This window comes from Marmota flaviventris, chromosome Y (assembly GCF_047511675.1).
Source record: "Marmota flaviventris isolate mMarFla1 chromosome Y, mMarFla1.hap1, whole genome shotgun sequence".
NCBI lineage: Eukaryota > Metazoa > Chordata > Mammalia > Rodentia > Sciuridae > Marmota > Marmota flaviventris.
Genome location: NC_092519.1, coordinates 13,906,359 through 14,149,414, shown reverse-complemented (window position 1 = coordinate 14,149,414; position 243,056 = coordinate 13,906,359). Strand labels below are relative to the sequence as shown.

Sequence of the window (243,056 nt, the reverse complement as noted above, 5' to 3'; positions counted from 1 at the left end):
TCGAGAAGCACTCTCTACTTCTCTGTCCTGACCACGGCTGAGCTCATTCTTTCCAGTGTCCCTGTTTTTCTGAAGTCAAGAGGTCTGTCAGCCATGCAACAGGACAACTGCGTGCAACCACAAGGTTTTGTGGATGAGATGAGTTTTATTTTAAATAGTCATCTCTGGGTAGGCGCCCTGGTGCACGCCCGCAGTCCTGCGGCTCAGGAGGCCGAGGCAGGAGGATTGCAAGTTGGAGACCAGCCTCAGCAATTTAGCAAGATCGTAAGCAACTCAGTGAGACCCTGTCTCAAAATAAAATACAAAAAAAGGACTGAGGATGTGGCTCAGTGGTAAAGTCCCTCTGGGTTCAATCCTCAGTACCAAAAAAAAAAAAAAAAGTTATTTTTGGAAACGTGACCTATTCTCATTATTATCTCCAAAGTACACTAACGTGTTCTTCCTCTCCCCTGTCTCCCCACTGCCCAGGGGCATTTTAAGAACTGAACATGACATGTGTCTCATCTTATTCAATGGTTGTGAAAAAAAGAAAAGAAAAGCACTTTATAAATAGAGACAGGTGCAGCTAGGAGCACAGGCTGAGTGCAGGTTGTGGTGAGAAGCTGGGCTTCCTGTCGCCTGGGCGCCTGGGTAGCCCTGAGCTTGTGGGGTCCATGTGCACAGGACATGTACATCTGATCTTATCAAATGGCTGTTGACGTCCTCGGAAGAGCAACAACATCTAAGTGGCTTTCTGACAAAGGCCTTGGAGAAGAACAGAGCGTTCCGCTCCCAGGTAAGTTTCCCCAGTGCCTCTTGAAGGATTCTCTTTGTCAGCGTGGTGTCGAGCTGACTGTGTGGGAGATGATTTGGGGGCAGGAACTATTTATAAAGTCATTTTTTCTCCTTCTCTCCTTCTCTCCGAGAGTTACATAGGAGCTGCAGAGTGCAAACAAAGGGGAGAGAGCCCTAACTCCTTATCACGAAATTGGGAAAGGCAGGAGGAGAATGGCCTTTGGAGACTTATCATCCCCTGTGTCTCTATAGGTAACAGCCAGGTGTTATTTAGGGGGGAAAACCCTGGAGCTCTTGCCTGTCTTGTGCGCTTTGAGTAAACACAGAGCAGTTTTTGGTTTTTCTGGTTTTAGGTTTGTTTCATGGTGAGAGACGGGTCCTGGAGTTTTTAAGAGGCAACGCCCACAACACGGTAGGTGTTGCCTATCATGGGTTTTGGAATCAGAAGAGCCATATTTGTGTCCCTAAACAGATCCATACCCTATTCCTTGAAGCCTCTAAAGATGTCACTTCTTTTACTTCCCATGGTAAAAGGGACTTTGCAGATGTAGCTAAAAGGAAGAAGTTGGCAACAAATGATCCTGCATTATACAATATATTGGTGAGTTTTCATGACTATAATGCTATTCCTGAGGCAGACTAGTTTATCAAGAAAGAAGGGTTATATAGCTCCTAGTTCTGCAGGCTGGGAGTCCAAACAGCATATCTCTGTTGGTTCCCTTTGGCAGTGTCAGATCATGGTGGGAGTGTATTTGTGTGTGTGTGTGTGTGTGTGTCTCCTTGGGCTGATATCAGGAGGAGCACATTCCTGGGTAGATGTGCAGGCTCGAGGACAAGGACCTCCTGAGTGCAGAAGACACTGGGCGCAGCTCCAGCGGTCAGGCAGAGGGACGGTGAAGCCAAACCTCCTTCATCTCAGTTCTGTCCAGTTGCTCAACGGGTTGATGGATTTCACAGGATTTATGCGTCCATCAGTTCAAACGCTGACCTCTTCTGGAAACAGCCCTGTGGACTGTTCTGTCCCATATCTGGGCAACCCATGGCCCAAACGTGTTACTCATAAAATGATCTATCGTATCCAGAGAGACCCCGTGGGACTTCTGACCGTCACCCCTGTGAGATGACAAGCTGCTGCTGTTACAGCCACTGAGTGTGGAATTGTTGCAGCCACAGTAGGAGGACTGTGGCCACTTACCTCCGAGAGTCCCTGCCTTCCTGGGCCTTACTCAGCTTCTCCTGCTGTTCGGATCCTACATCCCCCCGCTCCTTTGAACAATGAACATGAACTTGATGATTTCTCTTCAAGCACTTGATACGTCACTAAGACACTCAGTGAGGGTGTTCTGAAATGTTCCGAAAATCAGAGACACCTTGTCAGATGGGAAACGGGCGCGGTTCCCTCCGATCCTGCGCTCTCCCCAGTGCCTCAGTCACTCCTGTCCACTTTCTTAGGAGGAAGTTAACAAGTTACAGGAGGGTTATTAAATCATTTAGTCTCTCCTAGAACAAGGATCAGCACCCTTTTCCTTCCTTCCTTCCTTCCTTCCTTCCTTCCATCCTTGGTACTGGGGGAAACCCAGGGCTTCAGGCAAGCTGGGCTGATCTGCACCCTAGTTCTTTTTATATTCTTTTGAGGCAGGGTCTATCTAAGTTGCCTGGTCTGGCCTCACACTTGAGATGCTCCTGCCTCAGCCTCCCGAGCAGCTGGGATTACAGGCACGAGCCAATGTGCTCAGCAGCAAACTTTTTCTATATCAGGCCAGAAAGTAAGTATTTACTTGTGCCATGGTATCCATGGGGCATTGCTTCCAGGAGATCTGGGTCAATGTTTGCTGACTCCTAAAACAAAAGCTCCCTAAGGGCAGGTAATCATGGACTCAAAGGTAGTGAATTACATTACCTTTTAAAACGATTTTGGACTTTGCTTTGGTGTTTCCGTTTGCACCTGAGGACCTATTTGGACTATCTGTTCTTCCTTTGGAGTGGTAAAACAGGTACATCACAGGATGCATGGGTGAAAGATTCTTTCTCTTTTTAAAAATTGTGACATGCAACTGACGTCTAGTTGGTAAAATAGAAAAGAAAAAGGGTAAGCACTGAGGTTGTAATTTAATACAGAGGCAAGTAGATACCCGAAGTTTAGGGTCAATCCTTGGAAGGGCTTTCTGAACAGGATAGTCACAGAAGCAAATATTGGCCTAAGGGTCAGAAGTCTTTCAAAATCAGACGAGCATGGAAGAATTAGACATTAAGTTCAACAAAAATGGGCTGGGGATGTGGCTCAAGCGGTAGCGCGCTCGCCTGGCACGGGTGCGGCCCGGGTTCGATCCTCAGCACCACATACAAACAAAGATGTTGTGTCCACCGAGAACTAAAAAGTAAATAAATATTAAAAAATTATCTCTCTATCTTTAAAAAAAAAAAAAGTTCAACAAAAATAGGCATGATGGTACATTCTAAAGAAATAACCTTAGAGGCTAAGGCAGGAGGATTGCAAGTTTGAGGCCAGCTTCAACAACATAGTGAGGCCCTAAGCAACTTAGTGAGACCCTTTCTCAAAATAAAAATTAAAGGTCTGGGGATGTGACTCAGTGGTTAAGTGCCCCTGGATTCAATTCCCAGTTTAAAAAAAAAAAAAAAAAAGCTCATGAGACATTTAGTACCTCTTTCTTTTGAAAAAAAAATTCACATACTACATTTTAAAAACTTTTTTTTTTTTTTAAATTTGAGACAGGATCTGGCTATATCACTCAAGCTTGACTCTATTCCTGGGCTTAAGCAAACTTCCCGTCTCAGCCTCTTAAGTAGCTGGACTATAGGTGTTCGCCACTGTACCTAGTATTTTAAGAACAGTTTTAGATTTGCAGAGAAACTGAGAATACAGTGTTCTGATATTATCCCACCTTCAGCTTCTGGTATTATTCACATTAAGTTAGGGTGGGACTTTTTTTTTTTTTACAATTACTGAACAAGAATTGATAAATTCTTATTAACTGCAGTCCATAGTGTATTTTAGGGTTTAGTCTTTGTGTTGTACAGTCTATGGGGTTTTAAAGTTTATTCTTCTCTGCCCTCCAGATGGGGGTCTTAATATTTTGCCCACGTGGGCCTTGAACTTGTTGGGCTGGAATGATTCTCTGATTTCAGCCTCCTGAGTACTTGGACTGCAGGTGCGTGCCATATCACCTGGCAATTCTTTGAGTTTTAACAAATATGCAGTGACATGTATCTACCATTAAAATATCATATGAAATAAGCAAATTGTCCTAAAACCCTCTGTGCTCGCCCTAGTCATCCCCCTGGTCCCCAAACACCTGGCTGCCATTCATCTTCTCATTGTTTCAGTAGTTTTTGCCTTTTTTGGGGGGGGGTACCAGGGATTGAACTCGGGGGGCACTTAATCACTCAGCCACATTCTCAGCCCTTTTTTATATTTTATTTAGAGACCGGGTCTCACTAAGTTGCTGAGGCTGGCTTTGAATTTCCGATCCTCCCACCTCAGCCTCCTGAGCTGCTGGGATTACAGGTGTGTGCCACCACGGCCACCAGCCACTAGTTTTTGATTTTACAGTACTGATGATGGAACTCAGAGCCTCACACAGGCCAGGCAAGCTCTCTACCACCGAGCTGCAGTCCCAGCCTTGTTTGTAGAGTTTTATTGCCTTGGAGAATGTCATGCCCTGTGTTTGGGATCATATTGCAGGAGACTCTCTCCTTTCACTTAGCAATACACAGCTGAGGTACCTCCATGGCTTTTCATGGCTTAATAATGTTTTTTTTTGTTTTGTTTTTGTTTTAATTACAGAATACTATTCCATTGTACAGAAGAGCCACAAGTTTCTTTTTCTGCTCACTTCCTAAAGGGCATCTGACTTGTGTTTAGTTTTTGATAACCATGTATAAAGCTGTTATAAATATTCCTGTGCAAGTTTTGGGTGGATGTGTATTTACCTTAGTTGGATAAATAGTAAGGAACCTGATTGTATGGCAAGACTGTTTAACTTTGCCAGAAACTGCCAAACTGCCTTCTGAAGTAACTGTACAATTTTGCATTTCCATTAGCAATGATACAACTTCTTATTTTTCTGTTCACTGTCTGCTTTTGGAATTGTTAGGTTTTGTATTTTAGCCAAATGTGTGTGTGTGTGTGTATGTGTGCGTGTGTGTGTGTGTGTGTGTGTGTGAGAGAGAGAGAGAGAGAGAGAGAGAGAGAGAGAGAGAGATCTGGTTATTTTATCATTTCCCTAATGATACATGGTGCTCAGCATCTTTGCCATATCTCTTCAGTGTGATAGCCCCAACTTTAGCACATTAATTGGGTGATTTTCTTACTGTGGAAAAGAGTTCTTTGCATATTTTGAACACAACTCTTTGTCAGAGATGGATTTTGCAAATATTTTCTCCCAGTTGATGTTTTTTCATTCTCTTAATACCTTTTGCAGACTTTCAAAGTTTTAATGGGATCCAACTTATTTTTTAATTATTTTCCTTCATGGATCAAGCTTTTGGTGTTGTTATCTAGAGATTCATTGTGAATCTGAGATCATCTAGATTTTTCTATGTTGTCTTCTGGGAGATTTACACCTTTGCCTTCTACATTAGGTCTACAGTCGATTTTGAGTTGATTTTTATGAAATTATGTGGTCTGTGTCTAGATTCCCTCTCTCCCTCCCTGCTTCCTTTCTAGTTCTTTCGTTTTTATATGGATGTTCAGTTGTTCCAGCATCATTTGTTAAAAAGGTCAAGTGGCCTTTGATCCTTTGTCAAAGAAATAAGCATATGTTTATTGTGGGTTCTCACTGCCTTGTAATTAAATTTTTTGGGTTCTGTTTGGGATGGGGTGGGGGAATGTTCGTGGCACTTCTTGCAAGCAAATCTTGTATTCTGCCTTCCTCCAAGGATAGCAACTGTAAATAAAGTTCAGAAAACACACACACACACACACACACACACAGGTGGGCATATGTGGAAATCCTTGCTTCTCACTTCTCCACAAGTGCACCCTGCTCCTTCCCAATCTACTTCATTTCCTTGCTTTTCCCCACCTTATGCACGCACACTTGAAGACATCACTCAAATTAAATGGTCTAACTGACCATCCATTTAGCGCTTCAGAAAGAAAAATTTTGGTGATTTTGTGATGAACGTAAGGGGTTCTCTTTTCCTTTTTTTAGGACTTACAAAGTCCCTCGAGGGTGCTATGAGTCTTTGATAAAAGCCTTTGACTTTTTAAAATTTATTTTCCGGTGCCAAGGCTCGAACCCAGAGCCTTGGACATACTAGGTAAATGCTCCAGGGCCGCACGACACCGCCACCCCGCCCTTGTCTTTTAACATCCAATAACCTTTGGGTTTATTGTATATTACCAAACAGGCAAGATGGATTCTGAACTGTCTCTCGCTGTGAGTTACAAAAGACTGAATGCAAGACCTGGTCACACTCGGCCCTGGTTGGAGGGTGAGGATTTCCACCACCTTCCCAAACTTTAAATGATTGGCATCTGCCAAGTCACAGAAACACACAAAGAGGCTCTTTAACCGGAGTTTGGCTCGGCTTTTCTAAGCAGGGCTGGGAGGCTGGGAGTGGTTTGGTGGTGCGCGGCTACTCAGGAGTGTGCGGTAACCGAGGGCCGAGTCCCCGTAAAGCCGAGAGCTGTAATGATGTCAACTTGTTATTTACTTTCCAAATCTGAATGACTGAGCAAGGCGAAAGGAGAATCAATCAGCCACAATGTGACCCTACAGGCGGAAAAAACGCAGCGCTCCCACCAGCAGGCGGTGGGGGGAAGGGAAGCACGTGTAACCGGGACAGGGTTGCATCATGAGCTCGCTCGGGTTTGTCTATTGCACCCTTCGTTTTTCGATTGCATGTCATACCTCAGCCTCAGTCTGCACAAGCCCAGGGAGCCCGGGAGCAACGAAGGGCAGGCTCCAGGGAAGGCCCCACCAAGTCCTTTTGGGGGGGTCTTCAATGGCAACTGATACATAATAAGACACAATCTATTCTGCTGATTCACAATTATGGAGACTGTGTAAGTGTGTATTTTTTATTGATGTGCTCTAATAATAGTGTAGCAACAGTCGTTTTACATCATTGACGCTTTACAGCAGTATTTTGCAGGGTGATTTTTTAGGTCCGCCTTTTTGATGGAGGACCGGCCCCTTAAAAACTCATCTCGGGTCCCCCCCTCCCCCAACAACCAGAACAACAAATGGTCTAGTGTTCAAGGAAGGAGCAAGTGAGGTTATAGCATAAATTGCTGAGTGTACTGGGCTCTTAACACGAAGCTCATTATATACCAAAGGGAGGGGCAAACTTACTTAAAAAATATTCAAAGAGGCAGACACCAAAGGTGCTGGGGAGGGGGAGCGGATATTTGTTTTAATTGAATTAAGGCCGGGAGTGGTGGGGAGTCGGCCCCAACGTGGAGAGGAGGAAGGAGCGCTGGGAGTCTGGCGCACCAGGGCTGGGCCATATAAGCCTTGCAACACGAAACACTTTGCAAATGCCCGAGGTCTGAGGCCTGGAGGTGGGGGCATGGGCGTGGAGATCCCAGGGCTCGGGTACCCCCAATCACCCCTTCCTGGCACGCTTCCACCTTAGCTTCTGGCACCCACCCGGGTTGTCTTGAGACTTCCCTCACGTATTTCTGGCTTTTCTCCCAGGGAGGTATTTTGCAGAGGTCCCGGCTCCTTCTGAGTCCCCAATTTTGGGCGTCGGGGGTAAACCATTTCGAGACAGACGGACCCTCAGGCAGGTTGCAGGGGGTTCTGTTGGGGCAGCTGGGCGGCTTCTTTTGGAGGTGGGGGAGGGTAACACTAGCGTGGCCCAGGTCCCCGTCCCCCAAACTGGGAACCGTGGGGGTGGCCCCGGTGCCCAGCCTCTTAATACAGTAGTAGAAAGGCTCGGTTCGCACTGGGTGGGGTCTAGGCCCAGGTTCCCCCCAGTCCTGCTGTCCTCCCCACGGGTGAGGGACAGGGCTCAGAGCAAGAAGAGAGAGGCCTGGGTTTTCCCCACCCTAGGCGTGGGGTGGTAAGGCTTGGGGTGAGAAACTGTGTCGGGGTGCAGGTCCCCCCCACCCCATCGAGCGATAAGGTGGGGGCGCAGATCCTCTTGGGGAGTCGTGGGGGGAGGGGCAGGCCTGGAGTCCCCACCGCCCGTGGGGGAGGGGCTGCTGGTTTGGGACTCGTCCCCCCCCCCCCAGGGTGCAGGGGAGGGGCCGCCTGGGACGCGGGTTCCCCTCCCCCTCCGGTGGGGGAGGGAAAGGGCTGGGGGTGCGCCCCCCCAGGCCCTGGGGTAGGGTCGAGCGGAGGCGACCCGCGGCATTCCTCCCGGCCCGGGTCGGCGCGCTCGCGGCCGCTCCCCCCGGAGGTCACTGCCCGTGCCGGTCCCTCCCGCCGTCCCGCCCTCTGCCGCCGCCGCCGCCGCCGCTCCCGCCCCAGCCCCCCCCACTCTCCGCGCTCGGGAGCGAGGAGCCGCCAGCGCCCCCGCCCCGCCGCCGCCGCCGCAGCGCCCTCCGGCCGCCATTCGGCACCGAAACTTTCCAGCGCCCGCGCCCTCTCGGGGACTCGGCGGCGGCGGGCGGGGGCGGCCCGGGGGCGGCGCTCGGCTGCTCCGGGGCGCCGGGCCCTGGTCGGCCGCGGCACGGCCCGGGCTCGGCGACGGCCGGCCGAGGGAGGAACAGCGCGGCCCGGCGCGGCCACAAGTTGCGCTGCGGGCGGCGAGGTGAGTGCGCGGGGCCGGCGGCCGGCGCGGTCCGGGGCGGGGGCGCAAACTTCTCGGGCCGAGGGGCGCGGCGATCGCCCCGCCGGGGGCTTGGGCCCGCCGCCAGGGCGCCCGCACCCTCCCCCCCGCGCCCGGGGCTCCCGGGGGGCAGGTCCCCGAGTGTGCCCGGGCCCGGGGTGGGGGCGCGGTGCGCTCCCCGGAGGCTGAACAATACCCCGGTGTGGCCGACCCCGGAGTGCGGGCGCGTGGGGCGCGGGCGGAGGCTGGGGGTGCGCCTTTGTTTTGGGAGGGGGAGGTGGCCAGCAAGTTTGGGAAAGCGCAGGATTTCTGCCCCGTTGCCCCTTTGTCTTTGGCTCCTGGGCAACGGCGGGGCAGCCCGGTGCCGCCGGGGGCCGGGGTCCGGGGCGGGATTCCCCGTGGGGGAGGGGATCCCCATTCATCCCGGGGCGCTGCCGGCCCTCCCGGAACCGGGTGGAAGCGCGGCGGCGCGCAGAGGAGTGAGTGGCGGGCGAGGCGGCCCGGGCCCCGCGTCTGCTCAGTTTTGGAGGCGCAGGAACTGTCAAGGAAGTCGGGGGCCCCCTCCCCGCCCCCACTCCAGGTCCCAGCGCGGGGACCCGATGGGCGGCGATCTGGGTGGAAGGGAGCGTCCTTGGACCGGAGAGGGTCTGCCTCCCGAGCGCGGCCTGGGAAGGGTGTAGACCTGTTGCTCCCGGGCTGGGGGAGCGGGTGGTGCCCTCTCGTCGGCAGCCCTTCCCTGCTTCCCAGGGGCACCTTCCTTAGGCAGGTGCGGGAGCTCGGAGTGTGGGTGGGGGTGCACCTTAGAAGGTTGGTGATAACCGCCTTATCACAACTTTGGGTCGCCCGAGGCCCGCCTGCGATGGGATAGGGCCTGGATAGGGCCTGGATTTCACGTGCGTTGCTAGTGCGCGGTCAGGCTGGGGGTGGGGGTGCCCGGCTCGCTCTTTGCAAGGCCTGGCGTTCTCCAAGCCAACTGCATTGGAAATTCCACAAAGTTAAGGTCCGGCGTGTTTCTTTTTGAGTTGGTGGTGTCGTGGAGCAAACCTAGAACGCCCCCCCCCCCCCATGCATGTGCAAGTGTTCTGCTTTGCCTTGTCGTGTGGCTTGACACGACTTCTGCATGTTTTCCTCTCTTGACACGCCGCCCCAGTGAGTCCCTGGTTTATGCTGGAAGTGAAGGGGGCGGGACTCTAGGAGGGGAGGGGGAGGAGGGGAGCGCCCTGTAAGGTCCCTGGCTCCGGTGGCTTGGGGGTAGGAAATGGCTCTTAGAAAAAGGTTACAACTCATTCTTAGAAAAGACACAATTTAAAAAAAAAAAAAAGAAGAAGAAGAAGAAGAAAAAAAGGAGACTGTTTAGTATGGAACTATTAAGACGTTTGTATGACGCTTTTATTTTAAAGGGTGTTCTTGTCTCAGGTGCTGCATATTTTGGGGGGAAGCCACCCAGTCGGGTGATTAATTAAAAAATAAAACTTGAAGTTTATCAGGTACTTGAGCTACATATTCAAATGGCTCCTAAAGGCGACTCCGGCCTTTCTTTAGTCAAGCACACACCTGTGGGACCCAAATGGGGAATTTGGGGTGTAGTGAGGTCATTCTCCCCACCCCACCGTGCTTGATGGGCTCAGAGGAGATCAGTTTGCCAGTACTGTTTGGAAAAGACCAAGTAATCACTTTGTTGTGTGTGCACTCAGAGGTGAAAGTTTCAAAATCTGGAGGTTTTCTTTTTATCAATTGTATCAATATCACTGATTGTACTCTAGGTCATCTTAGTAAGAACGTAACTTTCTCTTTTTATGTTGATGGACAGGTATTCATTCAAAAGTGTATTGACTAGCTGCTGGGGGGATACCAAGGCATGGCAAAGCTGCCATTTGGGTCACTGGGAATGGGAGTGGGTGTGTGCTACCAGCATCCTCAGGTGCTGGCTCTGACTGTTCTTTTATTGAGGGTTCCATGAGTTCCATCCTTTGCTTTTCATGCATGGATCCCCAATCCTCCCAGACCCTCACACTACTACTAGAAGTGTTGTAATGGACTGAATCTGGATACCACGTGGAGGTGTGGGGCACCGGGGTGTACTGAGTCCTACTTTATCTAGCACAGCCTCAGTGTTTGAAGTCTGTGTGATGGCATCATGAGTCTGCCTTCCTGGGTGGTTAGGAAAGTTTCTACCAGCCCTGTGGCCAACAGAATGCTGAATAGAAGCCTGAGTTTGTCCTCATCCTGACTGGTGATGTCAGCATGTGGATTATTTCCACTTGGCCTGAACTCTTGACAGGGCCCACCATGCTGATGGGTTGTTTGACCTTGAACTTCTGCAACTTTCCTGGGAATCATTTTCTAAGTGTAAAAATGAACAGGATTACTACTAGCAGAGTGGTCCTCTCTGGGTAATGCAAGGGCCCAAAGAGAATGCTTGTGTTAAGTTTTTGAAAGTATAAAGCCTCTTGCAAATTTTAATTGTTCTTGCACAGATAGAACAATTGTCCTTATATAACTCCACTGTCCTGAACTGAGGATTTTGCAGGCACTTGGCTCTCTATGGATAGCAATTATTGTTTCCATTCTGCAGCTGAGGACACTAACCCTTATAGCCATTAAATGACATGCTCACTCATAGTGGAGGGGGAGGGAAGATTGGGTGGTTCCCCTAGCCCAACTCTGAAACTTGGTATTACTTTGCCTTCCTGTCTAGTGTGGATTTCCATAATGGGAGGCAAAAATCTATAAATTACACACGTGTGAGAATCTATACTGACTGTGGGTAGAAATCTGTGTATACACTCTGACGGTGATTACTTTCTTCTGTAGCCATGCCATTGGATATGATAGTCACTAAGCCAGACATTTCTGTTTAGACTTAAATTCACTAAAAATCAGTCCTATCATTTGCACTAAGTGGATTTCATGTACTCAATGATGTGTGGAAAGTGGCCACTGTATTCAGTAGTGGAAAAGTTTTGAAGCAGGTACTGCTCTGTAGTTAATGAAGTGAGTGAAGGTTAAGGAAAGAAAGGAGGTGGGTGTACTTCTTGGGTGGAGGGGAGAGGCATTCAAGTTTAAATAAACTCTGATTAAAAAAAAAAAAAGAGGACATGTCTTAACCTGAAATTAATAGTGTTAGTTTTAGATTGGGGTGCACAGGGCCAGCTTCCAGTCAGAAAACGAGAAACATGAAACCCCTAGTGAGTGTTTAACTTTGGGCAAGGCAGGGGGTTCCCTGTGTGAGAAGTGGTCCCGCCGTCCCCACACGGCCCACCTGAGTGGACTGCAATGAACACACCACATGGTATAATTGGAAGGCTCTTGATCCAGCTGCAGTCAGTGAGGGTCCTGTGCTGAATTGTATGTGACATTTTCAAGTTCTCTCTGGCTCTGGGTACCTGGGGCTCCTATAAGTACCCAGATGAAGGAGGGCTGGAGGGAGCCCAGATTAAGGTTGAATCTCTTGAGGTTGACATCTTCCCTATTAAAAGGCTAATGAAAAGGAATCCTTCCAAAAGTGAGTGTTGCAAGAGTCAAAATTATTTAAAATATAATGAAACAAACAAACAGAAAACTCGAACATTGCTGTTAGCTGTTTTCCTGGGTGCTGGGCCCTCACATCAGTGTTGTTTTGTCGCTCATTTGATGGTTTTTTGGTGGTGTTCTGTGCATTTTTATAGCTCTGGATTAGAAATTTGTGAAGGAGATGGAGGAAGAAACCTAACTTGGTGTCTATCAAAGATGTCCTCTCTGAGTACTGCCCTGTCCCCTTTCTGCTGTGCCTTTGCTTTTTGTGGGGACTCTGGTGTCAGGACTTAGAAACCTGGATGCCCATGGCTTACTTCTGGGGGATGTAACAGGGTCCCTCTGGAGGGAGGCCAGGCTCAGAAGAGCCACCTGCAGGGGAACCCCAGTGCCCCAGTTCAGGTCCCTTTCCATTACCTGTTGGGTAGCAGAGCAGCCCACCAAACCCTAGGGCTGCCCCTTGTCTATTTCCCATCGGGTCAGGATCCCGCAGTAGGCTCTGACTGTGACATTGTCGTGAGGGAGGCAAGACCAACTTACTTTGGTTTCCCGACATTTCCCTCCATTAAGGAGAAAAAAAAGTGTAGTACGCTACATGCAATAAATTGTTAATCTTTCACCAGCAATTATGTTTAAAAAATAGTTCCAATCAGGAAGCCCGACTCGAGTCATTCTGTAAACACATTTTTTTTAAACACTGGAAAGATAAACTTTTTTTTTTTCCATAACTATTTTTAGCATGAAGGAAATAACTGGCCTCTTCAGCCGGAGACTGGAGGCAAAGTTTCCCCTCCGCCCTCCCCTCCTTCACCCCTTCCCTCCTTCCCGCCCTTCACTGCCCGGCCTTGCCCAGATGGACCCATCTGGCCAGATCAGCACAAGTGAGAACCAGAATAAAAGCTGGATGTGGGAAGGGACTGGAAAAAGTTGACGTGTGTCCAAAGGTCAGCGAGAGCCTGTGTCTGAGAACAGGAGTTGACAGTCTCAGGGGACAAGGTAGCCGTGAAGGAGTCCATAGCCAGGCTGCTGCTGGGCCAGCAAGCCTCCTGCATGGCCCTTCTGTCCGTTGTCAGTGCTTTCAGATATTCATGGGGCTTCCCAGCCTGCTGGAAGTGAATTGGAAACCATTAAGAAACAGAATTGGGCCGGGCACAATGACACACAACTGTCATCCCAGCAGCCTGGGAGGCTGAGGCAGGAGGATGATGAGTTGGAGGCCAGCCTCAGCAATATCCAGGACTAAGCAACTCCGTGAGACCCTGTCTCTAAATAAAATACAAACTGGGGCTGGGGATGGGGCGCAGTGGTCAAGTACCCTGAGTTCAATCTCTGGCACCCATTACGAACAAAATAACAACGACAACAGAATTGGACCGAATTTAAAATTAAAAATGGAAGAGTTTTTTTTTTTTTTTTTTTAAATCCAAGGTAGTTGGGTGCCATTTCCTTTGCTTTCTTAAGTTTGTTCCTGGCCATTGAGAATGGAGAGATCAAGATGTGGGGTATGACGTGTGTTCAGGGGGGAAAAAAAAGGGAAAAATCTTAAAAATGAACGTGGAGAATGTTGATATGGTATCTTCAACATCGAGGGCTGGGATTTGTGCTCAGTTGGGGCCATTGTGCCCCCCGCCGAGGGCACAGCTCTGCCAGTATGTGGAGACATTATGTGTTGTCACGGTGGGCAAGGCGTTCCTGGAGTTCAGTGGATGCCGGGACCCGTGAACTATGGTTTGGAAACCACCCAAGTGTGTCCCACAGAGTTTCATGGACTGGCAACTTGGTCCCTGGTGAGGTGGTGTTGAGAAGTGGCACCTTTAACAGGTGGGACCTAGTGCCACGTGATTAGGTCAGAGGGCATCGCCTTTGGAAGGCATTCATGCTGGTCCGTCTGGTACAGTGAGTGAGAGCAAGCTCTTCTGAAAGAGCAAGCCTGGCCCTGACTCTCTCCGACTTCCTGTCTGGCCGTGGACTCTCTTCCTCCTGGACACCTTCCCATCCTGCCGCCCTAGTCCATTGTCATGTTGTGATGTAGCCACGAGGCCCTCACCACAGCCAAGCAGAGGGCTGGCAGCCTGACCTGGGACTTGCGGAACTGTGAGCTAAGTAAATCTTTATAAAGTACCCAGCTTTAGGTATTATTTGTTATAGCAACAGAAAAACGGGCTAACTACAGTGGGGAGCACAGGACAGCCCCCATCACAGGATGATTCAGCCTTCAATGTTAATGGTACCAAGAAGTGGTGACCTTGAGTTATATAATCAACGGTACAGATCTGTTTTGGTCAAGGTTCTGTGGGGGAGGAGGATGCCAAAAGGAGAAATATATATATCAAGTTGTGTAGTTCTCAAGGTATACAAGTATTGGGGGCGGGTAGCGTATTAGGAAACAAGTCCCAGTAGGTGCTGATACAATCAGTTTCAGGTGCTCACAGGAGTAAGGAAGGGGAAGAGGTTGGAGATGAGCTTTGAAGAATGATTGATTAGAAATAAAGTCGCTAGGTGTAGGGGGAAGGGGCTGCTGGTCTCTTCAGCTCTGTCTGGACACAAGTACAGTAAAGCCCCAAGTTCAAGTGCACGGTGGCCAGCGTCTTCCTTTTGGTTTGACTGACGTCATCTTAGATTGACTAGGTCTGCTTGTGACTTTTGGGGTTGATGCAGACCCACTCTGCACTCAGTGAAATGAGGGTCACCTTGGAATCTCACCCGGCACAGGGTGACTGAGAAACGTCAGAGGGTGCAGGTCAGCAGCAGTTGTCTGAAGTTTTCGCTGCTTGCTGGACTCGGGGTTGCTGCTTCTGCCCGCGTCTTTGCGACAGTTGGTGGGGTGGTTGAGGGAGCAGGTGTTTTGGACAGCTGGGAGTGGATCTGGGTTTTATAAATGTGCATAGGGAAGGGGTGTCCAGAGTGGGGTTCAGCTGTGGGCTCCAGTCATCCTGAGCCAGCCCCCAACTCCTAGTGAGCCCCAAACCCAGCCTAATCAAGGGATTTTGCCCTTCTGCTGGATGGGTGATCAGTGTCACGAGGGAACGTGCTTTGCAGTCAGATGTAGTTACTGAGAGCACCTGGGGGCAAATTGGTGAACTCCTCCAGCATTAGTTTTCTTAGGGGGAGAAAGGGAGGCAGAGGGAGGGAGAAATTCACTCAGGGTTCTTGTGTTAAAGGAGATGGAATTATTGGATAACGCTTGGAGTTCAAAATACTTCTATTTCCCTGTATTTCCAAATTCAGGAACGGGATCTGAGTTTTATCTTCATTGGTAATGATGGTCTCTAGCAATTCCATTTATTTATTTATGGTTTTTTTTTTTGGGGGGGGTGCTCCCCAGTACCAAAAAATTGATACTGATTGAAGCCAGGGGTGCTTAACCATTGAGCTACATTTGCTAAGTTGTTGAAGCTGGCTTTGAACTCGGGATCCTCGTGCGTCAGCCTCAGCCTCCTGGGCTGCTGGAATTACAGGTGTAGGTCACTGTGCCTGTTGGCTGCTTTATCATTTCCCTCCCCCCGGCTTAAGTTCCAGGGCTAGTCATATATTTAGAAGTATATTTAAACATACATGTAGGATCCCACCTGTGTAATCACAGTCTATGTGAATAGCTTTGGTAATTGCTGTGTGGTGAAATCGACAGCTTTCCTTGGGGGCTTATGATTTTTATGAGTGTTAGCCTAGGCAAGGTTTTGAGGACTGCCACCGCCATGGGGATAGAGAAAATCCCAGCACCCCAAAGACAGCATCCCTTCTTCCGCAGTCACCCCTTCTGCAGAACACCTGCACTTTTATGAAGTGCCCCGTGGGGAATCCCCCACTCTTCCAGCAGTTTCCGTGACCCTCCTGTTGACGACATGCAAACTTTCTGCTTTAGCATTCTGTGGCCAAAGTACTTTCCCTGGAAAGGCAGCCCTGGGTGTGCTCCAAAGCAAGGTTGCGGACAGCTGGTTGCTGCTTGCTGTGTTCGAGAAACCAGAGCGAAACAGCTGCAGGCGTTTAGCTGGGGGTTTGATGAAGATCCCCTCTTTTGCTGGGCTTTATTCTTGCCTCCAGGTTGATGGACTTGGGACTTCTTTGTACCTACTGCCAAAAACTGTTACTCAGGCCTTCAGGGACTGTTCATATATACAAGGTATCAGAAGGTCAAAGTCGTCGCTTTTGCTTTGAAAATAGGATGCACGGTCACTGAAGAGCCCTTGAAGTTTTCCCCATAGGTTAATCCTGTGAAGATAAACCAGACCAAAGATACCGAGTTGTTCATTTGTCAGAGAAATAAAATGGATCCTTGTGTTTGGTGCTAGTTGTGAACCTCCTTTTGGTGTACTCCAATGCAAGGTTGAGGACAGCTGGCTGCCGCTTGCTGTGTTTGAAAAACCTTAATCTCGGGTTTTGTTTTTTTACTGGGGATTGAACTCAGGTGCACTCACCACTGAGCCCCAGCCCCAGCCCCATTTTGTGTTTTACTTAGAGACACAGTCTCACTGAGTTGCTTAGCACCTCACCATTGCTGAGGCTGGCTTTGGACTCTCTCGATCCTCCTGCCTCAGCCTGGCGGGAGCCACCTTGGATCTTGTGAGAAGATGGCATATTTTCTGGAAAAATCCTTGTCCTGACAGTTTGGAAACTGAAGTCTCGCCTTGGTGTCCTGCCTGGTTGTATGAAGTCACGTAATCTGGGCGTGTCTTCCCGAGTAGAGGCGAGAGGTTGGGCGAGCTCTTCTCAGGTGTGGTGATTTTGCCAGGGTTGATGGGCACTACTTAAATGTTAGGTGCGCCGTTTTTTAAAAAAAAAAGATTATGGCCCAGGATGATTGTTATGGTTTGCATGTGAAGTGTTCCCCCAAAGCTCACTTGTAGTGGAAGGTTCAGAGGAGAAATGATTGGAGAGCCTTAACCTAATCAGTGAATTAATCACCTGATAGAGATTAACTGAGTAACTGGAGGCAGGTGGGGTGTTGCTGGAGGCGGTGGGCATTGGGGGCGTGGCTTTGGGGTATATATTTGTGTCTGGCAAGTAGCCTTTCTGTCTGCTTCTGATCGGCCTGTGAGCTGCTCTCCTGCACCGCTGTGATGTCCTGCCTCACCTTGAGCCCGAGGAAGGGAGCCTGCTGTCTATGGGCTGAGACCTCTGAAACTGTGAGCTCCCACGTAAACTTTTTCTCTTCTCCAGTTGTTCTGCTGGGGTGGTCTTTTAGTCACAGCAGTGAAGAAGCTGACTAAAACAATGAAATGTTGAGATGGACAGTTATTTACATTCTGTGCTTAGATGATCTTTCCCCCCATGCTTAAAAGAAGCACTACTTTGGTAAACACTGGTAAGTTATTTATTTTGGTTTTAAGAAAAAAGAAGGTTTAGACTCTCTGGGCTCTAGGACGTTTCTGAGTAATTCTCGAGAGTATTGGAGTGTCTCTGGTCTCCGAGAGGCTGTACAATAAGCGCAGACGATGCTCGGGGCAAAATTCACGGTGTTGATTCTTGACCAGGGTGCCTGCCTATTTTTCCAATCGTGGATGTAGCTGCAATGCTTAGAAGCGAACAGGAACGTTCCCTTGCTTCCCTGGAGCTGGGAACCTGCCGCATGACCCCGGATAGCTGGCACTGACCGCTTCCCTCTCCGGTACCCTCGCCACCAGCTTCTGGCAGGGGGACAGAAGCAGGGAGGAGGGAGACCCTCACCAGCCAAATTGCTTTCCCAGCTCTCCGGGAGGTTGAAAACTTGTTCCAGGTGTGTTGAGAAATGGATTGCTAACGTCCCCCTCATAGGAGGGGGAACAGAAGGGCCCTGGTCCCCTTTCAAACAACCCGTCTCTGTACTGCTGAGGATCAGCTCGTGGTCTCGGGCTTCAGCATCTGCAGGTGTGGGGCACGCTTTAATTGTGCAAGCACTTCTATTTTGACTTCTTGGTGGAAGTTTAGACCAACAAAAGCTTACTGTATGAGGTGCCGTCTTCTTTCCTTAATAACAAATACTTTAATGCAGTGAGACCATATGAAATCCCTCTAAGAACTGGAGGGAACCAGGCACACCTGCCCGCGGCTTCCGTTTCCAGTGCCTTGTGGGTGATTCTGGGTCCAGACTGGTCCTCTGGGTGCCTTTTGTGAAGTGTGCCATCTTGATGTCCGTTTGAAGATGGGAAGTGAAGTGGAGTAGACGTATGTCACCAAAGCCATGTGATGTGGAAATCTATACTGCCACTCTGCACACAGAATTCCTGGGATCTATAAAGATCCAGGTGGTGTTGTAGGTACAGATTGTACTTCTGAAAACCAACAAGGGAAGGAGGGAATTCATGGTCCCACCATTTGTTTGTGGGGGATGGATTAAACTTGGGTCTTTGCCATAAATTCTTTCTCCCAGAATTTTATCAGACTTATTTACTTATTTGGTGGTGCTGGGAATTGAACCCTGGGCCTCAAGCATGCTAGGTAAGCCCTCTATTGCTGAACCACAACACCCCCCTCCCCTCTTATCAGGCATTTTAATACCAGGCAGTTTTAATGCCAATTCCATGTTGGTAAAAACTCAAGAACCCCAAGTTATAAACTTATTTTTCAGTACTAACGATTGAAATCGGGGGTGCTCTACCACTGAGCTACATCCCCAGACCTTTCTTTTTTTAAAAAATTTGAGACAGGGTTTCCATAAATTGTGGAGGCTGACCTTTGACTTGGATCCTTTTCACCCAAGTAGCTGGGACTACAGCTGGCTTTAATTCATAATTTGACTATGAAAAAACTACCACCTTAGGTTTTGTTTCTGAGATATTACTGCTGATTCCATGCCAATTTTTAACCGTAACCCATGATCTGTATTCTAATAGGTCAAAAACCAGCCAGACGCACACCTGTGATCCCAGAAGCTTGGGAGGTTGAGGCAGGAGGATCATGAGTTCAAAGCCAGCCTCAGCAATGGTGAGGACCTAAGCAACTCAGTGAGACCTTGTCTCTAAATAAAATTCAAAATAGGCCTGGGGATGGGGCGCAGTTATCAAGTGCCCCCGAGTTCAGTCCCTGGTACCAAAGAAACAAAACAAACACAAAAACAAAAAAACTAGCCAGAAGCAGTGACCTTGGAGGTGGACCCAGCCCTGCAGTTGGTGAAAATAAGAGCCAGTAACTGCTTACACTCTGCTCACAAGAGAAATGACTGTCCACCAGATGAGGACCAGGGGAGAAGCCCCTGGAAGTCTGTCTCCCCCTACATGTTGGGAACTCTGAACTCTGGTGTTTCCTTTAAAACAGTAGTCCTCATATTTGGGGAAGGGGGAGGGGATAGAAATGACTCATTGCAGGTTTTAGTCTTCAAAGCCGCTCAGAGTTTCAAGTTCTCGGGCAGGTGCCCAGCAAGAATGTACTGGAATGCAGGAAGAAACCGTGAAAAGGTTCATTTAAAAATAGTCTAATGCTTATAATGCTTATATCTACTGAATTTAGTCTGGGAAAAATGCACTAACAGTCGTATGGAGCTCATAAATCATGGGGGGGGGGGGCACGGGAGCTGGTACTTGAACTGGTACAGGTGTGTGCTCTGAAATCATGTTTAGGGTCCCGGAAGCTGGGAATATGGGACAAAGCCAAAATTTCTGTGCAGGGACGCACAGGCTGTGTCTCTCCAAGTACCAAGGTCATTGTGTGTGTGTGTGTGTTGCACACAGGCCAAGTGACTTTGCAGTCTCCCCATTTAAGGTTTAGATAGTGGTCTGGAGGAGTAAAGTAGGGATTTTCCTTAGGGAAGAGAACATTCAATGACGGGGTGTACCCTGCACATTTTAGATGAGTGGGTTTTGCTTTGTTTTTATTTATTTTTTTTAAAATTTATTTTTTTTAATTGGTGGTTCAAAACATTATAAAGCTGAAAAAATATTTGAGAAGCCGATGACCGTATCTGGTTGCAGGTGCCCGAGGAAACCTTGCAAGAGTGTGGAGCTTTTGAACCCTTTCTGATTCTGTAGTGTCTTCATTGTGTTTATAAATCAGCTGCTTTTATGGACAGATGCCTCCGGGGCTCTAGAGAGTTGGGCATTGTGTGGAAGAAGTGGTTCAAACTTCAAAAGGAAACGGGACGAGGCAGTGCCAGAATTGGGTGCGGATGACAGTGCTTGGGTGCCCCAAGTCTGGCTGTTGGTTTGATGTTTTTGTCCCCGACGCGCTGCGTTTTATCCATCATGATTGCTATTAAAGTTATTTTTGCATTTGTCACATTAGAGTCTCATTTAAATGGTAAAGCTCATTTTAATTGATGCTGCATCACGGGTGTTAGTGAATGCATATCAAGATTAAATTCCAAAGTGGGACCCCACTGTGGAGGTGAGGGGTGGACCTGCTGGCCAGACCCCTTTGCTGAGAAGGGCTGCAGGTTCAGTTTTCATGAAACCCTTGACTGTCCACCTCAAGTTGCTCTGGGATTTCCAGGCCTGCTTTCTTGTTTATTTAACTGGAAGGGATTGCTGAATTAGCTCTGGTATGTGTGTGTGCTGGCTGGTGTAGTTTTGGCTGTGTGTCTCTCTCCCCTCTGCAGATACCGAATTCCCAGTGTAACTTTGTATATAAAAGGATGCCGGGGAGTCCACAGGGAAGGGGAGTCCACGGGGAAGAGTGTCTGCAGGCTTCCACGTACTGAGGGGACTCCTCAGCCAGACGTCATGAAGGCACCTCGGCGTCTGCGCAGGCATTCATTTTTCCTTTGGTTATTTATCTCTACTTAAGGAAGCCTTGCTTTTCTTTGTAGTAATGTTCAGAAGGCACCCACTGCAAGGAGAGAGGAGAAAAAGGAAGTAGGTTTTTTTTTTTTTAAACAACCTGGATCTGTGCCCTGTCCCAGCTCTCCAGAGATCCTTTAAGCTCCTCTAATAGTTAAAACCAAGTGTAAGGCAGGTGCAGAGAGTATTCAGCAATAAGCTGCATGTGCCCCCCACTGCCCACCCCCTAGAAGAGGAAGGTGTGCCTCCTGCCGATCTTTAGTTCACCTTGCAGGCGGGTGGCTGGACACCTCTGGATCTGGATCCTCTTTTGTCTTTGCTAAGTGTCTTTGCAGGGGTCATTCTGCATCTATTAGCCAGCCAAGCCCCACACGCGCCTCGGAGGCCCACACCTGAACTGATTTTGTTTGAGTGGACGTGGGGTGTGTGTAGGCAGGGCTGGCGTCTCCCTACACTTTCTGCGAGTTGAGGCTGGACAGTGCAGGGCTGGAATGGGGGGAGACCAAGTGGGACAGCCACTGGGACATGAAATCTGAGCACAGCAACCTCGGGGAATATAGATAGAACCCAGTTGGCAGAGAGCGTTCTTGGGGGCCATTCCCATCCTGCACACCCAGCCGGCGGCTAACTCCTCGTTGAGAAGCTGGGGGGTATAAAAATGAGCCGTCTTTGTCTTTCCGTGGAAATAAAAATCAAATCAATTTTAGTTCCAATAATTGTATGTGGAGCTTTATAATTGGAAATCTGAAGCTAGCAAAAATTATATAACCCTAGTTAATTACATTAGTGTACCCAAACTAAATATAGAATGGGATTAGCTCATGGAAACATTTCATTTTTTATCCCACTCAGTGCAGCTCCCAGCCACCCAGGAGTCGGAGAGTTCTTGCTTCTTTCTTTTTGCAGTTGCTGGAGGTGGAACCCTGGGGCCTAACACTTGCTAGCAATTGCCTGACCTGAGCTACACCCTGCTTCCCCCCACCCCCCAGTTAGCTGTCTCCTAGTTGCATTTTGTAATGTTTTGAACATTCTGTACAACTTTCCAAGAAAGTTGGGTGAAATAGGACACCGTTTCATTTTTTACGGATTCGGGTGCAAGTACAAATGGCAGGATAGGTCGTCCTTCCTGAATTTTGGTTTCTTTGCCCTCTTGGAGAGGCAGGGCGAAGGGTCCTGTTGGAAGGCGTGCCTCTGGTTTTTCAGGGTGGCGCTCCCTTTAAGGGAACTTGGGGGCTCTGTTCATGGTTTCTATCTACAAGTAAAGTTCACCGTTCTCCAATTTCCTGTTGTGTTTGCTTTTCCATTCCACCTTCTATATTTGGGCAACACATGTATTTTTCTGGATGGGTTTCTGGTGGCACAGATGTTCATCAGAGTGGAATTTCTGTGTCCACACGGGGGGATGGGGTTGGGCATTTGTTAACAATGGTCTTGTACAGTGGAATTGGATACATTAGAGATTCAGGCTGGGCACTAATTTCCTTTGCAAGCTGTGTATTACTTTGTTTCGTTTGGGTTAGCCATGAATGTTGGCTTTGCCTTCTGGGGGGCAGAATCTCCCTGAATGTTTCATTTGATAGGAGCCGCCTGCCCCCCCCCCCCATTTTTCCTTTTTTTTCTGGGCCTGGGCCTGGAACCCAGGACCTGGAGATGCTAGGCAAGCGCTGTTTCACTGAGTTACACCTGGAACTTTTCTTGAACAGTGTTGAAGTGTAAAGAAGATGCCATCATGTCACCTATCTTAAGTGAATGGTAATACACAGTAAATTTGCCAAGTTGTGGAGACCTCGCCATTACCTAGCTTGAAATCATTTTAATTCCCCAATAAGGTGGTCCTCCATTGCTATCTGTCTCTGCTCCCTGTCCCCTCCTTCAGCCATGGGCAATCGGGGGGCGCTCATCTCTAGATTTCCCTTTTCTGGATATTTTAGAGATCAGTCTCCAGGAAGGAGTATCTGTGTGTGGTGGAGCTTTCTAGATAGTGAGTCTGGATTGACGTATCTCGCCTCCCTCTTTCCACTGCCCAGGAGAGGGCTGGGTAGGGAGGGGGAGCAGAAGGCCAGTGGGGTGGGCTCCCTGCCTCCAGTTCTTCATCTATCTGGAAAGTCAGGATAATAATGCGCTTGTTGCAGGCTCCAAGGTGGAACCACGTGGGAATCACTAGTTCCTCACCTGGCACGGGGAGGGAGGGAGCTCACTGTCCGCTTGGGGGTACATGATGGGGAATGGTGTGTCCCAGCCCCAGGGGGGCAGGTGAGAATTGCTAAGGGGTGGGGCTGGCTTAAGGAGGGTGGGCTGTCCCTGGAGAGCTGAGAACAGCCACAGCAAACACCCCGGCTCATCTTGAAATCCAGGTGCCTCTCGGGGCACTGCATGTGAGGCTGGGAAGGAAGCTGGGGCTTGGCCCAGGATGAGGGTGGCTCACTGGTGCTCAGCGGGAGCACCTTTGTTAGAAGTGAGGACAGGGTATTACTGGAATCCTGTGGGTAGAGGCCAGGAAGGGTATCCTTTAGTGCAGGGTTGGTCCCCTGACACCGACCAACAGTCATCCAGTCCCCAAAGGTCCTAGTGCTAGGGTCAGAAAACCCTGTCTCCGTAGCTTGAAATCTCCAGGTAGTCTCAAGAGAGGCACTTGGTGCCTCTGTAAAGGCTTGTTGAAGTTGAAGGACTTAACTCCCATTGGGCTCACAGAAGGAATAATAGCACTTTCCGTCTTCAGGCATGCCATTTTTCCAAGGCGAGGGATAAACAATACTTTGGAGCTCACTTTTTTCCCTCTTTGGGTACTGGGGATTGAGTACTAGGGGTCACTGGACCCCTGAGCCACATCCCCAGGCCTATTTTGTATTTTACTTAGAGACAGGGTCTCCCTGAGTTGCTTAGGGCCTCACTGTTGCTGAGGCTGGCTTTGATCCTCCTGTCTCAGCCTCTGGAGCTGCTGGGATGACAGACCCTGGCCGGAGCAGTCACTTACCTGGGCTTTGATCTGGTGAGTATCTGTGTCTCGTCCTGGTGGTCGGGTTCCCCGCACTGGCCTCTTCCTCCTCCTCCCTTTGGTCTCTGGGAAAGCTGGCCTCCCCCTGAAAGTGTTTGTCCTTTACTTGGGCCTCCTGGACTCCCTGCCTCAGATCTGCCCTCTGGTCTTTGGTTTCTTTTGCCAGTCCCTATCCTTACTCTTAGTTATTCCCTCAGGGGAATAAAGTAACTATAGGCTAACTTCAAAGAGCCCAAGCCTTTCAGAGTTGATCTCTTCTTCTTCCCCCCCTGGCTGAGAAATCAGGGTACCCAGTCTAGGAGCGCAGCGTGTAGATCATTTCCTAGCCATTTTGCCTGTCCACAATCAAATATGTAGTGTTTTTCACCACATGGAATCACGTTGTGCTTGTTAAGATCCATCTGCTTGCCTTATTTTTGCCTTTATTGAGGCAAAATTGAAATATAGCATAAGTAGGCATAAAGTGCAGTTTAACTCCTCACATATACATAAATACACATGCATGTTTGTGAAACCTGCACCACAATCGGACTCGCAAATATTCCATCGCTTCCTGAAGTTTCCTTGCGCTGCTTTGGACTCCCTCTGCCTCCCTACATCCCTGTCCCCAGGCAGCCAGCCATGGGCTCTGAGTTACTGTGCATTTTCCTGGAATTCTGCTTTTTGTTTTTTGCTTTGTGTTTGGGTTTTGCCTGGCTTTTTTTCCCCTTGGCATAATGATTTTTGGGGCTTCCTGGGTGTTGTATGTCATTAATTCTTACTTCACTGCTGGGCGGGATTCTGTTGTCTGGAGGCAGGGAAATCTGGGTATCCATTCCATAGTTGTTGGACATTTGGGTCTTTCTTTCTTTTTTTTTTTTTTAATGGGTAATGCTGCTGTCCATGTCCACTGGTTCTAACTTCATGTATCCACCATCCAGAGAGCTTGCTGAGGCAGAGGGCTGGGTCCCGTGCCCTGCATCTCTGATTCAGCAAGTGTGGGAGGCTGGGCCCAGGTCTGTGTGCCTGACAGCTCCCGGATGCTGGTGGCAGGGGTGGCCTTGGGGTGGGGTGGGAGGCAGCCTGGTGCCAGGCTCTGTGCTACCTCTGCACGTGCTCCTTGGAACCTGAGGGGGTCAAGGTCCTCCCCTGCCTTTTCTTTCTTGGGCAGGCCAGATCAGGACCCCTGGGTTTCCCCAGGGGACTCCCGAGCTCATCCTTGCACCACCTCCAGGCCCGACTTGCGGCTGACCTCGGCTTGCTCACGTCGGCATCTCTGCTCCGGAGAGCAGGAGATTGGCAGGATGGCAGGCCCTTTCGGGAGCCTCTTCTCCATGGGACGGTGGAATTTAAAACACTCCTTTCATCACTGGCTGATATTCCCACTGCAGCAGTTTCTGCCCCTCCCCCCCTCCCCCACTTCCAGTGCCATTCGTAGAAATCCAATCATGGGATCCATGGACCTTTTTTGAATTTTTCTCTTGTAGTGGTAGATGGATACAGTGCTTTTATTGATCTTTATGGGGTGCTGAGGCTCGAACCGGAGCTTCACACGTGCTGGGCAAGCGCTCTACCGCTGAGCCCCAGCCCAATCCATGGACTTTTATGTCTGGCTTCTTTCACTTAACTTAGCTGCACCCCCAGCTCTTTTTCTTTTCTGAGACAGTCTCCTCAGAGTCGGCTCTCACTGCCCTCTAACTGGCCATCCCCCTGTCTCCGGGGTTGTGGATCACAGGTGTGCACCACCTCACCTGGCCCTGTCATGACTTTTTATCTTTTGCTGTGTACTGTAGTACTTCTTCAGGCTTTATTAATATTTTTAAATGATTGCTCAGTTTAAAATAAAGGAATCTTTTATTTGGTGTGCAAAAACTTGTTTTTTAATAAGAGGTTTCATAAGGAGCTAAAAAAATTTTTTATTTCCTCTCCAAAAGGCCTCTTGCCAATTTATTCTTTTATGCTTGCATTTTCCTAGATTGTAAATACTGTTCTTTTCCCCAAGATTGTAAATTCTTTCTGTTTTTTTTTTTTTTTTTTTTTGGCATTGCTAGGACTTACATATAGAAGTGCTCTATCATTGAGCAACAACCCCAGCCATCTTATTTTTCGTTTTGAAACGGGGTCTCCTTAAGTTGCTGAGTCTGGCCTCACACGTGTGGTCCTCCTGCCTCGGCCTCCCGAGTAGCTGGGATTACAGGCTTTACAATAGAAAATTCTCTATTGGTGATTGCACTTTAAATGTCATTTGTGCCTCTGCCCAGTGGACGCACAATGGTAATTAATTACCAGCCAGTGGCTAATGGTGTCAATGGCAGTGCAGGTTACGCTCTGGTTAGATTTGTCAGGCATGCTTGGACCAACTTTTTATATTCTGCTCTACATGCTCTATCTTGAGAAAGTAATGGTGTGTTTGATGCCTGGTGGGTTATGTGGCCTGCTGCTGCATTCAAGTTGTTTTATTTTGGTGATTGAAAGATTTGAGTATGAAAACATAAATCGGAGGAAAGGGAAGCCCAGGACAATGCAGAGTGGGGAAAATATATGTGTGTGTACACACACACACACACACACACACACACACACAGAGTGCTGGGGGTCTGCCCCAGGGCCTTGTGCATGCTAGGCAAGCTCTCTATCTACCCCCGAGCTCCAGCCCCAGCCCTGCAGTGAGTGGGGTTGCTCTCCTCCCTTGCCCAGCTCGGTTGCACATAGCAAGGAAATACAGCACTCCTTTTAGGAAGGCCGTTGGGGAAACATTTACTGTGGAAGATTCTAGTCACCTCAGTTTGCTATAGTCGAGTCAGCCACGCAAAACCTGGGGGCTACCAGCAGGTAAGAGAATAGCTTGATAATAAAAAACTGAATCTCCTTGGTTTAGTAGCAACTCATTGCAATGCAGTGCAATGTTAATAGTCAGGTAATTGCTTGTAGTGGTAGGGCAAGGCTTCTGTTTTCCCAGGTGGGTGGAGAGACGGTGGTTTGGGAGGTGCAGGGAGATGGCTCTGGCCTTCCCCGGCTCTTCCAAAACCTGTTAACTCGCCTTGTCTTCCTGGTCATTAGGACACCAGGCTGGAGTGTCTGTCAAGCAGATGACCTAGAAATTCACACGTCGTGAAAGGAGATTAAAATAGAAGTATGTGAACTAAATTGGAAGGAGGACTTGGCTTCATTTAAAAAAAAAAAAAAAAAAAAAAGCCAGATTGTGAACAATGAAGCTGTCACTTTTCCAAGGACAGGGCTGGCCATCTCAGATGTCCTGATGATATGGTCATGGTCATCTCCAGATGTGTACGGTGGGGAAGGAAACTTACATGAAAACGAGCCAAGATTGAGCAGTTGGAAAGCAACACAGGTTCTGGAAAAGGAGCACTCTGGGCCAGCGTGACCTTTGTCACTTAACAGGGCCTGGAATGTTCCTTGTGCACAGTGAGCTGGGAGCCACTTGGAAATAAATGGAACTTTTGCCTGCCTGGCTGCATCAAGATGTTTTGATCATTAATTCATGTCACAGGAATAGAAGGTTCATGAGAGAGTGGCGTGCGTGCGCGCATGTGTGTGTGTGTGAGAGAGAGGGATGAAGCCATTTGAAGCTTAGGGAGTGTGTTAAAAGATCCATTTGGGGACAGAAGTGCAGATTGGGGCATTGGGCTGGGTGTCTGCTCTGGGCTGGAAGTAATCACAACAGGTTTGTGGAACTCGGTGTGAATTGAGAGAGATGGACTAGTCTCTAACCTCCGCAGTGCTGTACTCCACTTTCCCAAATGCTTTCTAGAAACTTCTATGCTTGCTGGAGGTTATTTTTCAACCTGTTTTACTCTGGCTCCCCCACCTGCCCCTTCCCGCCTCACACATGCTAGGAAAGAGCTCTACCACTGAGATACCCCCCGAGCCCAAAGTCTGCACATATCCATCGTGTTCCCTACAGAGGGCTGATGATGATCCCAGACAACTCTTTAGCCGCTGGGTTGTACCATATGCAGTTTTTACCACCACGAGTAGCGGTGCTGGGGATTGAACCCAAGCCTTGTGCATGCTGAGCAGTGTCCTCTGCCCCTGAGCTACTCTGTCTAGCCTCTGTGTCTTGAGGAATGAGGAGCTGACATTTTCGAATATGCAGTCTTTAAGTCCCTGGGTTCAATCCCCAGCACCACTAAAAAATTAGAAAGGTAGGTCTGGCTTGAGAATGCTCGTTGGAAATTGGCAGTCTTGCGAATCTATGCAAGTAGGTACTGGTGTCCTGTAAAAGATTCCTTTCCGCTTGGTATTCCCGTTCCTTTGAGAAGCTGGGCTGGAACCATGAATTCTCCCCGCGAGCAGCCATGCTCAGCTCTTTGGTTTGCTGTGAGGATCGCCCACATCACAGGAGGAAGGTCTACCTTGAGTCTTCCTGTTGCTCATTTGCTTTCTTGGAAATGTTTCCACATCTGGTCTCGGGAGTTGTAAGACAGGAAGGAGGCGTTAACAGACGGCGTTTCGTAACCAACGTTTGCTTCTTGCCCTGCGTTCTACATTTTTTTTTTTCCACCCAACTCTTAAAAAGATGGGAGACAAATACCAAAGCCCGTCCTGAGAGAAGCTGAGTCATAGAAATCTGGGGACACCTGGTATGGCAGATGGGCTCCAGAGACATCAGCCACAGAGAGAGAAAGCCGTTCTCTGTCGTGTCCTTGTCTCTGGCTCCAGCTCTTTCCAGCTCTTTCCATTCATGGCTGCCCCTGATGTTCACTCCAGCCACACTCCGCCTGTGTGACGGGGCTATGGGCAGGGAGCAAGGGAGCCAGTCCCTCTGGCCTGTCAGCCATAGCTTAGAAGGTAAGAATGAAAGGGAATAGAATGCAAGGAGGGTAGGGAGAGGTGACTGATGCGGCATGTCTTCCAAGGATGTCTAGAGTATGAGCAGACAGCAGGATGGTTTACAGTCTGCTTCCCGTCACATAGCCGTAGGGCAGTTACATTCTCTGTGTGTGACTTTATAGGAAGCATTACCTGTGGGGGGAACACGGGATTGGGCTCCTTCCATCGTCTGTTTGTCAACCAGTGGGTTCACAGCCTTGCTCTCTGGGCCTGGGTAAGAATGTGTGCCTCTCTTGGTTGGCCAACATGATGGGGATGCACACCCCACACACCTCATCTAGCAAACGGATTTTCTCCAACCTTCTTGTGCTTAGAGTCACTAAGTAGCATTTCCGTGCCAGCTTGGGGCCCATTTTGACCGGCAAAGAAAGGACAAAAACTTAAAACAAAACATGGTCTTCATTGATATAATGAGAGCAACTAAGAACAGAGCAGGGAGGAAGAGCAGGAAGAAAAGATTAACATTAAACAGATAGATGAGGTGGGATGGAAAGGGAGAGAAAAGGGAAATTGCATGGTAATGGAGGGAGACCCTCATTGTTATACAAAATTACATATAAGAGGTTGTGAGGGGAATGGGAAAATAAACAAGGAGAGGTATGAATTACAGTGGATGGGGTAGAGAGAGAAGATGGGAGGGGAGGGAGGGGGGATGGTAGAGGATAGGAAAGGTAGCAGAATACAACAGTTACTAATAGGGCATTATGTAAAAATGTGGATGTGTAACCGATGTGATTCTGCAATCTGTATTTGGGGTAAAATTGGGAGTTCATAACCAACTTGAATCTAATGTATGAAATATGATATGTCAAGAGCTTTATAATTTTTTAACAACCAATAAAAAAAAAATTAAAAAAAAAATAAATATAGCCTTACTCTGCAAATAAACCAACATTCTTACAAGGGTAAAAAAACAAAACAAAAAAAAACAAAACAAAACATGGCAGTGCGTAGTGTGCCCAAAGAATCTCCCTCCCGCCTCCCGTGCTGGGAATCGGACTCAGCGCCTTGTGCCAGGGACACTGGTTTGCAGAGGATGTGTACCTCGTTTTGACCTCTGCTGGGACCACTTGAATTGCATAATGCTTTTGGCTTCTCCGTGAATGTCCTTGAATGAAAGTGCCAGGGATATTGATCTTGGAGCTACAAATAACTTTTAGCAAATTTGCAAATGGGGAATCTGAGTACCGCGCGTGGCACTGTTGTTCACCTACAGGTGGTGCGTTGATCCTGTGTGTAGACACACGTGCACCGTTGTATTTTGAGAGCGCCTGAGAACCTGAAAGAAGTCAAGGTTGAGAGAAGAAGTGTGTCCTTTGTTGTTGTCTATGGAAATCACACATGAAGGTGGAGTTAGGGCTACGGGTGTATTAATGGGGAGATGCTGTGTGAATGATAAAAGCCGGGCAGGATTGGATAGGGTAGGCCCCAAGACCACATAGATGCGTAGATGATAAAGTGCTGGGCAATTGGCCGTGAGCGCTGGGGCAGAAACTGCCCATTAGAGAGAGATGACCTTGGCTGGTGGTTGCCTGGGGAGGCTCAGGAGGAGCCCCGGGGAGTTAGCTTTGCTGGATTTGCAAACCCTTTATTGAAAGGAGAGGGGAGCTTTGTGTTCTTTCCTTTGGATTTCAGCTTTAAATGTTTCACACCTGCAAAAGCCGCTGTTGTGATTGGATCAAAAGTTGGCGTGTCCTGGCCGTGTGGTAGGGCTCCATTAGGGACAGTTTGAAATGAGGATGACGAGCTGCGACTCATGGACTTGTTGAGGGTGGAAAAATGCACTGTCCCTCATCCAAAATAGGACCTGACCCTTGATGGAAGGCAGTCACGGGCGTCGGGTCGTAGGGTGCCCACCCAACCCCAGCGGGAGGGAAGGCGAGCCTAGGTACTTAAACAGCTGGATGAGCTGATGAGGGAGCAGCACCAGTGGTGTGTGCGAGACGATTTTAATCTGCGAGAAGGAACTTTTGCACGACTTCTGCATGGTTTGTACAAGTGCTGAAAACTTAAGTCCTGTGTTTTAAAACCTCGGGATTGCAAAACCGCCGCCTGGAGGCGGGATGACAAACATAGGACTGATCTCTCGCGGGTGGGATTGTTGAAAAGAACGTTTGGTTGAACGCGTGACCCACTTTGCTGTAAAGCAAGCCCCTTCCCAGCGTGGCCCGCATGCCCAGGCCACCTTGAGCGGCTGCACTTCTTGTCCTTGAAAACAGAAGGCCGATGAATGGTGGTGGAGTCCATTTTTAAGAACTGAAAAGCAGCTTCCCTATGCTCATCTAGGGTTCACGTAGGTCAAGTCCAGAAGCAGTGGGTTTATAAAAATAGTGAAACGGAAGGAGCTGCGCTGCAGTGATTTGGGGAGGGCTGAAAGGGTTGGGGCTGTGTCTGAAGGTGGTCTCTGAGGCTGCTCTTGTTCATGCGGAGACCTGCAGAGCCCAGCAGTGAAGGCCATTCAGGTTCCTGTCCCCAGCAGTGCCTGTCTGCTTCCGTTCTTCCTGCCCACTGTCATGGAAGCACTCCATTTTTTTTTTTTTTTTTTTTTTTGGTGCTGGGGACTGAATCCAGGGCTTCATGCATGCCCTGCCACTACTGAACTGCACCCTCGCCCTTCATGTATTATTTAATTTTGGAGTACTAGGGATTGAACTCGGGGTCACTCAACCACTGAGCCACATCCCCAGCCCTATTTTTGTATCTTATGTAGAGTCGGGGTCTCAGAGTTGCTTAGCTCCTTGCTTTTGCTGGGGCTGGCCTCAAACTTGATCCTCCTGCCTCAGCCTCCTGAGCTGTTGGGATTACAGGTGTGCGCCTCTACCTGGCAGATGTATTCTTTTTAATGCTCTCGTGAATGGTTTTATTTCATTTTCTTATTGTTCATTGCTTATACATAAACACAATCCTCCCCACCTTTTAAAATAGACTTACTCTCTGGTTCCGGGGATTGAACCCAGGGCCTTGCACCTGCTGCACAAGCCAGTAGTATGAACAAAAGGTGGAGATTCCCTATATCCCCCCTGCCCCTCAGTATGCACAGCAGCCCCCACCAGAATGGAAGTGTCAGTGAATCTCCATACACTGGCATCATTAAAATCGGGGTTCCCACTTGGTGTCTGTGTTCTTGGGTTTGGACAGTTGAATAATGTGTGCATCATAGTCTTTCTTCTTTAGAAACCCTCTGTGCTCTGCTGTCCTTGAATCTATCCGTCCGTCACCCTTAGAAATCGAATACTCCTTGTTCTACTATTGAAAACCTGGGCATCTGGACAGGTGAAGACACCATCAGAGGTTTCCCAGCTGGTCTCCCCAGGAAGTAAACTGCCCATGGGAAGAAAGAGCCAGGGATGACTCTAAATCCAGGGCTGTTTCTGGGCGTCTGCCCCCTTGCTTTCCTTCTCTCCCTTCTCCTTCCCAGCTGATGGGATTTTTGAAACTTGATTAAATTGCATTTGTTTTTCATCTTTTATTGGAGTGATGGTTTGATTTCTATGACTCAGTCATTTCAGTAATATGTACCCCTGCAGATACTTTCGTAAATGATGGTGAGGGCAAAGCTAGGGCTTCCTGTAAGCTCATCTGTGACTTATCTTTGCAGGAGGAGGAGGAGGAGGAGGAAGTGGGACTGGGGTGACATTTTGAGATGGATGCTGAGTGCGTGCACTGGTGGAGTGGTGCCGATGGAATTCTGGCTGGGAAGAGGACTGTGCCTCACTGCGGGAGGGGAACACGGGAGCGGAAGAGGCATCTCGAGGCCCAGCGTGCTTCAGCACAGCCTGCTCTGCTGTCTCGGGTCCTGGGCTCTCCCATGCTCCAGGGGAAGCTGCTGGGGAGTGGTGGGCAGCAGACCTACCGCCCTGAGCTGAGGCCCTGTGTGGCTGGGCCGGGATGTTTGGTAGATCTGGTGCTGTGATGCATTCTGGATGGAGGATATTTTCAGTTCGGATGGGTTTATTGGGCTGTGACCTTATCCTGAGCTGAAGAGGATCTGGGTAGTTTGGTTCCCGGACGTCTGGGTTGAGTCAGGGGACAGCCACTGAAGCATGGGTCTGAGCAGGAGGAGGGAAGAGGATTGGGAAGGCCTCACCTCTGTGAGTCTGAGGGAGGAAAGGCACTATCAATATTGCCACTGGAAGTCGCAGTGAAGCTAGAAGTTCTTCCTGTGCTGGCCACAAGTCGACCCAAGGCGGTCATGTAGACTCTCGGACGTCTGCATGGTCATCTCGCAACAGTGCTGTGCACGGTCATCTCAAAACGGTGCCATGTCCTTCATTAGTATGTTGAGGAGCCCCCGTCCCCAAAGATCCAGCACCGACTTCCACTCTGTGATGGCGGGTGCATCCTCCTGGTGTCCCACAGTACCGCGGGTGGCTGAGTGGAGACTCTGCAGCGAACTGATCTCGGGGGTGCTGATGGGAAGCTGGGTGCTGTTCTCGGGGCAAGCGCAGTCTGCTGTGGCAGCTCCATGCTGTGTCCAAGTGTCCCCAGGAGACCCTTGGCTGCATCTGGGGACAAGTTGGATTGTCTCCAGGTGAGGGGTACTCCTGGTCATTTTGGGCACAGAAGCCGGAGATGTCATCCCTCAGTGCAAGGATTCCCCCAGTAGCCCAGTGATCAGCCCTGGCTGTCCAAAGTGCCGAGGTTGGCCGGGCACGGTGGCACATGCTTGTAATCTCAGCAGCTCCGGAGGCTGAGGCAGGAGGATCACGAGTTCAAAGCCAGCCTCTTAGACTCACCTAAGCAACTTAGGTGAGTCTCTCTAAATAATAAATACAAAATAGGGCTGGGGATGGGGCTCAGTGGTCGAGGGCCCCCGAGTTCAATCCCTGGTACTCCCCCAAAATAAAAAGCCAAGGTTAAGAAATCCTGTGAGTCCATGAAAACCCCCAGGTGCCCAAGTAGCCTTTGTCCTTTTTACACCGTAGAGAAGTTTAGCTGAATAACTAAGCTTTCTGGGTGATGCTCACAGGCACCCCTATGAAGTAAGGGTTAGGTACACGGACTTTGCAGTCAGACCCGCCTGGGTCTCCCTCTGCTCATCTCCATCCTAATTGAATCTGAGCAATATCTGGACCTCCAGGTCCCACTTCTTCATCTGCACAGCGGGCATTGTGCTCTCTGTCCTTGACGGGCCGTGGGAGTTGAAGGCCGTGAGTGCCTCTGTTCCCATGGCAGCTGGCAGTGAGCCTTGCAAGAGGTGATGTCGTGGGCATGGGTGATAGTCGTCAATCAAGGGGATCCTGTGGGGCAGAGGAGTTGGAGAGTGGCGGGTGCTATCGTGGATGAGTGGCTGTGCACCTGGGCGAGATGGCGGGGTTCTCTGGCAGCCTCGACTGCTCACCTGTGGGCACCCCCGGGCTGCTTGCTCTGCTGTTGCAGGACGGGGAGTGGACGCCCAGGACCATTGTGAGGGGTTCTTCTCTGGATTGCCCCTGGCCTTGGTGGGAAACCTTCTGTGGCAGATTCTGTGTACTGGGGGGGAAAAAGGGAGGAGGGAGCAGGAGGATCACTGGTTCAAAGCCAGCCTCGGCAACAGTGAGGCCCTGACAGGGGAGGGTAGGCCTGAGGATGGATGGTGCCATTTTATTGACACAGAATTGCTTTTACTGCTGTCCCCCCTCCACCCCCACCCAGTTGTGGTGGTGCACATCACCTGGAGTATTGTAGATGCCCCCATAGACTCTCGGGCTGTGTTGATCCTAGTGTCCTCGTGTTTGTGGGGGAGCAGGTAAGAACCTGTTCTTGCCGCGGCCTGTCAGGTTGATTGTTTGGAAGCTGCGTCTTGCAGAGCTGGACACCCTTCTGCGTTGGTGCCAGAGCTGGGAGTGTTACTTTTCCTCGCCCTCTTCGTGGTATAACTTGCATGCCCCGAAACGTTCCTGTGGTGTGTGGGGGAGTGGTTGGAGCTGGGGTTGTCACAGCAGGTGGGTGGAAATCTGCAAGGCTTTAGAAAGTTGAAGCTGGCATCACAGTGGAGGGTGGATTACAGCACAGTCGGCCAACTGTGGCCTGTGGGGACACATCCAAGTGCTGTCTTCGGCCAGTTTTTGCAATGTTTTTTGGGCACACGGCCACACCCATTTATTGATGGATTGTCTGTGGCTGCTGTATTATAATCTTACGTGTCAAACTGGGTGAATCATGGTACCTACGTGGTGTTAAGTATTTTGACTCACAATGAAACCGGTAAACCTTCAGTGAATCCGATGATCCTCTGTTATGTGGGTGGGCCTCAACCTAAGTCCCTGGACGAGAAGGGAATAAACCCAGGAACTTGTTGCTGGTGCCTTCCAGCGAACTAATCTGCAGACCTTCCTTAGATTTCACCTGTGTTACCACTGAGCCGCATCCCAAGACCTTCTTAAATTTTGAGATGTGGGCTCCCTAAGCTGCCCGGGCTGGCCTCAAACCTGTGATCCTCCTGCCTCAGCCTCACAAGTTGCTGGGATGACAGGTGTGCACCACTGCACCTGGCTCTTCACCTGTTCTTCCATGGATTCACTTGTGACTTTTCCTCGAGACCCAGGTGACTACGAGGGCACCTCAGGAAGACAGGAGTTGTTACCTGCACTTGATGCATGGCCACTCGTGCTGTGTGTGGGGCCCACGCTCTGTCTTTGATACAGCAATCAGTTGTAGGCAGACTGATGGCCCGGAAAGAAAGAACAATGACGAAGTAATAAGAGGAACACTCGCAGCCCAGCTTATGGTGACCTGAAATCATTTGCCCTGGATTTGCTTACTTGAATACCTCCCTATGTTGTTTGCAAATGGATGAAGTGTTTTTCCTGCCCCTTGAGTGATAGCCATCCCGTGTTTGGTATTAATTAGCCCCGGTAGACCTCCCTTTGGTGTTGGTTTCTTCTGATCTGCACGTCCCTGTGTGCCCCTGGTCTCTCTGGGAGACTGGAGTGGGAACTCTTCTGGTGACTGCTTCACTCCCACATCACAGGAAGTGTGGCACGATGAGGCTCTTTCACGCCCCTCTTGCCGTGTGGTCACAGTAATGAGATCGGAAATGGTTAATGACCCTGGGGTTTTGTAATTCCCAGTGTGGGGCAGAGGTGGCTGACACGTGTCCATTTCCGTCCTGCAGCCAGATGGTCCAGCGTCCGCCAGCCAGGATTTTGGACCCACGCTGGCTGAAAGTGAGTACAGTTGCTTTTGGAGTGGGGATTGAGAAATGCAGGTGAGAGAAGTACCCTGAGGCCAGCGTGACTTCTAACCAAAGCCAGGGTCACTGACCGGCTTGCGCAAGGCAGACAGGATGAGACTGGGAGAGTGGCCTGTGAGTGCTTTCGCCTGTGAAACATCTGCAGAGGCTCGGGAACCAAGTTCCATAAAGGGTTGGGTCTGTCTGGGATCAGAAAGCAGATGGGGTTGCGTCGTCTGGGGTTGGGGGCAGGGACTGCTGGAAGGACAGGTTTTGGAATGGCTGTGCTGCTGGCAGTTGGTGAGCTCTTCAGAGGCACTGAGACCCTGCGGCCGGAGCTCCAGGTGAGGGAATTGAGTGGCACACAGTGGGGTTTACATCCCACAGTAAACCTGCCTGAAGAGGGGTCGGGCTCCGCGTTTGCCCACCCTCTGGAAACACGTGTGAGAGGCAGAGGCCGCGTGGTGTGACTTCTCTTGTGGAGATGGCAGTTTCAGATGGATGGGTTCCAGGGAGCCGTGTTGCCTGTTATCTCACGTCCGCAGCCGGGAACCGGGCGTCCACAGGAACAGCGAGACCCAGGCTGGTATCGGAGGCAGTGGGGGCAGTGTCTCCTCTCCCTGGTGTCGGACTTCTTCCTTCCCCCAAAGAACACAAGAAACGGAGGCAGCGGACCAAGTGGCCCTCTGAGCATGCTCCAGGATAGAGGCCAGTGTGCACGCACACAGGGAGGGACACGCGCAAAATCGGCCTCAAGGACCAACATGAAGATGGGGATTGACACGTGGGCGGGCAGAGGAACAAGAGCGCGTGTCTGCGCCTCAGCTCCTCTGTCCCCTGATGAGACGGGCTCGGGTGACTTCCTTGCAGGGCGTTTGGGGAGGACGCAGGGGGAATTTCACCGTGCTCGAGGCGCACGTGGGCAGCGAGTCTTGGTTCTCATAGGTACCTCCTGCTTGCACAGCACGGGGGTTTACGCCGCGGGCATGGCTCTCATTCCAGGAAGCGTGGTTTCATGACGTGATAGCACACGTCTGGTCAAAGTGTTGCTTTTTAGGGGCGGGAGGAAAAAAAAAAACTTAGGATGTTCAGGTGGTCCTCGGGTCACTGCAGATACCCGCACTGTTGCACGAGTTGTGTAGAATTGGCCCGGGGGTTTGGAAGTAAGGAGGGAGTTCCCGAGATTGCACGTCAGGTGCCCAGCCTGGCCAGCCAGTCTCCCGAGGGTCGTTAGGGGAACAGCCCCCTGTTGCACGGATCAGGAAGCATCTTTGTCATGCCGTAAGCTGTAAGTGCTGCACGGTCACCGTCACGAGGGAGAGAAGAGGAAGCGTGCTCGGAGGAGCCTCCCCCAGCGTGGATAAGGACAGAGGTAGTTCAGAGGCTCAGGAAAGCCGCAGGAGTGACGGCCCTGGTGGAACCGGTCCCCTTCTAGTCTACCTGCCAGCAGGGGAAACCTGAGTGTCCTGCCCTCCCGGTGACCCTCTCTGCTCCTGGATCCTGCTCCGCCCTCTGCCTCCGTCAGATCTAGACTGTGACTCCTGAAACTGCACTCTGGGGCATGGGGGAGCAGTACAACCGACCCTGGAAGAGGGCAGAGGAAGACGATAATTAGGATTGCCACCAGGACCCTCTCTGGGAGTCCGCTCTCTGCGGGACAATAGTCTAGGAGCGTTTGGGAGCTCCTTTTGAGCTGGCTCGACATCCTCGGCATCACTGGAGAAATGCCTCCCGTTTTGTAAGTGGGGACACTGAAGCCAGGGCAGTGACAGGACCAGCTCCCACACCTCTGAGTGGTGCAGCTGTGGGCTGAGGGGCCACGGGAGGGCCCACGTGATCTCAAAGATCATGAGGTTGAGGTGCTTCTCCAAACTCGAAGGTGGTTATCCCCTGCTCCATGGCAGGTTGGTTCTTAGAATTCCGCAGTAGCCCCAGGCGCCCGAGGGCCAGCAGTGTGAGGGTAAGTGTCCCCAGGGACCCTGGGAAAAAAACATTAGCATCCAATACCAAAGCCATCTTGCTCCAGAGGGGGGGAGACGCATCTTTCAGATAACCAGGTGGCGGCCAAACCACAGCCCTTTCTGCAGCAGGTGAGCTGCAAATGGCTTCGTAGGGTTAAATGATGGAAGAAAGAATACCGGGTGGCAGGTGATAGCCATGTGGAATTCCAAGGCCAGCGTCCACGCAGAGTTTTATTGGAGCGAGCTCTGCCCGTCGCCCACCCATCCTGTGTGGCTGCCGCTTGTTAAAGCGCATCGAGACCCTCGCAGTGGAGTCCTGCTGCCCAGGGAAGCCTGAACCATGTCACCTCTGGTTCCCTGCAGAACAAGCGTGCGGTCATCGAGGGCTTGGCCCACTCTGTGGCGTGAGCAGGAACATCCTCTCGGGCCGTTTCTTCCTGTCCCCACCTTGCCTGCCTGCCATAGCCTGGTACCCTACCACTAGAGTCCTTTATCTGAAGTGAGACTCGTCCCATTGGAGTGTGGAGAGTCCATGAAGCCTCATCCTTGTGCCTCAGGATTGGGTGGGATTGTTGCTGGCTTTGTCAGAGCAAAGCTGGGACCAGAGGACGGCCCCCCGAGGGTTGTGGTATGAAGTGCGGAGTGTCAGCTCCTGTCGTGCAGGCTGGGAGGAGGCTGGACCCTCCAGAGGGTGGCCGCTGTTCATCGGCTGCTTTTCCTGCACCCTCCCCTTGGACGCCCATGGACAGGGCAGTCGTGCCGTGGGCTTTAAAGGGCCTTCTTCGCAGCCTCGCCGGGAACTCGAGCACATTTTCCCGATGCTGCTTCTGGCAGAAGGGTCATTTCTGAGAGCAGACGAGATGATGGCCTTTGTCAGTTTGGAGATGGCTCTGGTGTCAAGGTTCCTCTTGAAGTCACTTTCTGATGGGCATATGGGGAGGAAGAAGTAGGTTGCTTTCTGCTATCTCCTGTTCTTCTTGGCTTCTCGGAGCATCTAGCTGGAGGTAAATGCAGACCTCTTAGGGTGGGGGTGTGGCATGGAACTGGGGTGGGAGAAGGAATAAAAATTAGAAATCAAAAGCAGCAGTGACAGCCCTGGTAACTTTTCATGCTAACCTACTTTAAATGCTCCCAGAACCATTGTTGAGCGAGAAGTCTCCCGATTCTCCTGCCCTACTGGGACAAGAACTAAAAATACCTCTGTGCAGATGGGCACATGGCCGTTGGATCTCCAGGCCGGGAATATCTCTTTGTAGGAGCGGAGTTTGCAGGAACGCGGTGTTCTTAATGAGCGAGCTCTCTGGCCGTGGAAGTGGATGGGTGGGGCTGGGGCTGTAGTCTTCCTTCACCCAAGAACTATGTCCCTGGTTTCCATTACCAACTGCTCCAAGTATTCCTCACCCCACACCCTCCTCCTGTGCAGCCACAAATTGGAGCACATGCGTGGATGACCCCAATCGGACAGCTCACATTTGCACACCAAGGACCCTTGGACTGGATTTAGCGGCTTTTTCTTGAAGGTCCCGGTGTTCGAACTCATAGAACCAGTCTCCACCCCCAGAGGGACTGTGGTCTGACTGGATGGCGCAGTGGCAAAGTTGATCTTGTTCAAGGTGGAGATGTAAGAGGAGCTGGGAGCTCTGGGGTTAGGACTTTGAAATATCTGAGATGACCTGGGACCAGGGGTGAAGGGAGCCCTCCCAGGACAGGGTGTGTTTTTGAAGGTCCTAAAAAGAGCCTGGAGGAATGGATGGGGTAGAGCCCAGCAGGGTCCGCTGCAGCTGTTGGATTTGGAGGGCAGAGGTGTGGATGGTTTTGGAGATGCATCCTGGTTTTTTTTCCAGGTAGGCTGAGGTCTGAGGGTGGTCCCAGGGTACAGCGGATGAACAGGTGGAGTTGGTGGTACACACCCTTCCTGGAGGCTGTGGCCCTGCAGGGAAGGGGACTAGACCCCTGACAGGGAGGAGGGGCTGTTCTCAGAGTGGGGAGTTTCGGGAGATAAGTTAAATGACTGGGATGGGGGTGGTGCCTAGCAGGGGATGCCTCTGCAGAAGGAGGATCTTGCATCTTGCTGGTGTTGCTTAGCAAAGGAGAGGGCGGGTGCTCTCTTTGAGAGAGGAGGAGGCGGGCAGCAAGTAGGATTTTTTTTGCAAAGAAGACAGATGATTGCTTCCTCTAAAGCATTCCACCAGGAGATGACCTCATGTGAAGGTCTTGGTTTTTCTCTAAGGGAGAATGAATGGGGTTCTGCCTCAAAGGGAGCCAGGGAGATGGGTGGGAGCCACTGTCTCTGACTGCCCTGGGGGAGTAGCCCTGATTGACTCTAGATAAGGTCTCTGTGGGGAGCTCCTCTGAACTAGTTTGAACAAGGAGGGGGGAAAGAACAACCCCGGCCAGCCAAAACCTTTAGAGCAGACGCTGGAGTATAAACCAGGGCAGGCTAATGAGGACTGCGCGAGGGATGGGCACATTTAGTGAGGTCCAGTGTGTGTAGGTACAAGGCCCTCGGAATGTGCCTGACACAACTGTTGGTTCTACTGTGGATTTCGGCAGCTGCTGGTGGCCACTGCGGGGTGGGCCCGGGCTAGCCAGGGAGATAGTAGCGGAGCATCCCACAGGGAGAGATGGGGCTTGTTAGGTGGTCAGAGAAGAGTCTGGGTGGCAGCAGGACCTCCCGGGCTGTGGCTCTGGTCAGGATGTCATGGTAGGGGGACCTGCATGCCTGAGAAGAGCTGCGCCCCTTCCCCTGGGCAACATCTGGGTCTCTCCACTGGGACTCTGTCTTCTGTGGGTTCCGGGGTTCTCTCCCAGAACACCAGCTGGTCCCTACACCATGACCATAAATGTAGACCCTGTGTGCCCAAGACTGAACAAATGAGATTTTCTCGCCCCCTCTCCTTACACTGGGGTCCTTACACGCATTCTTGGTTTGCTGTGTTCTGTGCATGATCGTCTTGTAGCAGCATCACAAAGCCTGAGTCGGTGAATCATGTTTGTGTTTTGTGTTTTTGTGTGTGTGGGTTTTTTTTTTTTTTTAAAGTACCAGGAATTGAACTCGGGAGCACTTGACCTCTGAGCCGCATCCCCAGCCCTGTTTTGGATTTTATTTAGAGACAGTTATAAAAAGGGCTGGGGATGGGGCTCAGTGGTCGAGTGCCCCTGAGTTCAATCCCCAGTACCCCCCACAAGACCCCCAAAACCAAAATCTCAGAAGGGTTCAAAGTACGTATAGGAAATAGGAAAAACGGCATGCATGTTTTGAGTAGTCATGGGTTCTTCCCCCGCCCCCTTCTTCTCCTTGTGGTAACAGATACAGTGTCAAATTTACCACCTCGGCTATTTTTAGAGACCTGTTCCTGGTGGTGGTGCCCTCCTGCCGTGGAGCACCAGTCCTCAGCCCTTGGTGAGCAGCTCTTCCTGCTCCCCCTGCCTGGCAGCCCCTTCTGTCTCTGGACTGGCCTGCTGCAGGGATCTTGTCAAGGTGGAGTCGCACGGTAGGATTTATTTTTGTGACTGGCTTATGTCACACAGAGGTCACCCCGTTGTAGCAGGTGTCAGGATTTCTTTTGGAGGCTGAGTCATAGTCGGTGGAATGGACAGACGGCCTCATGTGCATCCCCTCAGATACTGATGGACACTTGGGCTGCCTGCGGCCTTGGGCTCTGGTGAACCGGGCTGCCAAGAGTTTGGGCGCTCGGATACCTCTGCCGGGTCCTGCTTTCAGTTCTCCCTGGTGTGCTTGGGGCCATTTTAAAGAGCAGCACTTTCCACCCCTACTTGAGTGTCAGCAATATTTAACGTGGCTGAAATACCTGGAAAGTGATAGAGGTTGTCTGCGTCGGTATTGTCCAATGTCAAGGGTTTGCAGATTCTGGAGGGTGACTGCCTGCGTTGGCCATAGAGTCCCGTGAAGGGTTAGGGATAAATCAAGCTGCTCCCTGCACCCCTCCACGTTTGATAACCCCGGTAGCTCAGGCACATTCCAGCCAGGAGGGAGGACTGACTTGCCCCGAATGCAGTTGGAGTTCTCTTCCTTCTGCCTTACCTTCATCCCGAGTCCCATAGCTTGTGCAAAGGGCCTGAGGCTCACCTGGAGTGGAAGAGATTCACATGGCTCCTATTTGCATAAATCTGGGCTGTGTTTAGAAGTGAGCTTCTACCTGAGAAATGGGCAGCGGAGGTTCAGATGTGGGGTGTGTGTGTGTGTGTGTGTGTGTGTGTGTGTGTTGAGGTGCTTCATGGAGAATGAGTTGGAGGGATTCAGCAGGGAAATCGGCCATTGGGGCCTAGTGGAATGTTCTAGAGGGAGGGCTAGTTGGACCAGGGGCTGGCTGGGGCTGCAGAGAGCGGCCCGACACTTTATGTGTATACCGAATGTCTGAATTGGGTGCAAGCTCTCATGCAGCTTGTTTCTGGCGTGTCTAGGTGTTGCACAGATCTGGAAAATGGAGAACACCCCTGTCTTGCAGCCTGTTGTGAGCCCCACGCTCCCGGGATGAGACCTTCTTTGGAGGCCTTCCTTGGAGAATCCAGATGGTCCCAGTTGCTTAATAGGGAGATGTATTTGCTGAGATTTACGTGGCAGAGATTTGCTTCTTAAAAAGGAATCATCCAAACGTGAATGGAAGAAAATTCAGTCTCCTGAGTGACGTTTAGCCTTTGGTTCTTTCACTGTTGGGGACAGGGGAGAGCCCTGTTAGGCAGCCACGTCACATTTCTATGGCAGTTAACTCGGGGCACGTGAAACCATACCAGTTGGGCCAGTGCTGAAATTGCTACGTATATCGGGTCTTGGAAATTTTTGAGAACAGTTTTTTCCCCCGAGATGGTCCGTGTTACCTTCCCCGATTCTGTTGCAAGCAGACCTTGCCTAAGAAGGTTGATGTAGTGACGTTTATATTCAGAATATCAGTGTCTTAATTTTGCTCCAGAAATAAGATGGATTTAAATGCCTGAGTGTAGTTGGGTCCCCATGAAACTGTACTTGTGGGTGCCGAAATTTGAACTTCAAGTAATATTCAGGTCTTGTGAAATATTTCTCCTTTGGTCTTTTCTCCCACTAACCTCTTAAAAATGGCTTTTAGTCCCCCCCCACCCCCGCCCCCAGTCCTGGACCGCATAAACTGGGCTGGGGGAGGGGGAGCTGGCTGTGACCAGAGCTATATTTGCTCACCCGTGATCTGTGTCCTGTGTACAACTGTGCATTGTCCAGAGTTGATGTGCATTGTCCAGAGTTGATGTGCGTTGGGCTCACGGTTCTTATTCAAAAGTGCTGAATTTGTTGAAAGGAAACTTTGTGCATCCCTAACCTGAAATCTGGAATACTCTAAAATCTAAAACGTTTTGAGCACTGCCATAATATTAGAAACAGGAAAATTCCACCCCTGACCTCATGCCACAGGTTTCAGTTGAATCCCATGCACCCCAAAGCTAAGCTGCACTTCTATGATCCTAATGACTTGGGAGTCTGAGGCGGGAGGATTGCGCGCTGAGGTCAGCCCGAGCCATTTAGAGACCTGGTCTCCACATAAAATACAGAAGGGCTTGGGGATGCAAGTCAGTGGTAAAGTGGCCCTGGGTTCAAGTCCTGGAGCCACCGGCACCTACAAATACTGTGTAAAATGATCTCCAGGCTGCGGCGTAAGGTGTGTGTGAAACAGAAATCTGAATCGTGTCTGCTCTGACATTTTGGGTAAGGGACCTTAAAGTCCCTCCTGGAGTTGACAGACTGGCGAGGCGGATATTGAAAAGGAAGCAGGACACTCCCTGGGGTCCCCAAAGGGAAGTCATGTTCAACAGGGATCCTGATGGGGCCAGCCGCCCACCTTCATCCTGGAAAGTTTAGAGGAGGCTTATCTTGGCTGGGAGACAGAGGAAGCCGACTCCATTGGGTTGCCCTGAAGCCAGGACTCTCCTGGGGGATGGGCCTGTTCCTTCAGCCATCTGCGTCTACTCAGCCACAGGACTTTGTTTTGGTGAGTGAGAGGGATTATCTGGGGAAAGGGCAGGAGTCCTGGGTATCGCTCAGAGTCCTTTGAGGAAAGTCACTGTTCAGATCTCGCTTCTATTGCTTTAGTTGTTTTTGTTTTGGGGCAGGGGGTACCGGGGATTGAACCTTGGGGGCATTCGACTCGCACCCCCAGCCCTATTTTGTATTTTATTTAAAAATGGTCTCACCGAGTTGCTTAGGTCTCACTAAGTTGATGAGGCTGGCTTTGAACTCGTGATCCTCCTGCCTCGGCCTCCCCAGCTGCTGGGATGACAGGCCTGAGCCACCGTGCCTGGCAATTGCTTTGATTGTAGTGAGACTTTTCCTCTTGAATGATCTGACTCTACTGTCCTCGGGTCAGATCTAGGCACTGAAAAGAAATGTGTGTTTTGCAAAAGTTTCTGGGCAGTTTGGTTTCCTTTTTTTTGTCCAGGGTCAGCATAAATGATAAATGACCAGATGATAAATATTTTGGGTCTTCAGGGCCGTGTGGTCCCTGGATGCCATGTGGTCAAAGCAGCTGCCTTGGGCAGTGTGGAAATGCACGGGTGTGGCTGTGTGCCCGCAAGACTCCAGGGCACCAGGGGCTCCCATCTCGCCGGCTATGCAGCCACTAACTTTTGTCATTCCAAAAGTTTTCTGTTTTGCGAACGGAAGCCCTGAGCCCTTGGATGGTAACTCCCCTTTCCCTCCACCCCAGCCCGGGCAGCCTCTGTCTCTGCACTGACTGCTCCAGGGACCTCACAGAAGTAGAGTCACAGTGTTGTCCTGTGCTGCCTGCCTTATTCCCCTAGCCTGACATCCTCGAGCTTCAGCCGCGTCACGGCCTGGCTCGGAACCCCGGTTCTCTTTAATGAAATCCCACCATGTATGTGGCTAAACCACCAAGGACGTTCTTTGATATACTGAGTCATTTTTGGTTCGCGGTGATTCCCCGGGAATTGTCCTGGCAGAAGAAAGTCTCAGACACGGGCCTAATTTCACTTCCTAGTTGAAGAATCGGGTGTCCTTTGGAGGCCCCGGAACACTTTGGGGGGCAGTGGCATCTTGAATTCGGGGAGGTGTCTCTGGAGTGGAAGTCTGCCATCACATGGAGACGGAGAGTCAGGCATGATGCCCAGGGCTTCTCCTGGGCCACGTGGCCACTCGAGGGACCCTGTGGAGGTCTGTCTGTCTGCAGGTGGAGATGAGGGCGCAGGAGGCTCCCGCTGCAGGAGGCTGGGGAGGGAGACCCGTGGGGTGGAGGACGCAGCTCTGGGCAGGCTGTGAGGAAGTCACGGGGTTAGCTGACCCCAAGGGGCTTTGAGGCTGGCTTGACCTGAGCAAGGCAAGGGGTGTGGCCTTTCAAGCCCCAGCCCCCCTTGACCATTCAAGGGGCCCATGCGTTGACTGACACGGTGCCTGCCACCTGGCGGGGAAGAGACCTAGCGGGGGTCCAAGCTGCAGCATCCCCTGCTCCGCAGGGTGTTGGCTCTTTCTGGGGACACCCACCCAGGAAAATAGTGGAAAGGCTTGCGGATTGCTCATTGATCTGTTTCTCTTGGAAAGCAATTTCAAAATTAGCACGTGACCTGTTCAAGATCAAATCACAGAAGCGCCTGGAGCAAGGTTGTGGTAGCACTCTGTCACCGCTCTGTGTTAGCACGCGAGGAACATCCGTGACCCTCATGTCAGCATTGGGGGTTCTGGGGACACAGCCAGGCCTGTCATCTCCACATCGCCGGTGGCGACTTTGATGCCGTGACTAGTTGCAGGGCAGACCGCATGGCTGCATGGACCGTGAAGTTGAAAACACTCGTGACAAGGACCTTCACAGATAGTTGGCCACCTTGGGTCTGTGTGGTTCCCCTTCAGAAGTCGGAGGCACATCCTGAGAGGGTGACAGCCTCCCCTGGCCCGTGCCTGGTGGTCTGGTTTTGGGTTTGTTGATGGAGGGCCCCTGGCAGGGTGGACCCCGATCCCCTTAGGCGTAGGATGCAGGATGCGGCTGTGCCATCAAAGCCAGGCAGCCTGACTGAGGCTGCGAGGCTCCCAGGGCTGAGCTACCTGGACGGCCTGTTTCCTGTGGGTGGCATTTGGGAAGGAGCCTCAGATGGGACCTTCTAGGACACCTCCATCCTAGGTGCTCTGCAGGATATGGAGGGACGAGGGGCTGTCTAGAGAAGGCAGAGGAGTGACATTCTCAAAAATGAGCACGTGTTTCTGACCCACTGAGCCCCAGCCCTATTCTGTATTCATTTAGAGACAGTCTCACTTGAGATGCTTAGCGACTCGCTTTGGCTGAGGCTGGCTTTGAACTCACGATCTTCCTGTCTCAACCTCCAGAAGTGCTGGGATGACAGGCGTGTGCCACCGCACCCGGCTTCTTTGCTTTTGATACAGTGGAGACCGCTGGGTTTGCTTGACCTTGGTGAGGACTCCAAGTCCTGGAAACTTTTAGTGCAGAGATGTTTTTATTCCCTTCTCTATCGCCGTTTGCCTGCTTCTTGTAAACGGCCAGGAAGAAGAACGTCCTGAAATGTAGCCAGCACTGTTGAAAAGCAATTAAAGCAAATTCGGTCATTAAACTTGAGATTATTGTCTGGGTAAATGAGAGTTTAAAATTCAATTTATCCCAACACTTGCACTTTAATGAACAGGTCGCATCACACATTTTCATGTCCATAAGTGATGGGTAGCTTTAAAGCTAGAGAAAGGTGCTCTTCAAAGAATGTTCTGCGTTGGTCTCAAAACATTTTTTTCCTCAAAAAATATTCACATTTTTCTTTCAAACTAAGGCGAGGGAACCCCATCGGCTTGTCAAGTTTTCAAGGAATTATATTCTTCCATGGCAATTGTTTATTTATCTGGTTAGTTCAACCTGTGCAGTCTTAAAATGGAATAGGATGAAGATGTTCTAGATTCCGTGCCCCGCCCCCCCCACCCAAATGCATGTTCTTTGGAGATGGGGGTCTTACTGTGTTCCTGGGCTTAAGCCATCCTCCTGCCTCAGCCTTCTCAGTAGCTGGGATTGCCTGGCTCTACATGTATTTTTAAGTGGCACAATTTACCTTTTGACCTTAATTCCTACTACTGTCCACCCCATTGCATTTTTTAAATGTATTCAACTAGAAGTAGTCTCCCTCCCTCAACAAATATGAAAACAGTCTTGGGCTCAGTGGTAGAGCTCGTGTTTATCATGTGCAAAGGCCCTGGGTTCAATCCCCAGCACCCCTCCCCCAGGTATTTGGAACAGACAGCATACATAAAGAGAGCACGTTCCCTGTCGGTGCATTTTGGGGATGAGGGATACCCGAGATTGAACTCGGGGGGGGGGGGGGGGCACTCAACTACTGAGCCACATCCCCAGCCCTGTTTTGTATTTTATTTAGAGACAGGGTCTCACCGAGTTGCTTAGGGCCTCGCTTTTGCTGAGGCTGGCTTTGAATTCATGATCCTCCTGTGCTGCTGGTATTACAGGTGTGTAGCACTGCGCCTGACCTGTCAGTGCATTCTATCTGTGCTCTTGGTAAAGCTCTCCCAGGTCGCTAGCAGATACTAAGAGGGACGAGTATCTATGCAGGGGTCACGTTCTGCTGTTAACTTGGGATTGGCTAGCTAGCACTTCACCGTGGGAGCCCCCAGGGTCACCTGCTCTCTATTCTTTATACCTACTGCTCCCCGCCAGCACCTAATCCTGAGTGCCCTGGGCCTGACCACCTCAGGGCCACATCTTCTGTCCAGCAAGCTCCCAGAAGGCTTGAGATTTTTCTGATGCTTAATTCCTACTTATGGGGAATCTGGTTTCATGCCTTTGGGATGCTTCCTGCATCTGAAGTCCCCCCAGTCTGAGGAACTAGGGTGTCCATCAGGTGCTTGCAATGTGCAGGAAACCTTGCTAGGTCGCTGGGGCTTAATCCTATTAGCAGCCCTCATGTTGCATTAGGGCCAAGAAGGGGGGAGGTGGGGGATGTGGAGAGGAGAGGGGCTTCTGAGCTGGAAGTGGAGCACTTTGGTCTCTGCCTTCCCGCACCCCTCAGGTCACCTGCAAGCCTCTGGTGAGGAAGATTGAATGCTTTAAAATCAGGGTGGTTTTTTTGTTTTTTTGTTTTTTTTTTTTTTGGAAAGTTCTGCAAGTAACACTAAAGGCCCAGAAGAAGAGTGTCTGCCCTACTTGGCTGCTGCCTCCCGGAGTCTGCAACACTCTGGCCTCAGTGGGAGTGTGGGAGGGTTCCGGAGGCTGCGTGGAGGCCAGCCATAGCTGGACTGAGGGGGCAGGGCAAGCGCTAGATGGCTGTGTGCACAGGTGGGTGGTGTGGGTAAGGGGGAGGTGCAGTTAGTGGGAGCCTGGGGTGCTTCAGTCCCCAAGGAGGGATCCAGGGCAAGGGGGGGGAGGACTGCAGAGAGCCCCCTTTTACCCATGGATTTTTCAGTCATTTACATTTCCCATTATTTTCTGGGTGCTTTGAACATCCCCCCCCCCCCCCCCCCCCCCAGGGCTGGGGAAGGAGCGCTCTAGGTGGCTTTTAGAAGAACTCATAAGAACATGGAGCCGGGAGAGGGGGAGAGAGGGTGTTTTTTGCCCGACAGGTGGTAATCTCGGTTGGTTGGTGTTACGCCTATAAACTTTCCATTGCTTGCTGGCAGAGCTGTTGTGCTGTCCTTGGGAATCGGATGCCGTAAGCGTCCTCCTTTTTCAGAGGACATCTGGGCCTGTAACATTCCCGGGGGGCCTCCTGAGATACTTGGAGGAGCTCCAAGTTCAGGCTGACCACCTTGGGAAGCCCCAGCAGGTCCTGTTTCAGGAACCCTCTGTGGACATGAGCTTTAGCATTGGAATCTGTGTCCAAACCCCAAATGGGAACCCCTTTCCCGGGAAGCTTGGATTGTATTTGTTCTTACATTTGTTAACTCATTCTTGCTCCATCCTGGAAATCTGAGCCTTAACTGATCTTTTTTTTTTTTCCCCCCCTGTTACTGGGAGGAGAGCAAAATTGTAATTCTGTGACTTGTACATGAAGAATTAAACTGGAAAGGAATTATATACAAATAGTTTTTTTTTTTTTGGTGTTGGACCTCGTGCTACGAAGCTATGAATCCAGCCCCCATTTTTTTTTTAAACTCTGTAAGGGCCGAAGGGTCTGGAACCTCTTTCTGTCTTTTGTATCCAGGAAGCAGAGAAGCATTTTTCTGCGCCTCCTGCACCTCCACTGGAGCCTAGCAGACGGCGTGATGGAGCGTGTATGAGTCTCACCACAGCTGTGATAACAAAGCACCAAAGCTGGGGGGTCTTCAGCAACTGAATTATCATCTCCCAGTCGTGGAGGCTGCAGCTCCGGGGTGGAGGTGTGGGCCCGGGCTTGCAGATGCTGTCTTCTTCCTTCACGGGGTTGTCCCTCTGTTATCTCACTTGCTTACAAGGACCCCAGTCCTGTGGGGTAAGGCCACCTGGGGACCTCATCGCACCTCTGTCACCTCTGAAGACCAATCTGCACACACAATCACCCCCTGAGGTCCTAGGCTTCGGACTTCAGTTTTGTGGGGAGGCAGTTTAATTGGTCACAAAGGAGAGGTCCCAACAGGCGAATCCCCGGAGACAGACTAGATGAGCAGTTGCTGGGACTGGGGATTGTGGACTGACTGCCGAGGGCCCGGGTTTCTTTGGAAAATGTTTTGGAACGAGTGGGCATACAACTCTGAGAATATACCCCCTGCCCCCGCAAAACGCAGAAACCCATCCCTGAAGAGTGGGAAGAGGTGGACTTCCTGGCAGGTTACATAAGGCTGTTACAAACGTCAATGAGTGTCGTAAACCTCAAAGGACGCTGTTCTAAAGAATAACACAGGCACGCGGGAGGGAGCAAGGTCGAAAGTGGGGAGTTGGATATGGAGGATCCTGATGCACTCATCCTAATGCTCCCACTTGGGACAGCCACCACGCCGTGCCACCTTGGTGTAGGGAGGGAGGGAGTGGCTTCCTCTCTAAGGCCACAGTCAGTTCTTGAACATTTCTGCTAGTTCTTAGCTGTGTCCTGATAAGGTTCTGTTCCGCAGGACTGCCGGATCTCCCGCTGGTAGGGAGGTGATTGGAAAACTTCCTCCTTGGGAAGCCGCGGTTTCCGCCTGGGTGACTCCCCCAGCGGGAGGAAGGCCCGCTTCCCTTTGTCGGGTGCTGAGAAAAGACTCCTTCCAAGCGCTTTTTGGCTTCCTTGGGACACTGAGGAGCGGGGTGGTTTGCTGGGCCTGGCAGCTCAGGGACAGGCAGGTGAGGAGGGGCTGCTGGCCGGCCGTAGGGGTGCTGAATGTTCATGTGGCCCTGCTTGGCCATCCGTCCCTCTAGGACTCTCCAGAAAGATGTGGGGGTGACAAATGGGAGATGGCCCTTTTTGTCCCTTTCACCTTGACTACAGTAAGGATTACGAGAATCAGCCTCACGGAAATTCGGCTTGTTTGATGCTCCTGTAATCTGAATTTTTTTATCATGTATTTATCTTAGCCACGTGCACCTGTTACTCGTCCACGTGGTATCATCGTGGAGTCCTGCCTTTCTGTACTTTCCATGGATAGAATAAGATGGCTTCAGAGCCAGATCAAATTCTGTGTGGCTTTACTTGCTGGATTCACTCATTCAGGGCTTTTCTGGACTTTTTGTTGTGAAATGACTAATTCAGGTATGATCCACATACCTGGCATTTATTGATTTTTTTTTTTTAATATCCTAATTCAGTCGTTTTTAATATCCTAATTTGGAGCAGGGGTGCTTAATGTATATAATTCAATTGTTTTTAATATCCCAATTTTGGAGCGGGGGTGCTTGGGAGTGACCCCAGGGCCTCCTGCCTGCTAAGTGCCAGCTCTGCCACTGAGTTTACACCTCTGTCTCCAGCCCGATAATTTTATAAAATGGGCGCACAGGGTTGGGTCTTTTCCTTGTCTTCATTTTCCCTTCAGTAGATACAGCATTGGGGCAGAGGCAGCTGTTTTTAGTGTCTCGTGTATTTTCCTTAACAGCACTTTCTTGGAGCAGTTTTTTGTAAAAATCGGGTTAAAAATCACTGATACACTCTGCCCTCTGCACACGTGTCCAAGTGTCCAGCATGATGAACTGTGTGCATTGTTGTCCAGCAGACTTCTAGAACGTCCTCATCCTGCAGGACTGAAACTGTCCACTGAGCTGCCCTCCCTGTTGCCTCCTCCCCCATCCCTTGGCCACCTTGCTCCTGCTGTCTGCCTCCTGCAAGCAGAGTCTTTTCAAAAGCTGCTTCAGGGTAAAGTGGGCGCCAGGTATTTCCACTGCTCCCTTCTTAAAAGGCCAGACACGTGGGCTTCCATCTTCTCAGTTTGGTCTTTCTGTAAACCCAGGCTTCCAGAAACCATCCCACTTCAATTCTTCGCTTCCTCCAAGGAAAGCTGGAAATCCCTGGTTGCCTTGAAGGAACCTTGAAGGTGGGGGGCGGGTACCCAATGCAAATGGCCGTGTTCTGTGAGCTGTGCATGTGTGAGCCGTGCTGTTTCAGGAGATGGAAAAGAACCTTCCACTCCTCCCTTGGGAAAGGAAGCCATCCTGCACAGATGTAGCTAGCTCTGCTTCCAGAGGGAAGGAAGTGGAGGTGAAGGGGGTGTGTGTAACTGGCATCTTTGCCTGCAGAAATTCTAACTGGAAAGAAGTCTTGATTCCACCTCCTGCTCTAACCCTGCACACCTGATAATTATGGCCTTCTGCGTGAATAAACACACACCCGGGTGTGGGAGACCACACAAACCCACAAAGACGTGATGATCCGCTCTACCCGGGAACTATTTCTGGTTTTGTGAAAACACTCGTGCACTCTTTAATTATGCCCAAGGGACAGACCCTAGCTTTGATTGCTTGTCAGAATTCTTAAAGGCGGGGGGTGTGCTTTGTACTGGACTTGTTTGCATATAAACATCCTGGTGTTTAAAGCTTAGTACCTCTGCTGCCTCTCCTCCTGGATGGCTGTGGAAAGAAGGCAGAGGGAATTTATCTTTTCGTGGAATGTATGGGCTTATCTGGATCCAAGTGCCATAGTACAGGTCATATTTAAGAAATGAACAAGAGTTTTGATGAAGCTTGGTGAAACTAGGGGGTGTGGGGTGGATGAGTTAAGGGCATGTGATGTATTCCCCTGGCCATTTCCTAAGGATTCACTCTTTATAATAGAATGGTTTGAAATTGCTCAGCCCAAACTGACTCTCGCTAGCTTTAGCAGGTGGATCCTCCCAAGATGACATACTTACTGATTTTCTTAATATACTGTGACCTCTTGAAGCCAGTAGCAACAGGTGGTCTTCTATTCTGTGGTAATGCAAGTACAAATCCTTTGTTTTAAGTACCTTAAGAACTACTGTATTTCAGTAATCATTATAGGACTATCACATAAACCAGCAAATTTAAGTGTATTGGAGAATTCTTGTTTGGCCAAGCATGGGAATTGGGCACTTTTATCACGCAATATCGGTGTGAAATGAGTTCTGTGCACAGGTGATAATTGCCAGGGAGCATTCAGCCTCCTTGGCCATAAAATCGAAGCGGAGCTATTTCTAATAAGACTGAGACACAGGAAACCGTTGAAATGGGCTGCCGCAGGCCATCGTCATGCCTGCGTCTAACCCTCACCAGAAAGGGACCAGGCCTGCTGGAGGGAAATGACGGAGGTCAAAGACTGCTAACTGAATTTTCACAAACTGGGATGACGTTTTCCTCTTCTGGATCAAGGCAGAGGCTTTAATTTCTCTTCTGGTGGCAGGACAAGACATGCAGATATAAAGTCTTTTGACCAAAGGGTTCCTCCTATTTTGACTGTTCTTAGAAGGGTTTTGAGGCTCTACGTCACTGATCTTTCTTTTTCAGTCTTGAAGCAGTTACTGAAGGGCAGTCTCTGATCATCGGCAGTCACTGGCAACGTGGTGCCCTTGTTCCGCTGTCCTGAGTGCTTATTTTGAGCAAAGCACAGGGTGGGTGGGGGCGTTCAGGGGATGCTGTGGGGAGGCTAAGGGGTCTTGGTCCTTACCTTCGAGACATCTGCAATCTTAAATAGTCTGCGTGTTAGGGGTGACAGTGCTTTGGTATTCTTGTTTGGGCATATGGGAGAATCGGCTATTACAGGTAGGCTGTTGTTTTTGTTACCTTGTGGCCAAATACGGGTACCATTGAATTTGCCATGTTCACAGTTTCCTCCTCCCTTGCCTGGGGCTTGGTGCATGTTAGGCTTGGCTCCACCACCAAGCCACCCTCTAGTCCCCACCTAACATTTCTAACAGTATTGTTTGGTGTAAAGTACGTTCATAACCCAGTATCCACTGCCACCATCCCTCTCGGCGATCCCTATCGAAGGGCTCCATGAAGCATTAACTCTATGTTCCAGTCCCCAGCCCCTGACCTCTACCATTGTCCTTCCTATCTCTGTGATCTAGACTCTTATGGAGATCTCATCCAAGTGGAATCTGACAGCATTTGTACTGTGTGTTGATAGAGAGCACATTTCGTTCACCTACCCAACTTCCCCCCGGGGACCCAACTTTATGGACACCTCTTGGCTGTCAGGGGCGAATGCTGCTGCCGTGGATGTGGGGGGCCGATCCCTCATGACGAGTGCAAGTTAGTTCACAGAGCCTGTGCAGCTCCGAGTACCAGCCTGCTGAGCTGGTCCATGGCTGCTAGGACGGCAAGCAGTGCTGAGCTCGGTGGGCCGGAGCAGGGGCATGGGTGTGAACCATGGTGGTCTGACAGAGACCTCTCGAGGTAGAGGTGGGCTTCCGAAGGAGGATTTCAGAGGCGAAGGCTTCTGGAGCCAGTTGATCCAAGTAGGGCCTTTTGGAGTGGGTGGACGCTTCTGAGACCAGGATTTTGGCCACTGCGTCCCATGGCGGGTGCGGCCTCTAGCAGTGCGTGAACTCTCACCTCTGCTTAGAGGTTCAGTTAGGAAGTTTTAAATGGCCATTATGGGGCCTGGAAATGAGATTGCATCTGCTTTGGCCCCCCCACCTCCACCCCACCCAGAGGCTCAGGTTTTCCCCTCTCCCACCTTTAACATTTTTTTTTTAGGTGTGGTTGGACACACAATGCCTTTATTATTTTTATGTGGTGCTGAGGATTGAACCCAGGGCCTCGCATGTGCTAGACGAGCGCTCTACCGCTGAGCCATGACCCCAGCCCCCACTTTTTTTTTCCCCCCTTGAATGATTTCAGCCTGGTTTGTTGCTAACTTAAGGAACCACTGGTCACATTTGCCTTGGGTCACTGGCCTGTGCTTACACAGACCCTCCCAGTGCTGACTCTGGATGTCACTTTACCAAAGGTGGACTTGGTTACAGGGACTCCTTTATGCCCCAGTGCTTGTCACATGCCTGTGATGGTCCTTGGATGTCAAGGCTGCCCAACCAGCCGGCCGCCTTCTGCTGAAGGCTGGAGGGAAGGTACTTGAGCTACCTCGTCTCCGGTGGCCTCTTTGCGAGCCGCCTGGCCCCTCTTGTGCTTGCTCCCTGGAAAGCAGTCTCCCGCTTGCTGCTTTCCTTGGAGTGAAGCAGGGAGGGGACAGGAAGCGCCAGCCATCTCAGTTTCCTGGGTGACGTTCTTATTTTTCATTGTTTGCAGGGTGTCACGTGTCCAGAGCCCCAGCATGTCCATCTGACGTGCTCCAGAGGCTGTGTGTCCGGCCTTTGGTGGGTGAAGGCAGCTGGGGAGAGGTGCCGTGACGTGTGGCAAAGGGCATAGCACCTTCTGGGGAGAAGCTGGCCGGCTGCCCCAGCCCTGGGCAGGGGATAAGGAACAGATGGAGGAGTGGTCATCCCCGCCGGCAAAGCTGCCGAGATCATGCTACTCGGCAAAGAGGGCTGAGAAGTGGCAGGTGGAGGTGGAGAGCTAGGGGGACAGATGGGATGACAATTTGGATTTCTGCCTCCTGTGCGAATCTTCTGGTGGCCGAGATGAGGGATGTGGTAGATTATGCACTGGGGTGACAAGGGACATCTGGGTACGTTATCTGCTTGGTTCTGTGTAGAGACTTTCTTGTGACCTTCATGTCAATGTCGTGGTTCCACGAAGGTCATGGGCAGGCCAGGTGTTGCATTGGTCTGGGGGTGACGAGGGTCGGGGTGGATTGCGCCTCCACCTGGAATAGGTGTGGCAGCTGGGCAGGCCTCCCCTCTTTCTGCCTTGGTTTTGGAATCAGAATGGAGTCGACCTTGTCCACTTGGTATAGTTGTTCAGTGGGCTCTTAAGAGATGGCGTAGTTGGAGATCTTGGTGCTCGGCATACTAACTTGGAAAGGTTAGTGTCCGTTATAAGGTTTGGGGTACTCTGTGATGGTCCCTACTCACCTTTTCTCCTCTTGCTAAGTTCTACTTATTTTCTAAAAGTTGGCTCAAATCGCCTTCAGTTGAACAGGGGAAGACCAGATTATTGAATCTTCCCACCCAACTCTCCTGTCCAATCCCAGGAAAGTCATGCCTCATCAATTGCACACTATCCTCGTAGATCATAGGCTGAGGCTTGGAGGCCGAATGACCCAGAGGGCTCAGAAATGTGCCAGGGGACATTTGGCTCTGGAGAGGGCCTTAGAAGACATCCTTAGTGGCAGATGAAGCAGAATATCTAGATGACACCCAGAACGTACACAGAATGACCTGTGTACACAACAGGTGGTACTTAGTTACAGTGTAGGAAGAGTTTGTCACAATAAGGAAGATAGTTTAAGATGAGGTCAGGGGAACTTTCCTCCCCCTCGCTGGAGGTAACAGTAATTAATCTTCAGTACCTCATTCCCATTGGTAACACTTATTGAGCACTTACTGTTTGCCAGCCAGGATTCATGTCCTAAAGGTCTAATATATTGGGTGGGCTACCAAGACAAAGCAGCAGCGGTGGTGTGCAAGTTCACAGAAACTGTATGCTAGCTGCATGGAAGGCGGTGTGTAGGAGCCCAGGTTGTTACAGTCAGAGCCAGACAGGCAGCCTGGGCTTTCCCATGCCTTCGACTGTGTTGGACTTTGCTTTTTGTCCTGGAAAGACCAAGATGGCTGCAGGTGAGCCCAGGAGAAACTATCCTAGAAGGGCCTGCCTCTCACTGGGGCTCCTTGGTTGGAGATGGACTGCCCCTCTCCCCCGTGCTTTCTTTCCTGTTTGTACAGTTGGCCATTTTACAAGGGGAAGTTAAACGGAAAACTTCAGGCTTCTTTGCAGAAGGCTGGAGCAGCAGAGGAAGAGACGCACACCCCAGGCTGTAGTTGATCTTCCCTTCAAATGTGTGCCAATTTGGGGATAGCAAAATGTTTTATGTTCACACTTGACAAAAGGCTTAAGTCTTTTATCACAGACACGTCTAAATTCAGTGGTTTAGTCAGGATATTTTCCCATATTTTTAAATAAGATACTTATGTACTCACTAATGCTTTGGGTGTTCTTTGGAAAACCCTCTGATTTAGCAGGGAATCTTAGTGTGAGTTGTTCCAACATCCTGCATTGTTTATGAATCCCCCTCTTATTGTCTTTTAAAGGGTGTGAAATGCGTTTTCTGTCCATGTAATCAAGTAAGAACGCAGCGTTAATTTCTCTGTTTCTAACTGTCTCGTTTCTAATTGGAAAATTAAAAGCAGAATGTACTTTTTGTCCAAGGCGTGTTACGTAATAAACAACTAAAGGGAGAATTTCGGTCACCAGGGGAAAGGAGGAGTCTGAGAATCAAACACGACAGAAACGTAACCCACCAAAACAAAAGTACAAATGCTGTTTGGAATCTAATTATAATCAACTCTACTAATTCAATACTGCAGAAACAAATGATCACAAAATGTGCTGGCGGGGGGGGGGGGGGTTTGTAATTCGATACATGTTGAGAGGCTTAGGTGGGAAAGTGAGGACCTTGGGCTCCTGCCCGGCGGCAATGGTGCACCCCTGGGGTCCCAGCTACTCGGGAGGCCGAGACAGGAGGATTGCGAGTTTGAGGCCAGCCTGAGTAACTTGGTCTCTATTGATGTTTATTGAAAATCCTGATGTTTAAGTGCATGAACTGGTAGTTTAAGGTCCCCACCAGCCTGGTTTGGTCATTGGTGTTACACTGGTGGTCCCAACTTGTTCCTGGTCACTGTGTGATGTTCATCCTGTTAGATTTTGGGAAATTGCGGTTTTATTTGGTTAAGGATGAAAGTTGGTAGGTCACTTGATCAGAATTCCAAACGAGCATTTTCCTTGGACTGATGTCTGGTGCTCACCATCTCCGCCCGGGTTTCTCTTCCCACCCTTGTGCAGTTGTGTCACCGTATGCTATCTGGCACGTCCCCCTCCTGGCCTGATGTGGGGGTCATTTGTCTTCAAAGTGCTCCTAGACGTCATTTCTGTAGCAGTGCAGCCTCCAAGAGCACGACTGTAGGAGGGGAGACTTGGGACCGTGTAGATACAGCCTACTCACCCAGAAGGAACCTCTTCTGTTGGAGCATGCGACTTGGGGTTGCAGGAGATAGGTTATAACTGATGGCTGTGTCCAGTTTGACTTGTACACTTGCTGTCATCAAGAGCTTGTGGATGCTTTGCTTAGATGCTAGAGGTCTGTACCAGGGTGCATTCTGTCTGTCCTCAGCTCTTGGTAAGGCAGAAAAGGAAAGGGAATCTGTTGGAAGAACTGGGATGCTGTTGGAGATTGCCCTGGGTGGTGGAAACCTGATAAATATTGGCCGGTTGAGGCTTGTGTTAGACTGTGCTGGAATTGTGACGGGGTTTTTCCTTAACAAATAGTTGTTGCTTAGAAGGGCCCTGAGTCTCGAGGATTTCATGAGGGGGAGTCCTTGGAAGCTGCTGCTTACTGACAGTCCCTACTCCAGCATTGGTGGAAGCCCTGATGTTCAGTCCCCGCCACTGCAGAAGGGAAGGAGCCTCCTGGCGGGAGCCACTGTCAGACCAAATGTTTGCAAATGCCTTCCTCCTGCTCTGTGAGCGTCCCTGTCTCGACACCAGCAGGACAGGTGTTATCCCTCTTGGCCAGTGGGTGAGTGCATCTCGGAGTGAGCCTATGGCCTTCCCCAGAGTGGCGAGGGGTGCAGTCAGCAATGACATGAGATGAATCCCAATTGTCTTGAGACTCTGGCTGAACAAGCCAGCTAGTCACCTTCATGGCATCCCTGGGCTTGACTTTGACTCTGGATGTGCACGTGAGTGTCTGTTATGAGAGGAAGGAATGGGACATTGGCTCGCCAGGAGTCGGCCACCAAGACCTTATTTAAGCCCTGTGTGTCCCACTTTCAAGAGTGGTGGGTAACGTCGAACTCAAAAGAGGTGTTTTTCTGTCCTCTTCCTCTTGAGTTTTCTCTTGCTGATTTGCATACTGGGGGGGACATCTGAGCCCATGTGGTTGATTGACAGCAGACCGAGGGAGGGCTGAAGGAAAGCAACCCTTGCCGTGCGGTCTTGCATGCCCCTGGTGTGTGGGTAACCCTCCATGTGTACCTCGCAGGAAGATCAATCGAGCTGATTCAGTTGCTCGCTCATTTGTCATTGAGTTGAACCAGCAGCCAAATGTAGATTGTCCCCACTTGGATCCGGGTTCTAATCTTAGATCATGAGCCGTCTTTGAGGTCGTCTTGGTCTCCTAGGCTCTAGAGAAGTCCTCTAGCTCTTGACCCTGGTGTGCTGATTTTTGCATCCGTCCTGAGGTGGACCACACGTGGATGGCGATTCCTCTTGGGTCGCTCAGGAGTTTCTATTGATCTCTCGATGAAGGCGGGCGGGTCTATGGGATGGCGTCCTCTGGGAAGTCCTGTTGTCCGTGATGAGGGCTGCTCTGTGGAAGGGTGCTTTGAGCTGTGTGAACATCTTGTTCCTCTTTGCATTCCGTGGCTTTGGCATCCGTCAATTATCTTGCCACCTCATGCTGAATCTCGCCACGTCTGCCCGTCCACTGAGGGCTAGTCCAGGGCCGCCATCACGCCTCGGTGGCAGTTGGGGCATTTTAACAGAGACCAGGTGGCCCATGACTCCAGAAGTGCTTAACCAGCCAGCCGACTCCTAAAGCACAAGAGCTTTGGTCACACAGTGATGTTTCTAATTCTTCTACCCATTTTGCATTTATTAGTGGGTAATTTTTAAAAGAACTTGGTTTTCCTTTTTTGGAAAAGCCATTTTTTAAAACAAAATGTTGCAATCTATCACTGTCAAATTTTTTTTGCCGGGGGGGGGGGGGCGGGCAGGGGTGAGGATACTGGGGGGTTGAACCTAGTGGCACTTTACCAATGAGCTATATCCCCAACCCTTTTATTGAATTTTTTTTTTTTTTTTTTAAGACAGGGTCTCACTACATTGCTTAGGGCCTCTGAAAGTTGCTAAGGCTGGCCTCAAACTTGGGATCCTCCTGCTTCAGCCTCCTGAGTAGCTGGGATTACAGGTGTGCACCCCCACGCCTTTTCCTTTACATGAATTCATTGTGTTAAATTTATCCAGCCTTTTCAGGTTGGGTCCTGAATTCTTTCCTCATGTTCGTCCAAGTTCCTTTAAGCATGTGTTTCCTCTCTGGGACAGGAGGACGTTCCAGGTGTCCAGTGTGAATTCCCTGCGCCTCACCTGGGATCCACTCTGTCTGAAGAGCCCCAGAGGGTGATGTTTAGAAGCCAGAAACTGGAATCTGGGTGTGCTCATTGATGTTGAGGTGGCATTGCCTCCAGGATCATGCGGAGGAGAGACCTGGGAGACGGAGTTGTTTAGTGGTGTGACTTCATGTCCAGTAGCTCCAAAGGTCTTCAGGTACCTTCCTCTTTTCCATCCAGCATCTCTTCAGCAGTAGGAACTTCTTGGAGCAACAGTGTAGTGACACATTGTTCTCTCCCATAATACACGCAAAATAACTTGTCTTGGAAATGACTGCATTAGTGAGGGTGTACAGTTGATGTCCAGAGGTACTCGCTTTCGTTTTTATTCTGAGGTCTGTGCTGTCGATCTGATAGACATATAGATCAAATTGTTTTCATACAGGGTTTTAAGATGTACGTGTTTTCTTTCCTGAATTAGGTGCAGTTTGGAGTATATCTAAAAAACAGTTTCTGTAATCCCAAAGTCCCCACACAGTAGTAACAGGTGTCGTGAGGTGGCCTATCTGTCTTTATCCCTCCTACCCCACTTGCATTCATCTCTTCACTTCCTCTTCATTCCTTTTTTGCTTTTCTGTGTTCTTTTTGCATTGTTTAACTGTTTTTTAAAGCTCCCTCAGAGGTCTGTTGGCAATTCTAAACATGTGTACCAGCAAAAAGGTCATCTTACGAAGTAGGCTTTTGTGACTGCCTAAACTACCTGAGAAAAACAACTTGGAGGAGGAAAGATTTACTTGGGCTGATGATTTCAGAGGTTCAGTTCACAGTTGGGTGGCCCCCTAGCTCTAGGGCCAAGGTGAGGCAGAATAACATGGCGGAAGGGTATGAAAAGGGGGGTGTGTGGCAGGCAGGTCACTTGGGAAAAGGGTGCACCCCAGTGACCTGCCTGCTTCCTCCGATTGCCTCCCAATAATCCGTTCACCATCAGTGGATTAATCCATTGATGTCTTCTGGGGGTGGGTCCTCTCGCCTGTGCACCCCCGCACGGGGATCTGCAGTCAGAGCTGCCAGGCCAAACTGGGTCCCCTACCTGCTTTTAGGTGGGCTTCAAGGGAAGAATACTTTTGATACTTTTTAATAATGGGGGAAGACTGTCATGACAGACGAAAATGGTGGGCAATTCAACTTGGAGTGCTTTGAATGCTGTCAGTAGAAATCTGGGGAAGTTCTTCTCTGTCCTCTCTGCACAAGTGTGTTGACCTTGTTCTTGCTGTATGGGATGTTTTTGGTGCCTCCGCTCGACATGCAGTGGGGTCAAGGGATGGGGATCCCACATGGCTTGAACAGTTCACATCTGGACTTGGGAGCGGTTCATTCGCTTTCAGACATGGGGAAAAGGAGCGGTGTTGAGTACCCGTTCCCCTCTGTGCAGGTCCTAAAGGCAGCCTGCAGGACCTCTTCATAATAGTCGCCCTTGAACCAGAGAGGAAGGCCGGAGGTGGTGGGGTGCCAGGGAGGGTGGCCCCAGATCAAAGGGCGTCTGAGACACCAGGGCCACTAGGTGAGGGTATGCTTTGTGCCCACCGGGAACACCCGTTTGATTTCCGAGAGCCCCTGTACTTCTGAACTGAGCCGTTTTCAGAAGTTGCTTTGCGCGTGGCATCCCAGAAATAGCCTCGTGCGATTCTGCAGCCCGGCTCTGAGCCACCATCCAGGTTGGGTGGGGGTTGGGGAGAGTCCACCAAAGGGTGAGAATCCCTCTTGGAGTCGTAGTTAGTAGGATAAAACGAGAGCTTTGATGCGGACCCTGTCTTCAGCAGTCTGTTTGATTCTCTGTCCACAAGCTAAAAGAAAACAATCGGCCATTCAGAAGGAATATTTATGGAACCTACAAAGAATCTCAGCTGTCCAAGGAAAAGACGGGCAGGTCCGTCTCCCTGTTCTCTCCCTGATTGCTGCCTTGGGTTGAAAAGCTAGTGACAGAAAGCGATTTCCACATCGTCTAGACTCTTCAGATCCTCTTGGTAAAAGAGTGAGTTTTCTTTTTGCATGTAAAAAATGACGTCTGCAAATCTCCCTTGGTGTACGGGGTTACATCTTGGTCATTTCAGTACATTGTAGAAACACACAGGTGTGATGGGAGACCGTTGCATTTTTTTGTTTTGTTTTGGGGGTACTGGGGATTTAATTCAGGGACACTCAATCACTGAGCCATGTCCCCAGCCCTACTTTGTATTTAGAGGCGGGGCCTCACTGAGTTGCTTAGGGCCTTGCTTTTGCTGAGGCTGGCTTTGAATTTGCAATCCTCCTGCCCCAGCCTCCCAACCTGTTGGGATTCAGGCGTGTGCCACCATGCCTGGCTAGACTTGCGTTTTTAAGATCTTCCAAGGAAGATACTTAAAAATGGGATTCATCACAATCTGGGGAGGTGGACCATTCCAGTGCCAGGGTGGACATGACTGAAATAAACTGGCCTCGCACTGCTCACTTTCAGCTGCCCCGGGCAGTGGGCAGTGTTTGGAGATACTTCACGTGTCAGAATGCAGGTGATGGCTGTGTCTAGTAGACAAAGGTCCAGGCTGCTGCTGGACACCCTTCAGTGCACAGAACAACCTTTGCCACAAAGGATGACTTGGCCTCGGGTTATGCCTGGCACCAGAAATTCTAGGTCAGAGGATGTCCTGGGGCAAGTGTCAATCAACTCTCCATCGCTTGGACAGAAATACCCGGGATGATCCCCTTGAAGAGAAGAGGTTTATTTGTCCTCTCGGAGGCTTCTGCTGCTGCTTTGGGGCCTCCGGCAAGGCAGGGCCTCGGGGTGGGCACCGAGGCACAGGGAGCTCTCACCTCATGGCATCCTGGAGGCAGGGAGACGAGGGGTCTGGCCCCAACACCACTTCAAGGGCTCGGCCCCCACCCCTGTGACCTAGCTTCCTCCCGCTAGGCCCCGCCTCTCAGCAGTTCCAAGTGCAGCTCCCTGGGAACCAAGCCCTCAGCACACAGGCCTTTGGGGAACATTCCAGGTCCAAACTCTACTAGAGTCTCACCTTATGGAGCTTCATATTTAAAGTAATATGTAGGGCACATGCCCATGTGTACACACGTCAGCATAGACGCCCGTTCTGCACACGTGAGGTAGGCAGTGCATTGGCGCAGGGAACGTTGTTTTGGGGACATTAGTGTCCCCCAAGTGTTTGCAGAGAGGACTTGTCTGCACATTTTGCCTTGGATATGAAGTTTAAGAGAAGGACGGTGAGTTCGTGGTGCGAACTTTCCTAAGCTCCCGAAAGCCCAGAATATAAGGACTGTAGGATTATGGATGTGAGGTACCTAAACTTGAGGAGGTCCTTGTTACAGCCGCCGTAGGAGACTGACACAGTGTGAGCCCAGGCCGGATGTTAATCACCATCAGTGCTGTGGGAGGAGGGGTGCAGCAGCAGGTCAGAGCCTTGGACTTTGCCGGCTGCTTCTCCAGCTTCCTTTCTTGCCACAGGGAATGGCAGCCTCGCTCTGAGATTTATCCCCCTGTGTGGTCATTCTCATGGATCTGATTCCATCCGTGTGTTTAATGCTGCAGGCATAAGCAACCATGTTTGATCACTTTCTGAAGAATAGGCCTACCAAATTCCAAGTTTATTCTATTTTGGACTGAGCCATCATAATCTATTCATAGAAATTAGTTGAAATCAAGGTGTGTGTTTACATGCATCTTTTTAGCAGTGCTGGTCCTGGTGATGTGGACAAAGTGGTACAGCTGGGTAGTTTAAGGTCGTGTGTATACATGTGTATGTATGTTAAATGTTTGACCATTGTTCCTCATGTTTTGTCATGTGTTGACAGAAAATTGAATTTCTTAATCCACTTAAATTGAATTTGAAATGCACTTGGGAAACTGGGTCTTGGGGTATTTAGAATTCTTAGCTGCTTATAAGCAGATATTCTAGTGGTTTCATCTTCGGGATCCTGTTGTGACTCCAATAAAACACATTTTATGCATTTCACTTTTCATCAGCTGAAAACCACGTTAGGTACAAATATGACTTGATTCAACAAAACTTATTGTTGGTGTCATTTGAATTAGAAAGCCATTCTGTGTGGTTCTTACCAACTTAAATTACGCTTTTGTGCTTTTGACAGTAGAGGAAATGCACATATTTAAAAGCCCCTTACATTCTGCAGCGGATGAAGAGCTTTTGCTTTTCGGGAATTTGGAAGTAGTCCCCGGTGCTTTGACTGAACAATAAAACGTGGTCTCTGTTCTGTTGAACATTTGTGCACCTATCATCTCGGCCTCAAAGAGCTCACAACTTTTTTTTTTAAAACAACCTTATTGAGCTCTAATTTACATCTTAGAGTTCTCCTTTTACAGATGCACGGTTCAGTGACTTTTAGTCCATTTATGGACTTGGCTAGGCATTGACATACTGTGATTTTTAGGACATTCTTGTCACCCCAGGGATGGTCCTGCAGGCCCTCCCTCCCCTGGTCTCCTGGCAGCCACTAACTCATTTTGTGTCTCCTGGATCTTGTGTATTTGGAAGATGTCACGTGGGGGCCCCCCGCGATGCGTTTTCTTGTGTCTGGCCCCCTACACTGTGCTTTGAGCATCGGGGTTTGAGGTTAATCCATGTTGGTGGCTCCGCCTCTGCTCAGCTTGGCTGTGCTTGTTGGGCCCTAGTCCCTTGCTGTGAAAGTGGCTCAGCCGCTGCTCAGCCGGTGACCGTGGACTCCTTTCTTGCTATCATGAGGAAAGCTGCGATGGCTTTGCACACTGTCATTTCTCTGGGTGTGTGTTCCTTGGAGTGGAACTGCTGGGTCGGGTGACAGTGTTGTGTGGGAGCTGTTTGAAGGAGGACTCGTCCTGACACCTGTTACTTTTTCTCAGTAGGCCCCCCATGAGCTCACTGAGGGGCCCTCCTCTGTAGTGCTTCCAAAGCCCTGGCCACGAGACTCTTTGATTTTGAAGGTGTAGGCTGGGGTGTGGCTTTAGGAGTGAAGGGGAGGTTTTCAGGTTGGAAGGAGCAAGAGGACCCAGAGTGGACGACCTGATGTGGTGTGTGTGCCACAGGCAACTTGGAGCAAGATTTGAGCCAGCGCTGCTCCCCCTACACTCTCCCTTCCATGTTGAAGGGACTCTGTAGGTGACATTGGCTCACTCCTGCAATCCAGGGTGATTTGTGTTTTCATATCCACTGATTAGCAGCCTGAATTCCACCTGAAACCCGAATTCCCCCTTGTGATGCAACCTAACGTACGGCCTGTCACTGGGGAAGGGCTGTGGCCAACTCAGTGGTGGGAGGGTATGACACTGTTTGCCTTCCACAGATGGCGGCTGGTCCATGTATGATGTGTCATTCCCGGACATGTTACTCACCCTGTCCCCTACTCTCTGGTCATCGGGACCACGTATCCAGGCAGGCCGTGTAGCCTGTGTGGCCTTTCTGGACCAGTGACGGTGGAATCCATCATACATTGGAATGACAACATAGGTTCAGATCTCCGCTGCTGGAAGAGTCACTGGGGTTTGTGGAGATGCAGGAGAAATAATCATGCAGAGGAAAAGTGTCATCTTGCAGAGGCCAAGCAGGGTGTGGCAGTGGTGTGGAGAGATTCAGCGTCAGGCGTGCTGTGGGGTTGCAGTGATGGGACTTGAGATCTGTGCAGGGAACATGGTGGTGTGGCCGGTGGGCAGGAAGAAATGAGTCCAGGAACATCTGAGAATAAAATTAAAGCAGCTGGCAAGTCCAGGGGACCAAGAGAATCCAGGGGAGACCAAGTCTGCTTTGGACATGGTCCCTTGGGTGGTGCCTGGGGATACCCCATTGCCAATGGGGTTGGGAGGCCCACTCCATGGCCCCAGGTCCCTTCCCTATGGTGAGCGTGGCTGCTCCGTCGGCCAGGGATGGAGGGAGGACGGTTCTGGGGCCAGCTGGCCCTTAAAGCAGGAAGGGTGAGGCACAGCGTGGCTCTTATGGACTTGGTTGAGGTTACTGGTTCAGGACTGTGGTACTGGAAGCTTTCTTTGATCCTCATGGTCCCAACCTAGGGCCATCCTCCTGTACTTGGCCGTGTTGGGAACATGGTGGTGGAGAACTCCTGGCTTCTTGATCTAGGACACTACACCGGGCCCTGGCTTCCTAGTTTTACTGCAAGGCAACAACCTAAGGTGGTGGAAATCTTTATCCCCCACATGTGGGCACTTCAACAGAAAGGTGGCGTGATGGACAGTGGTCCCAGGACCATAGGGAGCAGCTAGCGTCCTCTCGAGCAAGGAGACATTCGTGACGACCTTACCAGTGCCTTCGTGCCGCCTCCTCTGGATTGTTCTCTCTAGTTTGATAAAACAGTTTTTCAGTAGAGCTGACTTGTTTGGGGGTCACGAAGGCAAATTCCTATTGGGGTGAGGGGAAGAGGGTTTCCATCTCGGGGCGTCTATTCTCTAAGCCTGTGGAGTGCCAAGTGCCTTATCAGCCAGACTTGCTTGCTGAGATTTCAGACGTCCCCACACATGCTGGCCGACTGCGCTGTACATGCCAGGCTCTTGAGGGACGATAGAGACCAAACAGACCCTTGTCGACTATCAGACACCATCGCTTAGGGGAAAAGAGCGACAGTAACTACGCTCTAAATTTAAATCGGTGGAGTAACTGACTTTGGATTCCTACTTCCAGCATCAAAAGAGAATAAATGTGCATTTTCTAAGCCAAAAAAGAAACGAGTTAATTCAATTGTATCTATAAAGGGGAACCACGGGAAATGTGTGTTCATTGTCTCTTGCTACGTTATGAATGTACCAGCTTAGAAAGCACATGTTTATTATGTTAAGGTGATTTGCTTTTTAGAAGAAAGTAACAAAGAGTTTATTCAAATGATAGAAAGCAGAGTTCCCACAGAGGAGGGGTCCCAAGGAGGGTCACCTCTTGGTGTCTGTCATTCTGTGGTGAGATTAGCCTCTGGTTTCCAAAGTCACTTTTAGAGGTTTGAAAGTAGGAGGTCATGAAGTCCAGTCGCACCAGGGACCCTGGTGTTCACACGCCCCCAGTCCAGTCAAGGTATTGACCACAGGGCCTCCTCACCTCAGGAAGTAGCTTCGGGGTCAGGCACATACTTCAGCCTCCAGTACAGTTACTGGTCGGCTCCGCTTTGAGGTCCTTGGCAGGGATGCAGAAGAAATTTCCACCCTGTGCCGGGGCCCTTCACCCAGTCTAATACATCTGCTGTCATGCCCCCCTGAGAAGTGCCCTAACTGCCATTAGGGAAGAGGGGTGATGGCCCCTCGGGGTGCTTCAGGCTGATGAGGGGCATTGGTTGGGGCAATCAAACTTTCCAGAGAGTCTATCTCATGGGCCCTGTACAGGTCAGGTGGCACTGTCATGGTAGGTTGTATCTCCCTGACCAACTGGAAAATCAATGGACTGTGGGCATCTCACACATCGGGGCAGACCAGAGGTCCATGGTGACAGTTGGTAGGGGGCTGGATGAGGTGTCCAAATGGCAGGGATCATGCTTGCTGTGAAGCAGTACTTCCACAGCTTGAACCTCGAGCTGTGGAGCAACTAGGAACGCATCCTTCCTCCAGGGTGCCATCTTGAATCTGTGTTAAGGCTCCTGTGGGTCAAGAATCCCAACTTGGCTGGGTTCTCCGCTCTGTCATCTCTCACAAGGAGGCTGGGCTGTCATCTGAAGCTCTGCTGAGGGACAGGTGGCCTCCTGTCCCCTTCCGAGGTGGTGAATAGGAAGTAGTTGCTCTTAGGCTACTGGGCTGAGCTCCTCGGTTCTCTGCTGGTCATGGATTGGAGACCATCTCCATTCCAGCATGGAAATTGTTGGCTGGAACGGAGATGGTCTCCAAAATGCGCAAAGCCAAGAAAGCAGTGGAGAGTACGTTTGCTGGCAAAGTACGTGTCACGCCAACTTTGTTGTATTCTGAGAAAAGCAAATCACTAGGTTCAGATCTAAGAGGTGGGGATTAAGAAAGTCACTGGGTTCACACCCAAGGGTGTGAATACCAGGAGGTGTGATCCTTGGGGGCCACTGTACAAATTGGCCCGCTACATCAAGGGGTAGGAGTAGGTAAAAGGAGAGCTGCTGGAGCCTGCAGGGGTTGGGGGGAACCTCTCTGTGGTGGTGGAATTTAAATTCAGACCTGAGGTGTAACCAGGCACTAAAGGGAGAAGTCGGGCAGAGGAAACGGCGGGTGCTGAGACAGGTCAGGTGGGCTCTGGAGTAACTGGAACAGGGTAGAAGCACAATGCCTCTGCTTGTAAGGTTTTACTGAGATACAAATCATAAATAGCTCAGATTCTTTTTTTCCCTGAAATTCTCAACCTGCACTTGTGAGAAAGTAGACCTTTTGTGTCATGAATAGATATGCAAATTATTTAAAAGGCAGCATTGAATTTACTGTTGCTATGTATTTTCTTTTTTTCTTTGAGTACCAGGGATTGAACTCGGGGGCCCCATCCCCAGCCCTATTTTGTATTTTATTTACAGACAGGGTCTCACTGAGTTGCTTAGGACGCCACTGTTGTTGAGGCTGGCTTTGAACTTGAGATCCTCCTGCCTCGGCCTCCCAAGCCGCTGGGGTGACAGACATGCGCCACTGGGCCCAGCTGTGTTCGTATGTGTTCTTGCCATTGGGTATTTTTTTAAACTACATAAAAAAGCTGTACTTACATAGGTGGTCCCTGAAATTTTTTTGACACTTAAGAAATGGTTCCTGCTGTTGGCGGCACTGCTCACGGTAGCAGAGGGGAGGGCGACGGTGAGAGTAGCTGGTAAAGCGTGAGTTAGCCGTGTGCTGGTTCCTAGGCAACTGTTAAAAATAATAGTATAGAGGTGGTGGATTACTGGCACCAAAATGTGTTTACGAGATGCTGCAATGTGCGTCTGCAACCCCAGGAGACCCGCAGCCCAGCTGGGACTCGGAAGTGCTTCTAAAACGCAGTGAACCAGGCTGCTGGGATGGGTGTGTGTGTGTGTGATGGCCATATTGTTTCCACTCATAAATATGATTTTCTTCTCTGTACTTGGCTATCGCACACTTATCCAGCATCCAGGATTATTTAAAGAAGTGTCTCCTTGAAACTTCCTGTGTGTTTATTGAATAGTCTTGTGCACGGTTCTCTTTCTGGTACCCGTGGGAGAAACTTTACCCGTCTCAAAAGCCTCCAAGCTATGTTCTCTATGCTTCTTTATTTTTTAAATGACTTGGAATGAGCATCTCAGTTTGATTTATTTCCCTTTTTTTTTTTGGTACCTGGGATTGAACCTCTGAGCCACATCCCTAGTCCTTCTTATTTTTTGAGACAAGGTCTCCCTAAGTTGCTGGGGCTGGCCTCCAACTTGTGATCCTCTGGCCTCGGCCTCCTGAGCTACAGGCGTGCACCACCATGCCTGGCTCATTTCTTTGAGTGAATGTCGAGGAAACTCCGAATCAGATTAGTGTTTCTCTTCCAGCTGACCTAAAGTTGTATTCCATGGCAAACTTTGGCTAGTACCTTCACGTCTTGGCTGCATCTCGGTTTCCCTACCTTTTCTTCCTGTGTGCCTCAGTTTACCTCATGGATCATTTTTGCTGTTTTAGTTGTGTTCTTGAAAGCAAGCCTAAGTTACCTGTCCCCTCTCCTTTTCTTTCCCTGGGTGGGGAATTGCAAGTGTCTCAACGAGAGAGCAGCAATGGGGGGTCCGTCACAGGTCTCACCGACTTTTGAATTCTGACGTAGTAGCAGCATCTTATTTTATTTATTTTTTTGCAGCATCTTATTTTAATCTAGCCTCTTCCTGTGGAAGTGCCTCAGGACAGAGGGCGTTTCTAAATTTAGTGAGTACCATATCACTGACAGTCACCTGGCAAAGCATTCCAGGTCATTTATGCCCGAAAATGAAAGTTCTTTAAAAATCAGGGTATACAGAGGCCTAGTGATTGACAGAGGTCCGGAATCGCTGAAGTTCACTGGGATTTGAAAACAGTTCGTGGGCGTGCACGTACCTGGGGTAGAGCGGAAGTTCTTCTCTATCAGTCTTGGAGATGTTTCCTCTAGATGCTGCTGAAATCTCAGCCCGATTGTATCAGTGTTGGCTGAGAAGCAGGAAATGCAGGAGTTATTGGAAACAAATGTGAAGGGTTCGTGCAAAAAGTGCAGTTCTTTGTTCCCAGATGTGTGAGCAGGGCAGGTTTGAAATCGTTCCTGCATCTTTTCCTGATGGTTCTTTTAAAATCGTGGCTGACAGTCATGACTTCTGCCGGATGGTTTAGCAGGCCAGGAGGTGTATGTACTCTGTCTCTGTTCCTCCCAATGTCATGCCACATGGGTATCCTTCATCCCATCATATGAGGGAGGGGTCGATGAGGCTCGCACGTGTTCGTCTGGGGTGACATGTCTATTCACCGACAAGACTGTAAGCTATTTCAGTCATGCGTGGAGCTCAGTGCCAAAAGCAGTCAGGTATACTTGTTTCCTGCGTGCCCGGGAAGGACTCCACGTTGTCATGTTCTAGGAAGATGTCCAGGTGAGGAAGGGGCGTCCCTGAAGATGCCTGCTCATGACGCTAAAGGGGATTGCTCTCAACTCTCCTGGCTCCAGATCTGTACTACTCCCAGACAGAACAACAGAAGCTGCACACTTTGCCACCAGAAAAGACAGGCCAGGCTCTCTGAGCCCCCTCACTGATCATGGAGTCTCCAGGGTGCACCGTAACTGTGGGAAGGCTGGCTTGGACTCCAGGCAGGAGTTTGCAGGGAGGGGGAGATGGGCTCTCGAGGTAGATGGTGGTTCACGGCCTTGCGGTCCCCAGGGCTGGACCCATGGGTTCTCAAAGGGTGCTGGGCTCAGGAATGTAAACCTGGCAAAACTCCAGGAGGAGGTCTAGATAGACGCTGGTGTTCAGGAAGCTGGTAGAGATGGGTTACAGGGTTATTCTGGAGCCAGTTTGTGAAAAGCTTGTTGATGGTATAAAACGTGGCCTTGCGTTCATCCCCCTCCTGTGGTGCTCTCAGCTCCATCCACTGCCTACAGTGAAGCATAATACCCAAGGAATTAATGGTAGTCCCCTAATCCGTGGGGCATAAATTTTGCAGCCCCCATTACATGCCTGACACCAAGGATATACTGTGATCATTCACATGAGTGACTAATGTGCCATTAAGTGATAATGGGAGGTATATAGTATGGATATGCGTCACAAATGGATGACTTATGTCCTGCACAGGACAGAGCTAGACAGTGCAAGAATTCATCATGGTACTCAGAAAAGCATGCAACTTAAAACTTAGAAATTCCAGAACTAAACAATTCCTGTTTTCAAATCACAGAAATGGAAACCTTGAAAAGCAAAACTGTGCAAAGCAAAACTTCTGATAAAGGGGAACTGTCATATGTCATTCTTATTGAAGTAGCTGTTGTAGGATGTGTAACAGCACCGTGGTCTTTCCAGTCAATGCCAAGAACACCCCTATCTTTAGTGATAGCAACCTTTGTTTCCACACATTGCCAAATATATCTTGGTAGGGGCAACGTCGCCCCCAGTTGAATTTCTCATCTAAAGCTTGGGAACAGGGCTGACCTTGGGTGTACCCTGGAACGGATTCCCAATGACCCGTTGCTATCATAACAAGCACCCTCCATCTCCCTATTTTTATTTTCCATTTGTGCAAAAGGCATTGAAAGCTATTTCAAAAGGTTTCATTTACACCTTTTGTAAATGACCGATGCATAATTTAGGTTCAACTTGCTTTAGTAAAATCAAAGTCCAGTGCATTTCTAGGAGTGTTGTGTTTTTTGTTTTTTCTTGGAGGTGGTGAGGGGGAGTCCAGAGGAAGGAGACAATTGGGAAAGTGTTCCCACTGGATCAAGTTGTTGGGAGGGGCCGCAGGGGAAGATACTAACACCAGAGCCAGAGAAGTGCCTTGTGCTGAGCAGCAGGAGAAGGAGGTTCCAGTGTGCCATCTTGAACGGGGAGGGGACAGGATGGCCTTCCTGGTCGCCGTTGCTTGCCAAGGGAATTCTCTTGGAGCACTAATTATCTCCACTCTGGTGGGCATAGGAAAATGGTTGTCTGAGGTTAAAGTGAAGCACTGCAGAATTATCCATCCAGCATGCCAGTATGGGCTCTCTGACCTTACCGTGGAGGTTGGAGAAAAGGTGTAGTTTGGGAGTAGAAATACACGTGGGTGCACTTGCCTCAGTACCCAGTTCTTGAGGTAGCTGGTAACGTTGCATTCTTTCTAGTTTTGGTGTCTTAGGTTTCTCAGTATATATGGAAGGGAATGGTTGAATATGGTGATTGACAGAGGGAGATTTCTGAGTGTATTTGCTTTCCAAAAGGGATTTGCTTGCTGCGCTGTTAAATGAAATTGAAGCCGGAACAATTGACCTTTCCAGGTAAAGAGGGAGTTGGGTTGTGTTTTGCAAATGATTGAAACGGAAATATGAACAGCAGGGCCATATGGTGTTCAGAAACTTTTATCATACATTCTGTGTATGATAAACACTGTGCTCGACAATCGCATTTAAAATTGTGCTTCATGCTCATTGCAAAATGTGGAGCCGGTGCTTTGGGACGTGAGGAAGACATGTATTAGAATTCTCTTCCACCTCGTGATGAACTAGTTCATCTCTAAATAAAAAAAAAAACTGATTAGTGTCATGTGTGGCTTATCTTTATAAAGTTTGGCATAATATCAGCGTGGAGAGATTCCAATTACTGTTGACTGACAGTTTACACAATACAAAAGATCATATTATGCTAATACTTTAATGTATCATCTTTAAACCTGATTCTTTTTCTTTGGCTCCAGATTAGTTTCATTCCTCTAAATAAAATTTAATCTGTCACTGTAATTTAAATAAATGCCTAGAAAGAAATATTGTGCCGCTGATAGCTTATTATAATTTCCCGTAGGCTTGTTTGCTGTGTACACGTATCGATTTTGCCACTTTGACAAGCATGATTTGTTACTAAGCCTCATCAGACATAACAGAGGAAATCAAGTTTGTGTGTTTAGCGTCTCTATTTCTCCTCCTTTGAATTGTTTATACTTTTACACTGAACTTGTAAAACCTACAAGTAATAGATTCACATTTTCCAGGAACTGATGGGTATTAAATGACATATCTTGAGAGAAGGGAAAATACCTGTGGAAATGTGTCTTGTTTGTTGACTCAACAGGAACTTCAGGTTCTGATCCTGCTCCATGTTAGTGTTTTTAATAAATGAGTAAGATCCAACTATAAAAAAGTTATTTTTATGTGGTACTAAGGCTTGAACCCAGGGCCTCACGTGTGCTAGGCAAGTGCTCTACCACTGAGCCACAACCCCAGGGAGTATTCAGAACTTTTGTGGTTTTTTTTTTCTGGTGTGTGTGTGTGTGTGTGTGTGTGTGTGTGTGTGTGTGTGTTGGTACTGGGGATTGAACCCAGGGGTGCTGGACCACTGAGCCACATCCCCAGCCCTTTTTATTTATTTTTTATTTTGAGGCAGGGTCTCTCTGAGTTGCTGAGGCTGCCTTTGAACTTGCCAATCTCCTGCCTCAGCCTCCCAATTGCTGAGATTGCAGGCGTGCTCACCTGTGGCTTGGTTTTGTTCTTTTCCATCTAGATCATCAGAGAGCCTGAGCAACAGTTTGGTTTACGTGTTACGTGTATCAAATGAAGAAAAAGATGCATGCTTAGAAAATTCCCTGGTAGGGGCTGGGATTGTGGCTCTGCGGTAGAGCACTTGCCTAGCGTGTGCGAGGCACTGGGTTCGATCCTCAATACCACATAAAAATAACATAAAGGTATTGTGTCCAACTACAACTAATGCCTTTTTAGTTCCTGTATTTCTAAACCAAAACATTTAAGAAGAAATGTGCAATCCTCTGCCTGACCTACAAAGAAGTTGCCAGTGTGTTCCTTGTTCTTTTTCCTTGATCTTTCCTTCGATTAGCATGCGTGTGACTGTTTTGTGAGGCACCCTGATGACTCTCAAAGGAGGCACCCGTGGGATCTCCTTTTCCCTTTTTATACTTGGGGATAATGAACCGCATCTTTACTCACAAAAGGACGTTTCTACTTGAGGAATACCCATTCAGGTTCTTGAGTTTCCTCTGTTGGGAACTAAATCGTGGAACTCCATACTGGAAATACTAAGGGCGGGGGTTTCGAAGTATATTCAACTTTTCCTTCTGAATTTAAGTTGAATGTAGTCATAGAATTGGTGCTTAAAGGCTTTGCTTCCCCTGATTAGTGTTTTTTCCCTTCTTGATAGTCTTTACATTGGTACCATTGCAATAGGGTAGCCACCAGCCACGTGTGACTGTTTCAACTTAGTTAAATTTACATACAATTAAACCGGTGCTCATCACCAGTACTGGCTATGTGACTAGTGTTCAGTAGCTGCATGTGGCTAGTGGAGTCCTCAGTAGACGGGGAACATGGGGCACAATAAGTTTAACTGCACAGAGCAGCTGTGGACAGTCAGACATGAGCCTAATAGGAACTTCAGGGAAGAGCAAAACAAATCCTTAAATTTGAAGGAGAGAAGTTTTCATACCAAGTAACTTGAGCAAAAATGAACCCTGTCAGTTGGGTGTGGTGGTGCACACCTGTAATCCCATTTACCTGGGAGACTGAGGCAGGAGGATTGCAGTCCAGCCTGAGCAATTAAGTAAAGCCCTATCTTGAAATAAAAAAAAATAAATGAAAAGGGCTGCAGCTGTGGGTCAGTGGCAGAGCGCTTGCCTAGCATGTGTGAGGCACTGGGTTTGATTCTCAGCACCACATATGAATAAAGGTCCAGTGACAACTTAAAAAAACTTTTAAAACAAGTTTTAAACTCATCAAAATGTTACATCAAAGCTAAGCATAACATTAAAATAGTAGGGATAAAGGTGGTATTGAAACACTTTTCTAGGATTTTAAAGTTATATATGTGACATCAGATTTTTTAACAGCAAGAGTGGAAGTTAGAAAACAGATGTACTGTAGAATTGTTTGAAAATAATTTGCACCCAGAATTTTGAAGTTTCTCCCCTGCAAATTTATGGAGGATGGACTAAAGATGTTTGTACGCATTCATACGTCAGCCACATTTCACTTAGACATCTCACTTCTAGAAGTGGACAACCTGTCCCACCAAGGTGAGACAGTAACCAAGGAAGGGGACATCGTGGGACTCTGAATGTCCAGATAGACAACAAAGAGGAGGAGTTCTCGAGGCATTGATGGTTTCAGGTTGCAGCAGGCCTAACACTGACTAGCACAGACTGGACCCAAGAAATTGGAAGAGGACGTTCTGGTACGTGTGTTCTGAAGGTGGCAGCACATGGAACTGACAGACGATCTAAATGTTCTTGTTTATAATTTTTTTAAGTTGGAGATGGACACACTGCCTTTATTTTTATGTGGTGCTGAGGATTGAACCCAGTGCCTCAGATGGGCCAGGCAGGTCCTCTACCACTGAGCCACAACCCCAGCGAAATATCTGAGCATTTTAATCGTGTGGAAAATTGAATGGAAAGAATGTTGCAAGATCTTGGAAGAATTTTGTCAAAGGGAACAAAGAAAACAAAAACAAGGGCAACTAGGGACTCCAAGAAAATGCAAAAGTTGAATAAGCAACGAATCTTACCATTATCGAAATAATATGTGCAGAGTGTAGACTTAACAGAAAACAAGTTATAAAAAGTGATGGGGAAAACGTGAAAGGGTAAGCACAGCATTGGTGGTTGGCATTTAAGGAAACAAATCTGCATTTGAAAATCAGAAAGTTGCATTGAAATTTGGTTTAGTGAAGTATTATAAGCAGATGATTTAGAAACATGGAAGTCAATACCAAGGAACACGAACATTAACAAAATAGTTCCAAGGCATGAAAGTGGTTGCTTCTGGAAATGGAATTGTAGATCATTGGTGCAAAAAGCCTCGCAATTTTGAAAAAGGAGTCTTTTGACTCACTTAGCTTTTAGTTTTAAAAACTAAAGATGGGTTACTTTGAAAAGAATAAAAATGGTTAGGGTATCACCCTCTCTAAAAAATTATAGAGTTGAACGTAAAGTGGGAATTCTCAACTGGGGCAGTATTGACAGTTGACTCAATTCTTTGTTAAGGAGACCCACCCTGTGTGTGTGCAAGGGTGTTCGGTAGCATTCCTCTCTAGTCCTGACAGCTAAACAGGTGTGCAGACATTGCCCAGTGCTCCCGGGGGTGGGGGGCAACCTCATGGCTTCTTGAACTACTGATTTAAAAACCTGTTATTGAGGGCTGGGGGTGTGGCTCTAGCGGTAGCGCGCTCGCCTGGCATGCATGCGGGCCCGGGTTCGATCCTCAGCACCACATACAAACAAAGATGTTGTGTCCGCGACAAAGAAATAAATAAATTAAAAAAAAAAAAAAACCTGTTATTGAATAAACCATCTCGATACATTTAAAAAAAACTCTTTTGTTGGTAATACAGGAAGCAGCTGCTTCATTACACAGAACTTGAACCCATAGCAAGAACCCTCTGGCACCCCAGCTGCTCACACCAGCCCATCTTGGCATCTGGCTTCAGGCCCAGTTAGTGCAGGGCTCACCCAAATGAGAAAAGGAATCGGGAGGAAATGGCAGCTTCCCTTTCATGCTTAGTGGCTTCTGAAAACATGTTTCAGATTTTTCACATTGTTTTCGTGTTGGTACAACTTGGATTTCTCTGGAGTTGCAGTGTTAATCATGGTGGCAAGCCTGGTACAACGTTGCGCCCTTGGGGTATATTCCAGCGCTCAGTCGGCTGTGAGACGGGCGCTCGCCCTCCCCGTCTCTGCAGTTCTTCCCCGAGTCCTTAGATAAGTTCTCTGCGAGTGTTTCCCCCTAGAATTGCCAGAGGAAGTCGATAGGAAAATGGTCCCGCAGATTTTTTGATGTGCTGGAAACCTCATAAATATTCTAATGCCCTTATTTCACAGCTGAGGGAACTCGAGTCCGGAGAGTTTCTTATCATTAATCATGAGGAAGATGGGGGTGGGATTCCCCAGCACCACAAAAGGAAGAGGGGTGTCTGCAGCGAGTGCCTTCTTCCCCTTTTTCCTTCTTTCAGAATGCAGAGGGAGGCATGGTCAAGGGTGGTTTCGTGGGCAGTGAAGTGCTCGGGCGAGTGGGCTGTCGGGATTTGCACACAGCATCGTGGGTGCCCACATCCCTGGAGTCGCTCAGAGCAAACACCTGGAGAGCAGGAAGGGCAGTCGGGTGTTTCCATGAGGGGCCCCTGTGCCGCGGTTCCTGATGGCCCAGAGCTGGGAAGATGCCGGAGAAAGTCCTACGGAAAGGGCTCCCCACTGTTTGTCACCAGTCCTCATGCCAAGTTCCTTCTTGGCACAGGACTTGTGCATGGCACCTGCAACCTTGCCCCCTGTTCAAGGGCTCCCTTCTCAGAGGCAAAGTCCCTGTGTTCCTGCTCAGGGTCTGTTCCTTGTCCCAGATTAGTGTTCCTTGCTTCTCATCTGAAATTGCCTTGTGCGTTTGTTCATAGCTAATTGTCCCTGTGCCTTTCTCGCCAAGTTCCGCAGCCTTGCCCTCTGCCCCAGGGCTCAACGTGGAGTTCCTATCGGTGAAAGATTTGACTTGCCTTCTGAAATACCTGTGTGTTCACTTAGCGAGCCTCAGCATCGCAGAGAAGACGGTGACGTTGAGTTGTCGGAGTCGAGTGGGGTTTGGGGTCCTGAAATTCCCTGGCGATGTGCTGAGCATCGTGACGCTTTTTGAGCAGTTTGTGTGAACAGCCTCACAGCATTAAATCCACCAGTGAGGGTGGCCCACCACCTAATGCAGTTATTAATACAGCCTCCTAGTGCCAGAGTACTGCAGTTGGGTCAACTACGTCAGGGTGAACGCGTCCCTAGCCGTTTTATTGCAGCATCACAGAATGCACTTGCACAAACTAAGATGATCACATCATCCCAGGGGATGGAATCTCACGGGACCCCCCCCATCTTATGTGGGGTCTACCCTTGACTGGGGGGACACTGTACGTGCTCACTCGGACGTCTGCTTGGTTAAGGAGCGGGTGAAACTGTCTCAGGATGTGTTTGCTTATGTTTTGAACTTAACTTGGAGTCTTATTCATTAACAGGTAATACAAGATAGAAGAGAGGTCTCGACATAAGCCCTGGAAAGAAGAAAGGATTGGCCTGCATTTACTTCTGAGTAAGTGGAATTGTGAAGGAGATTTTATTATGAAATGAACAACCTGTCAACCTCTCTGTATTTTCTATGCTTAAAGCCACACGGTCATGTTTGTTTTCTTTTATGTGCTGGAAATGGAAATTTGAGATTCTTTGCAATAGGTGATTTTGCTGGGGGAAAAATGTGAAGCTCTCTGTCAGCACTTCAAACTCCTTTTTTTTTTTTCTTCTTGCAGTGCTGGGGATGGAACTCAGGCACACGCCTTACTGCTGGCCTGCACGCATCCCCAGCCCTACTAACTCTATTTAAAACATTTAGCTTCTGGAATTCAGGTTTCCATGAAGTTTAGAAAAGAAAAATGGAGACGGTCATCAAAATGTGTGTGCCTTGGAGTGACGCATAGCTTCTGATCTTTCCCCCCCGTTTACGTGTGAGGTATTTATCTTTGCTCTGGAGTTTGGTTTATATAAACAAATCGAGAAAGTGTTTGGCTTTTATGTGGTGGAAGCTGCTCTGTCTTACGTGACCCTCTCAATGTGTTTGGAAATGACAGGCAGCTGTGACACTGTGTGGACAGGCCAAATTTTTCCATGGAAGCCTTGCTCAGCCCGTCCTGAGCTGGTGTGGACCGGGCGTGGACCCCCAGGAGGCCTGTTCCTTCAGTCTTGGGTGTGCTGGTTTTCAGTGTGGACAGACCCTGACTCCTGTAGAATGAGGCCTTCTGAGCTGTCCTTACCTGCTGTGGGTTCATCATGGGAACCATCGACACCACCTTTTGCAGACACTTCGACAGCCCTTCTGTTGCAGATGACAGTCCTCTGAGCCTGTTACTTCTGTGCTGTTGTGGAGAACATGGGGATGTAAGAGGTGTTTGGTGTTTTTTCAGTAAAACCTCCTGGATTCTTTTAGTGTGGGAGCTGCCATGTTTGGTCTACCTGGGCACACCTAAGGGACACACTGCCCTTGGTTGTCTCTTTGAAAGAGCACCAAAGCTGATCCTCAGAGCCTCCTCTGGTGAAGAGAGAAGAGAAAATCGTGACCAAAATCCACATACCTACAGTCCCCAGCTTGAAGGTGGCAAGGCCTACGACCTTTGGCTTCACGGCTGGACTCCTTCAGGAATGAGCATACCTCCGATGTTGAACTTAGGACTTTTCCCACCCCTCAGCAGGAGCGGTGGGCTGTCCCCAGAGAGCCCTCCATCCCAGGGCCAGCAGCCAGCTGTGCTGCTGAGCTGTGGGGTCTGATAAAGCAGGTGCCCTTGGTGTGTGTCCCACTTAGGGCTGTATGCGGTGTGCCAGGAGGTTCATTGAGGTGCCACCCATCATGAGCACAGGGGGCACTTGCAGAACTCTGTGCTAGACATGGTTCTGTCTTGATAGCAGCTTTATTGAGATGCAATTCACACAGCAGACGATTCACCCCTTTGAATGTTCGGTGCTGTTGGTTTTTTACATACAGTACTGGGACCAGAACCCAGGGTCCTGTGACAGACTGGCCACTGAGCTGCATCCCCAGCCCCTGTTCAGTGTTTTTAGACATTGGGTTCTGCAGCTGTCACCTTCCTCAACTTTGGAGCATTTCACCATTCCCAGAAGAACCTCGTAGCCATTAGCAGTCACTCCCCATTCCCGCCGTGTAGCTGCCACTAATCCGCTTTCTCTCCATGTGCGGTGGCCTCTCCTGGGTACTTTAAATAATGGAAGCCTGTGCCGAGTGGCCTTCTGTGTCTGCTGTCTTCCACTTAGCATGTGGGTGTCGTATGTCAGTACTTTGTCCCTTTGAACAGCCAAACGCTGAGCCGTGATATGCATAGATCACATTTTGTTTACTCATTCATCCATCAGACACTGTTATTTTTAGAGCCTTCTATTATTTCTCCTCTCCGTGGTGCGGGGGATTGAACCTGGCCTTGTGCGTGCTAGGCAAGCCTTCTACCACTGAGCTCCACCTTTTTGGGGGGGATGAGGGGATCCTAGGGATTGAACCCAGTGACGATGAACTATATCCCTAGCCCTTTTTATTTTTTGAGACGGGGCCTTACTAACTTGCTTAGGGCTCGCTAAATTGCTGTGGCTGGCCTTGAACTTGCTATCTTCCTACCTCAGTCTCCCTTACGTTTTACCTTTATTAAATTGCATCTTGAGACTGGGTCTGGCTATGTTGCCCAAGCTGGCCTTGAAGTTGGGGTCCTCTTGCCTCAGCCTGGTGACTAGCTGGGATTGCAGGGGTGAGCCACCCACCTGGCTTGAAGGCTTCTGTTCTGAAACCATGACAGACTCGCAAGTAGCTGCAGAGCACAGAGAGTTCCAGTGTCCTGCTGACTCCCCGCAGTGACTGCGTCTCAACGGAACTGTGCCGAGTTGACCCAAGTAGGAAATGGGCATTGGCAAGGTGCTTTTGGTGTGAATGCATGCCCTGTCTGGTGACGGGAGCTCTGCCTGTGTGGTTGTGTGAAATGTGGTCCCAGGTGCGTGCAGAGTGTTGCTGCTACCATAGGTCAGGGGCAGGATTCGTCCACCTTGGGCTCTGCCTCTCCGTCTCCGTCCTTTCTTCATTTCATGTGTTACCTGAATGGAATCCTGCAGCATGCAGCTTTTGCAGACTGACTGACTGCAGCCTGATGCCCTGGAGATCCATCCCTACTTTTCCTGTCCTTCCAGAGCTCATTCTTCCCTAACGCAGAGTGGGATTCTGGGGTGTGGATGTGCCACAGTCCACTGATCCCTTGGCTTGCTGAAGGGTGTTTCCTGCTCCGGGCTGTTCCAGGTCATCCCTTGGGCCTGCTTTCCCCTTGGATGGAGAGAAAGCAGTCACGTTAAGGAGGCAGCTTAGAGACGCTGCGCCCTGGGACACTAGCAAGCCTTGAGGTCCATGCCATACTGTAGGAGTCAAGCCCAGGGATCTATCGGGTAGCTGTCACTTTCTTTGCTGTGACAGCCAGCTGGCTGCCCTCACCAGGGGCCAGCTGTCCATGCCTGCTGTGTCCAGGAAGTGCCAGCAGAGGACCCAGCGTTTCCATTTGGGGTTTAGCTCCTTGGGAAGCACTGGAAACTTGAGGTCCACATATATCGGCGTCACCAATGCTATAAATGGAGATTGCCGGTGGACTTGGAGTGGACCCTCAGAAACCAGAGCGACTTGGAGCCCAACAGCTGTTGTTTCACATATGCTTAGTTCAGCTGTGCCTTCTGGAACTTCTGGGAAGTTGGCAAAATGTCCGAGTCCCTTCTGTGCAAGGGTGTGGTGGAGCCACACTTCCAAGTGGGTCCAGCCCACTGAAGTGTGGGCGTCCAGTTGGGGTGGGGTGGGTGCGTGCGTGCTCTGTTTCCCCCTCAGCTCTCTTCCCACTCCCTGTTCCCCGTGACCCGCCTGGATGCGATGGGAGGAGCTCACTGGAGTCTCTAAAGAGCCCCAGATCGAAGATGCATTGCTTTGCAGCTGTGTTTGTGTGGCTGTGATAAATACTTGAGAATAACCGGTGGAGATGCAAGATGATTTATCTTGGCTCACCATTTGAAAAGTTTACTCCGTGGTCAGCTGGCTTCATTGCTTTAGACCTGAGGTGAGCAGAACATCATGGCGGAAGGAAGTGACAGAGAAGGCTGCTCGGCTCATGTCAGTGAGTAGGAGGGAGGGACAAGATAGAGTCCCCAAGGGTACATCCCCAGTACCCACTTCTTTTAACTAGGACCCACCTCCTACACTTCCACCATGTCCCAGTGATGTGACGCCATCCAATTATGAATTCCTCAGTGGATTAATCCACTTAGGATCTAAGCACTCCCCAAAGGCTCCAGCTCTAAACGTGGCTGAATTGGGGACCCAGGCTTCCATGCATGAGCCTCTGTGGGACATTCCACATGCAAACTGCAACCCTGTGATTAGTAACAGAAATGGGTGGGCACTTCTCAAACCAGTTCCTTTTTCATAAAATCTAAGAAGGGCACAGATGACCCCTTGTCTTTGCGAGGGGCCTTAACTGTGGAGAAGTGTTTCCCTGGAGCCCCAGAGGCTCCCTCTAAAATGAACTGGAAGTCGTGGAGAGGACAGCAGTCTCTGTGCATGCCCGTAGTCGCCCACCCTGGGCATGGGGGGGATTGCATACCAGATTGGTGAAGGGGTTGCTTAGGAAGTGCAAGGGCCTCTGTGCCTTGTAGGTGGATGGGGGTTGTTGCTGATCCATCTTATGGAAGCCTATAAGGTTTCCCAGGCACCCTCTGGGCCCCAGCTTGTTGATTCAGAGGTGTGAATTTACACGATAAGCCAATGGAACAATGACTGGCCCTTTGTGCTCCCCAGCTGATAAAGTGCTGTTTGACAAAACCCTTCCTTTGTTTTTTCCTCCTCCCAACCTGTGGTTCAGATTGACTTTTCCTTCAAACAACATTAGTCTTCCTGGGTTGCAGGTGGGTTGCCTGACCTGGAGACCCTCGTTCTCCACACAAGCCTCCGCCTCCCTTTCAAACTTGGGAATGCAACGTGTACCCACTTCCCAGTGAACTTCTTCGTGCTTAAATTTGCATCAAACGGACATAAATAATCGTATCTAGTCAGGATGGAATCCTTGAAAAGGACTCGAAGAGATTCTGATTGTAAACTGGCCTTGAAGGGCCCGAAAATGACGGACTCTTCCGTGCCTGACCTTTTCCACTAGTTCTGGCTCTTAGCCCAAATCTAAGAATCTTGTTTTTCTTTGTGTTTCCTTTCATTTTTCTCTCTAAACATGAGCAGTTCCCACTAGCCCTTTTTTGGTAAGGGGGTGTACTGGGAATTGAACCCAGAGGCACTTTACCACAGAGCTACAGCCCCAGCCTTATTTATTTATTTTTTATTTTTATTTTTTAGTTATTTTTCTTAATGTTTTATTTTTTTATGTGATGCTGGGGATTGAACCCAGTGCCTCGCAAATGCTAGGCGAGCACTCTACCATTGTGCCTCAGCCCCATTTATTTTTATTTTTTGAGACGGGGTCTCATGAAGTTGCTTAGGGCTTCACTAAGTTGCTGAGGCTGGCCTTGAACTTTATAATCCTCCTGCCTCCGTCTCCTGAGCTGCTGGGATAACAGGCATAGCTCTCTTTAAGTGCAGGACAGTGGCTCTAAACGGTGGGCAATTTCTTTCCCTTAGGGAATGTCCGGAGACATTTTTGACGTCACAGCTGGGGTGTGACACTGGGGTGTTTGACACTGGCTTGGAGAGGGTGGAGACCAGGGATGCTCTCCAACTTTCTGTACTCACCCGAGAGTCCCCACCGCAGACTTGCCCAGGGCGCAGTGGCATTGAAGTTGGTTGGTGGAGCGAGTAGCATAGGCCAAACGTTGCCTTCTGTCGTCTTGCCTGGTAGTGTAGCAAAGCATCATGGTAAGAAATCGGACAATTTCAGCCCTGCTAAAGGGACTCTTAGGTTCAGTAAAACTGTAAATTTGGAAAATAAGGATATTGTATTAGTCTGCTCAGACTGTGGTAACGAAGTGCCACAGGCAGGGTAGTTTAAACGACAGAAACTTAACCGTTCCAGAAAATTCCATCTTCGGTCAGCCCTTTCTTCCTGGCTGGCTGTGTCCTCCTATGGCCTTGGCTCTGTGCCTGTGTGGGAAGGGGTGGGATGGCGGGGGTGAGGGGAGGATTTATTTGGACCTTTCCCTTTGTGTAAGGCCAACTAGACCTGGCTTTTGTATATCTACATTGTGGGTTTTTTATATATATATATTAAAAAACATGGTGGCTCAGTGGTGAAGCATGCCTGAGTTCAATTCCTGGTACCAAAAAAAGAAAAAATAATAAAAACAAAAAACCTGTCTTTGAAGTTGCATACCCTTCTGTACTAACCTTAGTCACTTCTCTGGTCAATCGGAGATATTTTGAGGGCACTGGCCGCTGCATACCATTGATCTATCCATCCGATTGAACCCAAGGGCGCTTAACCACTTAGTCACATCCCCAGCCCTATTTTATTTAGAGAGGGGTCTGGTCTCCCTGTGTTGCTTATGGCCTTGCTAAGTTGCCGAGGCTGGCTTTGAACTCGTGATCCTCCTGCCTTGGCCTTCCAAGTAGCTGGGATTGCAGGTGTGCACCATTGAGCCTGAGATGTTTTTGTTAATATGATCATATATCAAGACATCAACTTAGTTTAACTCCAGTGTTTATAGTCTGTTAAAAAGAAATAATCTGCATAATTTGATCTTTTCATACTGGGTATTAATTCTGAATGTAATGACTTTGAATAATTATGGAATCCTCCTGATTTCCCACCTTAACACATCCGTATACAGCATTGATTTTTTTTTTTTTTTTTTTTAAATGGGAAATGTGAACACAGTTCTGAGACTCTGAAAGATTGTAGTCTTTATTTGAATCAATATGCAAGGGAAGATTATCTTATGAAACACGCCTCGCATAACAGTCACCTTCTTACCTAGTGTTAAGTGTACAGTTCATTGCTTCGAGCTACACCCCCGACCCCCTGAAACTGTCTGCACTGAACATTAACTGCCTGTTCCTCACTGCCCAAACCCGCCCCCATCTTCCTACCTTCTGTCTCTGTACCTTTGACTACTCTAGGGCGCTCCTAGAATGCAGTCCATTCATGTGCCCTTCTCTGACCAGTTATCTATTTTGCTCAGCACAACGCCTTCAAGGTCTGTCTGTATTGTAGCATTTGATAGGATTTTCTTTTTTGGTACTTGGGGATTAAACTCGGGGGTGCTCCACCACCGAGCCACAACTCTAGCCCCATTTATTTAATTTGAGATGGGGTTTCACTAAGTTGCTGAGGCCGGCCTCCTGCCTCAACCTCCCAATTTGCTGGAGTTACAGGCTGGCACCACTGTATCCGTGGATTTTCATCTTAAGACTAAAAAGTATTTGATTATGTATACTGAGTACATTTTATTCATCTGTTCATCAGTGGGTTCTTAAGTTGTTTACCAAGGATTTAAAAATTTATTTTTAACTGGTAGTGCACATAATTGTTGTTCCTGTGTAAGCTATTTAGGGTGCCATGTAATATTTACAAGTATACAATAATATTTAAATCGGGCTTAGATGTATGTATTTTCTCAAACATCATTTTTTTCATGGTGAAAACTTAAATCCTTCTTCCAGATTTTGGAGATGTGTAGTGTTACTTTTTTGGGGGGAATAGGGATTGAACTCGGGGGCACTCGACCACTGAGTCACATCCCAGTCCTGTTTTGTAGGGTCTCACTGAATTGCTCAGCACCGCACTGTTGCTGAGGCTGTCTTGGAATTCGCAATCCTTCTGCCTCAGCTTCCCCAACTGTATATCTACATTGTGTGTGTGTTGTTTTTTTTTTTTAAACTGCATCCTGGTTACTGCGAGGGCTGTACTACTGTACATTTCCAGCAATGGTGTGCAGAGGTTCCCCGTTCTCCACTCCCTGCAAGCTTGTCACCTTTAATCTTTCTGATAACAGACGTACTCGGGTGAGGTGATATCACTCTGTGGTTTTGATGTGCATTTCCCCTGATGAGCAGATGATATTGAACGTTTTCTCACGGGCTTGTTGGCTGTTTTTACGTCTTCTTTGGAGAAAGTCTGTTTAGATTGACTGCCCATTTTGTTTAGTCGGGTTATTTCAAAGTCGATCCGTGCTGTGACTTACTCTTCAGATGTAGAAAGTGATTCCGGGCGGTGGGTAGTAGGATCATCCAGCCACACGGAAAATTCCAGAGCTTTTCTCTTACACTTTTTCATGTACTTTCTCTGTCATAGAAAGTGCTGTCCTGAGAGAGATCCTAAGTTTCCAAGGAGAAGAACAGTAAAGAAGTAAGTAAAAGCTATAGTGGAAGTACCATATGTGCCAGCCTGCTGTCCACCATGGATCTGGTCCCACCTTTCTCCCTGCCTGAGCTGTTAGCCAGGACCTCTAGAATGAGGACACATGAGAGTCCCTACTCCCACCTGCCCTCCCTCCATTCTGGACTGGACTTTCTTTTTTCCATCCCTTGTAACTTTACTTTCCTGCAAAAGCATAAACTTTCCCTCTGTGTGTATAAACTTTGGAGACACTCTGCAATCAGCCTGATGAAGTTTTATCTTTCTATGAAAGGGTTCTTGATGATTCTGAAATGTGGTGTCTGTCACTTAAACATCGTCTGCAGAAATCACCGCTCTATATTTGGCTCCGACGTGGTTCCCAATGTGTTCTCGCAACACTTGGTGCCAAAGGAGCTGCTGTTTACGGGCCATGGGGATCTTTCAGCTCAGATTGGTTTATAACTTTATTTACAAGGGATAATCAAAATGGATTTCTTTGCTATTTTGGTGCAAAGTAGGACAGCAGAATTAATCTCGGGTCATCTGTTCATTTGTTTGGCAGCTAATACCTGCCTTCTGGGTGCGGGGACTGGATGGATCTTAGGCTAGGGCTGACCCTGCACAGATTGGATTTGGTTCTTGGTTGGGGTTGGAAAACGTGTATGGACCAAGCATGGAGCTGTCTGGGATAATTAAAAGCCAGTTGCAGGAGCTGTATTGTCTATAGCTGCTGGTTACTCGGGTGAGCCCGGAGAGGAAATCTTCGTCTGTGAGGCATTCATTTCGCATCGCTGACTAGCCTTAAGTAGGATTCCCATTTGAATGTATAGTTTCTTTTAAAATTAATAGCATTATGGGCTGCTTTGTTTGAGTTTTCCCCCTTAAAGACTTCCCCCTTAGAGGCTCTGCATCTGACAGGGTTGAAGGGCCAGGTGTTTACTAACCTTTCAGAATTTTTACATCCATTTTAAGGGGTGTGTGTGTGTGTGTGTGTGTGTGTGTGTGTGTGTGTGTTTTCCTTCTCTTTCCCTTTGATGGGACCACATAGGGTTTGGTTTGTAAAAATACTTATTTCTTCCAAGCACCCAATTTGAGCTGCAGGTCACCGGGCCCGGCTCCTGTGCTGGGTGTCTGTTTACACGGAGCGGCTATCTGTCTTTGTCCGTGAATGGAGGCGGAATATTAATCTTGCATGCAGTTCAGCTGAGCAGGGCACAGATGGATTTATAGCTCTGGAAACCTCTCAGGCCTGCAGCTGCGGTGGGCTGTGGCACTGTGAATAACGGGATTCTGGGCCCCGGCTGGCGAGGACTGCCGTGACCTAATTGGCCACACGATCCGTCAGCGTGTCGAGGGTGGATTTCTCGCCCTGCGCTTGCCCTGGTTTGGTTCTGCAGAATCCACCCAGCCTCCCTTGGAGGAAAGGGGGAGCCCTCCTCCCACGTGAGCATCTGAGGAAGGAACCTGTGGGATCGGCGCGGGGTCGTCCGTGTCTCCGATGCTGGCCTTCAAAGCCCGGTGACGGGAGCGAGTTCGCGGTTCTGTTTGGTCTCTGCAGGCTGGGCCTCGTTTTCCTCCAGTCTCCCAATCTGGTGGCAGCCAGGGCCGGGGAGGCCCAGGAAAGAGGGGCATCCACCGTGGCGGGCATCTTGGTAAACTCGGCCTGCAGCTGACCACATGGACACCGTGGGTTCCCGGGGAAGGAACAGGTTGCATGCAGAAGGTGGGGGGGTGTGGTGGGCCATGGGGGGATTTGGGAGATGGCGGTAAACGGATGCACTTGAAGCCCCTAAAGAGAACCGGTCTGGATTTTCTGCCCCGTCGTCTGTCCTGGATGCCCCAGGGGACCACAGAGTCTCCAGCTCATGTGGTTGATTATGTCTCGGACCTTGGCTGGGGGAGATTCGGTGTCAGAAAACAGGTGAGCGTGTGATCCATCAGTACCCACCATGCCCGGAGTTTGCCGGCAGGAAGGAAGCCATGCAGATGTGGCCTTCTGAGCTTCCTGGGAGCCTGGAGGGCACCTGGCACTGTCCCCCACCACCCACTTCTCCTCACCAGGGCGATCTCGTTGAACTGTGTGCCACAGAGCAGCTAGGAGCATTTGCCCTTGGTCCCCAGGGCCATGTGGGGTAGCCATTATAGTCAGAGCATTGTTTAAAAATGGCTTTATTGGATGAAATTCACCTTCCCCAGGTGCACCCACTGAGCCTTGTTTTCCCCCAAAAGCTCACTCAGGTGCCATTCAGGGTTTTGGTATGTTCACAGAGGAGTGCAGCCGTCCCCACCATCTAATTTCAGAACATCTTCAATACCCCAGGAGACGCCATACTGATGGGCAGTCACTCCCCAGGGACTGCCTCTGTGTCCCATCCCCACACAACCACCAATCTCTTTTCTACTGCTAATCAGTTTGCTTACTCTGGACACTTCCTGTCATATTGATAAAACCACACACTTCGTGTTATCTGTGCCGGACCATTTTCAGGATAATGGTGGTAGCACGTGTCAGTACTTGGTTCCTATTCCCAGGTAAATACTGTCCCGTTGTGTGAAGAGACCACGTTTTATCTGATGGAGAGACCTTCATCCATTGATGGATGTTCGGGGTTGTTTCTATCTTGTGGCTGTTGTGAATAATGCCGCTGTGAACATTCAAGTCCCAGGTTGGGTTTGTTTGTGTGAGGCCGTCGATGGCACCCTGTTGCTTGGGCTGGACTCCACCCCGATGCCACCATGACCAGCTGAACATTAGTCTTTCATAACTAGTAACATACTCTTGACCAACTTCCATCACAGAGATACTGGTTGTTCAGAACAGGTTACCTGTGCACTGTTGTAGTTGGGCACAGCAAGGTGAAGTCTAGATTCAAGTCAGACCCAATGAAGTGCTGGTATTATGGTTGAGATATGAGGGGTCCCTCAAAAGCTCATGTGCAAGGCATTGCAAGAAAATTTCAGAGGTGAAATGGTTAGGTTATGAGAGTTGTAACCTAGTTAGTCCACATCAGGGGATTAATGCACTAACTGGGTGCTGACTGTAGGCAGGTGGGGTGTGGCTGAAGGAGGGGGTCCCTGGGCTGTGCCTTTGGGGTTTCTATCCTGTCCCTGGTGAGCAGTGCTCTCTCTGCTCCCTGGTGCCCTGTCCTAAGCTGCTCTCCTCCTCCAGGCCCTGCCGCCATGATGTTCTACCTCACCTCGGGCCAGAGCCAGGGAGTCGGCCCACCATGGACTGAACCTCGGATACCATGAGCCCCAAAGAAACATTGCCTCCTCTAATTGTTCTTGTCAGCTTTTCCCCTGCTGCCACCAAAGGACCTGACTGAAACGGCAGGCTATAAAAATAAGCGCTATAAAAAATAGAGATGAAAGCATACTTTTTTTTTTTTTTAAAAGACAAGGGTCTTGAGATAATGACACTTTTCAACGATCCGGTCTTTTCCCCTTCCACCTTGTCTACCTGTCAACATGACATATTGGAGCTGCTCAGTGTTTAGCAGGTCCTGAGTTGGTTCAGAAGACTCTTTGCTTTTGGAAGGTCATTAGGTGGGTGGGAATGAGGAACTGCATGTGATCATGGCCTGTGTTGTGGAGGAATCGGGCCGTGGCTCATGTCTCCATATTTTGGTTTGGCGCTTTGCGAGTGCAGCCCACCTGGGGACAGGCTTCCGGGTGGACCTGGGGACTCCAGGAGAGCAGCCAGAATGTCATCCACCCCGAGAGTTGGAGTCACATGACGAGATCAAGCAGATTGTTTACATAGGTCCCGCTGCTCTGCTTGGGTGGTTATTTTAGACAGATCTCCGTATTTCCCAGGCTCATACTTTTTCATTAACTACATATAAATTGGGGGCCAATCCCTTTTTCTTTTTGAATTATGGCTCTTTATACACTTGTCCACAACTGAAGTCAATTTGAAGAAAATAGTTCTTTGGAAAACACACGTGCAAACAAAAACCCTGCTCCTTTTCCCTAAGTGATCATGGTGTTGACTTAGATTTGTCCCCAACAGTCTTTTCCTGAGGTCCTAGAGAAGTTTGCAGCCATGGTGGAAGACAGAGAAGCTTCCTGGTGTCACAGTGCCACACCTCCAAGAGCTCCCTGTGAGCCCCGAACTGCTGTGTATCCATGCCATCCATTATAGCAGCTGCAGGGGACTCGGGAGCCTTTGAAATGTGGCTAGTATGACTGAGATGAATTTCAAATTTTAGTTAGCTTACCATGTGGCCCATGGCTGTCCTCGTGGGGGAGAGCTCCACACTGAGCAAGCAAGTACAAGAGCTGTGTTTACCTGGGGCCTTATTTTTGTGGGTGTTGGGGGTGGTATCCAATCCCTTTAGGAGAGTGGTTCTCAGAAGGGGTACATCTTGAATCCCTTTCACGCGCCAGGGAAACTTGAGACGGTGTCTGGAGATGTTTGGGATGGAATGATGGGTGAAGTGTGTATTAGTCAGGCTTCCTTGACTGTGACATAATACCTGAGGTAATGAATTTACTAAGAGGTTGACTTTGGCTCATGTTTTCATTCCATGGCCACTTGGTCCAATCCCATAGGCAGCACCTTATGACAGGGAGCCTGTATCGGAACCAGCTGCCCATCTCATGGTGACTGGGAAGCTGCATGATTAGGAGGGGCCAGGACCCCAATTCTGCTTTAATCACATGCCCCCTGTGATCTAACTTCCTCTTCAGGCCCCACTTCTTCCATCTCCCACTATTGCCACCCTCGGGCCCAAGCCTTTAGCACATGGTCCAGATCCAAACTAGGTAGCACGGTGATCTTGGCCTCTGGTGGGTGGGGCTGGGGATGCTCCTCAGTATCCTCCAGTGCAAACCCCCAATGTCCTGTGGTTAAGGAACTCTGGTTTCTGTTGATAGGACTGGCCAGGTCCTAAGGTATCCTGTGACACGCTGCAGACCCAGTTCTGTCAGGAGCGGGGACCTGTCCATGGGGTCTACACTCCAAACGGGCACTGGGCCTGGTAGTACCAAGGGTGGGCAGGAAGCCAGGCCCCTCCCACCATGTGGCTTCTCGGCTGTGTCATCGTCCTCGCTGTTCACTTGTATTAAGTGTAAGAATAAGATGTTGGTGTTTGGTCGGTGACCCAGCACCCGTCCCTCTTGTTTCTGTTTGATGGATCGATTGCTAACGCGAGCAGCAGAGCACTGTGCCCTGACTCTTGCCTGCAGAGGCTTCTTTCACCAACACGGCTGTGTGCCCAGCTAACAAAGCTCAGCTGGGTACAGGGGAGGCTGAGCATGGCTGTGTCCTTCTCACCTTCCAGTGTGTTTATGCAACACTCCATGCTATTTGGAAAAACCTCTGGAAGTTGGGCGTCTCCTCCAGGTCTGGCAAGACGGAAACAGTGGGATAATGGAGTTCTTCAGAATGCTAACCAGTGACCCCTCTCCCCCTGCCCCACACCCCCACTGCCAAAGTGCTGCCCTCAAGGTGCACAGCGTGGTCTCTGGAAGCCCAACACGCCTCTGAGCAGGCAGAGAGGGCCACAGGGAGAGGCAGAGCCAATGGCACGACCAAAGGAGCGTCTCCCTGTGCCTGAGCTCAGATGGGTTGCCCGTGTCAGGACACGCAGACGCCTCTGGCAGGGAGAACTCCATGCCTGGCAGGATGGCATTGAACGTTCCTCCTTTCTGAGATGCTGCATGTCATCGTCGCATCGATGATCTTAAAGAAGCTGGGGCGGCTGGCCAAACGGGTGATACTGATGATGGCCATCAAAGAAACCCACGGCGCTTCTCATCCGTGGCTGTCAGTGTTACCCAGTTTTGCACGTAACATGAATTGAAGGAGGATCAATGTGTCAGCAAGGGAACAAACAAGACAGTTATTCAAGAGTTAAACTGAAATAATGTGCAAAAATAAGCTCTTTGGCAAACCTGCAGCCCCCAGGGGACTTGGATCTTGTAGAATGTGAAATTCCTTGAAGCACAAACCCCGTGGGCATTAGTATGTTGCTTGGGGTGGCAGGGAATTTTTTTTGCCCCCTTGTGTTTGCAACTGTGAGGATCATGGGGTGCCCTCTGGGAGAGGGGAGGGGTTGGGCGGATCCCTTTCCAGAAGAGAACTGAAATAGCTTGTAACAGAGCCTAGCTCCAGCAGCTTCCTTAGGGAGGTGCAATGACCTGAAACCTGTGACACGTGTCCCCATGGCCCCTGCTGGAGCCGCCTCAGAGGCATCATTTCAAGCCCCAATTTTAAATTTGGTAGGATGGGGGGGCTTCAAGCCACCGACTAGCAGAGCAGAGACGAGGTTTCTGGGATTTCCATTTCTTGTGTTGATGTCTTGCTGATGGAGTTGGAATTTGGAACCACGGTGAGATCCTTTGTGTCCGGATCCCTTCTGTGAGGTGGGGAGGGATCCAAAAGCCTGGCTTTTTTCCTCTTCCAAAATCTGATGGGAGAAATGACCAGGAAGGGAATTCCTCAGATTTAGTTCTCTTTGCAGAGCCCAGGATAACCCTCTGCACTGGGGGATTCCTGGTTCTGCACGTTCTCCCGGGAGCCCCAGCTACCTACTGAGGGGAAATTCTTTGTTCAAGGTGGCGGGTGGCAGCACTCAAGTGTTGAAGGGAAAGAGATGGGTCAAATGTTTTTTTTTTTTTTTTTTTTGGGGGGGGTTCATGCTGATTTACGACTCTGCATGCACTTCGACACGCAGCAAGCAGATCTGGAATAATCTCCAGCCTTCGCGACAGTCTGGGAATGCAGCTGTACACAGTTAACTCAGGGGTGCTTTAAATGGTTTGTGAGCTGTGCTGTGGCAGGCTTTGATGTGTGCTAACCATCCTATCTGTCCGTAAGCCTCTGTTACTATTAGTGTTGGTCGTCGTTGCTGTTGAAAAATCAAAGACTATGAAAAAGCAATGGCAACTTCTGTTGCTGGTTCTAGAAATTGCACACAACTGAACTAAGACTTTGAAGACCCCTTTCACAGGTGGCCCGATGCCATAATTATTCATTTATTTTACCTTCCCCAAAGGCCTTCTGAGTGAGCACGATTAAACTTGCATGCTGCCTATCTATACTCCCCCCCCCCCCGGGGGGGGCTCTGTGGATTATAAGATTTACAGTTGTTGAGTAAAAGTAGAGCCAAATTCACACTTCATCCCAGATGGATAAGAACATAGCAATGTCTGGGCTCACCCAGAAGGAATTCCCAGGACTCTGATTCTTGCAAATTGGGGATTATGCTCCCCAGGGGGAACGAGGCAATGTCTAGAGGTGCATTTTGATGGTCACCCCCGGGGACCGTTTCTGAGGGGAGTCTCTGGGATGCTACAGGACAAGGCCTCACCACATGGTGAGGGACTCCACAGGTCACAAGTGCCTACACAGGTCAGCCTCTGGCTTGCCAGGATCCTGCCCTGGCCTGATGTGCAGCCACTCACGTTCTGAAATCACACTGGAAAAGTGAGGGTCAGGTCAGAGGAAGCCTCTTGCATGTGGGATGAATGATGGGTTCCTGAGAGACCTGCCCAGCTCGGCCCCGCCAAGCGGAAGGATGCTGACTCCAGGATGCCCCCCTTCTTTCTGGTGCTATCTAGGTGACACTGGAGCAGCATGGTCCCCGAGAAGGAATTGTGAAAATCGGGCCCAGACTTTTGCTAAAGAAATGGAACCCAGAGACATCAGTCTTTGCAAGAAGGAGACTGTTTTGCAGAGCAGGGGCAGGGGAGGGCACCCGATCACCGTCCTTGACTAGTCTCGGTGTTGCAGGTTTCCCACGATCAAAGTTAATTGCATTGCTTCAAGGGGGGATATTTTCTGGTTTCTGACATACTCCCCTTGGGTTAATATGGAAATAGTCAAAAAATTCAAAAGTATATAGAATACTTCTGTATATTCCCACATACTCTTCACCCGGATCCTTCAGCCACTATAAAATGTATCAAAATCTTCTATTAATTGCTGTCCTCGTGTGTGTGTGTGTGTGTGTGTGTGAGAGAGAGACTTTATTCTGTTTGAGGAAAAAACAATCTCAAATAGCACTACATTTCACAAACATTTTAGGTAGTATCTCTAATACAGAAGGATTTGGTGGGGGGCCTACTGGTGATTAACCCAGGGCATTTACCCACTTGAGCCACATCCCCAGCCCCCCCCCTTTTTTTTTTTGTATTTAGAGACAGGGTCTCACTGAGTTGCTTAGTGCCTCACAAAGTTGCTGAGGCTGGCTTTGAACTTGTGATCCTTCTGCCTCAGGCTCCCCAGCCACTGGAACTACAGGCTTGCATCATGTAGAAGGATTTTTTAAAAAAAAAAATCTAGTGATTCTATTATCCTGTTTTCTATGATCATGACAAATAGCCACAAACAGGGTGGCTTATAACAGCAGACACTGATGCTCTCAATTCGAGGGGGTCAGCAGGCCTGGGTCCTGGAGGCTCAGGAGGGCCAGTCTCTTCCATGTCTATCTGTGGGCACTCGGGCATCCCTTGGCTTGGGGCTGAATCCCTCCATCTTCCGCCTCTATCTTCACATTCCCCCCCCCTCCACCCCTGCCAGCTCTCCCACCTGTGTCAGGAAGACCCTGCCATTGTGTTAAGGACCCACTGAATCAATAATGTAGAACAGTCTCATTGTCATGTCTCTCTTCCCCCAGGAGGTCCCATTCTGTCTGTTACCACAAGAGGCCTAGTCGCTGCTTCCGGCGATCAATGACTGTGAATCTCATCCTGTTTGTTTCTCTCGGGCTGTGGGAGTGTGTGAGGGAAGGGAAAACAGATTGTTGTCTTTTGGTCATGGGGTTCTCTTAAGATGCTAATGATTTATTGAGAAAGACAGTTTGTGGCATATAAAGAAAAGTGTTATGATAAATATGAAAAAGAATGCAGGTCTATTGGGAATAGCAATGCTTGTGGAAACTCTGATTAAAATGATGCAGGAACCTCACATCTCTTCTTGGGGGCTCTCAATGAAGTGCCTCATGGAACTGGTAAGGATTAAAGAGAACACAGTGTTAACCAGTGTATAAGTGCTAAACATTTGGCATGTGCTGCATTTTGTGTATCTGGAGGTTCAGAGGTGGTCATAAATATCAAACCAACACCAGCAAGGCACATACTGCCGCGGCCTGATTCCTGTAATGTATGTGCTCCTGTTTTAGTTAGCTGTTTCGGTCACTGTGACCAAAACACTGGACAGGAACAACGTAGAGGAGGAAGTTCATTGGGGGCTCACAGTTCTGGAGGTCTCAGTCCGTAGACGTCTTCGGGAAGCAGAGAAGGGGCTGCAGGGCACATGCACCCTTCCTGGGCATGCCCCTAGTGACCTTCTCCAGCCATGCCCACCTGTCTGCAGTCACCACCCAGCGTGTCTATTCAAGCCCGAATGGACAACTTAGGTTATAGCTCTTTTAATCTAATCACTTTCCCTCTGTATTAATATTCCTGAATTGACGGGGGCTACGGGGGGACACCCCATATCCAAACCATAACTTCCCGCCCCCCCGCTGCCAAAACCTCATGTTGATCTCACAGGGCAAAATGCAGTTAGTCCATCTCCGAGAGTCTCATAGTCTTAAGAGTTCAATTGTCCCAAAGTCTTCTGAGACTCGAGGCAAACTCTTGCCTGTGAGCTCTTGTAAAAGTCAAAAGCAAGTGACATACATCCTACGTACCATGACAAAGACTAAACATTTCCATCCCAAACAGGAGGATCAGGGGCATGGAGAGAGAAGGGACAGAGCAGGACTGAAAGCCAGAGGAGCAGACGGATCCCGACTCCTTCTGTAACTCGACGTGCAGCATCTCGGACCCGCGGCCCTGAGATGTGTTCTCCAGAGGGCTTGGGCGGCCCTGCCCGCTTGGCCTTGCCGGCTGCAGTGCCCGCGGGCTCTCCTGGAGCCTGGCTTTCTCTGCAGCCAGCAGCTGCTCTGGGCAGACTGTCCATGTTACTGGCATCGCTTGGTTCCTGAGCTCTTCATTCTGACTTTTGCTTCCCCTTCACACACCACTCTCTCAGGGACAGCTCCCAGGGGCCGTGGCCCTGCTATACTTAGGCTGGCCCCCCAGGCCTTCCTTTAAAATCTTGGTGGAAACCTCCATGACCCTTCACTTGACCATTCTGCGTTTTTTCAGAACCAGACACGGATGCTACCAAGGTCATCTGCTAGCTGGCCCCCTGGAGTCGTGTGCAGCGGCCTCTTCGTGCTCACATGGTCAGCGCTAAGTTGTTTCGGCATGATGAAACAACTTCCTGGGCCCACCTGTGCAAGCCGGGTGCTCCCAAAATGTCAAAGGGATTCCCCCTGCTACATCCTCGAACCTGTAGTGGGTATGATCTTGCAAGTTATTGTGATATTCTCAACCATCCTTCCTATTTTCTATGTGCACAGTACTTAGCATCTCTTTAGGAGACATAATCCCTTCAAGTACAACTTCCTCGTCCCCTGGTTTACACGGACTTTTTTAGAGTTAGAATGCAAGTTTTTAAAAAAATCTTAACTCTGCTTTCTCACCACAGTAAACCTGGCTAATAGCTTCCAGTAATATCCCTGCTACTGACGAAATGCAGAGCTGCCTTGAAATGTCCTCTGCCAGATAATTACTCTATCACCTTTAAATTCAGCCTCAGTGTCTCAGGACATGGGCAAAATGTAGCCAAGTTCTCTGCCAGAATATAACACAGTGGCCTCTAGTCCAGTTCACGATGGAGTCCTCGTCTTCCTTGGACCTTTTGAGCACAGTCTGCTTTCCTGTGGACATTCTGGTCTTCTGAGGTCCCACCACATTCCCTCCTTAATCTCCGCCTACAGCATTCTAAGACTCTTCCTGTTTGCATCTCTACACGTTTCAAAATTTCTCCTGCCAACCAACCACATGCTCATGTTAGTCAGATCAACAGCCCCACTTCTCGGTACCAGTTTCTGTCTTACTTGGCTTTTTCGTTGCTGTGACTAAAACTCCCCACAAGAACAACTTGGAGCAGGAAAGTTTATCTGGAACTCATGATTTCGGTCCATAGATGGCCAACCCCATTGCTCTCAGCCTAAGATGGGGCAGCACATCTTGGCAGAGGGCTCAGCGGAAGAAAGGTTTTTGACTCCTGACAGCCAAGAAGCAGAGAAATAGGAGGGGAAGGGGTCCCAGGGAAGATGCATCCTTGGAAGGCCCGCCCCCGCCCAAGTAACCCACCTCCTTCAGCTAGGCCCCACCTGCCTGCAGTGACCACCCAGTTGATTCATTCAAATCGGGATGGGATGATTGGGTTACAGATCTCGCGCTCCCTCCACCTTTGGGGCTGCTGAGGATTGAACTCGAGGCCTCATGTGTGCTAGGCACTCGTTATCTGATTATCTCTCCTCCAAATATTCCTACGTTACCAGGAGTTTGGGGTGGGGACAGCACACATTCAAACCATAACAGACTGAAAGTGGGCTAAATATGTGAATAGTTTTGGGGAAAGGAGCAAATAGCTCTAAAATAGGTGGAAGGATCCCACTTGTTAGGTTGGAGATGCAGATGAAAAACCGGATAATCACTTCACCTCAAACCATTAAATAGAAGTCAGAAAGCTTGTCTGTCCCTGTGTTGTGTTGGTGCAAAGACACTGCAGGATAGACTGAATACAACTTCTTCATGAGATGCTTGGCCAGCCTGCTCTCCAATATGAGACATTTGTACCCTTTAACCTAGAATTGTTTGTGGAGATATTTTAAATGTGTGCAAAGAAGTCCTCGATAAGAAAAAAATGAATGATTCTATATATGGAAGAAGCACCACATGACATGCGCAATGGATAAAAACAAGATGCCTCATACAGTAGTTCACCATTATCCATGGTTTTGTTTCTGCAGTGTCATACATGGTCAACCACAGTCTGAAAAGACAAAATTGAACAATCCATAAGAATTAAAATGCATGTTCTGAATATTTTGATGAAATCTGTCACCATCTCTTTTCTGAGAGATGTTATCCATTTCTTAACGTGTCCACACTGTATGTGGTACCCTCCTGTTATTTATCATGTCAATTATATGGTATCAAAATGCTTGTGTCAGGTGACCCCTCTTGTAATTTGTAATGGCCCCAGATCTAAGAGTAGTGATGCTGACAAATTGAAAATGCCAAAGAGAAGTGGTGTGTGCGTCTTCGAAGTAAAAGCGTGAAACTTTATTAAATATGTATAGGAAAAAACATACTAAGCATAGAGCTCGGTACTCTGGGGTTTCTTGCTTCCAATTCAAGTCTCATCATGTGCTCCCATAGGAGGATACGTGATCACAAGTTGCATATAAACCAGGAGGAGACATATGGTACAGATTGATGTTGGTAGAGCATGACTGGAAGGAAATCCTAAGATTTGGACCTCCTAGTCCTTTTAGGAGGAGGTTGGTAGTATAGGGGAGACACTTTTCAGTGTATGTTTGCATTTTCCCTCTGACTGTATTAGCTAATTCGTTCTCCTTCTCCCTTCCCTTACTATCTCCTCCTCTCCCACTCTCCCTCTTCTGTGTATGTGTGTAATTAGAGAAATCTCTAAGCTTTCTTGTTTTCCTCTAAATCATGTGATGAAGATGTCTGGCACAGAAGGCAGCAGACTCTCTCTGTAGAAAGCAGAGTCCCTGTAGTGCTTTGGCTTTGCAGACCTTAAGGTCTCTGTCACAGTAGCTGAGCTCTGTGGTTTTAGGGGGAGGGCAGCCATAAACACTAGATAAAAGAATGGCAGGGCTTTGTTCTTTCCAGCTTGATGTGTGCAGGCAACCAGTCTGGGCAGATTCTGCCTCCCGGGCATAATTTGCTCACCCTGGTCTAATGGATCTGATTAGTGTTGTGTCTGAACTCTAAAGGAAAGTGTACACTGTCCGTTGCTCTTTGTATTGCACAGTGGCCTTTTCCCTGTCCTTGTGATTCTCTCCTGATTGCACCACTGCAACTACTACCATTTGCCTCTTAAGTTCTTCCCTGTACGTCTTTTTCTTTCTTCAAATCCTTAGCTTAAAATTTATCCTCGAGAGAGAGGACACCTAATTAGCCCCATCTGCCCAATCAGACTCAATATTTTCTTCTTAATTTTAGAGACACCATTAACAGGGTTATCTGGTACAATTAGGGCCAGGGTGTAGGGTGTGGTAGTTGGGCTCCCAGCCAACCAGACAGTATCTAATGCTTCTGTTCTGGCCCCTTTAGGTGGCTGCGTGCGTCTGTCTCTGTAATGAGGATGAAACCCAGGGGTGCTTTCCCACTGAGCTACATTCCCAGCCCCTTTTATTTTTTGAGCCGGTCTCACCAAGTTGCCCTGCTGGCCTTGAATTTGGCAATCCTCCTGCCTCGGCTTCCCATGGCACTGGGATTACAGGGGTGCACCATTGTGCCTGGCTCTGTGGACTATCATTTTGAAAATATCTCTTCCCACGTGACTGCCTTTGCAATTACAATGCAGTTGAGTGTTCTTAAACAGAGGAAGTTAAACAGCGAGAGAGAGAACCAGGTGGCGGGGGCTGGCAGGTTTGGCCTGGGTGCCGAAGGGGGGAAGCAGGCAGGGTTGACCACCTGCTTGAGAAGCTGCCTGGCAGCTGGGCACTGGGATTTGGAGATGTTCCCTTCCCTTCCAGTCCTCCAGGGATCCGTGAAAAGGGAATGGGGTGAGCACTGTCATTAGGGGGCTCTTGGTTAAATGTGACTGTGTGACTATCATGAAGAGACAGCATTGGTCTTCATTGGTTTTAAGTGGGGGCAGGTGTCTTGTGAATTATAAGCTCAGCTTCACAATGGCTGCCTGTAGGTGTTCCCTTACTTTGGCCATCTCTGCTGCGAACCGGGTACTTCTGCTGTGGAGTCGGTTGGTCCTGCGTCCTGACCCACAGGCGTTACCCGGCGGGAAGTCTGGCAGACATGGAAGAGTGTGCTCTTGGCTCTGGAAGCACAGGGCTGCCCGCAGAACGCTGAGTGGTTAAAAGTGGATTTGCCCTGCGGCGTGATCACTGCAGGCAGTTTTGGAGGGCAGGATGCCAGGGGCCTGGCTGGGCACTTTCTGTCCTTGGAAAGAGCAGGGCAGCTTAGGGGAGCCAGGTGCCCATTCTCAAGGCTCAGCTTTGGTTGGGAGCACCGAGGGAGTTGCCAGCCCAGTGATGACTGTGTGACACTGTGTGACATCCTAGAGTATGGACAGCCCACGGTGAAAGGAGTGAGGTCTTGCCTCGTGAGCAGAGTTGAAGGGTGTGATAAACCTCAGACACCAAGGGAAATCACCTGTGTGTGTTTCAGCCGCTGGATTAAGACCCAATTCACATTCCACACCGTCCATCAAAGCGCACTCCCTGGTGGTGGTGAGTGTGCTCAGAGGCCAGCGTCATACAGGCTCTGCCTCTGTGGCTGCCATGTCACTGGGCCTGCTGTTGGGGTTCCTTCCTGTCCTACCATGTGTCAGACCACACCCCTTTTGATTGCTACGTAGGATTCCACCGTAGGTGTAGACTGTATCTTGTCTATTCTTCGTCCATCCAGAAGGTCATTCAGGTGGTTGCCATCTATATTTTTGGCTAAACAATATTTTAGTGTCATGTTAAGGCAGTGAAAATGCTTGTAGTAAGTTCCATGAGCCACAGAGTATCAGTTTCAGGTGCCATGGGGCTAGTGTTTCTGAGCCGTCCTTTTGCCTCGGGATCCCGTGTTGTCCCATCCATCCCTTGCTCACTGGGGGCCTTTTGCATCCCTTTTGACGTTTTCAAGTGTTACCTGATGGCGTTGTTGCATTTGATGGCTGAGATTGTGGGCATCCTGTGGGTTTTGCCCCCAAGGTGAGTGACATTGGCATGTGTGAAATTTGAACGTGGACGTCTGGATGAGCAGGCCTGCACACTCACACGACTGCATCTGTGCCTGTCGTCAGTGCTGGGACCAGACTTTGTAGCGTGCTTTTCCCAGAAGTGCTATAACAGATTCCCACCAGTCAGGTGCCTTAGAGCACCAGAAAGGTATTCTCTTACAGTTCTGGAGCCCAGAGTTAAGGTGTGGTCAACATTGGCTGCTTGAGAAGGCTCCACCGGAGACCCCTTCCACCTCTTCCAGCTCCCAGTGGCTCTGGGTGTCCCTTAGCTTGTGGCCACATCCCTCTAGCCTCTGCCCGTGTCCTCATGTGGCCTCCTACTTTGTTTGTCTGTGAATCTCTTCCAATAACGAAGCCATCATTGGATCTAGGGTCCACCCTACTAGAGTCTGGCTTCGTTACATCTACAAAGGCCCTGTTGCCAAACGTGGTCGCATTCGTAGGTACCAGGGGTTAAGAGTCGAACATGGGTTTCTGGGGATCACAGTGCCACCCAGTATGGGAGCCGTGATCTTAGGGTCCTGAGCCAGCTGTATCATTAGTCAATAACTTATGGGTGTCCAGAAATATCTCTGCTGCAGCGGGGTTGTTTAATTGCGCAGATGGTTGCTGTTCTCTGAGAAGTGCTATAATCCATCCCCGGGGGTGCGGGTTGCTCGGGGTCCGGGAGCTTGTGAGCGCCGAGATGGGGAATGAACCCCATCTGCCTCTGTTGGAATCCAGAGAGGCTGTCTGTGCTGCGCAGCTGAGGTTCAGGGGAAGTTTATTTGCCTGTGCTTTGGGATCAGCGACTGTAGGCTGGAGCTGTTTCGGTTTCCTTACGTCTGTCCATCTGTTTATTGTTAAAATGCCAGCTATTTGCTTAAATGCACTGTGGCTTTATTAGGGTTTTGCCCCTATTTTTAAGCTTTACGATCCATGCCTTCTTGTTTCTTGTTTGAGTATGCCACCCTAGGCCATCCTTCTCATTTATAGCACCCACTGAGAGCATCCCAGGGGGTGTCCCCTCAGATTGGCCCTGTTTTTCTCCCGGTTGGATACTGATTCTTGGAGATACGGGAACCCGTTGTCTGCTGGTTTGAGGATGTTGTGTGTTCATTAATTCTCGTCATTTTTAATTTTAACAATGCTCATAATAACTCATCAAAAAATTAATGAGCTTTATTATTTTAGAGTCGTTTAGGGTTTATAGGAACCACTTTTTCTTTTTAGTTGTTGCCTGGCAATGAACCTCACCATCAACATATATGTGCAATATCATTTTGAAATAGACGTTCCAAAAGAACTTTTGCTTATAGTCAGGATAAAAGCCCCGCAGAATCCAGTGTTGATTACGAACATCCTTTGCATTCTGGGTGCGTCCCTGCCTGGACCAAGGCTTCTTATTGGAATTAGTTCTTTTGCTAATGAGCTTCCTGGAGGCTTCTCTCACATAAATCCCTTGACAAATTGTAAGTATTGTGTTTGCTCTTATTTAACTTTGCATCCGTGATCGGACGAAGGAGTTGTTTTTTTTCTTAAAGTAGCATTTTAAAAGATTTCTCCTTGGGAAAAGGATAGGAAGAGAGCTCATCGTGGAAATAATCCCCTGTGGCAATATGTTCATGTTTGTATCTGACATTCAGAATGGTTACGTAATATTAGCTTAGGCTCCGCGTATCACCTCCATGATGTGCCTTCATTACAAAAGGGACGGAAGTTGTGACTTAGGGTGAAGAAACCCAGCAGAGCCCACATTGGCCAGGTGGTCAAAGGTCAAATCATGAGAGAGAAGGCTTGTCAACCTCCTGGGGTGGTACTCTGAGAAGGACACTGTGTCTTTTGTGTACTTCTGCTGGATCTAAATTGGTGACGTTTGAAGGTGGTCTGTGATTTACTGAATTGTCCCCATCCCAGTGTGGATTTCTTCATCTTGCTAATTGCTGTGTCTATGGAGAACATTCACCTAAGTGGACTCCAGGTGCCAGTTTGACAGAACTCTGTGCTAATTCTGCAACTTTTTGCAAGCCTTAAAATTATTACAAAACAAATACGAAAGGATTGCTTTGTGTAATTTCTGTGGTTTTGTATGAGCACCTAACTTTTTGGTTGGTTCTTTATTCTTTACAAAGAAAGAGAATGCAGAACATCACTGATGCCAATCTTCAAACTAAACTATTGACTGAGACCTCATTTCACATGAATAAAATATCATGGAGGAAGGACTGGTTTGGCATTTGGATTCAGAACATTTTAAAGGCTTTTAGGAAGTCCATTTTCTTCATCTCCTTAAGAAAGCCTGCGTACAGTTATGCTCATCTATGGGTTCCACATTGTGGAGTCAACCAAATGCAGATCCAAAATATTCAGGGCGGGGGATTGTTTCTGTACTGAACATGTACAGACTTTTTGGGGGGCCATTATCCCCCCGACAATTGCAATGTAACCACTATTTACATAGCATTTACGTTGTATCTTAAGTAACCTCGAGATGATTGAAAGTATATAGGTGGAAGTGTGTAGGTTATATGCAAATTCTAGACAGTTTTAAAAGTTAGCGACTTCTGAGAATCTTTGGAATGTGGTATCCATGGGAGACCTGGAACAGTCTCCTGCAGATACTGAGGGTCAACTGTGTGTTCCAAGTATAACATCTTGTAAGTGTGTTTGAGGAGTAGGGATGTCGTTTCATGGTATAGTGCTATCCTAGTATGCACAAAGTCCTGGATTCGATTCCCGGCACTGCAGTCGGTCAACCAACCAGTAATGTATTGGAGTTTCTTAAGTGTTTCTTATGAGTTGAGCTATTCAAGAGCATTCTGAATTTAATTTTTTAAATCAATGCTGTGCACCATTTCATTTGATATTTAAGACTTCCTCTCAGTCTCACTGGGAGAGGCCCCAATTTCCCTCCCATTATCCAGAACTCTTGAAAAGAACCCATGAGAAGCACAAGTCTGGTTGCCATATCCCACAGGGTGGGGACCTGACACTGCATGGTGCTGTGACTTCCTCAGACACTCGAGGGCTGCCCTCAAATCTGTGTTAGCAGGGGTCTGGGAAAGAAAAGATGGACAGGGTATGGCCAAGCATAAGCCCACTCATGATGACCTGGGACGGATCCAAGAGCCGGGACCAGCTTGAGCAGAAGTTCCAAGTTTTGTTTGAAGGAGCCCAGGGTCTCACGCATGCTAAGCCGGCGCCTCACCACAGAGCTGCACCCCTGCCCCGAGAGCTACGAGTTTTCAGCCTCACCGTTATGCTCGCCTTCCCCTTCCTGTGAGCACGGAGAACTAGGAGAATGCCTGGCCCTTCTGCAGACGCCATGCTGACTTGATTTCATTATTTTCCATCATCAGTTTATAAAGCATAAGGGACACTGGGTTGCACTGTCTGCTGCCAACCTCTTTGCTCACACTGGCCTGTGAATTCCAGGATCTTGCTGTGTTCTTGCTACCTGAAATGTCTCTGTGCATGTAAGGTGGGCTTCTCGCCTACTTGGTTGGATTTGGGGAAAATCTAAGCCTAATGCTTTCAAGGTTTATTCATGTTGTAGATTGCATCCGATTTCCTTCGTGTTTCATTGCTGAATAATATTCCATTGTGTGGTCACACATTCTCTCAGGATGGTGGTACCTGTGTTGCCCAAACTGAGGAAGGGGAGGCCACCATATTCATGGGTCTGTCCATCTTACATGTCACACCATGTGCTTCATGAAGAAGATGTTTTCCTCAGTGAATTTTCTTGGACATTGCTTATCTCCACATCCAGCTTCTGAAGAGATGGGATTTGGAGCTTTGTGCTTTCATGCTGTGCTGATGGAGTTGCTTCCTTCTGGCTAGGTCAGACCAAGTCTGTTCATCTGTTTCCTGTTGCTGTGACAGATTTCTCAGGCTGGGTACTTTATAAAGTAGGGAGGTTATTCTGGAGATCCAGAGCCTGGTGCGAGCATCTGCTCAGCTCTGGTGAGGGCTTATGGTGGAAGGAGCACAGGTAAGAGGAGATCACGTGAGGTGAGATAGGAAGCGAGAGGGATCTAGGGTCCCAGGAAGGGAGTGAGTCCTTGCCACCTTTTGTAACTGGCCCCTAAGCAGGGTTTTTCTGATTCTCTGCTTTCCCATTGAATAATTGCAATGAAGTCAATGCCGATCCTCTTTCCTTGAGTGGAAAAAAAATAAGTGTGTATGTTGTGGGAGGCAGATGGGCATTTTTGTTTTTTTGTTTTGTTTTGTTTTTTTTTTTTTTTTTTTGATTCCTTGCAGGAGGGGAGGTCCTGTAGATACCTCATTGTGCTGTATGAGGTCAGGAGGAATTGGCTCTCATTTTCTACGGTCTCTGTTGTAGAGCACTTGGGCATGTTTCCTTGGAGAATAAATACGAAATAGGATATAGCAAAAAAAGGCTCGACCATGGAGACATGAGGGAATTTTTCATGTCTTGCTGGGGTCTGACTGCCTCCCTACTAACTCTGCACCCCAAGCCGTGCCCTGTGAATTAACTTGCTTGAGATTCCTGAGAAAACACTTCCAACAATTTTTATGTCGGTGCATAATACTGTAATAACTTTCTCAGTTCTGGGTATCTGTATTTTAAAAGGGAAGTCATTGTATGTAGGCACATTTTTGCACAGAGAATGTTTTAGTTCTCAGGAATTGGTGAGAGAATAAACGGGCAGTCATTTCCTAGGGTTGGTAGGCGTAGTGGTTGATCTTGGAGAAATCGCTTTTATGAAAAACTTCCAAATGGACATTGCTTCTTCCATCCCTGGTTTGATGTTGTTGCTTTGTAAGAATATGATTTATAGCAACTTAACCTCTGGCCATCTCTGTTGCTGGCTTCCTTGTCCAGATAAGGTGAGAATCATTTTGTTAAGCAATTTCTCAAAGAATCCACAAGACACAGGTTTTAGCCACTGGGGAGTCTTACCTCATCTTCCGTGAGATAAAAGGTTCTTGGGGGTTAGGGAGAAATTTTAGAATCAGATACAGTTTGGGGAAGATAGGGGGCCCAGAAGTAGAATGGTGGTTTTAAGCAACTTTCATCTCTATTTGTTCCCATTTAGAAAATCTCTCTATTTGGAATCCATAGGTTGTAGTACCTTGAATGGGCTTATTTTATTTTTTTGCCAGGATTGAGTTGGAACCCAGGGTCTTATGCATGCTGAGTTAGCACCCTACCACTGAGCTACACCCCAAGCCCTTGTTTTGTTTTTCTTAAAATTATTAGCATATGCCCAAATCCTTTTTGATTTCTCTCCCCTGCCTCCCTCCTTCCCTCCAAATGAAGCGCCACAATTTACATTTAAACCCTCTGTCAGCAGGGGATGGGTTTCAGGACCCCCTGAAAATGCTTAAGTCCCTTATATAAAATGGCAGAATCTTTTCATACAACTCCAGCAATCCTCCCATACACTTAATCTTCTGACTTATTAGGTGCATTATGTTGCATTACATGTTTGATACATTGTATCAGGTACGATACATTGTGATTATGTTGTAGAAAATGTTAATTCTTTTTTTAACATTTATATTTTTAGTTGTAGTTAGATACAGTACCATCAATTTATTTATATGTGGTGCTGAGGACAGAACCCAGGGCCTCGCACGTCCTAGGTGAGCACATTTACCGCTGAGCCACAACCCCAGCCCAAGAAAAAGTGAATTCTGTATAGATACTTGTTGTATATCATTTAGGGGACAATGTCAAACGTCTGTAGAGATAGTTATTTCCCGGATATTGTTGATCTTAGTGGGTTTCCGTCGCAGCTGGGGAACCCACAGATCAAGAGGAACAACAATAAACAGCTTCATAGCATATCCCTGAAGGTAGTGGATCTTGGGGGTTTTGCCATCTCCCCACTTGATCAGCTACCAATATGAATGCACCAGGGTTTCGAGGTTTCTTCAATGAAGTTACAGTAAAGTCAGATGCCCTAGACTAGTCTCAGGTTTTGACTTGAAGATGTGTATGTGTAAAGGAAACCCGCGAATCCTCCAGTCGCCATCTTTCACCTTTCTTGTCCCTTTTCACCTTGTATTTGCACACTTCTCCTTTCCTTTTAGAGAACTCACGTTCTAGAGCTCCTCTCCAGAGCTGGTGTGGCCCTGCTGCTTGGAGAGATGGGGTGGGGGGCTTCTGATCCTTCTAAAGGGTGTGGGACTGCCCCTGGCGAAGGGTCTCTAGAAGGCTGCATGGTTGACTGTCTTCTGGGACTTTGTAATTCTAAGCCCTGTCCGACAGAGAAAGAAGATACTGTCAAAAATGTGTCTGCATTGCTTGCCCAAGGCCACCTAGAGCTGGTACGTGGGCCAGGGACTCAAACAGGGAATGTTTGCTACGCGGTAATCTGGTTGAATCAGCAGGTCACACGCTGATTGCATTTGGAAATGGATTAGTGGCTACTGCCCTGCTGATAGGAGGATACTAATTATTGTGTGTCTGAAGTATAAATACCTCTTTGCCTAAATATTAACCTTGTTTCAGTCTTTTAACGTAGAGGGTTTATCTACTAAATACTTCTTTCCAGAGGTGAAGAAAAAGAGATCCTCGTCTATGCTTCAATAAATGACCCTCCAAGTAACTAGCGCAGGTTATACATTAAAGCTGGTTTTCTTTTTAAGCAGACCTAGAGAGTTCATCGGCAGCAAAACAGTAAGAGTGCCTGATAGCTGTAGCTGAGATTTTTGGCAACAACATCGTGCATTCCAAATAGGCAGAATAAAATTGACCATCATATTGTGATACATTTAAATGCCACTCACTGTCATTCAGTGAGTGCTGAAATGTCATTCCTGAAGTTTTGAGTGTTTGCTTTTTTTTTTTTTCTTCCTTACTGTCTGTATGAAGGCAGTCTAAAGGCCAGGAGACCTAGAAATCCAATGGATAGTAACTGTAAACGCGAGGATCTGTCCTTGCTCCGACTCGGTGACATTTCCCCATTTACCTGGGTTAACATTATCTGTAATGTGTCTCCAGGTATCCTGTAGTTATGTTTTCTCTCACTTAAGATGAGGTGTGTGTCCAAACCAAGTAGAGGGAGCAGATAGGAATATTCTGTGTGTGCATATAACGCCCAATGTCCTTTACGGGAAAGACCCAGGATGAGCTGGAAGGCTCTGCAGTATCTGGTTATACATAAAGGCACTGGGGCTGCACTGCTTGACGTTGCTTCTCACATAGGCAGAAGGAGAAAGCTGTAGAGGAGACTGATCAGTCAGCAAGACTCGGGGGAAAACAAATTAGAAAAAAGATTTCATATTCAGAAAAAAGATGGCTTTTATTTTTTGGATACCCGGGATTGAACTCGGGGCACTCGAGCACTGAGCCCCATCCCCAGCCCTGTTTTCTATTCATAGACAGAGTCTCACTTGGTGCTTCGCTTTTGCTGAGGCTGCCTTTGAACCTGTGATCCTCCTGCCTCGGCCTCCTGAGTTTCTCCGATTGTAGGTATGAGCCTTTGTGCCGGGCTGATTCAATGCAGTTGTGCCTTTACAATATTTTGAGCTTACGTTGGCCGCCTGAGCCGCTGGGACTTACAAGCGTGTGCTACTGCCCCCAGCTGAGCAGGTGGCTTTTAAAAGATTTGAGGCTTTAAACATATCTACATAAGTTTCAAAGAGGAAGGAGAGACCAGATGTGGAGGAACAATTTGAGCAGTAAGGAGTAAAGTTGGGAAACAGAAGGACCTGCTAGTGCAGAAAGCCCAGAATGTTTTTTTCTGTTTGATTGGTTTATTTTTTGCAGTGATGGGGATGAAACCCAGGGCAGTACCACTGAGCTCCACCCCGGCCGCTCTGCTCTGTTTTTGAACCTGAGGTTAGCGGGGTGCTTCTGTGACTGAAGTTCTTCATGACCCTGTAGAATTGCCTTTCGTTTCCTTTATGAAATTCTGTGAGTGTTTTTCCTCCCAAAGATATTAATTTGGAGCAGCAGTGAGCTTCAGCTTCCTCCGTTTTCCATCCCCCACACACATCCAGCTTCCCACCGGCCAGAATGTACGCTAAATGCCAAGAGTCAGACGCGGGTAGAATGCCTTTTCAGAGAAAGAAATGTGTGAAATGTCCAGAGCGTATGGAAAATGTCTAGATCACGCAGCGCAGCGAAGCCAGAGGGGTCCGTCCGCCTGAAGCTGTAGAGCAGCCCAGCATTGGCGCTCCACTGAAGCGCAAGCCCAAGAAGGGACCCGCGGACAGCCCTTGTCCTTTCAGTCATTTACTGAAGATGCCCCCCCCCCCTTTTAATGCTTTTTTAAAAATGATCTTTATTTGAGGCTGGGGTTGTGGCTCAGCGGTAGAGTGCTCACCTAGCATGTGGGGGGTCCTGGGTTCAATCCTCAGTACCATATAAAATATTAAAAAAATGGGGATTGTGTCCAACTACAACAAAAAATGATCTTTATCCTTTTTAGTTATACATGACAGTAGAGTGTTTTGCCATATTTATACGAACATGGAGTACACCTTAGTCTAACTTTGATTTCGTTCTTGTGGATGTACATGATGTGGGGTTTCACTGGTCATGTATTCGTATATGAGCATAGGAAAGTGTCTGATTCATTCCACTGTCTTTTCCATTCACGTCCCCCCTCCCTTCGCTTCATTCCCCTTTTTCTAATCTGCACGTCTATCCACCTCACCCGACCTGGTGTGTTAGCATCCACATATTATAGAGAACATTTAGCCTTTGCTTTTTGGGATCGGCTTATTTCACTTAGCATGATTGTCTCCAGTTCCATCATTTACCTTCAAATGCCATAATTTCATTCTTTAAGGCTTAGTAATATTCCAATGTGATATATACCATGTTTTCTTTATCCATTCATCTGTTGAAGGGCACCTAGGTTGGTTCCATATCTTACCTGTTGTGAATTGAGCTGCTGTAAACATTGATGTAACTATGTCATTGTAAAGTGCTGATTTTAAGTCCTTTAGGTATAAACTGAGGAGTGGGATAGTGGGTCAAATGGTGGTTCCGTATCCTAGTTTTGCAGAGTGATTGCACCAATTTGCAGTCCCACCAGAATGTATGAGCTTCCCCACATCCTCAGCAACATTTATTGTTGCTTGTATTCTTGATAATTGCCATTCTGAGTAGAGATGGAATCTCAGTATAGTTTTGATTTATATTTCTAAAACTGCTAGAGAGGTTGAACATTTTTACCATATATTTGTTGATTATCTGTATTTCTTATCTGAATAAGCCCAATGTAAGCTCAAAATTTTGTAAAGTCAGAACTGCATTGAATCATCCTGGCACAATGACTCATACCTATAACCCCAGAAACTCAGGAGGCTGAGGCAGGAGGATCATGGGTTGGGTTCAAAGCCAGCCTTAGTAACTTAGCAAGGCCCTAAGCAACTAAGGAGACTCTCTCTGAATAAAATTAAAAAAAGGGCTGGGGATGTGACTTGGGTATTAAGCACCCCTGGCCAAAAAAAAAAAAATTTTCATTGAATCTACTTTAACTTTCCCAAGCATCATAGCTTAGCCGGATGGCTAAGTTTGCTTGGGCTGCTATAACAAAACAAATTGGTAGCTTATAAACCACAGACACTCATTTATGCTTCTGAGGGTTGGAACTCTCCGATCAAGGCACAAACAGGTTCAGCGTCTAGCAAAGACCTGTTTTCTCATAGACGGTGCCTTCTCACTGTGTCCTCAAGGGAGAGAGGACTGAGGGAGCTCTCTGGGAACCCTTTCATAAAGGCACTGATCCCCGTTGTAGGGGCCCCACCTCCCAGGGGTCCAGCCCATAGACCTCATATCCTAATACCATCACCTTAGAAGTTAGGTTTCAACATAGAAATTTGGGAGGGGATGCATGGCATGAACATGATAGCTTGGAAGGGGTACTGCAGGGAATGGTATTTTACCTTTATAACAGAAAAGTGCTCACTCTCGGTCATGTTGCTGAGCCCTTTTGACCCCGGTTGGATCAAAGGAAATATGTGTTGTCAACGAACCTAAAATCAAACCGGGCCAACACCGCCTGCCTGCTGCCGTGTGTCTAGACCTGTGGAAAGCCATGCTGTTTTGTAGGGTGTCATTCTAATAATGTATCTGAGTTCAAGTCACTGAGCCAACGCTGTCAGTCTTTTCTGGAGCAGCAGAGGTACAATGATAAATAAAATGCGTTTTCTTTTTCTTTTTTTTTTAAGTAGCCTGATTGGGTAAGAACCAGCCTGAACACAGACAAGCCCCGGAGCATGAAGGATGCCTAAGGACGGCATCAGCTTTACAGCTTACCCTTTGAGGAGGAGTGAATTTATGCAGAGGAAAAGGCCAAGGGACATCTTGGAACAGGGAAAACAGGCGCGGGCATGCATAGCTGATGACACGTGCTCTGGGGACTGCTAGACGTCTGGTTGAGTGGTTTCAGGTGATAGCTTGGGGTAGCCACGAGGTCCCAGTGAGTCTGGGATGAGCTGATCAGAGCTCACAGCAGAGATGGGGGCGGGGCACCCAGGCCGCTGCCGCTACCACTGTTCTTCAGGAGCTGGTCTCTGTCCTTGTGTGGAACCATCTAGAACAGGTGGGTCATATGAGGAGGGAGTCTCTGGCCACGCCTGGTGTCTCTGACAGTCTTCAGGAAGGGGCGGTGGGAGGGCTGGGTTCTCCTGGTGGAAGCTTGCCCCCTGGGCTTGGATTTTTATTGCAAAGGAATGCTGGGAGGTGTTGAGCTCTGGACATGGTCCCCAAGGGCAGGATGCGCACAGCTGACCTCAGATACTCGTATAACCAGATTCTTCTCCTGGAGATATGCAACGATTTGGGAAAAACACACAATGAACCGTCTAGTTTCTAAAGAGTAAGGAAAAGTTAGACATGTTCTGAATGCATGAGATAAATGTGGATAGTATTCTGTTTTATTACTTACTACAGTACAATATAAACAGATCTATGAAAAGTTAAAGGGCTGGGGTATAGCTCAGTGGCAGAGCTCTTGCCTTGCACGCAAGAAGCCCATGATTCCATCCCCAGCACTTCCAATGGGGGGGGGGGGGAAGCTAAGTTTATCAGAATGTTCCATGGTGTTGTGCACAGTTGAAAGAAATGTAACCAACGTAAAGATGCAGAATTAAACTGCATAAAACGAACTGTTAACACTATACTACTATAATAATTCTGTAGCACTTCCTGTTGCTATTTCTGGGGTCAAGAATTAATATATGGGTCAGTGCCTGCATTGTTCCAGGCTCGTCGTCCATGGTCCCGAGAAATGTGACTTGGGACTGACTTGTGGGCCCCCTTTCCCTGTAGCATGTTCTTGGCTCTCTGCCATCCCCTCACCACTCGGGAGGATGAGCCCCAGCAGCAGGCCATCCCAGTGAGCAAGACCCTTGGAACTGTAGCCCAGGCTGTCTCTGTGTGTGTGTTGGGTAGAACAGATTCTCTGGGAGGTCCTGGGCATCCTTACCACCTGAGTGACTTGGTTTCCCTTCTTTTCCTTTCATGCACATGCTGTCTTATTGATTGACATGGCAGTGACATGCAGTGATGTCCAGCTGTACGTGGTTCTCAAGTGCAGGGCTGGGGACAGTGGCTCAGTCTTACTGCTAAAGCTCAAGGTTTCTGAGAGTCTGGCTCAGAAAGCCTTGTCATGGAGGTTATGAGTTAGCATGTGTGAAGCGAAATTGATGATTGTGTTTGCTGGATGCAGGGCTCCCATGCCTTGGGAGACTTTGAAGTTGAAAAATGTGTGTGTGTGTGCGTGCGCGCTTGCATAGTATGGGGTGGAGCTGTCTTAAGATTCTTCTCCATCTTCTAACCATGTACAAACTCACTGAATTTCAGTTCTTATGAGAGATGTGCTTAGTAAAATTTCCTCTGCTGCAGTGATATTTAATAAATCCACTTAACAGGGAGGAAAGACTTCTTTGGTTCATGGTCCACATTTGCTGGGCCCTATTGCTTTGGGCCTGTGGTGCAGCAGAGCTCCTCACCTTTGTAGCCTCAGGGAAGCTGAGGGAAGGACCTGGGTCCCAGTATCCCCCCCAGGCCACACCCCCCACTGACCTCACTTCTTTCCACTGGCTCCGCCTCTTAAAGGTCCCACCACCCCCCAGTAGCACCACAGTCTGTTGCCAAGCCTTGTAACACATGGCCTTTAGGAGACATTTAAAATTCAGACCATAACATATGTTATTTAATAAATGATGATGGGATGGCTTTTCTCCCTTTTGGAAATGTCAGGAATGTTTTAATGATTCTTAGTACCTTATATTTTCTAATAGTTGGTCCTGTTTGACTTAGACATGAAGCTGTAGAATCCAAGCTCAGGACTCAGTTGTTGACTGAAATGTTTCTCAATCCACATGGAGCTGACGTTCTTGAGCCAGTTGAGAATGAGAAGCCCCAGGGTTTGAACAGTCCACTGGAGAAGTCCGCGAGTAGAGGGAATGTTGGTTGGCTTTTCTGGCCTCATGAGAGGTGGGCATCGAGGCAGGTGGATTTGAGGTCCTTCCTGCCCCCCTATGAGGGAAGTCATTTCAGATTCATCGTTATTACTATGAATTTGCAGTGCTAGGGAAGGAACCCGGGCCCTTGCGTATGTTAGGCAAGTGCTCTGCCACTAAGCCACACCTGCAGCCCCTCGGAATTGTTAAGGAAAGAGTCAAGAAGGCTGATTGCTGGGGATGAAGGAGCTCATCCTAGTGATAGTGGTTTGGTGTGATGGTCCCTGGGGCCAAGCAAAAACCATAGTGTTTGAGTCTCGTATTGATCTGAAATCCATTCACCACCTGTTTTTAGAATAATTATCTAGTGATATAAAATCAGTGCAAATGCACGTATGTCCACCAGTGTCATGAACAAATGTGCTCATCTTCTGTGTGTGTGTGTACATTTCTGGACAACATTGTGGAATCACTAAAAAGTTAATCCATAATTTTGGTTTGTGCGTCCTCTGTGTCCACTCTCCCTCCACACGGGACCAAAGCTCACCAGAGTGTCCTTTGCCTGCCTGTGGATTCGCTGCAACAGTGATGCTGAAACTTAGTGTGTTGGTGGAGTTTGGGATTCCTTGGGCTGCTGGAACGAAGCCGTACCAACTGGGCAGCTTAGAAATGTATTGTCTCCTGGTTCTGTGGGCCACAGGTTCAAAACCAAGATGGCAGCAGGGTCTGCTCCCTTCAAAGCCTCTCGGTGGGGGACCCTTCCTTGCATCTTCTAGCTTCTGGTGGCTCCGGCAGTGCTTGGCCTTTACCTTGTAGACACCTCCCCTCCGTCTCTGCTTGTCACCTGGCCTTCTCCTTGATGGGTGTGTCTTTCTATAGCTCTTCTTATTTTCTCCCCCGCACCAGTGCTGGGAATTGGACCCAGGGCCTCACAATGGAGCTACACCCCCAGCCGTGTGTTGACTGATAGCTTAAGAGGGTATCATCATGTTAAATGAGGGCCCACCCTAGTCTAACTTGATCCCACCTTCGTTTAACTGTTGACATCTACGTGGATTCTCTTGCAGAATTAGGACATGTTTGGAGGATCTGCAGATGAACCGGGACCCAGTTAAACCCATAACACCGGCTGTGTCCCACCAACCCCACCCTCTTGCAGATTCTGAGCTGTGGTCTGTGGTAGCTACGTGAGCATGCATGGCCCGTGGCCTCTCGCCATTTAGACTTTTTTGTAAAGAGGCCAAAGAAATCCAAACGGCACATTCCTTGACTTTGATAAAATTAACATGTAAATAAAACAAAGCTGCAAGTGCAGTGTTCCCCAGAAGGTCAGCGTGACTGCTGTTCTCTGCCACACAGCGGCCTGTCGGGGTAGGGAGGCCCCACACTAGATCTGGTTGGAAGCCATCTTCCTGATGGAAGGGCCCATGTGGAGTAAATGAAGCACAGTGGGGGTGTGTGGTCATCGATTGCCTTCCCCTTAGGAGGGGATTTCTCGTGTGCTCTGGTCAGAGGGAGAGTTTTCTGGTTTGCGGTTTTCACAGTTGCATGCCCAGGTGGATTTTGGTCCAGGAGCCTGCTCTTGGTCACACCTCGCGGGATCTGGCTGTTCCACGTGGCTGGACGGCAGGAATTCCACAAATGCAGGCTGAGTGCCCTCTTGCCTCTCATCTGGGCTTCTCTGATTTATCCATGAAGCACCAGCTCTGCCAGACCCACGGCCACCAAAGGGTCACCCGAGTCTGGCCACGTTGAGCTTAGCCCTCGCCCTGTTCTAGTGACGGGATCACAGGAGAGAAGCCGTTTTGCAGCTGGGATCCAAGGCCCTTTCCACGGGGCCTCATGCAGCTTTCTCCTAATGAAGTTATCCTGCACAGGAGGCTTGGGGGCTAAGTTGGACCTTGTTCAGGACTCTCGGCTCTTTCCAGGGAACCATGTTAAACAAACAGAACGTCCAGTGGGAAATGTTCTGTGTTTGGAAGTCCCGGAGGCGGGCAGGTGAGACCTTGACCTTGGAATTTCCTCTCTTGGCAGCCGGGGCCTCACATGTAAACAGGAGGTAACCTGGGTGTCCTGTTGCTGAGCTCAGCCCTTGGAGACACTCGGGGCCCTGGAGGATCAGCTTCCAGGAGCTATGCTGAGAATATGCGTTCATCATGAGAGCCCGCAAACAACACGAGCTTCTTAATTTGAGCCCCAAGTAATGAGCACGTGTGTCCAACCTTTCCGCTTTTTCTGGAGATAATGTGGGACTCGTAAACAAGCTTGACCAAGCTTCCAAAGCCCGGAATGGTGCTTTGGAAGAAGTCTTAGCCCTGTTCCGTGAGATAACATAAGTACTTTAAAGTCACAAAGGGACACTTTCTTTCAAGGGAATCTCCTCTGTGACAGTGATGCAAGGTGATGAAAGTTTCTTCTGTCTGTATGTCAAGAATTTGGTAAAAATAGATCACATGCGCTTAGGATTGACCTCAGAGTACATCAAGAACTTTAAGCGAGGACTTTTCTTCTGCTCTCATTTAAAATGGATGTGGAAATGCTTCACCGAGGGGAGCAAGTTATTCCCTGGGGATTTGGGGGATGGGATTCAACAGTGTGATCTTTCCAAATCTGGGTGTTAAAGGACTAACCTATTAGACTCGGGAGGTGACCAAAAATGTACTCGTGCACGGTGGTACCTGTTTGCCACGTGTTCTGTGGGTTCTTTTGCTTTGTGTGCTTTAAGGGAACAAGTGGAACTACGTAATGATGATGGACGTGCGGAGGCTGGAGGGGCGCGGGATGGACTGGGTCGCTGTCTCTGCCCAGTTTCCTCCTTCTGCTGAGGCACTTCCAGCTTCCGCCCCTGTTGTCTTCACTGTGTAGCAGGTGACCCCAAAGCCCAGCTGGTGGTTGATGGTCTCTCATGAGTCCTGTCACCTGAGGCACCCAGGGCACCTCAGCTGGCTCGTTCTGATGAAGTTACAGGCAAGGTGTCAGCGTGGCGGGAAACCTTGGGAAACCTGTTTGGGCTGCAGGCTCTGTTACATGCCCTTCCACGTGTGGCTGAAGCCCTGCTTTTTCTAACTCGGTCACAGAAGTAATGCACAATAATTCCTACTGTATTTCAGACCAACAGTGTGGTAAATTTAAGTGTCGGGAGGCAAGGCTCATTGGGTGCCACTGAAAAAATCGCCTACAATATCTCTTTGTTTTTTTTTTTATACTCAGAAATTGGCATCCTGATTAAGGAATAACTCTGTGAATGTGTAATCATGATAAGAAATGGTGGAAAAATTAGTCATCCCTTCTTATCCACATTGGATCCATATCAAAACCCTCAGTAGGTGCCTGAAACCATGGAGAGTACCAAATACTACGTGTGCTATTGTTCCCTGTGCCTACATAACCCATGATAAAGTTTTGTATTTTTTGCCAAAAGAAAACACTAGACGACTTTTCTTTGTTAGATCCGAGTTGCCAGCCTCACTACTCTTGCACTTTGGGGCCATTATTATATAAAATAAGGGCTACTTAAACAGCATTAGAGTTAACTGCAACCCTTGATCTGACAGTTGAGATGCTGCCAAGTGACTAATGAGTGGGTAGTGTATACAGTGTGGATACTCTGGACAAAGGGTGTTCAAATGCAGGGCAGTATGGAGTCAGACTGCATAAATTTCATTACACTACTGAGAACAGCATGCAATGTAAAACTTGTTTATTTCTGGAAATTTCTTGATAATTTTTGAATCACAGTTGACCTCAGGTACTGGTAATTTAGGAGGAGGACTACTGCCGCCCTTGCTTCTTTAACCAAATCTTTGCCCTAACCTGTGGAGCTGAGAGAGCCTACATATAAATGCTCTCCCTTGCCTACACCACAGTCAACTATGAGTAAATGTTATGCACCAATTTTGTGCTGTCAATTGAGCTCTTCAATAGGAAAAATGGCTTTTCCTCCAATCAAATGAAAATGGTTATCGAACCCCCTACTGGATGGGCTCTTCTTACTGCTCGGAATTCACGTTTATCTTCCAGTTAATTTCAAAATTGCTATCGCATTTCCACATGCTTGTTCTGTCCCAAGACATTTAAGAAATATTGGCCTTTCATTTCCAAAATAATGAAACAATTGAGTAACCTGTATAGTTAATGGGCAGCGTTGACTAATGATGAGACTTCTCTCCGAGTGCTCAGAGTTTACAACATTTTGTCTTAGTCGTGGCTTAAGAGGTGGCTGCATTTTCTTGGTGCTTTGCAGTACAAAATCCATTCCTTCAGCAGTTACTTGTTGACACCTCTTGGAGGCTGGAGGAAATCTGTATAAGCAGAACAGGGTCCTGAGGGCAATTTTTAAACAATAAGAATTCTCACCTTTTCTCCTTTTCAAGTCTGAGGTGGGTAACCAAAATTTCTCAAGGGGAAAAAACAACCAATAATAATAATGCCAAAGCGGAGATGGAACATGAAGGCAGGTGGCATTTTGGAGGCAGTGGCTGCCCGTCAGTGACAGTTGGGAGATGATAGACAGCCCAGTGTTGGTGTGTATCTGGGTTGGGTTGCCCATGCTAATGAGCCTTAACATGGTGGATTTTTTTGGTGGTGGTTCCCTGGTGACAGCCAGGGGTATAGATTTTGCCTGGTTGGTTCTGGGTGGTACCACGGGTTGTCCATGTGCAGAAAAGGCAAGCACCCCTGTGTCTGCACTGACTTTCTCACCACACAGTGCCACGCCTGATCAGATCACGCCCGGTGCCTCGCGCAGGCTGGGCAAGCACTCTGCCACCCGCAAGCTGCACCTCCAGCCCCAAAGTTGTGCTTGCCAACCTTGACATGGCAGGAGGACAAGCCCTCGCTTGGGTTGGCCGCGTGTTTTTCACATGATTGGACTGGGGTTATGGAAGGGGAGGAGCGTCCTGGGGGTGCTGTGCCCTTCTAACTCCTCCTTTGGGGTTGGAGGGAAGTGTGACACTTGACTGTTCGGTTTTGCATGAAAATAGACCTGTGCCATCTCTCTGCAGAAGGCATGGGGTTTTTCTTGGAGTGCTCTACCATGTTGGCCTCAACACTGTCCGTGTTGGAGGGAGGATTTAGAGAGGTAGATTCTACACTGAAATGCCCTCACTCTATCTTGAGGCTGCTTTTGGTTCCCAGATCTTTTGATCCCCGCCCACACCACCACCAGTCTGACCGTATATTCCAGTTTGGTGACCTGTCTTGGTAAAAGCATTCAAAGTGGTTTTTGTTGAGAAGGGGAATCGTTTTTTTCCTACTCCCAGTTCATCCATTATGTAATATTTACTTACTTGTGGAGTAAGTCAACAGCCAGGGCTTTAATTTGGTCCTAGGGAACCAGCTTGGGCAGAAGGACTGGGCTTTTGAGAGGGAGGGGTACCGGCCGTCCATGCTGTGGCAGCTGTCTCCAAGGTTAAGTGCAGGCCTCCTTAAGAGAGTTCCTTTCTCCTCCAAGTATTTTTAGAAGCAGCAAATATCAACCATAAATATTTGATGTTGTGTGTTTATAGACGTTAGCATGGTGAAAGTTCAGGAAGGTGGCCAAGGGAGCCGGCCTGTGGGGAAGGCCTTCCAGAACGCTCCTAGAAGAGAAGCGATAGGTAAACAGCCGTCATTTACTCTAAGGAAGACCCCACCCCCCAGAGGAAGCGATAGTAACTGTTCTTTGCTTGCCAGATTGTCCTCTTTTCTGTTTATATATATATATATAAAAGCCAGGTGTTGCAAGCATTTTGAAAGGTAAATAAATATGAGCATGAATACAAGACACCTAAAGGCACCCACAGAAGTTCCCTGTTTTCTTCCAAATGTCTACACATGTGCCTTGGCCACCTGTCTGCTCAGCTGGGCAGCGTGCACCTTCTACATGACCTTAGAGGGGGAGAATTTGCATGCGTCTCTTCCCCCCCAAGAGCATGTTCTATAATTTATTTAACACATGTGTTTGGAGATTGCGATTGCTTCCAATTTTTGCTTTAGTGTAGGTGGCTGGAAATAGAACTATAGGGCTCTTGAGACCAATGACCAGTGGCTTTCCTGAAAGGTCACAGCAGCTGTCCAGCAGGGAGGAGGGACACGTGGGTGGAGAGTGTGGGGGCACAGTGGGTTGGCAGTGCTCACGTGACCGAGGAGCCAGGAACGCTTGGCATCCTTGGCTTTGCATCCAGCCCTCGTCCCACCCCCGGTCTTTTATATTAAGCAGCATTTCCTTTCCCTGGGTTGGACAGGAGCCACTTCTAAAAGGTATATCACGGGTCCTTTTGCACATTAAACTTCTTGGGTTTCCCTCATCCTGGTTGTTGTCCGGGATTGTAATGTCACGGTTTCAGCTAAATGCAAGACTCTTGTCTTTTCTGTGGCTGGGGATAGAATCCAGGGCCTCATGTACTGCTAGGCAAGAGCGCTGCCCCTGAGCTACACCCCAGCCCCGAATGCATCACCTCTAATGTCTGCTGGCATGTTTAGTCTCTGCACTTGAGCTAGACTGCACCCGCAAGTTAAAAGCTAAAGCCAGAAGGAACCTGTTTGGAAATGAATGGACTTGGATGTCCACACGCACTGCTGTTGGTACCGCAGCCCTGTCCCTGCAAGGTCGGGTGTCCTGCGGTGAGCACAGCTTGCTCGGGAACTGAGGTCTGTGGGTGCTGGCAGGTGTCTCTTCCCAAGTATGCTGACCCAGTGACAGTGTTTCCACACGGTGATGGTGGTGGGAAACGCAGAGATTCTTCAACAAAAGATGGTGTTCATCAATAAAAGATGATTTTATAAATGTCATTCTACATTGGCAAGGTTGCCAATGGGTTCCTTCACGTCGTTAGCCAGGGTCTAGTGTGTCCTAGGAGTGTGTGTGTGTACGTGCGTGTGTGTGTGACATGTGCTTTACCTTGCAGATGGACTCATCAGGTGTCTGGGAAGTGGCGTGTCTATGCCATCTCTGCAGCTCAGAGCTGTCCTGTATTCTCTCCTTTGTTTTCTGGATTTCTTGGACGTCATTATTCACGCTTCTCTGCATATCCTGTCAGCAGGGTCTCTTACTATCTTGTGACATCACAGCATTAGAAAGTTGCCAAATACCAACTCCTGTTTCTCCCTTGATTGGGTCTGTTCTAAGCAAAAGTATTTTTTTTTTTTTCTCTAAAGAAAGCTTCTCAAACTTTGAAATGAAACAGATGATAGAAGAGGTAAGTGATGACTCAGAGATGATTGTTGGAGTACTTAAAAGCAAATGCTCCAATAATTTGGGGGTAGAGCGTCTGTTTTGCAACATAACAGATTTAGATCCTTGATGATGTTTGTATGTTTTTGTTCCAAAGTGCACTGAATACGTAAGCTGGGCTTCGAATGAATCATTTCCTGCCAAACTGAATAGATCGCGCTAATCCATGGAGGAGTGGCCCGAGATCCCACTTTCTCTCAATAGTCTGGCCCACAAACCAGGGCTGTGCTTGGCGGGACACCGTACAGTAGGCACAGACACTGGCCATGGAGAGGCCGCGGCTGCTTCCCCCATGTTCCTTTCAGAAGGTGGCTCCAGGTGGCTGGCACTTGGAGACCAGCTGCGTAGGTCCTGGGTGTAGCCACGCACAGGGCCAGTTTCAGCCTGGGAGAAGCGGACCTCTTCGCCTCTCCATGAACACAAACAGAAACCAAAAGCTCCCTTCCCTTTGCTGCAAAATTTCCATCATGCAAAATGAACAGAACGCAGTGTCCTTGCTGATGCCCATCCTGTGGGTGGTGTTTAATTAACTCTGAACAGAACTTCACGGGGCAGTGATGCTCCTCCAGCGAACACAGGGGCTGTCGAGGGATGGCTGTGTCCTCATGGATCCCATGGATGTATTCATCTCTAGGCTTATCAATTTCCCCGTGCCTGTGAGGGCCAGGACTGAGCTCCCTGTGAAAAATCACTGCTGGAGGTAAGGGACAGGGTATCTCATCTAAAAGGGGCTTTAATGTAACAACAATAACAACACAGCAACAAGGGATGTTTTCGGGGCCACCCATATTTCATAGCAGCACACTGGGTTCCAAGCTGGGACCTTAAATGTGGACGCATTGGCAGCAGTGATGGCTAGTTAGTGTGCTTGCCTCTGTCCTCCTGTGAGGAAGGTGCATCTTGTATTAACAAGCATTGCCATTGTCACTTCTCCTGGGTAGGTGAGAGCATCTCAACCAGACAGGGGCCCTGCCCCGTGAGCATTTATAGCTCTCCACAATGCCTGCTCACCGGGGGCTCCAGGTGCAAGGTTGGGCTCTCGGGTCTCTGCCTGCTGATTGCTTGTCATTAGGAGATCCACAGCTCTTGCCTGGACTCAGATCAGGGGATGAACCAAAACTTATAAGTCACTCTATTAAAAATAACTTTGAGCAGAGAAAATTCTAGAGCTTTGTCTTCAGCTACAACAGTGCATTATTCATCTGTTTCATGATGGTCAATGGGGGAAAAAGAGCTATGGGCATAGAATTAACAACTGGCAGGTACGCAGAATTAAGAGTCATGAAAATTAAAAAAAAAAAAAAAACCCAAACTCCGTATGTCTCTTCATCTTGCCAACTACGTTCCACAAACTGCAGAGCCTTCACCACCACAGAAGCCATTTGGTTTCTTCCACCAGCAGGAATAGAACATGAGCCAGAATTGCAATACATCAAGGTCAGAAGAAACGGGGCAAAAATTATATTGTAGTATATACTTGAATATATTAAATTGACGTTGTAAACCCTACCTTAATATGTAGTGATGCTGTGATTTGTTATTTAACTCAGCCAAAATAGGATCAGTTCCACAAATGAACTCTATAGAAATAATTCGTGGGATATTTATTTTGATTTTTTTTTTTGATGTGATATCTGCAAAGTACAACATAATATATTTGGTACAGTTTGGGACAGTCCAAGCTCTAGCGTCTGCATGAAACCACATAAAAATGGACTTATAATACAGAAAAATATTTTCCAAGCAGAAAGTGTTATTTTTAGAAACAATAGTGTTAAAATTGGAGCAGTTCTAGTTTTGACTAATTGGAATTGATTCGGGGCGGGGGGGGGGGATGTCATAGACATATACTTAAATATTTGTGCTGGGCACGGTGGCACACACCTCCAATCCCAGTGACTTGCAAGGCAGAGGCAGAAGGATCCCAAGTTGAAGTTCCTCCTAGGCAACTTGGACCCTGTCTCAAAATAAAGTGAAAAGTATCAGGAAGGAGCTCAGTGACGGCTCACGGTACTGGTGTGCAAGCATCCCGTGAGATAAACGGCTGTTCTCATGGCACTCAGTAAAGGTGCCCCAACGTAGTGAATAACTGGATGGCTAGAGTTGCAAGAGTCTGAGGCAGGATTTTAGCCCAGGGCTGCTTCCTTTGATGTCAGCCAAAATGCCGCAGCCTCCTTGGAGGAGGAAGGGACTTGGTTCAAGCTTTGGTTTATAGTATTAAAACACTCTTCAGGGCTCTAGAACACTTGAAATGTGGTTCCAAACCCAGAAAATTAAATCTCCCCCCCTGCAAAAAAAAAAAAAAAGTGTAGTGGGTGATATTTGTTCATCTACACAGTGGACTTGCTGAGTACCAGGGAAGAGTTCGGTTTCTGACCATAGATTTGATGCTTTCTTTCCTTTTCCCATTGATGGATCTGAGTTATATGATGTTAGCTAGTGGCTTTTAACCTTCCTTAGAAGGTAAATGGGAAGTCAAAGATGAATAATTCGACAGGTAACTAATGGCCTAAAGTGTAACTTTTGTAGCTTGGAGGTAGGGAGAGGGGACCTCTGGTTTCCACAGAATGGGGTCCCCAATGCTGTCTTTTCCTGGGTCCGAGACGGCTGCTGCAGCTCCTGCCTTCACATCCACTGTCCACTCCTTCAAGAATAGGGAGGAGCTTCATTGCCTTTAAGGGAACTGTTGCAAAGGTGCATTTCTGATCTCTACTTATAGCTCATTGGCTAGAACTGGGTTACATGGATACCTTCTTGTGGGAAGGGTGTGTGTGGTAACGTCACGTACCCATGTAAAATTCAGATGTCCTACTCCTAAAGGGGAAAATGGGTGGTGATAGGCTGGCAGACCCTGCCCTCTCTAGTGGGACCCTGGGCATTTCTTTTGGCATTCGTATTGTTTATGTTGCTAGATTTTTGCATAGGAAAGGCCCTCATCTTGTAGCCCTGTGTTTCCTTACATAATATTTGCACCTATTAAGAACTAGAATGTGGTTCGTCTCTGTGAGGACGTTGTAACTCACGGAGCTGTTAAAATCTGGTAGGAGTGGCATGGTGAGGGAGATGGGATGGCCAGCCCCAGGTACCATGTCTTCAGTTTGAGCTGTTAGCTCTTGGCTTGGTTGGCGAGTCATTCTGAGTTTCAGTAGGCACTATTTCATGTGGTCAAATGTGATGAAGGTAGTGGTCCAGCCTTGGACTGGAGACGGGGCTCAGTTCTAGGGCACTTGCCTAGCAGGTGTGAGGCCCTGGGTTCAATCCCCAATGCTGGGTGAGGGGTGTGAGGTTCCAGTTTACATTGATGCCTTATAAATCCTGAACCCCTTTGTGCGTATCTGATCATTTGGGTCTTTATTTTCCTCACCTTCACCTCCAACTCTGCATGGCATTGCTCTTTGACTTGACAGGGACCAGGGCTCTGCGGGCCCACGTTCAACCCTGAGTAGGTTGCAAAGTCAGGTTCGTGAAGGTCTGAGATGCAGGTAGTCTCGCTATGAAGAGGATGCTCCCCTGTGTGTATTTTTTTTGCCGTAGGTATCCTATGCTGAGAGGAGAGTTATCTCACCTGTTAATTGCATAACTCAGTGGTAGAACTGCCACCATTCATCCTATTAAAATTTGGCAGGGTATCTTTGTTTCTCCACAGAAATCCGTCTGTGAGGACCCTTTGTGCAGACACAAATGTTATTTTTAGAGGGACAGAAGCGTCAGAAGATGAAAACATTAAGACTCTACATAGCCAGCCTGTGAGGTCACACTTCCCACATGACCATAAATAACCGAGATCGTAAATAACACTCCTAGAATGTTGGGAAAATAGAAAAACTCTGCTCCTACCAGGACCATGCGGGCATCTGGACAACATAGGAGCAAGAAAAACGTTCAACATGAACAGAATGTGAAACTGACTTCAAGAACAGAAGTCCCCTTGGTCAACGTGGAGTGGAATGTGTTTTCTCAATGTCACTTGGACCTTGGATGATCTTTGGAGGTGGGGGCTGTCTGTGCACCATGAGATGTCTGGCCCTGCACATAGATGTCAGCAGCACCTACCCACCCTGTCCCAGATGGCACCGAAACACAGTAAAGTAGGTCGGGTCTCCTACAGTGTCACATTCCTGATACCCGGGGAGACACTAGAAGGATCTGAAGGAGATACATTTTAAACTGGTCCTTGAAGGTGAAGGAGGTAGGGTGGGGAACTAGATCAGAAGATCAGATACATCTCATACCGAAATGAATTATTTAGGGACACACTTAAATGAATTACTATAAGCTAGTTAATATAGTCAATGGAGTGCAGTGTGATTTCCAAGATTTCATTTTTTATTTCTCTCTAGTTGAAGCTGGTTGTAGTGAAATTACTCTTGATTTACCTACATGTAGGTTGTGAGTGCAGAGTTCAGATGCTTGCATTTGGTAAAGGGGTTCAGAGGATGGGGGTGTCTGGTGTATTGTAGTGATTTTTAATGCATTCCTTGGGCACTTTCAAGTGATAGCTCTTTAACCTTGGGCTTTATCAGGACTCTGTAAGAGATGCAGATACATACTTTTAAGTACAGTATTTAGAATCTCTGAAACTAGGAGCCAAAATATGCTTTTTTTCTGTGACACACAGCTACAAGTACACTCCTGAGCATTCTAGAACAGCATAATGGGTTGTTTTTTTGAATGACTGATTAACCTTGATTTACCAAGAACATCCATCCTCATTTCCCAATAAAATGGATGAGTATGAATTTAATTGACAAAAGTATTCCATTCTGCTACTGCATAGCTGAATTCTCCAAGGACGAAGCTAGCCCGAGAATTTCTCAGTTTGATAAACATTCGGGTCTTTCGGAAACCTTCAAGATTCCAAGGCTATTTCTAGGACATGCCTCTCCTCTACTGGGAACCATGTCAAACGTCGCCTGTGAATTTGAAAATAACGGAGTGCATTTTTTTGTTTGTTTCTGCTAAGGGTTTGTATCTGGCTTGTGAAGAGAAAGTAGATACTCGTATACTCTGGACGAGTTAGTTTGAAAACAAACTGGGCAATGATTCTGTTTCTACTGTGCACAATTATTATAATTTTTTAATATTTTTCTATAAAACAGAAGGCTCTCTGGAAGAATGACATTGTGCGCCAATGCCACATTGCAGGTTTTAAAAAATGTGGTAAAATATGCATAACGCAGAATTTACCGCTTTTAAACAGAGTTCAGTGGTGTGAAGTACATTCTTCGTCTATCTCTAGGACTCCTTCATCGCCTGCATTGGAACTCTGTACCCAGTACACAATAACCATCTATTTCTCCCTGTGCACAGTGCCCGTCTCTCTGACCACCCTAAGTCCACACTTAAGTGGAATCATAACAACATTTTCCCTTGTGCATCTTGCTTATTACCCTCAACGTCGTCAAGGTTCATTCATGTTGTGGCACGGATCAGAATTTCATTCCTTTTAAAGGAAGAATAGTAGGTTACGGTATAAGACGTTGTGTTTATCTGTGGCCTCTGTTGATAAACAGAGGCTTTTCCATTTCCTGACTGTGCATAATGCTGGTGTGCACCAGGAGGTGTAGATATGTGGTAATCCTGGCTTTTGATAGGTGTACCCCACCCATCATACCCTTCTGTTCATACACTTTGGGGGACAAGGTTTATAGCTAACTGAAAGGCATGTACCTCCAGATTTAATCTGAGATGTAATATATATATCCCTGCAAATTCCACGTTTGGGACTATAGGATGACTTGTTTTACAAAGAGATGTTCTTGACACTCAAGTGTGACTTGTAGAAAGTTAAAATAGCATCTGTCCTTCTGTGAACTTATTTCATTTAAATGACAACTTACACTGGGTGTGGTGTTTGACTTAAGCAATGATATTAGGGCCTGAGAAATAAGAGAAGTCTTGAAGCAAGTCAGACTAAGCTTACAGTGGGAAGCACATTTAAAATCTATTTCTGTGATATTTAGTTTTCGTAGGAAGTGGGCATGTGTGTGTTCTCTTTTTGCAAAGTTCAGTTGAGAACCAATGAACATCTTTCCACTTAAGAAAGCCACAGATAAATGTGATCGAGCGCCATTTACAAGGATAGCTTCATTCACTTCCGTTTTGCTTGTGTGGCTAAGTTGTTACCCCCAAAACACACACACACACGCACACACACCTTTCTTCTTGGCAGTGTTTCCCAAGCTGGGCTCAGACTTCTGGGCTCATGTGATCCTCCTGTCTCGGCCTCCCCAGTAGCTGAGGCCACAGCTGCATGCCTGCCTCCTGAGTCGCAGTAATCCTTTGACATACACGCCCCCCATCCATAAAAAAAATTCCCTGTATTTGGTTTGACTTCAGCATCTGGTCCCTAACTATTCAGTCAAAGGAGACCATTGGAATCCCTGAGTATTGTGGAAATTCTGTTTCCCATTGGTGGAGATATTTGATTCACAGAATACTTTTTTTAAACGTGTTTTTTCCTGTTTCAAGATTCATTGGCACTTGTAGTAGGAGACCCGAATCTTTTTGACAGATGTAATGCTCAACCCTGTGCTAGCTGTTATTATGAGACACATTTTCTTGCTGTGACCTATGTGGATAATTGATAGCGCTCTTAGACCACATGAGACAATGAGTATCTGTCAGTGCTTCTCCATGATAAAAGTAGTTTCAAATTAAATGATAGACTTACTGTTTCCAGCAAAATATTTGGTTATTTCTTTTCCCAATGATCTTGAGGCTGAGGGAGGAGGATCACAAGTTTGAGGCCAGGCTTGGCAATTTATTGAGACCCTGTTTCAAAAGAAATAATACAGGGGCTGGAGATGTGGCTCAGTGGTACAGTGCCCCTGGGTTCAATTCCCAGTACCCTCTCCCCGCCACACACACACACACACAAATCCCAGTGATCTTACACTACAAACTGCCTTTTTGTACCAGTGTCATGTGAGATTGTCAGTGTCCTTGCTTTTCATACACATGAAAGGAAGATAGGAGAAAACTGACCCGCACAGCCCTCGGGTGCAGGGGAGATGACCTATGTGTCCTCTGGCCCCTGGATTTCTGGGCACTCGGTGTTGTGTGCACTTGACCCTGTTCTATTCAGCAACGTCAATTGGTAGGAAAGGGCTTTGAGGAGTTGGAGGTCTTACAGCAGCCGCAAAGGTTTATTGTGTGAATTGAAAGATGAGCGTTCTGAAGTCGGAAGCTGCTGTGAGGCACTTGGCAAGAACCGTCTTAGCAGAGAGGGATGCTCCGTGGAGTCCCCAAGCGGCCCTGGGAAGTGTCCCGGGACCAGGAACCTTGGTGGAGGTCCAACCCACACTCCTGCCGCCCTCTCCACCGTCACTGAGGGTGGTCACAGACCTGCTTCACCCTGGAGTAAGGTTCAGTACGTGGTGTGTTCCTGTCCCTGTTGCTGGCAGGTCACTGGCAGTGGCAGGTGACCTGTCCTAACTTCTCAGTGGGTCCCTGTGCCAGGAGTGCACAGCTGTGAGTCTGATGTGAAGCCACTGCAAGGCAGAGGTGTGACCACCCAGCCTGCAGCCTGTTGGTTGGGACACACGGCCACCCATCATCTGCCTGTGGTCAGTGGCTCAGGTGGAGTGAGTGGTCTTGCCTCCTGTCCAAGTTGCTTGCCACGTGGCCCTTGGAACAGGAAGCGTGCTCCTGCCGGCTTAGCTCTGGCTCTGCAGCAGTGCCCTCTCACTGGCCGTGCCTGGGTGTGTCCCCACCTGCTAAACTCATTTCATGAAGGGGGAGGATAGAACACAGTAGTGCCACAGTTAGGGTCCCACGGCCAGGGTGTCAAAGACTTGGCCTGCACCCTGTGGCGCTGTGGGAGGGGGTGGAACCTCTCAGAGCTGGACTCTGATGGGAGGAAGTTAGGACACTGGGGTGTGCGTTTGAGGGGGACACTGGGACCCGACCCCTTCTCTCTTTGCTCTCTGGCTACTGTGGGGCAAACAGCTTTGCTCCCCAGGGACAGACACCATGATGTGCTGCCTTAGCACCGGGGCAAAGGCAATGGGGTCAAGTGGTCATGGACTTGAACCCGCTGAATTCATGAGCCAGAGTAAACCTTTCTTCTAAGTTGACTGCTCTCGTGTGTTTTGTCACAGTGTCAGAAAGCTGATTGACACGGTAGCCTAGCGGACGTTACAGTGGAGATCTCCTCAGGCATTTCGTCTTCATTAAGCCTGCTGGGGAGTTCGTGTGTGTGTTTCTCTGCACGTCAGATGCCGGCAGTGTGAACCAGCGTGTGGTTATAAAAATGCCTGGCTGGGGGATTTTTCTCATGAAAGATACAACACTCCGTCATTTTCTTTGATTGAGAAAAATGTGAGTGGCATTCACGATAGAGGTAGTTGATAGAAGGTGGCACCGTGTGCAGCCTGCTGGGGCCTGGTTTTCAGAAACTTCCTTAAGAAACGGACTCCAAGATCAAGGCTGCCAGGGGGGTGTTAGCCAGAGACAGTTGTGATGACAGCTGTGCAGTGGAAAGAAGCAGGGTGGGGCTGAGCCACAGCCTCTTTCTGTAGACATGGGACGGCAATTTTTATCACTTACCCACACAGACTTTGGGGAGTGAACCACCGAGCCACATCCCCAGCACTTTTTTTATATTTTATTTAGAGACGGGGCCTCGCTAAGTTGTGAGGCTCTGAACTCTAATCCTCCTGCCTCAGCCTCCTGAGCTGTAGGGATTATAGGCGTGGTCCTGCCAGACCATGCAGATTTTTTTAAAAGGAAAATCTTTTCAGATGTGTCTTAGGTTTAGTTTATGGTTTCCTAGACTTACTTTTAAAGAACACTAACCTATTGTGTGGTTTTGTCCCAATTATAGGACACCCCTCTCGGGGGGGGGGACCTAAAAGCGTCCAAAGAATACACCACTTGGGGTCACTCCAAGATAAATGTTTCTAGTATTCTGTTCGTTTGAGAAAAATAAATAGGTGAATGATTTTAGCATTTGGAAATGTTTTCACGTGTGTATGTAAAGACTATGTAAACTACATATGTAAATGTAGGAAGAATATGTGAACTTTGTCCAAATAGATTATTATAAACTCGAGTGTCACTAAGTGAAGAATACATAACCCTTTTTGTATGCCATACTTGTGACTGTGAAGGAGAAGGCGTGTGTCCCCCTTTCTGGATAGAGAGAGGCATACATTGACCACAGGGGCAGAAAATGGTCCATCTACACAAAGGGTTTTCTAATCGTGACTCAGAAATGATGTGAGAAAATGATTGATGGGTTGTGATCGAAAAGAGGCAGGGATGGTGTCCTGATTTTAATTCCCATTGGGCAGGGCTGGTGTAGAACTGCCCCACTTCTTGACGCTATTACTATGTTAAAAGTAGCATTAACTGTTGTAAGTCATTATCACCTGGCACACTTATCCATTATGGTTGACCACTGTCATTCTGCATTTCAGGCTTCCAGAGTCTGTTTTCTAAGTCACATTGCTTGTGTATTTCCCTTGGAAAACACGTGAGCCTCTAGCCGTGGGAGCCCCATTGATCTTGGTGTTTAGTGGCAGGGTCTATTCATCATCCATCAGAAAACCGCCTTTAACGTTTCAACACGTGCAAAGTGTTCTGCGGAGGCATTGGACGTAGACCGAGTGAACCTTGGAGAATGGTCTGGGCGGTTGCTCAGGTATAGAATGGTCTGGGCGGTGCTTAGGTGCACAGGGAGCCCAGGAGAAGCATTGCTAGGGGAAGAAGGCACATCACAGAGTGTGTGCTGCCTGCGGCTCTGAGCTGTGAGCACATCAAGGCACAGAGGGACAAGGTGTTGTCAGGTGCCCGAGCAGCTCCTGGGCACTGTGGAAGTCCCTGAGCTGACAATAGCCCCGTGAGGATGGGAACCGTTGCTTCTGCAAGACAGAATACAGGTCATCTGAGCAGATAGCATTCTAAGCACTTTGTGCATTTTAAATGATCAGGATTAAGTGAGTTCAAAGCACTTCAGAGCAAGCCAGGCAAACATGTGCGGGCTGTTACTCTTTCCATCTCCATTTAACCCCTCGATGCCGGTCCTTTTGGATGGGGGACCATTTTTCATAACAAATGCCTACCTACTAAGTGACCTGGAAAACTTCATTCTGTGTCCAGCGCATTGATGCAGGCCTGTGATCACAGCTACTTAGGAGGCTGAGGCAGGCGGCTCACAAGTTTGAGGTCATCTAGACAACATGGCAAGATCCTGTCTCAAAATTTAAAAAATTAAAGGTGGGGGATGTAACTCAGGGGTACGGTGCTTGCTAGCATGTATAAGGCCCTGGGTTCAATCCCCAGTACTGGCCCCATCCAAAAAAAAAAATCATTCCAAAGAACATACTTTGGCATACACTCTCTGCTACTTTAAAATCTCCAGTTGATGGGCTTCCGAGTTCATTGGCTGTGGGTTTTCCAGGCCACAGCCTTGCAAACATTATCCCCGATTTATGAGGCATTGCTGGGAAGACCCCCTGCCCCAGGCATATTCCCCACCTGGTTTTGACAGTGTGTTAGACTCTGAAGGTCAGCAATGTCAGTGTGACCAGGCTGGGTGAATGCTGTGCTTGGGTCCCCTCCTGAGGTTGCAGACAAGATGTCACCTGAAGTGTCCATAGGGCCCTTGAGGATCCACGTCCCTGGTGGCTCTGTTCCATGGCTGGCAAGTGGCCACGGGCTGTTGGCAGGAGGCCCCAGACCTGTTCCTTACTGGCCTCTCCATGGGGAACTAAAGGAGTTTTCTTGTACAGACTTGATTATATTTTTATCTAGAAAGAGAATCAGTAATTACATTGTTAAACACTTTGATTTACGATCAATGAGAACACATCCTGTCGCGATCCATCAGCTATTTATTTTATAAATTTGGACCACACAGAAAGAAGCCTTCTGACAACCTATGGAAATAACCCTTAGGCAATCCTTTCTGAGTCTTAAGACCTGTATTATGTTTATCTTCAACTTTTTTTTTTTTGGGGGGGGGGGGAGACCAGAGATTGAACCCAGGGGTGCTTAACCACTGAACCACATTCCCAGACCTTTTTTATTTTAAGACAGGGTCTCGCTAACTTGCTTAGGGCCTCACTAAGTTGCTGAGGCTGACCCCCAACTTGGGATCCTCCTGCCTCAGTTTCCTGAACTGTTGGGATTACAGGCGTGCACCACTGCGCCTTCTAGTTATTTTTAAACCCCCTGCAAAATAAAATTATCCAGGCAGCAGCCACAAAGAGATGAACTCGGTGCTTCTGCGATTTATTTTCTTGTAAGAGAGCTCCTCAGCCTCGGTCCTTGACTTTTTGGCCTGGATGAATCTTGGTTGGGGGTGGGTGCTGTGCATCCCCTGTAGGAGCGCTCCACCTGTGGTCATGGTGTGGAGGAGTCTCTTCCGATGCCTGCTGTCCTGGGGCGGGGGTAGGAGGGAGGCAGAGACCTGATAATCTCGTGCTTTTATTTGAAAGTGCTTATGCACCCAGTAGCACATGCGTCTGAATGGGAAGGTCATTTTGTTTGCCCCCAACAGAAAAATAGCCCGGTATTCTTGGCCACAGGGCAAGTGGCTCTTAGGCTGGCAGGTCCCCAGCTCCTCTTTGTGGGCTTGCTGCCTTTGTTGTCTGCTTGGCTTCTGTAGCCACGTCCCCTTCTCTCCCCCTCGGTCAGGACAGCCGAGCTTCTCTCCACCTCTCCTGCTTTCCTCTCGGGTCCTTAGGAAGGAGTAAACTGATCTCCAGAGAGCAGAGGAGGACAGTAGCACTGTTGGGTAGGTACTCCCGGGGAATGCGAAGTCGATGCCCAAACATACGCTCGTGCGTGCACATTCAAAGCAGCACTGTTCCTAGGGGCCAGATGCTCATCACCTGCTGGACCATATGCAATCTATTGGCGTAGCGGAATAGTATTCAGCCATTAAAAGGAATGATGTGTGCTACACCTGATGGAAGTGAACATGCTCTGTGAATGAAGGTAGACACAGAAGGTCATAGACCATGCAGTGTGGTTTGTACCGACAGGACGCATCCTGCATGGGCAAGTCCAGGAAGTCGATCTGCTCGTTGCTATAACTCAGAGAAGGGAGTGGGAACAGCCTCCTTACCCAGGTAGAGGATTCCCTTCTGGAGTGGTGACAATATTTTGGAAATGGGTATAGGTTCTAGTCACGTAACATATATAAATGCCACTGAACTGTGCACTTTGAAATGGCTAGTTTTAGCTGGGCATGGTGGTGCATGCCTGTGACCTCAGTAGCTCGGGAGGCTGAAACAGGAGGATTGCAAGTTCAAAGCCAGCCTCAGCTACAGCATGGTGCTAATAACTCAGTGAGACCCTGTCTCTAAATAAAATACAAAATAGGGCTGGGGATGGGCTTTCTGAGGTGACTTAAGTACCCCTAGTTCAATCCCTGATGTGGTACACCATTCATTCACCTAGCATTCCTTGTGTATGCACCCCATGACCAGCCTATGCTGTAGAAATCTCACGGCCAGTGGTATGTTTTTTTCTTTACACATTCTGTTACTGGTGCATTATACTCACATGAAATGGTGGGATTTGTGGTTACACATTCTCATATGCAAACAACAGAACAATTCATGGGGCCAATACCTCTCCCCAGCAATGACAGCGTTGCAAAGGCAAAACCCACGGTGTACGTGTCACTTCTCAAATCTGCTGGTCCACTGTCTACAGAAGTTGGTCTTGGAGCTGCACACCTGCGTCACAGCAAGCTGTAAGACGTGCGTGCGTGACTTAAAGGTCAAGGTGAATGCACCAGGGAAGGAGGGCTGGTGGATCAGGAGTTCGTCAGTTATTTTGTCATATTTGATTACAGCCTTAATTGTTTCCAGAACTGTATCGGCCCAAGCTCTGTTTTGACCTACTTTTCGTGGGAAGGCAGGTGCTTTCTGAGTTGCGAGCCCAGAGAGCCCAGGGTGTATGTCGGCCACACCAGGAGCCCAGGGCAACAGGACACGGAGACTTCTTTTTGTATCTGTCAGGTCGTGCCGTTTGGGAAAAAGAACATGTTGCAGTTATTAACATCATTTGTGCTTTACACAAATTCTTCACTTACATCAACATCTCTTGCTGGCACAGTTTACTAATAATGATTCTACTGAAAATGGAAGTCGGTCATGACCAGATATCCGGGGGTTGGATTTCTCGTTTTCATGTATCGTTTCTATCAATGAGCTAATTAGTTCTGATGTCTGGCGTAACCACAGAATGTTATAAACCAGAGTCGCCATGCCCAATTTTTTTCTGTGTTGATCACACGTAGGAGAGTAGTTAATTACACTTACAGAGTTTTGCAACATATATAAAAGATAATCTTCAACTTCAAGACTCTAATTTGTGAGTTACCATCTGTTGTGGACCAAAGAAAATAGGAATTTCATTTCTAAGGCTTTCTTTTTCCCTGAACAGCTTGTAATAAGAGCTGTCTGTATATTAATTACTTATTGAATTATTATGGATTGTAATGTTTTAATTTACAGGCAATTTGGAGCTTATTGTGGTGAAATCTGCTCGTATTTTGATACTTGATGACATTTAGTAATTTCATCATAAGGCTTTACTCCCTGCCCACTCCCCACCCCTCATAATTTACAGCCCAATCCTGCAAACAGTGATTTGCTTTCTGCTTCCACTTACTCTAACAAGTACTGCTGTGTTTATCTCCACTAAAGATTTTTCTTTCCATAAATCAGTGGGTTTTTTAAAAAAAACTTTAGAAGCGAAATCAATATTCCTTTGTTGCTGCTTCATTCCTAAGCCTTTTAATTTCTGGAGTTGTGGATGTATTCTGTATAAATCTCATTACTCTTCTTGCCTGGTATTACTTTCATCTTGTATATTCTTGGGATTTCTTTTTTCTTTCTTTTTTTTAATGCGTTGTAATGAAACCTGAAGGCTCATGAACCTGCCTGTAGAATCTCTTTAATTTCCTTCCTTTAAACAGTATTACTATAAACACAACTCGGTGGGAATAATTTGCTTGAACTTCCTGAAAACAATTTACGGGGTTCCTTATAAATTCACTAATAAGAAACAGCTTGAGCATGCAGCCTCGTGTGGATTTGAATCATGTTAAACCTGGTACCTTTTGATTCTGACTGAAAACTGTTGAGTAAGAATTTAAAGAAAATGACGGTCATTTAATTGTCTTGGTTACTTGGTTTTTAGATGATTCTGGATAATTTCAAGTCTCTAAGAGACTAGGTTCATTCCCAACCCAGGACAAGAAGTTTCTTACGGACAAAGGGGAAATGGCCCATTTGTAGCAACTGAAAAAATAAAAAGAGTTGTGCATAGTTTATCATTTGCACTAAGGTATTGTCCGAAAACAAAGATGGTTTGGTGGACAGTCGTTTGCCATAAAATAACCAGCAGTAGCAATATCTGAGCTAAAAGTGGTTTTATCTAACTTGAGGCTCTTTTCTGCCATCATTTTTACATGCCTCACTGGCTATTTTAATTTCTCTTTTGGGTTGTTTTGCTTTTTGCTTTGCATCCAGCACCCTGTCATCTGAGCTCGGGATTAAGGCAGCAACCTTTAGACACCATGAAGGACAAACCTGAAGGCCTGGGGGTGGGGTGACAAGCCAGCACACCCCCAGAGATCTTTAAGTCTGTTTCTCCAATCTTGTTTCTCCCCAGGCTCGTGCCTGCAGACGGTCTGCGGAGTTTATGATCGGATGCCGGGCAGCCCACTGGTCCAAAGGTCTCCACATGACGTCACCGTAACGGTAAGCAGCCCATGTGCCCTGGGTGTGCTAGTCCTGCTGTCCGAGATCCATTTGAGAAGCATTTCACGAAAGCTGAACCCTTGTTTTAAAGTGATCTCCCCCACCTAAAAAAAAAAAAGAACTTGCAGATATTCCTCTTTGTAGAAATTGAAGGTAGTAAGAACATCATCAAAGGCTTATAAGCTATGTGGTCAATTCTGCATGAGGAATTAGCCTTGTGATGCCTTCTAAGAATTTTGGATCCTGGACCGACTATCATAAACTTTCCTGAGTCTTGCCATGAGAGGGAGACACCATCGAAAATCAATCTCTCTTGTCAACATTATGAATTATAATTAATCTGAAGCATTAATTATAATTGGGCACTTGAGTATAGATTTTACTTGGCTCCTGTACCTTAATTCTATGCTTTATTAGTTTCTTAATATGATTTGTGTCTATCTGCAAATTGACTTGCTGGTTAACCTTGAAACTTATTAGAAAATCATGTAGGTCACTATGTATAAATCTGGTGACATGCCAAGCTTTCCAAGGTAGCAGAGAAAACAGTTACATGTGTACAGGTGTCGAGTTGAAGGCCATACACACAATCAAAATTGACACCCAGAGAAGTTCTGTGAAGTTGTTATCTTGACACCTGTGGGTACCAGGGAGAGGTGCTGTTTTGATTGGGTATTAATGTGGTGCTTAGGAAACATTAGTGTCAGTTCAATAAATTAACTATGCATTGATCAGATTCCTACTATAAGACATTTGTAAGTGACTTGGAATTTTTTCTACTCTCCCATAGTGGGCAACTTGTAGATGGCCCTCTGTGATCATCCTCAGAAATGGGACTGTGTTGTTCCATTTAGTGGGAACTATAGTAGCTGTAGGTCTTCCATAAGGCTGGGAATAATCTGCAAATAACACATTAGAAAGTGAGGGCTTCTGACTGCACCGTTCCAACGCGCGCCTGTCAGTCATCTGTAGCATGCTCTGGTGATAGTGTCTTCTTGGATGTCAGTTTTAAAGTGCTTGGTATGCTCATGAGGAAGGTCCACATTTCGAAGTGTCACTGTTTATGTTATCAGTCAAGATGGATTTCAAACCAGGAAAAGACAAGATAATTGCTCTCTGATGTAGATGTGGGAAAATGCAGGAAAGACTAAGAGCAGGTATCAGTTTTATTAGTTCTTAGTGTGGTTGTTGGTGTTACTCTAAGGAAATATCTGAGACTGGTTGCTTAGAGGGAAAAAGGGTTTATATGGCTCGCAGTTTTAGCGGGTGAATGTCTAGGCAGTGCAGGGCCAACCCTGCAAGGGCTCCCTTAGCTCTGTGACCTCATGAAGTTCACACAAGAGGGATCATATAGCAAGACAGGAAACAGAAAGGGCTGATCTTGTCACCTTCCACTAGCCTCTGCAGGCCAGATGACACGGGTAGATGACCCCACTTACGATGCTAACACTGGAAAGAGACTTTCTATGGCCCAGATGAATCCTATATATTTAGGTGGAAAATCAGTGTTTGTAGAGGTTTCATAACCAGCCCATGTGTGTTCCTGAAATTCGAGGGTCTGGTGCACATCATGTGGAGTCTCTGTTCCTCCCTCTCTCTCTGCGAACTGATTCTGGCTAGAAAATCAGTTGTAATGATCTGGACATTGGAAATATTACCGCAAACACCCAAGTCATTAGAAAAACAGGACAAACTACTCTTGTGTGGTAGCAGTAGCTCTCAGTGTCAGTGTTCCCTGAGCAGACCTGCTTGAGAGGCATTGGCTTGGAATCTCGAATATGAGAACTTGCATCTAACTGTAGAGAGGTGAATGTTAAAGGGAACATACACTGTTCACCATGTCTGTCACCTGGCTCCGGAAACAAGCTTTATAACAGGTTTGCCTTTACTAGATGGAGCGTTTGGAAGAAGGTGTGCTTCTGGGCTGGCCTCCAAGCTCTTTTCTATCACTTAAACATCTGCGAATGTGCACAGGGGTTTGCATGAAGTCTCAGCCAGCCATTCACTAACCCACAAGGGCAGCCAGGCCTAGAGAAGACTCTTTCTGAGTGCCTCTTTGGGAGGTGGTGTTATGCCCCAAAGAGCAGAGTTCTTCTCCCAGCAGAAGACTTGTTGGGGGCTTTCCCAACCCTGTGGTTTCATATTGCACCGTGTCTCACACAAAGATATCGACAGGTTTCAATTATTTATTTACTACAAATAAAAGCAACTTAGTGAGACCCTGTCTCAAATACAGACAGTTGCGAGTGCACACACACAGATTAAGTCCAACACAATTCCACCCCTAGAGATAACTGTAAGCACATTTTGAAGCGTGTATGTGTGTGCAAAATTTAGCCCTGTGCATGGTCCACTCAAAGCCATTATTTTGCTAACTTGTAAAATGGCAATAATAGGAGTAACAGCCATATTTATGTCAGAATTGTGACAGGTCCTAGAAAGCATTTAGCACTTTATGCTTGCTAAGTATGAAGCATTGAGTACATGTGACATGTTGCTTTTTAAAATCATTTTAATGGCTACGTGGTATTTCCCATGTTTTTACCACAGTTTATCTAACCACGTCATCTTTGGGTAAAGAGCTACATACTGGCTTCAACACATAGGAGGAAAAGATGTGCAGAGTCATAGAAGAGAGCTGGTCCCTATGCAAGACTTGAGGAGGTACATCTGGATTTACACGTATATGAAAAGTTTGATCTTAGACCAGCTCATATTGGCAAAATGAAAAGAAACTCGAGAAAGACATTAGAGAAAGCATCCAGGGAGTCTGTGACCGAGGCAGCAGAGAACCCGTTCATTTCCACAAAGAAGCACAGAGAAGGGCCCCTGGATGAGGGGATCACGTGGAGCCCATATGCCAGCTGCCTGGCTCTGAGTGTAAGACCTGAGCCCTCGTCCAATTACCTCTGCTAATGGAGGCTTCCAGACCGAAGGCCAGCAGGCTGCCAACGGGAAGGAGACACATATGACTTGTCTTGAGAGAGGTGTCTCCACAAACGCCATTGGCCTATGCTAGTTTTTTTTTTTTCTTTCTGTTGAAGCAGCACAGAAAGAGTGTTGTGGCTTTAACTGCAAGTAGAAGGGGTTCTTTTTCCCCCTTTTTGCGTAATCACAGTTCCAAAGACCTCAAATCAACATAATTGAAAGTGTCTCTCATCAAAAACTGGGTCAGGCAAGAAAATAAACACGGTTGCTCTAATTAAGAACTCCGTGGCCTTCGCCCTTCTCTGGGGCGAGGAGGATCTGTGAACCGTGCAAAAGCTCCCTTCTAGTTTGGACGCTGGGAGGGGTTGGAAAAGATCCACCCGAGTTCTCAGAAGTGCAGGGCTGGAAGCCTTTCCGGAAACTGCTTCAGAGTTAGAGAGGCTTGGGTTTCCGGCTGCACATTCTAGAAGGATGCCCGGGCGCAGGCCTCTTTGACGGAGTATGTAGGTGCGGCCTTGCCTGGCTGACTGTCCCTCGTCAACTGGTAGGGCTGAGGGGACCTGTGGGGACACGACGTGTGCTGCCCTGGTCCAACGTGCGGTGGGTCCTGCTCTGGGTCTTCATCTCTAGCCAATACCCTGACAGAGCCAGTGAGTTCGGAATAGGTAGGAGCCCTCGGCCTGATGAACCTCTAATTGGTCCATACTGCAACTGTCACGGGCATCTGTGGCTTCATGCCACTTGTCCACAGAGAATCATCTTTGACAGAGAAGACGGAGGTGGCCTCCTCTCTGCAAACATGCTTGATCCTTCACCCTGAATGCCATCACAGAAGTTGGTCCTCTTGCCCCGAGACAAGGGGGGGCATGAGGCTTGTCATTAAAAGTGAGATCAGCCAGGTGTGGTGGCATACACCTATAATCTCAGCAACTGGGGAGGTTGAGGCAGGAGGATCTCAAGTTTGAGGTCAGCCTGGGCAACTTAGTGAGAACCCTGTCTCAAAATTTTGAAAAGGACTGGCTGTGCAGCTCAGTGGTGAAACCCTTGCCTAGCATGTGTGAGTCTCCATCAAAGCTTGGGACCACCACCACCACCAAAAAGGGGGGGGGGGGGTATTTTTATAAAACACCCTTCCCTGTATGCACACACACAAAAAAAAACTCCTGAACTTTTTCTCTGTCTAACCTTGTTTCTTGCAGATTCAGAGGTCTTGTCCCCATCAGTCAAGAATTTAGCTCTTCTATGAACCTTCCTTTCTTGGAAGACTGCCACTTACTTCCTCAGGATACCTTCGGGGACAGTGGGGAACTTTACATGACTTGTACAGACACTAGGTGCCCAGTAATTATTTCTATCTCCTTGGATCTCACTTTTCTTAGTCACAGAAAAAGTGGGGCAGAATTTTTTTTCTTTTTCATCAAGCGTGAGTAAAGTAGGTGCTCATGTGATAGGAAGAGCTGGTTCCCAAAGTCATCTCATTCTCTGCGTAGAAATTATATGTTTAAAGGAGTTTGTTAAAAACGATATGCAGTATTGGTGGTACTTAAATAAAGCTCACAGGAGGACTTGGAGTCGTTATAATATCTGCCATCTCTGACACCTCAAACCAAAGCCAACCACTGTCCCATTGACCCTCAGTTCAAAAATCTGGATCTTTGATGAAGAAAATCAAAAGTGAGGAGGGGGCTGGGGGATTCACTTCTTGGTGGACATGGGATCGGCCTTTGGCGGAGGCAGCATGGTAGCAATGGCCCCCTCTTAAAATAGGGGGTGGAAAACATGATGGAACCATGTCAGGAATGTCAACCCTGGGACCTCAATTCCAGGGGGTCCTTGCCAGGGGGGGGGTTAGAAAGTGCTGACCGGCAAAAGTGCTTTTTGTCAGGGGACACGAGGCAGGCCCAGGAGCATGTCCTGTGGCCTCAGCCTGCTGTTTCCTCCTTCAGGTTAAACCATTGGTTGCTCAGGGGTTGTTCTGTGTTCCTGACCCTAAGGGTAGAAATTATAAAAGGCAGACTTAGAGGAGGTAGAATAGTCACCCCCAGAGACCCCGTGGGTCACTGGCACCTGGGAATGGGGGGCAAGGCATGCGGAGTTAGTCCACGGATGCAGTTTCTCTCTGCTGTGAGATCCTGACTCTACCTCGGTCTCCTCCTCGTTTGTAGCTTGCAGAAAAGTGAGACCAGACGCTCTCCAAGGTTGGTCATCCCAACTGCTCTGACCCTTGCAGGCAGGGTGACATCTGCCCTCCCCTGCATGGTGCCGGTTTATCTTTCCAACTCGGTTACCTTCCAGGGACTTCCAGGTTGACTGCAGTTTGACTGGTAGGCCCCCTGACATGGTCCTGCCCTGTCCCGAAGTTCTTAGGGCAGGGAGAGGCTGAAAGCACAGAATTGTACTCCTGTCTCCATCGCTACCTGTTAAGCGGTCTTAAACCACAGAAGCTCCAGTTGTGGAACAAGGAATTGCCACACTTCAGTTCATGCTGTGGATCAGCAATTTCTGTTTCTTTTATTGTTGTTTATTTGGGGCAAAGGGTCAGAAATTCTGTAGAAGTTCAACCTGTTAAAAAAAAAAAAAAAAAAAAATTTTGCTTTTGTCTGCATAATGACTCATGTGATGTTGCAGCAGGGTGCAGAGATCAGCTGACAGTCACACACGATTACTTTCTATATTTTAATGATAGTCTTCAAATGAAATTTGAAAAATTCCTCGTTTACCATCTCTGATGAATGCGTGGCACCCCAGAGGCTGATGGAGACGTCTGTGATACATTTGCGTCGGGATGGGTAGTGGCAAGCTGTTTCTCACGTTCATCCTTGAGGCCCTACTAAGCCTGAGAGACGCCTGCCTGTCTGTTGTTTGCTCATTAGGAGTTGATGATACACCAACCAGAGGGCTGCACCCCGGCAGGATGTAAAAATTCTGAAGGAACAGGTTTGCCTGTGCACCGATTCCTCCTCAGCAGTGTGACGCTCTTCTTGCCAGAGTCTGTACGGAGCTCCCATGTTCTGTCAGATGGTTTTTGTTCTTTAATTTCTTCCCCTTAAATAATATTTCACTTTTTTATCGGGGCATATACTCTGATTTCACAGCTTCTCTTTGAGTGTCTGACTTGGCTTCCTAAGGCGATGTCTTCGGAGTAAACTCCCCCAGACATCAAGCAGAGATTGGGACACATTTGTATTTTGACTGACAGTTTTCTTTACACCCTGTACACAAGTACAGAAATGTCACCAAATGAAATCAAAGGCAATAAGCACTTTTTATCTATTTTGAAACTGATATATAAAAACAAACCATATTAATGGGGTACCATGAATTTTTTTTGGGGGGGTGGGGTGGAGTACCAGGGATTGAACTAAGGGGCACTCGACCACTGAGCCACATCCCCAACCCTATTTTGTATTTTGAGACAGGCTTTCACTGGGTTGCTTAGGGTCTCGCTTTTGCTGAGGCTGGCTTGGAACTCGGGATCCTCCTGCCTCAGCCTCCTGAGTCACTGGGAATACAGGCGTGCACCACCGTGCCTCGCCCATGGAATGTTTTGGTATATGTGTTTACTGCGTAATGTTTAAAGCAGGTTAAACTTGTGTCTCCTCAAATATTTATCATTGTTTATGGTGAAACCATTCAACATGCTTTCTTGTAGCTTTTGGAAACATACACTGCATTATTATCTGCAGTCACGCTGCTGTGCATGGGCATCTCAGAACTTGTCAGTGTAAATTATACCCATTAATCAGCCCTTCCCACCCTGCTGTCCCTGGCCTCTGGTCATCACAGCTGTGCTATCGAGTCCCATGCAATCAACTTTTAGATAGCGCCTATCGGTGAGACCAGTTGGTACTTGACTCCCTGTGCCTGGGTTATTTTCATTCAACCTGATGGTCTTCAGTTCAATCCATGCTGTAGCAAATGGCAGGGTTCCATTGTTAACGGCTGAATAGTATCTTATTTTCCCTCACCAGTGGAAGGACATCTGGGTTGTTGGACTTTTGGCTATTGGAAGTAGTGCTTCACTAAACATAGGGGTGTGGGTGTCCCTTTCACCTACTGATTTCATTCCTGGTGGTGGTACATGTCCAATACTGATTATATTTTTTAATTTTTGAGGAACTTCCATACTGGTTTCCACCATGGCTGTACCAGTTTACGTTCCCCCCAGCCAGTGTGCAAGGGCTCCCTTTTCTCCCCATTTTCGCCAGCACTTGTTGGAATAGAAGCATTTTGGGTTAGTTTGGGTTGGTTTGCTGGCTTGGTTTTTATATAATCACATAATTATAAAACCTGACATCAGACGTTAACTGCCGTCGTGTGTATGAGAGCGTGGGTGGTGTTTTCAGTCCTCTCCAAAAGAATGCAGACGTGAAAACGCAGGCAACGTCCTGAGAGTTTTGACTGATGGCTTATCGCTTCTTCTCTCCTCGCAGAGGGTGGCTCCCGCTTTGTAAAGACCTCATCGCCGCGAGGTGAGGCTAAGATGAGCATTACCAGTGACGAGGTGAACTTTCTGGTGTATCGGTACCTCCAGGAATCAGGTAAGGGGTTTGGTTCTCTGTCGGGAGGAAATTCGCCTTCAGTGTGCCGCGGGTGGAATGCCCAGCCGTTGGTGGAAGGGTAACAAGGAGGGCTAACGGTGCTCTTTGTGCGAGAGTTAGTGGGGAGGAGAGAAGGTCCTGGGGCCATCTCATTCCCAGGCTGGAATGCGATGCTATCCCCATGATGTTTCTGTTCAGGTGAAATGAGACCCAAGTGAACCTCAAGAGAACTTGTGATAAACATGGAGAGGGTCAGGAGCAGTTTGTGCCCCTGGTCTCCACTATGGTGAGAACATTGACCCACTGGGGTGTTGATTTGAACCTTGTAGATTTGACACCAGAGACTTAAGGAGCGAAAGAGGAAGGGCCCAGGGTCCTTCAGGATGGGATGCACCTCCAAAGACCTAGCTTCCTCCCACTGGGGCCCCCCCTTCTTCAACACTCCACCACCTTACCTAGTATGTGGGCCTTTGGAGACATCCTAGATCTAGATGACAGCATGATCCTCTGCTTAACAATGTGGTCACCTCCCTCAAATGCACCCTTAGTTGAAAATGCACTTCATACCTATAGCCTAAGCTACTGAACACCATAGCTTAGCCTAGCCAATCTGAATGCTGTAACCTGTTTGCTTATATTATATGCTGGTCGCATCCTGATAAACTCATCAAAAGTAGAAAACATCCTGACCTGAAACTGCATGGACTGTACCTGGCCTGCAAGCCCCCTAGCTCAGACATTGCATGTGTACCTACCGATCCTGGGGCTGCCCGGAGGTGCCGCATCTGAGAATCAGAAGTGCAGCAAGAACTCAAGATCCCAGGGCAAAGTCTGAAACACAGTTTCTCCTGAATGTGTAAGGCACGTGTGCTGTTGTCAAGGTCCAAAGATAAGTCGAAGCATTGTCAGCCCGGACCCGTCTGTGCTAGGTTTAAGGAGGAACCAGCCGATCGGCACCTGGACCCAGGCTGAAAGAGAAAATGGGCAGGCATCGATGCAAAGAAAATGGCTCAAACCCTGAGCATATTACGTAGCGTCGGTTTTTGAGCCTCGGTTTCCCCTAGAAAAGTGGTTCTCCCAGGCAAAAGTGATAGTTGGTGGGACATGTAGCATGTTTTAAATGAAATCCCTCTCTCATCCAAGCTTGGAACTTTTTATTTGGAATCCCAGCTAGCACTGTTCATGGTGATGCACGTTCTTGGTACATATTTGAGCGTTTGGCTCGGCTGTTGCCAGAGCATGGTATCAGAAAGTGATAGAGAAACAAAGTATACTGCCTGAGCTGTGGGGACCACACTCTCACACCTCAGAACTTGCAGGAGTTGTCCACCTGGAGCACAGGTGTTCTCCTATCACAGAACTCAGACCCCCTGAGCTGCCTGCAGGTGAGAAACCCCACGTACCGTGTCGTGCTCCCCTCGTGGTACTTGCATGATACTTTGCGTTTAGAAATATCTCTGTGCGAGGGTATATTGATGGTAGGGACAGGGAGTGTGTGACAACAAGCCGAGTTTGTGAATGTCAGGCAGGAAAGAGAGTCTGTTACCTGGGGGCAGCTGCTGTGCTGGTGGTTGGCCCCACGTCCGGGGCAGGAGCGCTTCGCGCCCTCTTTCCGTAAACACAGAGATCTCCCTCCCTCCTGCAGGAAGGCTGGCCTCCTCGTGTCGTGTTTGTTTACACTTCTCCTGTTTATTTTTATAAAGCTTCTATGACCAGGCAGCAAGGGAACCGAGACTGGGACAGAGCAGGGTGTCCAGAATTTCCCAAGTGTCACTGCTGTATAATGTCTGTTGAATTCTTTTCCTAATGATTCACCAACATCCAAGTTACTTTCCAGTAGGTGTGGCCCGTGTTTAAGGAGAGATTGCTTTGATGGAATTCTTGTGTGTATTCTGGAATTTTTTTAAATGCACCACAAGGAAGAAGCAGGAGAAGAAATGGCTGGTGTTTAAGTGGACATTATTGGGTTGGTTTTCTGTTTATCTCAAATTCTAAGGTTTAGTTAAGCCCATAGTTGATGATCCTCCACCAACTTGAAGAGCACCTTCTCCCCCACCTGTGAGAAGAAAATCATTCCCTTGATCCGCTCCCCCTCAGTCACCTGAGCGCACGCGCGCCTTCAATACCACCACACGCGTTAAAAATCAGTCTTGCCTCCCAGTGAGTGGTCCTCGGCTCCTCCAGAGCCACTGAACTGCTCAGGTCCTGCTCATCTGCAGGATGAACCAGGTGCCATTTCTGTCCACCACCCTTCTCCTCCATCTTCTCTTTCCTTCCCATTCCCCAAATATCCAGGGTGTCATTTGGGATGATTTAGGCTGCAAGGAAGAGAGGATTCCATGTCATGGAGCATACACTTCCCAGCAAGGAAGCAGGATATTGAAGGCTGCTTTTTTTCCGAGAGGGCCTTGCCTCTCCAGAGCGCTCAGTCCATGTTCTTGATGTGCAGCACCTCCCCACAGCACATTCCCAGCAGTCTGGAAGAGGAACGGGGTTAAGAAGCAAGACCTTTAGATGAAACAGTAGCAGCATTTGAACTAGCAGCTCCAGTACCAGAGAGGCTGCGCTTGGTTTTGCTCAAGTCCCGGCACCCTGGCTTGCTCGGTGAGGGTCTCGCTGCCTCTGGGCGCTGTTTGTGAAGCCCACGGTGTACCGTTTTTTGGAGTGTAGGTCTGTAGATTTTGCAAAACGTAGGTAGGTCACGAGACCAACCAAGACAGAGATTCTGTTGCTCTTCCCCAATTTTCCCAGGTTCCCGAGTCATCCACGCCAGCCCCAGGCAGCCATCATTGTTTTCTGTCCGTCAGGTTTTGCTTCTGTAGCAATGCTGTGGGCATGGAGTCGCAGGGTACATAGTCATAGTCTCCTTCCTTCGGTGCAAGGCCCTTGAGGCTTGTTTGTGCGGTTGCATGTATCAGCCGTGTGTGGATTCTTTATGACTAAGTAATATTCCCTTTTGAAGGCTGTATGACAGTCTGCTTGTCCATCCCCTGTTGAGGAACATTGAGTTCTTTTTGCATGTAAGGTTTTCTGTGTGGACAGAGGTTTTTGTTTACCTTGAGGAAGTGCCTAGGAGTGGGATTGCTGGGTCCTGTGGTAGGTGTAGGTTTAGCCTTATCAGAAGCCACTGGGTGTTTTTTTTCATCTAAGGCAGAAGCAAGACGCTTTCTAAACACGGAGGTTTATAGAAGGGACAGGAGAGGCGCCCTGAAGAGTAGGTAAAAGGACTTTTATCCAGCACTTGTATTTGTAGGATATTGATGACGTCTGGTACTTCCTCTTTGGATTCTGAATCAGGGTCCTAGCTTCCACACAGTGACCAGTTGAACTTTCCGCACCAAAGAAAAACTGGCCAGGCGTGATGGCGCACTCCTGTAATCCCAGCTGCTCAGGAGGCTGAGGCAGGAGGACTGCAAGCTTGAGGTCAGCCTCTGCAACCTAGTGAGACCCTGCCTCAAAATAAAAAGGGCCGGGGGTGTGGCTGAGTGTAGAGGGCTTGCCAAGCGTGTGCAAGGCCTGGGTTTGCTGCAGCCGGCCCAGCTGTTTGGATCAGCCAGAACATGAGGCTGGGTTCGGCACACCACTAGGAGCACTCGGGAATAAACCCCGTGAAGGTTCTGGTAACAACGCAGGTGAAAATCAACCAGTGAGAAATGGAGTTTCACTGAGGCCTTGCCCAGTGCAGAGAGGTTGCCCACTTACACGCTCCAACAGCTGTCACTTAAACATTTTGGATACTGAAAGAGTTGGCCACCATGATAATGGAGTTCATTTCTTATATATATGGTAAGTCACTCCGAGGCTGACCCACCTTCTTCACTGTGATAATCTGAAGACCCTCCGTAGGACTGACCGCAGCACCCGTGTTGGAGTGCGTGTTCGGATCTGTCGTGATTCTCAGCGAAGAGGCCATTCGTTGTGCATCTTTATCGCCTGCATTGACGTCACCATCTTCACATTATTTGGAACCGGCTATTGTTCGTTTTTAAGAGCAAATGCCTACACCCTGGACACATGCCGTGTTCCTCAAGAGCTGATGTCCAAATGTGAGACAAGATACATGGAATGAGTTTTTTTTTCTTCACAAGGTTGCTATTATGTACCGTCCTTGTTCCTAAGAGGTAGTTGCTGTGATCCCAACATTTGTGTTCTGCCCCGAATTCACGTTAAAATCCTAACTCCGGAGGTGCAGGTGTTGGAGGTGGGGTTCTGGCAGTGCCGAGTTCGCGAGGTGCAGCCCATGAATGAGACGCGTGTCCTTATGAAACAGGCCCAGGGAGCTCCATGTGAGGACCCAGGAGAAGGCACCAGAAGGAAATTCTGGCCCATGGTATGTAACAGATGAATCCTGAGGAGGTTGTGCTCAGAGAAGTCGACTGGTCGCAAAGTGTAAATGCTGATTGGTTCCCTTATAAGAGGTACACAGAGTAGACGAATCCCCCCTGCGGAGAGGCAGAATGGTGGTTGCCAGGGGCTTGGGGACAGGAGTTTTTCAGTTTTGCAGAAGGAATAGGTTTGGTGGTGGGGATGGTTGGACAGCAGGGTGCATGTCTTCCATGCCACTTGAAAATGGGTAGAATGGTTTATTTTGTGTTGTGTATTTTAACTCTGTTTTTTGGGGGGAAAGTCTTATAGCAAGAACGTTAATGTGCAGATTGTTTGAGTTTGGAACACTTGTCTAGAAAGGAGGAGAAAGGGTTCACCTCAATGCCACAGGAGCATTAAGGGTTTAACAGGAACTCTTTAAGTGCGTGGTATGCACAGGTGTTTGTAAGCTCAATCTATCTGTCTGACATTATGAGTATCTTAAACATAGAACAGAAAATGATATTACTTGTAATAGCACTCACCACAAAGGTTGCCACGCCCTTTGGTGGGTGATAGATTAACCCAATTGTGGCACATCCACACTATGGAGTACTATTCAGCCATGAAAAGGGATGAGCTTTATTGACCCAGGCAGAAAGATGGATGAGTCTTCCTAGTACTGGTGTCAGGAGATCCCACTGTGCACAGTTCCATTTACACAACATTCCTCACGTGTCTCGGGATTGTGCGGATGCCACATTGGTGTCTGCCGGGGGTCAGGATTGAGGATGGGTGTGGTATGGGGCTGTGTTCTTTTCAGTGACTCTCAAAATGTTCTTGTGTGGCCCTTATGGCCAGCCCTTGGTTTGCATGGAGCCTGAAGTGGGCAGGTTTGAGGGTCTTGACCTGGGGGTGAGGGCACCAGCCGAAGCACTTATAAGAGGTTTTCGGCCTCCCTTTCCCATCAGGTTTCTCAGCCTCAACACTAGTGAGTTTGTGGTGGATTGTTCTCTGTCTTGGGGGACTGTTCTCTTCTTTGTAGACTGTGGAGCCACATCCCGGGCCTTGGCCTGCTGGGTACCAACAGCATGCTTTTCCCCTCCACTGTGGTGACCGCCAACACCTGGTTTTTGTTGAAGGAGGATGGATGGAATTCTCATTTCTTCGTCTTTTCCTGGGCCTCCCTGCCCTGCCCTGCCCTCAGAAGTACCACTCAGATACTGACTTCCCCAGTGAGAACCGCAGTGCCTATCTTTATTAATTTTCCAGAGCGTTTTTCCCCTTGGGGAGGGGGAGGGTCTGCCAGCAGCCTTCCCTGGCAGGTAATAAAATAATTGCAAGTTGCAGACTTTCAATCTGAAATCTCTTTCCCCACCGGGCTCCTGGTGAGTGGGTGAGGAAACCAAGAAGAGGGTGTGTCTCGTAATATTTGCGAATGATTGCGTCTCCAGAAGTGATTAAGAGCCTTTGCCCACTGTAATCCTAGGAGCTGACAAATTACCCACAGGCCCCGGGGTTTCCTAGGCTGTGAATGCCTCCCACGGTGGCAGGTTCCCATGGATCTGGGAAGTCATTTTACCGGCGGCTGCTCCTCTAAACACAAGCTCAGGGCTTATTGTTCAGCGGAGGCTCTAAAAATATTGTTTGACTGCAGCGGCTCATTTCCATTGCTAATGTGTGTCCCTGTCTCATAAAAGGTTCCTTAGGACACTGGGAAGGTCAGGCCTTAGAGTCCTGGTAGCCTTAGCTTGAGACATCAGTAATAAAAGGGAAACATTCATTTCATCAAAAAATGAGTAAGACCCCAAGAGAAGGGCCACGGAGGTGCAGGGTGAAGGTAGCCTACACTGGGTGGAAAGCAACCTGGTCTCGTGTCTTCTGGTGGCCTCCCGTGGGCGTAGGCAGTGCCTTGTGGTGGGGTTTTGAGAGAGCAAATGTGCAAGAAAGGATCGTCCTGCTAGCTGGTGGCATCAATAATCCACACACCCCCAGCAGCAGCCGTCTCATGTCCCTTGGCAGAATACCATCTTTGCCAGATCGCCGAGCCCCGGCCTGGCGGCTGCCCAGGTCCAAAGCTTACGTGGAACCTGTCCTGGATGCCGGTTTCTCGGGGGGAAACCTGCTGGCATTGTTGGCGAGTTACGCACAAACTCCTCCTCTTCATTGGTGAAGACCGTTTTCCTCAACCAGTCTTTTGGTTGGGTTATAACCACCTTCGGGAGCAGAATGCAGGGTTGGTGCTTCGTACCTTCCAGATGTTCGTCACCCCCCGGCTGCTGGTCTGCTCTAAGTTGACTGTTCTAATTGGTTTCTGTCTTTGCTCCCTCCTCGTCTGTCTGAATGAATTCTTTGACCTGTGTCAGGAGACAGAGCGCCTCATTTGCACCAAGTTCGTAAAAAGAATATTTTTTTTTTTTCAAGTAAAACTACCTGAATCTTGTGGATTGAGACTTGTCATTGCTGTACTGGGTGTTTGATTAGCGAGTGGGAAACAACTAGAATGAAGGCCAGGTGAGCGTTTTATGAATTAGTTGCTTTATCACATAACCAGTTGTTTCCCGTAGTCATTAACACAGCCCTGGTTCAGACGTGGAAGACTTGAATAGTCCCTCCTGCTTTAGAAGTTGGGGGTGCGTTGGGAGAGTCTAACTGGCTCGGGTTTCCCGTTTTAGATAAGATGAAAGGGCGCTTACCAAGCACTGCCTTCTTCAAAGTTCACGGTTACCTTGAAGACCAACCTGCTCTGAAATGCTAATGTGACCTTCAAACTGTCCCTCACTGATACATATTTTATTTCCTACCAAATTCCCTTTGTTCCTCTTTTCAGACCAAATAGCAAACACGTCACCTGCACTTGGTCCCCTTTCCCTGCAGCCTCTGCACATACCTTTGCTGCTGCCTCTGTGGCCATTCTTATCAACGTCGGTCCCCTGAGTGCCGTCCTTTTCTTTCCCCCCACGCCTCTGTGGTCAGGGAGCTGCTCTGGGTGCCCTTCCCCAATCGCTCCCCCAACCTCCAGATCTGAGTGTCCATCCCCAATGTCCCTCCTGACCTTCCCATTCTGTGTCCATCCCCAATCTCTCCACTGACCCCCAGTCTGGGTGCCCTTCCCCAATCTCTCCACTGAGCACCATAGTGACATTTTGGATGACATTTTCTCGGGCTTTCCTCCATATCATCCCACCCTACTGTCTGTCTTCCACACGGCCCGATTCTGTTCCCCAGAGGTCTGCCCTCATGTCCCCATCACCCCTCAGAGGCTCCGCTCCTTAGCGACCTCACCTTCCAGGCTGGCGTTGGAAGGAAGGTGGGCACCCAGCATGCAGCCTACAGCGCTGCTTACTGTAGAAAATCCAAGGGTGCTCAGGGCCTTCTATTGCATGGTGTCTGCCCCACCGCCTGTCCCCAGTTCCCTCACCCCCCCTCCTCCACCACCTCTGTCAGGGTTGCCTCTGTCCCTGTTGTCCCAGTAACACACACTTATGGAGCACTTGCTGTATACAGCCAGGCATGATGCTCGGTACCTGACAGGAGAAGCCGTTTATTCCCGTCAGCCCCAAGAAAGAAGACGCAGCGCTGTGTCATCCACAGCTGAGGGCCAAGGTCCTGAGGTCTGAGTGCCCAGAGGTCATAAGGCTAGGATTCAGAACAGGCCATGTGGATCTGCAGATCCACATTTGTGTGTACTTATGTGTTGATAGTGTACAGCACAGTGTTTTTGAAGCATATATGCAGTGCAGAACGGCTGTTGGAGCTAATTAACTGTGCATAACCTTGCACACTTAGCATTTTTTGGTCACGTGAATAGCAATTTTCAAAATGCAGTACATTGTTCTTAACAATGCTGTTCCCTGGGTCTCTTGAAGTTATTTCTCTTATCTAATTGGAGGTTTGCACGCTTTGACCTGTGTCACCCCAGCCCCTGGCACCTGCTGTCCTGCTGTTTTGGTCTCACACATGAGCGATTGCTGTCTTCCTCCGCCTGGCTTGTTGCAGGTAACAGCGTCCTGCGGTTTATCCACGTTGCAGACGGCAGGGTTCCTTCTCTGTCAAAAGGTGGACCAGGGTGGCCTTGTCTGCACACGCCACATCCTCCGCCTCCTCCCCTCCCTGGATGGAGGTCCACTCCATACCTTGGCTGTCATGATGGTACTAGCACGGTGAGCGCAGGAGGTGGGCTCCCTGTCTTTCCTATGTCGCCAATAGGACTGCTGGGTCGTGCGGTCACTCATTTTTTAAACTGCATGGGAACTTACGTACGGTTTCCATGACTCCCTGCCAGTCTGCATTCCCACCAGCCGTCTGTCCGGGCTTCCTTTTCTCACATCCTTAACCATCAGGCCTTTCTGATAAGAGCCTAAGTTTTGTGATGTCACCTCTTTTTCCTTTTTCTTATTCCCCTGGCGCTTAGTGATGCGGTGCATTTTTTTCATGGACCCCTTGGCAGGATCTTCCTCCTCCTGAAGGATTTCTCTTGATGTTTTTCATGCGGTGAAGTCATCAGTGTATTTTCTGATATTAAACCTGCACTCCTGGGATACACTCTGCTTGGCTGGGACACTTTGTCCTTTTTGAATATGTGGCTGAACTTGGTCTGCCGACACCTCGTCTGGTGTGTGCACACTCATCTTCCTGAGGAAAACGGGGCCGGGATGTTCCTTTTCAAGTTTCCTCATCCAGGCTGGGAACTGGGATCATCCCGGCCCCATAAAACAAGTTTGGCTTTTCGGAAAGTGTGATCACAAGGACTGCTTTGCCCCCAGTCCAGGTCTCCCTGAGACGAGGGCTTAGATAGTCATATTTTAGCTTGTGTCAAAACCGTTCATCTCTGTCTTCATGGTGCAGAAACAGCCCCTGAAATCATGGAAGCACATGGCAAGAGCTGTGTCCCAATAAAACTATTTACAAAAACAGGTCACGGCCAGATTTTGTCCTGTGGACTGTCACTGAGCCACTTCTGCCTGAGACTCACCCTCCCATGAGCCAATGGTGTGCGCTCACATTCTCGACTTCCTCCTGCTCGGAAAACCTCTGTCCTCCCGACTGTCTGAACGTACATTTCCCAGCCTCTCTGCTCTTCACTGATCATCTGAACTTTTGCCGTGTTTGCATATTTTATTAATATTCTCTAATATTTTTCCTTAAGTTGAACCACTCCTCTAAAGCATACTGGTAGGTACTGGTACGTTAGTTCCGTCTATGTCTGTCGGTATAGCACACGTTAAGTAAAATTTTAAACATTTGTCCCTGTGCTACTTAAAATCACTTTGAGTACCCCCAGGGAGTGTGAGGTTCTAGGGGTTTTCCCTTGGTACTAGACATGGTACCTGGGACCGAGTGCCTGCCATGCAGTCTGTCTGCCACTGAGCTGCAGTCTGAGCCCTTTTTATTTTTATTTTGACAGTTTATAAGGTAGGCCTCAAACTTGAAATCCTCCTGCCTCAGCCCCCCTGGTAGCTGGGATACAGGTGTGTCCCATGTGCCCAGCTGAAGAGTTGTTGGTGTTCAGGGATATAGCACTTATCACAATTTCCAGTTCTACAAATGTCTCTTGGTAAGTTGTTAAGTGGAGGCGCTGCCCTCCCTGCTAGGATGAAGACAGACAGAGCTAGAAATCTTATTTCTTCTCCCTGCCCAGGGAGGATCACAGATACCTGAAGAGCTGACTGTCACAGAGGCAGATAAGTGTGATATTAAACGTGTGCAGCAGCTGGATGCAGAAGCACAAGCCTGTCATCCCAACAGCTCAGGAGACTGAGGCAGGGGGATGGCAACAGCGAGACCGAAGCAATTTAGCAAGACCCCCTCTCAAAACAGAAAGGGCTAGGGGGTGTAGCTCAGTGATAAAGCACCCCTGAGTTCACTAAGTCCTAGAAAGAAGAGGAGAGGGATGGAGAAGATTCTGGAAAATGAGACTGGCAGCAGAGATCATCGCCATCCAGAACCTTGGGACCTCTCCTCAGAAGCCTTTAAGTTCAGTTTGGAAAACTCTACTCGGAGATGGAGTGAGTCACGTGTCTTCTCCGTGGTGGCTACCGAGACCAATAAGCCACAAATGAAAATGTTCATATTGTGTCAGGTTTATTTAAAAAAAAAAAACACACAGAAATCCAGTGTTCTATGACCACGAGGATTATAAATATGAATCAATCCACGTGGACAAGAGACCTGAAGTTCCCCAGTGTGAGAACAGGGATTGTGCTGATGGTATAATAATGTAAGTTAGTTCTTCCACCTTGGGATAACTTTCTGTTAAATTTCTGTTGAGGCTTCTAACGGTGCTATTCATTAAAAACTGGCTGAGTCTCGCGTTCCCTAACTGAAGCCGGGAAGTGAGGTCGACTGCTTATGCTGAGACTCTGTGACCCTTGACAGGAAGGCACCTCCTTGTCCACCCACCCACCAGGGCCCCCACAGGCGTCTCGCCCCAAGGCCATCATGGCTGGGGAGGCCGAGGCAACCTTTAGTTTATCACCTGAGCAGGGGCTCATGTTTCCCGTGTTGAGAGGATATTAAAACGATGTTGGCATGGCCACATGGTGTGCAGTCATCTGAGCCCACACTGTACTTAACCGCCAGCCTTGGGGTCTGGCCAGATGTTATAAGCGAAACCCGATTTTTAACGAGATCCTTCTGGTATTTTCTTTGGGACGCCAGCCAAGGCAGTTCCATTTTATGCTAAATTCCATGTTACGGTGGGCAGGTCATCTAGAACCCATCTGCAGCCCCTAAGAACATTTCTCCCTGCTTTTGTTCTCGGAGAATTAGTTTGGGAGTCATATTGGGTTTTGCAGGATTTTTTTTTTTAAAACATTTATGTCGTGGTTGTAAAGGTGATGTGAACATGCTCTGTGATGTCCACAGCAAAATCAAAAAAAGAATTCTCAGCATATTTGTGTGCCTTTCACCACAGATAAAACAAGTTTACATAGGTTCAGAATTGCTTGTTGGGCAGAAAATGTGATTCTCTGGGGAAACTAATCCATCACTGTTCAAAGAGAGTGCAAGCAAGCCCCAGAGAGCAGGATGCAATACCCAGCTCTTACTCTTTCTGTTGACTGTTGCTAAGTTGAAGAGAGAGGGTGCTCTGGATTGGTCTGCCCTGCTCCTGCATGGTCGCCCTTGGCCTCTCCCCCTTGTTGATTTTATCAGCACCTCCTTCCACCACCACCTTGACTCACCTCTGGCAGGGGCGCCGGTGGCTTTCAGGCAGCTGCAGTTCTACAGGAGAAACCTTGACCAGGAAATGTTGACCTTGGAGAGCGCAGGGCTGTGAATAGGGATGTTAGTTTTTGTGGAAACAAAAGGACCGTCCACCACCTGGGTTTCTGGATGACGCCATCGTCCTCCTCCATTCCCTTCGACACACTGGGTTGGAGAAGTGTCAGCCAGTGCCTGTTGGGTATCTGTGAATCCCAGGGCCAGACCCAGAGTTGCTTACCTGTCTCGGGAGGTGGCTCTTTGTGTTTCAGTCACTGCCTTAAACAACAGCCCCTCAGATCTCAGCAGGATGTGGAGGTAATTTTTCTTGATGTAGAATTTTAGCACTGGAGGGGACCTTGTAGGACATGGAATTCCAGGACCTCACGGAGATCTCTTACCTGCCCTGTGACTTGGTTTCCTCATCTGCAATGTGGGTTTTTTCATTCATAGGTTTTTGCCAAGGCTCTTTGATTGATTTTTTAGAAAGCCCTTGGTGTCATTATCTTTATTGTTGTAGTTATTATTAAACATGAACAGTTTGTGACCGAGATCCCTCTTCACAGTTTTGAAACTACCCTTTATATGACAGTCATCTTTGGTTTCAGAATTCGCTTTTCTTTCTGTCGTGCCAAAAATCTTTAATTCTTGTCCTTTTCCTTTAAAGTCCTCTGTTTGGAAATAGTGAAGACGCGGTTTGATTCTCACCACCGTTCATTGACACCAGGCGCTCTGGTTTCTTTCCGCTGTCCGTCAAGTTCAGCGACACTCCTTGAGCACCAGCGGCTGCAGCTGGAGTGGTGATGGGGGTACTGTGTGCCCCAGACAGTGAATGGGCTCCGTGCCCTCAGATGCTCCTGAACGGGTGGAACACCCCACGTGACCGTGGAAACAGAAGGCTAGGGAGTCATGCTGATGGGGCTCGGACAAGACAGCGACCACTCCTGTTGAAGGGCAAGAGAGGCTGCCATCAGGAAGGGACACTAGGCAGGGGGGAAGAGGGATCTGAAAACGGGGTTTCTCCACCTTGGCACTATTCAGACTTGGGGCCAGATCCTTCTTGGTCATGGGGTGGAGGCTGCTGTGTGCGCGGTAGGATGGCCAGCAGCTTCCCTTGAGCTTTGTGGGCTGCGAGGTGTCTGTCGCAACTCTTTAGCACTCTGCCAGGGAAGGTTCAAATCAGCCATAGGCAATTTAGCAACTCATGAACGAGGCTTTGTTCCAATAAAGCTTTATTTAAAAACACAGGTAGTGGGCCAGACTCCCTATGGGCCTCAGTTTGCCAACCCTTCACCCGGACTGTTTAGAAATAAACCTCCTGTGCCCATTGGCTTTGAGTCTGAGTATTCCAAGTATGCAAGTCTGCTAACTGCTTAATGAGAACTCGGCTCTTAATGCCGCACATGGGTGCCCTCAGTGTTGATTAGGGCCAGAGATGCAAAGCCCACCCCCACGGCTGCTTGAGTATTAAGCGTCTGCTCTGCTGAATAAGCGCTATTTCCAAGGGCCAGCATTGCTTGGGCGTAATGGTGCACTGTGTTAACTCCCAGCAGTTTGGGAAGCCATTTGTGGACGTGGCTGTGTTGTAGCAGTGTGGCGATCACAAGAAACAAAACGAGCTCTTGGTGTATTTTAAGTCTACTCTTCTTGCCCAGGTAGGTGAGACAGATTCACGTAACAGTCGTCTTCTCTTGTGAGGCTGGAGGACCTTTTTGTTCCAGACAGACAGGACTTGGCCATTCTTTTTAAAATGTGGCCCTTGTTTTAGGCCTTTCTTGGATCATCTCAGTTGTACCTCGGCTTTCTGCCTGGCGATATTTTTGCTCACCCAGCTGTTCTCTAGCAGTACTGTGAGTTATCTGGAGTCTCTGGGGAATGGCCACATAGGTGTTCCCTGGCAGCAATCCAGAATCGAGCAGGAATGGGGGTTGAGTAGAGCTGCTGGTAGTGAGGCATCCCCTTTTGAGGGCATCAAAACCAGCTCACTGGTTCCCAACCAGGGTGGGGTCAATTGGACACGTCTGGAGACATGTTTGATTGGCAGGCTGGGAGGAGGGATGCTACTGGCATCTAGAGGGGAGAGCTCAAGGGTAGTGCTGCTTGGCACCCTTCAGTGCACAGAACGCAGCCTCCGCTACGGCCAACAATGTCAGCCAAGGTGTGTCGGGAACCCCTGAGTGGGCTCACTGGGACACTCTTGTAAGTGGCGAGCCTGCTGGCTTCAGGCTGGCCTAGAGGTTGGCACCAAGGTCACCAACCCATGGCCCTCACACAACCTTCCATCACGACGCTGCCAAGCCCTCGTTCTCCTCCCTTGTGACTACTTTGGTACCTTCCACCATGGCCCACGCTAGGGTGCTGTCTGTCACTTGCATTCTGATCTTGGACTCTATGTATGACTCACTGGACGGCAGAGCTGTGTCGAACACCGAGGGAGAGCTGACGGGTGCAGATGGAGAGGTCCCCACTAGGGCACACTGAACGTGTTAATTAGCCTTGGAGTCCATTTGGGGGAGGGTGGGGTGCTGGTGGTGGTGGAGGAAAGCCTGGCCCTGGAAGAGACGCATCTGGAGGTGCCATGTCTTCCAAGATGGCCTCACACAGTCCCTTGGCACCCGCTAAATAGCAGTTAATGCTGGTTTCTGGTGCAGGCCGCAGATCATGCTGGTCTGTGGTGGCTGAGTGTTGTCTTGTGACCCCACCCCTACAAGCTGAGTGACGTGGGTTTGTCCCTCCAGTGTTCGTTCCATTGCTTATGGATCAGATCCCTCAAAAGCTCTGGGGAACCTGATGTGTACACAGGTAAGTAGAGCAGAGAGTGGCTGCAGGAGGCCCCCCTGGATTCCTGTAGGTTTTTGCAGCAGGGTCAGTACGAGACCAGCCCTGTCGGGGGCCAGTGCGTGCCCAGTCCTTCCCTGGGCGTTTTTGTGAAACCAGGAGGATGAGAAATGGCCTGTGACCTGCAATGCTCAGTGGCGTCAGCTAGTCGGGACACAGAAGGGAAGACGGCCAGGGCTATGGCTCCTGTGAACCACGAGAATCACGAAGTCTTAGGAGAGAGCAGCCACTTCGACCTGAACATGCAGCAGGGCGTCAAGCCGAGAGTCTACTGTGGCCCCGTTCCCTCTGTCCATTGGAGTTTTTGTAGTCTCCACCTCTCCAGAAACCTGAATGACCAAAACTTGGGATAATACAGTCATTGGCTGTGCAAGGCCTGGGGCTGGGGTAGGGAGGTCATAGGAAATGAAGGTGGAGAGAGAGTCAAGATAGTCAACCATAAAGGGACTTTGGTTATGTCCTCCAATGTACTGGTCTGTTTTGCTATAATGAAATACCTGAGGGAGGTTACTTTATAAAGAAGAAAGCAATATTTATGTTTAGCAGTGCTGGGGGATGGAATCCAAGGCCTTATGCAAGCTGGGCCAGTGCTTTGCCTCTGAGCCTGAGAGTTTCGTTTTAACTGTGGTGTGGTGGTCCAAGGTCGAGGGGCTCCTTCTGTCAATGGCCTCGTTGGTGCACAGCATCACATGGCAGGAGGCAGGAGACGTGGACCTATGGTGGGAGCATAGGGAGGAGGGGTGCACTCACCTCACCACAGGAGACGGGCAGCACACCCTTGTCTTTGGATTCTTTCTCTTCTTGTAAACCACTGGGACTCAGTCTTGCAGGCTCCACTCCTGGCCTCATCTAGTTCTTACTGCCTCCTAGAGGCCCAGCCTCTATCTAAACAGAGCAGTGGAGAGGGATTCTGAACAGCAACCTAATTAGGTAGTGGTGGTGTTGTAAAGAGAGATGCAAGATTCTGTGCGACTGATTGTAAAATGAATAGCAACCACCATATTACTTTATTAGATAAATACAAGCTCCGGATTCTGTGTGTAACCAGGCGATGTGGGTTGAGGCGAGAGTGGGAAAGAGGGGAGGAGGAGAACACACGGCAGTCTCCGACGTGGAGGAACATTCCCCCCTAGTGGGCAGATGGGTTATTGCAACGGCAGCCTATGTGTGGAGGGGGAGAGGCAGAGGGGCCTAGGCAGAGGGCCACAGGGTCCATGGCTGACCCCGTCTGGCTGGCTGAAAGAGGCCAGGGCCGAGCAAGGCTGAGAGGCCCCTCCTCTGGCATAGGGAGGTCTGTGGCCTGCAGGCCAGTGATGCTGTCATAGTGAGCAGAACTTCCTAACGGGGGAATTGGGAGTGCTTGCTCCTAACCACAGAGGTCACTTTACAAAGAAAGCAGGAGTGAGAACACCTGCCACAGGCATCTGTCAGTAGAGTGCTACCCCTCTGTCCCCGAGAAAGGGCTGTGGAAGGTCCCTGATCCTCAGTCCCCCAGTCTCACATGCCCTCCCCTGCAGAGCCGTTTTCTTTGTGTTTTCTAACATCCATCTTTCAAGTACCATCATCCAAAGCTTATCTGAAAACGTCTGGAATTTTTCAAGCATTTTGCTTATTAGCAGCTGGCGTTTGGAGACAAGGAGAAGAAATCGGGAAAGGGCTGGTGTAGCTGGGCGGTAGAGCACGTGCCTGGCATGTTGGAGGTGCTGGGGAATGAGACGGATCAAACCGTTAAGCACATGGACGGATCCCAGGTTATGCATCATTATAATGCGTCAAGAAAGCAAAAACAGAAAAGGGAAAATCCCCAGCTTCCGGAGAACTGCTCGATGCCACACCCTCTGGCCTGAGCAGCCCCTTTCCCTGGGGTGTTTGTGTGGTTGTCTGTCCCCGCCTGCCTGTGAGCGTTCTGAGCCAGGCACCGGCTGCCCTCTTCTTGGGCTGAGGGACAGCTCCTCACGTGCACTGCAGCTGGGGCACAGACCAGCACTGAGCTACGGCAAAGAGCAATTCAAACCAGGAGTCGGTGGAAGCCTGAGGTTGAATTTCTGTGACAGACACATCCAGCCCAGGGCACTGGGGCACGCCGTGCTGTGTTCTGCTTCTTCATATAGTCGGTGGCAACTTACAGATGTTTCAGCTTAGTTTTTCAGCTTCACGGTGGTGCACAGGCAATAGGAATTCAGTGGAAACCTTACTTCAAATTTTGAATTTGGCTCTTTCCCCAAGCAAGCTATAGAAGGGCACGTGCCCTCTCTCTAGATAGCTGTAGCTCCCTGTCACCCATGTGGTCATGAGATGGAAGCCCATTCCGTACAGTATGCTACATTGTCGGCACTTTTTGGATACTGTGTTTTGTGTCTCTAGATCCCATAATGTACAAGATGCCCATCAGTGTGAGCTTCCCATTACTGTGACAAAATGCCTGAGATACTTGGCTTATACGGAGGAAAGGTTTGCTTTGACTCACGGTTTCAGACTTCTGGTCCATGGTTGCTTGGCCCTGTTGCCTCTGGACCTATGGTGGGAGCATAGGGAGGAAGGAACCACTCGCCTCACCGCAGACAGGAGAGGGCTGGGGTCCCAATATCCCCCTCCAAGGCCTCACCCCCAGCAAGCCAACTTCCTCCCAGTAGGCCCTACCTATTAAGGGTTCCACTACCACCTGTTAGCACTCTGGGCTGGGATGAAGCCTTCAACACAGGGGCCTTGGAGGACACCCAGCCTAAACTGCAGCGCCATCTCTGCAGGTCCGGGAGAGACTTCAGCGCTTGGTTGTAGAGCGGGCTTTGCCTTAATGGTTTCTGCCCAGATGCCAGGTGATGAAGGTTCTGAACGCCCCTACGGTTGGCCGGGCGAAGCTGTGGTGCCGGCGGGTCAGGGCTGCTCTGTGCATTTCCAGCTTCCCGCGGGTTTATGGAGGCGTCACCCCCACGTTAGTCAAGGCACATCTGTGGGCTGGGAAGGCTGTTCTGTTGTGGGCATTTCCCACCTCGCACCCACACGGGGTGACCTTGGCCTCATGTCCTCTCACCTCCACCCGCTTGGCTTCCTCCTCCGGCAGGTTTCTCCCACTCGGCCTTCACGTTTGGGATCGAGAGCCACATCAGCCAGTCCAACATCAACGGGACACTAGTGCCGCCGGCTGCCCTCATCTCCATCCTTCAGAAGGGACTGCAGTATGTGGAGGCCGAGATCAGCATCAACGAGGTAGGCACACCCCGGGGCCTGCCCCACCGCTAGCCCGCAGAGCCCTGCATCTAGATGTGCATGAGCAGGGTGCAGGACGGAGTCCGGGCTTCCCTGGGCCGTCTCGGGGTGGGCTTCTGCAGCCTTCACTGTCCCGCTTACGGGGATCTGTGTTTTCCATGTAAATATGCAGAATCGCAGGCACGACCGGAAGGAGCGTCAGGAGGAGAGAGGGTGATCCTCCAGTGAGAGGTTGTCAGGATTATTTTTATGATTATATTCAGAGGCTGAGGATGGAGCAGTGAACTGAATCCTACCAATTCGCGTGTGTCCCCCGGTGCCTTTCAGATTGAGAGAGTGTTGGTGCCAGTTTTATAGCACATTGGAGGATTGATCATTCAGGTTCTAAAGGGCTTCCTCACCCGTCTCTGTACTGGAGATTCTCTAGAGAAGATTCTTTTGGCTTCCTGACATCCATAGAATCTCTGGCCATCTTCACCTGGATCCCACCCTTACTGAACTCCACCCTTCTCAGAGATCTGGCCACAGCCTACCCTGAGCTGTCCTGCCCAGCACACCCAGCCTTCCAGGGCTCCCTCCCTCCTGTTTTCTCTGACACTAGTCTGACCCTTACACGCCTTTCTTATTCAGAGCATTTTATTCAACTTTATTTCAGAAATAATGTATCTTCTTTTCTGTCTCATGAATTCGTCGGCCATTTTTCACGAGCCTGTGTCTTGGAAACCATCCCAGTCTGCCTGCCTCTTGCTCCTCCTTCCTTGGTAGTGTCCTCCTCCTCTCCTTAACATTGCTTGTGTGCGAGTGGTCTGCCTGACTCTTTCAGGCCCCACCTGGTCTGTGTCTGTAGAACCAGCAATCGTGGGGAGATGAGCACATGACCCCCCTAGTCCCCCACAAGCTCTCAGATTGGGGGATGTAGTGATCTGATTTTCCTCTGCCTGCCCGTTTCCTGTGGCTCTCAAGGCCAAAATCCCTCCGTGATGTTTCAGCCACCCAAACGCCAGGGTGTCTAGAGGTCGGTGAAAGATCTCACTTGGCAGAAGTTTCCAGTCATTTAAGAAAATGCGGCAGTGTGCTCTAGAATGTAGATGAGGAGGTGTTTTCATTACCGCGGGCAGATATCGTCTGGCACCTTGGCCAGCTGTTTGGGGTGGGACTGCATGAAGGAGGAAGGTCACCTGGGAGCATCAGGACTGCTCAGCCTCGGCCAGTGCTTCCACGGCTACAGTCCAGGGGGCAGGGGGCTGGGGAGGCGGTGTATATCGTTTCCTATAGTTTCTGTGATTTCAAACAGTGCATCGTCATCAGAAATCGGGTGGGCTGATGTGCCTCAATTCCTCCTCATTTCGGAGGTAATTCAAGTTCAGCACTCGGCAGACGCAACGTGGAGGCTTGTTGCATTTCATGCAACTCAAATATCTGAACGAACTTCCTCCCGTATTTTGAAGTGTGTTGAGAAATTTTTCATGGTTGATACAAACCAGAGAATCAAACGGCGATCCATAAAAATGTGACTCAGAACCAAGCAATTTTTGTTGTGGGTTACATCATGGCTTCATCGGGGCCGTCCTTGGAACCCAGGAAGTCATCCCAAATAGCCCCAAGTGCTTATTTTATTAAACCAAGTGGACAAACGCACCGGTAATCAAATGCTGAATGGCGTAGTCATTTCTAAATTGTGCTTAATGCTACCAAAGAGTTCCCCCTCCCACCTAAGTGGCTGGTTATTCACAGACTTTCCAGCAGCCCTTAGCACGGGGGTGGATTCCCAGCCTCAAGATTGTGCGCTGGGGGCAGGGGTCTCTTGGAAAAACCCCCTGTGTGCTAGAGGACGTGGGGCTGCATTCCTGGCCTCCACCCACCCGAGGGCAGTGCAGCACCTCGCCACCCCGCCACCTCCCTTCACCCGGTGGCTCCAGAAATGTCCCCCAGGATGCAGACTGTCACGGGATGACGTGGTTCTGGGCAGGTGTCCTTAATGCCCAGATGTGGCTCGCTGCTTACCGGATGTCAGAGCTGCCACTCAGGATTGAGCACTGCAGCTGGGTCTCCAGGACCGGCCGCCCCTGCACGGAGTCCCTGCAGCCTGCTCCCGTGGGTGCCCACTGCACCCCGGACGGGGCGTCCCCGTGCGCGGGAGCTGACCAGCTTGCTTCCGCAGGATGGCACGGTGTTCGACGGCCGCCCCATAGAGTCCCTGTCCCTGATCGACGCCGTGATGCCCGACGTGGTGCAGACGCGGCAGCAGGCGTTCAGGGAGAAGCTCGCGCAGCAGCAGCAGGCCAACGCCGCCGCTGCAGCCGCTGCAGCCACGGCCACCGCCACCGCCACCGCCACCGCAGCCACCCCAGCCCCCGCAGCCGTTTCCCAGCAAAACCCACCAAAGAATGGAGAGGCCACGGTGAACGGGGAGGAGAACGGCGCGCACGCAATAAGTAAGTGTGGGGCGTCGGGGCTCCCGGGCTCCCGGCACATCGCGCTCCTGCGCCAGGACCACCTCGCAGGGCTTTTTGCAAACGGCCGGCCTTGGGAGGTCGGCCTGCCGCCTTTCCCATCCAAATTCACCTTGGCTGCAGGATCCTTGGTTGTAGGGGATCTTGCTCTTGTGAGAACCCAAGCCCATCCAGGCCACGTCCAGTATGAGTCCTGTCCAACAAGAGCAAAGGTGCTGTTCCCAGAGGCCTTTGGTCCAGCCTCGAGCCTCGCACTGTTCAGGCTTTAGGCCAAACGGTGGGGTAAGAGTTGAGCTCACCGTGACTTCTCGCGCACCCCGCCCAGGCATGGGGAGTCATCTTATTTGGTCTGCCCCTGGAGGTTAGTCCCTGTTAGGCATTTGCTCAGGAATGTTGAGCAGATAAACCAGAGATCCTTATGAACTCCAGAGGTTCTGCTTGGGGGTCCGAGTTCACATGCATGTGCATGTTTGTGTGTATATGTGCATGTGTGGTGTGGCTGAGTGTGTGCATGTGTGTGTATGTAGTGCGTGTGTGCTTCCTTAGTTAGAAACTGGTTTCCTTCATGCAGCTGGAGGGTGAAGGAAAATGTGACACTGGCATCTGACCCCATAGTCCCATTGCCGCGGCTTCCCCTCTTGCAGAGAGCTGCCTAATGGCCTCTGAGGCGTCAACCCATGGCCATGCTCTGTGGCTATTTACCATCCACAGGTTACAGTCAGGTGGCACAAAGGCCATCACCCAACACAAGATAAAGACCCCCAGTCGCATCCTACAGGATCACTATTCATAAGGCCCAAAATTGTGGAATAGAGACGAAAGAGAAAATATCTGGCTTGTACAGAAGAGTCACTGTTCACTGAAGTGGGGTAGGACCCTCAAGTTTTCAGAAGCAGACACAATAGATGTAGTTGTTTTTGTCATCTTATGTCACCAAAAAGCATTTATAATTAGTAAACTTTGAGAAATCATTGTTTCCCAAGGAAGAAATTTTGCAAGTGTTTAAACTGTACCCATTTCTTTTAAATCTTTAGAAACTCTAAAGTGGTATCCATGTTATTCCCAAGCCTGGAAGGCATGGGTATGTCTTTCTGTCCCCCGAGTCCCATGCCCACCCTGGCATCCACAGCCAGCTCTTGTCTCGCAGTAAGGCAGCCTCTCCACTCTACCACTGCAGTGGACACTGTGGGCAGATCTGAAGTTAGACTTAACTCTGACCCACAATATTCTCTGTCCTGCAATTTGAGAGAGAGAAACGGCCACTTTCTGATATGGTTCTCTGGCAGGGCTCTGTTACTATAATGAAATACCTGTGGTGAGCAGCTCATAAAGTGGAAGGGTTTATTTTGGCTCACAGTGCTGGTGATTCCAGTTCAAGATGAGGCAACTCCGTTGCTTTAGGCCTCTGGCCAGGGGAGGAGCATGTGGCAAAGCAAACCACTTCTATCGCCAGCCAGGAGGCAGAGGGACATGGACAGAGGGGAGGCCCGCCATTTCTTTCAGGGTGACATCTCCAGTGACCTAACTTTGGTACCACAAGTCCCATCCTCTGAAAGACTCCTCCACCTCCTGATAGTACCACAAGCCTTCAGCAAAAATGGGCCTTTCGGGGACTTCTAGCAGCAGTATTAGCCTGGCTTATTTTCACCATCAAGATGACTAACTCCTACGTTGAAGTTATTTAAAACTAGGCCAGGGACCCAGGGTGAGAGCCTGGTGTGTTGAGACAGTGTCTAGCTAGAAGTCGCTCTGCTGACCACCTGCCCCAAGGTGTGCTCCTTGCTGGTTGGTCCGCCACCCCTGGCCTGCACCTCTGGAGGCTGGCTGCCCACCGTGGGCCCAGGAGCAGGCACTCTGTGCTCTGTATAGGCCAGGTCTGCACACAGTCACCCTGGCTGGCCGCTCTGGAGGCTGGGTCATTGTGCAGATTGGAATTCCACAGTATCACCACCTCGGTCCACTCCTCAGGCCCCGCACCTCACACACAATCCCCAGACCAGGCTGTTGAGGTGGGGACTTTCCCAAGTGCAAAGCCGGGCTCCCGCACCTCCCGGGAGCTTCACGTTTCCCGCGCCCTGCATGGCTACCGAGGGTGCCGGCGCTCCTGTTGCCATCAGGAGTGGGGAGTGGGAAAATGCTCTCCAAAGGTGGAAAACGTTTTCCTCGTCTGATGAAGATAAAAGAAGTGTCGGCGCCTAACAGCCCTGGTGTTCCTCCAGCAGGACGTGAGAACTTTGTATGAGGGGTCTCGGTCTGCGCAGGACGGCCGGGCATTCTCTTACTTGTTGAAATAGAAGCAGTACACTCTTAGGTTAACCGAACACTGAAGAGGAAAGGCATCCTCTTATTTCTGGGGTTTTCCAAATACCTTCACAAAAAGGTGCTCTGTTCTTGACCCCATTGTACAGCCAGCTGTTGACTATTGCTGGTTGGTTGATGCTCACACTGCTCTGTTGCTGTCTTGTAACCATCTTTTTGAAGTCCCTATGTATAAATATAATAATCTCATAAAGTATTGTAGGTTAGGGCTTAAACATGTAAATTCTTAGGGGAAGTAATTCAGCTTGAAAGAGTAGCCACAGGCAGTGCACAAACAGAATTGTGACTGTTCCAGTCGCACTTTGTTTATAAAAATTGGTGGCAGTGGGTTACATTTGGCCCATAGGCCATGGTTGACGGGCTTCAGTTATAAATAGCTGTCTTTATCCTTTGTTCAAATTTGAAGAATGTTTTCTGTTACTATAACAAAATACCTGAGGCTGAATGCTTTATTGAAGAAAAGACATGTATTTAGCTCATAGTATTAGAAGCTAACTGTCCAAACAACATGGTGCCGACACATCACGGTGGATGGTATGGTGGGGTGCACATGTTAGAGGAAGAGATCGCATGGCCAGACAGAGGTGCTCTCTTAAAGGTTTCTCCACTGCTCATCTCCCCACCTGGGCACTAAACTTCTAGCACGTGAACCACAGCACCATCAAACTAGAAAGAAACGTGAAATACTTTTTAAATCATGTAAAAGCCACAAATTAGTGATAATCCTCAGATTGGTACTGCCTTAATATGTAAAAGCAAAGTGTTTCTGAGACAAAAGTATCTGAGAACACACCTCTTTTGTATCTTGCTAAGCCACGTGTCTTTATGTGCTTCTTGGCAGATAACCATTCGAAACCAATGGAAATAGATGGGGATGTTGAAATTCCACCCAACAAAGCCACAGTCCTTAGGGGCCATGAGTCCGAGGTGTTCATTTGTGCCTGGAATCCTGTCAGCGATCTCCTAGCTTCTGGGTAAGGCTTTCAGGATGGGGGTGCTCCGGCACAGAGGTCCCGGGTCATTGCTCATCTCCAGTGTCTGCCTTAGGGTTGTAACATCTTCCTGCTGTGGGCCTCTCTGGGCCCCGCCTCTGTGTGGGTCTTGTTCTGTGGAATAGCCATCACCCCAGACCCTTTTTACCTGTGGGGTGGGAAGCCGTACAAAGACATCTAAAACTAGTCCATGCAAAGATGGTGAGGAGGGAAGCTGAGAGGGGTATGAAGAACTGCACGCAGAAGACCACCTGCCGTGTGTGGCTGACCCGGCCAGAGAGTGGGTCCCGTGAGCCTCCCTCCCGTCCAGCCACAGGCCCGTGAGCCTCCCTCCCGTCCAACCTCAGGCCTGTGAGCCTCCCTCTCCGTCCAGCCACAGACCCGTGAGCCTCCCTCCCGTCCAGCCAGCCACAGGCCCAACACTCCCGTGTTTTCATTGTGGTTTTTTCCTGCAGATCCGGAGACTCGACCGCCAGGATATGGAACCTTAATGAGAACAGCAACGGGGGCTCCACACAGTTGGTGCTGAGGCACTGTATTCGGGAAGGGGGACACGACGTCCCAAGCAACAAGGATGTGACCTCGCTGGACTGGAACGTAAGCATCATCCGCCAGCCGCAGGGCAGCCTGTGCACGCAGGCCGGCGGTCTCTTGGGGGTCCCCTGGGTGCTGGCCTAGGGTCCTCCCTTCCCAGAGCTGGTGAAGAGGCTGCGTTGGGCCAGCAGCGAGCTGGGTGGGCAGGGAGCCTGCTCTCCCGTCGAGCGTGTGTTCACAGGTGGCACTGCTCAGGAGCCCTGTGGTGGGAAGGCAGGCCTAGGGGCCCGGGGACGTCCCCTGGTGGAGATGCCAAGTGTTCTTGTGGATCTGTCTTTCTGCCCCCAGAGCGATGGGACACTATTGGCTACAGGTTCCTATGACGGCTTTGCAAGAATATGGACGGAAGATGGTGAGTCCTGCGTCCCTCGCGCCAGGGCCAGTGGAAGGTGCTTCCCGGTGTGACCATGGAGACTTTATGTCATCGTGTTCGTCTTTCCTACCCCACAGGTAACCTGGCCAGCACCTTAGGGCAGCACAAAGGCCCCATCTTTGCCTTGAAGTGGAACAAAAAGGGGAACTATATTCTGAGTGCTGGTGTGGACAAAGTGAGTACCAACCCCAAGCCCTTCATCCCTTCCACGTGGAAATACAGACTTGCTTTTTTTGGTACCAGGAATTGAACTTGAGTACTTGACCACCGAGCCCCATCTCCAGCCCTATTTTGTGTTTAGAGACAGGGTCCCATTGAGTTGCTCAGCACCTCACTTTTGCTGAGGCTGGTTTGAACTTGAGATCCTCCTGCCTCAGCCTCCTGAGCCACTGGGATTATCGGCATGTACCACCGCACCCAGCAAAGATGCGCACTTACTTTTAATCTTGTGGCTTTTGAGTTCTTGGGCTTATTGAAGGACTTACAGGTGCCGATTGTTTTTGTGGGTTTGATCTGTTAATTTCTAACCTATCTGCTTCCGGGGCCTTTGGGTAAGAGGTTTTCCCCTCTGGGCCGTCCAGGGATCGACAGGGTAACCCGAGACCCAGCAGGAGCGTGTGGGGGACTCCCCATGGCTCCTGGAGCCAGTTTGGAATTCAGTACTGTGTCCCTGAGGCAGCACTGTGACGGGGAGGTGATGGCATTAGATCCAGGTGCCTGTAGGAGCCATCTCTGGGGGAAAGAGCATAAGACACAGGCTTCCTGGCTGCCAAAGTCTGATGCACCTGGCCATCTCCTCCTCCCTGGGGCCCATTGTCCTCCATGGTCAGGTGACAGGGCTGGCTGGTGTCATGGCCTTCCGAGAACCTTGAGTGGGTAGTGATGTCACGTCTAAGAGCCAGCAGGAATTGTGTAAGTCAGGGCTTTGGAAAAGAAATACCAAAAACAGGCGTCGGGTGGGTGGGGAATCTATCCACTCGTGTTTTACACACGGGTAGAGGCCTTTCCTGAATCCTGTAAGCCATTTGGTCTCCCACAGGCTTGGATTTCTGTAATGATTGCAGGATAATTTGGAAGCTTTACTATGTTACTTTGTGTTCATTCCAGTTCTAAAACTGCACATAAAATACCAGACGCAGGACTCACCATCTTCCATCCATATTCTTGCAAAGCCGTCATAGGAACCTGTAGCCAATATAATAGTCGACCTCCACACATGACCACATTCTTAGAGACATGGTATCTGGGCTGGGCAAACTGCAGTCAACACCCCAATCAGGCCCTGTGGCTGTTCCATAAATAGTTTTATTGGTACACAACCACGTCCATTTGTTAGAAGTGGTCAAGTGATTTGCACACAGAACGCTTGGTTCCATTAGGAATCGCTGGCCAGATTATTAAAGTAATTCATGGAAATGACAACCATTTATCTGACATGTTACACTACATGTGTTAGCCCACCCAGGGCTCCCGAGATAGGAGGCAGACACTAGTGCTGTCCTCCCCCTTGTACAGAGCAGGATATTCGTGATGAACTACACAGTTTGGGTCCGTAATCTGTCACGATGACCTAGTTAACCATGGCAGGAGTAAGGATATCGGTGCTCTTGACAATAAAACCCACTGAGGGGGGTGGTATTACTGGTATTAATGATCTTCAGTTTGTGCTTAACAGAAAGTAGTTAGATTTTTCAAAATTTCTGAAATATAATTTAAGATTTTCTTATTAAAAATTCTTGTGTAGGTGATGTTTTCTTTTGTCCAATATATATTAAACACAAGTATTAACAATCCAATTACTAATATCTTATGTGAAACTGTATCCTAGAATGATGAAAGAGTTTATATATTCTGTGCAGTGCCAGGTTTGATTGTACATGAATAAATCAAGGGGAATTATACCACAACACACACACACACACAAATACACAAATATTAACACAGTGGGACACTCTCATAATCCCAGTGGCTTGGTAATGCCAAGGCAGGAGGATTTTAAGTTTGAAGCCAGCCTCAGCAACCCGGCAAGATGAGCCTGCCTCAAAATTTAAAAAAAAAAAAAGGGGGGGGGTGTGGTGCTATGGTGCAGTGGTTAAGTGCCCCTGGGTTCACTGCTCACTACAAAAAAAGGTACACACACAGAAGTTGGTCAAGCTGACCCCAAACCAAGGAGTACCAAGTTGTAAAGAAGCTACCTTTACCGGGCATGCTGGCACACACCTATAATCCCAGGGGCTCAGGAGGATCGTGAGTTTAAAGCCAGCCTCAGCAACTTAGGGTCTCGCTGGGTTACTCAGGGTCTCACGGTCTCTACATAAAATATAAAAAAGGGCTGGGGATTCTGGCTCAGACCTCTGGGTTCAATCCCTGGTACCAATTAAAATAAAATAAAAAGAAACTGAGTGTTCTGAGATTTCCCTTTACAATGCACACAAGATACAACTACTTCTTAAAGCTAAGTCTTTAAATAAAGTTTCAAATTAAGTTGAAAATTGCTGCTGATGAAAACGTAACCCCAGTGGGACTGGCTGACCTGCCCGTGGCTCACTCCCTAGATGTCTGTCTTCCCGGCATTAATGAGTTAGTGGGATTCATGGTTTCCTGGGTCTCCTGACATAAAGGTCACCTTTCCCCCCTTCCTGGTGCCAGCCCCAGAGTAGTCCAGGGATTCTGCTGTATCTCGTACAGGTTTAGCATCGCTTATTTGAAGCACTTGGAACCTCAGTTATTTAGATAAGATTTGCTGCTGCGTTTTTTAGTGGTTTTTTTAAGCTTTGGGATGAAAGGGAATCCCTTACCAGTTGTAGATTTCTCAAGTGTGGGGTCAGCAGTCTGTGACCACCAGACAGCACCTGTAGCTGGTGAGCTGCTTCCGTGTGGCCAAGTGTAAAACACCCATCGTATCAGACTTAGGATGGGAAAACACAATGCCAGGTATCTCACTAGTGTTTTGGGTTTTTTTTCCTGATCACATATTAAAACATTTCGGCTACACTGCGTGACAGGGATGGTGTTACTAAAATTTCACTAATTTCTTTTTGTAATGTTACTGGAACCTTATGACTTGCCTTCTCTATTGGACACTGCTGATTTCCTAGAGAAAGCGTTGGAAGGAGACGGGTCACTAACTCTTTTCTTTGTTTGCGGAGCACAGACAACCATCATCTGGGACGCCCACACAGGAGAAGCCAAGCAGCAGTTCCCCTTCCACTCAGGTAGGTTTGTTGGTTCCTGTTGCTGGGGGGGATGAGGTGCAGAGGCTGCCCCAGGAATTCGTGATGTTGTAAAGAAGAGCAGGAACGTGCCTGTCCACACCAGAGGCAGCTGGACTCTCCTCCCAAGCAATGCACGTAGGATGAGGTTCCGCCTTGATCCGCTGGTGACTGCTGCCCCCCAGCTTCCAGCAGACTGTACCCTCTTGTTTCCTTCACGTGCCCGGCTTCAAGTGGGGCCTCTACTTTGTAGCACGCAACTTCCAAGTGCTCAGGGAAGCAGGTGGGCGGGGCCTGCTCTAGGTGCCCTTGCAGAGTGCCCCTGCCCCACCCCCTCTGCGGGGGGATCCTGGGGCCCCTGGTGGCTCTTCCTTTCTTTCCACCAAAAATAGTTTCCACTGGAAATAGAATATAGTGAAGCTCTAGAACTCTGCTAATAATGAAATAAAAAAATAAAGCCAGGTGCCGTGGGCCACGCCTGGAGTCCCAGCCCCTTAGCAAGACCCTGTCTCACAATAAAAAGGGAAGGGATGTAGCTCAGTGGTAGAGCATCCCAGGTTCAATCCCAGATATTTTCAAAAAGTGGGGAGGGGGCCACCTAGTGACTTCTGGTGACCACGTGGAAGAAGTGAGAACTTTAGGGATTACTGAACTAGCACGAGACCCAGCTCACCTCCCTAAAGTCCTCTTCAGTCAGGTGCTGTGAACACGGTCCTAGAGGTCATCTTACTGATGGGCCTTGTGATCCCTCTAGAAGGTAGAAGGGCTGGGAATGTGGCTGAGTGGCAGGTGATGGCCTAGCCTGTGCAGGTCCCTGGGTTCCATCCCCAGCACCGTGTACCCAAAAAGAGAAATGGAGAAAGTGTCAAGGCAAAGACTTTTTTTTTTTTTTTTCTTTTGGTGGCAGGGACTGAATAGAGGCACTGGACTGCCGAGTCACATCCCCAGCCCTTTTTGTATTTAGAGAGAGGGTCTCGCTTAGTTGCTGAGAGCCTTGGTAAGTTACTGAGGCTGCCTTTGAACTCGTGATCCTCCTGCCTCAGCCTCCCGAGCTGCTGGGATGACAGGCTTGCACCACCACGCCCGGCTTGCTAAGGCCCCTCAGTAGTAGAGAAGATCCCATGAGGAGCTACCCCTGTCCTTTGCTGCTCCTCCCGTGGCCATCTTGCCCCCACTTCTCCATCCCTGTTCTCATGGTGTGTGAAGGACTCTAGGAGATGCCCCGGTGGGCTGGTACCTCCACTGGAGGCAGGAACATAGGAGGCCGGCAGCCACCTGGAGTGAGGAGTGACCGCTTGAGCCATGGGTACCCAAGGGGAGGTGGGGAGAGAGCCATGCCCAGACCCCTCTCCAAGGACTTGAGGGAAGAATTGAAGCCACACTTCCCTGGAAACAGGATGGTGTGACTGCCATGCTATACCATCCACATCTCTCCCCAGCTTGGCCAGTCACTCGATGCCTCCCCTCGTTCATCCTCACCTGAGGCCCTAGACTGATGTGCACAGTTGCATCTGAGACCTGGGCGGTTGCAGTCAGGGACAGAACATGGGTTCAGACCCTGCTGGCTGTGATGTCAGCAGCCTGGTTCCTGCCTGGTCCTCCTGTGCCTCTTGGGTGAGGCGAGGGGGAAGTACCATGAAGACGGTCGCCATCCTCAAAGCCCTGAGCAGAGCAGAGCTGCTATTGTGGAGCCATCTTCATGTGAGAGGGACCCAGGAGTGAAGGAGGGTGTTCTTCACGAGTCCTGATCCATGTCCGAAGGGATCGCTATTGGCTCCAGTTAAACACCAATCAAAGCGGGTGCAGTGGTCCACTCCTGTAGTCCCAGTGACTTGGGAGGCTGAGGCAGGAGGATCCCAAGCTCACAGCCAGCCTCAGCAATTTGATGAGCCCCTAAGCCACTTAGCAAGACTGTCGCAGAATAAAAACTAAGAAGGGCTGAGGATGTGGCTCAGTAGTAAAGTGCCTTGGAGTTCAATCCCCAGTACCCTCCTGCCCCCACCCCATCCCCCCAAAAAAAATAACCAATCAGTGGCGTGGTCAGTGGATTGCACATTTTTCTAACTGAAGCATTTTGAACAAAGGACAGGATGGAAGGCGTTCTCCTGTCCTTTATCTCCTCCCTGTGTGAACACAAATCAGTTTAGCCCCACACAGTCACCCTGCTGGAACCCAGCAAGTTGGAGGCACAGGAGATGCTGTTTCCATAGCGAGTACCCTTCCACTCATGCCTGGGACACTGCCTGCCCCGGGCACAGCCAGGGTCTTAGGACTTTTCCAGAGGAACCTTGTCCCTGCAAATTGAGAAACGACTTTAAGGTCCTTGCGGGAAAGATACTGTTCACACTGGGAATGGTTTTGTGAAGTTGCTGCTGTGCTCTTGGCTCTTCCGACCTGCCCTAGCCACGTGCGCAGTTAACACCTGCATCCGTCTCTTCCCTCCGGCAGCCCCCGCTCTGGACGTGGACTGGCAGAACAACACTACCTTTGCCTCCTGTAGCACGGACATGTGCATCCATGTGTGCAGGCTCGGCTGTGACCGCCCAGTCAAAACCTTCCAAGGGCACACAGTAAGTGGGGGTTCCCGTGGTCAGCCCAGCTCACCAGGATGCAATGTGGGAGCGTTTGCCTCACACCTAGAAGGAGGCGATGTCATGGCAGACCAGTGCTAGAACCCTTTGCACCGGAGCTGTGGTCACTGCAACCCGGTTGTGGGTAGGGAATGATGGAAACTCCCTCACGTGACCCCACGTCAGATTTTGCAATGAAGGCCATTAAGTCGATATGAGAAGTATGTAAAGGCATAAAGAAAAAGATGCTCATAATAAATGAATAGACAGAAAATGTTCACTGAGAATGGAGAACCGGGTTTTTGCGGGAGCAGGGGTACGAAGAATAGTTTCTCTGGATTAGGCCAAGGGGAGTGAAGAGTGGAGGGGCGTGTGGGTAGGAAGGATAATAGAATCAGACGTTGTTATCCTGTGTGCATATGAGTGCGCGGCTAGTGATTCCACATCATGGTACAACCAGGAGGAGGAGAAGTTATACTCCATTTGTGTATCATGCATCAACGTGCATTCTACTGTCATGTGTGACTAATTAGAACAAACTAAAAAAATAAATGAGAACCAGGCACAGTGATAGACAACTCATCCCAGAAACTTGGGAGGCTAAGGCAAGAGGAGGATTGCAAGTTCGAGGCCAGCCTCAACAACTTAGCGAGATCCTGTCTCAATAGCTAAAAAGGGCTGGGAATGTAGCTCAGGGGTTGAGTCCCCAGTAAAGCAAAAAGGTGAATGAATGAACAAAGTTGAGAACTGAGGAAATATGAATGTCTTGAAATCTTGGTAGATGGGTTGAATGGCAGATTGGACATCGCACAAGTAAAGTTAGTGACTCGGAAAGGAGCGCACAGAAATTGGCCAAAGAATAGATAAAACCTTGAAAAACTGAACTGAGTCTTGATGTGTGGGGCAATCGCAAGTCCTGTGAACATCTGTGTGTATCGGGGAAAGAAAAGAGACAACAGGAAACTTGAAGCTGCTACCACTGGGTTTTGCTGTGATGGAAAACATCAATGCTCACGAGGTTTGGCAAACCCCAAGCAGAACCAGCATCAGGAGGCCCACACCTGCACCCCTGGACTTAGGGCTCCCCAGGTGCCACATTAATGATACATGATATGGAGAAATCATAAGACAACCAAAGATCGTGGGAAAGATCAGAGAACAGCTGTTGATAATGAACAGCTGACTTACCAGATCACGTAGCGTGGCCTCTGGGGCTCTACCGGGTCTGTCCTCGGGGTGCCTAGGAACGTCCACAAAGCAGCTGTGCCCAGGTCCTCCTGGGAAACCTGTGACTGAGCACCACACGGTGACCCTCTGTCTCTCACAAGCCCCTCCCATCTCCCAAGACGTCACTCAGAAGTCCCGGGCCCCGCTGGGAGTGTCATGGCGCTAGCTGGGTGTGGTGCCCAGGGCACAGCCTCGCTCCTGGCCTCGGTGGCTGGCTTGGCTTGCTTCTGTGTCCACCTCCTGCAGAACGTGCAGAGGCAAGGCCAAGGCTTCTCCGTCTTTGTCACCCGTGCCCAGAGTGGCATTCAGTGCTGGAGCATCCCCAGAGAGCAGAGGAGATCAAAGCCATCATGCCGCTGCTGTAACTTGAGACATGAGTGCCACTGGGAGTGCCACTGTCCCCAGCCTTGCTCACTTCCCTGGTGGGCACCCACCTCTCCCAGCTTCTGGCCCCGCGAGTCCCACAGAAGGGGCTTCCCGAGCCTGGGCATCAGCAGTCCTGCCCGTGTCTCCCTGGGGCTGTGCCGCGTTTTTCTGGTTGGAGCTGTTCTCTGGCCCTGTTGTGTCCACCGCTGTTAAGGGGCTGCCCGTGGTCTGATTTCTAGCGGCCCTGCCTTTGCCCCCACTTGGCTCTAGAAGCGGGTCTTGATGGCTGCTGCTCCTCCCAAGCCGAGCTCTGGCTGAACGGGACGGATGGAGCCTGCTCCTCCCCGAGACCTGTGAATGAGCTGCTTCTGGACGCTTCCTAGGGATTGTGACTGGGGAGGCAGAGGGAGGAAGCTCCCCTCCTGGGAAGGAAGCCATTTCTCCCTGGAGGACTGAAGGGGGGTTCAGCTGGGGATGGACGTCGGTGCTCAGCAGCCCTAAGAGATCTGCCCGTGGGCTCGCTCCTCTCCACAGCTGCAGCGGAGACGGATGCCCACACTGCCCCGGGGAGGATTTTGTTCCTCCTGCGTGTGTTTTCCTGTCCAAGACAGCGTGGGTCCGTTTCCCTGACACTTCTGTGTGGCCTGTGGGTGTGGATTTGTGCCTTTGGGTTGCATTGCTGTCTAGCCGGGCAATCCTGTGTCCCGTCTTGACCCCCCTGTCCACCTGTCGTGTGTGTGTGTGTGTGTGTGTGTGTAAGGTACAGGGGACTCTGAGCCTACCCAGTAGCCCCCCCCCCTTTTTTTTTTTTTGAGACAGAGTCTCACTAAGTTGCTAAGGCTGTCCTCGTACTTGCTGCCATCCTTCCTCAGCCTCCTGGGATTGCTGGTGCATACCACTGGGCCTGCCTGAGACCATCTTGGATGTAGATAAGAGGGAGCGGCACTTACATTTAAAGCGCACAGGAAAATGGTATCCAAAGTCCAGCTTCAGAACTAGCTGTGGTTTTATTGGTTTTATTTTCCCTCCTTGTTATATGTGAATTCTTCATTTGGCTTTCTTCCTAGTAGAGATTTTTTTCGTTAAGGAAATACGCGAGGAGGAGGCTGACGGGTGTGGTTCTTACCTACGGGACCTGCAGGGTAAATCCCCAGGCCTGGGCAAGGCTGGCAGAGCACCACTGCCCTCTGGTGGAGGGCCGCCTTACTGCTTCCTACACACAGGCTTCCATTTCTTCCTGAAATCCTTTCCCCCTTTGCAGAATGAGGTCAACGCCATCAAGTGGGATCCTTCAGGAATGCTGCTAGCGTCCTGCTCTGATGACATGACATTAAAGGTGAGGCCAGCGTCTCGCGGGATGGACCGTTCAATCCTGGACCAGCCCCCATGTTCCCCAGGGTCTCGCATTCCGCTCCTCCGTTTGTTTTTGTGGGGACCCCTCCTCTGTAAGCTTCTCCCTCACCAAGGCAGCGAATGCCCATTTATCAGCCAAGTGCTCTGCTGAGGGTCTTCACCTGAGTCCTTGTCAACTCCCCCACCCTGCTGGGATCCCGCGGGCCAGCAGCCAAAGGAGCACCCCCAGGATGAGAGGTGATGACCCACCCCAGGTTGCGGACGCGTTGCTCATGTCGTTGGCCATACCCTCTCCAGATCTGGAGTATGAAGCAAGACACGTGTGTCCATGATCTTCAGGCTCACAGCAAAGAGATCTACACCATCAAGTGGAGTCCCACGGGACCAGCCACCAGCAACCCAAACTCCAACATCATGTTAGCAAGGTAAGGGGATCCAGCCCGCATGCTCCCGTCTCCCCTCTGGAATGCAGCCTTAATTCACCCTTGATTTTTTGGTACCAGGGATTGAACCCAGATACACTCAACCACTGAGCCCCATCCCCAGCCCTATTTTGTATAGAGACAGGGTCTCGCTGAGTTGCTTAGCACCTTGCTTTTGCTGAGGCTGGCTTTGAACTTGTGATCCTCCTGCCTTGGCCTCCTAAGTGGCTGGGATTACAGACATGCACCACTGCGCCCAGCTTAATTTACTCTTGAGCAAAAAAGAGGATTTTGCTGGTGTGTCCCCAGTGTTTTGAAGCCCATCCAACTAGACAGAACACTACTGCATTTTGAAGATGCCAGCGAGATAATACTGTTGTCTCTGGATATCCATAGGGGTTGGTTCCTGGATGAGCTGTGGATACTGAAATCACAGGTGTGGTGCTCAATCCCTCATGTGTTGGCATATAACCTGTGCACGTTGTCTAGAACTTCACATCCTGAATAGCTCACTTGATACCTGATGCTGTCTAAATGCGTGAGCCACTGTTAGGCGGCATTGTTGAGGGACCGTGGCATATTCAGTATCGGCAGTCTTTTTCCTAGTTGTTGTTGATCTGTGGTTGATGGAATCTGCCGTTGCACCCCCTTGCAGATGTGAAGGGCTAGCTCAATCATAGGAGGCCCCATTGCTTTAGCTGTGAGTCTAGTAGAAGGAATCTCGTCTGTGTCAGGCCTCAGGAATTTGGCTTTAGCAAAAATTCTTTGCTATAACAAAACTGAAAGCCTTCAGCTTAGACCTGGGTTTGCTGCACCCCACTCAGAGCTCCTAGCAGCAGGAATTTGGGGTGGAGATCAGAGGTTCCCCAGCTCCAGCCAGATCTGCCTGCCCCAACATTTGACAGTGAATTTTCTAAGATACCAGAACTGGGAAAGCGTGGTCATCAGGAACAAAGGTGGCCTTCCCAAAAGGCAGGGCTACAGGCCACAGAATTGCTGCATCCTGATGCACACTGTACCCCAAGGGATGTGGCAGTCCCCTCTTGGTTTGTTTGCTTGTAGTCCTGAGGATGGAACCCAGGGCCTTTGCACACCCACCAAGTGCTCTGCCACTGAACTACACCCGCAGCCCTAATGCTTAGAAGAACACTGTTGTGACATATGCGTGTAATCCCAGCAATTTGGGAGGCTGAGGCAGGAGGATTGCAAGTTTGAGGCCAACCTGGGCAACTCGGCCAGGAGCTGGATTTGACTCTGAGCAATGCAAAAGAGAAACAGGAAGTCAATGAGTATCCATTTGTTTCCCTTATAACAGCGCCAAAGAAAAGCTCCCTCTAGTGTCTTGAGTTTTTACAGTCCAGAAGAGAGAGTGCGCTCTGGTTGGTTGTTCACTCACGGCAGAGGCTGGAGGTAAAGGCTTCTGAGAGTCCGTGAGGCGTCGTCGAGATCTGTGCAAAGCCGCCCTGCTGACCTGCTTGTGCTTTGTGCGCTCTCTTCCCAGTGCTTCGTTCGATTCTACGGTCCGACTGTGGGATGTGGAGCGGGGCGTTTGTATCCACACACTAACCAAACATCAGGAACCTGTCTACAGTGTAGCCTTCAGTCCTGATGGCAAATACTTGGCCAGTGGCTCCTTTGACAAGTGTGTCCATATCTGGAATACTCAGGTAACCTCGCAGCCCTGCGGCCCCAACCTTCCCCAAATCAGCGCCTCAAGGCCCACGTTTTCGGTGACCCGAGCTTGCAGCAGTGACTCCGTTAGGACTGCCTAAAGCAGAGAGCAAGGCTGGACTCCCCAGGCCAAGTGTGCTGCCTGCCTTGTGCTCCCGAGGGCGTGGGGTCTTCCCCTCCCCGAAGCCTAGAGCAGGTCCCTTCCTCCAGGAGGTGTCCCCAGAGTTCTAGGCCGTTTGACTCGGAGCCAAGCTCTGAGCTTGTCATCTTGGAAGACCACCTGCAAGGAGCTGCCGTCCTTAGTGCTCTGGGGAAAGCTGGAAAGGCTGCCCCCTGGTGGAGGGTGGTGGGAGGCGTCCCTTCATCTCAGCAGTCCAAGGGCACCAGCCAACTGGGACCCGGCCATTACATTTTGCTGCCATTTAATAGAGATGGAGGGGCTGGGGTATGGCTCAGTGGTGGAGCGCTTACCTGGTATGCAAGAGACCCTGGGGGTTCAGTCCCTAGCACTGCAAATAATAAGGTTGATGATGCCATCTATGCACGTGTATACGTGTGCATAAGTAAATGTGTCTAGGACCAGACCGATGTGGGCAAGAAATAAAAACAAAATACGGGGGGCCCCTGGGGTGATACCACCCTTTAAAGACTCTGCTTGATGACAGCCCATTGGCCCAGTCTTGGGATATCTCCCACTGTAACCAGTCCAGTGTTGAGGGTTTATTGGAGTCTCCCCAGCACCTGCTTCACACCTCTCTGGCGCTTGTCAAGTTAACACTGTCTGGTTCCCACCAGAAGCTAATAGCCCGTGGTCTTAGCTGGCACCCCGGGACCAAAGGGGCATGCGTCTGTTCTTTCAAACTACTTGTCCAGGGAATAACTTCATGACATGTTAAGAGACTCCAGGGAGAACTCGGACCACGAGGTTGGTGTGACCCCCAGGAAGGGGGTCAGCAAGGAAAGGGCCAAGGTCACAGCTCAGCGTTAGAGGTCTAGCCAGGCACGTGGGAGGAGGCCCTGGATTCCATCCCAAGTGCCATTAAAAAGAGAAATCTAGGGGCTGGGGCTCAGCAGTAGCGCACTCTCCTAGCATGTGCAAGGCGCTGGGTTCGATCCTCAGCACCACATAAAAATAAATAAAGGTATAAAATATCACATCGGTCTTTAGTAAGAAGTTTCCAACTTTTTTTTTTTCCCTAAGAGCCAGTCCCTGAGGCACATGCGTGCGGCCCACAGCCCCAGCTGACCTAGGCTCCCCGCACCCCAGTCTCTCGCTGAGGACAGCCATGGCCAGTGCTCTGGGGGTCAGGGAGCAGTCCCATCCTTCAGAGTTGGTGGTCTGAGGGTTACATGTCCACAGCCACCAGTGTCGAGTGGAAGTCCTTTTTAGCTCTCCACAGTAGGGCATTTTTGTGATGGGCAGTGGGGACAGGTGAGGAGGAGTGACCACTGTCCTCCTGCCAGTTGGCGGGCCTCCTCGCCTGGCAAGTGACGGTTGCTTTCCTTTGCAGAGTGGAAGTCTCGTCCACAGCTACCGGGGCACAGGTGGCATCTTCGAGGTGTGCTGGAACGCTCGAGGAGACAAAGTGGGCGCCAGTGCGTCCGATGGCTCTGTGAGTGGCACCTCAGGTTGCTGGGGACTAGAGGGGGTGGGGGACACCCAGGGAACTTCCAGGCTCCCCGTCCTGGAACTCCAGCACACGGCAGGCGCTCTGCGAGCCACACACAGACTTGTGTTCTGGGGGAGAGAAAAGAATTGCAGGTGTAAGCAGAGGGTTCTGGGAGAAAGGTGCGAACAGGATTGTGGAAGATACAGGGGATTACGGGAGAAATGAGAACTGGATTGTGAGAATCAAGGGAACAGGATTCTGGGAGAAGCCAGGGGTCAGTGGGAGAAATGAGAACAGGAGATAATGGGAGAAAGGAGGACCTGCAAGTGGGAGCACAGGATTGAGGGGAAATTAAGAGCCAGAGGACTCTGAGAACCAAGGGGTTCCAGGAGGAATAGAGAACAGGATTCTAGGTGAAAGAAGGATTTGGGGTCAACATACAGGATTCTGGAAGGAAGGGGAGAAATGGGTTGTGGGAGAAGGATTGTGAGAAATAAATGAACATAATTCTGGGAGAGGTAAGGAATTGTGGGAGAATCAAGTGACCAAAGAAGTCTGGGAGATAGGTCTTGACAGAGGATTCTGGGAGGGAGGGAAGAAGGGAATTGGTGAAACAAAGGATCATGGGAGAAGAATTGTGGGAGAAAGGACTAATGGATCAGAGCAACGGATTCTGGGAGGAAGGTGAGAGCAGGATTATAGGAAAAGCAAGGAATTGTGGGAGAATTAAGGGACAGGATTCTGGGCGAAAGGAGGACTTGCGGGTCCCGGGGCAGAGGATTCTGGGCGAAAGGTGAAAACAAGATTGTAGGAAAAGCAAGCAATTGTGGGAGAATCAAGCTACCAGAGATTCAGGGAGAAGCAAGGGATTGTGGGAGAATCAAGCTACCAGAGGATTCTGGGAGAAAGAAGGGCTTGTGTGTCATGGCTGATTCTGGGAGGAAGATGTGAACAGGAGAGTGGGATAATTGAAGGCCAGGGGGTTGTAGGAGGAAGGAGGATTAGCCAATCAGAGGAGGGGATTCTGGAAGGAAGGTGAGAACAGAATTATACGAAAAGCAAGGAATTGTGGGAGAACTAAGGGACAGGCTTCGGGAGAAAGAAGGATTTGGGGGTCAGGGCAGAGGATTCTGGGAGGAAGGAGGACTTGCAGGTCTGGGGTAGAGGATTCTGGACAAAAGGAAGACTTGTAGGTCCGGGGGCAGAGAATTCTGGGCGGAAAGGAGAGAGAGGATTGTAGGAAAAGCAAGGAATTGTGGGAGAATCAAGCTACCAGAGGATTCTGGGAGAAGCATGGAATTATGGGATTATCAAGCTACCACAGGATTCTGGGAGAATGAAGGGCTTGTGTGTCACGGCTGATTCTGGGAGGAAGGAGGATTTGGGGGTTGGGGCAGAGGATTCTGGGAGGAAGGACTTGGGGGTGGGGGAAGAGGATTCTGGGAGGAAGGAGGACTTGGGGGTCGGGCCAGAGGATTCTGGGAGGAAGGTAAGAATAAAATTATAGGAAAAGCAAGGAATTGTGGGAGAATTAAGGGACAGGATTCTGGGAGGAAGGAGGACTTGCATGTCCCAGGGCAGAGGATTCTGGGAGGAAGGAGGACTTGCAGGTCCTGGGACACAGGATTCTGGGTGAAAGGAGGACTTGCGGGTTTGGGGCAGAGGATTCTGGGCAGAAAGAGACAACAGGATTGTAGGAAAAGCAAGAAATTGTGGGAGAATCAAGCTACCAGAGGATTCTGGGAGAAAGAAGGGCTTGTGTGTCACAGCTGATTCTGGGAGGAAGGTGTGAAGAAGATTGAGGGATAATTGAGGGCCAGAGGGTTCTGGGAGAAGCAAGGAGTTGTGGGAGGAAGGAGAACCAGGATTCTGGGAGTAAGGAGGATTAGCCGGTCAGAGCAGGGAATTCTGGGAGGAAGGTGAGAACAGAATTATAGGAAAAGCAAGAAATTGTGGGAGAATTAAGGGACAGGATGCTGGGAGGAAGGAGGACTTGGGGGTCGGGTCAGAGGATTCTGGGAGGATGGTCTGAACAGGCTTGTGGGAGAAGTAGAAGATTGTGAGAGAAATAAGTGAACTGGTTTCTGGGAGAGGCACGAGATTGCAGAAGAATCAAGTGACCAGAGAATTCCAGGAGAAAGGTTTTGTGGGTCATGACAGGATTCTGGGAGTAATAAAGAGGATCGTGGTTGAAAAAGAATTATGGAAGAGGAGGATTGTGAAAGAAAAGACTAGTGGGTCAGGGCAGAGGATTCTGGGAAGGTGGTGAGAAGATTGTAGAAAAAGCAAGGAATTGTGGAAGAGTTAAGGACAGGATTGTGGGAGAAGCATGGGATTATGGGACAATCAGCTACCAGAAGATTGTGGGATAAAGGACTGGTGGGGCAGGGAGAGGATTCTGGGAGGAAGGTAAAGGGATTATAGGAAAAAGCTAAAGGATGGTGGGAGGAGCAAGAACAGGATTCTGGGAGGAAGGTCTATTTGGTTAGAGCAAAGAGTTCTGGGAGGAAGGTAAGAGGATTTAGGAAAAGCAAGGGATTGTTGGAATTAAGGAACAGAGCATACTGGGAGAGGCATGGGATTATGGGATAATTAAGCTACCAGAGGATTCTGGGAGAAAGAAGAGCTTTGTGTCACTGCTGATTCTGGGAGGAAAATATGAACAGGATTGTGGTATAATTAAGTGCCTTAGGGTTCTGGGAGAAGCAAGGGGTTGTGGGAGGAAGGAGAACAGGATTCTGGGAGTAAGGAGAACTAGCTGGTCAGAATAGGGGTTCCTGGGAAGAAGGTGAGAAGATAATTATAGGGAAAGCAAGGGATTATGGGGCATTTGAGAGAACCGGATTCTGGGAGAAAAGGACTCACAGGTCAGAGCAAAGGATTCTGGGAGGAAGGCAAGAACAGAGTTCTGGGAGGAGCAAAGGATTTTGGGAGATTCAAGAGAACAGAGGATTCTGGGGAAAAGGACTTGTGGGCCAGAGCAAAGGATTCTGGGAGGGAGGTGAGAACAGCATTGTGCGAGAAGCAAGGGATTCTGGGATAAAGAAGGGCTTGGAGGTTAGTGCAGGGGATTCTGGAAGGAAGGTGAGAACACGATTGTGGAAATGCGAGGGATTATGGGAGAAATGAGAACGCAGGCGAGTGGGAGATACAAAAGACGGCGGGAGAATCGAGCTACTAAAGGAACTGGGGGAAGCGAGGGGGTAGAATCTAGACTTCTGATGGGCGTATTCGTGCCGTGTCTGAAGGTAACAGGTGCTTCATCTTTCCTTCCAGGTGTGTGTGTTAGATCTGCGGAAGTAAACACAATGAACGTTAGGAGAGAAGAAAAAGATCCTGAGGGAGCAGCCGTGGGTGCGCGGGGTCGCCGCTCTGTCCCCGTCCACCGGCTCCAACCGTGTTCGAGCTTGACTTGTGCACTTAGAGTGAAACCAACTTGTCCCTGGCCGCGGGAGTCTCTCTCTCTTTCTCGTCATCTTCATCCTGAAGTTGAATAAACAAAAGCAGACCGAGAGCCCTGGGGGAGGGTCCCGCCCGGGCCGTCTGAGCCAGGGAAGGAGGAGGTCGGTTTCCATCCCGAGTGGGCTCTTGGGGCTTAATGGGAAGGGGGTAGTGAAAGAAGCTGTGCCAAAAAAAAAAAAAAAAAAAATATGCTGTGATCAACCCAAAGGTGGGGACCGGCTCCTTAGGGTCCCCGAGTCGATTTGGACACCACGTCGCTCCCACAAAGGCTGCTCGGACACCGTTTGGACTGATGGGGCGCGCGACTTTGCCCTCCCAGCCCCGTTTTCTAGAACCTGGTTTGTTGGGTGGCTTTTCTGTCCACGGGAATTCCGTGGTCCGGGGCCTTCCACGTGAGGTGGAACCTGTCTGGGGTTCGTTGCTTCTTTCCCCCTTGGTCATGTCCTTGCCCCTGCGCCATTCGCTTTGGTCCCGTCTCCCTCCCTTTTCATGCCCCCCCCCACACACACACACAGACACACACAGACACACGCGGCCAGGGACAGGGTGACATGATGAGGAAAGCCCTGAGGGACAGCTCTCTCCCCACCCGTCCACTGCCCCGCCCCCCTCTGTCACCCATAGCTGCTCCACGTCTTGGGTCTCAAGGGCACTTTTGGCGCATAAATAAGTGCTTTATGTAAGAAGGCAGGGAGGGGGACTTTTTACAGGAGAAAAAAAAAAAATGACTTATAAGAGAAAGAGCCTGGAGTATTTTTGGAAAAAAAAAAAATATTTTTATGTTTAAACGATTTTAAAATCCTAAAATGGCCATCAGACAGAGAGAGCTTTGTGATTCATATTTAAAAAGGAAAAAAAAAAAGTCAGACGTCACTGGCAGCCCAAGGTGTCTCGCCCCTTTTCCGTCAGCTGCGTGGAAGGCATTTAGGAAGACCTTGGGTGCAAGAAGGACGGTCCTGCGCATTATCAGCTGGTGCGAAAGAAGTGAGGGAGGCTTCCAAACCGGCAGCCGGCCTCTGCTGTCACCTACGCCTTTTCCCCAGAAACACAGCTCCAGTGTTCACCTCGCCAAGAGCACACACTGGGAAAGTACTTGCCAAGTAGACCTGAAGGCTCCCCAGAGCGCACCTCGGTCTAGAGAAGACGCAAAATATCACGGAAGAAAGACTGTCATTCCCGAAGGCGAATCATTACCTAGGTAGAATGTTACTAACCACTTCTACGGGCTTTATCCTCTCTTTCACAAGAGACTAGAAAAAGGGTGGGGAGTTTTCGTTGCTTTTGTTTTAAAATGGGTCTTTACTATTTTTTAAAAAAAAAAATTAAACAAGTTTTTGTGTTCCTAGCAAGGTTTGCTGTCGTGGGATCAGGTGACTGTAGTGCCCTCGTCACAACTTAACACCGATTTTAAATTAGCAAGTGGGGAACAGATGGAAAGACAGGGCCTCTCCCCTCTGATTTTCCTGTGGGCGTAGGGAAGGGCAGGAAATGTTGGTGAGGCTATGGAGAAGCCTAGGGGGCTGATTTCACTCAGCTGTGTGTTCCTGTAGCTGAAGCAGGGTGTAACTCGGGCGGATGCATCTCTCCATGGAGCCCAAAGTCACCCATCACGAAGAGCAGGGGCTTCCTGCACGATTGAGCATGCTCGGAGGCCGTCTGCAGATACCAGAGTGCATTAATCCTCCTCTAGACCGCCTCCACTTTGGTAGGTGAATTTTGCAAGCCCAGAAAGACCAAGAGGTGCTCGTGCTATTGAGTGTCGTGTTCCAGCTGTGGCACCTAAATACTCGGCAAAGAAAGCCAAAGTTGCATGGGTCACCATCGAACAGAGCAGGTGTCCCCCAATAAGTTGATAATCTCCTGCCCTGAAGATGCATTAGGTTTGGGGTGCAGATTTTGGGGATCCAGATAAACACCATCTTTACTGTTCCCCAAGTAAAAATGTTTCTCTCTACAGAATACCAGCTGTCCAAAGTTAGCCCATTGCTGGGATATGGCTCCTTAGACAAGCCCTCTACTGCCATGGGCTATGTCAGGGACTCACTAGACAATCTGCACATGGATGTCGGTAGCCAGGGTCTCATTAGCCCCTCGATGAATCTGAGCCTCATCAGAATTGTTTGGTGGGAGCTGAGGGCTGCAGGCTCGTGACAAGTTCCTGCACAAGAGGGAGCCCGATTAGGACGAAGCAGCCTGCCCACCTTCCGGCTTCACAACTAGCCACTGGACTCGAGTGAGCATGGGCCACCAGGGGACCAGACGGGGGCATGCATCTTGTGCCCCTGAAGTCCATCCCCCACCCACAGAACACCATGGTCGACAGCAATTTGTGGAAACTCCCCGTCCGCAGACCATTGTTCGCCCTCCTGCCAGAGCGCCATTAGATTCACCCTTGTAGTCAAGGGGTGGCCCGTGTATCATGCAATTACTGTTCTACGTTGTTTACAGCTCTTAATAATTGTGAGGAATGCTTAAGTCTTAGTGACCAAATCTAACCTTGAAAGCAGACATGATGCGGTAATCCTCTTTGGAATCTTTGGTGGGGTTCAAATTGACCAAGGGCCATGTCCAGCATCTACCTGGGAGGCGAGAGCGGCCCCACGGGGGCCTGGAAGGGCCAGATGGACGTTGCAGGGTTTGACGCTCTGACTCCACTCCACACCGTAGGACTTGACTTTTTGTTCTTTCTAAAAATAGATGATGGAGCCAAGTGAAGTGCACTTTGTCCAACGTAAAGATCTGCTTTTTTTCCTTGTTATTTTTCTCCCTTTTTTAACCTCTTGTTCCTGCTCTCTCTTTCATCATTGTGTTTCTCGTCAAATGCAGAAATGTTTCTTCCACCACTCACTGAAGTTTTAGATTCTGGCTTCTGCAGTTGTTATTGTCTGTGTCAGACGTACAGCCAGACGTGGTTCTCCGTCAGCATTTTCCAGATTCTGTTAAACAATATCTGTCCCCCATTTTCTCTACTCCCCGCCACTCACTCCTCACGCTCTTGGGAAAGAAAAAAAAAAAAAATCACCTTGTGTGTCATAGCTCATTTGTTTCAAGAGAGAATCGACAGATCATATTCAGTGTCTTGAATAAATTGCTCTATTTTGATATTAGAGATCTGGGTGCCTGTGGTTTCTCCGTCTGTCTGGGTAACTCCCACATTGACACTGATCAATGGATACAGAATTCTGTCTTTTATGGAAATAACTGCCTCTTCCCGGGATTGCCCCTTAACTGGGGTGGGGGTGTCTGAAGGCCAGGATGTAGCAGTGTTCTGGAACAGGCCAGACCTGGGTCTGAGGACTGGCCCTGAGCTGCCGTGGACCCAAGAAACACAGGCCAGACGAGCTGGGCTTGCGCAGAGAAGCTGACCGGGCACTGACTGAAGTGGGATGCTGGTTGGCAGCAAGACCACATGGATCCCTGTGATCTGGGCTAAAATCCCCTGTGTATGTGGGCTAGACCCCCCCGGGTCAGTGCCATTGTTAAAAGATATTTACGGACAGCCTTCGTGATCACAGAAAGCGCTCCGGGCACGTTTGCGTGCCGCATCTTGATTTCTAGCTGGGTGTCACTTGGTGGAGTGTGGGAGAAGGGGGAAGAAGGAGTGGAGCTAGTCTTAGGCCCTTCTATGTAAGAATCCAGATTTGAATGAACTAATTTTGTTTTCCCTTGGTCTGGGTGCTCTGTCTGTGAAGCATCTCATGGACAGTTTGGGTAAGCCAGCCCAGAGCCCGCCGGCCGGCCTGGAGAATACTGTCAACAGGACAGGGCCCAGAGCAGACTAGACTGTAGGGAGGGTGGAAATGGAAGAACTCGTGTGCTCAAATTTTGAAGTTGGTTCTCTGGAGAATGGGTGGTTGGTCAGGAAGAGAGTTATCCTCAAACCCTTAGAGACTGCCCAGGAAAATGGCAGGGTCTCTAGATTCTGTAGTAGCTACACAACTGTAGACGTTGATATTGATGCGTTCTGCGAAATTGGGGGATAGGAGCCAACTACTAATGGTTTTGTTTGTTTGATTTTTAACTGGGGATTGAGCCCAGGGACTGCTCCTCAAGCCCTTTTACCCTTTATTTTGAGACAGGGTCTTGCAAGGTTGACCAGGCTGGCCTGGAATTTGTGACTCTCCTACCTCAGGAATGACAGCTGGGCAGCACTGCACCCAACCTAACTACAATTTTTTTTTTCACGGTAGTGAATAAATGGGCTAATAAACTGGCCCGCTTAAAGTCCAGTGGGAGCTATCTGAGGGGCACCATCTCATCTTCCCCCTCCCAGCTCTGCCTCTGTCATGGTCTCCTCACAGACCACCCAGCCCCTTGGTTCCAGATCCCAATTCCCTCCCACCTCAAGAACTTCCCTCCTGGAAGTATCCCTGCTCTCCTATCCTCACCAGCAAACTGGATCGCTTTCCCCTAGCCTCCCTACTGTAGCACCTGGCATCTTAAATAATAACAAAACAGCAAATGGACATGCCTCCAGCCCCATAGGAAAAGGGCTCAAAACCCAGGCTGTCTCTGTTGTTGATGTGCCCACTGTTATCTCTGCGTTTCCTGAAGTCCTATCTCTAGTGTTCTTTCTTCCATCTGGTCAGCAGCCAGGATGGGAGGAACTCTCCACTTATCCTCATCGGAGCTCATCCCAGTCAGAGCCGCCATGCTGGGAGTGTCAGCTGGTGCGTCAAGCAGCTAGCTAGGAGGAGGACTTGTGACCGGGAAGCCGGCCACTCGGGGTTCTTACTTGCCAGCCGCAGAACCTAACGTGCCAATGAGAAGGGTACTTGGCAGCTCTAAGGACTGGAGCATCAGATCGGGGGCTGCACAGAGAGAAGCAGCCAAAATCAGTCTGTGGGGCCAATGCCATGGAGGTAAACACAGTCGACTGACACAACCACACAGTTGCCCCCCAGGAAACTCAAACCTCCTTCACACCTCTACCCCTCCGGACTTTTGGTCAAGGTGTGCATGGTCCCTCTCCCCTTAGGAGATGCAGCAAAAATCGCCCTGAGATCCCTGAGGTCGCAGTGAACTCCGAATCCACCTGCAGCTTTGTGACTCCAAAATCTGGACAGCTTTTCTAGAATGAAAGGGAGTCCTAATCTAGATTCAAAGGGAGGTCCCGTGGGACACATGTCTACAGCACCTTTGAAAAATAGTGTCTTTTCTAGATAAGTAATCGATGGATGAAATTTTAACGGATGGAAAGGTGGAGATGTAGGCAGTGCTGTAAGTACAGGTCAGGTTCCATGGATTCCTTAATCTCAGTTTTCAATATGACATGGGAATTTGGGGATCAAAGCTATGCCGTGCAGCTCTATGGTCCTCTACTGCTCTTTGGCATCCCTCATACTGGCAGGAAGAGCATCTGTTGGGTATATTGTTTGGATACCATCCGAGTCGGACTGGGGGCTCAGTCACAATTACTTTATTTTATGTAACTACTTCCCCAAAGACACAGATCTTGCACTTCACATTACAGCCAGCCTCAGAACTGCTAATGCCAACTAGGCAGAGTGGTCTAGAAGGAATCCTTCCGTTCCCAAGCCCGTCCATGTGGAATGGCGTCTCCTGGCATGAAGAGGATACTCGGGAGGAAGCTCTAACTCAGTAATAAGAGTGGGACTTCAGAGATGCCGTGCTTTGGCCATGCAATGAGAGGGCAGCAAGGACGCACTTCTAGAGGACCAGGGATGAGTACCGCCTCAGGACCACAGAGTCCAGACCCAAGTCACATCCCTTCACAGGTGTCCTTGAGTTGGGTGAGCCATGTCAACGTCATTTTCCTTGCGGGACCCACTTGCAGTATGGATTTCAACGGTGCTGGCATCAGAACCTGGAGAGGAAAAGAGAAGACTCTGATGGCACCTGCATTCTTGAAGGTTTTTCCTCCAGCTGCAGAAAATGCCCTGAGGACTCGGCAACACACCAAGTGTGCATAAATGAAATGTCTTAGTGTTTGGTCTGGAGGAGAAAAAAAAAACCAAAAAACTACGGTACAGTTCATCTTCATTTTATCAAATCATTCCCAATGATGAATCAAATCCTGCAGAATCATCTAGTGCAGTTGATAATTAACTGCTACCTGAGTGCTACAGGAAACTGCCTACAGTCAACCTTAAGAAAATTCTGGTACGCAGGTGTAGTTGTGCACGCCTGTAATCCCAGCAGCTTGGGAGGCTGAGGCAGGAGGATCGCAAGTTCAAAGCCAGTCTCGGCCAAAGCAAGGCCCTAAGCAAACAAAGTTTGACCAGGCATGGACTGTTGCATACTGGGTCCTGATGGCTGTTTCTGTTCCCACCATCAAAAGAAAGGAAGTTTCCCATTGGTGGAGGGAGGTGCTGAGGGAGGAGAGCTGCTCACTGAATCCACATGGAATCTTTGCCCCTCCCCTCCCCAACAATGTAAAGGTCTGTTTCATCATTCCACTAGCACACCTTCCACATTTGTGGTGGGGCGACCCTTTGCCACAAATGGCACAATTATTCTTTCATCCCATACCTACCCCAGGAGTGTCTGCTTCCATACTGATGTGGAAGATGCAATGTGTGACCTCCTCAACTCTATGTGGCAAGTGAGTGCCCTTAATGAAAGCCTTCAGGCCCCCATCAATGGGCCTTGCTGATCTCTGCAGCCTCCTCTCGGGTCTCTCTCCTCACCCACAAATGAATGCAGGCACACTACATTCATTCATTCATCCTCTCTCCCTCCTCCCCCCATCCCAGCTTGATCCTGCCCCAGTGTCTTTGCATATCTCCCTCTCCCTCTCTATCTCTCTATCTATCTCTCTACCTGCAAATCTCTAGTTTACACTAAATTCAAATCTCAGCTCAAATGTTACCTTTTCCCCAAACACACTTCAGGGTCAGCCTATCTGAGACCACTCTCGCACCCCTCTTCCTGCTAGGTCTCCCTTCGTAGAATTAATATTACAGATTTATTTGCGTTTTTCTCACTCTGTCTTTACCCCTAGAATGGAGTGTCTCTGGACAGGAAATTTGAGTTATCACAATGTCCCTAATGTCTTAACACCTGGCACACAGAAGGTGCTCAATAAACATGTTGAATGGATAAATACAGTCGGGTAAGTGCCTCAGCATCACTTGGATACAGCATTCATGTGTGGGAGGATTAGTTCAGACTACTCCGAAGAAAAACAGGATCAAGCAGTTTTAAAGGAAGGCAAGTGTGGGCTAGGGGTTGTGGCTCAGTGGAAGAGTGCTTGCCTAGCAGGTGTGAGGCACTGGGTTTGATTCTCAGCACCACGTATAAATAAAGGTATATTGACAACTAAAAAATATTAAAAAATAAAAAGGCAAGTGTGATTTTCAGCATTCCTCCAATATAAACACATGTAAACCGACTGTGGACTGTGAAGGAAACAGCACTCAGATCTATCTTCCAGGGTTTGATGGAGATGAGTTTAGCAGAATGTAGGTGAGAGAAAGTCGGACCCAGCATGATCTCAAAGGCAAAGGAATTGAAATGGTGGGTGAAAGTCGTGACATTGCAGGGCTACATCTACAGGCAAATCCTAAGGAGAGTTTGGTTTGCCCACAGAGATGAGAGTAGACCTTCTGTGGGACTGAGTTACCAAGAACCAGCTGGGAGACTTCTGAAAGACACACGTGGTACCAGAAGAGTATTCCCGGTGGAGGGACTGGTGGCACTTGACAAAGAGTTGATTCTTACCAGGGTTGCCCACTTTTTTATGAGGACAGCCCAGGCTTCTGAGAAGCTGTGTGGGATTGCTGTGGTCCTTTTCAGGAAGACTCAGCTGCGTGTCACATGGTGACTTGTGATCAAGGTCTAGCTAAGGATAAGCCCTGGTGACCTCACACCCGGGACATGCTGTGGGTTATATGGCTTTGAGGTCTTCCTCGTCTTTCATTCCTCCCCTGGGGCTTCATGGAGGAAGACTATCTATTCATGACAACTTTCTTGAAGCAAATATTGCTGGCAGAGAGCCACTCAAGCCCAGCCCTGTCTGAGTTACGTGGGTGCTTGCAGCTGTGGGTTTTGAAGCAGATCTGGATTTCCATGGGTATTCTCTTCTAGTTTTAAAAGATCTTCTCAGAGAATACCCTGAGAAGTTAGTTAAACAAGGATGTTGGAGGGTGTTGATGAATTATGTATTGGTGCAAAGTCTGTGAACATCTCAAGTCCCTGTAGGAAATACAAGTGATAATGGCCTCAAGATGCCAAAGGACCAACACCCTGCAAATGGCCCCTTTAATGAGCTTTACAAGTCCAGAAAGTTTCTTGGGAACCTCCCAGCCCCACATAGACTTAGATTTGGATGTATACTGGATATTTCCTATGCCTTCATATCTTGAATTCCTTAGAAGCATTGAAGCTCTGGACACTGGATGAGCCTTGGAAAAGCATACAAGACCTGGGCCCAGAGGCTTCAAGGTGTCGGACTACACCTGACCTACCCAAGAGAGCCCAAGGCTCTGGGGTGGGTTCTCTTGGATGCTCTCCTAGCGATCACAAGCCAAGGACCACCACATGTTACTTTCAGAGGGAAGTGAAGGGAAAGCAGGTTGCTATGCAAGGAAAGCTTCCCTGGTTGCATTGGGAAGTAGCACAATGTCCAGTTCTTGAGCTCTCTGAGGCACTACTTGGAGGACAGGCAGCTGGAAAACTGCAAGGTGCTTCACAAGATGCCTACAAGAGGGAGATGATTGCCTTACAGTGGCTTGAGAGAACAAATTTTGCAGGTAGCAGAGGAAAAAGGGAAAAGTCCATGCTGACATGATGTTTTTTCAGAAGCAGTGAAATAAAGGGCCTTGAAGGCAACCTCTGAGTTCTCCAACATCTCCTGTTGGAAGCTTTGCCCACCTTGTATTAGAAAGGGTTAGGGTTAGGGTTAGGAAGCACAAACAGGATTGTGGGAGAATGAAGGAAACAGGCTTCTGGAACAAGCAAGGGCTTGTGGGAGAAACAGAGGGTTCTGGGAGAAAGAAGGACTTGCAGGTCAGGTCAGAGGATTCAGGGAGAAAAGTGAGAATAAGATTGTAGGAGAAGCAAAGAGTTGTAGGAGAAGTAAGTGAGCAGACAATTCTGGGAGAAGTGTGGGATTATGGGAGAATCAAGCAACCAGAGTAGTCTGGGAGAAAGGACTGGTGCATTATGGCGGAGGATTTGGGGAGACGCAAGGGATTATGGGAGATTCAAGAGAACAGAATTCTGGGGGAAAGGATGACTTGCCAGTCAGAGCAGAGGATTCTGGGAGGAAGGTGAGAACTAGATTCTGGAAGACATAAGGGATTCTGGGAGATTCAAGAGAACAGAGGGGGCTGGGGATGTGGCTCAGTGGTAGAGCACTTGCCTTACACGTGCAAGGTCCTGGGTTCCATCCTCAGCACCACATAAAAATAAAATACAGTGATTGTGTACAACTACAAAAAATAAAAGACTTCCTAATTCCAAAAAAAAAGAATTCTGGGAGAAAGGAGGACCTGCTGGTCACAGCAGAGGATTCTGGGAGGAGGGTGAGAACAAGATTCTGGGACATGCAAGGGGTTCTGGGAGACAGTTTTGTACAGAAGATTCTGGGAGAAAGAAGGACTTGCCGATCTGAGCAGAAAATTCTGGGAGGGGGCACTGAGGTTATAGCTCAGTGGTGGTAGAGCATTCTCCTAGCATGTGTGAGGCACTGGGTTTGAGCCTCAGCACCATATACAAACAAAAACAAATGTGTTGCGTCCATCTACAACTAAAAAAGTTTAAAAAAAAAAAAAATTGGGAGGTGTAAACAAAGACTCGGGGAGACGCAAGGGATTGTGGGAGATTTGAGGGAACAGGATTCTGGGAGAAAGAAGGACTTCCGGGTCAGAGCAGAGGATTCTGGGAGACACAAGGGATTGTGGGAGATTCGAGAGAACAGAGGATTCTGGGAGAAAGAAGGACTTGCGGCTCTGAGCAGAGGATTCTGGGAGGAAGGCGATTACAGGACTTGAACAGGATTCTGGGAGACACAAGGGATTGTGGGAGATTCGAGAGAACAGAGGATTCTGGGAGAAAGAAGGACTTGAGGCTCTGAGCAGAGGATTCTGGGAGGAAGGCGATTACAGGACTTGAACAGGATTCTGGGAGACGCAAGGGATTGTGGGAGATTTGAGAGAACAGAGGATTCTGGGAGAAAGAAGGACTTGCGGCTCTGAGCAGAGGATTCTGGGAGGAAGGCGATTACAGGATTTGAACAGGATTCTGGGAGATGCAAGGGATTGTGGGAGATTCTAGAGAACAGAATTCTGGGAGAAAGAAGGACTTCTGGGTCATAGAGGATTCTGGGAGGAAGGGGAGAAGAGAATTCTGGGAGACACAAGGGATTGTGGGAGATTCAAGAGAACAGGATTCTGGGATAAAGAAGGACTTCCGGGTCAGAGCAGAGGATTCTGGGAGGAAGGTTGAGAACAGGATTCTGGGACAAAGAAGGACTTCTGGGTCAGAGCAGAGGATTCTGGGAGGTGCAAGGGATTATGGGAGAATCCATTTTACAAGGATTCTGGGAGAAGGAAGGACTGGTAGGTCAGGACAGAGGGTTCTGGGAAGAAGGTATGAACAGGATTGTGAGAGAAGCAAGGGATTGTGGGAAAATCAAGCTACCAGAGGATTCTGGGAAAAAGAAGGACTCACAGGTCTTAGAGGATTCTGGGAGGAAGGTAAGAATAGGATTGAGAGAAGTAAAGGGTTGTGGGAGATTTAAGGGAACATGGTTCTGATCAAAGTAAGGAGTTGTGAGAGAAATTATAGAACAGAGAATTCTGGGAGTAAGAACAACTTATGGGTTAGAGCAGAGGATTCTGGGAGGAGGTGAGAAAAGGATTGTGGAAGAAGCAAACGGTTGTTTGAGAAAGAAGGTCTTGAAGGTCAGGGCAGAGGATTCTGGGAGGAAGGTGAGAACAGGATGATGGGAGAAGTGAGGGACTGTAGGAGAATAAAGTGAACAGCATTGTTGGGGAAGAGGGGTTGTGAGAGAAATAAGAATAAAAGATGCTGGGAGAAAGAAGGGTTGGTGGTTCATTTCAGAGGATCCTGAGAGGAATGTGAGAACAGGCTTGTGGGAGAATGAGGGAAACAGGATTCTGGGAAAAGCAAGGGGTTGTGGAGAAATAGAGAACAGGGATTGTGGGAGAAAGAAGGACTTGCAGGTCAGAGCAGAGAATTCTGGGAGAAAGGTGACTACAGGATTGTGAGAGAAGCAAGGGATTGTGGGAAAAGCAAGAAAAAAGGATTCTGGGAGAAACAAGGACGGGTGGTTTATGATAGAGAATTCTGGGAGGAAGGTGAAAGTAGGATTGTGAGAGAAGTGAGGGATTATGGGAGAAATAAAAGAACTGAGGATTCTGGAAAGAGGCATTGTAGGAGAAATAAAAACAGGATTGTGGGAGAAAGGAGGACTGGTGGTTTGTGGCAGAGAATTCTGGGAGGAAGGTGAGAACAGGATTGTGGAAGAAGCAAAAGGATCTAGGACAATCAAGTGTACAGAGGATTCTGGGAAAAAGAAGGACTTTCAGGTTAGAGGATTCTGGGAGGAAGGTGAGAACAGGCTTATGGGAAAAGTAAAGAGTTGCAGGAGAATTAAGGGAACAGTGGATTTTGGGAGAAGGAAAGGGTTGTGGGACAAATAAGAGAACATAGGATTCTGGGAGAAAGAACTACCTGTGGATCATAACATAGGATTCTGGGAGAAAGGTGAGAACAGGATTCTGGTTAAAGTAAGAAGTTGTGGGAGAAATAATAGAGAATTCTGGGAGAAAGGACACTTATGGGTTAGAGCAGAAGATGCTGGATGGAAAGTGAAAAAGGATTGTGGGAGAAGCAAAAGGTTGTGGGAACAAGGAGGACTGAGGGTCAGGACAGAGGATTCTGGAAGGAAGGTATGAAGAGAAATACGGGAGAATAAAAGGGACAGAATTCTGGCAGAAGTAATAGGTTGTGGGAGAAATAGAAAACAGAAGATTCTGGGAGGAAGAAGGACTTGAAGGTCAGAGCAGAGAATTCTGGGAGGAAGGTGAGAACAGGATTATGGGAGAAGCAAAGTGTTGTGGGAGAAATGAGAAAAAAGGATTCTGGGAGAAAGGAGGACTGGTGGTTTATTACAAGAGGATTCTGGGAGAAAGAAGGACTTATGAGTCAGGGCAGAGGATTCTAGGAGGAAGGTGACAACAGATTTGTGGGAGAAGCAAGGAATTGTGGGAGAGTCAAGAGAACAGAGGATTCTTGGAGAAATAAGAGAACAGATAATTCTGGGAGAAAGGAGGACTGGTGGGTCAGGGCAGAGGATTCTGAGAGGAAGGTGAGAACAGGATTGTGAGGGCATTGTGGGAGAAATAAGAGAACAGATAATTCTGGGAAAGAGGAGAACTTGCCGGCCAGAACAGAGGATTCTGGGACAAAGACGTGAACACAATAGTGGGAGAAGCAAGGGATTGTGGGAGATCAAGGGAACAAAGAATTCCAGGAGAAACAAGGGAGGGGTCATGGGATAATGAGGACACACAGGATTCTGGGAGAAGGTACTGTGGTCCAGGGCAAATGATTGCTCAATTTCTTTCTCACACAGAGGAAGCAGATTCTTGGAGAAAAGAAACAACAGATGATTGTGGACTAGAGCAGAGACTGTGGGAGAAATTAGGAGAGATCAGAGGATTGTGACAGAAGCAAAGAATTGTGGAACAGAACAAAGGATTGTGGGAAAGATGGGCACTTTGGGTATAACAGAATTATGGAAGAAACTAAGAATTGTGGGAGATAACGGGATTGTGGAGAAGCAAGGAATTGTGGGACAGGGCAGAGGACTGTGGGAAAGACGTGGATGTGGGGGCAACAATGAATTGTGTGAGATATGAGGTATTATGGAAAGACAGAATTGTTACAAGCTGAGATGGATGCAAATGCCAAATAGTCCCATGAGACGGCATAGTCCCTGGGAAATATATTTGAATGACATTGGAAGTTCCTCCACCAACAGAGAAGTAAAGCACATTCTCAGATGAGAGACTAGTGACTACCAGAGACATACTGACCAGGGAAGAGTTAGAAGAACTCTTTAAAATTGTCCCCAATGGGCTGATGACTGCCCAAAGTCACACAGAAATCATTTCCAATGTGCTTAAGTGTCCTAAACAGCAAAACTTTAAAATGATTTAATTTCTGAAAGGGGGAAAAAAATTATTTTTGAAGGTTTTTGTTTGTTTGTTTTTGAGCAACATATGCAAATTTTCTGTAGGGTTACCACACAAAATGGTGGGGACTGTGCCTTAGGGACAATTTGGGGTTTTTTCAATATCAAATGGGGGCTGGGGTTGTGGCTCAGTGGTAGAGTGCTCACTTTGTATCTGTGAAGCACTGGGTTTGCTCCTCAGCACCACATAAAAATAAATAAATAAACATATTGTGTCCATCTACAACTAAAAATCTATTTAAAATAAATATCAAATCGATTTTCTTAGGGACAACTTTAATTTTAATATTTCAAGGGTGACTAAATGTACACTTAAGAGCCTTAGTGCACCTTCGTATCACCTCCACTGCATACTTCTGCAGGAGATGTTGTTGATTTTTACAAACTTCTGTGTTTCCAAAAACTGACTTAACAGGCATTAGCTAACAATACATCACCGGGGTGTCTAAAATGACAACTGCCTCTTTTTTGGGGGGGTGCTGGTGGGCAGGACTGGGGATGCAACCCTGGCCTCTTATGTGGTAGGCAAGCAGTCTACTACTGAGCCACATCCCTAGCCTGATAGCTGCCATTTTAAGAGAAATTCTTTCCAAAATTAAAAATACAGTCAGTATTGTATTTTGTCTTTTTCAAAAGGCTTTCCCTACTTGCTTTCTTCTTCCACCCAGTTCTTTCAAAAAAGTATTTACATAGATTATTCTGTTACTAGAATAGAATTATTATTTTTAAAAGCTTGTTTAATTTACCCAGTACACTGTGAGATAATTAAGGGCAAAGTCTATAACCTGTGGCACCTAATTCAGAGCCTGATGGAATCCTTGGCAGTCAGCCAAAGTTGTTTAAAACACAGAGACGGGGTAGATCCATATGATGGATGGAATATTATTCAGCCAAAGAAAGAACAACATACTAATATACGTGTGCCACATGGATGAACCTTGAAAACTTTGCTAATTAGAAGAAATCAGACACAAAGGACAGATCTATGTGAAATGTCCATAAGAGGCAAATGCATAGGGACAGAAGATTACTGGTTGCCATGGCTGGGAAAGGGGAATGGGAATTAACTGTTAAGGGCCTTGGGGTTTCTTTTTGAGGTTATAAAAAATAATCCAGATTTAGATAGTGGCAGTGGTTACCCATCATTGTAAACATATCAGAAACCACTGAAGAGTACACTTTAAAAGAATGAATTTTATGTTATATGGGTTATATCTCAACTTTGTGTGTGCATCATGCTGGACTTGAACCCAGGTCCTCTGGCATGCTAGGGAAGTTCTTGCCCAATGAGCTGCAGCCTACCCCTAGCATCTTCTCAGTTCTCTCTTTGTGTGTGTGTGTGTGTGTGTGTGTGTGTGTGCGCGCGCGCGCTGGGGACTGAACCCAGGGCCTTGTGCATGCAAGGTAAGCACTCTACCAACTGAGCTACATCCCCAGCCCAAATCTCAGTTCTCTTAAAAAGCAAAGGAAGAGGGGGAAATCAGCATTTCTTTACAGATGAAAAGATAAGAGATCTCTAACTTTCCATGTGGAAGGAAGATACCATTGTGAAATGTCCAACTTCTCCTGTGGGAGCACTACGCAAACTCAAAGTTTGTTGTTTTTTTAGATGTCTCCTTCTTCTATTTGTTTTTCAAGATATAAATTGATGAAACAAATAGAGTTCAAATTTCAAAGAAAAGCTCCTTTTCGGAAATGAAATGTGAAAGATGACACAATGTCAAAGTGAGGAGAGGGCTGGGGGTGCAGCTCAGTTACAAAGTGCTTGCCTAGCAGGCATGCATGAGGCCCTGGCTTCCATCCCCAGCACCAGGGAAAAAAATAATTTTTTTTTAAATAAAAGGAGAAGGTAAGGCAATCCAGGAATTACTGCCCTGTTTAGTTTTCTGTTGGCTGTTCGTTTGCGTTGTGTAAAACCTCCATATAAAAATTTCTACCTTGTGAGCACAGACCTAGGCAACAGCTTTCTCAAAAGAATGAATATGATTGATGCTGTTTGCCCATGGTGATTGGAGTGCCTGGGGCAGACTGGGATATAGTTTTTATTGTTATTTCTTTTTAGTGTTTTATTTGACTGTCAAAGATTGACTCAGCCACCTTAATCCACCAGAAAGGGAAAACCAACAAAGCCAAGTAGTTCCAGATGGCAATTTTGGGCTCATAACTCAGGTGGTATCAGTAATAGCATGCTAACAGCAATTCCAACTGGTGGGTCTGTCATCCTTAATGCACTGTGTTTACTAGATAGAAAATCCAGAGGTTGGGGGAGTGGCTCCAGGATAAAGGCTTGCCTAGCCTAGCATCCATGCGGCCCTGGATTCCATGCTCAGCTCCACAAACAAAGAACAGTCTATAAACACAAAGTACATCTGTCATAACTATAGCCTGAAGTATTTCTGTTTCCCTTCAAGGATCCCAATTATGACCAATTCTGTCTCATGGAATCAATCCATCAATTCTTCACCGTGTTTCTTTAACCCATCTTGTCACCTAAAAATGAAACTTCCTTCAAAATATTTAAATAGTAGGAATGGAAAAGAAAACAGAGCTCTTGTAGCCATTTCCAGATATCTTTCTTCAAAGTTTTCTGACTTCAAAATTCAACATTATACTTTGGTATAAAAAAGTAGCTTGGATAGCGTATTGTTTCTCTTTGGTCTCCTGTGTGTGCATGTATGTTTGTGTGCATACACTGATTCATATTGGGTAGAAGAAAGTTTTAGATTCACACTTTCAGAAAGCCTAATTTTACTTGGACATTACAAATCATTAGTTAAAACTGCATGGCTTGGGCTGGGGATGTGGCTCAAGCGGTAGCGCGCTCGCCTGGCATGCGTGCGGCCCGGGTTCGATCCTCAGCACCACATACAAACAAAGATGTTGTGTCCGCTGAAAAACTAAAAAATAAATATTAAAAATTCTCTCTCAATAAATAAATAAATAAATAAAACTCCATGGCTTTCAGTGTAGTGATTTCCAAACTTATTTCCTTAACCCAAATATCTTTTTTTTCCCTACTAAAACAAAGCTTAACAAGGAAACCCTAAGACAGAGGTGTATGTTAGCAAAAATGTACTTCTTTAGTCATAATTGGAATTTTATGAAAAATAAACGTTGTAATCAATTAGAATTATAAGGACACCTCAGTTAATTCAAAACTTTCAAACTGAAATCTGAGCTGAAAGTTACCATCATGTACCAACTTGAACAATTAACACTTTCTTTGCTTTGACTTGATGGTGTCACATCTAACTTCAATGGCCACAGAGCTGACGTGCAGTAGCCTTTAAGTAATTCTCCTCTGCCATCACTGTATGGTGATCCCTTAAAGATGACAGGAGAAAGTTATTCTGAGCTCCACATTCAAATCAGTTCAGTTATTAGGTTAACTCAAGTTAATATGTGGGCAGGCTAGTATTTGGTAGTCAACACATTTGAAGTATTCAATTTAATCACAGATTCTACTGTGAGTTTTGGAATGGAATTTGAATTATTTATTAGATGCCTGAAGCATCACATCAGGGTTCCACAGAGCACAGTTTGACAATCACAGTGCTATGTGAACAGGATAAATTGGAAAAGCTGGTACTGGTTCTTTGGCTTTTTGCCCTACATGCCCCCAGTGAGCTGGACAGAGAAGTGTACCTGTAATCTAAAGAGCTCATGTCATAGCATGCATCACCTCACAGCAAAAGTATCAAAGGGTTTAAAGTGACAATTTATCACTATTCAAAATGCCATTCAGCACAATTGGGAACCAGTTATAAAAAACACAGGCTACAGGGCTTAATAATTAAAGGAAGGGCATCATTCAAATATTAAAAGGATGGGGGGCTGACGAAATGGAAGAGTCATCATGGGCTATTGTAACACGCCCTCTGCCCCTCAGTGTTTGATAAAGGATTGACCATGGAGTTCTGGTGTGCCACACCACTCCTGCCCTGGCCTGTGGAGCGTAAGTTACCTTCTGACAGCATGCTGAGGGCCTCATCAGAAGTGTGTCCCCCAACTGGAGCCACCTTCCTGCAAGTGAGGTTTTCAGGACGCACGCAAGAGCCCACCACCTCGGCTGCTGAAGTCGTCATGGATTCCCACTGGATCACCATCTTGGGAGACTGGAGACCCATGCAGCATCCTGTCCAGCCATAGAAGGCCAGAGACAAGAGGAAGCCCTGGGCGGGATTCAGTATCCCCTGGGAGAAAAGGCAAAAAGATGCAGCAGTCAGTGGAGCAGGACAGGAAGTAGAGCCTTCAGTTGCCACATAGTGCCAAGCTCCACTCAAGCGCCCACTGGGCTGCCCTCACTCGGAACAAGTGGGTTGTTTGGTTTGGGGCAAGACTAAGATTGGCCGTAGTAGGTTCTGTATCTCCAAGGGCTGCCTGAAAATAGAGGAAGTGGGGAGAGTGCAAGGGAGAGAAGAGAAAGGATGGGTGGGGGTCAGAGAAAGAGAAGGGGAGGATGAAGAGGACCAGGAGGAGAGGAGAGGAGAGGAGAGGAAGGGGAAGGAAAGTGGGGGAGAGGAAATGCAAGCAAGGAAGGTGATAGAACCAGCCATCTTGGACCTCTGCTCCCCTGTGGCTTTCCACCTGGTGCTGCCAGGTCAGAATTTGATTCAGTCAAGGTTCTTGGGGTAACATTACTCCATAGAGCTAGCCAGAGGAGCCATGTGAAGCTCTCAGCCAAAACACACAGATCAAGAGGGCTCGTGTGGGCTTATGAAAGTCATCTCAAGTGACACTTTTCCAAATTCAGAACAACATAAATAACAATTTTGCATGGCTCAGAGCATACCTCTCTGCCAACAGCTCCTAATACACATGAAATGTGATGAAAATACGGGGGGGGGGGGGTGTCCAGTATTTTTATACATGTTTTTATGTAATAGTAATTAATCTCAATTTTATAGGCTACATTTTCCAGTTAATACAGAGACTTCATAATCATCGTTTTTAACTTCTGGGTCACATTCAACAAGATGAAAGCCAAGGGCTGGGATATAGCTTGGTGGTAGAGTGTATACTGAGCAGATACCAGGCCCTGAGTTTAATCCCTGGCACCCCAATTTTAATTAAAAAGGAAAAAGAAAAAAACAAAATATGAAAGACCATAATTTACTTTGACATTTGGGTTTCCAATAATGCTTTAGAATTTTATATAATGCTGAGCCAGGCCTGGTGACATGTGCCTATTATCCCAGCTACTAGGGAGGCTGAGGCAGGAGGATCACAAGTTTGAAATCAGCCTGGAAAACTTAGCAAGACCCTGTCTCAAAATTTGAAAAACAGAAAGGACCAGTGGTACAGTGCTTGCCTAGCATGCACTCTGTAATTGATCCTCAGGATTAACAACAACAACAAAAAAAGATGATAAAAGTGCTGTACTACTGAGTGTATACCCCTGACTCTCTATCTTTTTAATGATAATCACTACAATGAATGAAATTTTCTCAGAAGTTCACTAAGCCAAATGTAGGTAGTCCAAGAACCTACTTGCCTCGTTGTATATTTATATAAATAAACATCATACTTCTGATTGTTCTTTTTTCCTTCCAATTTTTTTTCAAGAAGAAACTGAAATCTAGATTAGCTTACCATAATAAACCACGTGGTCTTGGCTGCATCTCTGACACGTTTCAAAGAGCCTGCATTGATATCTGGTTGCATTTCAAGGTAGAATAAAAGGCTTTCATTGATTATATTGGACAGCCAACTGTTAAAAAGACAATGGCCCACAGGTGAAGAGAACATGCCACAAAAATTCATTTTAAATGCTAAGGATCAGGGACTGATCTTTGCCACACTGTGTATGTGCCAATTCTAGGTAGAGAGCTGATCACTTCCACAGCAAGCAACTGAACCAGCACACCAAGAATTTATTTAAGGAAATGTAATTCCTTCTCTCAGTCTAACACAGAGATCCACAAATCCTTCCCATGTTAACACTCAACACCACATCAACATGTAAGGTATCAAATAACCCAGAATTCAGTCTTGGTTTGAGGAGCAACCTGAAGATTTTAAGATGAAGAATTTACTTTGACATTTCACACTGAAATTTTAAAATGTTACTCTTGGGGGGGGTCAGTGAAGTTTGAAACAGTGATCTAAGTGTATTTTTACTGGGAGGTAATTTCTGCCTCTCCTAGGAGCATGTCCAAACAAATCCCTTCATATCAGGTAGATTATTAACACCACAAGGCTTGCTCTGACTGAGAAAGTATTTATTCACCACATTACAGGGTGTTACCATTCCAATTTTTTTTTTTTTTTTTTTTTTTGTGGTGGGGATTGAACCCAGGGCCTTGTGCATGCAAGGCTCCAATTTTTTTTTTTTTTTGCATTGGTTATAAGTCTATTTTCAAAGCATCCATCTGAAACATTTGGGTAGGATACCAGACATGGAGAATCTCAGCAAAAGAAATTAGCTAAGCCTTTCTATCCAGCTTTGACTGAGCTGAATCTTTACACTGGAGATGTGTCCTCACCCCTCTATCGCACACAGGAATTCTGGTGTCAAAAACAAGGCCAATGGGTGCATTTAAAATGCATGGGGCTGGAGATATAGCTCAGTTGGTAGAATGCTTGCCTCACACGCACGTGGCCCAGGGTTAAATTCCTAGCACCACAAACAAACAAACAAACGTTACCACCTCCCTCATTTTGGTTAATCCCAGAATCTCAGTAAGGGGTTACGCACAGTTGTTTCAAAATTAAACTCGGAACCTCTTATTCTTGGGGCTTTATGCCTAAATCAAGTAAATATTTTCAGTTTTTGCCACAAATTCAGAATTCCAGACTTGCTCAGAGATGTCCCTTCCAGATGCTTCCCTTAAGAACTCACAGGTCACAAATGGAAGAGAAAAATGGTAAGTAGTTTGCAAATCCCATCCCACTGGCAATTAAAAAAAAAAATAGTTACCAAGCGATTAAAACCAGCATTATTTTGAAAAACCGGATCTTGATCACAGCTCCCATTCGCCTCTCGTTCTCTGTGTAAATGCCCTGTCTTCCTTTCAGTAAAGAGGCCACTGTGAAGAGCACAGGGGAATGACATACTTACTGTGTTCATCATTCTTATTTATTTCATAACAGAGAAGGGCATCAAAGCAGGTGTGAGCCCATAAACAAGGCCAGAAGATCTAAAGCGAAGCAAGTTATTGACGTCACCCTCCTAGCTACCCATGTGAAGTCCTTATAGGATCCAAGGAATATGTATTTTAAATAACTTGAGATTTACTGTATGCCCATTCCCTTTAGTCAGCTTCCTCTGATGTTAACATCAAACACAACACAGGATACTTGTCACAACTAAGAAAATAACACTGATACATTAGGAACTAAACTTCCAATTTTATTGGATTTTACTAGTTCAGGTATTTTTTTTCTTTTCTATAAAATAAGGCACTTATTATTTTAAAATGTTGAAAATTTAACATTTCTTCTTAGAAACAGGTTAGAACACCTACAAAAAAGTTTGGAGAATAATTAAATAGAGCTGGGTGCAGAGGCACAGACCTGAAATCCCAGAGACTCAAGAGGCTGAGACAGGAGGATTGCAAGTTTGAAGCTAGGCTCAGCAACTTACTGAGGCACTAAGCAATTTAGTAAGAGTCTGCCTCAAAAAAATATAAAAATAAAAAGGACTGGGGATGTGGTTCAGTGACTAAATGTTTCTGGATTCAATCCCTAGTGCAAAGTGTGTGTGTGTGTTTATTTTTAATTAATGGCTGAAGGTTTAGCTTAGGGGTAGAATACTTGCCTAGCATGTGCTAGGCCCTGGGTTCAGTCCGTAGCACCACTAAAAAAAAAAAAAAAAAAAAAAGAATCGTCAGTGGTCCCTCCCACAAAGACAACCACTGCTACCACTGCAGTATATTTCGTTTTTGTTCTTGTTTTGCAGGACTGATAAGTGAACCCAGGGTCTCATGCATCCTAGGTAAGCACTCTACCACTGGGCTTCCACCTGCAACCCCCACAGTGTATTTCTTTTCAATGTTTTTTAAGTCATTTTTTTTGTGTGTGTTCCATATAAGCAAGTCATTATACAATTTTGAAAAAATAAATTCTCTTATTTAATGCACTATATTTAAATGCACATAGGAAAAGACTCTTCCAAAGAATAAAAGATGTTATTAAAAAGTGCTATAATCAGGAGCTTCCCCCTTTCGTTAAGGTGGACTTCCTCACTCCAACTCTGCCCTTGAGAGATCCAAGGCAGCCTGAGTAGGTGGGCACTCTCTCCAGGTCACGCTTTCTTGAGGAGACGACAGGGCCGGAAGGCAGGTTCCCAGTCCTGGCCCAGGGTCTCTCTGGGGACTCGCTACATTCCGCTTATCTAGTTTTTACCCCATCCCAAATGACTCATTTCCTGTGCTCCACTTCCTGTTTCCTGCCTGTCTGAGAACTGGCATAGGCCAAGTGCATTGTGGGAGTGTCTGGACTAGGCCAAGTGCATTATGGGAGTGTCTGGACTAGGCCAAGTGCATTATGGGAGTGTCTAGACCTCTCTGTCCATGCCTCATCCCTTCCCGGATCCACTTCACTCTCCTGCTCCTGTCTCACCTCTGCAGTTTTCCAAGGCCACCTTCAGAGCCTACAAGCGTGCCAAGGGCAGACCCAGGATGAGCTTCACACAAAAGTGAAAAATCAGCTAGTCCTGGCCTTAAGCTAACAAACATTGGCAAACATGTAGTGCTCAACTAAGTATGCTTTCTGCTCAGTTTTTCTTACTAAACCTGTTCACTGTCTCCGTCTGTATTCTGCTTATGTCTCTGGAGGATGATGAGTGAGGTCCATTGTCCTGGATCATTCCAGAAGGACAACATGTTATCATCTCAGCCCAAGAGATGCAGCTATACCCCATGGCCTTGTACCCAGAGAACTTCCCTGCTACTTACCTGCTGTCACTGTCTTTTGGAACAAGACAGGGTTAGCTACCAGAACGAGCAGTAGTGGCAGGTACGTGGTGATATAGTGTGGGATGGCATGGTCAAGGCCTCTCTCACACCTGAGGGAGGAACAGCAAATCATTCTTCTTGAAAGAAAAGCTTTGGCTGGAATATACCCACTTATCTGCAGGCTGAGATAAGAGGATAAGAACAACAAAAAAGAAATGCATAAATCTGCCCAGACTCTGAAAGAAATCAGACTCGTTTCTCATGTCCAAGAAGAAGCAATAAATTTCAGGAGACTCAGGGAGATTGTTCATGTTTCTGTCCTATAAATAGGAGAGCCTCTGAACCTTTCCAGTGGGGGCAGCTTTTAAAGATCACTACTGGTCCAGGCATGGTGACGCAGGCCTGTAATCCCAGCAACTCAAGAGGCTGGGGCTGGGGGATTGCAAGCTTAAGGCTGGCCTCAGCAACTTTGTGAGAACCTAAGCAACTTATGGAGACCCTGTCTCAAAACAAAAAAATAAAAAGGGTTGGGGATGTGGTTAAGTGCCCCTGGGTTCGATACTCAGTACAAAAACAAACAAAAAACCCTACTGGAAGAGGTAAGAAAGGAAAAGAAATCTGGGATGGTAGATGATTCTTTGCACTAGGTCTCTTCAAAGGGAAAACACAATTTAGAGACAAAAGCACTAATTAGCTAGTTAGGTTTTGAGTACTTACTACATAATCTCAGCCAATAACATGAAAAAAATCCAGTCCTTGTCCTTGATCTATTCAAATGTATGACCTTCATATGTCAAAGGAAATTCCTTCTCACATTAGGAGTAACAACCAACTCTTCAGTGGTTCTTTTCAGGGAAAAGGACTAGGATTTCTACTGATGAGTCATAAGCATCATGAGTCACCATAGGACATGGTGGTAAGAGAAGGTGGTGAAAGCCATTGATATGTTACCAATAGGGACCATCAGCTAAGATACACAGAAAGTCAATGAGAGAAAAATGGCACAGAGGAAATGATAAATGAAGAAAGGGGACAGAGGATGCCTGAGGCCCAATCAGAGAGAGGCAGAAGTGTCCCTGTGGCCATGGAAGTTACCACCATAAAAATGAAAATGCTCTTAATACTTAACATTAATATTTGTGTGGTGGTCAAACACCTTACCAGGCTCCACATGGTGTGGACAGACTCTAGGGAAGTATGGGAAGCAGGAGAGGAGTGGGAGTGGCAGATTCCATTGCAAAGATGGAAATCAAATGGCCAATGAGAGAGTGAGGATGTGGCTACAAGAATGCCAAGAGGTCTGCACTGCAGGATGTGAGGACTAAGAGATGATGATCTCTTAATGATGATTAAGGTGTCACACACCTGTGATCCCAGCCACTTGGGAGGCTGAGGCAGGAGGATTGCAAGTTCAAGGCTAGCCTCAGCAACATAGCAAGATCTTGCCTCAAAATTTAAAAAATGAAAAAGACTGGGGATATAGCTCAGTGGTAAAGCATTCCTGGGTTCTATCCCGGGTATTCCCCGCAGCCCCCTAAAAAGGAAGAGAGATAGCCATTTACAGATTAAGACGCTTAGATCAGGTGGCCTCCTGGAGCCCATAGGAGCACCTCAGGGTTCCCTGTGAGCCAGCCCTGTAGCAGTGGTGCCCTCAGGCTCCAAGGTAATTTTTCTAGAAGTCACCAGGGTCCCACAGGTGAAGGCAAGTAAAAGAAACTCCCTTTCCTATTAAGATCCTTCTGTTAGAACAGCTGTGACACTGTGTCTGTCCTTTTGAAGTTCCCCGTGAAAAGTGACCATACCAGGCTTCCACACATTCTGGACAGACTCTAGGGGAGTCGGGAAGCAGGAGAGAGCTAGCTAGCTCTCTGTCAATATCCACAGTTGACAAGGCAACACCAATTTGAGATGTCTGAGTAGCTGTGAGAAGTCAAAAAACTGGGGAGGAATGACTAACACCATGAGTCAACAAATTTTTTATATAAAGAGAGATAATAAAGCCAGGTGGGGTGGCACATGCCTATAATCCCAGCTACTTGGAGGCTGAGGCTGGCAAGTTTGAGGCCATACTCAGCAACTTGGCAAGACCCTGACTCAAAAAAGGGCTGGAAATGTAGCTCAGTGGTAGAGTCCCCATGGAATCAATCCCCAGTACCACAGGAAAAAAAAATATTTCTTTTTCTTCAGTTTCATAGGGCACACCATGGTCTCTTGCAACTACTCAATTCTGATTATATCACAAAAGCAGTCACAGTTGGAACATAAATAAATGGGTGTGGCTGTGTCCCAGTAAAATTTCATTTAAAATAACCAGCCAGACGTGATTGCACAAACCTGTAATCCCAGTGAACCAGGAGGCTGAGATAGGAGGATGGCAAGTTTGAAGCCAGCCTCCTCAATTTAATGAGAGTCTGTCTCAAAACAAAAAACATAAAAAGGGCTGGGAAGGTAGTTCCAGGGACAATGCACTACTGGATTCAATCCCCAGTACCCAAAATTAAAATATAATAAAATGAAAACAGGTCAAGGGCCAGATTTGTCCTAAAGGCTATACTATGATGATCTGTGTGTGACCTACAGAACCCTAAAATCACAAAAAGACACTATCCACCTGTTTTCCAGTGGAAGTGAGAGCCCGCATCCTTGGTTGGGCTTTGAGACCTTGCAAATGATGGCACTGCTGGGATTTTAAATGAGGAAATGCCTGAGACAATTCCGGAACCACATTCCTCTGCATCTGTGTTCAGGGTAGCCAAGAGCATAGGATGGGAGAGGCATAGAGCCAGCTTCCAGAAGCTTCCCTTGCCTCGGCCACATCACTTCGAACTCATCCTCAGAACGTTAAACTCGCCTGATCTTTCAGTATTAAAGAACAGGTGTGAGGAAGCTATGGCAAGATGGAAGGGGCTGTCCCTGCATCTTTCTAGTTACGAGGAGGGGTATAATCTGCGCATGCACGCTGTATGCTCAGGCACCCACCCACCCAAATGAGAAGAAAGATAGACCCAGGGGAAAGATCTGGGGAGCAAGGATGCAGTGAGCACACTGTCTCTCAGCTAGATGGGTCTGTGAGTGTGGCCTCTCGGGGCCAAGAGGAGGGGCTGAGCGCCAAGGCCCCCACTGTGTGAGTCAGACCGGCTCATTTTCTATAAGAACTGGGCCACTGAGGCTTACCTGGACACAGAGGGGTAGTACAGCATGACAGCTCCCTCTGCACAGAGCAGGAGGGCCAGGCCCCAGGCCATGATGTGGTACCACACGATGGTGCTAGGAGAGAAGCAGAACAGGGTGGCACTGCTCAGAGGAGGACAAAGGGGCCTGGCAAAGAAACTACCAGACTAGCCACCAGGCCAGCTTCTGAACCAGGAAAGGTAGGAGCAAAACCACCCTCCACAGAGGTATAGTGCTGCCAAGGGCACCAATGTGTGTGCTTATTTTTCAGTTGAGGTGAAATTGACATAATATAACATCAACTATTTAAAGAGAACAACCCAGGGACACTTAGGAAATTCACAATGTGGTTCAATTGTTCTAGAACATTTTATCAGACCCAGAAGGGAACCTCGTTCCCATTAGCAGTCACTCCCCATTCCCTCCAGCCCACAGTCCCTGACAGTCACCGATCTGCTTTGCTTTTATGAATCCGGCTGTTGTAGACATGTCACAGCTTCATTTCTTTTTATGACTGAATAATATGAATAGACCACATTTTGTTTATCCATTCATCCATCAGTGGGTGTTCTGGTTGAATACTGCTACTCCGAACATGCACATAAAACTATTTGAGTTCCTATTTTCAATTCTCTGGGGTTGTATACCTAGAAGTGGAATTGCTGAATTATGTGGTATTTTTTTGTTTATATTTTTCTTTTTTTTTTTTCCTTTCTTTCTTTCCCAGTGCGTGGGATGGATCCCAGGGCCTTGCCCATGCCAGCCACGTGCTCTACCATTGAGCTACACGCCCAGCCTCTCTCTGCTTAATTTTATCAGAAACCAGAGTCTCCACATCTTTGCCAACAGTTTTTGTTTTTCCACTTTTTTTTTTTTAATAGGATCTCACCATTTGCTCTGGCTGGCACCAAACTCTGGGGCTCAAAACAGTTCTCCTGCCTCAGACTCCTGAGTAGCTTGGACTACAGATGTACATCACCTTGCCTGGCTTCAAGTTTGGTTGCTGCTGTTCTCATGGGAATGGCTGCTATTTTTGAGACTTGGCTAAGTTGGCCCCACTCTCCATAAAATCATAGAATAGGTTAAGTCCATCTATAGTACCCTTCAGGGACAGTACTGTTCAGTTCTCATCAGCTCTGGTCTGAATACTTGGATCCCCACAAAATTCCTGGGTTGAAATCCTAACCCCAAAGGTGTGGCATTATAAAGTGGGGTCTTTGGAGAACTAATGAAGTCACAAGAGTAGAGACTTTATGGATAGGATTATTGCCTTTTATGAAGGAGGCCCAGGAGCTCCCTGCCCCCTCCACCATGTGAGGACAGTGAGAAGTGGCCATCTATGAACCAGGAAGAACATGTACCAAACATTGAATCTGCCATACCTTGACCTTGGACTTCCAGCCTCCAGGACTATAAGAAATATTCTCTGTGTGTATGTGTGTGTGTGTAGGAATACCAGAGATTGAACCCAGGGGCACTCTATCTCTGAGCTACATCCACAGACCTTTTTATTTTTGAGACAGGGACTTATTAAATTGCCCAAGTTGGCTTCAAACTTATGATTCTCTTGCCTCAGTCTCCTGAGTCACTTGGAGTTACAGATCTGTGCCACCATACCTGGCTTAAGAAATGCGTCTCTTACTGTTTGTAAGTCACTTTGTGGCATTTTGTTATAGCAGCCCAGATAGACTGAGACATTATATTGACCAATCTTCTATTACTATAACAAATATCTGAGATAATGAATTTATAAAGAAGAAAGATTGCATGGCATGGTGGCTTATGCCTTTAATCCTAGATTCTGAAGAGGTGAAGGCAGGAATATCTCAATTTTGAGGCCAGCCTGGGCGACTTAGCCAGACCCTGTCTCAAAAGTAAAAATAATAAAAAGGCTTGGGAATGTGGCTCAGTGGTAGAGGACCTCTGGGTTCAATGCCCAGTACTGGACCAAAGAAATTAGAGAGAGGTTTTATTTTGGCTCACAGTTTTAGAGTTTTCAGCCTGTGATTGGTTGTGCTTGTTGCTTTGAGCATATCATGGTAGGAGCAGGGTAGAGTAAAGCCACTTATTTCTTGGTCAAGAAGCAAAAGAGAGAAAGAGGAAGGTGATAGGATCCCACTGTCTCCTTCAAGGGCATGACCCCAATGACCTAAAGACCTGCCAGTAGGCCCCACCTCTTAAATTTCCACCACCTCCCAATAGCGCCAAGCTGTGGGTCAAGCCTTGGGATACCCGGGCCTTTGGGTGACAATTAAGATCCAAGCTATAACATCCACCATCTCAGGGGCATGGTACACAAGCCTTGTCCTCCCAATCCTCCATCCCCAACAACCTCCCCTCTTATTCACCCTGTACCCCGACTCCAGGGAGAGACCTGAGGTTGTACAGGTCCCCTGAGGTTGTCCCATCCCTGAATCCAAACATCCAGGTGACTACTAATAGCATTTCCTTAGCAAAACCCACTACTCAGAGCCTTGGGTGGCTTTTCCCGGTCATGTGAACAATATTGCCCTCTGTGGCCTGCCCTTGCCACTGTGGTAAAGGCCAGGTGGACCTCAGGCCATGTTGTTCCCTGACACTTACACTATTGCCCAAGGCAGGCTGGCCATCCCTGGTCCTCCACCCACTTTTCCCATCAGACTGGCCTTGGCCTGCATGCCCACCTGTCTTGAGGCACTGTAAGGGGCACAGTAAGTTTAAGAGCAGTAAGGAGACCCCAGAAATTGACCAGCATCCTATTAACAGTGAAACTCAAGAAACACAGCCACTCTTGAATCTTCATTTGACTGCAACTTTTTTTTTTTGGGGGGGGGGGGGTACTGGGGATTAAACCCAGGGGTACTTAACCACTGAACCACACCCCAGTCCCTTTTATTGTTTATTTTGAGACAGGGTCTTCCTAAGTTGTTCAGGCTAGCCTCAAACTTAAAATCCTCCTGCCTCAGCCTTCTGCAATGCAATATTCTGTAGAGAACAGGAATGGCCAGTGATAGCATAAGCTTCGTTTACTCTTAAGCTGTATGATGGATATCAGGTATGTGCAAAGGGAAGGTCCACTTAAAAGGAATGAGGTGCTGATATCTGCTACAACATCGATGAACTTTGCAGACATTGTATCAAGTGAAATAAGCCAGACACAAAAAGGCCACAGAGTGCCTGATTCCCTTTATGTGGGGAATGATGGATAATGGGTACAGAGTTTCTTATGGTGGTGGTAGAAATGTTCTGGAATTAGTAGTTGTACTGATTGATGTATTATTTTTGTGAATGTCTTAAAAGCCACTGACTTAGGGGCTGGGGCTGTAGTTCAGTGGCAGAGCACTTGCCTTGCATGCATGAGGCCCTGGGTTCGATCCTCAGCACCACATAAAAATAAATAAAATAAAGGCATTCTGTCAATCTGCAACTACAAAAAATAAAAAAGAAAAAGAAAAGCCACTGACCTGCACATTTTTAAAGGATGATTATTTTGGTATGACAATTACATGTCAATTAAAAGAGTATCATGGAGATTGGGTTTGTGTCTCAGTGTAGAGTACTCGCCTAGCATGTGACAGGCACTGGGTTCGATCCTCAGCTCCACATAAAAATAAATAAAGGTATTTTGTCCATCTACAATTAAAAAAATATTAAAAAGAGTATCTTGGAGTTTCATCAAGATGATGTCTCACTCAACATTCACTGGCTAAGTGTTCCCTGAGTGTCTAGAGAGGCACAGAAAGTGCTAAGAATGAAACAAAGTTTCTCCACAGCCCTGACGTGGAAGCTAGGCACAGAGGCTGGGATGCAGAAGAGTTTACATAAAATGAAGGTTGGACCCAAGAGACAAAACTATGTTTATAAGTTAAGGTGCCAACACTTACGTTAGCTGGGGCAGGGGTCCTCAAAAATATCTCTATCCTAATCTTCAGCATCTATGATAGTGTTGCTATATATGGCAAGACACTTTGCAGATGTGATTAAATGAAGGACTTTTGAGATGGGAAGATTATCCTAGATATAGGCGTCCTGGATAAATAACCACATGAATCCATAAAGGCAGAGAATCTTGGGCTAGGGGTGCAGCTCAGCAGTAGAGTACTTGCTAGCATGTGTGAGGCCCTGGGTTCTATCCCCAGGATCATAGGAAGAAAAAAAGGCAGATAATCTTTACCATCTGCAAAGAACTAGAGAGATGGGAGTTTAGAGTCTTATTCACCATTACTGGCTTTGAAGATGGCAGAAGTAGCCACAGGCTAAGGAAGTGGGGCCACAGACTAAGGAAGCTGGGAGGTCAGTGTGACTGGAACAGAGACTGTGAATGAGAGAATGGACAGAGGGTGTCCACAGGACTGTGTCAGTTTTATTCTAAGTATGATAAGAATCCACCAGAAGATTCTTTTCATTTTTTTTCTAAAAATATATGTATTGCAACAAGATAAAACTTAAAAAGCGGAATCTTAGAGGCAGGATGTTGCTCAGTGGTAGCAGGCATGAGACACAGTTTCATTCCCAGCATTGTCCAAAAAAAAAAAAAAAAAAAAAAGCTGAACATGGAAAACAAAACAAGACTCAGTAAAGAATGGAGGGTAGTTTTGGGAAAAAAATTATCCAATCCCTGTGACTCCAAAGTTTCTGGGGGAGATGATAGAAAGTGAGGTCAAGGGACTATTCTTGGTTGTGTCTGGTTTCTCTGTACTGAATCTCAGACCTGTGAGTGAGTCCAACTGGATCTGGAGCAACCCTGACCTGAATCTGTGGCTCCCCAGATGATGGACATGAATGCCTTGGCTCCTGCTGAGTTGGGTTGGCCCCCTTATCTCCACTGTGACACCAATGCCTCAGCGGATAAACAAGGACCTTCTCCTCCCATCCTTCTTGAAGGAATTCCTAATATCCAAGGAGACAGGCTGATGCTCAGTCCAGACCAGGAAGGGTATGTGTCCAGCAATTGGTGGTATTAGATATTCCACGAGCATGAGGCTTCCTTTCTTGTCCCACCTCTGCACTCCCCATTCCCTGCATGGTTAGCATTCTTGGACAATCTCTATCATTCATCTTTGTACTTCAACACACCCCACCCTGTTCCCCCAGAGGATTTGAGGCTGTGGCCATCCAGATGCTGTGGGGTAGGCTTCAGTTTATGTCTTCTCTCTGAGGGGATGGGGAGGGCAGGGCCCCATCAGTCGGGTACACTGGCAGTCCCTCTTAACTCTATTGGGTGCCTGGTAAATAGCATTAAATAGTGGAATTTTCACTCTAAAGATCAGCTGTGTAGACGAAAGGAGTGGTGGTCAGAGATCAGAATGGGAAATGATGCCCTTCTCCAAAGAGATGAGGAGGGAGAGAAACAGAGCTGGCTCACAAAGGGAATGAACTTCTGGAAGAGAGAAAACATTTTGTAGCCAGCTGTCTGGGAGGCCATAAGGAAACGACTCCTTCATAGTTTGCCTCCCACATCGTAACCAGTTCCTGCAGCCGCCCTCCCCTGGCTTCACTGGGAGCATGTGGGGGTGTATCTCAGCAGTGCAGGCTTTGTCTCTGGCTCACGGGAGATTTAGCGAGCCCACAGAGACAGCAGCTCTCTGCAAGGGCTGGATTAGTGGAGTGCAGAATTTCTTCATTCCAGACCCTCTTCTTGGCTGGACAGTGCTGATGGCATCTTCAGAGTGGGGAGTGGGGAGTGGGGAGTGGGTCTCTGGTCAGACTAAGGAAGTCCAAGGTCAGAGGACATGGAAGACTGGTTAATGACTCTTGCCCATCCTGCAAGACAGCAGTCAGGTCTGGGCCAGCAGGAGCAGGTGGCTCCCACATTAATGGCTGATGCCACTGAAACCCACCCCAGAGGGTGAGTGCCCAACCCAGGGGAGCCCAGGAGTAGCCAGGTCACAGCTGAAGACCCTTGCTCTCTTATCCAACCACTGAATTGTTCCAAGTCCAGGCGAGTGTAAATCCTCCTTGGCCATTATTTCATATCACTCTTATTTTATTAGAGCAAGCAGAGACTTCAGTTCATGGCCATTTCCAAGATCGCAAGTACCACACTGTCTGTTATTATTTAAAACTGGTATGTTTCACACCTGCAGCCAGAATTAACCACTTAAATTTCCACTTGAAATCTGTCTTAATGATGTTTCTGAGGATTAGAATTAAAAGAACTCCCCAGCCAAAGAAAACAGGTACGTAAGACAGGATCTCCAAGGCAAAGGGCCATACCTGCAAAGTTTGGCCCCTGCCCTGGAATTCAGCAGGACACCCCCTGCCCAACCAGCCGCAGTCTCCTAATAGCCATCTTCAGGACCAACTCTACCTGCTGCCCTGGAAAACAAGCTGGCTCTTAAAATGGAGCTACCGAAGCTTTGGAACCTAAACCCTCAGCCCTGGTGAAGTCCATCTAGCAGAGTCCCCTGGGACATCTCCCACCAGGCATCAGGTGAGGCTTTGTGCTCACGGCTACGGAGCACCTCTTACTTATCTGTTGTGTGCCCTGCTCCTGACTGATTAGGGAGCTCATTTCACTCCCGACCATCAGTCATCTGAGGAGCGGAAACCTGCCCTTGCTCTTGCCCTTGGAAGGCATGGTGTTTCATGTTCTGGGATGTTCACCTTCTGCATAAGGACGGGTCCTTGGAAGCCTAACCAGCATCCAGAGTCCCGCCTTCTTGAACACTGAGTTCCAAGATGAATTTCCAAATACATGCCTGTGCCAAGGAGGGCTTCTTGATTGCCTGCCCTGAGAGTCCAGACAGTTCTCACACTGTTCCTTCTAACCCAGTCCTGTGTCCCCCACCTGCCCTACCATGGGTGGGGTGAAGTAATGCACCTCTAATGACAGTGGGGGGCATGCTCTTCACCCGGCTTCCTTCCAGAACTCCCAGGCTCCTCTGATCTCTGTTACTGGCTGTCAGTGAGACCTTCAGTTGTGTCATAGCTCTGACTCCCCAAAACTGACGAGAGAGGCTCTCAGAAGGAACACAGCAATTGTACCAACTTTAGGGATTAGGCCTTCTCCTGCTGCTAGTTGCCTATAGGTACCCATTCTCCCTCTTTTCCTTATAACATAACCCAGAAGTTAGACAGAGGAGCAGCATAGTAGGCTAACAGACTATTTCCTATGTCCTCTAGCAACTAAGCACAACCAAGAAACTAAGTTCTGGCTAATACTATGCAAGTGGCATTGTGTGAAACTCTCAGGGAGGCCTTTTAAAGCTGGCTCGGGAGAAAACAGGCCCCTTATGTTCACTGATACACTTAGTTTGTTGGGGTCAATCCCCAGCACTGAAAACACACTAAAAGGATCAACAAAATGTAGTATATACACACACTGGAATATTATTCAGTTATGAAAAGGAATTATCTTAGTCTTTTCTGGCTGTCATGATAGAATACCAGAGGCTGGGTGGCTTATAAAAAACAGACATTGAATGCTCAAGGCTCTGGAGACTGCAGCCCAAGGTCTAGGTGTGGCAGACACAGGGTCTACTGAGAACTGCTTCCTGGTTCAGAGATGACACCTTCTCACTGGGTCCTCACAGGTGGAAGAGGCTGGGAGCTCTGGGGTGGGGGGTCTCTTATAAGAACACTCAATCCATTCATGAGCCTCCACCTTCATGACATCATTGCCTCCCAAGGCCCTACTTCCTAACACCATTAGCTAGGGGTGAGAATTTCAAAATCAAACTTGTTGGATGGGGAGGACATAAGCACTCAGACCACAACAGGAATGAAGTACTAATACATACTACAACATAGATAAACCTGCAATATGTTATGCTGAACTTAAGAGCTCATATAGGAAATGTCCTATATTGCATTATTTCATTGATCTACAATGGCCAGAATAGGCATATCCATAGAGTCTAAAACTTTTGGTTGCCAGGGTGGAGGAAGGTGGGAAGAGATTGGGGAATGACTAATAACTGGTACAGGGATTGGGGGAGATGATTACAAAGTTGTAAAGTGGATGATATCAATGGTGCCCAGTGGTATACAACTGTGATCCCAGCTATTCTGGAGGCTGAGGCAGGGGAATCACAAGTTTAATGCCAGCCTGGGCAACTTGGTGAGACCCTGTCTCAAAATAATAAAATAGGGTTGGAGTATATAGCTAAGTGGTAGAGCACCGCTGGATTCAATCCCGAGTATTACTAAAAAAAAAAAAAAAATCTATCGACATACTGAAAACCACTTGATTTTACTGTTAAATGTGTGGCTTTAGGGGCTGGGGTTGTAGCTCAGTGGCAGAGCACTTGTCTAACATGTGTGAGGCACTGGATTCTTTTTTTTTTTCCGCCCCCCCGAAGCACTGGGTTCTATTCTCAGCACCACATATAAATAAATAAACAAACAAATAAATAAAGGTCCATTGACAACTAAAAAAATATTTTTTAAAACGTGTAACTTTATAAACCCATTTTTAAAAAAGACAAAAAGTAAAAGCAAGCAAGGACTTTCTGATTGAAACAGACCAGGAACTGGGCAGGGGAGGGAATAAATGTCTCCTGGACTTAAGAGCTAGGAGACCTGGACACTTGCCCTGCTTGGCCACGTCCAACGTCTCTTAGTCAATTAGGTTCTGGGTGTTGCTATATGGTCAACATCCCAAAGACAGTAACAGCTCAGATCCACTGAGCCCCCACCATGTGCCAGGCACTATTCTAATCCATTTACATGTTTGATTGATGTTACTCTTTCCAGTGATCTTATGCAGTGGGTACCAGTTACACAGTGAGTGCCTGAGCAGGAGCTCAAACCTACCTATGCCCAAGGCACCAACCTCTGTGTGAGACCTTGCCAGACAAACACCTCCAGCCCCAGCCCTCATCTGTTCCACTTTTAATATAAGATGTCAATATATACAGAAGTAGTTCTTCATACAGTCTTTGATGTACAGTGAAAAATTGTCATACCTGGGCACAATGGCACACTCCTATAATCCCAGCAACTCGGGAGGCTGAAGCAGTAAGATCACAAGTTCAAGGCCAGCTTCAGTAATTCAGGCCCTAAGCAACTTAATGAGGTCCTAAATAACTCAGCAAGACCCTATCTCAAAATATAAAAATGGCTGGGGATATAGTTCAGTGGTATAGTTAATTCCCAGTACCAAAACAAAATTAAAAGAAAATTTTAAAAATTTGTCTAAATTCAGCAGGGCACAGAGACACACACCTGTAATCCCTGCCTCTTGGGGAGGCAGGAGGAAGGCAAGTTCAAGGCTAGCCTGGGAATTTTAAGAAACTTAGCAAGACCCTATCTCAAAATAAATGGGCTGAGGGTATAGCTCAGTAGAAATCCCCTGGTTCAATATCCAGTACCTCCCCACACACAACTTGTTTATATTCACACCAGTTTTTTCTTTCTTTTCATTTTTAACGTGTCCAGTTCCAAATATTTAATTTCTTTTTTTTTTTTCTTTTGGTGCTGGGGATTAAACCCAGGGCCTTGCACAAGAGTGTGACCTACCATCAAGCACCCCCTCCCCTATCCCTCAAATATTTAATTTCTTGAGTTACTTATTGTCAAGATTTTAAAAACCTCAGCATTTTAGGTGGTTTTTTGTTTGTTTTTTGCATTGCTGGGGACTGAACCATGAGTACATGTTAGGCAAGCGCTCTACCACTAAGCCATGTTCCCAGCCCTGAAAACTTCAATATTTTGAATTGGCTTCCGGCCTGAGAATGAGCCACCATAGATGTTTCTGGGTGTGGGAGCCAGCTGCCAGACTGACAGACAGTGTCTGCCACTCTGCAACCCACCTTTGAATACTCAATGGCATCTCCTAATATTGCTCATAAAACAAAACCAGGCAGACCTCTGTGCCCAGTGGATACCTCAGTCCTGCCGATCTCCTTATCACAAGATAGGCATCAACCGCGTAGCAGAAGAGCCACCAGAAACAGGCACTGTACAACAGCTGGATCCACATCTGTAAACAGCAAGAACTCAGCATCAAAGATTCTGGAAACACACAAGGCCTCCAGTTCCTCCGTGAAATGAGATGGCAGATGTGGGCTTCTTCTGACATCAAGGAGAAGCCCATGTGAGCTCAGGGACATATGCAGACAGTCTCTAGGACAGGGGTGGGCTGTGGCCCAAGAAGGACTTGTGCATCTGTCCTCTGCTTAGCAGGATCTGACTAAGGACCCCCACCCCCACCTCGCATTTGGTATGCTTGTAGGCATGAAAGATCAATGGGGGCTTTGAAGTAGAAGCTCTTTGTGGGCACGTGGCACTTGGAAAGTCCCTTGGAGAAGGGGTGAGAAAGAGGCTGGAGGTATTAACTGCAGCAGGAGAGGTCTGCGCCTCCCTGCTGTGGGCTGAGAGGAGGCCTCATGAGGTGCAGTTAGGAAGCAGAGGGCAGGGAAGAAAAGAACAAAAGGAACTGGGAATTCTGCTCCAGACCCAGTGATTCAACGTCTACATTTGCACAATTTAAGCCCTTCTCGTGAGCACCAATAAAATGAGGTGCAGCATAGTGTGTTTTGTGTGTCTGTGTGTGTGTGATCTACTTATTTATTTAATGATTTATGGATATAAGCCCTGGAGAGTTTGTGACAATACAGCGCTGGCCAGGCCCCACCCCAGGCTTCCTCATCTGTAGATTGGTGCACAGCCTGAGAATCTGCATTCCTCACAGGCTCCCAGAGGTTGCTGCTGCTCACTTTGGGGACCACAGCAACAGGCACAGAGGTGGGGAGGAGAGCATGCAGAGAGAGGGGGCACTCACCGCGCTCCCAACACAGAAAGCAGCAGGCCAAATGTCTGTTCCATTCCCATCAGAGATGTTTTCAACGAAATCTGGGAATCCCAGCCACACTGCCGACCGAAGGATGATCCCTAATAGAGAAGTAGATAAGGGGCTGTGGCTTAGCGGCAGAGTGCCCACCTAGCTCATGCGAGGCTCTGAGTTCAATCCTCAGCACCACATAAAAATAAACAAATAAAATAAAGGTCTTGGGTCCAACTACAACTAAAAAATAAATATTTAAAAAAAGAGAGAGACGTAGATGGACTCTAAGGCATCTGACTCTAATTCACATCTAAAGCTGACTTGTTACTTTGTAAAAATGATAGCTAGTACTACATATGAGTGAAACAGGAAGAGAGCGAGCAGGAAAGAGGAAGGGAAGGAGAGAAGGAGGAGAAAGAAAGGAAAGAAGGAGGAAAGGGACAGAAAAGAAGGAAGGATGGAGGGAGAGAGGGAAAAACATGTTCACGTGTTCAGAAAAAAGGGAGGAGAAGGAGGAGGAGAAAATGAAGAGGAGGAGGAGGAGGAATGGGAAGGGGAAGGAAGAAGAACTGTTATTCAGAAAACCCATCTTATATTGGCAAAGCGATCCCAGGCACTTCCATTTCAATTGAAAGCAACATCAGCCACAAGCTTGTCCCCAATTTTTTGTTTGCTTGTTGACTTGGCATTACAAAGTGTTTATGTAAATAGCAACTTGTATTTCTTAGCTATACTTTTAATGTTCACGTCAATTATTCCTTACATAGAGAATTACTTACAAAGCACAATTCTGAAGCTTAAATGTATAGTTCCTTCATTCTTTTGGAAAATACATATAAAATTTTCAAAAATTAGATCTCAGTACTTTGCTTTGGACATTTATTATCTGTGAGTTTTCCTTGCTATTAGGTTCAAATATTTAACATTCTTCAATTAGCACACACACACTTATGGTATACATTACAGCTCTTTGCAAAGTAATGCAATGCCCTTTGTTTAAATGTATCCTGTTATGATTTAGGTATGACGTATCTCACAAAACTCATGTGTGAGAGAGTATAAGAAAGTGTAAAGGTGAAATGATTAGGTTATAAGAGCCTTAACCTAATCAGGGCATCAATCCCCTGATATGGATTACCTGGGTGGTGACTGTAGGCAGGTAGGGTGTGGCTGGAGGAGGTGGATCACTGGGGTGTGCCTTTGGGGTTTCTATTTTGTCTGTGATGAAGGAAGTCTATCTCTCTCTTTCTCCTTCCTGGTGCCAAGTCCTGAGCAGCCTTCCTCTGCCATACTCTTCTGCCATGATGATGTCTCACCTCCTGATGTCTCATCTCAGGCCCCAAAGAATGGGGTCAGCCATCTATGGACTAAGACCTCTGAAACCATGAGCCCTAAAATAAACTTTTCCTCCTCTTAAGCTGCTCTTGTCAGGTCTTTTGGTCATAGCAATGAAAATCCTACTAGTACACCACTGAATACATAGGTACTTGTAACACAACTAAGCATACATGTGCTATTTATTATGCTATTAAAGGAGATCTATGAACACTAGAAAGCTTAACATACACCTTCCCACTATCTAGCCACTGCTAACAACAACACACCTGGCCTTCTGCTAACTTCTGCTCATTTTCCTACAACATCTCCCACCTCCCTCTTTGAAGGACACGATGCTCTTCCACCAACTCTGAAAATATATTTGGTTATATCTTTATTTCCAGATATTCAAGTAACAGAAATAAACTACTATTAAGATCTCTTCCTAAAAAAAATGACTTAGTGGAATCAGGAAGAAAACCAATGTTTCATTGAATAATCCTGCACCAAAATGATTTTATCCCTAATAGAAAGGAAAAATTCCTTTCCTGGCTTATTCTTCAAGTCTGAGAAAGTGACTTGAGGTTACATAGTATTTATTTAAAGTCAAGGTCTGGGGGGGGGGGGGTCTTCAATCATGTTTTTATCACTCTGGGCAAAAGGACAGAACAGAAATGGGTCCTGGGATACACAACACCTGTGTCCAGGTACCAGCTCAAAGTAGGGTACATAAGGCAGTTAATACAGGCTTCATAGGCTTTGCCTCAAGATAAACATTACAAAAAAAAAGTTCCAACAAGGTCAACACCATCAAGTCATTACAAAGTGTGGGCAGAATGTGAGTGTTTACTTGAACAAACCCACTATAAAATAACATTTATGGGACAACTGAACAAACACTGGCAACATTAAGAAATTGCTTTTAATTATTTTAAATTGATAATAACACCAGGGTTAAATATGCTTAAAATTCTATGTTTAGCTGAGCCCAGTAGTACACACCAGTAATCTCAGTGACTTAGGGGTTTGAGGCAGGAGGATCACAAATTTGAGGCCAGCCTGGGCAACTTAGCAAGACTCTGTATCAAATAACATTTTTAAAAAGGGTTGGATTTTGTTTATTTGTATGAGACAGACCTTGCTAAATTGTTCAGGCTGGCCTTAAATTTCCAAGTCTCCTGTCTCAATCTCCCAGGCATGCACCGCTATACCAGCAACCTGTTTTAAAAACCCCAATCAGCATTTAGTTTTGTTTTTTGGTGGTACTAAGGATTGAAGATTAAATTTAGGGGCAACCTACCACTGAGCTACATCCCCAGTCCTTTTGATTTTGAGACAAGTTCTCACTAATTGCTCAGGCTGGCCTCAAATTTGTCGTTATTCAGCTTCAGCCTCCCCAGTTGCTGGGATTATAGGCATGGGTTACCATGCCCAGCCATAGCAGCATTTTTATTCTTGCCTTTTCTCATCTAATCAGGGCTGTGCTGAAACCCACACTCTGGTAGCCCTCCCTTGACAGTGGATAAGAGAGAAGATGATGCTAGGAATGCTGGAACCCAAAATTACCTCCCAGAAATAAAGGAATCTTTTTGTGAACCAAATGAGAGAGAGAGAGAGAGAGGGAAATAGAAGCTTTTTAAGTGAAAAGTAAGAAAAAGTTACTAAATAAGACCATAAAGGAATTGCCAGTAGAATTGCTTTGTATTTCTTGAAAAAAGTTTTAAAAGGTAGAGAGGGAAAGTCTGGGGATGTAGCTCAGGAATACAGCATTTGCTTGGCACGTGCAAGGCCCTGAGTTTAATCCCCAGGACCACAAAAATAAACAAATAAATAGAGTTCTTATGTTTTAGTGCTCTATACTCAGATCTGAATGGATGAAATGACATGAAGTCTGAAATGTGCTTCAAATTAAGCCAGTAAGGAGGGAGAAGGGCAAGTACAGGGAGAGTACGTGAGGATCCATGATGGTTGTTTATATATCATATCTACATTGATGTATGTTGGGAACTTTCCAACAAAAAGTTAAACAAAAAGGCAAAACTCAACTTTAGAGTTCTATAAAATGTGTCATGCTATAGTTTAAAGCAGATTCTATAAAATGTGTCATGCTTAAAGAAGAATTTGGCAAAATTGTTCCTTTGAGGGCTGATAGTAAACATCTTTGGCTTTGTGGTGATACTTTCTCTGCCCAGTATTCCACCGTGTTCTGGTAGAGCAGATCTGGTCCTAGATGAAGTGAAATGCAGAGCCTAGCCCTGTTCTGTAAAACTTTATTTATGGACACTAACACTTAAATTCATGTCTATTCACATGTCAGCAAATCTGCTTCGATTTAAAAAAAAAAATCATTTTAAAATGTAAAACCGTTCCTTGGTGGGGGAAGAAGAGTTACAGAAAATGCTCTGCAGAAGGGGTTTGCTCTGCAGCCTACACTTGGCACACCTGGGTAAAAAGCAAACCTGGGGCAGCCCAAGGACATTGCACAGTGGTAGGGCCTGCCTGAGGCTCTTGGTTCATCCCAGCGCTGCAAAAGGAAGGGTTCAGGTAAAAAAATAAATAACGCACAAAAGAAGATATGGTACAAAGTAGGTACAAATAGCAAGGTGCGCACGCCACACATGTTAACTGGTGGTCTCTGCTGGATGCACCCGTCTTATTTTCTAGACTTTCCTTAACAACATTGTATGAGGTTTTTCTAATAAGTTTGCAATAACAAACACAATGAACGCTTTTCAAACTACAAGCAATGATCCTTAGACCTGAACTTTTCCCTCTTGCTTTGCAGAATCCCCTAGTCGTCCAGAGTAGTTTCTGGAATGAAAAGACCTCCAGCTCCTGGCTTGGTGCTAGAAGTGCTCAGACGCGCGAGCCCTGGCACCGGCTGGGCACGGAGCAGGTCTCCGTCGCCGGGCCACCGCGCTCCCTCCACCCAGCACTAAGTGTGTCCCAGCGGTGGGCCGCCCCCTTACCAAGGCAGCCGAGGACGTCGCAAGCAGCAGCGGCCCTCAGGATGCGGGCCGAGGCAGGCGGAGAGGTGGAAGGGGCCCCGGGACCGGCGGGTCGGCGCCGGGGCAGCATCTGCAGGAGGCCGAGCACCAGGCGGAGCGCGCCGCTGCCCAGGCACAGCGCATGGAACGCCCGCGGCTGGAAGCTCAGCACGAGTTGCGTGGCAGCGTCCCGAGTGGGACAACAGAAGGTCCCCAAGCGCGGGGAGGCCATGGGCCAGCTCCGGGATGCGGCTCGGGTCTGCCAGGACCCCGCTGGCCGGCCTAGGTCATGTGCCGGGCGGGCTGAGGGAGGGGGACATCATGTGCCCTGGGCCTCTCCCCCACCTAACCCCCTGGTGCTTGCAGAAAAGGCGCCAGGGTTGGGGGGGCTGTGCGCCCTCTGCAAAGGCCACGAGGAATCACGAGGGTGAGGCTTGATCTGCAGGAGGAGGGGCAGGGGAGAAGAACCAGAGGTAGGGGACGTCAGCTTTTCCCCTTCCCCGTGGTTTAATTCTCCAGAATTTACAGCCTCAAATCTACCATGGCGTCTTAGCTAGTCTTGCTAGAAAACTGAGCCCCGGGACAGACAGCCACTGTTTGGACTCTGAGATTCTCATATTGATGCCTTTGAGGCCCACGCATGTATGCATCAACTGTGGCTCATGTCTATAAAAGCATCTCTCTCAAGTAACAATGTGGTTAAAACAGTCTTTTGTGCATAGTCACTCTCCCCAATTGGAACAACCCCACTGGAGGTAGAATTTTCATTTAAAATTCAGAAAGCCAAGCCCAGAGTTGCACTCCTGTAATTCCAGCTACTTGGGAGGCTGAGGCAGGAGGATCTCATTTGAGGCTAGCCTCAGCAACTAAACAAAACCTTGTCAAAATAAAAAAGAGCTGGGGATGCAGTTCAGTGATAGAGTGCCACTAGGCTGGGTTCCCACTGTGTGTGTTGGGGGTGGGGGTGGGGGTGAATTTCATTAAGATAATTCTTTAAGAAACAGCAGAATGGTGATTACCAGAGGCCAGGGATAGTAAGGGTCAGATGAGGAGAGACTGACCAATGATCCTAAGTTATATTGAAGATAAGGGCAAGAAGTTCTGATGAACCATTGCACAGTAGAGTGATTTGAAAAGCAAGAAGAAAGGATTTTGAAAGTTTGCACTATAAAGAAATGATAAATATTTGAGGTGATAGACATGGTTAACTGGATTTAAACATTAATGCAATGCATATACATGTATCAAAACATTACATGATATCCCATTAATATGTACAATGTTTATATCTTATGTGCCAGTTAAAATAATTTTGAATAAAAAATAAGAGAAAACTAGTTTTTAAAATTATAGCATACTGTGGGGCTGGGGCTGGGGCTCAGAAGTAGCTCACTTGTCTGGCATGTGCGAGGCATTGGGTTCGATTCTCAGCACTGCATATAAATAAATAAAATTTGGGGGCTGAGGTTGTGGCTCAGCGGTAGAGCGCTCCCCTTGTACATGCGAGACCCTGGGTTAGATCCTCAGCACCACATAAAAATATATGAAAAAAATAAAGGTATTGTGTCCAACTACAACTAAAAAATAAACATTTAAAACAAATAAATAAATGATTTTTTAAAAGTCTATCAACAACCAAAAAAAAATTTTTTTTAATTATAGCATACTGGGCTGGGGATGTGGCTCAAGCAGTAGCGCGCTCGCCTGGCATGCGTGCGGCCTGGGTTCAATCCTCAACACCACATACAAACAAAGATGTTGTGTCCGCCGAAAACTAAAAAATAAATATTAAAAAATTCTCTCTCTCTCTCTCAAAAAAAAAATTATTGCATACTAATGATAGCAAACAGAATAAAGCTGTTTTCCTCTTAAATTATATAAGGATATATAAAAAAGTCCCCTCTAGATTGTGGCTTTTATTAAGAAAAAAAAAAAAAGGCAGTAAAACACTTGCCTAGCAAGAGTGAGGCCCTGGGTGTTCCATTCAAGCACAGAAAAAGAAAAGGAAAGAATGTAAGAAAGAAAGAAAAAGACACCAGCTTTGTCATATACCACTTAGCCACTGTATGGTTTAGATGTAGCGTCCCCCAAAAGCTCATGTGCAGACAGTGCGAGAAGGTTTGGAGGAGAAATTATTGGGTTATATCTTTAACCTAATCCGGGAATTATTCCCTGATGGGATTAACTGAGTGGTAACTAGAGGCAGGTGGGGTGTGGCTGGAGGAAGTGGTTCACTGGGGGCAGGGCTACAGTGTACATAGTGTGTATCTGGAGAGTGGAGTTTCTCTCTGCTTTCTGATCATCACGTGAGCGACTTCCCTTTGCCACACTCTTTCACCATGATGTCCTTCCTCAACTTGACCCCCAAGGAATGGAGCCAGCCACTTTTGGACTGAGACCTCTGAAACTGTGAGCCCCTAAATAAACCTATCCTTTTCCACTGTTGTTCTGGTCGGGTCTTTCAGCAGCAAAAAAGGCTGACCAAAACAGCCATCTCCCCCGCCCTGTGTGTTTATTTTATTTTGAGTCAGGATCTTACTAAGTTGCTTAGGCTGGCCTCAAGTTTATGAACTTCTTGCCTCAGACTTCCAAGTAACTGAAATAACAGGCCTGCAAGATGGCACTCTGTTTCAATTCTTTTCAATCAACCAATGCGGAGGTGTCCTTTTTGTTTGCAGGGGCTCTTCATTTAGAGGAGAACACTTCTTTTCCCTCCCACCTCAATGGCTCATCTGCTTTGTACAATTGGAGCTCAGATCCTGGGCCTGCTTCCTCTGGGGACCACAGGCCTGCGTTTCCTGTTGGGTCCCCAAGGAAGACAGACAGGAGGCTTGCTCTGCCAGACGGGAAGCAGAGCCTTATTTAACAATGGGCTGCAAACGCCAGCACTTCAAAAGAATGGAGACCTGGCACGTCTATAAACGCAGTGCGTTCTAGCAGCTGCCCTGCCAGAAGTCAGAGCAGACTGACGTTTTCAAAAACCTTAGGAGCTCTTCTGAACCACATACTTAGTCATACAAACAGTAGAAAGCACACTAGAAAGACTCCCCAGACGTTGAGTTGGAGAAGCATAAAATCCTTATATCTAATTTGCACAGTTGAACTCCTCTTTCTCCTCTTTCCTTCTCTCCTGGTAAGCAGAGGTTGCTTCTGGCGGTTAGCGTGTGTGTTTTCCAAGGTCAAAGTGAGAAAGGAGTGGCTGCATGGGCTTTGTGTGGCCCAGCCATGCAAACCTGTCCGTGCATTTCAATTTGTTTTGAGTCCCTGCTGCACATGGCCTGGCCCTCTGCTTCCCATGTGCAAACCTGGGGAGAGGCCCTTGGTCAGAACTTTCTTGGGGAGGAAATTCTTGTAATTGTATATTCCTTGGCCCAGGTGGTACAGATGACTGCAAAGACGGGCCTCATAACAAAGATGCAGAAGCCCTGGTTATAAGAGCCAGTTGGGTTGGGAGTGTAACACACTACTTGCCTATCACATGCAAGGCCTGGGTTCCATCCCTGGCATCAGGAAATTTAAAAATAAATAAAGTAATTAAAAAAATTTCTATTACCAAAGTGGAGAACTTGAAATTAGTAGAAAAAATAAAACACATGACAGAAGTTTTTCATGGAACAGTACACCTACAAGTGAGAAAACATATATGAAATAAAGCAAATACATGTATACTATGTGCATGCACACACTTGGGGAGGCAGAACATCTGAAAGCAGCGTAGAAAAGTGAGATATACAAAGATGATACTGCTAAACATGGATTTAGAGAAATTGGTGTGGTAATAATCAGAACTTTTGAGTACTCAGATGTACATTCTTTTTTGCATCTTTACGCCATTGTTTTTGGTCTTTCTCCTGATTTAGGGCCTGAATTCACTCTCTTTTTTCATGGTCTGGACTTCCTAGGATATTTATCCCCTGGAAATGCTGTCATCTTCTCTTTCCATTCTATCCGCAACTTGCAGTTAGCCTGCCATCCCCACTAGATCAGATGCACTAACTGCTAGAAAAGTTTCAGTGGGTTTTTCTCCCAGGCAACTTATTTTTCACAGAGAGACCCTGCCAGCCTCAGTCTCAGCTAGAAGGATTGTGTTCATGATAAACTCGGATATCCTGTAGAATCCAGGGGAGGAAGGAGATGGGGCAGATGGATGGTGAGGAGACTGCAGTAATGTGAATTTAAATTATAAATTAGACTTAAATAAATAATGTATGGAGTGTGGGCAGAGTGTGCTCTGAATTTTATATTAATCATCTCATTTAATATGAAGAATGAGCCTTTCAGGTGGGTCTTACTGATACCTAATCCTATGTAAAGAATACTAGTGTGGGGGGAGAGCTGTATTCTAATAAAATTTTATTTGTTTACTGGGGATTAAACCTAGAGGAGCTTAACCACTGAGCCACATCTCCAGCCTTTTTATTTTGAGACAGGATCTTGTTAAGTTGCTGAGGCTGGTCTTGAACTTGCCATCCTCCTGTCTCAGCCTCCCAAGCCTCTGGGATTACAGGAGTGCACCACCATGCCCAGCTAAAACCCATTCTTTAACAAAGATCTCCGACACAGTTTTATTAACTTTAGAAACATCATGTTGGATGTCAGATCTCTGAACTTGTCCATTCTTCAGTCTGCTCTTTTGTCTTCTTACATATGGCGTCTACTTCCTGCAGTACCGCTCCCTGAACGTGGCAACACTCTTTCAGTGTGCTTGAGCTTTTTCCTTTTTTTAAAAATTTCACTTATATGGTCATTTTCTTTCTGTGTCTGGCTTATTTCACTTAACATGATGTCCTCCCAGTTCATTGGTGCTGTGAATGGCAGGATCTTCTTTATTTATTGTGTTTGTGTGTGTGTGTGGTGCTGGGAATTGAACTCCGGGGCCTTGTGCATGTGAGGCAAGCACTCTATCAATTGAGCTATATCCCCTGTCCAGGATCTTCTTTTTAAAGGCTGAATACTATTTCACACTATAGATAAACCAGTAGGTGGATATAAAGGAAGTGATTTTACCTCCTTCAGGTATATATCCAGAAGATGATTGCTGAGTCACACGGTAGCTCTCTTTTTAATATCTCTAGGAATTTCCATACCTTACTCCATGATAGCTCTATCAATCTATAGTCACATCAACAGGACACTCAAGGTCCCGTTTCTCTGCACCCTCACCATTTATTTTCTCTTTCTCTGAAGACCCCCTCTTTGAGATGGGGGTCTCACTATATTGCTCAGGCTGACCTTCCTCTCCTGGAAATGCCAGCCACAGCCCCCTTTCAGGTCTATTGCAGACTCAACAGCGTCCTTGTTTTTCTATTCAGTTGAAGATAAATTTACCAAGGTACAATATGCAAATTGAGCAAAGATAAAGAGACAACCTATGTCCAATAAATAGGGAACATTATCAGACCTTAATAAAGAAGAACATAGAAAGAACAAAACCATTGCTAGCAACAAATAAACTAACCAGTCATAAAGGTAAGAAATACAAAGTGGAGGGCTGGGGTTGTGGCTCAGTGGTAGAGAGCTTGCCTAGCATGTGCGAGACACTGGGTTCGAACTCAGCACTGCATATAAATAAATGAATAAAATAAAGGTCCATCAACATCCAAAAAAAGAAAAGAAAAGAAATACAAAGAGGAGTGGAAAGATTTAGGGATTGAGTGTGGTTTAAAATTATATTGTAGCAAGTGCAGTGGCGCCTATGATCCCAGCAACTAGGGAGGCTGAGGCAGGAAGATCATCAGTTCAAGACCAGCCTCAGCAACTTAGCAAGATCCTGTCTCCAAAATGGGGTAGGGGGACTGGGGTATCAATTCCCAGCACAAATAACAACAATAACAACAATGATAATAATAATAATAAAATAGGATTGAGATGTAGCTCAGCAGTAGAGCACCCCTGGGCCCCAGTTACCACCCCAAGCACAATTATATTGTAGCCAAAGCAGTGGCACACACCTATAGTCCTAGCTACCCAGGAGGCTGAGGCAGGAAGAAAATCTGAGCCTAGGAGTTTGAGACAAGCCTGAGCAAAATACCAAGACCCCCATCTCAAATAAATAAATAAATGGTGCTTTTTTAAATAGGGAGTCATTTGAGATGATATCAGGCCTGAGAACAGTGCTGTACTTGTCAGACTTAATGTGGGCTCAGTTGTAGATCTTATTACAAGGCAGACCTAATTTAGGATGTCTGGGGTGGGACTCCAAGCTCTGTATTTCTAGCAAGCTCCCAAGAGATGTGAATGCTACTGGCCTGTGGCTCCTGCACCAAATAGCAAGGCTCTAGAACTTCTGTTTACCCCCTGGGAAAAAAAAAAAAAAAAAGAACTCCTAGGCCATATTTGAAATGGGGAGAGCTTGATTCAGAATAAATGTAGAATAATTGATTAGCATGCAGATAAGTCAAGAAACATTTTTTTTTTTTTTTTGTACAAGGGATTGAATCCAGGGATGCTTCCCCACCAAGTTACATTCCCAGACCTTTTAAAAAAAAGAGTTGAGACAAGGTCTCACTAAACTATTTAGGGCCTCATTAAGTTGCTGAGGCTGGCCTCAAACTTGTGATCCTCCTGCCTTAGCCTCCCAAGTTACTGGGATTACAGGTGTATGCTACCACACCTGGTACCAAGGATGAGTCAAGAGTGGAAGTATTAGTCTAGAAATGTTGAACAACACCCTTCCTTCCAAATTCTGAAGACTCCAACGCATGGAAATGTTTGATACTAACCCAAGACAGAAGTAGGATGTTGGGAGAAAAAGAGAACAAATAGAAGGGGAAGATGATGAATAAGGACTTGGAGAAAGAAACTGAAGTGATATTATGTTGAGAAACAAAATGCCCTGGCAATTTTCTTTGCAGGAAACTTAAAGATTTTTTTACCCCAGTAGAGATAGAAGTGGAGGCCAGCATTGTAGTAAACTCCTGGAAGAAGCTCTTTGCCCAGGTGGTCTGTTCACTGCCCTCAAATGGATCTTACCCCATTGCTAACAATCCTACCATATTCTACACCATCTTAAAGCATTTTTAATGATTTTCTTCACGCACCATCTTAAATGCTTTCTCGATGGAAGTCAACCAGTCAGTTGTTAACTGTGAGAATAAAGCTCTGATGGAAGGCAAAACAGGATTTGCCTCACAGCAATTCAATTTTCAATTCACAGCTCAATTTGCTGGCCCACATCCATTCCAGAAAGAAAGAACCATTGATGACAGCCTGATGACGTAAATTTACCAACAGAAAAAGTTTTAGTCTGGCTCAAAAGTTGAAACTGACCTTCGTGATGGAATAAAAACCAAGTAAAAAGAATAGGAGACCAGAAATGTTTTGAAAGCTCATTGTGATGTGAGCAGTAAATACTGTTCATTTAAATGTTGAATGATTAAGACCAAGAGCCACAAATAGGCAAGAACCATCAGGGATAGTTCAAAGTTAAGTTAATGTCAAGTAAGGTGTTTTGCATGTAAATCCACATTTTTTACATTTTTGGATATGCATGAAAGCATAGATAATTCTATATTCCTTCATGGTAAGAAACCATTGGGCTCAAATGTGCAAATTTATCATTCTTCATAACAAAAAGAATGTCAGGGTTTCAGTTCAGTTGACCTTATTCTGTATGCTGACATTTGGACTCTGGTTCTAAAGGAAAAAAAAAAAAAAGTTTTGTTTTCAAAGAAAATTTCTAATACCCAAAAAGTAAGGTAATGAGTTTGAGACCTGAGGCTCAACTATGTATTTGAGTTCAGTTGTCTCTCTGACGTAGTTTTGAAAGCGCGCATGCACACACACACACATTTTTTTTGTACCCACATTAAAGAATTAACTTCATGGAATTATAGAAAAAAGTTACATACTTGACTGATAGCCAAGTTGAACTTAGAAAAAGTTTTGTGCTTTGAAAATCATGAATAATGTTAGTGACTTGTTCAATCAACATTCAATAAGTCAGGCTAGGGGTATAGACAGCTCAGAAGTAGAGCTCTTACCTACCATACATGAGACCCTGGATTTATCCCCTGTACACCACACACACATACACATACACACTTACAACCAGGAATGTAGCTCAGTGGTAGAGTGCTCACCTAACATGCTCAAGGCCCTGAGTTCAATCTCCACTATAGGGGGGGGGGAACCCAATATGTCCATTTTAATTTGAAATGATGTTTTCAATTTTAAATGAAGTTCTGAATGTGCAGAGGTTCTTAAATATTGCATCTTCTACTAAAGTTGAAAGACATCAATACCACCACCAGGGAAGGATCCATTTCCCAGCCTCTCTATTTTTTGGTAGGATTCAATTCTTTGTTGGCCAGAGGCCTCTCAGTTCCTCCCTTTGCTGGCCTCCCAATGGGCAGCTCAAAACACGGCAGCTGGTGCACCATGGCCAGTCATAATCTGCTGTGGAGAGCATCCATCACAGCTACTCTCAGGGTTATCTGATGGTACGGGGGCCTGGAAGGTTCATACCCCACTTCTATCTATCAGTCACCTACTGTGGGTTGCCCCGTGCTGTGGTGGTGGTGGTGGGTGCCGACAATTCAGCTTCCAGGAATATCTGGTCCCCTAGGAAAATCAATGAGAATATCCTCAGAGTGAGTTCCACTTTCTTGTGGCACCCTCCTACAAAGAAATGAAGGACTGCTACTTCGGAGGAGAATGTTAATGGGATACAAGGGCTGCAATCTGCTTTTGCTACACTCTCCAGCCTGGATTGAATCTGCATTGTCTGACCTTGTGGAATGGAATAGACAAAACTGCTCGGGGTTGACTGGGGAGCTTTAGCAGGGTAAAGCATGTAGTAGTGGCTTGTGTCTTGGCATAAAACCCTTCCCCAGCAGCTCCACCGATATTCCACACAAGAAATGGGCTTTTGAATGTGGGCTTAGAGCCCAGAGAGCCTGATTTGGGGTGTTATTGGGCACTGACCTCATTTGATGAAGCACAAGAATCTTAGGACATGCCCTTCCTCTATGAGGTGGCAAGGAAAGGGATAATATGTCTGAAAGAGGAGGGGCAGCAAAGTTATTATCTGACTGCCTTCCATGAGCCAGCAACATTAGGTACTTAATGAGCCTCATCTTGCTTAACCCTTACCTCCCCGCTTGTGGTTCATCTCTTTTATCCCTATATCACGTACCAGAGGAGGTGAGGCAACTTGTCCATGGCCACTGAGGGGTGGAGTTGAGAATCAAACCCAGAGAGGTACTCCAGGAACTCTTCCTCAAGAGGGAAAGTTGAGATTCATTTCTTAGTCACCAAGAGTATCTAAAAACATCAGACCCAGGAAAGGGACCCTCTCATCCACCATCTTTTGTTCATTTTCTCCTTCCTTCCTTTCTTCCTTTCTTTCTTGTCAGCACTGGGGATTGAACCCAGGTGTGCTTTATCACTGAGCTACAACCCTCAGCCCTTTTTAAATTTGAGACAGGGACTTGCTAAGTTGCCCAAGCTGGCCTTGAACTCTAAATCCTCCTGCCTCAGCCTCCCGAGTAGCTGTGATTATAAGTGTGCACCACCACACCCAGCTGACCCCAGCATCTTGAAGCAACATGGAATCCACTTTGGAGAAGTGGAGATAGGTCACTGATGGCTGGATTCTATGCCTTGTTGAACCAAACTGTCTTCAAGGAAGTGTGTGTGTGTGTGTGTGTGTGTGTGCATGTATGAGTTAGATGGGATGACTGGGATGGACCCTCATGTATATATGTTACATTTCAAAATGTTGTTCAATTTTTAACCTAATGGTTCTTTCTGTAACACATCATACTAATAGAGTAAAATAAAATTATTATTATTTCTGGGATGACTATATGCCCTGGAGTCCTCATTTACTCAAGACTGTCAAATCTCAGATATCTAACAAAAAAAGGACTAAATAATAATCACTGACCACAGACTTTGGCTAATGTATGGCTTTATCTATTTATTTTTGGTGCTAGGGATTGAATTTAGGGACTCATAAATGCTAAGCACACGCTGTCATTGGGTTACACCAACAACCCAACTGTAGCTAATTGTGTAATGACTACCTCACTGTCACTCAAGTGGCCAGGAGCAAGGAATAGGAAATCCACATTAACCTCAGGGACTTGGCCTGCGGTTAGAATTAGTGTGGGGGAGGCCAGCACTTCCTCCCCTTACCCCTTCAGAAGCATTGTCTGAGATTCACACTGGAGCACACATCTCACTATCAGAATCTCTGAAAGACATGAATGTTGAAGATGTGCCTAAGTTAATTCCTCCTAGTGGAACTTGATGGTTTAAATACAATGACCTTTTTTCTTTTTGGGGGTTGGGTATCTTTTTGCTTTGCCTTTTGTTAAACACATAGTGACTAGGTATATAACCTAAGGCTCTCTAGCTTCTGACATTTCTTTTTTCTTTTCTTTTCCTTCTCTCTCTCTCTCTCATGTTTGGCATTGAGGATGGAATCTAGGGTCTTGCATATGCTAGGCAATTGTTCTACCACTGTGCTACATCCATAGCCCTTTTTAATTTACTTTGAGACAGGGTCTGGCTAAGTTGCCCAAGATGGCCTGAAACTTGCAATCCTCCTGCCTGGATGGAAGCCCAGTAGTTGGGATTGCTTGGGTGACATTTATTTAGTGTATCATAGGGGGCCAGAAAACTTTTCCTTGAAGAGCCAAATAGAATATGTTTTAGCTTTTGTGGGTCAAATAGTCTTTTTGTTGCAATTGCCAAACTGTGATAGGCAGAGCAGCCATAGGTAGTAGGTAAATGAATGGACATGGCAGAGTGCCAATAAGCTGTTATTTACAAGAACAGGTGGCCAGTCCTCAGTCCATAATTGCCATGCCCCCCACCCCCACCCCCGCCAATATATCAAACTAAGTGAAAAAAACAACAAAGAAACAAGGAGTTTTGCATAGACCTTTGCAATGTATTTGCTGGATTGTTAGGGAATTTGTGCTTTAGAAGATAAGAGAAGCTATGTAAAGAAGCAGCAGCTGCAAGACATGTTAGATGCATAAGTTCAGTAGAAGCATACAGGGATATCGAGGGATGGGAGAACCAAGAAAGTCTTAAATATTTTTCCTAAATTGGCTACCAATAGTGACAACTGTCCTAGCTACTCTTGTCCTCTACCTGAGGTACCTAACAGCCATGGTTGCTTGGCAGGCTGAGGGGTGAGCTCCAGTGCTGACCTGGTGCACTTGCCCAGATGCCTCCAATTCAGTGGTAGTGTTGACTCCAGGCACCTTCCCTCTGGGATCCCCCTTGCTCATCCTCAACTGGGGTCCTGCCAACTGTGTGGTCTGCAGGACAGGATGAGAATTTCTTCTTCCCAGTAGAGAAACCTGAGAATTGCTACCTTCCCCTCACCCTCAATGTAGCTATCACCAGTGGTAAGTTACGTGGATAGCACTGACATGACGAGATGCAGTAGACCCTCTTTCCTAAATCCCACCATCCCAGTCTGTTTATAAGAAAATATCAGGCAAACACAAGTGATGGACATTCTACAAATACCTGACCTAACCATCGATCTTTCAGGGTCAAGAAAAGCAAAGAGGTATTGGGGGTGTGTGACTCAGTAGCTCAGGGATAGAGTGTTTGCCCAGCATGTGCAAGGCCCTGGGTTCTATCCTCAGCACTGCAAAGAGCAACAGCAATAACAAAAGAGAAACTGTCATGGAATGGAGGCTCAATGGCTAAATCAAATGTAGGCTCCTGGGGAGGAACCTCCGATAGAAAGAGGACAGCATGGGCAAACTCAGGAAATCAAATAAAGTCAAGAGTTTTGTTAATAGTAATGAAGTGATGTTCATTTCTAGTTTTGGCAAAAGCACCTTAGAAAGACAGTTATAAAAGTGCTGTCATTAATATTCAGGGAAGCTAAGAAAAAAGCATATGAGATCTCTCTGTACTATCTCTAAAATAAAACTTCTTGATTTTCGTGTTGTGGATTGAAGCCAGGGCCTCATACCCAGGTAAGACCCCAGCCCCTCAGTTATTTATTTATTTATTGCTACCAGAGATTTAGCCCAGAGGTGCTTAGCCATTGAACCACACCCCCAGCTCCTTTTATTTTGAGATAGGGTCTCGATAAGTGGCTTGGAACCTCACTAAGTTGCTGAGAATCTTGCTAAATTGCTGAGGGTAGTCTGAAACTTGTGTTCCTCCTGTCTCAGCCTTCCAAGCTGCTGGCAACCACACCCGGCCCAAATTTACTTATTGTTGTTGTTGTTATTATTATTATTATTCCAGGGATTGAACTCAGGAGCACTTGGCCACAAAGCCAACCCCCAGCCCACTTCAGTCCTCCAAAACTGAAGAGACAGTGACTTAGTTTCCAGGCCTCTCTCTCCCTTTGTATTTTCTTTAGAGACAGGGTCTCACTGAGTTGCTTAGCGCCTTGCTTTTGCTGAGGCTGGCTTTGAACTTGAGATCCTCCTGCCAAACTGCTGGGATTACAGAGTGCACCACTGTGCCTGGCTCAAATGTACTTTTAATAAGATGAAAATCACAAAATATTTCCTGTGGGGTTTCCATATATATAATCATGCAAACATAAAGAATTACCACAAATTGGGATGTAACTCAGTGGTAGAGCACTTGCCCAGCATGTTCAAGGCCCTGGGTTCAATCCTCAGTATTGCAGGAAGAACAAACAAAAGAAAATTATGATAATCAACTAAATTTTAGAATCTTCCTACATTGGCTTGGAAGATTGTCTGTACGAGGAAAAACTCTACTATCTTTTTGAACAGTTGTCCTCCTTTACTTCCTTCCTGTTGTTTTCGTTGCTGGTCAAATAGTTTAGTGACACATTCAATTGAAGCAAATATTTTGGCCAGCAGCCAGTGGAGGAATTTCCCAAATCCCACTTAAGCAGTCCTCCAAAACTGAAGCAGCAGTGGCTTAGTTTCCAGGCCTCTTCCCCTTCCAGCATAGCATCTGAATTATTTCAGTGCTAAGGACATGAAGACTACCTCTATGTGTCTGTGGTTGTGGACTGGGCTGGGAGAGAGGGAGGGAGGGATCTCCACGGTGGTCATGACACACCTGGACATGTCCAATTGCTTGCAGGCCAGAGAGGGGCTTGCATGCCCAGGTGAAGGACAGAAATAAAGTCAGGGTCTCGGTGTCAACAAAGAAAGAGTCTGAACTCTGGGAAGGCTAACTTCAGTCCCCTTGATGACTCAGCCACCGTGAACTGGCGCACACGCTTCTAAGCTCTGTGGCGAGACATGTTTGAGTAAATTAACACCAGCCTCTTCAGGGTACCCAAGAAGACAATAGGACTAAATGCAACAGGGTACCCTAAATGGGATCCTAGAACTGAAAGAAGGACATTAGGGGAAAACTAAAGGAATCCCAAAGGTATATCTGTTAATAATAAGGCACCCATGTTGGTAATTAACTGCAACGAATGTGCCATGATATGTAATCTGGGGAAGCTAGGGGTGGGGTGCTTGCGAGCTCTGTGCTGCTAACTCAATGTCCTTACAAATCCAAAGCTGTTTGAATGCCAGCTGCCAGCAGAAACTGCAAGGGCAAAGAAATAGTCTCTCCCAGTGACTCCAGAGTGGGCACAGCCCAGCCCACACCTGGATTTCAGATTTCTGGCTTCCAGAACTGTGAGAGAGAAAAAAAAAAATTGTCTTGATCTAAGCCACCAAATTTATAGTAATTTGTTATAGTAGCTCTAATAACTAACAGGGCATCTCAGCTGCAACCTGCCCTAATGAAACGCATTGCTTCCCCTTGCCTGCTCCTCCACTCCCATTTATCCATCAAGCTCCACTAGGTTACTCAGGTGGAGCTCCAGGAGTTGTTTGTGACACCATCCTCACTTCCTTGTGGATGTCTCCGAGGTATATCTGAGCTGTGCCATCCTCTCTCTTCCCGGGCAGCATCTGCCTTTTAAAGCATTTTTTCTATATGCTGCGCTGAGGATGGAGCCCAGGGACTAGTGCATGCTAGGCAAATGCTCCACCACTGAGATACGCCCCAGCCCTTTCCCTCTGCTCATGCCAATCAGCCCAGATGGCCAAATCTCCCAGGTGTTTCACTGGTTCCCTCCATAGTTTCTGCAGCTCCCCATCTCCCTCACCTTCTCCACCCTGAAACCCTCAAGCATCAGCAGAACCACTCGGTCTGCAACCTCCTCTCCAAATGTTTCCTGATGCAGCTGGCTCACGTGGAGGCCTGGCTCTGCCCAGGTCTCTTCCTGTGCCTCAGCCCTGGGTGCAGGCTCATTTCTCCTCCTACTCTGCCAGGCTACCACAGGGGGTAAGGGAAGACGACCTCCTGGCTCCCACCAACCCTTCCAGACGACCAGCTCTCTCCCTCCTTCTAAACAACTGTATCATGAAGCTGCTATGCTCTGGGCACTTGCCCTCAGTGAAGTCATTTGCTGATAGCCAAGTCATGCCCCTTCATTCCCTGTAGCAGTTGGTGCCATCTGGTGAGATATATATATATATATATATATATATATTTTTTTTTCTTTTTGGTGCTACTGGGGATAGAACTTAGGGGTGCTCTACCACTGACCTATACCTCTAGCCCTTCTTACGTTGAGACAGGATGTCACTAAATTTCCCAGGCTGGCCTCAAACTCCCCATCTTCCTGCCTCAGTCCCCCAAGCAGCTGGAGGACAGGTATGTACTACCTTGATAAATCTTTACTAGTCAAATGTCCATGTAGATGATTCCTCTATTTCTGTGGCCCTTCAGTTCCTCTACTGGTCATCTTGTCCTCCTTGACTTTAACTACCACAGTGAATCATACCTTCATCTCTGTCCCTACCAGCAGTGGCTATGATCCCTCCACAACCTCAAGGTCCACCCTGCAGATAATCAGGGGGGTGGGTAGGACTACAATTAGAGTGCCCCTTCAGACATGAGGACGATCTTTCAGAACCTGACTTCAACATTGTCAGGAACCTTCTATCCTCACGAAGAGTTCTGCTTTCCATTCCTGAGGTTTTCAACATTCCCATGAAGGACTGTCCTGTCCACGGGCAGTCTTCACTCCTGGGTCTCCACTTGCTGAACCCTCAACTTCCTCTCCATCTCCAACTTAGTCATTATGGCTTAAATATGCCTTTGAGATATTTTTGGGGGGACAGTGGGTAATGGGTGAAAAAAAAGTTCTACTTTTGTGTCTATTTAAAATTTCCACAATGCAAGATGAAAAAGAAAAGAGCTGGGTGTGGCGGTGCTTGGGAGGCTGAGGCAGGAGGATCGCAAGTTCAAAGCCAGCCTCAGCAACGGCGAGGTTCTAAGCAACTCAGTGAGACCCTGTCTGTAAATAAAATTCAAAATGGATGGGGCTAGGGATGTGCCTCAGTGGTCAAGTGCCCCTGAGTTCAATCCTTGGTACAAAAAAAAAAAAAAAAAAAAAGAAAAGAAAAGAAAGATGTCACTAATGGCTTTATTATTTTTTTCTTCTCTCCTGCTGGCACTTATAGTTAGAAGCTGTTTAGCACTTAATTGTGCTGAATTTTTTCATAGATTTTATTAATTTTTATCTTACAATTAGAGTTAATTTTCATGTTTCCTGTATCTTTTATATTCCTTGGCACCCCTTCCCCCTTAATTGGGCAAGTAAGAAGTGCTTAGGAAATCTTACTCACTGGCTATGTTATTTTAAAAAATAGTCATTGAAAATTTTTTTTCCAAAACCAGGAGTGGTGATGCACACCTGTAATCCAAGCAGCTTGGGAGGCTGAGACAGGAGGATAGTGAGTTCAAAGCCAGCCTCAGCAACAGTGAGGTGCTAAACAACTCAGGGAGACCCTGCTCTAAATAAAATACAAAAGAGGGCTGGGGATGTGACTCAGTGGGTGAGTGCCCCTGAGTTCAATCCCTGGTAGTCCCCTGTCCTCCCCAAAAAAGGAATTTTTTTTTCCAGAACTAGGAATTGAACCTTGGGCTTTGCATGTTAAGCATATACTCTGCCATGGAGCTACTCAAGTCATTGAATTCTTTCTAAAACTGTATCTTAAAATATAAAAACTTGGGGCTGGGGATGTGGATCAAGTGGTAGCATGCTCGCCTGGCATGTGTGTGGCGCTGGGTTCAATCCTCAGTACCACATACAAATAAAGACGTTGTGTCTGCCGAAAACTAAAAAATAAATATTAAAAAATTCTCTCTCTCTTTAAAAAAAAATAAAAACTTTTTTTTTAAACCATGGCTTCAGGTAAATATTCCCTCTTTCTCTTTAGTGATTCCTGACTTAAAAAATTAGGTATTGATATGTATCTATATTTATTGCATAATATAGATCTTGATCTATCTATTCCTATTCACTACTTATTTAATCCTTTTAGTTGCCAGAAAGAAAACCTGACAAGTCCAAATTATTTTAAAACATTTTTTTTTTTTTTTTGCTGGTACTGGGAATTTAACCCAGGAGAGCTTAATCACTAAGCTGTATTCTTAGCCCTCCTCTCACTTTTATTTATCTTTTAATTTTGAGACCAGATCTCGCTAAGTTGCTTAGGGCCTTGCTAAGTTGCTGAGGCTGGCTTCGAACTTGAGGATCCTCCTGCCTCAGCTTCCCAAGTTGCTGGGATTACAAGCATGCATTACCACACCCAGGTTTTTCTTCTTCCTTAAAATGGGTTTATTATTGGGTTCATTGGGCATACCTGTAATCCCAGTGATTTAGGAGGCTGGGGCAGGAGGATCACAAGTTCAAGGCCAGCTTGGCCAACTTACTGAGACCCTCTCTAAAAATAACAAAAATATATACATAAAGGGCTTGGGATGTAGTTCAGTGGGTTCAATCCCCAGTATGAAAACAAACCCAGCATTATGGACATATAATTAATATATCATACATGCCCTCCCCGCCCCAGTGCAAACCACTCTCTGCTACAGGTGCTTTTCCCCATGAGTAGAAATTTCCTTCAATGGACAACTGGGCTCAATGACCTCAGGAAAGTTATCTGACTCCTTTGGGTGTTGGTGTCTTCGTGTGTAAAACGGAATAATATGCACAACTGGCACATTTGCTGAGAGGACCTAAATTCATTCATATTACTCACCTAGTACATAGTAGGCACTCTTTGAATGATAGTTACCATTTTTAGTGAACCTGGAGCCTCATGCTGAACATTCACTCTATCTTTGAGCTACACCCTTGTTTTTTGTTTTTTTTAATATTTTATTGGTGCTATAATTATGTATAGAAATGGGATTCATTATGCTATATTTGTACATGTACATTATTTGACCAATCTCATTCCCCAGTAGCTTCTCTTCCCCTCATCTTTCCCCCATCAGCTTGCTACACTCTACTGATCTCGTATTATTTTAGTTATGCATTATAATCATATATATAAATGGGACTCATGTTCATATACATAACATAATTTTGTATTTTCATTTTCCAGTACTTCCCCATGCCCTCTCATCCTTAACCCTTTCTTTACTCTATATTGGTCTCCTGTTTATTTTCATGAGAGCCCCCTACCCCCCAAAAATTCAATCTTTGTCTGAGTCTGGCTTATTTCACTTAGCATGATGATCTCCACTTTCATTTATTGACCAGCAAATGACATAATTTCATTCTTCTTTATGGCTGAGTGGAACTCCATTGTATATGCATACCACATTTTCTTTATCAATTTGTCTGCTGATGGTACCTAGATTGGTTCCATAACTTGGCTATTGTGAATTGTACTGTTATCCCCTTACCTTTTAAAAATTATCACATGGTGCTCGGGTTGTGGCTCAGTGGTAGAGTGCTTGCCTAGCATATGTGAGGCACTGGGTTTGAGTTGCAGCACCACATATAAATAAATAAAGGCCCATCAATAACTAATAAAAATATTTTCTTAAAATTACCTCATGAAAAAGATTTATGGAAAGTCTGACCCTACCAACTGATTTATCCACTAATTAGAAAGGTAAAAGTAAAAATTTAGAACTTCATCCTATAACACATTTTGAGTGTAAGTCTCTTTTCTTCTTAGAACAAAATAATTTGAGCTCTAGTTCATAAAGATTAGCTATTGATTCTTTGAAAGTGGGTTAGTTTGACTTTTATTTATTAACTCATTCACTGTTGACAAAGCCAAAGCAGAAGTACCTTCAGTTTCCCCTCTCTCTTCCCTTTCCAAGATTTGTAAAAGTGGAACAAACACCCGTGGGTATTGCACTTTTCAACATGGGTCCTCTGGAGTTGTGTTCTCTGCAGGCCCACAAGACTATCTGCTTGCTAAAAGTTCAAAGAGAAGCAACAGAGACCAAGTATGTCTCCAGCTTTCCAAAAGGAGTCAAGACAGATCGTGACAAACATATCCTACCTCTGCAAATTCCATCCAAGTCATGAGTTCTCAGGAGTCCACACTAGTTTAATGTCATACTAAACTCTTCCCAAGGGGATGCAAGGCTGATAAAGTATGGGTAATGTCTTGCAGTCACAAGATGTTAGTAATTTCACAAGATATTTGACAGTAGTTGGTGATGATGTAATAAATAGGATACAGAAATCTCGATGTGTTGACAGCATGGACAGACATGCTCAACAACATAACCTCAAGAATGCTAAAGAAAGGATTTATGATTTTGAGAGGGTATTTTATTTAGAGATAGGGACTCAGGTCACATAAGTCTTGGTCCAGTCCCTTTAGCATATTTATTAATGTCAATATAGACAGCAGCCTTATAAATATTGAAGTAATGCTAAACTGGAGGGATGCCTAATGTGAAATTAAAAAAAAAAAAAACAAAACCCTTCAGCAAAATGATGTTTAACAAAGTGACTATAAATTTGCACCTAAGTTTTAAGAAATAAATTGAAAAAGTATGAGCCTTTCAAGTGGCAGTTGGGTAACCTGAGGATTACATAGTGAATATAAAACGTTAAAAAGGACTTTGGGGCTGCATATAATAATGATGGATTTAAGGCAGCAACAAAATCACTGTTTCTGCTATGTAGTATATCTATGGTCTGGATTTCAGTGGCAGGTAAGAGTTGAGACTTAAGTCAATACCAGTTTTGGGGGTAGGGGTGGTGAAAGGAGAGCAACAGGGACAGGGAGCCTTCTGTAGATTCCAGTAAGCACACTAGGCCATTTACATTTGTCTTTTTTTTTTTTTTTTTTTTGGAATTGTAGATGGACACAATACCTTTATATATTTTTATGTGGCGCTAAGGATTGAACTCAGTGCCTCACATATGCTAGGCTAGCACTCTACTGCTGAGTCACAACCCCAGCCCTAACATTGTCTTTTATCACATCCATCTATCCACTTCTTTAACTCTTTATTTGTGCATTGTAGCTGTGCACATTGGATTTGTTACATATGGATATGATGTAACAATGTAATTTGGCTGATATCCCTGCCCAGCACTCCCTCTCCATCTCCCACTCCTGATCCCCTTCCTCAATTCTGATCTCCCTTTGCTTTTCATGTGATCACCCCCCACCCTCCACACACACACACACACACACACACACACACACACACACACATGAACACACTTTCTTTTTTTCTTCTTTGGTGGGAAGGGGGTACTGGGGATTGAATTCAGGGGCACTCAACCACTGAGCCACAACCCTAGCCCTTTTTTTGTATTTTTATTTAGAGATAGGGACTCAGTTGCTTAGTGCCTCACTGTTGCTGAGACTGGCTTTGAACTCTTGATCCTCCTGCCTCAGCTTCCCAAGCTGCTGGGATTATAGGCGTGTGCTACCGTGCCCAGCTCACACTTTCTTTTCCTTATTCCTCTCTGGCTTCCACATTAGACAGAAATATAGAACCCTTGACCTTCTGACTTTGGTTTATTTCACTTAACGTAATGGTCCCAAGTTCCATTTACTTTTCCTACAAATGACAAAATTTCATTTTTTTTATAGCTGAATAAAACTCCAATATGTATGTAGACCACATTTTCTTTATCCATTCTTCTGCTGATGGATACCTAGGCTGGTTCCATAGTTTGGCTATTATGAATTGTGCTGCTATAAACATGGGTATGCATGTATTGCTCTGATGTCTTTAATTCTTTATTTCATTTATTTGTTGGTACCAGGGCTTGAACCCAGGGGTGCTTAACCACTGAGCCATAGCCCCAGTCTTTATTTTATTTAGAGACAAGGTCTTGATAAATTGCTGAGGCTGGCTTTGAAGTGATGATCTTCCTGCCTCAGCCTCCCAAGCTGCTGGAATTACAAGTATGTGCCACCTGCTGGGCTTAATTCTTTAGGCTAGACACCCAGGAGTGGTATAGCTGGGTCATTTGGTGGTTCCATGCCTAGTTTTTTGAGGAACCTCCATACTGATTTCCATAGTGGTTATAATAATTTACAGTCCCACCAACAAGTGTAAAACTGTGCCTTTTTGTCCACCTCCTCTCCAGCACTTATTATTGTTTGTATTCTCAATAACTGCCATTTTGACTGGTCGATTCACATGTAATTTGAAGAAATAATACAATATCTATCTGATGTACCCTTCACCTGCCTCTCCCAATGGTAACATCTTATAAAATTATGGCAAAATATTTCACAGTTGGATATTGACATTAAAACAATCCACCAAGCTTATTTGGATTTCCCATATTTAGTTTTATGTAAATTCATGTGACCACGGTCACAACCAAGATATGCTTGGGAGTCTGAGGGTGTACAATTCAATGGTAGAGAGCTTGCCCAGCATGCTGTGAGGACCTGGGTTCAATTTGCAGCACGTGCATGCACACACACACACAACAAAAATAAAAGAAAAACCCAACAACACTTGGGTTTTTCTCCATTTAAAAAGAAAAAAAAATCACCTCATTATTCTAACTGGAGGCATTGTAGAGACCATAGTGTAGAATTTATTTATGGGACAGTAATCATGTGGCAAGAGCCATAACAGGCAACAGAAGAGTATATCGGATGCTTTAATTCAATTGGTTGAATGAGACACGAAATGATCAGTCACAGAATGCAGACCACAGAGTGTAAATCCCTCCTATGAGCTTTG

The 243,056-nt window shown here is 47.8% G+C and overlaps 2 protein-coding genes across 4 annotated transcripts; one reads left to right on the top strand and one right to left on the bottom strand.

The window, feature by feature from the left end:
• Positions 1-6,699: 6,699 nt before the first annotated feature.
• Positions 6,700-184,941, top strand: LOC114106844 (F-box-like/WD repeat-containing protein TBL1X). Of its 3 annotated transcripts, none has more exons than XM_027954010.2 (17): positions 6,700-6,805; positions 77,246-77,319; positions 134,098-134,186; positions 141,548-141,655; positions 159,063-159,208; positions 161,370-161,643; positions 164,822-164,954; positions 165,428-165,569; positions 165,855-165,918; positions 166,017-166,114; positions 169,094-169,154; positions 171,600-171,721; positions 174,576-174,650; positions 174,965-175,092; positions 176,591-176,756; positions 178,272-178,373; positions 181,647-184,941. In XM_027954010.2, exons 4-17 carry the CDS (start codon positions 141,598-141,600, stop codon positions 181,671-181,673), a joined length of 1,596 nt encoding a protein of 531 aa, XP_027809811.2. In that variant the 5' UTR covers positions 6,700-6,805; positions 77,246-77,319; positions 134,098-134,186; positions 141,548-141,597; the 3' UTR covers positions 181,674-184,941. The 3 variants fall into 3 exon arrangements, with proteins under 3 accessions (XP_027809811.2, XP_027809810.2, XP_071463117.1); XM_027954009.2 differs by lacking the exon at positions 6,700-6,805 and adding an exon at positions 8,362-8,499; XM_071607016.1 differs by lacking the exon at positions 6,700-6,805 and adding an exon at positions 59,205-59,375.
• Positions 184,942-187,564: 2,623 nt separating this feature from the next.
• Positions 187,565-222,389, bottom strand: LOC114106839 (G-protein coupled receptor 143). The gene is made up of 9 exons (XM_027954006.2): positions 222,081-222,389; positions 217,792-217,901; positions 216,896-216,990; positions 207,090-207,182; positions 203,916-204,025; positions 201,938-202,046; positions 200,611-200,728; positions 198,983-199,211; positions 187,565-187,659 (listed from the first exon to the last, which is right to left on the bottom strand). The coding sequence occupies exons 1-9, from the start codon at positions 222,328-222,330 to the stop codon at positions 187,565-187,567; spliced, it is 1,209 nt and encodes a 402-aa protein (XP_027809807.2). The 5' UTR covers positions 222,331-222,389.
• Between the last annotated feature and the right edge of the window lie 20,667 nt (positions 222,390-243,056).

Coding starts and splice junctions, on each gene's coding strand:
- LOC114106844 (XM_027954010.2), top strand. CDS start 141,598: ATGAGCATTACCAGTGACGAGGTGAACTTTCTGGTGTATCGGTACCTC. Junction 164,955..165,427: donor AGCGATCTCCTAGCTTCTGG/GTAAGGCTTTCA, acceptor TTTTTCCTGCAG/ATCCGGAGACTCGACCGCCA. Junction 178,374..181,646: donor CCAGTGCGTCCGATGGCTCT/GTGAGTGGCACC, acceptor CTTTCCTTCCAG/GTGTGTGTGTTAGATCTGCG.
- LOC114106839 (XM_027954006.2), bottom strand. CDS start 222,330: ATGGCCTCCCCGCGCTTGGGGACCTTCTGTTGTCCCACTCGGGACGCT. Junction 217,902..222,080: donor CGACGTCCTCGGCTGCCTTG/GTAAGGGGGCGG, acceptor CTTCTCTATTAG/GGATCATCCTTCGGTCGGCA. Junction 204,026..207,089: donor TACTACCCCTCTGTGTCCAG/GTAAGCCTCAGT, acceptor TTCCTCCCTCAG/GTGTGAGAGAGGCCTTGACC.